Genomic DNA, 201,955 nt, shown 5'->3' with positions numbered 1-201,955 from the left:
GAGGAGGCTTCGGTTCATACGACCAGAGTTCGGATGGCCGGCTGGGCCCCTTAAATGTCCTTTAGGCATGAACCAGCCTGAGAAAGGCAGACCTGGTTTACCCGGGCAGCCTGCCATTCCCCACGCTGCCCGCTGCCCTCCGTGAACAGGCTCTGAATGCCTCCTCCCTGCCTGCGCTTTGCCGAGCACCAGGACAGCAACGTTTTATAAAATCCAGCCATGGCCATGCGGAGATTACAATCCAGTGAGACCAACAGATGGCAAATGGCCTGTCAAAGCACTGTGTGTGAGGCGCTGTAACATTTAAACACAGGGTGCAGGGAGACGATGCAAAGAAACACCGCGGGATTTGGGCTGTCTGCTCTTTCTAATGTGGGACTTGAAGGACAACTATGAAATATGGACTGGAAGAGAGAAAGGAAAGATGTGCCCCCAAGCTGGGGGCAGAAGTGGAGTTGGGGTGAAGGGAACTTCCAGGTTTTTTGGTTTTTTCTTTTTAATTTTTTTATTTAGAGACAGGGCCTCGCTATATTAACTGGGCTGGTCTTTAACTGCTGGCCTCAAGGGATCCTCCTGCCTTAGTCTCCCAAAGCACTGGGATTACATGTGTGAGCCACCAAGCCCAGCTGGAACTTTCAGTTTAATTGGTAACACCTTGAGCACCTTTTGATGTTACTGGTTTTTGGGGTTTTTTAATTGTTTTATTTAATTAAATTAATGTATTTATTTATTGCTGTCCATTTGCATGGTTTTGTTGTTGTTGTTGTTTGTTTTTTGTTTTGAGACAGGATCTTACTCTTGCTCAGGCTAGAGTGCAGTGGCACGATTATAGCTCACTACAGCCTCAACTCCTGGGCTCAAGTGATCCTCTCATCCTCAGACTTCCAAAGAGCTGGGATTACAGGCATGAGCCACCGCACCTGGCCTTTTTGATGTTATTGTAAGTGGAAGTTTTATCTTCTTTTTTGATTGCGTATTGTTAATGCATAGAAATTTAACTGATTTTTGTGCATTGGCTTTGTATCCTGCTGCTTTGCTGAATTCATTTATTAACTCTAACATTTTTTGTGTGTGGAATATTTAGGGTTTTCAACAGATAAGAGCTTATTAGCCAGGTGCCATGGCTTATACCTGTAATCCCAGCACTTTGGGAGGTGGAGGTGGGTGGATAGATTGAGCCCAGGAGTTTGAGACCAGTCTGGACAACCTGGCAAAACCCCATCACTACTAAAACTACAAAAAATTAGCCAGATGTGGGATGGTGCCCGTAGTCCCAGTTAACTCAGGAGGCCGAGGTAAGGGAATCACCTGAGCCCAGGAACTCAAGGTTTCAGTGAGCCATGATTGTGTCAGAAGTGTGTGAACCAGAGCAAGTCCGTCATAAACAGGATCTGGGTAAAATGCGGCTGAAACCTACTGGGCTGCATTCCCAGACGGTTAGGGCATTCTAAATCACAGGATGAGATAGGAGGTCGCACAAAATACAAGTCATAAAGACCTTGCTGATAACACAGGTTGCAGCGCTGGGCGCGGTGGCCCACGCCCGTAATCCCAGCACTTTGGGAGGCCACAGCGGGCGGATCGTGAGGTCAGGAGATGGAGACCAGCTTGGTCAACACAGTGAAACCCCGTCTCTACTAAAAATACAAAAAATTAGCCGGGCGTGGTGGCAGGTGCCTGTAATCCCAGCTACTTGGGAGGCTGAGGCAGGAGAATTACTTGAACCCGGGAGGCGGAGGTTACAGTGAGCCGAGATCTCGCCACTGTACTCCAGCCTGGGTGACAGTGCAAGACTCAGTCTCAAAAAACAAACAAACCAACAAACAACAACAAAAAAACCAGGTTGCAGTAAAGGAGCCAGCCAAAACCCACCAAAACCAAAATGGTGACAAGAGTGACCTCTGGTCATCCTCACTCCCACCAGTGCCAGGCCAGTTTACAAATGCCATGGCAACATCAGGAAGTTACCCTACATGGTCCAAAAAGGGAAGACATGAATAATCCACCCCTTGTTTAGCATATCATCAAGAAATAGCCATGAAAATATGCAACCAGCAGTCCTTGGGGCTGCTCCGTCTATGGAGTAGCCATTCTTTTATTCCTTTACTTTTTTTTTTTTGAGGCGGAGTCTCTGTTGCCCAGGCTGGAGTGCAGTGGCGCCATCTCGGCTCACTGCAAGCTCCACCTCCTGGGTTCATGCCATTCTCCTGCCTCAGCCTCCCGAGTAGCTGGGACTACAGGCGCCCGCCACCACGCCCAGCTAATTTTTTTTTTTTTTTTTTTGTATTTTTAGTAGAGACAGGTTTTCACCCTGTTAGCCAGGATGGTCTTGATCTCCTGACTTCGTGATCTGTCCACCTTGGCCTGCCAAAGTGCTGGGATTACAGGCGTGAGCCACCGCACCCGGCCCCTCCTTTACTTTCTTAATAAGCTTGTTTTCGCTTTGCACCAAGGACTCACCCTGAATTCTTTCTTGCTTGAGATCCAGGAACCCTCTCTTGGGGTCTGTACTGGGACCCCTGTCCTGTAACAATCACACCACTGCACTCCAGCCTGGGCAATGAGAGTGAGACCCTGTCTCTAAATAAATAAATAGCATCTGCAAACAGAGATACTTCTTCCTTTACAATCTGGGTTGCTTTTATTTCTTTTTCTTGCCCAATTTCCTGGGCTAGGACTTCCAGTACTATGTTGAATAGAAGTAGCAAAAGTGGGCATCCTTCTGCACAAGTTGTCCAAATCAAACTGGAGTCACTTATGCCAAACCCTAGCAAAATGGACTCAGGAGGCCATAAAGGAGGGGCTCCCATGCACACATGCCTATGATAGAAAATATTACAAGGACTGTCTGAGGCCAGGCGCGGTGGCTCACGCCTGTAATCCCAACATTTTGAGATGCTGAGATGGGCGGATCACCTGAGGTCTGGAGTTGAAGACCAACCTGACTAACATGATGAAACCCTGTCTCTACTAAAAATACAAAATTAGCTGGGTGTGGTGGCACATGCCTGTAATCCCAGCTACTCACGAGGCTGAGGCAGAAGAATCGCTTGAACCTGGGAGGCAGAGGTTGCAGTGAGCCAAGATTGCCCCATTGTACCCCAGCCTGGGCAACAAGAGCAAAACTCCATCTCAAAAAAAAAAAAAAAAAAAAAACCCCAACAACAACAACAAAAAACAAGGATTGTCTGAAACCACAGTCTTGCACAAAGGCCTTCACACCCATGCACTAAGAATATTTCTGCAAGGACACCTGCCTGGCAATTGCCTGTTCAGTCTTGGAATAATGCTACCCTTGTTATCAATCCTTGTAGCCAAGGATAATTTTTTCAAAACAACTTACGTAACCTTCCTCATTCTGAGTGCCCCCCTCCATGGTTCACAATGGTACACGTATTCCCTGGGATGCAACTGTAAACAAGGAAGTATCTCAGACAGGTCTCAATCAATTTAGAAGTTTATTTTGCCAAGGTTGCAGGTGCACCCAAGAAGAAGAGACACAAGACACAGTATGATCTGTGGCATGCACTTTTTTCCAAAGAAGATTTTGAGGACTTCATTATTTAAAGGGGAAAAAGTGAGCAGGAGGGGAAAGAAGAAAGGAAAAAAAAGGAAGGTAGACAAGTGAGATAAGCCATTGCATTCTTTTGAGGCTTTGATTAGAGCTCACTGAATCCACACGTTCCATGTGAAAAGGACAGGGTAGAGGAATAGTCAATTCCATATTCATCTTGCACTCAGTAAATCTGTACATAAGATAAACAGAGAGTAGAGGAAGAGTTCAAATATGCATTTGTCTGACAGGGGCGTGGGGGGGATGATTTCTAGTCTCCTTTTGTCCCACACCTGTGAAGATAAGCTGTTAATTTACATTGTTAGGGTGAGGGAGGCCACCTGGGGAGACATGTGGCCTTCTATCTTATACCTATCTGTTTAGGAACAAAAGGAAAGGCAGTTTTTTTGTGTGGCTTAGTTTCCAAGCTTAACTTTTCCTTTTGAATAGTGAGTTTGGGGTCCTGAGATTTTATTTTCCTTTCACACAATCTGATATGGTTTGGCTGTGTCCCCTCCCAAATCTTATCTTGAATTCCCACATGTTGTAGGAGGGACCTGGTGGGAGGTAATTGAATTATGGAGGCAAGTCTTTCCCATGCAGTTCTTGTGACAGTGAATAAGTCTTACAAGATCTGATGGTTTTATAAAGAGGAGTTCCCCTGCACAAGCTTTTCTCTCTTTTTGCCTGCTGCCATCCATGTAAGACATTACTTGCTCCTCCTTGCCTTCCACTATGATTGTGTACCTCCCCAGCCACTTGGAACTGTAAGTCCATTAAACCTCTTTCTTTTGTAAATTGCCCAGTCTCAGGAATGTCTTTGTCAGTAGCATGAAAATGGACTAATACACAATTTGTCATTCATTCCCAAGTAATCTCATTTTTTCTTAGAGCCACTCTCTCTGTAGTTATTTTAGGTTGACTCTCTACTTGCTCCTGATCCTAGTGGATGAGCTTTCAGTCTTCCACCATGGAGTATGATGTTTGCTGTGGATTTCTTTTCTTTTCCTTTTTATAGAGCTGGGTCTCACTATGTTGCTCAAGCTGGTCTCAAACTACTGGGCTTAAGTGATCCTCCTGCCTCTGCCTCCCAAAAAGTGTTGGGATTATAGGTGTGAGCCACCATACCTGGCCAGATTTTTCATATATGGCTTTTGTTACATTATATAACTACCTTCTGTTCCTACTTTATTGACTGTTTTTATCATGAAAGGGTGTTGAATTTTGCCAAATGTTTTTTCTGCTCTATTGAGATGATCACGTGTTTTTTTGTTGTTGTTGTTGTCGTTGTTTTTTTGAGACGGAGTCTCGCTCTGTCACCCAGGCTAGAGTGCAGTAGCACGATCTCGGCTCACTGCAAGCTCTGCCTCCTGGGTTCAAGCCATTCTCCTGCCTCAGCCTCCAGAGTAGCTGGGACTACAGGCGCCCGCCACCACACCTGGCTAATTTTTTTGTATTTTTAGTAGAGACGGGGTTTCACTGTGTTAGCCAGGATGGTCTCGATCTCCTGACCTCATGATCCGCCCACCTCGGCCTCCCAAAGTGCTGGGATTACAGGCGTGAGCCACCATGCCCAGCTGTGTTTTTTAAATTAATTCAGTTAATGCAGTACATTACATTGATTGATTCTTGTATGGTGAACCACCCTTGCCTTCTGGGTATGAACCCCATTGGTCAAGGTACACAATCCTTTTATTGTGCTGTTGAATTTGGTTGCTAGTATTTTGCTGAGGATTTTTGCATCAATGTTCACAAGAGATAATGATCTATACTTTTCTTTTCTACTAGTGTCTTCTTTTTTTCATGCTATTAGTAGGACTTGTCGTGTCTTTATCTGGCTTTGGTATCAGCATAATGCTGGCATCATAGAAAGAGTTAGGAAGTGTTCTCTTCAATTTCTGTGAGAAGTTTGAGAAGAGTTGGTATTAGTTCTTCTTTAAATGTTTTATAGAATTCACCAGTGAAGCCATTAGATCCTGGGCTTTTCTTTGTCAGGAGATTTTTGATTACCGATCCAATCTCACTAGTTATAGGTTTACTCAGATTTTCTATTTCTTTATGGTTTAGTCTTGATAGGTTTTTGTGTTTTTAGCAATTGCAATGGTGTGATCTCGGCTCACCGTAACCTCTGCCTCCCAGGTTCAAGCAATTCTCTTTCCTACCTCAGCCTCCTGAGTAGCTGGGACTACAGGCGTGTGCCACCACACCTGGCTAATTTTATATTTTTAGTAAGGACAGGGTTGCTCCATGTTGGTCAGGCTGGTCTCACACTCCCATCCTCAGGTGATCCTCCTGCCTCAGCCTCCTAAAGTGTTTGGAGTATAGGCGTGAGCCACTGCGCCTGGCCACAGTAGTCTTTTATAATCCTTATTATTCCTATGGAATCAGTAGCAATGTCCCCATTCTTGTTTCTACTTTTAGTAATTTGAATCTTCTTTTTTCTTAGTTAGTTCATCTAGCTAAAGGTTTGTCAATTTTGTTGATCTTTTCAAAGAACCAACTTTCTTTTTTTAAATTTATTATTATTATTATTATTATTATTATTATTATTATTATTATTTATAGAGATGGAGTTTCACCATGTTGGCCAGGCTGATCTTGAACTCCTGGCCTCAAGTGATCTGCCCACCTCAGCCTCCCAAAGTGCTAGGATTACAGGTGTGAGCCACCATGCCCAGACGAAGAACCAACTTTCTATCCTCATAAATTATTTTTGCCCAGTCTAGTGGAGTTTTATTCTATGGATGCACAGATTATTATTTGGCTGATGATTTAAAGGTAATTCTTATGCACATTTCTGGAATTCTTGCCCTGCCTAGCTCCCTCTTCTCAGTACTTTACCCTGCAAATCCTAGCCACTTCAACTTCCCCAAACTCCTATCTCTGTCTCTTGCCTCTGTGAGACTACTGGACTCTGTTTGGGTTCCCCTTCCCTTCCTAGCAGCTTAGAAATTCCTTCAGGCAGGCCGGGCACAGTGGCTCACGCCTGTAATCCCAGCACTTTGGGAGGCCAAGGTGGGCAGATCACCCGAGGTCAGGAGTTCGAGACCAGCCTGACTAACATGGAGAAACCCCATCTCTACTAAAAATACAAAATTAGCCAGATATGGTGGCACATGCCTGTAATCCCAGCTACTCAGGAGGCTGAGGCAGAAGAATCACTTGAACCCGGGAGGCGGAGGTTGCAGTGAGTTGAGAACACGCCATCACACTCCAGCCTCGGCAACAAGAGCAAAACTCCATCTCAAAAAAAAAAAAAAAAGAAAGAAAAAAGAAATTCCTTCAGTCAGAAAGCCTGCTGTTCTGCTGTGAGCAGATCTAAGCTAACCTACCTCCAAAGGCCAAGGGAGCTGACAGGCTGAAGAAAGAGGTTGACAAATCCAGTTTATCAGAAAGAAACATTTAATAGAGACTTACAAACAAAAGCCTTGTCTTAGACAGCCACACGGCAGTGGATCTCTGCAACTGCCCTCCAGAAAGTATCCTTTTTATAGCAAGATTTTAGCCTCAGACCTCTTGTGAAACTCCTGACCACTGGGGAAGTTAAATAAGCTTTTTTTTTTTTTTTTTTTTTTTTAAGAGACAGGGTCTCACTGTGTTGCCCAGGCTGATCGCAAATTCCTGGGCTCAAGCGATCCTCCCACCTCAGTCTCCCAAAGTGCTGGGATTAAGCCACTGCAAGCCAGCCTAGATAAACAACCTTATGAGAGGTTATCTCTGGTACAGGCACTGTTTCTTTGCAAGGAGTTATCTCCATTATAGGCATTGTTTCCTGATCTTGCTGCAGGACCGCCTTAGTATATACACTAGTCAAACATGGGTCATTATGGTGGTTTCTCTTCAAGATAGTGTTAGTCTTGCCAGGCAACAGGCTGTTTTCCTACACCTGGAAAATCACAGGGTTCACCCTGTTTGTTTCTCTTCTCTCAGGGATCACAGTCCTGTGCTGCCCATTGCCAATGTCTAAAAACAGGGCTGGGCACGGTGGCTCACACCTGTAATCCCAGCACTTTGGGAGGCTGAGGCAGGTGGATCACCTGAGGTCAGGAGTTCGAGATCAGCCTGGCCAATGTGGTGAAACCCTGTCTCTAATAAAAATACTAAATATTAGCTGAGCATGGTGGCAGGAACCTGTAATCTCAGCTACTTGGGAGGCTGAGGCAGGAGAATTGCTTGAACCCGGGAGACAGAGATTGCAGTGAGCTGAGATCACACCTCTGTACTCCAGTCTGGGTGACAGAGTGAGACTCTGTCTCAAAAAAAAAGGAGGAAAAAAATTAAAAACATTATTTTGAAGACTTGTAGCCAAGAAAAATTAGAATTCGGTCCAAACTGTAAAAAATAATAAAAATTGAAAAACATTAGGCAAGATTAGAATCTAAAAATAGGTGTACTATAGTTTGTGAAACATAATTTTTCTGTCTCCAGTTTCCCATTTTTACTAAAGACAAGTCATGGTAGGACTGATTTGCTTTATTATACTTGGCCTGATTATTTGTATACAGTGCAGCAAGAATAATTTTTTTTACATAGGCTTTTAAATTGGCTGTGATGGGACTTTGTTCCATAGAAAGAATCTCAGGTAAGACTTTTTTAAAACTGAGCCCAGCCATGGATTTATACCATCAAATACCTGAGTTGGGTGAATTCCTCTCTTCTTGAAGTTCCAAGATAAACTTGTGGCTGCTGGGCCTGTCAGAAAGTAACATTCCTTACTTACCACAGGTCAGGAACCCTGTACAGGGACCGTGTAGACAAGGTAAGAGGCCAGTTTTCCCCAAGGTGCTTTCATTGGCTCCATAAGTCAAGTTTGTTTCCTTAAAGGAAAGCATACCATTCTAGTCAGTAACCAGTTTCTCCAATTGTGTCCTGCAATAAATGAAAACAGATTTTTTTTTTTTTGAGACAGAGTTTCACTCTTGTTGCCCAGGCTGGAGTCCAATGGCATGATCTTGGCTCACTGTAACCTCCGCTTCCCGGGTTCAAGCAATTCTCCTGCCTCAGCCTCCAGAGTAGCTGGGATTACAGGCATGCGCCACCAGGCCCAACTAATTTTGTATTTTTAGTAGCGATGGGGTTTCTCCATGTTGGTCAGGCTGGTCGCAAACTCCCAACCTCAAGTGATCTGCCTGCCTCGGCCTCCTAAACTGCTAGGATTACAGTTGTGAGCCACCGCGCTCCCCTGAAAACAGATTCTTATTGTACTGATGCAAATAACTGTATTACCATAAGTTAAGAATACTCACAAATAGTTTCCAAATTCTGGAGAAATCAGGTAGAGAGAAAAAAATATGTTCTAAATGTTGTTCACAGGAGTAAACTAAATTATTAAAAGCTGTCAATAGCTCAAAAGAAAACTTCCCTTGACTCTCAAAAAACAAAACAAAGGATTAGCAATGTTTTCAGCAAAAAGTAAAAAAGATTACATCAGTCTTCTATTAACTCATTCCATGTAGTTAATTCCTGTTCAGCTTGATATTCATGAATGTTTCACTTCTCCATGAGTCCTGAAAGTTTTATTCTATTCTGATGTCACAATCTCCAAATATATCAGAAACTTGTATTCAAGAGCACATGTTAGATTTTATAGCTGATTATAAAACCACCTTCTAAAGAGGACCAAAACAAGACAACAATTGTCTGTAGATGACAAAAAGTTTTAGGGCAGCCATAGTCAAAGACACAATTGACAAGGGTATTTGTTACCTCTGTGGCATATTAATGTAACAATTATAATTATAACTGATAATGTACACTAAGTCATATAATAATTATAGGGGTTTCCCATAATTTTAGAACACATACCAATAACACATTTATACAAATACAGCCCAAAGAAAACCAAACACCATTTCATATTTGACCATGTTTTCTGTATAATTTTTATACCAAATAAGCCACATTATGTCATTTTTGGACTTTAGGGAATCTAATATTTTAAAGCATTAATTAGGTCAGAAAAAGACATAATTTATAATTTGATTTCAGAAAGTTTGTCAAATATTAAAGGTTGAAAACACTTGATACCACAGGTCATTGTAAAATAAGTCATTCTTTTGACCAAAGTGCTAACTCAAGGATTTCGAAAAAAAAAGGCAAACCTTCATTCTTTGAGAGAGGAGACTTAATTTTACAAACAATAAGCCCTAATGAAAACAGCAGGAAGCCAATTAAATTTGTTTTTCAAAATTTTATAAGCAATCTATAAAATTTTAATCTTGACCATAAGTTATAACTTCCATAAGCCTTTTATAACCTTTATTAATTAGTTGGTTAATGCTTCAAGAAAACATTGTTAATCTGACACAGGGTCCCATATGCTGGTCTTGCATCAGCATGCATTTGACATTAATGATTAATTTCTAGGGAAACTGAACTTATTTTATCTCTCAAAATTGGCCTTTACAATATCACATGCCCACGTCCTCCATGATAGTCCCTGGGCTTTGAGGAGTTAAATGGCTTTAATTTCTGGCCCTGTGTCTCAGGAATGCAGTTTATTTTGATTGGCATCTTCTATCAGGCCTCAAGATGGGGCTTTAATTGATGTCAGTGTTCAACATTTAGCAAGACTTGGTGTCCTTCTTAGACCCAGTAGTCAAAGCCCTTTAACTCAGTGTCACAAGGACGTTAAAAGCCCATATAGAAAGACACGTGAACGTAATAACCTTAAAGTTAAAAAAATTCTTTTTTTTTTTTTTAGACAGAGTCTTGCTCTGTCACCCAGGCTGGAGTGCAGTGGCATGATCTCAGCTCACTGCAACCTCCGCCTTTCCAGGTTTGAGAGATTCTCCTGTCTCAGCCTCTCAAGTAGCTGGGACTACAGGCACACGTCACCATGCCGACTAATTTTTGTAATATTAGTAGAGACGGGTATGTACCATATTGGTCAGGCTGGTCTCAAACTCCTGACCTCAGTTGATCCACCTGCCTCAGCCTCTGAAAGGGCTGGGATTACAGGCATGAACCACCACACCCAGCAAAAAAATTCTTTTAATCTCACTTTTTTTCTAAGCAAACCAAAACTTAATAATAATGGCATAGGAATTGTTTCAGTAAACCATAAAATTTGTTAGGCTAGTTACCAAAAGGCAAAAGAAAAGACCTTCAGCACTGCACTGAATATTATGTTGGAAGAAAACATTTCCTTTACACCTTTAAGAAAACACTGTTAGCATCAGTCCACAACAAATAGAACTCAAAGAAAAAAACTTAATATGAGCTGAAAAATAAATTGGAGAGCATTACTGTCTTGCCCTTTAAAAGAGGAGAGAAAGCCAAAAATGGCAAGATGTAATAGAAATTGAACTTTGGGTTAAAATATTTAAATCTCTTATAGTTTATTAACAATAAATCAATCCCTTAAGAAAGTTCCATTGCTCGTACCAATTATTTACTGCATTTTTCATTTCAAGCCCAATCTCTAGAAAGACCATTATAATTTCCCTTTAATTAACAGACAACTTGATCATATAAAAGTTTTTTTTAAATTCAATCCTCTTATTATGACTCACACAGACTGTTCATGCCATGCTTGGACTTTCTGGTTTGTCCTGAACATCCTTCCCTCCCTCCCTTCCTTCCTTCCTCCCTCCCTCCTTCCCTCCCTCCCCCTCTCTCTCTCTCTTTTTCTTTCTTTCTTGACAGAGTCTCACTGTGTCACTCAGGCTGGAGTGCAGTGGAACGATCTCAGCTCACTACAACCTCCACCTCCTGGGCTCAAGTGATTCTCATGCCTCAGCCTCCTGAGTAGCCAGAATTTCAGGCACATGCCACCACATCCAACTCATTTTTTATAATTTTAGTAGAGATGGAGTTTCACCATGTTGGCCAGGCTGGTCTTGAACTCCTGACCTCAGGTGATCCACCCACCTCAGCCTCCCAAACTGCTGGGATTACAGGTGTGAGCCACTGCGCCCAGCCAAACACCCCCTCTTTCTTAAACAACCAGTCATTTTATTCTAGGACTAAACTTACAATACAAGGTTCTTGCTCATATAAAATTGTTTCTCATGGCTGGGCACAGTGGCTCACGTCTGTAATCTCAGCACTGTGGGAGGCCAAGGCAGGAGGATCACCTGAGGTCAGGAGTTCAAGACCAGCCTAGCCAACATGGTGAAACCCTGACTCTACTAAAAATACAAAAATTAGCCAGGCGTGGTAGCAGGCGCCTGTAATCCCAGCTACTTGGGAGGCTGAAACAGGAGAATCACTTGAACCTGGGAGGTGAACATTGCAGTGAGCTGAGATCACACCAATGCACTCCAGCCTGGGTGACAGAGCAAAACTCCATCTCAAAAAAAAAAAAAATTCTCTTTAAGCCTTCTTACCAAAAATAAAAACCAACCCAACAAACAAAATAAAACTCTTCATTTTTATAACTTTCTTTACATCTCTCTTATTTCCTGGTTTCTTTTACCTTTTTAATATATAACCATATAACGTTTAAATAAGCTTTGAATTAGACGAAAATTGTTCTCCTTTTTAAAAAAGACATCTTTTTTTTTTTTTTTTTTTTTTAGAAAGAATGTTTTCTGGCCAGACGCAGTGGCTCACGCCTGTAATCCCAGCACTGTGAGAGGCCGAGGTGGGCAGATCACTTGAGGTTAGGAGTTCGAGAACAGCCTGGGCAAAATGGTGAAACCCGGTCTCTACTAAAAATACAAAAATTAGCTGGGCATGGTGGCTGGCGCCTGTAATCCCATTTACTTGGGAGGCTGAGACAGGAGAATTGCTTGAACCCAGGAGGCAGAGGTTGCAGTGAGCCAAGATCACGTCACTGCACTCCAGCCTGGGTGACACAGCAAGGCTCTGTCTCAAAAAAAAGAAGTACATCCTATAGATTCATAAAAATCTTTTTATTTTCCTATCTTAGACCTTCAAATTCTTGATAACCTGTTTCACTTCCCTAGGCAATTGTCAGCTAAATTGCCTTAAAGTTGCATATTAAAGGAAACAACTCAGGTTAAAATCAAATAGCAAAATTTACATCATAAGGTATGGAGAAAAAAATATGGTGTGTTAGAGGGAAATTAAAACACATTTAATTGCCAATTGAACATAAAATTATAGACATTATAAAGGCCTTTTAAATATATATACACACACATACACAAAGATCCTACAGCTTTTACTTCAGAACTTTAGCCATGAGATAAATACAAATTCACCAGCTTGCGAAAAGAACCTGTTGGATCTAAACAATGGTTTTTATTTTAATAGAAAAATAACAGTAGACTTAAAGCAGGCAGAAAATAAATTAGAGAAAAAGAGGACCTTGGAACTCTATAGTTTGCAGGTCGACCTTAGGGCTCTTTTTCCTTAATGTAACTGTGCATAAAGACCATATTATTTTCATTTTACATAAATTCTGGCAAGTAGAGGTGCCATAAAACCTATGCAGTGCTCTTAAGGGGGTCACTCTCCTTGTTTTCTCCTCATTCTTAGGTTATTTGCTTCCCATTTTTTTTTTTTTCCTTAAAAGGAGGCGCTGCGCTGTGGCCTAGGGTTTTTTTGTGGTGGATGGATGCGTACTGCTTGTGAGCAGGACTCCACAGTGTGTCACCACTGAGTCGTTTCCACCCTCTGTTTCTCTCTCCAGAGGTCTATGACCTCTGAAAGGGCTCAGAAGGCTGAGTGTCAGCTCTTATATGCGTTTCTTTTTTTTTTAATTAATTTTTGTTGGGGATTTCCCTGTGGGGCCACTGCACATCACAGGGGCTGAATCCCCCAGACACTCCCACGAGGCCCCCAGTCACCCAGGGGTCCCTTTCGGCTGGGAGGAGCAAATGCCCTTTCTCTTAGGTGCTGAGAAAACTTAGTCTCTCATTTACCTATGAAAACAACAGTTCAGTTCCTCACACAAATATGCACAGAGAAGCCAAGTTTACATTAATTTTGAGAGCATCTCTGAACTAGAATTAGGATCCTTAAGCAACAGCTTCCTAGGAGAGCAAAAAAAAACCAACAGCCAAGACCACTTCCTGTAAACTGTGCTCAGCCACCCCTACTTTGTAGCTCTCATCCGCCGTTACACACACCAAGGCCAAATCCTCTCACAGTAGAAGGTAATCTCTGGTACCCCCAAAGCCCAAGAGGTCAGGTCATACAATACAGGAAAACAGAGCTTTAGACCTAAGAAAAATCTGCTCATGACTCTTAAAACTCCACAGAGAAAATAGAACCCTCAAAAAGGGTGAGTGATGCCTTTGTTTGAATTATTTAAAGAGGATTAAGTCACTGGAAGCCTTCTCTAGATTTTTTGGTAGTGCAGATGGCAAAGAGGGAAGCAGGTATAGGGTGGAAGAAAAGTAAATAAAAAAATTTTGTTTGGTTGGGTGCAGTGGTTCATCCCTGTAATCCCAGCACTTTGGGAGGCCAAGGCGGATGGATCATTTGAGGTCAGGAGTTTGAGACCATCCTGGCCAACGTGGTGAAACCCCGTCTCTACTAAAAATACAAAAAATTAACTGGGCATGGTGGCACGCACCTGTAGTCCCAGCTACTCAGGAGGTTGAGGCAGAAGAATCGCTTGAATCTGGGAGGCAGAGGTTGCAGTGAGCCGAGATCGTGCCACTGCACTCCAGCCTGGGTGACAGAGTGAGACTCCATCTAAAAAATAAAAATACCAATACAAAAATTAGCCGGGCCTTAGTGGTGTGCGCCTGTAATCGCAGCTACTCGGGAGGCCGAGGCAGGAGAATCGCTTGAACCTGGGAGCCAGAGGTTGCACTGAGCTGAGATCACGCCACTGCACTCCAGTCTGGGTGACAGAATGAGACCCTGTCCCCCCTGCCAAAAAAAAAAAAGAATTTTTTTTTAAGACAGAAAGCAAACACAGAAACCAAGCACATGATTTTTGTTTTTTTGTTTTTTGTTTTTTTGTTTTCCCTCTTTTGCAGCTGCAAGAAATTTTAGCCAAATTAGAGAGGCTTTGTTACCCATAATTTGGAATTTGCACTTGGATTTGACAAAGTCACGTAGAGTTGGTCAAATCTAATGGGAGAAAGACTAGAACATACAACTGTAACAACAAACCCAACACTATGGTCACCGAGCACTCTAATGGTAAAGAGAAATTAAGACCAGCTGGTTGTTAAACTTTAGCCAAGACAAAACCCCAATTCAGCTACTTACCTAGGGATGGGTCTCAGGCTGAAGACTACTCTCTACCATCCTAGAAGCAGGAAAAAACTCAAACTCATCTTCCCTGCTGGGAGCGAGCTCAAACTCCATAAAGGAATTACCTGCCTTTAAATCATCATGGAAGCAGGAAATCTTGCCTTCTTGTTGGAAGCAAGCAAAACTACAAACAAGGGAGTTGCACAGCAAAATAAACTTTAGATCTCCACCAAATTTTGGGAAATCAGGGATTCTCTGGAGGCGGTGCATCCAGACATCAGCAAGTTGTCCTATTGGTTTGAGCCATAAAGGTAGCTCATGCTGGTCCCAAGCACTGATAGGAGATTTGCCAAAGGTCAGGGGCATCTCCACTCAGAATCCTTTCACGGTTACCAAAATGTGAACCCCGAATATCTGAGACAGGTCTTAGTTAACATAGAAAGTTTATTTTGCCAAGGTTGAGGACACGCGCCTGTGACACAGCCTCAGGAGGTCCTGATGACATATGCCCAAGGTGGTCAGGGCAGAGTTTAGTTTTATACGTTTTAGGGAGACATGAGACATCAATCAACACATTTACATATGAACATTGGTTCAGTCCAGAAAGGTGGGACAACTTGAAGCAAAGGTGGGACAACTTCATGGGGAGGGGGCTTCCAGGTCATAGGTAGATAAGAAACAAATGGTTGCATTCTTTTGAGTTTCTGAGTAGCCTCTCCAAAGCAGGCAATCGGATATGCATGTATGTCAGTGAGCAGAGGGGTGACTGAATAGAATGGGAAGCAGGTTTCTCCCAAGCAATTCCCAGCTTGACCTTTTCCCTTTAGCTTAGTGATCTGAGGGCCCCAAGATTTATTTTCCTTTCACAGCCCCTGCACTATGAAACACACGTCTATGAAGATGGAGATGTTCTGAGGCTCCTGGGACTCTTGGTACGTCCTAGTTGGTGCTGGATGGGGTGCAGGATCCCTGGGAGGCATGGACAGAGGATGCTCCACCATAGTTGTAGATCCTGGGATTTCATGATTATTGCAGTAAGTCTGTGCCTGTCTCTGATCTGCTTGTCTCTCCCTAGAAAATTCAGGCCCTCTGAGGTCACATGAAGGCTGCAGGTACATCCAACTAAAAGATGTCCTGTGCCTGGATTATCTTTTTCCCAACCCGATAACCAAGCATGAAGTTGACATTTTCTTCTGTGACATCTGCCCAACAGCTTTCTCCTGCCTTTCAGTATCTTTACTGCCCATTAAGGTAGCACACCATTCCCTGGGCCTGCGCTGCTTATGGAGGCTGACCCTTACCTGTTTGTGGCAGGGGATCTTCTGATCTTCCAGCCCTTTGCCTTTTCTCTGGGGTAAACACTGAGAGAAACACTTGAGTTCTACTTCTTTTGTTGTTGTTTTGAGACAGGGTTTCATTACCGTCACCCAGGCTGGAGTCAGTGGCACGATCTCAGCTCACTGCAACCTCCGCCTCCCAGGCTCAAGGGATCCTCCCATTTCAGCCTCCCAAGTAGTTGGGACCACCATACCTGGCTAATTTTTGTATTTTTTTGTAGAGACAAGGTTTCCCCGTATTTCCCAGGTGGGTCTCAAACTCCTGAGCTCAAGTGATCCACCCGCCTTGGCTCCCACAGTGCTGGGTTTACAGGTGTGAGCCACGGCGCCTGGCTGAGTAGTTGTTTTTTTTTTTTTTTTTTTTTGAGACGGAGCCTCACTCTGTCACCCAGGCTGGAGTGCAGTGGCGTGATCTCGGCTCGCTACAACCTCCACCTCCCAGCCGCCTGCCTTGGTCTCCCAAAGTGCTAAGATTACAGCCTCTGCCCGACCGCCACCCTGTCTAGGAAGTGAGGAGCCTCTGCCTGGCCGCCCATCGTCTGGGATGTGAGGAGCGTCTCTGCCCGGCCGCCCCGTCTGGGAAGTGAGGAGCGCCTCTGCCGGTCCGCCCATCGTCTGGGAGGTGAGGAGCGCCTCTGCCCGGCCTCCCCATCTAGGAAGTGAGCGCCTCTGCCTGGCCGCCATCCCGTATAGGAAGTGAGGAGCGCCTCTGCCCGGCCGCCCCGTCTGGGAAGTGAGGAGCGCCTCTGCCCGGCCGCCCCGTCTGGGAAGTGAGGAGCGCCTCTGCCCGGCCGCCCCGTCTGGGAAGTGAGGAGCGCCTCTGCCCGGCCGCCCCGTCTGGGAAGTGAGGAGCGCCTCTGCCCGGCCGCCCCGTCTGGGAAGTGAGGAGCGCCTCTGCCCGGCCGCCCCGTCTGGGAAGTGAGGAGCGCCTCTGCCCGGCTGCCCCGTCTGGGAGCCCCATCTGGGAGGAGAAATTCTTCTGCCTTGGGATGCTGTTGATCTATGGCCTTGCCCCCAGCCCCCTGCTCTCTGAACATGTGCTGTGTCAACTCAGGGTTAAATGGATTAAGGGCGGTGCAAGATGTGCTTTGTTAAACAGATGCTTGAAGGCAGCACGCTGGTTAAGAGTCATCACCACTCCCTAATCTCAAGTGCCCAGGGACACAAACACTGCGGAAGGCCGCAGGGACCTCTGCCTAGGAAAACCAGAGACCTTTGTTCATGTGTTTATCTGCTGACCTTCTCTCCACTATTATCCTATGACCCTGCCACATCCCCCTCTCCGAGAAACACCCAAAAATGATCAATAAATACTTAAAAAAAAAAGAGAGACTCAAAAAGTAAAAGAATGCAAATGCCACAAGAGGTGAAGGAAAGTGCCTGACAAAATTTAAAAATCACTCATGATAAAATCACTTAGCAAACTAGAAATACAAGGTAACTTCCTCAACTTGCTAAAGGGCATCTAAAAATGACTTACAGCTTACATTGTACTTATTAATGAAACACTGTATGCTTTTTCTCTAATATCAGAAACAAGGCAAAAAAAAAAAAAAAAAAAAAAGAATGTTCTTTTCTGGCCAGGCACAGTGGCTTATGCCTGTAGTCCCAGCACTTTGGGAGGCCGAAGCAGGGGGATCACTGGAGGTCAGGAGTTCAAGACCAGCCTGACCAACATGGTGAAACCCCGTCTCTACTAAAAATACAAAAATTGTCTGGGCATGGTGGTGCATGCCTGTAGTCCCAGCTACTTGGGAGGCTGAGGCAGGAGAATCACTTGAACCCAGGAGATGGAGGTTGCAGTGAGCTGAGATCGTACCAGTGCACTCCAGCCTGGGCAAGAGAGCAAGACTATCTCAAAAAAAAAAAAAATTCTTTTCTTAAATCTTCAATTGACACATTTCTCTCTTTTCTTTTCTTTACAATGTGTTATTGTTAAAGAAATCCTATCGTTTGTCCTGTAGAGTTTATCTCAGTGTGGACTATCCTGTTCACATTCCTGTCGTGGCATTTAACGTACTCTTCTGAACCCTGAATTTCCTGTAAAGTGGTATTAAGATCTCGAGTGGTGATTCTCAACCAGGGACAGCTTTGCCACCCGGAGACCAATAGGCAAATCATATATCTGATAAGTAACTTTAGAAAACAAAGAATGATTCAAACTCAATAATAAGAAAATAGGCCAGGCACACTGGCTCACTCCTATAATCCCAGTAATTTGGGAGGCTGAGACAGGAGGATCACCTGAGCCCAGGATTTAGAGCCCAGCCTGGGCAACATAGCAAGAACTCATCTCTAAAAAAAAAACCAACAACAAATAAAAAATTAGCCAGTGTAATGGGATGTACCTGTAGACCCAGCTACTGGGGAGGCTGAAGTAGGAGGGTTCCTTGAGCCCGGGAGGTCAAGGCTGCAGTGAGCCATGATTGTGCCACTGCACTCCATCCTGGGCAACAGAGTGAGATGGAAGGAAGGAAGGGAGGGAGGGAGGGAGGGAGGGAAGAAAGACGGGAGGATTGCTTGAGCTCAGGAGTTCAAGACCAGCCTGGGAGACATAGTGGGACCCTGTCTCTACAACAACAGCAACAAAATTAGCCGGGTGTTATAAGTCCCAGCTACTCAGAAGGCTGAGGTGGGAAGATCGTTTAAGCCCAGGACGCTGAGGCTTCAGTGAGCCATGATCATGCCACAGCATTCCAGCCTGGGTAACAGGGTGAGGAAGGAAGGAAGGAAGGAAAGAAAGAGAGAGAGAAAGAAAGAGAGAAAAAAAGAAAGAAGGAGGGAAGGAAGGAAAGAAGGAAGGAAGGAAAAAAAGAAAGGAGGGAGGGAGAGAGGGAGGGAGGAAGGAAGGAGAAAAGACAACCTACAGAATGGGAGAAAATATTTGAAAAAAATTTTATCATATATCTGATAAGGGTATGGTATCCAGAATATACATTAAAAAAACTTTCAAACTCAACAGCAAAAAGACAAACAATTCAATTAAAAATATGAGCAGACAGCGGCCGGGCGCAATGGCTCACACCTGTAATCCCAGCACTTTGGGAGGCCGAGGCAGGCAGATCACGAGGTCAGGAGATCGAGACCATCCTGGCTAATACGGTGAAACCCTGTCTCTACTAAAAATACAAAAACAAAATTAGCCGGGCATGGTGGTGGGCGCCTGTAGTCCCAGCTACTCGGGAGACTGAGGCGGGAGAATGGAATGAACCTGGGAGGCGGAGCTTGCAGTGAGCCGATATCACGCCACTGCACTCCAGCCTGGGTGACAGAGACAGACTCCGTCTCAAAAAAAAAAAAAAAAAAAAAAAAATATGAGCAGAGAGCTTGAATAGACATTTCTCCAAAGAAGATATGCACATGGCTAGAAATCACATGAAAAGAGGCTTCACATTACTGGTCATTAAGTAAATGCAAATCAAAATAACAATGAGATAAAACTTCACACCCATGAGGCTGGCTATAATTTTTTTAAAGAGAAAATAAGGGCTGGCAAGTATGAGGGAAAATTGGAATCCTTGCACACTGCTGGTAGAAAGTAAAATGGTGCAACCATTGTAAAACACACTTTGGTGTTTTCTCAAAAAGTTAAAAATAGAATTACTATATGATCTAGCAATTCCACTTCTAGGTATATATCCACAAAAATCAAAACAAGTATTCAACCCAAAAACTGTACACAAATGTTTACTGCAGTGCTATTCACAATAGCCAAAAGTTGGAAACAACCCAAATGCCCATCAACTGACAAATGGATTAAAAATGTAGTATATTCGGGCGAAGTGGCTCACACCTGTAATCCTAGCACTTTGGGAGGCCAAGGCGGGTGGATCACCTGAGGTCAGGAGTTCGAGACCAGCTTTGCCAACATGGCGAAACCCCGTCTCTACTAAAAATACAAAAATCAGCCAGGTGCAGTGGCGTGTGCCTGTAACCCCAGCTACTCCAGAGGCTGAGGCATGAGAATCGCTTGAACCTGGGAGGCAGAGGCTGCAGTGAGCTGAGATCACACCACTGCACTACAGCCTGGATGACAGGGTGAGGCTCTGTCAAAAAAAAAAAAAAAGTAGTACATTCATACAATGGAATACTATTTGACCGAACAAAGAACTGAAGGGTGACGTGTGGTGGCTCATGCCTGTAATCCCAGCACTTTGGGAGGGTGAGGTGGGAGGATCGCTTGAGCTCAGGAGTTCAAGGCCAACCTGAGCAACATGGCAAAACCCCATCTCTACAAAAAATACCAACATTAGCCAGGCAGGGTGGTGCACACCTGTAGTCCCAGCTACTTGGGAGGCTGAGGCAGGAGGATGGCTTGAGGAATCTCAGGCTATAGTGATCCAAAATCGCACCCTGCACTCCAGCCTGGGCCATAGAGCAAAACCCTGCATCAAAAAACAACAACAACAACAACAACAAACCAACAAACAGGCCAGGCGCGGCGGCTCACGTCTGTAATCCCAGCACTTTGGGAGGCCGAGGCGTCCTGAGGTCAGGAGTTCGAGACCAGCCTGGTCAACATGGCAAAACCCTGTCTCTACTAAAAATACAAAAATTAGCCGGACATGGTGGTACGTGCCTGTAATGCCAGCTACTCAGGAGGCTGAGGCAGGAGAATCGCTTGAACCTGGGAGGTGGAGGTTGCAGTGAGCCAAGAGTGCACTCCAGCCTGGGCGACAGAATGAGACTCTATCTCAAAAAAAGAAAGAACTACAAAATGTTGTTGAGAGAAGTTAAATAAGGTCTAAGTAAATAAAGAGATATACCTTATTTATGGATTAGAAGAGTCAATATTAAGATGTAAATTCTTGGAAGGAACCTGGGGGAAAAAAAAAGATGCAATAAAACTCTCAGCAGTCTTTAAAAAATAAAAGAAAGAAATTGACAAACTGATTCTAAAATTTGTTTGGAAATGTAAAGGACCTAAAATAGCCAAAACAATTTTAGAAAAGAGCAAAGCTGGATAACTAACAACCTGATTTCAAGATTTTGTTTTTTCGTTTTTTGGTTTTTTTTTTTTGTTTTGAGACGGAGTTTCGCTCTATCGCCAGGCTGGAGTGCAGTGGCGCAATCTCAGCTCACTGCAACCTCCAACTCCCTGGTTCAAGCCATTCTCCTGCCTCAGCCTCCCGAGTAGCTGGGACTACAGGCACGCGCCACCACACCCAGCTAATTTTTGTATTTTTAGTAGAGACGGGGTTTCACCATTTCGGCCAGGACGGTCTTGATCTCCTGACCTCGTGATCCACCCACCTCAGCCTCCCAAAGTGTTGGGATTACAGGCATGAGCCACTGTGCCCAACGTCAAGATGTTCTATATAGCTACAGTAATCAAGACAGAATAGTATTGGCATCAAGATAAATAGATAAATAACAAGAATAGAGTCTAGAAGTCTTACACATGTACAGACCACTGCAACAAATTTACAAAGGCAATTCAGTGGAGAAGGGATAGTCATCATCATTATCATTATTAACATTTTAGAGACAGGGTCCCACTCTGTTGCCCAGGTTGGAGTGCAGTGGTGCGATCCTAGCTCACTGCAGCCTTGACCTCCTGGGCTCAAGTGATTCCCTCACCTCAGCCTCCTGAGTAGCTGGGACTACTGGCACACGCCACCACACCCTGCTAACAGTATACTTTTAGATGCTTAAATTTCCCAGTCTTTGGCCAATGGAAGCCTCTTCAAACTTATTCCAATGTCATTAACATTCTGATGTTTTGATATTTCAGGTAACAATTTGATTGTTTTCTGGTACAGCAAGGTGTTCCTGGCTCATCCTCTACATGTCCTGCCCCAGACTGGAATTAATCATTTCTTCAAGGGGTTTTGTAACTTTTGAGTGGGAAATGATATTTAGAAAACACTAGGTGGGCACCTCTGGCATTAATTTTTTTTTTTTTTTTTTTTTTTGAGACGGGGTCTTGCTCAGTAGCCCAGGCTGGAGTACAGTGGCGCGATGTCGACCCATTGCAACCTCCACCTCCCAGGTTCAAGTAATTTTCGCACCTCAGCCTCCTGAGTAGCTGGGATTATAGGCACACATCACCATGCCCAGCTAATTTTTGCATTTTTTTAAGTAGAGACAGGGTTTCACCATGTTGGCCAGGCTGGTCTTGAACTCATGATCTCAGGTGCTCCACCCTCCTCGGCCTCTCAAAGTGCTGGGATTATAGGCGTGAGCCACTGCACCTAGCCTGATTATTTCTTATAAATCTCTTTAGTCAAGAAAACTAGGAAATACAGTTTCTGTTTGAAAAAGAAAACGCACTGTAGTCTTACTGATATTTCTATTTTTTTTTTCTTTTTTGAGACAGTCTCACTCTGTCGCCCAGGCTGGAGTGCAGTGGCGCGATCTCAGCTTACTGCAAGCTCCGCCTCCCAGGTTCACGCCATTCTCCTGCCTTAGCCTCCTGAGTAGCTGGGACTACAGGCGCCCACCACCTCGCCCAGCTAATTTTTTGTATTTTTAGTAGAGACGGGGTTTCACCGTGTTAGCCAGGATGGTCTCGATCTCCTGACCTCGTGATTTGCCCACCTCAGCCTCCCAGAGAGCTGGAATTACAGGCTTGAGCCACGGCGCCTGGCCTCTTACTGAAATTTCTAATTTAAATTTAAAATAATGTTTTTACTTAATCTCTTTGATTTTAGATCTATGTATTTTTCCTTTCACCGAAAATCTTGGTTCTAATGCATAACATATTTACTCTTTTTTACTGTCTCCATATATACACAGTAGTCCCTCATAATTCTTGGTTTCACTTTCCAAGGTTACAGTCACTTGTGGTCAACCACAGTCTGAAAATATTAAATGGAAAATTCTAGAAATAAACAATTCATAAGTTTTGAATTGAGGGGCGTGATGAAATCTTGCATCCTCCCATTCCATCCTGCATGGGATGTGAGTCGCCCCTTTGTCCAGCATCTCCATGCTGTATACACTCCCCACCCATCAGTCACTTTGCAGTTGATCTGATAACTCTGCAGTTAACAGATCAATTGTTGCGGTTCTCAGTGCTTTTGTTCAGGTTCCCCTCATTTTACTTAATATTGGTCTCAAAGCTTAGAGTAGCGATGCTGGCAGCTCAGATACGCCAAAGAGAAGCCATACATTCCTTTCTTTAAGTGTAAAGGTGAACGTTCTTGATTTAATAAGGAAAGAAAAAAATTGTATGCTGAGGTTGCTAAGATCTATGATAGAAACAAATCTATCCATGAAACTGTAAACAAGGAAAAAAAAATTGGTGCCAGTTGTGCTGTCACACCCCAAACTGCAAAAGTTACAATGCAGTATGTGTTAAGTGCTTAGTTCAGATGGAAAAGGCATTACATTTGTGGGTGGGAGAGATGAACAGAAACAAGTTTCAACTGACAGCATTCAGATTTGGTACTATTCGTGGTTTCAGGACCCACTGGGAGTATATATTTAAGTGCATGCCTGTGTGTGTGTGTGTGTGTGTGTGTGTGTGTGTGTGTGTGTGTGTGTAGCAATATCAGGCTGGGCACAGTGGCTCATGCCTGTAAATCCCAGCACTCTGGGAAGCTGAGGCGGGCAGATCACTTGAGGTCAGGAGTTCAAGACCAGCCTGGCCAACACGGTGAAACGCTGTCTCTGCTAAAAACTAGCCGGGCATAGTGGCGTGCGCCTGTAGTCCTAGCCACCTGGGAGGCTGAGGTGGGAGAACCACTTGAACCCGGGAGGTGGAGGTTGCAGTGAGCTGAGATCACACCATTGCACTACAGCCTGGGCAACAGAGCAAGACCCTGTCTCAAAAAAGAAACGAAAAACAAAACAAAACATAAATAAATAAAATCGCAATATCAATATTATTACTGGCACTAGGATTATTTAAAACCATTTCAGATTTCTTTGCTTTTCTTTTTGTTCTCAGGATATAACCTATAAGGAATATATAGGCCAGACGTGGTGCCTCATGCCTGTAACCCCAGCACTTTGAGAGGCCGAGGCAGGCAGATCACCTGAGGTCAAGAGTTCAAGACCAGCCTGGCCAACATGGTGAAACCCTGTCCCTACAAAAATACTAAAGTTAGCTGGGCACGATGACAGGCGCCTGTAATCCCAGCTACTCAGGAGGCTGAGGCAAGAGAATCACTTGAACCCGGGAAGCGGAGGTTGCAGTGAGCCAAGATCGCACCATTGCATTCCAGCCTGGGTGACAGCACGAGACTCTGTCTCACCAAAAAAAAAAAAAAAAAAAAGGAATACGTAGACATTACTGTATGGTTTTTTGTTTTTGTTCTTTATTTTTTGAGATGGAGTCTCATTCTGTTGTCCAGGCTGGAGTGCAATGGTGCAATCTTGGCTCACTGCAACCTCCGCTTCCCGGGTTCAAGTGATTCTCTTGCCTCAGCCTCCCGAGTAACTGGGATTACAGGCATGTGCCACCATGCCCGGCTAATTTTCTCATTTTAGTAGAGATGGGGTTTCACCATGTTGGCCAGGCTGGTCTCAAACTCCTGACCTCAGGTGATTTGCCTGCCTTGACCTCCCAAAGTGCTGGGATTACAGCCGTGAGCCACCGTGCCCGGCCACATTACTGTGTTTTAAGTTCACTTGAATTTGTTATTTTTGGCTGGGCTCGGTGGCTCACGCTTGTAATCCCAGCACTTTGGCACTGGGAGAGGCTGAGGCAGGCGGATCACCTGAGGTCAGGAGTTCGAAACCAGCCTGGCCAACATGGTGAAACCCTGTCTCTACTAAAAATACAAAAATTAGCCAGGCATGGTGGTGGTGCGTGCCTGTAATCCCAGCTACTTGGGAGGCTGAGGCAGGAGAATCTCTGGAATCCAGGAGGCAGATTGCAGTGAGCTGAGATCATGCCACTGCATTCTAGCCTGGGTGACAGAATGAGACTCCATCCAAAAAAAAAAATTTCTTATTTTCTCTGTCGTTGGGCCACTAATTTGATATCTAATATCATAGAGAATATAGCCTGACTCAAAGCTTACGTGCTTATACTTTACTGGGGAGAGCAATTCCAGGGAATCAGGCCTGAGGGAACAGGAAAGTGAGGCAAGGAAAATGAGAGGGCTAATTCGAGGGGCTGCCTACTGCTTGGTGCTAAGTGCATTGGTCAATCCCGTGGTCTATTCCCAGAGAGACGACATGAACGACCCCAACACGAGACAGCTCACCACACAGCAGGAGATGACAAGATGTTATCCAGTGGCTCCTGTCAACAAATCAACTCAAATAAATGAGTCAGGCGTGGTGGTATTTGCCTGTGGCCTCAGCTACTTGGGAGGCTGAGGTCAGAGGATTACTTGAGCCCATGAGTTGAAGACCAACACGGGCAACTTAGGGAGACCCCGCCTCTATACAAAATACAAATAAAAAAATTAAGAGGGTGTGGTGGCACACACCTGTGGTCCCAACTATTTGGGAGGCTGAAGTGGGAGGATTGCTTGAGTCCCTGAGGTCAGGGCTACAGTAAGCCGTGATCACACCATGCACTCCAGCCTAAGAGAGAGAATGAGACCCTCTCTCTCTCTCTTTTTTTTTTTTTTTTTTGAGACAGAGTTTTATTCCTGTCACCCAGGCTGGAGTGCAGTGGTGCAATCACAGCTCACTGCAGCCTTGACCTCTGGGCTCAAGCGAATCCTCCTGCCTTGGCCTCCTGAGTAGCTGAGACTGTTAATGGTGGAGGATTTCCAGGTTTTTGGTGTCTTGAACAAAGAATTGGACAAAATACACAAAGAAACAAGGAAAGAATGAAGGGATTTATTGAAAATGAAAGTACACTCCACAGTGTGGGAGCAGGCACAAGCACAGAGGCTCAAGGACCCCATTACAGAATTTTTGGGAGTTTAACTACCCCCAGAGGATTCCATTGGTTACTTCGGGTACACCCTATGTAAATGGAGAGAATGAAGTAAAGTTACAAAGTTATTTACAGCATATGCCCTATGGAGAGGATATTTCCTGTTATAGCTGAAGTGTGAATCGGCCTTATGTTCCCTGCCTCCAGACCCTATTTTCCTGCCTCAGGACTATAGGCATGTGCCACTGTGCCCAGCTAATGTTTGTATTTTTTGTAGAGAGGAGGTTTCACCATGTTGCCCAGGCTGGTCTTGAACTCCTAGCCTCAAGGAATCCGCCCTCCTCAGCCTCCCAAAGTGCTGGGATTATGGGCGTGAGCCACCGTGCCTGGCTGAGATACTATCTAAAATAAATAAATAAATATATAAATTCCACTGATAAAGATGGTCTTTTTTTTTTTTTTTTTGAGACGGAATCTCTCTCTGTTGCCCAGGCTGGAGTGCAGTGGCGCGATCTTGGCTCACTGCAACCTCCGCCTCCTGCATTCAAGCGATCCCCTGCCTCAGCCTCCCAAGTATTTGGGACTACAGGCACCCACCACCACACCTGGCTGATTTTTGTGTTTTTATTAGAGATGGAGTTTCATCATGTTGGCCAGACTGGTCTGTAACTCCTGACCTCAGGTGATCTGCCTGCCTTGGCCTGCCAAAGTGCTGGGATTACAGGCGTGAGCCACCACGCCCGGCCAAGGATTGTCTTTTTTAAAAAAGAGAGACTTCATTCCAGTGAACAGTTTGCAAACCAGAGAGATGCATCCTTCAGTGAAAACAAAGGTGCCTTCTAAGAGAACAAAGAGAGGGGTTGTCTTTTACAAAGAAAGCTCTGCCCACGTTCTCACTATGGTCCACTTATGCAAATGAGGGATGCAATCTTGTCGAGTTCTGATTGACTGATGCTTGTTGTATTCTGATTTGTTGATACAGGTCATAGTCTATTGATTAGGTCCATGTCTTGGTCTGTTTGTGTTGCTCTAAAGGAATGCCTAAGACTGCATAATTTATAAAGAACAGAGGGTTATTAGGCTCACGGTTCTGCAGGTTGTACAAGAAGCATGGCACCAGCATCTGCCTCTGATGAGGGCCTCAGGAAGTTTCCACTTATGACAAAAGGTGAAGGGGAACAGGCTTGTGCAGATAACATGGAAAGAGAAGAGGCAAGAGAGAGGGAAGGAGGTGCCATGCTCTTTTCAACAATCAGTTCTCTTGAGAGCTAAGAGTGAGACCTCCCTCCCTCCCACAAGAACAGCAACAAGCTATTAATGAGGGATCCACCCCCAACACCCTAGCACCTCCCACACGGCCCCACCTCCAACACAGGGGATCAAACTTCAACATGAGACTTGGCGGAGCCAAACAAACCATATTCAAACAATAGTAGTTCAGGAGGTGAAATGGGATTTTCCAACAGCCGTTATTTTAGGCAGGATGAACAAGAACAGACAGGTATGAAAGTCCCAACATTATATGAGCATGTGGGTTCCTGGGAATGCAGGATACGTGGGTGACCTAGAGTCAGTGAATGGCCGCTTGGCTGTATTTTGAATTCAGGCCCACTTAGCCACTCAGGATCCATCTTGAAGGACTGGCTCTTTCAGGGTTCACACTCCCATCTCTTAATGGCCAAAAATTTGCCCCATGGGACATTACTTCCCCTGCACTTCTGGGTCACACATGGGTAGGCACTACGCTGGTCCATGGTGTCTCCTGCTCCAGTAGCAATAGAAAAGCTCCAGGGCAGGAGTCAAAGCCTGTAGTGCACGTGCAAGTGACATGCTGTTGCACTGGGTCTGTGCAAGCTGGTCACCACGGGGGTGGCCAGACAGAATCCATCCAAGTAGAACTGATCAGCACAGAAGTGGCTGGGGGTGCAACAAGTGACCAAGGGCCTTGGAGATAGGTAAGACTGCAAAGATCTCAGGTGAAATGTAAGAGATGTTGGATGCAATCCCTCCCTTGCACTGCTCACTCCCTCCCGTTATATCCAGTCCCATAGTTCTCCACGACTGTAGGAACAAAATGCCCTCATTCCTTCCAAGAGGGACAGTAGGAGTCCAAACATTCATAAAAATCCCTTTTCATACAGTAGCCAGCAACAATCTCTACAAAGACTTAAGGTGAGCTAGCTGGTGAAACCAACTAAGCTCTCTGCAGCTGCAACTGGTCCCGAGGCTGTAAGTGATAATCATCATCTCCTTCCTCCATTACTCATTCCGCATTTCCCTCACCCTTGGCTAGTATTTTGGTTGGCCTGATGCTTTTCCAGCCTGGGCAATCCAGACTTTTATTTTGGAAGGGTCTCAGCCTTTAATTACCTTCCCTTGTCAGGCTGTGGTTGTGGCAATTGCTTGTTTTCTGTTATTACTGGTGTGGAAGTGACAGAAGATGTCCCAGTAAGTCCCCTGAGCTCCAGACACACTCCTGACTCTGTGGTGTATAACAGCAACCCTGGCCCCTCATTGTAAACAGGGGGATTACCCTGCTGGTCTGACAACTCCTCCACTCGCAGGTTTACGGCATGAGGTGTCCAAAGTGTCCGGGTGGTCATTGCAGCAAGCAGTTCAATGGAAACTACACTGTGTCTCCTGGGAAACATGCCTCCCCTCCAACCAGGCAGAAGCTAAGATTGTAGGGACAATTTAAATGCAAATGGGTTATTTAAACCATCTGTAAGTAGGTCTGTTGCTTTTCCTCCCTTTCCCATTCTGCCAGCTCAGGTGTTATTTAAACTTGTTCACAGTTCACAAATCACGCAATTTTTTACAAACAACTTTTTTTTTTTTTTTTTTAGACAGAGTCTCGCTCTGTTTCCCCAGAATGGAGTGCAGTGGCGCGATCTTGGCTCACTGCAAGCTCCGCCTCTGATTTACTTTACTTATTATTTTTTATAGACACAGAGGTCTTACTGTGTCGCCAAGGCTGGTCTTCTGGGCTTAAGCAATCCTCTTGCCCTGGGTGGAATTTTTAAATCCACTTTGGATTAAAATATAAACTGGGTTTGGTGGTGCAGGCCTGTTAGACCAAGCTACTCCAAAGGCTGAGGCACAAAGATCGCTTGAGTTCTGGAGTGTGAGACCAGCCTGGGCAACATGGTGAAACCCCATCTCTACAAAAAATACAAGAATTAGCCTGCTGTGAGCAATCCCATTACTGGGTGTATACCCAAAGGAATATAAATCATTCTGCTATAAAGACATATGCACACGTATGTTCATTGCAGCACTATTTATAATAGCAAAGACATGGATGCCCATCAATGATCGAATAAAGAAAATGTGGTACATATACACCATGGAATACTATGCAGCTATAAAAAAGAATGAGATCATGTCCTTTGCAGGGACATGGATGAAGCTGGAAGCCATCATCCTCAGCAAACTAACAGAGGAACGGAAAATCAAACACCACATGTTCTTACTCGTAAGTGGGAGTTAAACAATGAGAACATGTAAACACAGGGAGGGGAACAACACACACGGGGCTTGTCTGGAGGTGGGGGGAAAGGGGAGTGAGAGCATTAGGACAAATACCTATTGCATGCGGGGCTTAAACCTAGAGGATGGGTGGATAGGTGCAGCAAACCACCATGGCACATATATACCTATGTAACAAACCTGCACGTTCTGCACATGTATCCTGGAACATAAAGTAAAATAAAATAATAAAATAAAAGAATTAGCCTGGTGTGGTGGTGTGTACCTGTAGTCTCAGCTACTTGGGAGGCTGAGGTGAGAGGACTGCTTGCGCCCTGGAGGTCGAAGCTGCAGTGAGCCATGATCATGCCACTATACTCTGGCCTGAGCAACAGAGGGAGGCCCTGTCTCAAAAAAAAAAAAAAAAAAAGAAAAGAAAAGAGAAGAGAAAAAATAAAAGAGAGAAGAAAGAAAAGAAGGCCAGGCACAGTGGCTCATGCGTGTAATACCAACACTTTGGGAGGCCAAGGCGGGTGGATCACCTGAGGTCAGGAGTTTAAGAGCAGCCTGACCAACCTGGAGAAACCCATCTCTACTTAAAAATACAAAAATTAGCCGGGCTTGTTGGCATGTGCCTTTAATCCAAGCTACTTGGGAGGCTGAGGTAGGAGAATCGCTTTAACCTAAGAGGCGGAGGTTGCAGTGGGCCGAGGTAGTGCCACCGCACTCCAGCCTGGGTGACAGAGCAAGAATCTGTCTCAAAAAAAAAAAAAAAAAAAAATTGGGCTGGGCGCGGTGGCTCACGCCTGTAATCCCAGCACTTTGAGAGGCTGAGGCAGGCGGATCAGGAGGTCAGGAGATGGAGACCATCCTGGCTAATATGGTGAAACCCCGTCTCTACTAAAAATACGAAAAAATTAGATGGGCGTGGTGGCAGGCGCCTGTAGTCCCAGCTACTTGGAAGGCTGAGGCAGGAGAATGGCGTGCACCCAGGAAGCAGAGTTTGCAGAGAGCCAAGATTGCACCACTGCACTCCAGCCTGGGCAACCGAGCGAGACTCCGTCTCAAAAAATAAAATAAAATAAAATAAAATAAAATATAAATAAAAAAAGAAAAGGCAAGCCAATAACTGGTAACACTTTTCACACTCTTCATCCTGAACTTATCAAAAAAAAAGTTTGAGTTTCTTCCCAGGTCTGCTTCTTCCATGGCAAACAGAGGCTATGAGGCTTCTTCCAATTCTGGTTGACTTGCAGAGTAATTTTCTTGAAATTGACACCTTTTTTTGAATTGAATTAGTTCACACCTTTTTTTTCTTTTTTTCTTTTTGTGATGGAGTTTCACTCTTGTCTCCCAGGCTGGAGTGCAATGGCATGATCTCAGCTCACTGCAACCGCTGCCTCCCAGGTTCAAGTGATTCTCCTGCCTCAGCCTCCCAAGTAGCTGGGATTACAGGTGCAGGCCACCACGCCTGGCTAATTTTTGTATTTTTCATAGGGACGGGGTTTTACCATGTTGGCCAGGCTGGTCTTGAACACCTGAACTCAGGTGATCCACCCACCTCGGCCTTCCAAAGTGCTGGGATGACAGGCATGAGCCACTGCGTCTGGCCAACACCATTTTTAAATGGGGGGATTTCACATGGAAATCCAAATGTGTAGAGTTTTTCTTTTCAAATTAGCATATTTTACTTTTTAAGGTGTACAATGTGATGTTTTTCAAATAAAATTTATCATGTATGACATGATGTTTTGAAATATGTGTACTTTGTGGAATGGCTAAATCAAGCTGTTGAACATATGCATCACCTCACATTTATTTTTTTGGGGTGAGAATGTCTGCGCTCTTAAAAAAAAATGGCAATACATGGAAGCCATCCTCTACAGCTAAAAGGCAGAAACCTTCTGTTTTTTGTTTTGTTTTGTTTTTGTTTGTTTTTTTGAGACAGGGTCTTGCTCTGTTACCCAGGCTGGAGTGCGGTCGCGACTATGGCTCACTGCAACCTCTGCCTCCCGGGTTTAAGTGATTATCCCTGCCTCAGTGTCCTAACTAGCTAGAACTGCAGATGCGTACTAACACACTCAGCTAATTTTTTTTTTTTTTTTTTTGGAGACAGAGTCTTGCTCTGTTGCACAGGCTGGAGTGCAGTGGCATGATCTCGGCTCACCGCAACCTCTGCCTCCCAGGTTCAAGCGATTCTCCTGCCTCGGCCTCCCAAGTAGCTGGGACTACAGGCACCTGCCACCATGCCTGGCTAATTTTTTTTTTATTTTTAGTAGAGACAGGGTTTCACTGTGCTAGCCAGGATGGTCTTGATCTCCTGACCTCAAGATCCGCCCACCTCAGCCTCCCAAAGTGCTGGGATTACAGGTGTGAGCCACCATGCCCGGCCCACACTTGGCTAATTAAAAAAAAAAAACGATTTGTAGAGGCAGTCTCACTATATTGCCTAGGCTGGTCCCCAACTCCTGGGCTCAAACAACCCTCCCACTGTGGCCTCCCGAGTGCTGGGATGACAGGCATGAGCCACAGCGTCTGGCCAAAAACCACCTTTTCATGTTTTGTCCCCACACGGAGGCACGTTAAAGTAGAGTTTTAAACAAATGAACTGCTCTCTCTCTCCGTCTCCCTCTCCTCTCCCTCTCCCTCTCCCTCCTCTCCCTCTTCTCCCTCCTCTCCCTCCTCTCCCTCCTCTCCCTCCTCTCCCTCTTCTCCCTCTCCCCTTTCTTCGGTCTCCCTCTCCTTTTTTCGGTCTCCCTCTGTTGCCGAAGCTGGACTGTACTGCCGTGATCTCGGCTCGCTGCAACCTCCCTGCCTCGGGCTCCTGTGACTCTCCTGCCTCGGCCTGCCGGGTGCCTGGGATTGCAGGCGCGCGCCGCCACGCCTGAATGGTTTTTGCGTTTTTGGTGGAGACAGGGTTTCGCGGTGTTGACCGGGCTGGTCTCCAGCTCCTGGCCTCGAGTGATCTGCCTGCCTCGGCCTCCCGAGGTGCTGGGATTGCAGACGGAGTCTCGCTCACTCAGTGCTCAATGGTGCTCAGGCTGGAGTGCAGTGGCGTGATCTCAGCTCGCTACAACCTCCACCTACCAGCCTCCTGCCTTGGCCTCTTAAACTGCTAAGATTACAGCCTCTGCCCCGCCGCCACCCCGTCTAGGAAGTGAGGAGCGTCTCTGCCTGGCCGCCCATCGTCTGGGAGGTGAGGAGCCCCTCTGCCCGGCCGCCCCATCTGGGAAGTGAGGAGCGCCTCTGCCTGGCCGCCACCCCGTATAGGAAGTGAGGAACGTCTCTGCCCGGCCGCCCATCGTCTGGGATGTGAGGAGCGCCTCTGCCCGGCTGCCCCGTCTGGGAGGAAGTGAGGAGCGCCTCTGCCCGGCCGCCCATCGTCTGGGAAGTGAGGAGCGCCTCTGCCCGGCCACCCTGTCTGGGAGGTGAGGAGCGCCTCTGCCCGGCCGCCACCTCGTCTGGGAGGAAGTGAGGAGCGCCTCTGCCTGGCTGCCCCGTCTGGGAGATGAGGAGCACCTCTGCCCGGCCGCCCCGTCTGGGAAGTGAGGAGCGCCTCTGCCCGGCCGCCACCTCGTCTGGGAGGAAGTGAGGAGCGCCTCTGCCCGGCTGCCCCGTCTGGGAGATGAGGAGCACCTCTGCCCGGCCGCCCCGTCTGGGAAGTGAGGAGCGCCTCTGCCCGGCCGCCCTGTCTGGGAGGTGTACCCAACAGCTCCGAAGAGACAGCGACCATCGGGAGCGGGCCATGAGGACGATGGCGGTTTTGTTGAAAAGAAGAGGGGGAAGTGTGGGGAAAGGAAGGAGAGATCAGATTGTTGCTTGTCTGTGTAGAAAGAGGTGGGCATAGGAGACTCCATTTTGTTCTGACTAGAAGTTCTTCTGCCTTGGGATGCTGTTGATCTATGGCCTTTCCCCCAACCCCGTGCTCTCTGAAACATGTGCTGTGTCAACTCAGGGTTAAATGGATTAAGGGCGGTGCAAGATGTGCTTTGTTAAACAGATGCTTGAAGGCAGCATGCTCTTTAAGAGTCATCATCACTCCCTAATCTCAAGTACCCAGGGGCACAAACACTGCAGAAGGCCGCAGGGACCTCTGCCTAGGAAAACCAGAGACCTTTGTTCATGTGTTTATCTGCTGACCTTCTCTCCACTATCATCCTATGACCCTGCCATATCCCCCTCTCCGAGAAACACCCAAGAATGATCAATAAATACTAAAATAAAAAAAAAAAAACAAATGAATTATTTCTTGTAACCTAATCTTTATTGAAAGAAGAAAACAGGGCCAGGCGCGATGGCTCACGTCTGTAATCCCAGCACTTTGGGAGGCCGAGGTGGGCGGATCCCGAGGTCAGAAGATCGTAGACCATCCTGGCTAAGATGGTGATACCCTATCTCTACTAAAAATACAAAAAAAATTAGCTGGGCATGGTGGCAGGCACCTGTAAGCCTCAGCTACTGGGGAGGCTGAGGCAGGAGAATGGCAGGAACTCAGGAGGCGGAGCTTGCAGTGAGCCACGATTGGGCCACTGCACTACAGCCTGGGCAACAGAGCAAGACTCCGTCTCAAAAAAAAGAAAGAAAGAAGAAAACAGAAAGATAGACAAAGAAAGTGTAAGTTTCTTTGAGGAAGTGAAGAAATATTCGATGGTGTTTAATATAACTACAAATTAGGTCTGTTGAAAGAATATGTTACCCAGGCTGGAATGCAGTGGTGCGATCACAGCATACAACAGCCTTGAACTCATGGCCTCAAGTGGTCCTCTCACCTCAGCCTCCCGAGTAGCTGGGACTACAGGCATTTGCCACCATGCCTACTGGCAAGTATATATCTTAAGTGAGAATTACACAATTCCTGAGGACATATGACTTTGCCACCCCTCATTTAGTTTATCTGAACTCAACGTTATTGGTGAGATTAAACAACACTGAGTCTCCTTTGAGCTTTGAGCTGCTGCAATAAATTCTCTAGAATAGCAGCTGTCTGCTTCCTATTTTACCTTCGGGGGTTTTTACTTAATTGACATATTATTTATTTATTTATTTATTTATTTATTTATTTTTGAGACGGAGTCTCACTCCGTTGCCCAGGCTGGAGTACAGTGGGGCAATCTCAGCTCACTGCAACCTCCGCCTCCCAGATTCAAGCGATTCTCCTGCCTCAGCCTCCCGAGTAACTAGGACTACAGGCCTGCGCCACCAACCCTGGCTAATTTTTGTATTTTTAGTAGAGACAGGGTTTCGCCATGTTTCGAACTCCTGACCTCAAGTGATCCGCCCGCCTCGGTCACCCAAAGCGCTGGAATTACAGGAGTGAGCCACAGAGCCCGGCCGACACCATTTTTAAATGGAAAAATTTCATATGCAGATTCAAATTTGCAGGATTTTTGTTTTGTTTTGTTTTTCAAATTAGCACTTTTTTGGGGTTGTGTTTTAGGGCGTACAATGTGCTGTTTTTCCAGGACGTCGTGGTTTGTGCAGACCTGGTAAGACGTGATAAAGTCCTGAAAGATGTAGCCAAAATGTCATGTACTCTTCACAGAACCAGCTCTCAAAGCCTCTTCTGTCTCACCGGATCAATCCTGCAAGGGGATGAGGGTGGGGCGCAGGCGGCCGAGAGCCTTGCTGGGAATCCCGCAGGTGGTCAGTGGAAAAGCATGTACCCGACCCAGGCCTCTCTGGAAGGTGGGCAGACGAGGCGTTCGGCGGGAGAGGTGGAAATGAAAACGGGAAATCTAAAGAGAGGTGGCGGACTAGAAGGGGCAAGGGACGTGCAGAGGAAGATAGAGATTGAGGAGTGGTGATAGGGTAGTGTAAGCAGCAGAAGGGAAGGGCAGGGGACTGCCTCGAGGAGAAGGGGCAGCGGCAGCACGTCGGGGGCTTTTGGGGAATCTCATTCAACAACAAATGGCAAAATGGAGCCCAAGTGGTTTGCCCAAGGATGTCCAGCAGTTGGCAAGGTGGCAACTAGAACCCGCGTCTCCTAATCCCGGTCCAGGGATCTTTCTTCGCCTGTCACAGGGACAAGGGGCCAGTGCAGCGCTAGTGCGGAGAGACAAGGCTCCAGGCACGGAAAAGCAGACGCCGGGCCGGGGCTCCAGCGCTGCAGCCACGGCGGTGGACGGAAAGCTGTGCGGACGGCTGGGGGCGCCATGAATCGTCGAGGATCCGGGGAGCCGAGTCCAGACCTTCCTAGCAAGTGACCCCGAAGCGGCAATGGAACGGTGGCCGAAGCCTGCCCACAGCTTCCGCTTCGAAGGCGGCGTCGGAAATGCCGCGCCAGTATCCAGAGCCCTTCGAAACCTCCCGAGAGATGGTCAGGAGCTTTTGGAAACTTTAGGTCAGGGGCCAACGATCAAAAGGCTGGTATTTCGGAACGGCTGCATCTCCTGAGAAACCTCCAAGAGTATCTGAGGTTGCCGGAAAATGGTTGGAGAGCAGCCGAAATCAGCCGAATGACATTCGGGATGCTCCGGAGCTTCTCGAGGCACATTCGGGCCCTCTCGGCTCTGCAAGACTGCGCTGGAATCTTAAGTCTCCTTTCGTCGCCTAATCTTAGCAGATCCTTTCGTCGCCTAAATGGTAACAGCGACTTGTACCGACAGTCCCTCGGTAGTTTCCGAAGGTGTTCGGGATAGGCCCGAGCGTGGCGCCCTCTGGCGGCGGCCAGAGGTGGGGTGGGGGTTAGTGGGCCAGCGCGCGCAGACGCAGTTGAGCGCCGGCGGCAGTTCAGACCGGATGTAGTTGTGGCTGAGGTCAGTTCCGGCGGGTGACGGTGCGGACGGGTCAGGAGCGTAGAGGCGGCGGCAAAATGGCGGCGCCTGAGGAGCGGGATCTAACCCAGGAGCAGACAGAGAAACTGCTGCAGTTTCAGGTAGCAGCGAGTACTCGGTGCAGCAAATGCCTCCGTGGGATGGGGAGTAGGCCCCTAGAGGAGTTCAGAACCCTCCTCAGATTGGGTTCAGATCCTTCTCAGACCAGCAGGTCGGCCCCCTCCCCCCAGACTCCAACTGCCCTGATTCCCCCGGCCCCCAAGCCTCTGTTGGACCCTAGCCTTCCAGCCATCGCTGCGGCCAGACCCGCCTCGTCTGTGCCTCTGTGCCCTCAGCGTGTCAGCTTCCCTGGTTTCCCTTAGCGGCGTCAGTCCTCAGCCATCCTTCCCAGCCCGGTTACCAGTCGGACCCTCTCCGCCCAACAAGTCTGTATCTGCCGGAGAAGCTTAGTCCCCACCGCGGAGTTGGCGTCATTTCGGGTCTCTGACAGGAAAACCTCCTGCCAGCATCCCATGCCATTTCCACAAACACTCCCACAAACTGGGGCCTCTCGGATACCAGGTTTCGTGTTGGGGGTTCCGGTCGGGGAGGGGGCACCTACACACAGATCTGGCCCCCGCCCTAGATGTGTGGGAGGACACCAAGTGAGGAAACAATGTAAGATGATAAGTGTCATCAGTGATCTGTCGGGATTTATTACTTTCGGCTTATTCCTGGATTCCTGTGCTTGACTATGCTTGAGGAGGGTGGTAACTTGCAGAAATGTTGTGTTAATACAAGATGTTATATTAAGAACATTTGCCACTAATCACTTACCCCTGAGCTGGAGAATGGTTGGAGGATACCACTAGGGTGGGTAACCTTGGCACGTTGTTACCAGTTTCCTTATCTCTGAAAGGACTGTCTTAAAAATATCTACCCCCAGGCCAGGCGCGGTGGCTCACGCCTGTAATCCCAGCACTTTGGGAGGCCAAGGCCGGCGGATCACGAGGTCAGGAGTTCGAGACTAGCCTGGCCAATATGGTGAAACCCCATCTCTACTAAAAATACAAATATTAGCCGGGCGTGGTGGTGCACGCCTGTAGTCCCAGCTACTCAGGAGGCTAAGGCAGGAGACTCGCTTGAACCCGGGAGGCGGAGGCTGCAGTGAGCCGAGATCGTGCCACTGCACTCCAGCCTGGGCAACAAGAGTGAAACTCCGTCTCAAAAAAAAAAAAAAAAATCTACCTCCTGAGGATGTTCTGGAGATCAAATGGACATATGGGTGTTAGAAGGGCCTTGTAGACTGCAAAATGCCCCCAAATAGTATTTCTGCTATTAATTTGACTTAGGATAGACCTAAAGTTATTGATACACTTATTTCCTTATATAAAATGTGTAAATATTCATTTATTCAACTATATTTATGAAGAACCTTAGTGCGCAGCACTACTAGGTAGAATCCCACTTACTATTTCAGATGTAAGTACTTTGTAAACACTTAGCATACATAACCTCATTTAATACAGCAACCCTATGAGGTTCATACTGTTACAGTACCTGATTTACAGATGAAGGGTATCAGGACTAAGAAATAAAATGCTTAGGTTACACAGCTAGAAAGTGATGGTGTCAGATTTAAAGCTATGTCCATTTTCCAGAACCCTTCCCAGGCTTCTGACTTCTGTCTTGTGCACCTTATATTTCAGTGTACAGTCGAGTGTGGAATGCAAATGCTGAGAAAATAAATTTTTTTTGGCGAGTTCTCACTTTTTTGCAATTTCCTTGAATAGACTTCACTATAATAAATTTTGAAGTGGTTATTTTTTCCCCTCTTAAATTGAGCAGTGGGTTGGAAATGTATAAATGGAAAAATGCTGTCATAGATGTAATTGACATTTGATTGGAATTTTTGGTAGAGAAATTGAATTGATGACCCAGCAAATTATTATTAGAGAATGAGTTAAACAGACAACCAGCTTACACTTCCAGGTAGACCACCAATTTCAGAGTGTTGTTTAACGTTGGCAGACCATTTTACCCGTTAGAACTCTTCAGGGGTAAGCTAACATGTGGTTTAAGTGCAATGAAGTAATGTGAGTTATAAATTATGGTATATTTAGTCTCATACTGGAAGATCATGAATATAAATCTATGATAGCATTTCTGAAGTAAAGTGCATAGGAACCTCCATTTTATCTTCTGTGGAGATCTTTTTTTTTTTTGAGACGGAGTTTCGCTCTTGTTGCCCAGGCTGGAGTGCAGTGGTGCGGTCTCGGCTCACTGCAACCTCCGCCTTCCGGTTTCAAGTGATTTCCTGCCTCAGCCTCTCGAGTAGCTGAGACTACAGGCACGCGCCACCACATCCAGCGAATTTTTTGTATTTTTAGTAGAGACGGGGTTCCACTATGTTGGCCAGGATGGTCTAGATTTCTTGACCTTGTGATCCGCCCGCCTTGGCTGGGATTACAGGCGTGAGCCGCCGCGCCCAGCGAAAACTGTGGAGATCTTTATTAGAAGAGAGGTGGGTAGCAGGTTCGAGCTGTATTAAGATTGCCTTATGAAATTGGATTTATTGAGGGAAATGCATCTTTCATTTTTCTATTCTATAAGCAATCGCTGGATCGGATTTATTATCCAGATTGCCATTAAACATTTGTTGAAACTTACTAGATGCCAAGCATTATACCAAGCAGCAGTTGATGTGCATTAACTCTTTTTTTAAGAAAAATATTTTAGGCCGTGTGCAGTGGCTCATGCCTGTAATCCCAGCACTTTGGGAGGCCGAGGCAGGTGGATCACCTGAGGTCAGGAGTTTGAGACCAGCCTGGCCAACATGGCAAAACCTCGTCTCTACTAAAAATACAAAAATTAGCCAGGCATGGTGGCATGTCCCTGTAATCCCAGCTACTAGGGGGGCTGAGGCAGGAGGCTAGCTTGAACCTGGGAGGTGGAGGTTGCAGTGAGCCAAGATCGTGCCACTGCACTCCAGCCTGGGAAACAGAGCAGGACTCTGTCTCAAAAAAAAAATTTTTTTTAAGTAGAGACGGGAGTCTTGCTATGTTGTCCAGGCTGCTCTCAAACTCCTGCCTCAGAGACTGAGATTACAGTGTTGAGATGAGTTGCCTCAGTGTTGAGATTACAGATGTGAGCCACCACACCTGGCCCCTTAACTCTTTTAAACCTTTTAATATAACAGTGTAAAGGGTTAATCTTGTTCATTTTAATAATGAAGAAACAGGTTCTGAGAGGTCAAATAGCTTTCACAAGTAGTAAGTGGTAGAGATTTAGAAATTTATATCCACAACCATCTTCTGTGTAACTTAATGGAGAAGTCAAGTACACACATAAATAATGGGTATGCGAGATATATATATATATATATATATATGTATATCGTATATATATGTATATCGTATATATACATATGTGTGTGTGTGTGTGTATATATATATATATATATTTTTTTTTTTTTTTTTTTTGAGACAACATATCTGTCGCCCAGGCTGAAGTGAGTGGTGTGATCATAGTTCATTGCAACCTCAAACTCCTGGGCTCAAGTGATCCTCCTACCTCAGCCTCCTAAGTGGCTAGGACTAGAAGTGCCTGGCTAATTTTTGTCTGTCTGTTTTTGAGATGGAGGCTTGCTCTGTCCCCCAGGCTGGGGTGCAGTGGCAAGATCTCGGCTCACTGCAGACTCCGCCTCCCAGGTTTAAGCTATTCTCTTGCCTCAGCCTCCTGAGTAGCTGGGATTACAGGCGCCTGCCACCATGCCTGGCTACTTTTTGTATTTTTAGTACAGACAAGGTTTCCCCGTGTTGGCCAGGCTGGTCTCGAACTCCTGACCTCCGGTGATCCACCTGCCTCGGCCTCCCAAAGTGCTCGGATTACAGGCGTGAGCCACCGGACCTGGCCAGCAGGTAACATTTATTAAGTATCTGCTATGCCTTTAGGCATGGTGTTAATGTATAACTATTATGTTTAATCCTTACAGCAGTTTATAAAGTACCATAGGTGGTATGCATAAGGAAACAGATCTGTTGATGATGTATTTACTCAACGTGATTAAGCTACTAGGTAGTGGAATTCTAGTGGGTCTAGATCTGGACTTGATGGCTGAGTTCTTACCAATATACCTAGGTAGGGAGCTGGGAAAGTGAAGTGTCTGTGGTGATGAACTGAAGAGTATTGAAAGTGGACAATAAGACTAGAAAGGTACATTAAAGCCAGATTTTGGAGGCCTTTCAAAGCTGTTCACAATGTTTAAACTTTAATCTGTAGACGAGGGGAGCCATCAAAGGATTTTTCAACTAGGGAGTGACACTAGGTTTCAGGTTTGCTTCACTAGCAGTATGGAGTATGTGTTTGGAATCTCCACAGGGGTCAGGACCAGAACAGGATGACACTGCTAGGAGTTGGTTCTCAATACGTTTCTTCATTTGGTATATTGAAATCAGTAAAAGTAAAATATTTTGGAAATCTAGGTTTCCTGTGTTTCAATTTTTTTGTGACGTTATTTGGTTAGAACTCCCCAAAGCATTTTATTTAATATCATGTTTCTCAGCCCATTTGATGTCTTCCAGGATTTTTCTACAGTTCTCCACTTCTGTTTATTTTGGAACCAGTTGAATATGAATAACTATTGCAGACAATTGTTTTCAGCTATTTCAGATGGGAAAGAATAAGGACATAGGTTTTAAGGAGAGTTAATGCAGGTATGTGGAAGGTTACTTTTATTGGCGTTCATTTTCCCAAATTTCCAAATATAGCAGACTCTCCTAGTGTCTTGGTTTACTGCCTCTAGGTTGCTGTTTGAACAACTGGAGAAGGATAACATGGACAGAGAGAAGGGGGAACTAAAGGAGTTATGCAGGCCAGCAGAGGAAGAAATGATCCCTTTTCTGCTTGCACAGGAGGAAGAAATTTATGACCCTCATCCTTTTAAATGATAGCCTGAACGCTGGGCTGTAGAATCAAATTTATAACTCATTTTGAAAATCTTTGTTTTGGTTTCACCTATTACCTAAAGGAAAAAAAAAACACATGGTGCTTTTTGTTCATGTATTTAAAACAGAACATACAGTGGTCCATTTGAGGGTTTTTTTGCCAGAGAATTTGGCACTGTTGAGAAAACAAGAGCTTTGAAAATCCAGGCAAACATGACTTAACTTTTCAGCAGCTTCTGGTGAGTTCTATGATCTTGAACAGGTTCTCACTTCTTTGAACCTCTTTCATTTTCTATAAAATGGAGATACTGGCCGGGCGCAGTGGCTCACGCCTGTAATCCCAGCACTTTGGGAGGCCGAGGCTGGTGGATCACGAGGTCAGAAGTTTGAGACCAGCCTAGACAACATGGTGAAACCCCGTCTCTCCTAAAAATACAAAAAAATTAGCTGAGCGTGGTGGCAGGTGCCCATAATCCTAGCTACTCGGGAGGCTAAGGCAGGAGAATTGCTTGAACCTGGGAGGTGAAGGGTGCAGTGATCCGAGACCGTACCACTGCACTCCAGCCTGGGCAAGAGTGAGACTCTGTCTTAAAAAAAAAAAAAAAGGAGATACTATTATCTAGTTCACAGCATTCTTTTTATTTTTTACTTTAAAAAATCTAGTAGGCTGGGTGCCGTAATCCCAGCACTTTGGGAGGCCGAGGCAGGCAGATCACTTGAGGCCAGGAATTCGAGACCAGCCTGACAAACATGGTGAAACCCCGTATCTACCGAAAATATAAAAATTAGCCAGACATAGTCGCATGCACCTGTAATCCCAGCTACTCGGGAGGGTGAGGCAGAAGAATCACTTGAATTCTGGAGGCGGAGGTTGCAGTGAGCCAAGATCGTGCCACTGCACTCCAAGCCTGGGCAACAGAGTGCGACTCCGTCTCAAAATAAATAAATAAAAATAAAAATACAAAAAAAGCCAAGTGTGGTGGCACAGGCCTGTAATCCCAGCTATTCAGGAGGCTGAGGCATGGGAATCACTTGAACTCAGGAGGTGGAGGTACCAGTGAACCAAGATCGTGCCACTGCACTCTAACCTGGGCAACAGAGCCAGATTCTGTCTGAAAGAAAAAAAAAAAAAACAACTAATAATACATGCTTGTTGAAAGTTAGCAGCGTACAATTGTATTTTAAAAAGTAATCAAATCTTATTTCCCCATTCTAATTCCAGGTTTGTTGTTTATCTTTGTGTATTTTTGTTTTCTGCATACACAGATCTACAAATGCTTAATGTGGAAGCTCTCTTAACCTTAACCTTCACTTGACTGATTAATTGGAGCAGATATCCTTCTTTTCCTAAACTCTCTTCTGTAATATGTTCAAGCATTTCTGCAAACTCTACTCTGTAATACGCTCAAGTGTCACCAGTCGAGTTGTATTCCTGACAAGAGGCAGTTATGTTTGCTCCCAAACTAGTGTGTGCTGGTTATGTTTGTCATGTGCATTTAATTAAACACTACATAAACCTATACAATACCAGTGCAAAAAGAGTTTTCATTGATATGAAAACTAAATTAAAAGCTTTAAACAGGCTCTGTCTGGGGAAATTGCTAAAAAAAAAAGTTTCATTGATGTGAAAACTAAAAAGCTTTAAACAGGCTCTGTCTGGGGAAATTGCTAAAAAAAATAGTTAGGTGTGGGCAAGTTAACTGTAAATGACTTAGGGAAAAATCATTGAGATACAACATTGTGCACTTACTGTTTAGCAAGTGTTTAAGGTTGCACTCCACTTAAAGAAATCAAATCAGTATGGGTTATGCTAAAAAGATCCCAGCCAGGGCAACATGGTGAAACCTCATCTCTACTAAAACTACAACAAAAAAATTAGCTGGTCGTAGTGGTGCATACCTGTGGGCCTGTGATCCCAGCTACTTGAGAGACTGAGGTGGGAGCATCACCTTAGCCCAGGAGGTGAAGGCTGCAGTGGGCCGTGATTGCACCACTGCACTCCAGCCTGGGTGACAGAGTGAGACCCTGTCTCAAAAAAAGAAAAAGTAAAAAATGGCTGGGCACAGTGGTGCATGCCCGTAATCCCAGCACTTTGGGAGCCCGAGGTGGGCAGATCACCTGAGGCCAGGAGTTTGAGACCAGCCTGGCCAACATGGTGAAAACCCATCTCTACTAAAATACAAAAATTAGCCAGATTTGGTGACGGGTGCCTGTAATCCCAGCTACTCAGAAGGCTGAGGCAGGAGAATCACTTGAACCTGGGAGGCAGAGGTTGCAGTGAGCTGAGGTCGCACCAGTGCACTCCAGCCTGGGTGACAGAGCGAGACTCCCTCTCAAAAAACTAAAAAACTAAAGAAATTCCAAGGAGTGCCAGTGGATTCATTCCCTAAAGAAAAGGATAGGCTTTTATCAGAAACTTGTGTTCATGTGAGTAATTTATGTTAAAATGAAATATTTACGTAATGTATAGAATATTTTTATTACTTTGACTTCAGTTAATTGATTAGTTATGGGTCTCATTCTCATTGGATAAGAGAACTTCTGTCTTTGTCTTATAGAGACATGATTATATTATACTTAACTCTGCATAGCATAGGTAAGTAGTCATGAAGACTGACTGGATTTGTTTGTTTGTTTGAGACAGAGTTTTGCTCTTGTTGCCCAGGCTGGAGTGCAGTGGTGTGATCTCAGCTCATTGCAACCTCCACCTCCTGGATTCAAGCAATTCTCCTGCCTCAGCCTCCCGAGTAGCTGGGATTACAGGTGTGTGCCACCATGCCCGGCTAATTTTTGTATTTTTAGTAGAGATGGGGTTTTGCCACGCTGTCCAGGCTGGTCTTGAATTCTGACCTGAAGTGATCCGCCCACCTCGGCCTCTCAAAGTACTGGGATTACAGGCGTGAGCCACCATGCCTGGCCCAAAATATATTTTTAAAATTTAAAATGAACAACTCAATCAAAAAGTAGGGAAAAGATCAGAACAGACCACTCACCAAAGAGGATATACAGATGGCATGTAAGCATATGAAAAGATGCTCAAATCTTTAAGGATTTGAGGTCCTTAAGGAATTGCAAATTAAAACAGCAATGAAACAGAAACTCTCCTGAGCTCAAGCAATCTGCCCACCTTGGCCTCCCAAAGTGCTGGAATTACACGTGTGAGCCACTGCACCCAGCCTCAACTGGAATTTCTGTTCCACTGGTCTTCCCCTATATATGCCAATATTACACTTAATTATAGAGTCTTATGATGTATTTTGATCTGGAGGAACACCCCTGCCTCCACTCCATTGCTCTTTTTCAGAGTTTTCCTGGGTTTTCTTGTTTATTTGCTCCTCTAAAAGAAATTTGTAATCAACTTTTTAAAGTTGAAATTTTTATGAAATTTGTAAATGAACTTCAGGGGTTGTAATTGACATCTTTATGTTGCTGAATCTATTCAAGAGCATAGTTATATCTTGGAAAGGTTTTGACATACTTACTCAGTAGTGTTTGCTGGCCTCCCTTTTTTGGGGTACTTCTTTATTTGACAAGTACAGACACTTATGATCAAGTTGGTGCAAAATGCATTATTTTTTCAGAGTGGGCTGGGCATTGATATTTATGAACTCCTCTAAGTATTTAAGAGGAATATTTCTGAACCTTGCAAAGTAGTATACATTCTGATTACTCTGAGTAACAGATTACCTTTACAGCAGATATTCTTTTAGAAGTAGGTCTTTGAGATGGGTATTGATAAAGATTAGTTTTTTTTGTTTTGTTTTTTTGAGATGGAGTTTCGCTCTTGTTCCCAGGCTGGAGTGCAGTGGCTCAACCTCGGCTCACTGCAACCTTTGTCTCCCAGGTTCAAGTGATTCTTCTGCCTCAGCTTCCAGAGTTGCTGGGATTATAGGCGCCCACCACCACTTCTGGCTTATTTTTTGTATTTTTAGTAGAGACAAGGTTTCACCATGTTGGGCAGGCTGGTCTCGAACTCTTGACCTCAGGTGATCCACCTGCCACAGCCTCCCAAAGTGCCGGGATTACAGGCGTGAGCCACTGTGCCTGGCCATAAAGGTTAATTTTGTCATTTTTATTTTGGACCGTCTGAGGATTATTTCACATATTCAAGGACTCTAGTTGCCATTTCTCCAACATTGTATTTTTGCTTAAAATTAGTATCAAAAATGAAATAGTCATAAAACTGATTATTTGATTTGAACTGTTTTCAGGGGTGTGTGTGTGTGTGTGTGTGTGTGTGTGTGTGTGTGTTACTACTGTTAGTGAGAGTGCCAGAAGTGATGAATAGCAGAAATCACCGTGAACACTTGAGGGGCCTGTGTGTGGGCCTTGGACTTTTCCACCAAGGAAATTATGAAAACTTTCTCACAGTCCTGGAATAAATTTGAAAGAGAACAATTTTTCATATTAAATACTGGGGAATATTTTTAAATGTGTGTTTGTAAATTCTTATTGGAGTTTTGTTTTAAGTCACAAAAAGTCACAGTCCTTAATTAACCCTCTTGTCATATGCATTGCCACTGCCTTAGTTCATACTTCATTTCTCCTCTGGACTAAACTTTTATAACTGGTACCCCACATTTAAAGTCTTCTCAATTCAGCCTTCCTACTTTTTCCAGAATAATATTTCTATTCTCTTTCTCTTCTCTTCTCTTTTCACTCCTTTTCTCTCTTCTCTTCTCTTCCTTGACAGAGTATCTGTCGCCCAGGCTGGAGTACAATTGTATAGTCTTGACTCACTGCAGCCTCCGCCTGCTGGGCTCAAGCCATCTTCCCAGCTCCCCTTCTTGCGTAGCTGGGACCACAGGCACGTGCCACCACGCCCAGCTAATTTTTGTATTTTTAGTAGAGATGGGGTTTCGCCATGTTGGCCAGGCTGGTATTGAACTCCTGGCCTTAAGTGATCCACCTGCCTTGGACTTACAAAGTACTTAGATTACAGGCGTGAGCCACCACGTCCGGCCTCAGAATAATATTTTTCTTTTTCTTTTTTATTTTATTTTATTTTTTGAGATGGAGTCTCACTCTCTCGCCCACGCTGGAGTGCGGTGGCTCGATCTCGGCTCACTGCAACCTCCGCCTCCCAAGTTCAAGCGATTGTCCTGCCTCAGCTTCCCGAGTAGCTGGGATTACAGGTGCGTGCCACCATGCCCAGCTAATTTTTGTATTTTTTAAGTAGACACGGGGTTTCACCATGTTGGCCAGGCTGGTCTCGAACTCCTGACCTCGTGATCCACCCACCTCGGCTTTCCAAAGTGCTGGGATTACAGGCGTGAGCCACCGTGCCTGGCCCAGAACAGTATTTCTAACAAAAATAATTGGAGTGGCATTGATTAGAGCAGCATAAAATTTTTCTTTGTACCTCATGGTCTGACTTCACTGTCAAACCTTACATTTTTACCCTTTTGTTTCTATTCCAATGATACATGTTATTCCTTCTCATGCCTCCATACTTGCTCTTCCCTTGTCCTGAAATTTCTCCTTCCACTAGTTTTCAGCTCAGAACCTTGATTTCTTTCTTGATAAGTTCCTTGAAGGACTTAAGGATTTGTTTACTGGTGTGTAGTAATTGTCATAATAATAAAATAATTTACATGTCTTTTAACTCCACAGAGTTTTGGGGGGTTCAAACTGATTTCTTTGTTTTGTGCTTTCACCAGAAATCTCAATCCCAAAGAGTTTTTTGTTGTATTCTTTTTTTTTCTCCCTCTCTTTGTTAAAGCAATTCCAACAGCATTAAGTATCCTATTTTTAGAAGAAAGAAGAAAGCCAAAATTCCAGTTAACCTTTTTCTTTTTCTTTTCTTTTTGAGATAGGGTCTTACTCTGTTGCCCAGGCTGGAGTGCAGTGGCTCATTCATGGTTCACTGCAGCTCCAACCTCCTGGGCTCAGGCACTCCTCCCACCTCAGCCTCCCAAGTAGCTCGAACTATAGGCCCACACCACCACACCCAGCTAATTTTTTTATTTTTATTTTTTGTAGAGACATGGTCTCCTTATGTTGTCCAGGCTGGTCTCAAACTCCTGGGCTCAAGCGATCTGCCTGCCTCAGCTTCTTTTTTTGTTTGTTTGTTTGTTTTTTGAGCATTGAAAGTTAACCATATTCTCATCTTTGCAGCAATGTAGGGGAAGGAGGTCTATATTAGGAACTTGGCAATTTGAGATCTCTGACAGTTACTTAATCCTTCCAGGCCTCAGTTTCTGTATCTGCAAAATGACATAGATATTTGTGTGGGTCCAGGTGTGGTTGTTTTGTTTTGTTTTTTCTTTCAACTTTCGTTTTCGATGAGGGGGTACATGTGCGGGTTTGATACATGAGTAAATTATTTGTTGCTGGGATTTATTGTATGAATGATCCCATCGCCCAGATTGTAAGCATAGTATCCAACAGTTAGTTTAATTTTTCAACACTTGCCCTCCTCCCACTCTACCCCATCTAGTAGTCCTCATTGTCTGTTGTTGTCATCTTTGTGTCCATGTATACTCAGTGTTTAGCTCCTACTTACAAGTAAGAATGTGGTATTTGGTTTTTTGGTTCTGCATTAATTTGCTTAGGATGACGGCCTCCAGCTACATGCATATTGCTGTAAAGGATGTGATTTTGTTCTTTTTTATGAGTGCGTAGTATTCTATAGTGTATACGTACCACATTTTCTTTATTCAGATCACTGTTGATGGGCATCTAGGTTGATTCTATGTCTTTGCTATCATGAATAATGCTGTGATCAACATGTGAGTGTGTGTCTTTTTGGTAGAACGAGTTATTTTCCTTTGGGTATATACCCATTAATGGGATTGTTGGGTCAAATGATAGTTCTGTTTTTTTTCTTAAGTTCTTTGAGAAATCCCCAGACTGCTTTCCACAGTGGCTAAACTAACTTACATTCCCACCAGTGTTATGTAAGCATTCGTTTTTCTCTGTGGCCTTGCCAATATCTAGTTATTTTTTGACTTTTTAGTAATAGCCATTCTGACTGGTATCAAATGGTAACTCATTGTGATTTTGATTTGCATTTCTCTAATGATCGATGATGTTGACTATTTTTGGCCGTGTGTGTGTGTGTGTGTGTGTGTGTGTGTGTGCGCGCGTGCACGTGTGTGTGTGTGTGACTATTTTTGGCCGTGTGTGTGTGTGTGTGTGTGTGTGTGACTATTTTTGGCCGTGTGTGTGTGTGTGTGTTTCCCTTAGGGTCTCACTTCGTTGCCCGGGCTAGAGTGTAGTGGCATGATCTCAGCTCACTGCAGCCTCCGCCTCCTGGCCCTGTAAATGTCTTCTTTTGAGAAGTGTCTGAGGCGGGTGTGATGGCTGACGCCTGTAATCCCAGCACTTTGAGAGGCTGAGGCAGTGGATCACTTGAGCTTAGGAGTTTGAGACCAGCCTGGGCAACATGGCAAGACCCCAACTGTACCAAAAATCCAAAAGATTCACCAGGCATGGTGGTGTGGGCCTGTGGTCCCAGCTACTTGGGAGGCTGAGGTGGGAGGATCACTTGAACCTGGGAGATGGCGGTTGCAATGAGCCAAGCAAGATGGTGCCACTGCTCTCCAACCTGGGTGACAGAGTAAGACCTTTGTCTCAAAAAAAAAAAAAGAAGTGTCTGTTCATGTACTTTTGCACCCACCTCCCCCCCGCCTTTTTTTTTTGAGACAATGTTTTACTCTGTCACCTAGGCTGGAGTGCAGTAGTGCCATCTTGACTCTCTGCAACCTCTGCTCCCGGGTTCAAGCGATGTCTCTTGCCTCAGCTTCCTGAGTAGCTGGGATTACAGGCGCATACTACCATGCCCAGCTAATTTTTGTATTTTTAGTAGAGACAGGGTTTCACTGTGTTGTCCAGGCTGGTCTCGAACTCCTGACCTCAAGCAGTCCACCCACCTCGGCCTGCCAAGGTGCTGGGATTACAGGTGTGAGCCACCGTGCCCAGCTTTTTTTTTTTTTTTTGAGACAGGTTCTTGCTCTGTCTCTCAAGCTAAAGTACAGTAACGTGATGATAGTTCACTGTGGCCTCAGAGTCCCAGCTCAAGTGATCCTCCCACTTCAGCCTCCAGAGGAGCTGGGACTACAGGTGTACTCCACCACACTGGGCTAATTTTTAAATTTTTTTTAGAGATAGGGTCTTGCTATGTTGCCCAGCCTGGTCTTGAACTTCTGATTTCAAGTGATCCTCCCACCTTGGCCTCCACAAGTGATGGGGTTACTGGTATGAGCCACTCCGCCTGGCTTTTGCCAATTTTTTTTTAATGGGGTTATTATTATTATTATTTGCTTGTTGAATTGTTTCTCATATATTCCGGATATTAGGCCTTTGTCAGATTCATAGTTTGCTAAGATTTTCTCCCATTTTGTCTGTTTACTCTGTTGATTGTTTCTTTTGCTGTGTAGAAGCTCTTCAGTTTAATTAGGTCCCACTTTCCAATTTTTGTTTTTGTTGCAAATGTTTTTGGGGACTTAGTCATAAATTCTTTGCCAAGACCAATGTCCAGAATGATACTACTAGGTTTTCTTGTAGGATTTTTATAGTTTTAGGTCTTACATTTAATGACTAATATTTTTAAACTTTACAGGGGTGTTATAAGAAAGCATCAGAAAAGCTAGGTGCAGTGGCTCACGCCTGTAGTCCCAGCACTTTATGAGACTGAGGTGGGAGGATCACTTGAGGTCAGGAATTGGAGACCAGCCTGGCCAACGTGGTGAAACCCCATCTCTACTAAAAATACAAAATCAGCCGGGCGTGGTGGCAAGCGCCTGTAGTCCCAGCTACTCGAGAGGCTGAGGCAGGAGAATCGCTTGACCAAGAGACAGAGGTTACAGTGAGCCGAGATCGCACCATTGCACTCCAGCCTGGGTGACAGAGTGAGATTCTGTCTCCAAACAAAACAAGAAAAAAGAGTGGATCAGAAAACACATACAATAGTGCTTGGTTAATTGATGTTTAATAGGCTGGGCGCGGTGGCTCACGCCTGTAATCTCAGCACTTTCGGAGGCCGCGGCAGGCGGATCATGAGGTCAAGAGATCGAGACCATCCTGGCCAACGTGGTGAAACCCCATCTCTACTAAAAATACAAAAATTAGCCGGGCGTGGTGGCGCATGTCTGTAGTCCCAGCTACTCGGGAGGCTGAGGCAGGAGAATCACTTGAATCTGGGAGGCGGAGGTTGCAGTGAGCCGAGATCGTGCCACTGCACTCCAGCCTAACGACAGAGCAAGACTCCATCTCAAAAAAATAAAATAAAATAGATGTTTAATAAATAGTTGAATCTAAATCCTAGAGCATCCTCTCATGTCAAGTTTTAAGATTGAAAAGTGATAAATTTTTAACATTTTGTGACTTGACATTAAATTTTGCTAATATATACACATCTTATGCGTGTGAAATTCTAGGGGTGTGATTTCAAGCTATTTTGAAACATAATGGCAGAATTTGTCAGCCTAGAAGGGGTAAGGGATGGGCAGGGAACAGGCAAGGTCAAATTATTATTTTTGGAGGACCAATAAAGTTTGCTTCCCTGTAGTGTTTTTCACAAAGAGGATAACAGAAATACCTTCATTTCTCTTGAAACAACGTTTCTGCTTGAATCTGAGTGGTAAAGTCACATTTAGGAAAGGTTGAATATAGCCAACATACTTTGTGTTTGTTTTAGTGGAATTAAGTCTGTTAAGTGAAAGACTCAATACTAGAATAGGAATTAATGGGGGCCGGGCCTGGTGGCTCATGCCTGTAATCCCAGCACTTTGGGAGGCTGAGGCGGGTGGATCACCTGAGGTCAGGAATTTGAGACCTGCCTGGCCAACATGGCGAAACCCCATCTCTACTAAGAATACAAAAAAAATTAGCCAGGCATGGTGGCAGACTCCTGTAATCGGGAGGGTGAAACAGGAGAATCACTTGGCCCGGGAAGCAGAGGTTGCAGTGAGTCAAGAGGTATCACTGCACTCCAGCCTGGGCAACAGAGTGAGACTCCATCTCAAAAAAAAAAAGGAATTAATGAAAGATAATTTATTTGGTTCCCCCAAAATCTAATTGTGTTACTTCAGAACCTTTTAAGCTAGTTCAGACTCATCTCACAGTGCTTTACAAAAGTCTCTTTAATGTGTCCTTCGTGTTTCTTTTTTTTCCTCACTCAGATTCTGGAAGACCTCATGTTTCTCAATAGTAATATTAGCTAAGCTGTTTTAATCTGCACAACCCAAGGAATTAAGCACTATTTTTATTTACATTTTACCAGTGAGGAAGCTAAACCTAAGAAAGATGCCTGAGGTTACCAAGCTAGTGCGTGGTAGAATTAGAATAAAGGGTTATTGCTTGTTTTTTGTTTTTTTAATTTTTCTTTTTTTCCTTGAGACAGAGTCTTGCTCTGTTTCCCAGGCTGGAGTGCAGTGGCGTGATCTTGGCTCATTGCAACCTCTGCCTCCCAGGTTTGAGTGATTCTCCTGCCTCAGCCTCCCGTGTAGCTAGGATTGCAGGTGCTCACCACCACACATGGCTAATTTTTGTAGTTTTAGTAGAGACGGGGTTTCACCATGTTGGCCAGGCTGGTCTCGAACTCCTGACCTCAAGTGATCTGCCTGCCTCAGCCTCCCATAGTGCTGAGATTACAGGCGTGAGCCACTGCGCCCAGCCTTAAATTTTTCTATTGCTGCTGCACAAATTAAAATTGCTTGTGTCTCTAACTTTCCAACAAAGCTCAGCCACTTCTTCCACTTATTCTTTTTTTTCTTTTCTTTTTTTTGTAGAGACAGGGTCTCACCATGTTTCCCAGCCTGGGTGCAAACCCCTGTCCTTAAGGCCTCCTGCCTTGGCCTCCCAAAGTGTTGGGATTACGGGTGTGAGCTGCCACGCCCAGCCCCCACCTATTTTAATTGCTTGGATAAAGAATATTGTGGGGGGTTTTTTTGGAAATGTTTATTCATGTGGTATTTATGAATATTCGAATATTTATACAGTAAACATCCACACTTGTGTAATGCCATTTGGGTCTAATCAGTTATCAAATATTTGAGAATCTATTATTTAAGATTAAGGTATGGTTATATCTTGATTTGCACAGACCATTTGGTTCCACTTCTGGTGTTTCCAAGCTGATTCTCTTTCTTTTTTTTTTTTTGAGACAGAGTCTTGCTCTGTCACCTGGGCTGGAGTACAGTGGCACAACCATAGCTCACTGTAGCCTCAACCTCCCGGGCTCAAGTGACCCTCCCACATCAGCCTCCCAAGTAGCTGGGACTACATGCGTGTACCACCATGCCCAGCTAATGTTTTTATTTTCTGTAGAGATGGGTCTCACTGCGTTGCCAGGCTGCCAAACTGATTCTAAGCGAAAATTCTTCAAGGGATATTAGTATTTTTTTTTTTAAAGACCTTCCCTTATGTGAAGTTGTGAGGTTAAATTTTCTTTTTTTCTAGACGCAGAACCTTTCAAAGCCTTTACAAGATTATATTGCAGATTTCTAAAAGGGGTATTTGAAAAGAGGTATTTGATAAGCACTGTTTTTTTTTTTTTTTTGAGACAGTCTCGCTCTATCGCCCCAGCTAGAGAGTGCAGTGGTATGATCTCAGCTCACTGCAACCTCCGCCTTCCAGGCTCAAGTGATATCTCTTGCCTCAGCCTCCTGAGTACCTGGGATTACAGGCATGCGCCACCACCACGCCCATCTAATTTTTGTATTTTTAGTAGAGACAGGGTTTCACCATGTTGGCCAGGCTGGTCTCGAACTTCAGACCTCAAGTGATCTGCCCGCCTCAGCCTCCCAAAGTGCTGGGATTACAGGCATGAGCCACAGAGCCTGGCCAGATATGTACCATTTTCTAGTCTTATTTGACCCCAAACCCTTTGTCCATAGAGAAAAACTGTATCAACATGTTTGTTGATCTTATGCCTAAAGGAGAACAGTTTTATATACATCTGTGGGCTGATATTCAGCTACTAGTATATACAATAAAGGAACTGAAATTTTCTTTTTCTTTTTTTTTTTTTTTTTTGAGGTGGTGTTTGGCCCTTGTCATCCAGGCTGGAGTGCAATGACGCAATCTTGGCTCACTGCAGCCTCCACCTCCTGGATTCAAGCAATTCTCCTGCTTCATCCTCTTGAGTAGCTGGGATTGCAGGCACCTGCCACCATGCCTGCCTAATTTTTGTATTTTAGTAGAGACAGAGTTTCAACATGTTGGCCAGGCTGGTCTCAAACTCCTGACCTCAGGTGATCTGCCCTCCTTGGCCTCCAAAAGTGCTGAAGTTACAGTTATGAGCCACCATGCCCAGCCTAGAAATTGAAATTTTCTGAATTAAGGATTTATTGAAAGCTATTTTAGCTGGGCACAGTGGCTTATACCTGTAATGGGTACCTGGGAGGCGGATGCAGGAGAATCACTTGAACCCAGGAGGCAGGGATTGCAGTGAACCGAGATCATGCCACTGCACTCCAGCCTGGGCAACAGAGTGAGACTTCATCTCAAAAAAGAAAAGAAAAGAAAACGATTTGAAGTAATAATGGGAGGCATTTTGGCATGAGAGGGAGTCTGGGCTTTGGAAGTAATTAATCTAGATTTCAGTCTTCGCTCCACCATTTACCATTATCTAGATATTCCTGGACAAGGCATGTAACTTTTTGAATCTTTGGCTTTCTCAGTGATGAAAACAAGGGTTTTAATACTTACGGTATCTATTTTATTATACGGTAATAGATATTTAGTAAATGGGAGCTGCTGGTACTTAATTTGGAGTATCAGTAATTAAATGTGAATAATAAAGATCTGAGTGTGTAAGAGTTTAAATTACTTTAGATCAGAGCCTAGCCGTGATCACTTAATTTCCTGAATGGATTTCAGATTTCATTTCTCCTGCTACTATCAGAGAAGGCATAGTGCCTATTACATAAAGCAAAGCAAAGCAAAGCCGTCTGTGTGGTCGGAAGGAAAGAACAAAGATTCCTAGTTTTTGCCAAGTTTCTCTCTGGGAATAACTGAAAACAAGACCTAAAATATGCATTCTTCACAAGCTAAAACCAACAAGCCAATTGGAATTTAGAGAGTACTTAAATCTCAGCTGAGATTTCACATCAACCCTGTGCAGCGTTTGTTAGTATAAACAGATGAGATATGGAAAGATAAACTCCACTTAGGAAAATGAGGAGATTACACCCTGGTTACCCAATCCCTATCCAAATAGCTGTTTGAGCCATCTGGTTAAAATACTACACACCATCTATTATTGTTTGTGATACCTTCTTTGTGTCATGCTTTAGCAAGAGATAGATCAGGGATCACAGTATTTCAAAAGCTAGTCTCCAAGTGATTGACACCTTCTTGTCTTCTGACTTGGGAGAGGAGGAAGTTTGACCAAAGCTGCAGTAGGAAAGTAGTTCACACACTTCTGCAATCTCCCGTATACATTTTACTAGATGTTTGACCAAAGCTGAAGTAGGAAAGTAGTATAGAATAGTTCACACACTTCCCCAATCTCCCCTGTGCATTTTACTAGAGACTAATTGGGGTTCAGTCTCTAGTAAGATGCCCCAAAAGTAAATAATGCCTTTCTCCCACTGATACTATCAGACAATTACATTTTTAACTTACTGTAATTAAATGCAGTGCTCTCCAAAATCCTTGGGAAATCAGTTTATGGAAGGGGAGTCATCTCTGAACATCTCTGAAGGGAGGAGGAAGGAGGGAAAGGATCATGGAGCAAGGGATTTTTCTCAGTAAGACAGACTGGGATGGGCCTTCCCAATGGCTGTTTTTTTTTTCCTTTTTTTTTTTTTTGGTCACCTGTCTGTCCCAGACCAGTGGGGGATTTATGGTAGCAATTGATGACATTAGACGCCCTGAAAGATTAGAGAGAGAAGGGGGTGCCATAGTTAACCTTTGTATCCATTGCAGCTAATTTGTACAATGCTATCTCAAGCCACCTTAGATGTCAGTAGACTTTTTTGTTTTGTTTTGTTTTTTTGTTTTTTTGTTTTTGAGTCAGTGTCGCTCTTTTTGCCCAGCCTAGAGTGCAGTGGTGCCATCTTAGCTCGCTGCAACCTTCATCTCCTAGGTTTAAGCGATTCTTGTGCCTCAGCCACCCGAGTAGCTAGAGATTACAGGCATGCACAACCACACCTGGCTAACTTTTTTGTATTTATACAGAACCGGGTTTTGCCATGTTGGCCAGGCTGGTCTCAAATTCCTGGCCTCCCAAAGTTCTGGGATTATGGGCGTGAGCCACCACGCCTAGCCAGATGTCAGTAGATCTTAATGTAAACCAGAGTTCTAAAGAGCATGCTAGTTTTAGCTGACCTTTGTTAAGCACTTACTGTATACCCAAATTGGTATGGGATACTTTCACATAATTCTTTTCAAAGATTCAGCATTCTCAATTGATAATGGGCAAGATAGCAATATCTGTCTTACAGGATTGTTGAGGAAAATGTGAAGATAGCTATGTTAGTTCCTGACACAGAGTAGGAATAAATGAGTAATAATGAGAAGGTCAGTGTTTAAGAAACTAGAAGGCCGGGTGTGGTAGCTCACACCTGTAGTCCCAGCACTTTGGGAGGCTGAGGGTGGCAGATCACCTGAGGTCAGGAGTTCAAGACTAGCCTGGCCAACATTGTGAAACCCTGTCTCTATTAAAAATACAAAAATTAGCTGGGTGTGTTGGTGGGCACTTGCAATCCCAGCTACTTGAGAGGCTGAGGCAGGAGAATCACTTGAATCCTGGAAGCAGAGATTGTGGTGAGCTGAAATCTTGCCACTACACTCCAGCCTGGACAACAAGAGTGAGAATCTGTCTCAAAAAAAAAAAAAAGAAAAGAAACTAGAGAGATATAAACAAAAGTTGATTGTTAGACTGAGGAAGGATTCATTCATTTATTCAGACATTTCCTATTTTATGCCAAGGCATTGCACTGGGTCTTGGGAGTATAGAAGTAAATAAAGGCTGGCCGCCGTGGCTCACGCCTGTAATCCCAGCACTTTGGGAGGCCGAGGCAGGTGGATCACGAGGTCAGGAGATTGAGACCATCCTGGCTAACATGGTGAAACCCCATCTCTACTAAAAATACAAAAAATTAGCCAGGCGTGGTGGCGGGTGCCTGCAGTCCCAGCTACTCGGGAGGCTGAGGCAGGAGAATGGCGTGAACCCGGGAGGCACAGCTTGCAATGAGCCGAGATCACGCCACTGCACTCCAGCCTGGGCGACAGAGTGAGACTCCATCTCAAAAAGAAAAAAAAAATAGAAGTAAATAGATTCCCTCCTCAAAAGAAAGTTCCTTTTAAAAGAGAATTATGGGGCTGGGCACATTGGTTCACACCTGTAATCTCACTACTTTGGGAGGCTGAAGTGGGAGGATCACCTGAGGCAAGGAGTTCAAGACCAGGCTGAGCAACATAGTGGGACCCCACCAATCTACCCCCCACAAAAAACAAAAAAAAAGGTGGGTATGGTGGTATGTGCCTGTAGTCCTAGCTACTTGGGAGGCTGAGGCAGAAGGAGTACTTGAGCCCAGGAGCCGATGATTACAGTGAGCCATGATCATGCTACTGTACTCCAGACTGAGTGACAGACCCTGTCTCTAAAAAATATAAAAAATTTTAGGCTGGGCGTGGTGCCTCATACCTATAGTCCCAGCACTTTGGGATGCCAAGGTGGGTGCATCACCTGAGGTCAGGAGTTCAAGACCAGCCTGGCCAACATGGTGAAACCCTGTCGGTACTAAAAATACAAAAATTAGCTGGGCATGGTGGCATGTGCCTGTAATTCCAGCTACTCGGGAGGCTGAGGTGGGAGAATCACTTGAACTCAGGAGATAGAGGTTGCAGTGGGCCGAGCTCGCACCGTTGTACTCCAGCCTGGGTGACAGAGCAAGACTCCATCTCTAAAAATAAAAATAAAAACTTGTAGAAAAAGAATTATAATTGGAGTTCTGAAGAAATTACTTTAGTAGGAAGTTAAAGCCTGTGACTGATGTTAAGTCTAACATTCCTCTGCTTCTCTGTTTTACCTCTCTTCCAGAAATGCTGATAGCCAAACATTATTTTATTGCTGAGCAGAGAATTGGTAGCAAAGCTAATGGAATGTCTCCAGCCAAAACTGCAGTATTCTTTCTCTCTGAACAAAGCTGGCATTGCAAAACTTAGGTTGGCACTGAAATGGCAATAAATATTGGCTTGAGACATACTTAGCATTTGACTCATATTGAATCCAGCCCTTCCAGTGTAAATTGGAATAGTCCTTTCGAAAAGCATTTTAAGCACTGTGGGTCAAGAACTTTAAAAATAACGTATATTCTTTGGCTCCAAGTTTTACCTAGATCTAGAAGAAATCCTAAATACAGGCAAACTTTATAAATAGTAGTGTTTATCATAGTGCTATTTTAATAGTGAAAATTGGAAGCAGCCATAACATCTATATGTAAATTGTTGTAGCTACTTAGAGTATTGTATAACCATGGTTATGAAGAGTGTATTAAGTTTATGAAGAGTTAGAAGGGAGTATTTCGTAAAATAATGTGCAAAATTATAAATATCTGAAAGAGAGGAGTCTCACACAGGTAAGAGAAAATAGAGAAGGCTCCTCAAACCTTGACTTGTATGTAGTGATGTGAGAGGGTGGGGTGGAAAAGTTGGTTTTCCAGCCGGGAGAGAAAACACCAGAAGATTCCTGTAAAGATCAAAGGCAGAGATGAATGGATTTTCCTCAGCATGCATACAGTCTAGAATGGAGAAGAAAAGACCATTAAACAGTTTCCCCATAATAATTTTATTTAATTGTAAAAGAGGTTGAATCAAGCCCTAAACCTTTTCCTTGGAGTGTGGGGAACTGGAAGGAAATATGTAAATGTAAACCCGTTGTATTACTAATGGTTGGAACCACCACAGGGTAGCCTCTCACCCCGCCCCATTTCTAATCTTTCTCTGATATTTAAACTTTACCAGCCGGGTGTGGTGGCTCACGCCTGTAATCTCAGCACTTTGGGAGGCCGAGGCGGGCAGATCACCTGAGGTCGGGAGTTCGAGACCAGCCTGACCAACACGGAGAAACCCCATCTCCACTAAAAATACAAAATTAGCCGGCCGTGGTGGCGCATGCCTGTAATCCCAGCTACTCGGGAGGCTGAGGCAGGAGAATCACTTGAACCCAGGAGGTGAAGGTTGTGGTGAGCCAATATCGCACCATTGCGCTCCAGCCTGGGCAGCAAAGAGCGAAACTCTGTCTCCAAAAATATAAATAAACTTTACCTAACTTATACTAGGTTTAAAAACACACACACACACACACACACACACACACACACACACACACACACACAGCAAAGAGCGAAACTCTGTCTCCAAAAATATAAATAAACTTTACCTAACTTATACTAGGTTTAAAAACACACACACACACACGGTTTAAACACACACACACACACACACACACACACACACACACCTCTGACACACACACACACACACACACACCTCTGACACACACACACACACACACACACCTCTGATAGAAAACCCAGGTAACTAACCCTGTCTGAGTTATGAATGCAACTGTTTCCAGACAGTGAATGCCAAATGAGTTCAGCACACTAGCTTACTTTGGCTTTTTTAAGAGATCACTAGAAAACGATCCTGCTGACTAGCAGTGAGGTCAGGTAGTTCTCACACAATGCATTTGGTGTGATGAAATAGTGTTTTTACCTTTATCTGGCAGTCTATTTCCACTTTTTCCCATTCTTTTTACTTTTTTAAAGCCACTCAGATTTAGCAATGAGGTGTTATATATCTCTTGTTCTTTTTAGATAGATTTACTTTACCATACATAAAAATTTCTCACAAAGGCAAATAGTTTACCTCATTCTTTGTAAATAACACCATAATTCCATTTGCGTAAGCCTATGAGTACACCTTAATATTTCTTTTCCACCCCCACATGTTTAATCTATCACCTGATCCTTTTGGCCCTACCTCTAAAATAAACCCCAAATATGTCCATTTTTTGTTTCACTGCTGTTATTCTATTCTATGCCATCATTCTCTTTTCCCTGGACTTCATCTATATAATCTTGCTGGTGTCTTGCTGTCTTTCATGCCTTCTGCAGTTACTTCATATGCAAACAGGAATGACTTATTTTAAAATGTGCATATGATCATGTCACTGGCACGAAATTTAGAATGAAGGGTCTGGATTAGTGATTCTCATCCCTCTCTGTACATTCTTTTTTTTTTTTTTTGAGACAGAGTTTTGCTCTTGTTGCCTAGGCCGGAGTGCAATGGTGCAACCTCAGCTCACTGTAACCTCTGCCTCCCGGGTTCAAGCGATTCTCCTGCCTCAGCCTCCCGATTACAGGTGCCCACCACCACACCTGGCTAATTTTTGTATTTTTAGAGGAGACGGGGTTTCACCATGTTGGCCAGGCTGGTCTCAAACTCCTGACCTCAGGTGATCTGCCCACCTCGGCCTCCCAAAGTGCTGGGATTACAGGCATGAGCCACCACACCCGGCCTCTTTTTTTTTTTTTTTTTTTGAGATGGAGTCTCACTCTGTCACCCGGGCTGGAGTGCAGTGGTGCGATCTTGGCTCACTGCAACCACCTCCGCCCCCCCAGGTTCAAGCAGTTCTCCTGCCTCAGCCTCCCCAGTAGCTGGGATTACAGGCACCTGCCACTATGCCCAGCTAATTTTTTGTATTTTTAGTAGAGATGGGGTTTCACCAGGCTGGTCTCAAATTCCTAACCTTGTGATTCGCCCTCCTCGGTCTCCCAAAGTGCTGGGATTACAGGTGTGAGCCACCATGCCCAGCCCCTATCTGTACATTCCAATCACCCGTGTTAAGTTCCCTTTCCCTATAGGAAATAAACATGACCTTTTCCTAGGCTCTACCTTCAGAGAATCTGGTTAAATTGTTTGGATTGGGGGGTCCAGACATCTGTAGGGTTTTAATTTGTTTTGAGTTTTTGTTTTTTTTTTCTTTTTGAAACGGAGTCTCACTCTTGTCGCCCAGGCTAGAGTGCAGTGGTGCTATCTCAGCTCACTGCTTTCTCAGCTCACTGCAACCTCAGTCTCCTGGGTTCAAGCGATTCTCCTGCCTCAGCCTCCTGAGTAGCTGGGATCACAGGCGCGCACCACCATGCCCAGCTAATTTTTGTATTTTTAGTAGAGATGGGGTTTCACCATGTTGGTCAGGCTGGTCTCGAACTCCTGACCTCATGATCTGCCCACCTCAGCCTCCCAAAGTGCTGGGATTACAGGCGTGATCCACCACGTCCAGCCCGTTTTTGTTTTTTTCAAGCAGAGAACAGGGTCTTGCTATGTTGTTCAGGATGGTCTTGAACTTCTGGGCTCAAGTGATCCTCTTACCTTGGCCTCCCAGAATGCTGGGATTACAGGTATGAGCCACTGCACCCGGCTTGTAGCATTTTTTAAAAAGTTCCTTCATACAGGCCCACCATGGTGGCTCATGCCTTGGGAGGCTGAGGTGGGAGGATTGCTTGAGGCCAGGAGTTTGAGACCAGCCTGGTCAACGTAGTGAAATCTTCATCTCTACAAAAAAAAAAAGAAAGAAAAAAGAAAGAAGAAAAATAAGGCTCCTCATGTGGTTCTTATACAGGTAAAATGGAAAAATATTGCCTGAAATGAATGATCTTTCCCCTGCCTACTTCTCAGACCTTAACAGTCAACTTGCCAAGCTGGTTCTGTCTCCAGTGTTTCCTCCCTTCTTGTTTCCTCCCTCCTTCAAGTTTTGTTTTACTTTTTAAATAAACTTGTCATTAGGAGAGATTTAGATTAACAGGAAATTGTGAAGATAATATAGAAAATTCCTAAAAATCTCATGCTGAATGTTTCTTATTAACACCTTGCATTATTAGTATGATACACTTGTCACAATTGATGAACCAATATTGATACACTATTATTAACAAAAGTCCATTCTTTATTCTGATTCTCTTAGTTTTTACCTGATACTCTTTTTGTGTTCCAGGATCCCATTTAGGGTACTACATACCATTTAGTAGTCACATCTTAGGTTCCTCTGGGCTCTGACAGTTTCTTGAGCTTTTCTTCTTTTTGGTGACCTGGACAGTTTTCACGAGTACCAGTCAGGTATTTTGTAGAATATTTCTCAATTGACATTTGCCTGATGTTTCTCTCATAATTGGGGCTGGGATTATGGGTTTTTGGCAGGAAGATTACAGAGGTAAAGCGCGATTTTCACTACATCAAATCAAAGGTACTCTCAGTATGCTTTATCACTGTCGATATTTTGGCCTTGATCACCTAGCTGCGGTAGCGTTGGTCAGGTTTCTCCACTGTTAATCCCCCCACCACTGTTTCCGTACTGTACTCTTTGGAAGGAAGTCATCATGCCTAGCCCATCCTGGGAAGGAATGAAAAGTTAGGTTCTGCTTCCTTGAAGGTAAAGGTAAAATATCTACATAAGTTACTTGGAATTCTTCTGCACAGGATATTTTTCTATTCTCCCCAGTTTATTTATTCAGCCATGTATTTATATCATGCGTGTTTATTTTATTGCTGAAATTGTTCGAGCTTTAGTCACTGGGATCTTTTTCAGTTGACTCCTCTTTTTTTTTTTCTTGGTAGAGATGGGATCTTGCTGTGTTGCCCAGGCTGGTATTGAACTCCTGGCCTCAAGCAGTCCTCCCACCTTGGCCTCCCAAAGTATTAGGATTACAGGCATGAACCACCACTCCCAGCCTCCTTTATCCTTTTGACTACAAGATTCTCTAGGCACATCTTATATATTTCCGACCCCAGTCCTAGAATCAGCCACTTCTCCAAGGAGCCTTGATTCTTTTTATTAGAGAATGGTATTAGAAACCAAGATCTAGGCATTAGGTGTGCTTGCTACTGGGATGTTGTTGCTTGTAGGGCCTTTCAGCTGACTGAGCAAGGGATATACATGTATGTATACTAAACTAAGTTTTTCTGTATGCAGTCATCTGTATCTATATTAAGCTAAACATGAGTTGATATTTCCAATTCTATCCATTGCCACTCTATCCATTCTAGCCTTCTTCCTTTGGTTATCTGTCACCTCCCACTTCTACAGTGAGAAAACTGGCTTTCATCATTCACCATCTTTTGACTTAATTGTTCAAATCTGGGATACATATGCAGATATAGTGACTTCAGAATTAATATGTACTCGCATGGAGAAAAACCTTATCAAGTAGAGGACGGTGCTTATGTGTAGTTCCTGTTGCCTTTAGTCTTACAGACTTCATTTCCAAAGTTTCTTAGCACCCTCCATCCCCCTTTGGTGAGGTTGCTTCACATATTTTCTAGACAATTAGATTCTTTTGTCAAAGTCTGTGTTCCATCTGGAGATCCTCTGATCTCTTAAATGATTTTTTAAATTTACATACGTTAAGGTTCACTCTGCTGTAAAGTTCTGTGGGTTTTTATCTGTCTCACAGTTTTTGCATATGTTGGCCTTCTGCCTGGAATACTCTTCCCAGATATTTCCCCATGACTGGCCCCTTATCTTTCATTCAGATCTCTGCTCAAATATTATCTCCTTGAGGAGGCTTTCCTTGAGCACCCAATCTAAAGGAATCTTCTAGAACAAAATGAAAATTTTGTTAGTGTATTTTCTTCAGTGTGTGTGGTTTGTTTTGACCAGTCTCCATTTACTAGGATGAAAATTTGAAGAGGGCAGGGACTGTATCTGTATCCTGGATATATAGTGAATGTATGTTGATATATGAATGACTAATCCTGTCCCAGGTGTGTCCAGCATCGCTTATTTCTAGGGGATCGTTTTAGTACTGATCAGTAGTGATTGAAAGCAGGCTTGTTCAGTTGGGTTTCTAGCTCACTCTGCTTCACTACTTAAAAAGTGTTTTGGTTACAAATTAGGTTAAGTGTTTCAGTGTATTAAAGATGGCAGTCACTCTGTTTTCTCCTGCAATGTTTATAGCCATTTATTTAAGGTTATTATTATTATTATTGAGATGAGGTCTCTCTGTCACCCAAGTTGGAGTGCAGTGGTGCAGTTTACTGCAGTCTTGACCTCCTCAGGCTCAGGTGATCCTGAATAGATGATCCTTCTTGAGTAGCTGGGACTACAGGCGCACCACCACACCCGGATAATTTTTTTGTTTTTTTATAGAGATGGAGTTTCTCTATATTGGCCAGGCTGGTCTTAACTTCTGGGCTGAAGTGATCCACCCACCTTGACTTCCCACAGTGCTAGGATTGCAGGTGTGAGCCACTGTGCCCAGCCTAAAAGTTATTTTAGTGAGGGATTTATAATCTCTGTTCCTACTTAGAATTACATATCAATACCGGCCGGGCTTGGTGGCTCACGCCTGTAATCCCAACACTTTGGGAGGCCGAGGCGGGTGGATCACCTGAGGTGAGGAGTTCGAGACCAGCCTGGCCAACATGGTGAAACCCCGTCTCTACTAAAAATACAAAAACTAGCCAGGCGTGGTGGTAGCCACCTGTAATCCCAGCTACTTGGGGAGCCGAGGCAGGAGAATCACTTGAACCCAGGAGGCGCAGGCTGCAGTGAGCTGAGACCGCGCCATTGCACGCCAGCCTGGGGGACAAGAGCAAGACTTCGTCTAAAAAAAAAAAAATTATTATCAATACCACGGATTTCCCAGCTCGGCTGTACATTAGAATCAACTGAGGAGTTTTAAGAACCAACACTGCTTCGTGAGCTCTTTCCTGACTTACTGATTTTCAGGAAAATTCTACAAATTTGTAATGTTTTAACAACCAGCTTGGCATCTAGTCAGAACATTTGAAGTTAAAAAACCCCAGTAGCCAGGTATGGTGGCTCACGCGTATAATCCCAACACATTGGGAGGCCAAGGTGGGAAGATCGCTTGAGCCCAGGAGTTCAAGGCCAGCCTGGGCAACATGGTGAAATCCTGTCTCTACCCAAGAAAAATAGAAAAATTAGCCAAGCGTGGTGATGCACACCTGTGGTTCCAGCTGCTGGGAGGCTGAGATGGGAGAATCATTTGAGCCCAGGAGACAGAGGTTGCAAGTGAGCCAAGGTTGTTCCACTGCACTCCAGCCTGGACAACAGAGCCAGACAGAACCTGTCTTAAAAAAAAAAAAAAATCCCAAAACAAAATTTAAAAAAAAACAGTGTATTAATGTAAAGTGAGATTTTGTGATAATATCTAGAGAATTTCAGCTTATAGCTACGATGACTGAAGCTTATACAAAAAGGTCCTTTTAACTTGGACTGATTCTTCTACGATTTAAGCCCATAGTGTGTGCCTGGTACTAGTGAATATTACAGTGAATTGTTCCCTGCTGTCAGAGAACTTACATTATACCCTCTGAGAAGGCAATAGAATGAATGTAAATAATCATAAGATAGGAAACAATAGGCACATAAGAGACATAGAAAACAATTTTGGTATTTAGAGGAGGGAGCAGTCATTTGCACACTGGGAAGATGGTAAGATTAGAGTCTAATTCTTTTTTTTTTTTTTTTTGAGATGGAGTCTCGCTCTGTCACCTAGGTGGAAGGTATTGGCATGGTCTCGGCTCACCACAACCTCTGCCTCCTGGGTTCAAGCGATTCCCCCACCACAGCCTCCCGAGAGTATCTGAGACTACAGGCACGCAGCACCACCATGCTGAACTAATTTTTTTTTTTTTTTTGAGTTGGGAGTCTTGCTCTATCGCCCAGGCTGGAGTGCAGTGGCGCCATCTCGGCTCACTGCAAGCTCCACCTCCCTTGTTCACGCCATTCTCCTGCCTCAGCCTCCTGAGTAGCTGGGACTACAGGCGCCCGCCACCATGCCTGGCTAATTTTTTGTATTTTTAGTGAGACGGGGTTTCACCGTGTTAGCCAGGATGGTCTCGATCTCTTGACTTCGTGATCCGCCCACCTCGGCCTCCCAAAGTGCTGAGATTACAGGCATGAACCACCGCGCCCGGCCTTTTTTTTTTTTTTTTTTAAGTTGAGGCGGGGTTTCACCGTGTTAGCCAGGATGGTCTTGATCTCCTGACCTCGTGATCCGCCTGCCTCGGCCTCCCAAAGTGCTGAGATTACAGGTGTAAGCCACCGCGCCCGGCCTTTTTTTTTTTTTTTTTTTTTTTTTAAGTAGAGATGGGGTTTTAACCATGTTGGCCAGGCTAGTCTCGAACTCCTGACCTCAAGTGATCCGCCCACCTCAGCCTCCCAAAGTGCTGGGATTACAGGCGTGAGCCACCATGCCTGGCCTAGAGTCCAGTTCTTAAAGAGAATCCACAGCGAAAAGGAGGAACCCTGGACATCCCAGTCCTTTAGTGGGTTGTAATATAGGACACTGAAAGTTAAGGGGGTCCTATTAGAAGCCAGAAGGGAATAGGCAAATGAGAAGAGTCCTGTAATGGTCAGGACCTAAAATCCAGACTCAGAACTGTCAAAGCCAGTGGTTCTTAAAGGAACTTTTCTATTTCAGCATTTTAAGCATTAACATTTTTTATTGCAAGTTTTTGTACTACATGTGTAATTATAAAAAATGAAAGCTTGTATACCTAAAAATCCAAATTTCGGTTTTTGAATTTTGTTTCATTTTTTTAAGCTCTAGAAAAGAAATACATTCCACATTAAACCGTTCACATTGCACATAAAGGAAACTAAATTCAGAGTTAAAATGTGCCTGTCCATGGCCATAGGGTGCAGAGTTAGGCAAGAACTTCAGTTTTCAGACTCATCAGTCCATACTACTACATTCTTGTCAGGTTGAGATCAATCTCTTTTCTCTGAAGCTTACTGGTTGTTTAGAGGAGTTTCTTGAGGATAGAGACTATATCTTAGTCATTTTCTGTCCCTCCAACATAGTAAGTGCTGTACAGAATAGGCATGTAGCACACATTTGTCAAATGAAAGGATGGATGGATAGATGGATGGTTTTGGCTTTTATGTTAGACTTTGAAGGAATGCTAGAGTTTAGCTTTGTGGAAATTCTGGGCATGAGATGTATACATGAACTGTTAGATTTGCTGCATATTGGACATCTGAAGGGAAATAGTGAGAAAATACTGTAACTGCAGGGGCTCACGCCCATAATCCCAGCACTTTGGGAGGCCAAGGCAAGAGGATTGCTTGAGCCCAGGAGTTGGAGACTAGCCTGGGGAATATAGAGAGACCCCGTCTTTACAAAAAACATCCAAAATTTAGCTGGGTGTGGTGGTGCACACCTGCAGTGCCAGCTACTCAGGAGGCTGAGGTGGGAGGATCGCTTCAGCCTGGGAAGTTGAGACTGCAGTGAGCAGTCATTGCGCTATTGCACTCCAAACTGGGTGACAGAGCAAGACCCTGTCTCGAAAAAAGAGTGGCGGGGGGTAGGGGGGTCGGTATGTTAGGTTTTACACAGTTCATATTATAAACTAGGTTAATACCAGTATATAAAATGAAATAAGTTAATGAAAGGCATGACGTTTTGCAGGAAAGGTGCATTATATCATTATGTAGAGGTTGAGTATTCCTTATCCAAAATGCTTGGAACCACAAGTGTTTCAGATTTGGATTGTTTTGAGAATTTGGAATATTTACGTTATACTGAATGAGCATCTCAAATCTGAAATGTCCCACTATGCATTTCCTTTGAGACATGTCAGCACTCAAAATGTTTCAAAAAATGTTGGAGCATTTTAGGTTTCAGATTTGGGATGCTCAACCTGTACTGTCAACAGAATAGCTGTTTAGCATTAAATAATATTTTGCTTAGCCCACAGGTTGAAAAATCTTTAATTTTTTAAACTTGAATTTAAGAGGAGAATATTGATCTTAGTCAGTACTCCTCTTAATTGAAAGCCTTGAAGTTTTAAAAGGAATTACCATTTTTTAAGTTCTTCACGCATCTAGAACAGTTAGCTGACTGTATAAATTCTGAATCAGTGAAGTTTTACTATACTTTAACATCCACTTTTAACATTTTTTACTGTATTTTCCTAGCAGTATTTGGTGTAAAACTACTCACATGTATACTGTTGGTTTTTCTCTAAGTAACTTTTTGTTTTCATCCTTCTTTTCAGGATCTCACTGGCATCGAATCTATGGATCAGTGTCGCCATACCTTGGAACAGCATAACTGGAACATAGAGGTATAATAGGATGTGTTCTGAGCTTATTTCTTTTTCTCTGGTCTGATTAAGAATCAAAACCATATGTTTTTCCATAGCAGGAATCTTTTCAGTAGATTTTTTTTTAGAATTATAACTCTAAAAATAAAAGTGCAGGAAGGTAAAGAATGTGAGAAAGTTTATAAAATCATAGAAAAATTTGTGACTAAATCCCTCAATATAGTGCCCCACCCCCTACTGTTTGTTAGTATCTTGTTGGGAAAACAATTGGTTTTTGTATATTTAGTTTTTAACCAGATGTCTTGATGTGAACCTTCTTCTTACATATTTTATAGTTTATTCTTTGGGGTTGTCTAGGTAGTCATGTTCTCTGCAACTCTTCTCCTTGACCATTGAATTAGCAAGAACCTTAAAACACTGTCAGTTGATAATGGTAATAGCATTTTGTCCTCACTATAATGCCTCTGATTTTTTTTTTTTTTTTTTTTTGAGACAGAGTCTCGCTCTGTCTCCCAGGCTAGAGTGCAGTGGCATGCTCTCAGCTCACTGCAACCTCTGCCTCCCAAGTTCAAGCAATTCTCCTACCTCAGCCCCCTGAGTAGCTGGGATTACAGGCGCACACCACTGCACCCGGCTAATTTGTATTTCTAGTAGAGACGGGGTTTCACCATGTTGGCTAGGCTGGTCTTGAACTCCTGACGTCAGATGATCCGCCCTGCTCAGCCTTCCAAAGTGCTGGGATTACAGGCGTGAGCCACCGCGCCTGGCCATGCCTCTGATTTTTTATTAGCAAGTGTGATGTTAGTTGTTACTTTGAGATAGATCTCCAAGGATGTAAGCTCCCTAAGAGCAGAGATTTTTTTGTTTTGTTTTAACTGCTGTATTCCCAACATGTAACATGGAAATAAATATCTGTTGGCTTTTCCCTTCCATTCTTAGTATATTAATAGTTTATACTGAGTGGATGTTGAATTTTGTCAAACACCCTTTTGATCCCAAATTACCATTTTAATTATTATATGCTATTTAAAAAGGGTGCTGGATTCCTAAAAATGTGTTCCTTTTTTTTTTCCAGTTTTTTTTTTTTATAAAACGTATTCCTAATATGATTTTGTTATCCAACACATTTTTGAGCAATTAAACTCTAGGCTCTGGCATTATATTAGTGAACAAAAGTAAGTCCTTACTCTTTTTTAATTTTTTTAAGACGGGGTCTTGCTTTGTCACCTGGGCTGGAATGCATTGGCACAAGCATACCTCACTACAGCCTTTGACTTCTGGGCTCAAGCAATTTTCCTGCCCTAGCCTCTCAAATAGCTGGGACTACAAACGTAACACCATGCCCAGCTAATTTTTAATTTTTTGTGGAGACGAGGTCTTGCTGTGTTGCCCAAGCTGGTCTTGAATTCCTGGGCTCAAGCAATCCTCCTGCCTCAGCTTCCCAAAGTACTGGGATAACATGTGTGAGCCACCACATCCAGCCAAGTCGCTACTCTTATGGAACTTAATTCTAGAGAATTTCAGTTTGTAATAAATGATGGGAGGGGAACATCACACACGGGGCCTCTCGGGGGGTGGGGGGCTGGGGGGCTAAGGGAGGGATAGCATTAGGAGAAATACCTAATGTAGATGACGGGTTGATGGGTGCAGCAAACCACCATGGCATGTGTATACCTAAGTAACAAACCTGCATATCCTGTACATGTATCCCAGAACTTAAAGTATAATTTAAATAAATAAATAAATGACAAATGAGATGAGCATAGGAAATGGAACAGAGGATCTGTAGAGTTTTGCGTTTTGTTTTTTTGTCTTTATTTATTTTTATTTTTTTGAGATGGAGTTTTGCTCTTGTTGCCCAGGCTGGAGTGCAGTGGTGTGATCTTGGCTCACTGCAGCCTCCGCCTCCCGGGTTCAAGCAATTCTCCTGCCTCAGTCTCCTGAGTAGCTGGGATTACAGGTGCATGCCACCACCCCCGGCTAATTTTTTGTATTTTTAGTAGAGAGGAGGTTTCACCATATTGGCCAGGCTGGTCTTGATCTCCTGACCTTGTGATCCACCCACCTCGGCCTCCCAAGGTGCTAGGATTACAGGCATGAGCCACCGCACCTGGCCTTGTTTTTTTCTTTCTAAGAGACAGGGTTGGGCCAGGCGCGGTGGCTCATGCCTGTAATCCCAGCATTTTGGGAGGCCGAGGCGGGCAGATCATGAGGTCAGGAGATCGAGATCATCCTGGCTAACACGGTGAAACCCCGTCTCTACTAAAAATACAAAAAATTAGCCAGGTGTGGTGGTGGGTGCCTGTAGTCCCAGCTACTCAGGAGGCTGAGGCAGGAGAATGACGTGAACCTGGGAGGAAGAGCTTGCAGTGAGCCGAGATCGCGCCACTGCACTCCAGCCTGTAGGACAGAGCGAGACTCCATCTCAAAAAAAAAAGAAAAAGAAAGAGAGAGAGAGAGAGACAGGGTCTTACTCTGTCACCCAAGCTGGAGTGCATGTTTGATCATAGCTCACTGCAGTTGAACTCCTGGGCTCAAGCATTTCTCTGACCTCAGGTTCAAGTAGATGGGACTACAGGCCCACGCTACCACACCGGGCCCTAGTGTTCAAGTTCTTGTGTGAATATGTGTTTTCATTTCCCTTGGGTCTATACCTAGGAATGGACTTTGCTGAGTCATATGGTGACACCATGTTTAACCTTTTGAAGAGCTCCCAGACTGTTTTCAAAGTGGTTATACTATTTTAAATTCCCAACAGCATTGTAGGAAGGTCTGAATTTCTCCACACCCTCACCAACACTTGTTAATATTTGTCTTCTAGATCATACTCACCCTAGTGAGTGTGTAGTAGTATCTCTGTGTGGTTTTGATTTGCATTTCCCTAGTGGCTAAAATGATGTTGAATATTTTTTCATATTCTTATTGAACATTTGCATATCTTCTTTGCAAAAATGTCTATTCAAGTCTTTTGCCAGTTTTTAAATTTGGTTATCTTTTTCATGTTGAGCTGTGAAAGTTTTTTTTTTTTTTTTTTTTTTTTTGAGATGAAGTTTCACTCTGGCACAGGCTAGAGTGCAGAGGCGTGATCACGGCTCACTGCAACCTCCACCTCCCAAGTTCAAATAATTTTCCTACCTCAGCCTCCTGAGTAGCTGGGACTACAGGTGCCCCATGCCCGGCTAATTTTTGTATTTTTAGTAGAGGCGAGGTTTTTCCATGTTGGCCAGGCTGGTGTTGAACTCCTGGCCTCAAGTGATCCACCCGCCTCGGCCTCCCAAATTCCTGGAATTACAGGCATAAGCCACTGCGTCTGGCCAGTTTAGGTTTTTTTGAGACAGGATTTCTCTCTGTTGTCCAGGCTGGAGTACAGTGGTACTATTATGGCTAACTGCAGCCCTGACCTCCCAGACTCAAGTGATCCTTTCACTTCAGCCTCCTGAGTAGCTAAGACTACAAGCACACACCACCACGTCCAGCTAATATTTTATTTTTTGATTTTTTGTACAGATGGGGTCTCGCTGTATTGACCAGGCTGGTCTTAAACTCCTGGGCTCCAGTGATTCTCCCACCTTGTCTTCCCAAAGTGTTGGGATTACAGACGTGAGCCACCATGCCTGGCGCTTATCTGATATTTAATTTGCAAATGTTTTCTCCCTTTCTGTGAGTTATCTTTTTACTCTCTTGATAGTGGTTTGTGGTTTTTTGTTGTTGTTGTTGTTTTGTATTTTTAGTAGAGATGGGGTTTCACCGTGTTGGCCAGGATGGTCTTGATCTCTTGACCTCGTGATCTGCCCGCCTCGGCCTCCCAAAGTGCTGGGATTACAGGCGTGAGCCACTGTACCCGGCCTGTTTTTTTTTTTTTTTTTTTTTTTTTGAGAGAGAGAGTCTTGGTTTGTTGCCCAGGCTGGAGTGCAGTGGCATGATCATAGCTCACTGTAACCTTGAAGTCCTGGGCTCAAGAAGCCTTCCTGCCTCAGCCACCCTGACAGCTGGGACTACAGGTACATGCCATCTTGCCATATTCATGATAGTGTAATTTGATGCAGAAAAGTTTTTTGTTTTGATGAAGTCCAATTTATCTACTTTTTTCTTTTGTCGCGTGTGCTTTTGTTGTCGTATCTAAGATACTTTTGCTTAATCTGATGTTGTGAAGATTTACACCCTTGTTTTAAGAGTTTTATAATTTCAGCTTTTACATTTAGGTTTTTGATGTATTTGATGTATTTGTAGTTAATTTTTACGTATAGTGTGATCTAGGGGTTAATCCACTTTCTTTTGCATGTGGATATCCAGTTATCCCAGCATCATTTGTTGAAAGATTATTCTTTCCTCATTGAATTGTAAAACTAGGGGACTACCTGATATTAGCCAAATTTCAAAGTTTGAAGCCAGTAATTGAGTTTAGAGGGCACACTGCCCTCCTAAAGACCACCTTCACTTCTGAAACCACCTGCAGTTTCAGAGTGTCGCAAAACCATCTTCAGATTTGCTAATTCACTAGAACTCACTGAAAGTTGTTACAGTCATGATTATAGTTTATTATAGGGAACATATAGATTAAAAGCAGCTAAAGGAAGAGACAAATAGGGCAGAGTTGGCCGGGCGCGGTGGCTCACACCTGTAATCCCAGCCCTTTCGGAGGCCAAGGTGGGTGGATCACGAGATCGGGAATTTAAGACCATCCTGGCCAACATGGTGAAACCCCATCTCTACTAAAAATACAAAAATTAGCTGTGTGTGGCGGTGCGTGCCTGTAATCCCAGTTACTCGGAGGATTAGGTGGGAGAATTGCTTGAACCTGGGAGGCAGAAGTTGCAGTGAGCTGAGATTGCACCACTGCACTCCAGCCTGGTGACAGAGCTAGACTCCGTCTCAAAAAAAAAAAAAGAAAAAGGGGGCAAAATCTAAAAGGATTTTGGACATGAAGCTTGCATACTGCGCTCCTGCAGAGTCGGGACACATTACCTTCTTGGCATAGATGTCTGACAATATGCATGAAGTATAGTAGCCCCCTCCACCCACAGTTTCACATTCTGTGGTTTCAGTTATTCGTAGGCAACTGTGGTTTGAAAATATTAAGTGGAAGATTCCAGAAATAAACAATTCATAAGTTTTAAAATGCATGTTGTTCCGAGAAACATGATGAAATCTCACTCTGTCCCATTCTACCTTACCCGGAACGTGAATTATCCATTTGTCCAGCATCTCCACGCTGTATACAAGACCCACCTGTTAGTCAGTTAGTAGCCGTTTTCAGATCAACTGTTGTGCCATTACAGTACTTTTGTTCAGGTCCCCCTATTTTACTTAATATTGGCCCCAAAGCACAAGAGTAGTGATGCTGGCAATTCAGCTAATGCCAGAGAGAAGCCAGGAAATGTGTCCTTTAAGTGAAAAGGCGAAAGTTCCTGGCCAGGCGCGGTGGCTCACGCCTGTAATCCCAGCACTTTGGGAGGCCGAGGCGGGTAGATCATGAGGTGAGGAGTTCAAGACCAGCCTGGCCAAGATGGTGAAACCCCGTCTCTACTAAAAATACAAAATTAGCCGGCCGTGGTGGCGCATGCCTGTAATCCCAGCTACTCGGGAGGCTGAGGCAGGAGAATCACTTGAACCCAGGAGGTGGAGGTTGTGGTGAGCTGAGATCGTGCCACTGCACTCCAGCCTGGGCAACAGAGTGAGAGTCCATCTCAAGAAAAAAAAAAGGGTTAAAGTTCCTGACTTAATAAGGAAATAAAAAAATTATATGCTGAGGTTGCTAAGATCTAGCTTGTGTTTGTGAAATTGTGAAGAAAGAAAAAGAAATTCATACTAGTTTTGTTGTCACACTTATGCAAAAATTGCAGCCACAGTGCATGATAAGTGCATAGTTAAGATGGAAAAGGCATTTTTTGAGTGGAAGACATGAAGAGAAATAGCTTCCAGTGACAGCATTCAAGTTCATTACTATACGTGGTTTCAGGAATCTACTGGAGGTCTTGGAACATATCCCTGTGGATAAGAAGGGACTACTGTATTGCCAACCAGGGAAGCTTCAGTGCTTCCAGAGTATTTATTAGGGCATCATTACATAGGCACGATTGATTTGCTTGGCTGCCCACATGGTTGAACTCAATCTTTAAGTCAACTGATACCAAGTTGTCCAAAGTTCCCCACCCTAAACCACATGGTTGGTCTTTCTGGCATGGCCGGCTTTCACCCTAAGACTACTGGGTGTTGCAGCTGTAACCTAAAATCTAGTAACAAAGACATGCTTATCAGGTCTGACATAGATTACCTCCCAAAAGGGAAAGGCCAGACATCTCTTTGGGTAAGGTCAACTTTTTTTTACTACATTGAGACAAATATCTATTTCAAGGACAGAGTTAAGGAGGGAATGAATTTTTTAAACTGAATATCAGTAGTCTGGCAGGAGTTGTGTTAGGATCTTTATGTATGGCCAACTCATTAAATTTTCAGATTAACTCAGAAATATTGTTCCTTTATTTTGCACATGAGGAAACTGAGGCTCATATGTTTTTTTCTTCTTTATTTTTTATTTTTAGAGACAGGGTCTCGTTTCATTACCCTGGCTGGTCTCGAATTTCTGGTCTCTGGGCTCAAGCAATCCTCTCACCTCAGCCTCCCAAAGTGTTAGGATTACAGGTTTGAGCCACCGTGCCTGACCTGAGGCTCATACATTGAGCAACTTTTCTGAGAGATGGAGCTAGGATCAGACCGAAGTTTCTCTGCTGCAAACCCCTTCATCAGATGCCACTCATCAGGACTGCTTCACTGCATAACTCCAGGGGTACTGCCCACATTGTATTCTCTGAGGATAGCTTTTCTTGGGATTGTACAGTGAAGCACTTTATATCCCAGCCACCCTGAATAATACCTACCATCTGAATACAGGCAGTATGCTTGCTGCATAAATGTAGCTTCCAGACAAGTTTCCTCGTCTCCTCTACTGTGGATGCATTCTGGAGCCGTCACTCCAGTTGCCTCCAAGTACAGCTGGTTAACAGGCCCGTGAAGGCGCACTCCTCAGTGACCTTTTGGTGTATTCATGACCATCCTGTTTTGGAATACCACGCAATAGTTGCCTCACCTCTTGTTCTTGGTTGATTTGAGCATCGCTGAAACTCTTGCCACTCTGTTTTCCTTCTCAGGCTGCTGTACAGGACAGATTGAATGAGCAAGAGGGTGTACCTAGTGTTTTCAACCCACCTCCATCACGACCCCTGCAGGTTAATACAGCTGACCACAGGATCTACAGCTATGTTGTCTCAAGACCTCAACCAAGGGCAAGTTATTTCATAGCTGGAATTTCCCCCTTTTTTATTTATAAGTATATTCACTTGGTTATATTGATCTCCCTGTGACAGGAGCAAAATAAATATTTAGAATGTAAACCTGGTAGTTAGACTTGGCCCCTTGGGTATATTATTTTGCCCTGATTCCTCAAGGAATTGTTACAGAAACTACTCATTTTTTTTTTTCTTTTCTTTGCCAGTTATTTGGAGAGTGTTTTCTACCTCTTAAGTTACAATTTGTTTACTCAAGTTCTTTGTTGCTTCAGTTTACTTAATCTTAAACCAGTTTTGAGGAAGTACATGGAATCTTTGTAGGAGCTTTGGCCACGTCTTTGAAATTAGCCTTGAAGGGCTAGTAGCAAGGAGGAGGTTCACGTCTTTGAAATTAGCCTTGAAGGGCTAGTAGCAAGGAGGAGGTTCACTTAAATTTAACAGACATTTAAGAGTACTCCAATAACCTGGTATCTTGCTACTGGGGATCCAGACATGAATAAAGAGCCAGTCTTCCCATTTCAAATTCAATTTCTCACAGTCTGTTGAAGGAAGTCAAATGTGTACACTGATAATGAATTCTAAAGAACTTCTTGGACTTTCTTTTTCTTACCCTTGGGGTTATACTCACCTCTTATACTTTTATACTTGCATTTAGAATCCTAAGAAAACACTCCCTTTAATATTGCAGCAGTTAGAATTTACTCCATCATCAAGCCTTTTTGTGGAGTACTTGATTTTTGTTTTGTTTTGTTCTGTTTGAGACAGGGTCTCACTCTGTTGCCCAGCCTGGAGTGCAGTGGCATGATCTTGGCTCGCTGCAGCCTAGTCCTACCTCCTGGGCTCAAGCAGTCCTCCACCTCAGCCTCCTAAGTAGCTGGGACTACAGGTGTGCGCTACCATCCTGGTTAATTTTTGTATTTTTTGTAGAGATGGGGTCTTGCTATGTTGCCCAGGCTGGTCTTGAACTCCTGAGCTCAAGTTATCTGCCCACCTCAGCCTCCCAAAGTGCTGGAATTACAGGCTTGAGGCACTGTGCCTGGCCTACTTGATGTTTTAAAACATGTTTCTAAGTAGTGCTCTGTGGTTTTCTGAAGTACAGTAGCAGATTCCCATGTCAGCCATGGGGCTCCAGAGCTTCCTGGCCACAGACCCAGAAAGTGTCTCAGGTTAACACAATGTGACATCTATGAAATGCTTTATAAACTATAGAGCCCTGGATGTATGCTAGTTTTAATAATTAATAACAGCAATAATAATTAGCATTATTACTAAGATAAGCAGCTATATGGGGATTTGTCATTGTGGTTAATATAATTACTTAACGTTTGTATACCAATGTCCAAGGTTAGTAATAGTGATTATCTTTCTTGCTATTTCTATATACATTATTTTAGGTTTTTATGTTTGTTTGTTTTGTTTTGGGACAGAATCTCCCTCTGTTGCCCAGGCTGGAGTGCAGTGGTGTGATCTCAGCTCACTGGAACCTCAGCTTCCCAGGTTCAAGTGATTCTCCTGCCTCAGCCTCCCGAGTAGCTGGGATTACAGGCGCCTACCACCGCATCTGGCTAATTTTTGTATTTTTAGTAGAGACGGGGTTTCACCATGTTGGCCAGGCTGGTCTCAAACTCCTGACCTCAAGTGATCTGCATGCCTTGGCTTCCCAAATTGCTGGGAGTACAGGTGTGAGCCACCACACCCAGCTAATTTTTGTATTTTTAGTAGAGACAGGGTTTTACCATGTTGACCAGGCTGGTCTCGAACTCCTGACCCCAGGTGATCCATCCGCCTCAGCCTCCCAAAGTGTTGGGATTACAGGCGTGAGCCACCAAGCCTGGCTTATTTCTGTATACCATATTTTGATGTGTAAATCTAAAAAGGAAAGAATGAGTGTGTATCATTTGGGGGACATTAATTTGCAATTGAATTTGACAAGTCTATAAGTAGCTGCCAAAAATAAGTATTAAAGCAGTTTTGGTTTTTATTTGTTTGTTTGTTTTTTTGAGACAGAGTCTTGCTCTGCCCCCAGGCTGGAGTTCAGTGGTGAGATCTCGGCTCACTGCAACCTCCGCCTCCTGGATTTAAGCGATTCTCCTGCCTCAGCCTCCCTGAGTAGCTGGGACTACAGGTGCATGCCACCATGCCTGGCTAATTTTTGTATTTTTAGTAGAGATGGGATTTCACCGTGTTGGCCAGGCTGGTCTCAAACTCCTGACCTCAGGTGATCCGCCCCACTCAACCTCCCAAAGTGCTGGGATTACAGGCAGGAGATATAGCTCTGGACCTTAAAGCAGATTTAATACAAAAATTCTGCAAAAAAAAATGATAGTAAGATGAAATAAGACCAAAGATGGTGGCACTTAGAAGGATGAGGTGGCCAGGAAGAAGGAACTGTATTTTAGAGGAACAAATCACATGGAAGGACCAAAAAGAGTGAGAAAATCTGACCTAGCCATTTGATAAAATATTAGGGATTGAGAGAATTGTCTCTAACTTTGTTTTTGGACTTTCAGGGGCTGCTTGGATGGGGTTATTACTTGATAATGCTTCCATTCCGGTTTACCTATTACACGATACTTGATATATTTAGGTATGTACCTTTGGATTTATGTATTAGTAGAATAGTAAGACTTTGGAGCTGAAATTTAGGCCAAAATAAGTTTTATGCTCTATCAATGTTGACTTACCAATTTGTCATGAGATCGAATACTCTTCCCAAACTGTCTTTTAATATAATATACAGGTATTTTAAATTGTTGAAGCATTGGCAGGCATTGTGAAATGGAATTGTTTTTAAATTAGTCTTACCTATTGTTTGCAAAAACCAGTCTGACTATATTTATTTGTCTCCCCCTCCTCCCCCCACCATATTTGTCACCTCTACACTTCCTAGTTGATGTCCACACCCTTTCCTTTCTAACCACTGTCATCTCCTAGCTTCACACTCCTTAGAACTTTTTTCCTAAACTACTTCTCCACCTGACTACTCACAATCCCAACAAATTCTCTTGCTCTGAGATTACCCAGTTTGCCCTTGATTCCTCCTACAATAGTTGGACCTCCCTAGACACTCCTGTTATACCTTTTCTTTCTTTCTTTTTCTTTCTTTTTTTGAAACAGAGTCTTGCTCTGTCGCTGTCACCCGGGCTAGAGTGCAGTGCCACCATCTCGACTCACTGCAACCTTCACCTCCTGGGTTCAAGCGATTCTCATACCTCAGCCTCCCAAATAGCTGGGATTACAAGCATGCGCCACCACGCCTGGCTAATTTTTGTATTTTTAGTAGAGACAGTAGAGATGGAGTCTCATTTTGTTGGCCAGGCTGATCTTGAGCTCCTGGCCTCAAGTAATCCACCTGTCTTGGCCTCCTGAAGTGCTGGGATTGCTGGCATGAGCCACCATGCCTGGCAGCTTCGGTACCTTTTCACTTTGCCCTGGCAGCCCCTAGGTTGCAAACACTGGAACCCTTTTATGTATATACCCACTTGCTTCATACCTTCACCTTTCTTCTAGCTTCCTTCATGTACCATTAAAAGAGCTCATCATTGGAAGCTACAGAGGGTCCAAGGCCAGAAAATGAGTGGGGCACAACTGGCCGGGCTCTGTGGCTCACGCCTGTAATCCCAGCACCTTGGGAGGCCGAGGTGGGCGGATCATAAGGTCAGGAGATCAAGACCATCCTGGCTAATACGGTGAAACCCTGTCTCTACTAAAAATACAAAAAATTAGCCAGGCGCGGTGGCGGGTGCCTGTAGTCCCAGCTACTCAGGAGGCTGAGGCAGGAGAATGGCGTGAACCCGGGAGGCGGAGCTTGCAGTGAGCCTAGATCGCACCACTGCACTCCATCCTGGGCGACAGAGCGGGACTCCGTCTCAAAAAAAAGAAGAAGAAAAAGAAAAGAAAATGAGTGGGGCACAACTTCTTAGCACATCAGGCTTGGGTTATCTGGTCCAGAGCCACGTCTAGGCTTTATGGGGAACTAAAATGTTCAAGGGCATCCAGGCCAGCAGATGGAGCTGGGATATGTAGTCTGGGCCTTGTGTATACAGGGAACCTGTACTTCCCTTCAAATATGGGACAGCCTTTACCCTGCTCTAGGGAGCAGAGGCTGAAGATGTGGGTCCAGCAGCTGCATAAGTACAAGGATCAGATAGTACCTTTTATATTGGCCCCTTGGTGTTTTATGAGGCTGTCTGCTTAATGGCTTTCTTGCTTTAGCAACATTCTTCATGGTCACTAATTAATTGCTTAGTACTCTTTCCATCCCCATTTTATTTAAGAATGAAAATGTAAAAATCTTTAAAATCATAATGAAAACTAAGTTGACATCTCTGTTTTTTTCTAAAAAAATAAAAAAAGCTGATTGTCCTAAACTGTGTAGATCGTGGGAATATTGTGTAATGAGGAACAAAATATAAAGCCTTTAAGAGAGAATTCTAAAATGCTTAATTTCAAAGAAAGTAGTTAAAACATCAGTCTTCTGAAGAATTTCTAACCATTCCCCCACGTATACAACTTACTACATTTTGTGCTTTTAATTCGCTCTGGAATGTTGGTGTCAATGAATTTGGTTTGATTACTCGGGAGAAATTCCAAGTAGAATTGTATACCCAGGGGGAATTTGTTGGGATAATGAATTGACTCACTTTTTGTTAAGGAAAGTATCATAGTTTAATCACCTTGTCTGTGCTGAAAACTTTTCAAGTAAATGAATATTGTTTGCTTTTCTAGGGAAAATATGCATGGCATGTATTACTAATTTTAATGCAGCTGTATCATCCAACCAACTTGTTTAATGTTAGGTAACACATTAGCCTCTGTCCCATTGCCTTCTCTGGAAACCCAAAGGATAAATAAATGGTACTATACAAATAGGGTAGGCCCTTTAGAAACAGATGTTTGGTACCATTAGGTATGTATTCTTCACTTTACAAGAGCTGCCAGTACTCCACATCTGCCAGGGTACTGTGGAGCAGTTTTATAACTTCCTCCATGGATGCCATCAACCATAAATCATCAAGCAAAATGTACTTGCCCCTTTGAAGAGCAAGTAAATCATAACCGCAACTTCAGATTTGAAGTTCCTATCCATAATTTGAATAGTTTGGGGTTGTGAACTCAATATTTAAAATCCCAGGAAAACAGAAAGGAAAAGGAGGGGCAAGTAGGACAACCAGAAAGTGACCTCTGTCCTAGAGCACTGTCCAGTAGAACTCTCTGTGATGATAGAAACGTTCTGTATCTCCGCCGTTCAATGTGAAAGCCATTAAACACGTGGCTGTTGAGCACTTGAAAAGTGGCTAGCATTAGGAAGGAACTGAATTTTAATTGTATGTAATAGATTTAAATTCAGAATAGCCACATTTGACTAGTGGCTACAGTATTGAGACAGTGCCATTCTAGAGAGTCTGGGTGCATAGCCTGACACATGATCTTTTTGGATACTGTGTCTTCCCTTCCAAACCCTTCTAGCCCTAAATTGTTCTACAAAAAATACTCAGGATTTATGTAGGCCAGTGTTGGAATTTATAATCCCAGTAGTTTGCATTCTTCATGAACAGGCAATAAAATAACATTTGCTGCTTTATGGCTTTTGAACCAGACTCTACTCTCGGATTTGATGGTCCACTCACAGACCGTTCACCTCCCTTTGTTGCCGTGCCTCTGGCTCTGTTACAGGAATCTGTACAAATTGGCCCACTCCATATGCACTATAGTAAGCTGGATTCATGTGATATTTATTCCTTCCTCCCCAGGTTTGCTCTTCGTTTTATACGGCCTGACCCTCGCAGCCGGGTCACTGACCCCGTTGGGGACATTGTTTCATTTATGCACTCTTTTGAAGAGAAATATGGGAGGGCACACCCTGTCTTCTACCAGGGAACGTACAGCCAGGTCAGTGCCACAAACCATATAGATGCCAACTTACCGAAATGATTCTATCCTCAAAGGAAAGCATAGCCCAGCACTGATCATGTCCTTCTTGTACTCAAAAACCTTAATTAGCTCTTCACTGCTTACAGGGGGGTAATAAAAAAGACCAAACCTTTTAGCTGGCCCCTCTTTGATCTAATGCTGCCCTTCTTTTGAGGTCTTTTCTGCATAACTTATTTTACCATACCCTCAGTTCCAGCTGACTCATTCCCTGAACATAGTCTGTACTTGCCTACCTCTGTGCCTTTGCTTTTGCCGGTCCCTCCACATGGAATGCCTTCCTCACATTTTTGCTAATTGGAATCTTGCCAGTCCTTCAGCTAGATCATGCCACTCCCCACTTACAGCTATCCCTGATTGTTGTGCCCTGTCCTGCCCTATCTCATAATCTAGAATACTAATCTTTCCCTTTGTTCTTCCATAGCTTTTAAAAATTGATAGCAATTTTATATTCTTTCCTATATTATTTGTGTTCATGGCTAATCTCTGCTACCAGACTGAAAGCCCCTTGAAGGCAAAGCCTACATCTTCTTTGATCTCTCACAGAATTGAATAAGGACATAGACCATAGACTCAGGGCAGCACATCTCGTTCAACCTCAGCCATGTCGACCTTTGACTCAAGACCTCACCGTTCAGGGGAGGAAAAATTAGAGTTCTGTGGGTGTTTGGTATATCTCTAGTTTGCCAGAGAAATACATAGAATTAACACTATGGGAATAGGGAAAACTATGGGAATGCTGTGGGAATAGGCAAAAGGGGGTTCTATTATGCAGCCTCCAGAATTCCTGAATCTATCTGGAGAAAGAGAAAAATGCTCACCCTTGCTTCCTGCTTTCATTTTCCCACATCTGCTTTTTATCATAGTCAGTCTCCTCGCTGGCTGTTCCCACCACACTCAACAAAAACTGAGCACCTACTGTATGCCAGGCAATGTCCTCAGTGCTAGAGATACAGAGATGAATGAGATGAGCACCTCCCGTGTACCCTCTCTGCTATGATCCTGAGGGTAGACCACCCTTGACCATGTCGGCAGTTGTACAGTGTAATGTTCTCAGGAGCACGCACATGCAGGAGCACGCACAGGAGTCTTGGACACTAGCCTTGTCTTTGAAAGTCTTTTACACCCTATGCTCTTTAGAATGCCTTTGGATCGTACAGTCCATCATTCCTACTCGATATGTGGCCTGGGGTCAGGGTTGTCTTCGCAGTTATTTTTTACTTACAAGGATGTTGTAGCTGTGAAGTAGAAAAATTCTCACCTCCCTTTCATATGGTCAGATTCTCCTGTTTTTATCTTCCTTACACTGTGGGTGCAGCTGACTTTTCTATGATTTGTTGGGAACCTGTGTTTGTAAGCCTGTCTACTCTCATGTGTCTGTTAAGTTTGAATCCTAACAACACTAAAACCTTTTCATTAAAGCTTGTTAGCATGGAGTTTCTATAGGGAGAACAATGCCAGGGGTGTGAAGGTAGGAGCTCAGGAATTTTCTGATTTCTCGCTCACCTTTTTTCCTTATTTTTCCTTTTGTTCCTAAATACATAACTCTATCCATTAGGACCCTTAGCCTAAATATAAGCTCAAGACAGTCTTCTTAATAATGAGTGATCTTATCTTTCTCACAGGCACTTAACGATGCCAAACGGGAGCTTCGCTTTCTTTTGGTTTATCTTCATGGAGATGATCACCAGGACTCTGATGAGTTTTGTCGGTAAGTGGATTGATCATTTTCTTTCTCTTTTCTGACTCTTTCTCGTGACAGTTTGTAGTCAGCAAGTTGTTCTCATGTCCTTTTCATACCTTTCCACAGCAACACACTCTGTGCACCTGAAGTTATTTCACTAATAAACACTAGGATGCTCTTCTGGGCATGCTCTACAAACAAACCTGAGGGATACAGGGGTAAGTTACGTTTCTTCTGCCTCATTGAGATTGTTGGAGTATCTTTGGAATAGTCTGGAAAGACATGCCATGCCATTTATTACAAGTGTGTTTGTTCTGTGGTAGATACGATGCTAGTTGCTGTTTTATATTGTCCCATTTAATCCTCTCAGCAGTCCCGAGAGATGGGGGGTCATATTACCTTCGCTTTATGGTTTAGGAAATAGGCTCAGAGAGTTTAAGCCACTGGCTGAAGATGACACAATTAGCAAGTTTTATTTTTTTGTTTTTTATTTAATTAATTAAAAAAATTTTTTTTGAGATGGAGTCTTGCTGTCGCCCAGGCTGGAGTGCAGTGGCGCGATCTTGGCTCACTGCAACCTCTGCCTCCTGGGTTCAGGCGATTGTCCTGCCTAAGCCTCCTGAGTAGCTGGAACTACAGGCGTGCACCACCACGCCCAGCTAATTTTTTTGTATTTTTAGTAGAGATGGGGTTTCACCACGTAGCCTCAAACTCCTGGACTCAAGTGAGCAGCCCACCTCAGCCTCCCAAAGTGCTGGGATTACAGGTGTGAGCCACTGCGCCCCGCCATAATTAGCAAGTTGTAGCGTACGATTGGGTCTGCCAGATTCTAAAGCCCGTTCTTCACATTCAGCATTGCCAAAACCTGCCACATTCTTAGAAATACCCAGTCTTGGCTAGCAGCTTGCTTTTAATCTTAATGGGCTTTTTACTGAAGAGTTTATTCTTTTCATCAACAATGTTAACAGAGCCCTTGCATAGTGAGTCAGTTGTTTGAGTACCTTGAGTGCTGATATGGATTTGGAAAGTTCAGATCTTTGCTGACAGTAACTCTTCTTTGGAGATAAGTATTTTTAGACGGTTAGTAAAAGATACGAAGGCATCCAGTAAGGAAAAATGTAGTCATTTTTGTGGCTACCTCTATCCAGCAACTTTTGAGTTTATATTAGCATGCCACATACTGTGCCATGTCTTGAGAACCAAAGATGTGGCAGATGTTGTCCTTGCATCCCAGAGTCTGAATCTTAAGCCTAATTGTTTTTAAACGTCCAAATTCCTGCATGCGTTTTGCCATTCTAATATGGCTTTGCGGGGGGCGGAAGGGAGGTTGTGAATAGAAGGAAGGTAAGGATTTTTTTTTTAATAGAAGTTTATAAAATCTCTTATTTCACACCATAAGGAAAACATAGGTAAAACTCTGTTATGGTAAAAATCTTGGTCATTTGGAAACCAATTTTTTTTTTTTTTTTTTGAAACCAAGTCTTACTCTGTCACCCAGGTTGGAGTGCAGTGGTGCGATCTCAGTTCACTGCAGCCTCCACCTCCCGGGTTCAAGCGATTCTCCTGCCTCAGCCTCTCGACTAGCTGGAATTACAGGCGCGTACCACCACACCCTGCTAATTTTTGTATTTTTTGTAGAGATGGGGTTTCATTATGTTGGCCAGGCTGGTCTCGAACCCCTGACCTCAAGTGATCCAACCACCTCGGCCTCCCAAAAGTGCTAGGATTAAAGGTGTGAGCTACCAGCCCAGCCTCAACTTTCTATCAATAAGCTTCTTTGGAACAGAAAAACTAACCTTTTTAAGGATAGAGAAAAGATACACAGGGAGAAAGGATAAGGAAAGGATTAGGCAAGAGAAAAAAAAATGATGATGGAGAATATTATCGGTATCATCAGGCTGAGATTTGCAGCCTTGTGCCCTTTTAGGTTTGAGCCCTTGTACAGGGAAAAACTGTGCCAAATTCTTTATAGACCCTTTTCCTACCATCAAGTGTACATTATGCTTAAACTCTGCAGCCTTCCCTGGCATCATCACGACAACCACACCGCCGCCAGGAAAGCCTGTCCTATTCTAGTCAAGCACCTAGGGATAGGTGTGCAAATTGATAACAAAAACAAAAGATTACAAAACTGGGAGGAACTGGGCATGGTGGCACACTCCTGTAATCCCTGCTACTCAGGAGGCTGAGGTGGGGGGGTCACTTGAGCCCAGGAGTTGGAGACCAGCCAGAGCAACATAGTGAGACCCTGGCTCAAAAAAAGAAAAGAAACTAGGAGGGGGGAAAAAGCAGAGACTAAATGATATGTCCCGTCTTCCCCAACCAGGATTAAAACAGTTCTCTCACTCATTGTGGAAAGTCTAAGGGTTGATCTTTTTCACCGTCAAGTCCTGCCCTTGATCTGTTGGGTCTTTTTGTCAGTCTCACAGGCTTTACGAGAGAACACCTATCCATTCCTGGCCATGATTATGCTGAAGGATCGAAGAATGACTGTGGTGGGACGGCTAGAAGGCCTCATTCAACCTGATGACCTCATTAACCAACTGACATTTATCATGGATGCTAACCAGACTTACCTGGTGTCAGAACGCCTAGAAAGGTACAAGGGAGTTTCCTTCTGGAACAAAGAGAGACCAGTTGTAAATTTGAAGGGCTGACCTCTGGGGCTCTACCAATCCTGACTTCTTCTGTGCATCAGGCCGCTATTAGCTTTTAGCTTTGCCCATTTATTGTCAAAATATTTACATATATAGACCTAAATTACTCTATATCAGGTAATCTGTTCTTAGAGATGTTCAAAATAAAGACAAGGGCTGGGTGCAGTGGCTAACACCTGAAATCCTAGCACGTTAGGAGGCTGAGGCAGGAGGATTACTTGAATCCAGACTGGGCAGCAAAGCGAGACCCCATCTCTACAAAAAATAAGAAAAAATTAGCCAGGCATGGTGGTACATGCCTGTAGTCCCAGCTACTTGGGAGCCTGAGGCAGGAGGATTGCTTGAGGCCAGGAGTTCGAGGCAGCAGTGAGCTCTGATTGTGCCTCTGCATGCCAGCCTGGATGACAGAGCAGGACCCTGTCTTTAAAAAATAATAAATGGATGAATAAACAAAGACAGGCCTCTATGCTCAAGAATGTATATTGTGGCATTTAGAATAGCTGAATGTAATATAAAGAACTTCGATGTAAAAAAAAAAAAAAAGTGGAATGGTTATAATTCCTCTCCATTACATAAGTTATGTACATTAATTATAGGAAATCCTAAAACCACAAAAAAGCACAAGGAAGAAATTTAAGATCACTGATAATCCTACCACCACTTGAACATTGTTATATATATTTTTAATTTTATACACAACACACACCCCTATATACATACACATTTATTTGTAAAATTGGGATAATACTTTTTTACAACCCTTCTTTATGTAAGAATGTATCACAGCGTTTTCCCTCATCATTAAATATTCTGCCACATTTTAAAAATTACTGCATAACATTCCATTATCTAAATACATCATAATTTAACCAGGCCACTCTCGTTGGATTTTTAGATTATTTTCGGTTTGTTACTATTATAAATAGCATACAGGGAGATAATTTTTTGCAATTTGTGATGGTTTCCTTAGATTAAAATTTAAATTCCTGGAAGTGCAGTTTCTGGGTGAGACAATATATTTTAAGGCTTTTGATTTGTAATGCCAACTTGCCCTCAAGAAAGTTAAACAAACTTAAATTTTATGGAAAGCTTTTAATAACATGAGGACATGCTTGTTACATATTAGAAAAATGCAGAATCAGGCTGGGCATGTTGGCTCATACCTGTAATCCCAGCATTTCGGGAGGCTGAGGTAAGAAGATTGCTTGAACTCAGGAGTTTGAGGTTAGCCCGGGCAACATGGTGAAACCCCATCTCTACAAAAAATACAAAAATTAGCTAGGCGTGGTGGTACACGCCTGTAAGCTGAGGTGGCAGGATTGCTTTAGCCTAGGAGGTTGAGGCTGCAGTGAGTCATGATCGCACCACTGCACTCTAGCCTGGGTGACAGGCTAGCCCTGTCTCCAAAAATAAAGAAAAATGCAAGATCAAAATCCTGTAAATATAGTGTTATTTTAACAGTGTAAAAAAATGTATAGAAGAGGAAACTTTCTGAGGTAACTGAAATGTTCTGTCTTGATTGGAGTGGTGATTACGTGGTTACATTTATCAAAATTCATTGAATTGTACATTTAAGATCTGTGCATTTCACTGCATGTAAATTTTATCTTAATTTTTAAAGAAAGTATAAAGCAAGAATGTTTCATCTGTTCAACTATTTTGATTGGCTAAATATTTTGGCTAAGAGAAAACAAATTTATTGGAGAGAAAATAGAGGAGATATGCCAAATTTTATAATGTTTTATCTTTGATTAGTGATTCTCTCAATAACTCTGAAAACTCTACATTTTCAGATCTGCTACAATGTGTGTATGGATATATATGTGTGTGTTTTGGTTTTATGAGATCAGTACAAAAATGCAGTAACCCAAAATGGTATTTACTTGTAAAATATGATATTGATGATCCCTTCATAATAACAGTACTGTGTTACATTTGTTAGAATTAGGGGAAAAGTTATTTTAAAAGAGGAGAGGAAAGCTTGCTGTTTCCTTTTCTGCCAAATTAAACTGAGAAAAAAGGTGGCTTATTCAGATTCTGCCATGCTCTGCTTTTGGAATCCCTTATGGCAGTGTGAAATCGTCATCTGCTAAGAATATCAATATTTTTACACACACACACACACACACCCAGAAAATTTCAGTATAAGAAAACACAGAACTTTGTGAGAGTGCTGTTTTTCTTCTCTTGCTTTTGATCTGTTCACAGGGAAGAAAGAAACCAGACCCAAGTGCTGAGACAGCAGCAGGATGAGGCCTACCTGGCCTCTCTCAGGGCTGACCAGGAGAAAGAAAGAAAGAAACGGGAGGAGCGGGAGCGTAAGCGGCGGAAGGAGGAGGAGGTGCAACAGCAAAAGTTGGCAGAGGAGAGACGGCGGCGGGTAATGGACGTGTGGCTTTGCTCCCTGTGGTTTCCAAACTGCCGAGACTTTGCCATCTTGGTCTTAAGTGTGAAAGGAAAAACGATAGCCACCTTAAACAGACTAAGAGGGGAAAAAAAGGAGAAAGGAAAGAAAAAAATACAACATGTTGGGATTAGGGGTGATTTAAATTTTTCATACCATTTAAATATTCGTTCTTTTTTAAATAAAAATTTAAAAAAAGAGATGGGCTTTGCCATATTGGCCAGGCTGCTCTCGAACTCCTGACCTCACATGGTCTGCCTGTCTTGGCCTTCCAAAGTGTTGGGATTACAGGCGTGAGCCACCATGCCTGGCCCTAAATATTCATTCTTAATACCAGTATTAGCTGATTTGGCATTTTACTCATTATCTTTTTCTTTTTGTTTTGTTTTGTTGTTGTTGTTTTTGTTCCCTAGCAATCAGACTGAAATATACGTTATCTTATTTGATTATGTATTACCACTTACCTATAACCAGTGTCTTTTAGCCATTTCCTTTTATTTCTTTTTTTTTAAGAGATGGGGTCTCACTGCGTTGCCCAGGCTGGAGTGCAGTGGCTATTCACCAGTGCAATCATGGCACACTACACTCTGAAACTCCTGGGCTCAAGCAGTCCTGCTGTGGCCTCTCAAGTAGCTGGAACTACAGGCACACATCACGGCACCCTGCTCCCTTTCCCCTTTTTCTCAAATAAATACCTAGACATAATAAAGAATACATGAGATGCAATTGTACTTTAAATTTAGGTTGTTTTTGACTATTCCCAAGAAGTTTTTCTTAGAATACTTAGTCATTAATTTTTCTTCTGACAACTGCATAATAAAGCTACATGGTCATTGTATTTATTTCTTGAGCCATAGCCTCACCTTTGCTTTGTGTCTTTGCAGAATTTACAGGAGGAAAAGGAAAGGAAGTTGGAATGCCTGCCCCCTGAACCTTCCCCTGATGACCCTGAAAGTGTCAAGATCATCTTCAAATTACCCAATGATTCTCGAGTAGAGAGACGATTCCACTTTTCACAGTCTCTAACAGTAAGGACCACCTAAGTTCTGTGAAGTGTATGTAGCATCTGGGCTATAGATTTGGAGCTTTTACTGACTCTTGAGAGTGTTGTTGGTGTATCTGCTGCTTTGATGAACAGGGAACAGAGAGAGAGAGAGAGATGGGTATGCCATCAGTGGACACCAGGAAGAGTACCGTGGACTGCTGTAGGCTCCTTCAGTTCTAGCTTCCAACTCAAAGCAATTTTTAAGTTTTTGTTTAATTATGTTTCTGCTCTGCTAAGAAAAAAAGGTACCTTACATAAGTCCCTCAAAAGACTTGTGTGTTTGAAGATGGGAGGCTCTTCCATGCTGTCTTCCTGCATTGGCTTCAGAATCCCACCAGAACCCCTGCTCTGTAGAAAAAGCTCTGTCTCCAGTTAAAAGCACTGGAGTGACATATCTGAATATAAGTGCATTTGCAGTTTGGATGCAGTTGTCTCTCTCTTTCTACTCAGCCCAAAAGAAGCCCCATTTTCTGAGGCTACTTTGGGTATATGATAGCCATGTAATAGTGTTTGTCATTTCCACATGGAAGTCATTAAAAGCAGAAACTCAAGAGTCTCACAGCATGAAGATCAAATTTTCATTCTTCCAGGGTTACTAGATGTGTTTCCTTGGTCAGTTTACTTAATTTCTAAGCCTCAATTTCTTCATCTGTAAAATGGGTTTAATAATAGGCACGGCTGGGCGCGATGCTCATGCCTGTAATCCCAGCACTTTGAGAGGCCGAGGTGGGTGGATCATTTGAGGTCAAGAGTTTGAGACCAGCTTGGCCAACATGGTGAAACCTTGTCACTACTAAAAATACAAAAATTAGCTGGGCGTGGTGGCAGGCGCCTGTAATCCCAGCTACTCGGGAGGCTGAGGCAGGAGAATTACTTGAACCCAGGAGGCGGAGGTTGCAGTGAGCCAAGATCGCACCAGTGCACTCCAGCCCAGGCAACAGAGAGAGACCCTGTAAAAAAAAAAATAATAATAATAATAGGCAGTCCCTAGTAGGATTGTTATTAGAATTAAATTCTTAACATTGTGCCTGGCTCCTAGTAAGCGCTTAAATACTAACTACTATTTTTGGTATTTGTAACCAAAAGAAAATTTGTTGATACTGAGAGTCAGTATGTCGCCTTTCCAAATTCATACCTATAGTGGATTCTACAGTTTCCCTGATCACTGAGAATAATCAAGGGTAAACCTCATAATTAAAAGAGGATGCACTGTAGTCAGGTGAGGCTGGGTAGTACATTCATTGCTTCTGCTTGTTTAACTGGACAACATTGGGCAAGTTGCAAAATTCTACAGGGCCTCAGATTTCCCATTAGTGAACTGGAACTATAATCTGCCTTCTGATAAGTTTAAACTGAAGACAGGTATGTCATGCAGTGAGCTAGATACTCTAGGGATCATTTAGATGAGTGAGACATGGTTTTGGAATTCATGGAGCTTATTGGCCAGTACAGAATGTAAGACTCAGAGAACTAATACAGAATTAAAGTTATGAAACATTTTGGTAAGAGAGAAGCAAATAGCTTCCTTGTTTTATTTCTGTCTTGTTTATGCATTTATTTATATTGGGGGAAGTGCTTATGTCTCTTTGTTTTGAGACAGAGTTTCGGCGTGTCACCGTAGCTGGAGTGTAGTGGCACTATCCCAGCTCACTGCAGCCTCTGCCTCCTGGGTTCAAGCAATTCTCCTGCCTCAGCCTCCCGAGTAGATGAGATTACAGGAACCCGCCACCATGCCTGGCTAATTTTTGTATTTTTTTTTAGTAGAGATGGGGTTTCACCATGTTGGTCAGGCTGGTCTCGAACTCCTGACCTCAAGTGATCCACCCGCCTCGGCCTCCCAAAGTGTTGGGATTACAGGTGTGAGCCACTGCGCCTGGCCTCATGTCTCTAACTTTGGATTTTTAAATTGAGATAACATGGATGTACCTCACACAGTATCCACCATGTAGTAGGTGGTTATTAGCGTTAATTTCCTTCCCCTGGTGTCCCATTTCTTAACTATGGGTTTGTGTATGTATTTTAGCTTTCGTGTTCACTAGCAATTTTGCTATTGTACACACGAATTACGTGGAATTTCTACCCCAAAAATTCTGATAGATAAAACTATATATGAAAAACCTAGGCCGCGCGTTGTGGCTCACACCTATAATCCCAGCACTTTGGGAGACTGAGGCAGGTGGATCACCTGAGGTCGGGAGTTCAAGACCAACCCGACCAAAATGGAGAAACTCTGTCTCTACTAAAAATACAAAATTAGCTGGGTGTGGTGGCGTGTGCCTGTAATCTCAGCTACTTGGGAGGCTGAGGCAGGAGAATCGCTTGAACCCAGGAGGCAGAGGTTGTGGTGAGCCGAGATCATGCCATTGCACTCCAGCCTGGCAACCAGTATGAAACTCTGGCTCAAAAAAAAAAAAAAAATGAAAAACCTAACAAAAATTTACTCTCCTGAGAGTTTTGGAGGAAAAATCTGTTAGAACTGTGGAACAGAATAGGCTTGTGGCCAAAAGGAAACCAACCATTCATTAACTATTTGATCCTTGAAGACTTTTAAATGGGTTCCTCACTAAAAGCTGTTTTTTAAAAAAGAGTATTGGCTGGGCGTGGTGGCTCATGCCTGTAATCCCAGCACTTTGGGAGGCCGAGGCAGGCGGATCACAAGGTCAGGAGTTCCAAACCAGCCTAGCCAATATGGTGAAACGCTGTCTCTACTAAAAGTACAAAAATTAGCTGGGTGTGGTGGCGGGTGCCAGTAGTCCCAGCTGCTTGGGAGGCTGAGGCAGGAGAATTGCTTGAACCCGGGAGGCGGAGGTTGCAGTGGACCGAGACTGCGCCATTGCACTCCAGCCTGGGCGACAGAGCGAGGCTGTGTCTCAAAAATAAATAAATAAATAAATAAAATAAAAATAAAAAAGAGTATCATGGCCACGTGAGATTAGTCTAAGAGAAATGCTTGGTCATAAATGAGGTTTAGAGATGGAAAGAAGTGTGTAAAGTAGCAGTGCCCTGGTGGTGCTGGCCTGGAATTTAACATTCACAGAGATAATCACATAAAACCAAATAATGCTGTAGTGTTTTTTAGTACCCTTAAAGACCTTGTGTCGGCCGGGTGCGGTGGCTCATGCCTGTAATCCCAGCACTTTGGGAGGCTGAGGTGGGCGGATCACCAGGGGTCAGGAGTTTGAGAGCAGCCTGGCCAACATGGTGAAACCCCATCTCTACTAAAAATACAAAAATTAGCCAGGCGTGATGGTGCGGGCCTGTAATCCCAGCTACTCAGGAGGCTGAGGCTGCAGAATCGCTTGAACCTGGGAGGCGGAGGTTGCAGTGAATGGAGATCGTGCTATTGCACTCCAGCCTGAGTGAAAAGAGCAAAATTCTGTCTCAAAAAAAAAAAAAGACCTTGTATCACCTTCCTGTGAACTTGGTCCTTTGTAAATAATCTCGAGGAGTGACAGATTTGTAGGTAATGCTCAGCTCTGGAAAGTAGTGAAATGCTAAGATAAAAGGGGTACGCTGCAGAAAAATCTCCAGGTCCCATGAGTGGTCATAAAAGAGGCAGCTGACTTTGTTTTAAACAAATGTATAAGAGATAAAGCCCAGAACTAATTTTTCTGTCCATTGCAAACCAAAAGGGACCTCTAGTAGTAATGTAATCTATTTCCTGATGGTTATCAACCCTTTGCCATTAGTAATAAAAAATGCCGGCCGAGTGTGGTGGCTCATGCCTGTAATACCAGCACTTTGGGATGCCAAGGCAGGCAGATCACTTAAGGCCAGGAGTTCGAGACCAGTCTGGCCAACATGGTGAAATCCTGTCTCTACTGAAAATACAAAAATTAGCCAGGCGTGGTGACATGCACCTGTAATCCCAGCTACTCCGGAGGCTGAGACAGAAGAATGGCTTGAACCTGGGAGGCGGAGGTTACAGTAAGCCAAGATTGTGCCACTGTACTCCAGCCTGGGCGACAGAGTGAGACTCCATCTCAAAAAAAAAAAAAAGAAAAACAAAAGTCAAGTTTGTATGAGTGTTAGGTATTCTCAAGCAGAGATTAAAAAGAAATCAGAAAGTATTTTTTTGTCCAGGCGTGGTGGTTCATGCCTGTAATCCCAGCACTTTGGGAGGCCGAGGCGGGTGGGTCACCTGAGGTCAGGAGTTCGAGACCAGCCTAATGAAACCCTGTCTTTGGCTGGGCTTGGTGGCTCATGCCCATAGTCCCAGCCTACTTTGGGAGGCCAAGGTGGGTGGATCACGAGGTCAGGAGTTCGAGACCAGCCTGGCCAACATGGTGAAACCCCATCTCTACAAAAAACACAAAAATTAGCTGGGCATGGTGGTGCACGCCTGTAGTCACTGCTGCTTGGGAGGCTGAGGCAGGAAAATCGCTTGAGCCCGGGAGGCAGAAGTTGCAGTGAGCCGAGATCCTGCCACTGCATTCCAACCTGGGCAACAGAGCAAGACTCCATCTCAAAAAAAAAAAAAGGTATTTTTTTCACTCATATTGGTTTCATACCAAGAATACTTGGTGTAAGTCTAATTGATGCATGTTAAGAAAGAGTGAACATTAATGGGAATTGCAAAGAGAGAAGGAAACTGAAAATGAGTTAGGTTGATAGACTAAAATATGAGAAGTTTATAAAATCATGAATGGATTAGATAAGAGGAACATGGATTTACTATTTAAATTCTGGATTATAGCCCTTTAAAAATCCCTGAAGAGGGCAACATGGCAAGACTCTGTCTCTACAAAAAATTTTAAAAATTAACCAGGCATGGTGTTGCACATGTGTGATCCCACTTACTTGGGAGGCTGAGGCAGGAGGATTGCTTGAACCTGGGAGGTCGAGGCTGCAGTGAGTCGTGTTTGTGCCACTGCACTCCAGCCTAGGCAACAGAGCGAGACCTGTCTGGAAAAAAAAAAAAAAGTTCCCTAAAGCAGTAAGTTTAAGAAATGAAGGACTGCTTTACACAGAGGGGTATAAAACCCAGAGAATTCATCATTTTGAGAGGCGTATCAAAAAGAAAATGGAATAGATTCCTCCCAAAAAGGAAAAATAACTTGAATGGCACGTTCGTCATCTTTGGGGTTGATCTGAATGAGGTTGGCAGAATTGTTATTAGAAGTAGAATGCTAGATGGAGAGGCCACAGAGCAGGGACAGGGAGAGATGACAGTGGCCTGTTCCACAGGCATCTCACACACAGTTTAAGTTTTAGCATCATGGACTCTCCTAATACTACCTCCCTTCTCACTAAGGATTTTAGCTGTGCCTTGTCAGAGCCAGAGCAGGGTAAGGAGGACATTACCACAGAGAGGAGATTCATATGAGGTGCAACACATTTATTTTATTGTATTTTTTTGTCCATAGGTTATTGTGGAACAGGTGGTGTTTGGTTACGTGAGTCAGTTCTTTAGTGGTGATTTGTGAGGTTTTGGTGCACCCATCACCCAAGCAGTATGCACTATACCCTATTTGTAGTCTTTTATCCCTCACCCCTTCCCACTCTTCCACACAAGTCCCCAAAGTCCATTGTATCATTCTTTTGCCTTTGCATCCTCATAGCTTAGCTCCCACATATCAGTGAGGACATATAATGTTTGATTTTCCATTTCTACTTACTTCACTTAGAATAATAGTCTCCACTCTCATCAAGGTCGCTGTGAATGCCGTTCATTCATTCCTTTTTATGGCTGAGAAGTATTCCATCATATATATATATATATATACACACCACAGTTTCTTTATCCACACGTTGACTGATGGGCTGAAAACTGGATCCTTGGCCGGGCGCGGTGGCTCACGCCTGTAATCCCAGCACTTTACACCTGTAATCGCAGCACTTTGGGAGGCCGAGACAGGAGGATCACAAGGTCAGAAGATCGAGACCATCCTGGCTAACACGGTGAAACCCCATCTCTACTAAAAATATAAAAAAATTAGCCAGGCGTGCTGGCAGGCGCCTGTAGTCCCAGCTACTCAGGAGGCTGAGGCAGGAGAAGAATAGCGTGAACCTGGGAGGCAGAGCTTCCAGTGAGCTGAGATGGCACCACTGCACTCCATTCAGCCTGGGCGACAGAGCGAGACTCCGTCTCAAAAAAAAAAAAAAAAAACTGGATCCTTCTGCTATTATATAAAAGATAATTGGCAAAACTTGAATAGGGCCTGAATAATAATATATTATAGAAATAATGTGTCAGTTACATTTCCTGATTTTGAGAGCCAAGTTGTGGTTATATAGAAGATTGCCCTATTAGTCCGTGATCACCTCAGAATACTTGAGGCCATGTGTCTTACAGTTGGCACTTCACTCTCAACTGATTTAAAGAAAAAAATTAGTGTCCTATACTTCCAACTTTTCTGTAACTTTGTGATTATTTCTAAGTTAGCATTTTATCAGACACCTCAAAGAAGAGACAGATTAATTCAGAGTAGGACTAGTGTTGGGCTTGTGTAATTTCTTTTAAAAGGGCTGCCCCATGTATATGCCATGGGAAATGAAAAGATCTAGAATTCCAGTGTAATGTGATTCTTTCCTATAGAGTCATCCTGGGGAGAGTTGGGGGATATTTGACTTCAGAGTCATGTGTGTGCGTGTGTGTGTGTATTTCTCTTTTTCTCACCACCCTTCTTTTTCTATATGACCTCTGCAGGTAATCCATGACTTCTTATTCTCCTTGAAGGAAAGCCCAGAAAAGTTTCAGATTGAAGCCAATTTTCCCAGGCGAGTGCTGCCCTGCATCCCTTCAGAGGAGTGGCCCAATCCCCCTACGCTACAGGAGGCCGGACTCAGCCACACAGAAGTTCTTTTTGTTCAGGACCTAACTGACGAATGACATTTTTTTCTTCCTCTCCCCTCCTACCCCAGTCCCTAAAAGAAATGGGGAAAAAAGAAAACAACAAGTCAGAAAAAAAAAAAACAAGAGAGAGAAATTCATATTATTATTATTATTATAATACAATATTTTTTTTAAAAGACTGCTGCATCCTTAGGAAGGATCAGAAACCATGCTGCCCATAAGAGTCACAACCTGTGTGTGTGCGCGCAAGGTTAGCCACAAACGTACCCACTCGGCAAGCCCACCCTTCCTATGGCCTCTGTGCACGCACCTTCCAGTGAACAGAGACTCTTCACCTTCGACCCATTCATTGTCCCAGCTGGGAAGGGGACATTCCCACTAGTTCTCATTCATTCTTGCTTTTATGGAAAATAAAAGTGAAAAACCTCCATCAACCAGCTACTTGCAGCATCTCCTGAGGACTTGCTTCTCCTGCCTCTGGGGAAGAGAGGGAAGAGAAAGCACAGAGCAGAGAAGCAGAGATGTTCCTTGAACTGCCCACAATTTTTCAATAACTTTTATTTCTGTTTTGTAATGACCAAAGGAATGAGGCTGACATAGGTATATATATATTTTTCCTTTATTTGATAAAGAGCCAATTCTTTAAACCCATGAGTTTATGCCCTGGGCTCCTTAGCCCACAATAGTGTAATAAAAGTGCCCCGGGCTGGTTTGTGCTTATTTCTGCCATTGTCCCTCTCACGTTCCCAGAGAGGTCATTCTTTTTGGTCCAACTCTTGCTGTCCTTTCTTACCACCTGTGCACCCCACTTGGAGCAGTGGGAGGAAATCTGGGTTTGTGGCCCCACAAAGGCTGTATATGTAAAGATACACCTATGTATGTGGTGGAACTCACATTTACACACAACTGCAGCTTTTCCTTGGAGTCTGTACCAGGTGGTGGTTATGGGGTCTGAACCAAAGGATAGCAGCTCTTCATTCCTCTTCTGACATGTGCATGCTGCTCCTCCCAGCCCTGGGCTTTCCTGAATTGCCAAGCCTGGTGCCTTTCCAAAGGACTAGCAGGGCCTGTGGTGGAGCCAGCAGAACCACAGGAGAGTGCCCTGCCTGTCTCAGTGGAAGTGTATTATTGTTTTAAGGATAGAAAGAACCAGAGGCCTTGAAGGGAGCCAAGACAGAACTCCCAGCCTGTGTAATCTATTGGAAGGCACATTTTCATTTCTGATGCAGCCACCTTCTGGAGGCAGCTTTTATCCTTTCTCTCTATTGCTATGTTGAAGTAATAGGGTTTTTTTTAACCTCTGGATGTCTCGTCTGTGGTTGAGTTTATGGTAATGGGTACATGGGTCAGGCCATGTATTAACAGATGCCAGTGCACTCTGACAAGTATTCCAAAGTGTTCTGTAGCTAGACATGCAGGCTCGTTGTACCACTGCAACCGACTGACGTTACTATAGTTCCTAGAATGCTGTGAGGGCAGGGGGGTTCAGATCAACATAAAGCATAACTTGCTGGAGTTGTAGTCTCAAGGCTTTCTCTCTTGCTTAACTAAAACCTAAGGACCACTGTTTTTGGTAGCAATTATATGGTTACTATCCACTGCAGTCCTCAGCTGTTGGGGTAAATCCCACATGACAGAGTAAGGCACCCCACAGAAATTAACTTGGAGAGCCTGAGAAATTCCCAGTGGCCTTGGCATAGCTGTCTAGAACACCATCTCTAGGAAAATTTAATTCTGTCCCTGGCCAGCTGTTGTTCTTCCACTTCGTTTTCTGCTGTCCCAAGGCCAGATGAGTGGAATCACCATCTGACTTCTCAATAAAATGTATCTGGAGTGAACAGCAGGATAACCCAAGTTCTCCACATAAGGATAACCTTACGTGAAACCTTCCTGCTGACAACCATGCAGAGGAATTTTTCCACTTAAGTCAGAGCCTTCCTCCCCATCTGGAATTCACAGCTGTTCCCTGGCAGCACACAGGAGGGTATTAAGGACCTTTGTGAGGCTAGGTACACTGTCCACACCTCTTTGGGGAAGTTATTTTTTTTTCCATCATAATTCAGTCTCATCTTACTCTACAGTGTGCACTTTATGCCTCTTGCCTTTTGATAATAGTTGTTCAGTGAAGGAAGTTAGCTGCCAGAATATTAAGAAGGATCTCCCTTTATGTCAGTACAACTGTTGGGGCGGCCTACCCATTTACTTTAGGTTTCAAGAGGGTTCACCGGAAGTACATGCCCCTGTCTAGTCCCATTTGAAACAGTTCTGCTTTACTGAGACCCTAGGCCAGTCTCCTTGCTGACCCTAGTGCTGCTGCCTAGGTGCCATTTCCTTTCCTCCTAAGTCAAATACAGGCTGCACATTTTGTCACTTAATGCCAGTACAATCTGTGTTACTCCTAAGGACTTTTGGGATTTTGATGAGACCTGCGAGGGAGAAGACACTGAGAAGCCGGTGATCTGCAAGCATTTGCTCGTTTCCACATCACCTCTGGGATATTTCAGCTGTTGTTTCCAAATGGCAAGTCATCAACTAAAAGCACTTGTTTCAAGTTTTGTTCTGCACTCCCAAGACTGAAGTTGTAGATGGAGCTGAATAACCATGGGAAGTGACCAAGCAAAGACACTCGATTGGAGTCAGTTGAATATTTGTACCCTCAGTGGAGCCCTTCTGGTCTTTTCTTCCACTTCTGCAGAATTTCCTCTAGCAAATACTTCTTTCTCCTTGCTTGCCTCCACCATGATATTTGAATAAGAGATGGCCAGAGGATAACACTTATCTCTTTTAAAAACTAAGCTAAAAAGAACCTAGAACCTTCAACTGAGCAGTTGTGAAAATTGCTAATGGTGCCAAGGCCAAGCAAAGAGTTTCAGAAAGTGACTGAGAAGGAGCGATAACCCCCAGAATGCAAAATCAGGGGCATCATTATCCGGTGCTTGAACAAGGAGCTCCGCTCTACAACTGGTTTTTTAGGACTTGTGAGGAATGCAGCAACGGAAATCCATCCACAAAGGATGCAGTGCCCCAACTTGTACTGCGCCTGAATAGTCGTGATACTTTACTGAAGAAATCTAGTGTACTTTAAATTTTTTTCATAAAAGTTTACATTGTATTGTAGGTTAACATTAAATGTTTTATAACAAAAATTTCATAACAGGCTGTGGATCTTTCTGTGTAGGGCAGATATGGTAGATAATTTTCTGTGTGTGAAGGAGAGGTTGAAAAAACACCAGGAGGGAACAGCGTGGTGTGGCATTGCCAAGAAGGAAGGGAGAGTCAAAGAGAAGGATGGAGTTAGGTCTTCTCTGTTGTATCTCTGTGGAAAAATAGCAACTTAGTATGATGGAGAGAGAGAGCAGACAGGCCTGGGTTCAAATTTGGGCTCTCTGGTTTGTCAGGTTTGCAACCTCGGGCAAATTCTCTAGCTTCCCTGAACTTGAATTTCCCCAACTATAAATGAAGATAATGCCATCCACCTCAGGATAGGTTTATAGATTCAATCAAGTAAATGTATATGAGGCTTCTGATATGTAGATGTCATTGTTTCCCTTCTATGGGAGTGTATTTTGTAAGAATATTTTCTTGCAATAACATTTTCTTAAGGAATTTGTCACTTGTTGGAACCAACTTGTGTCCTTGCAAAGGAGTGGCTAGAAAAAGCCTCTTCTGATTTACAGATTCTGGATGGTTGGCATTCTCCTAGGTATTTTTGCTCATGTTTTTATTCTTTTTTTAAATTTATTTTTATTTATTTTTTTGAGACAGAGTCTCCCTCTGTTGCCCCAGGCTGGAGTGCAGTGGCGGGATCTCGGCTTACTGCAAGCTCCGCCTCCCAGGTTCACGCCATTCTGCCTCAGCCTCCTGAGTAGCTGGGAGTGCAGGCGCCCACCACCACGACTGGCTAATTTTTTGTATTTTTAGTGGAGACGCGGTTTCACCATGTTAGCCAGGATGGTCTTGATCTCCTGACCTCGTGATCCACCCGCCTTGGCCTCCCAAAGTGCTGGGATTACAGGTGTGAGCCACTGCGCCCGGCCTCATGTTTTTATTTTTATTTTTATTTTATTTTATTTTATTTTATTTTTTTGAGATGGAGTTGCACTCTGTCACTCAGGCTGGAGTGCAGTGGTGCGATCTCCCCTCACTGCAAGCTCCGCCTCCCAGGTTCAGGCCATTCTCCTGCCTCAGCCTCCCGAGTAGCTGGGACTATAGGTGCCCACCACCACGCCCGGCTAATTTTTTGTATTTTTAGTAGAGATGGGGTTTCACCGTGTTAGCCAGGATGGTCTCAATCTCCTGACCTTGTGATCCTCCTGCCTCGGCCTCCCAAAGTGCTGGGATTACAGGTGTAAGCCACCGCGCCCGGCCTTTTTTTTTTTTTTTTTTTTTTTTTTTGATACAGAGTCTTGCTCTGTTGCCCAGGCTGGAGTGGAGTGGCGTGGTCTCAGCTCACTGCAACCTCTGCCTCCCAGTTTCAAGCGATTCTACCAGGCCTGGCTAATTTTGGTATTTTTAGTAGAGATGGGGTTTCACCATGTTGGCCAGGCTGACCTCGTGATCCGCCCACCTCAGCCTCCCAAAGTGCTGGGATTACAGGCATGAGCCACCGCACCAGGCCTCATGTTTTCATTTCTGAGAGGAAATTTAAGCCTCAGTTTTCTGCCTTTCTCCTGTGCAGATACTCAGTTTTGTGGGTGTAGATTCTTGATACCTTCAGAGTTGTCCCCCTGTTACTAGCCAAAGATTTGGGGCCCTCATTTTTTTTAATGTGCATTAAGTGTAAACTAGAACTCTATTGCTCAGTTTAATAAAGTGTGCAAGAGTTTAAGCTTAGAAGCCACTAAAAACATTTCGCAATTGATTTTGAAACTTAAATATAAGCTGGGCATGGTGGTTAATGCCTGTAATCCTAGCACTTTGGGAGGCTGAGGTGGGCAGATCACCTGAGGTCAGGAGTTAAAGACCAGCCTAGCCAACATGGTGAAACCCCGTCTCTACTAAAAAATAAAAAAACTACCCGGGCGTGGTGGCACACGCCTGTAGTCCCAGCTACTCGGGAGGCAATTGCTTGAACCCAGGAGACGGAGGTTGCAGTGAGCTGAGATCTCGCACTGCACTCCAGCCTGGGCGACAGAGTGAGACTGTCTCAAAAAAAGAAAAGAAACTTAAGTATAAAAGTTTTAGCTGGGCATGGTGGTGCATGCCTGTAATCCCAGCTACTTGGGAGGCTGAGGCAGGAGAATCGCTTGAACCCAGGAGGCAGAGGTTGAAGTGAGCCAAGATTGCGCCATTGCAATCCAGCCTGAGCAACAAGAGTGAAACTCTATCTCAAAAAAAACCCACAAAGTTTTGCTATCAATGAACAGAATCAGAAGACTCAAAACTCCAAGGCCAGATTACACTTTTTTTTTTTTTTTTTTTTTTTTTTTTGAGATGGAGTCTTTGCTCTGCTGCCCAGGCTGGAGTGTAGTGGTGCGATCTCGGCTTACTGCAACCTTCGCCTCCTGGGTTCAAGCAATTCTCCTGCCTTATCCTCCCAAGTAGCTGGGATTACAGGCGTGTACCACCATGCCCAGCCAATTTTTGTATTTTTAGTAGAGATGGAGTTTCACCATGTTGGCTAAGCTGGTTTCGAACCTCTGACCTCAAGTGATCTGCCTGCCTCGGCCTCCTAAAATGCTGGGATTACAGGTGTGAGCCACTGTGCCCAGCCAACATTTGGGTTTAAATCCTGGTTCTGGCCATGACTGTGGCCAAGTGACTGGCTTCAACTCCCTAGACCTACATCTCATCTGTAAAATAGGGTTGACTGTGGCATTGCTGTGAAGTTAAAATGAATTGCTGTTGCAGAACGCCTGGCACGTAGTAGGTGTTTGGAATACCTCCTGTTGCTGTTTACAAAACAGTTGTAGCTTACTACTGAAGATTTACCCTAGATGTGGCTGAGTGCCTGGCATTTTTTTCTTCACACCTCTCTCTGGCGTGGCAGGCAGAGCTCCATGTGCACTTTTACCCTGAGGGAGCCTTGGGCCCCCAGGGTCCCTCATGCCTGTGAGCTCGGCCACTGCACTGCTGAGCCCCTCCCAGTCTTCCTTCTCCCCTCCCCGGCCTGTCTGTCCTCACTAACAGAATGATGCCCCAAAAGTCCCAGGTTTCTTCCCCTTTAACTGAAACCTGGTTTCCCATTGAAGATGCCACTTCAAAAAACCCTTAAGCAAAGGCCACTCATTTTCCCATGAATTTTGACACCAGGAGGCAGGATCTGTATTGCTTTCCTTTTTTTTTTTTTTTTTTTTTTTTTTTTTTTTTTTTTTTTGAGATGGAGTCTCACTTTGTCACCCAGGCCTGAGGGCAGTGGCATGATCTTGCCTCACTGCAACCTCCGCCTCCCGGGTTCAAGCGATTCTCCTGCCTCAGCCTCCCGACTAGCTGGGACTACAGGCGCGCGCCACCACGCTCGGCTAATTTTTGTATTTTTAGCAGAGATGGGGTTTCACCATGTTGGCCAGGATGGTCTCAATCTCTTGACCTCGTGATCCACCCACCTCAGCCTCCCAAAGTGCTGGGATTACAGGCGTGAGCCACCACGCCCGGCCAAGATCTGTATTTCTTTTCTGCCACTTTGGTGCATGGTCTTGAAGGACAGTGCTGAAGAGCATGCCATCTGCTTTGTCCTGTTCTGCTTGCTACTAGCCATTCTCCAGAAGTTGGCAACTGATATTTTTTTCCTTTTTTATTTTTACGTTTATTGAAAGTCTTACTCAAAACAACAGGTATTTTTACCTCCACTGGCAGCCTAGATGACTCCCACATCTGCATACATGGATTCCCTGAAATTCCGGCTCTACTGTTTCTGATTTTACTTGTGTTAAAGTGTGGTGGAGACTTCAGAGTCAAATCTGGATTTGAAATTGTTCCGCTGCTTGCTGACAATGATATTTGTTGACCTCGGAACCTGTTTCCTCACCCATAAATACTACAGTAGCACATCCTTGTAAAGTTGGGGTGCTGTTTAAGTGAGCTGATGACTGGAGTGCCTGGCATCGGGCATTGGGCTGCTTAGTCAGTGTTAGCTTGCTTTCCTCCCAGCCCTCTCCCAGCGGGGCCATGCCTCACTTGGAACTGCTCGCCCTCAAGACCTCAGCACCAATCCCTCCGAACACAGCCTTTCTCTCTCCAGCTCCCACTGTCCCTGCTCCGTCCACAAAGCCATTCTGTCCCTCTGCAGTTGCCTCAGTTCTTACGACTAGAACCTCCTTGCCTTCATTCCCGTCTCCCTCACGAACCAGTACTGACCACCACAATTCCTCAAGTAAACTCAACTGTTTGATTTCTCTCCTCCTACTCCTCAGGCTGGAGAACCCCAGCATACATCACAGCAAACTTGTGAGCCCTGAATGTTGGTGGCCATTCCTTGAATCCGGCTCTAGGACACTTCCTGTACCGCTGCCGCATAGGAACGGCTCCAGCATGTCCACCTTTCTCAAATCCAAGCCCACCTGCATCCTCATTCTAAGCTCATTACTATGAGAGCCCGCCTCTTGAAAAAAATGACATCACAGAACGTTATCTTCCTTTTTCACCTCAAAATTGTTTTGTGGGCTGTGTGCGGTGGCTCACATCTGTAATCCCAGCACTTTGGGAAGCCAAGGTGGGAAGACTGCTTGAGCTCAGGAGTTTGACCAGCCTGGCCAACATGGCAAAACCCTGTCTCCATAAAAAATGGAAAAATTAGCTGACCATGGTGGCGTGTGCCTGTGGTGCCAGCTACTCAGGAGGCTAAGATGGGAGGATGGCTTGAGCCTGGGAGGTGGAGGTTACAATGGGTCATGACTGCGCCGTTGCACTCCAGCCTGGGCGACAGAGCAAGACCTTGTCTCAAAAGAAAAAAAAATTGTTTAGTGATGTTACTTACTTCCTCTTTCCCTTTTGTCTTGTGGATATATCTTTTTAATGAAACATACTTTACAAACAATAAAATGCCCAAATTTTAAGTCCACAGTTTGATAATTTTTTAACTATGTGTACACCAAAATCAAGATGCAGAATACTTCCATCGCCCCAGGAAAGCTCCTTTGGGAGCCTGCTCAGTCAATAGTGCCTTCAAGATCATTCTTCTAACTTCATTCACCGTAGTTTTGCCTGTTCCTCCTTTTTATTTTTATTTTATTTTATTTTATTTTATTTTATTTTGAGACAGAGTCTCGTTCTGTCACCCAGGCTGGAGTGCAGTGGTGCAACCTCGGCTCACTGCAAGCTGCGCCTCCCGGGTTCACGCCATTCTCCTGCCTCAGCCTCCCGAGTAGCTGGGACTACAGGCGCCTGCCACCACGCCTGGCTAATTTTTTGTATTTTTAGTAGAGACGGGGTTTCACCATGTTAGCCAGGATGGTCTCGATCTCCTGACCTCGTGATCTGCCCGCCTCAGCCTCCCAGAGTGCTGGGATTACAGGTGTGAGCCACTGCACCCGGCCTCCTCTTTTTTTTTGAGACAGGGTCTCTGTCACCCAGGCTGGAGTGCAGTGGCATTATCATGGCTTGCTGCAGCCTCAAACTCCCAGGCTCAAGTCATGCTCCTGCCTCAGCCTCCTAAGTAGCTAGGCACCACTATGCCCAGCTGATTTTTTAAATTGTCTTGTAGAGATAGGATCTCACTGTTGCCCAGGTTACCTGTTCTTACTAAACTCTGTGTGTATGTGTGTGTGTGTGTGTGTGTGTGTGTATATTGCAGGGATTGGAGGGGTGGTTTATCAATTGTTTTCCTGGTTGAGTTTAATTCCTTTTCATGTAGGAAAACTTAGAAAATGCAAAGAAACGAAAAAGACAAGGAAAAATTCATCATGCCACACTGGCCAGGAATGTCCATTGTTAAAATTCTTTTTTTTTCTTTTTCTTTTTCTTTTGAAGACAAAGCCTCACTCTGTTACCCAGGCTGGAGTGTAGTGGCACGAACTTGGCTCACTGTAACCTCCGCCTCCTGGGTTCAAGTGATTCTCCTGCCTCAGCCTCCCGAGTAGCTGGAATACAGGCGCCCACCACCACACCTAACTAATTTTTTGTATTTTTAGTAGAGACGGGGTTTCACTATGTTGGTCAGGCTGGTCTTGAACTCCTGACCTCAAGTGACCCATCGGCCTCGGCCTCCCAAAGCGCTGGGATTACAGGCGTGAGCCACCATGCCCAGTCTCCACTGTTAATATTCTGATGTTTACCTTCCTAGACTTTTCATTGCATATAAAAACTTTTCAAGCAGGACACACTGGCTCATGCTTGTAATCCCAGTACTTTGGGAGGCTAAGGTGGGTAGATCACTTGAGGCCAGGAGTTCGAGACTGGTGTGGCCAACATGGCAAAACCCAGTCTCTACTAAAAAATACAAAAATTAGTGGGGCATGGTAGCACAGGCCTGTGATCCCAGCTACTCAAGAGGGTGAGGTGGGAGGATCACTTTAGCCCAGCAGCCAGAGGTTGCAATGAGCCAAGATTACACTCTAGCCTGGGCAACAGAATGAGACAGAAATGGGATATAATATAAATACTGTATTATTTCAAGTTCACACATTCTTCTGTATCTTATTTATTTATTTATTTATTTATTTCGAGTCTCGCTCTGTCACCCAGGCTGGAGTGCAGTGGCGCGATCTTGGCTCACTGCAACCTCCGCCTCCCGGGTTCAAGCAATTCTCCTGCCTCAGCCTCCCAAGTAGCTGGAATTACAGGCGCCCACCACCACGCCCAGCTAATTTTTGTATTTTTAGTAGAGACGAGGTTTCACCATGTTGGTCAGGCTGGTTTCAAACTCCTGACCTCAGGTGATCCGTCCGCCTTGGCCTCCCAAAGTGCTGGGATTATAGGCATAAGCCACCATGCCCGGCCTCTTCTGTATCTTTTTAAATGGCTGTACAGCATTTCACTAAATTGATGAAAATTATCTTGTGACATGCTGAACTTTTTTTCTCTTTTCTAAAATAGCAAATTGATAAACATCCCCACACCTGAATGTGAACATCCATGCTAGTTTCCTCAGGAGAAAAAAATAACAATCCTAGAACTGCTTAGTCAAAAAGGGATACAATTTTTTCTTCTTTTTAATGTTTGTGTTATCTCAAAATTGTAGTCCAGAAAAGTCATTTCTCTTCCTGCCAGCGGTGTACGAGTGTGTGCTCAGCCTCCCACCTGTCACCATGTTCAGAACTGTCACCAACAATCATCCCCTTCTAAACCGCTTGGATCTCTTTATCTTCTCTCTCAAACTGTTTGGAGTCCCCTCCCTTACAAAACCTCAATCCCAGTTTACCCACAAGTTGCTGCCAGGATCGTCTACACAACCAGCCTCCACTTCCTCCTTAGCCTCCTGTAATTGAACTTCCACCTCCACTGACCATCTCTTATGGGTCACCTGTGACCTCCTAATTACCATCTTCATTGGCTTCTTACAAAACTTTCTTGAATGTAAAAGTTCCCCAGCTGGTACCTGACACAGAGTAAGTTCCCTTGTCTCTGTTCCCGCAAGTTTGAGGTCAGATTGTGTGAACTAGGTTAAGGAAATCACATTTTGCCCCAAGGGCCATTGAAGGGCTTTATCAGACGTGGGTTATAGGTAATTCTGTCACCATGGGGATTAGAAGGGAGATGTGTAAGTCTGTTTTCATTCCTATAAAGAAATACCTGGCCGGGCGCAGTGGCTTATGCCTGTAATCCCAGCACTTTGGGAGGCCGAGGTGAGTGGATCACGAGGTCAAGAGTTCAAGACCAGCCTGGCCAAGATGGTGAAACCCAGTCTCTACTAAAAATACAAAAATTAGCCAGGTATGGTGGTAGGCGCCTGTAATCCCAGCTATTCGGGAGGCTGAGGCAGAGAATTGCTTGAACCCGGGAGGCGGAGGTTGCAGTGAGCCAAGATTGTGCCACTGCACTCCAGCCTGGGCGACAGAGTGAGACTCCATCTCAAAAAAAAAAAAGACAAGGGCAGAGCTTTATTAAAAAGTTGTAGACAAGCCAGATGTGGTGGCTCACACCTGTAATCCTAGTGCTTTGGTAGGCTGAGGTGGGAGGATCACTTGAGCCCAGGCGTTCGAGACAAGCCTGGGCAACATGGTGATACCCCATTTCTACAATTTTTTTTTTTTTTTTTTTAATTAGCCAAGTAAGGCCAGGTGCGGTGGCTCATGCCTGTAATCCCAGCACTTTGGGAGGCCGAGGTGGGCAGATCACCTGAGATCGGGAGATCGAGACCAGCCTGATCAACATGGAGAAACCCCATCTCTACTAAAAATACAAAGTTAGCCTGGCGTGGTGGTGCATGCCTGTAATCCCAGCTACTCAGGAGGCTGAGGCAGGAAGGAGAATCGCTTGAACCCGGGAGGCAGAGGTTGCGGTGAGTCAAGATCACGCCATTGCACTCCAGCCTGGGCAACAAGAGCGTAACTCCACCTCAAAAAAAAAAAAAAAAAAATCAGCCAAGTATGGTGGCTTGTTCCTATACTACCAGCTACTTGGAGGGCTGAAGAGGAGAACTGATTTTTTTTTCCTTTTTTCTGAGATGGAGTCTCACTCTGTCACCCAGGCTGGAGTGCAGTGGTATGATCTCCACTCACTGCAACCTCTGCCTCCCAGGTTCAAGTCATTCTCCTGCCTCAGCCTCCCGAGTAGCTGGGACTACAGGCGCCTGCCACCATACCCAGCTAATTTTTGTATTTTTAGTAGAGACAGAGTTTCATCATGTTGGCCAGGCTGGTCTTGAACTCCTGACCTCAAGTAATCCGCCTGCTTTGGCCTCCCAAAGTGCTGAGATTACAGGCATGAGCCACCGCACCTAGCCAGGAGGATTGCCTGAGCTTGAGAGTTTGAAGCTGCAGTGAGCACCACTGCACTCCAGCCTGGTCAACAGAGCAAGACCGTCTCTAAAAAGAAAAAAGAGGGCTGGGTGTGGTGGCGCACGCCTGTAATCTCAGCACTTTGGGAGGCTGAGGCAGGTGGATCACTTGAGCTCAGAAGTTCGAGACCAGCCTGGCCAACATGATGAAACCCCGTCACTACTAAAAATACAAAAAATTAGACAGGTGTGGTGGCACATGCCTGTAATCCTAGCTACTCAGGAGGCTGAGGCAGGAGAATCGCTTGAACCCAGAAGGCAGAGGTTGCAGTGTGCCGAGATCGTGCCACTGCACTCCAGCCTGGGCGACAGAGTGAGACTCTGTCTCAAAAAAAAAAAAAAAAGAGGAAAGGGAATTGCAGCAAAGTATAAAGAAAAAATAACCATTATTCCCACCATCCAAAATGATTAACATTAATATTTTGGCATATTTGCATCCAGCTTTTTAAAATTTTTTCATTTTTTTATTTTTTGAGACATAGTCTCACTCTGTCACCCAGGCTGGAGTGCAGCGGTGCAATCTCGGCTCACCTGCAACCTCCGCCTCCCAGGTTCAAGCGATTCTCCTGCCTCAGCCTCCCAAGTAGCTAGGATTACTGGTGCCCGCACCACGTCTGGCTAATTTTTGTATTTTTAGTAGAGACGAGGTTTCACCATGTTGGCCAGGCTCACCTTGAACTTCTGACATCAGGTGATTCGCCTGCCTCGGCCTCCCAAAGTGCTGGGATCACAGGAGTGAGCCACCGTGCCTGGTCAGCTTCCAGCTTTTTTCGTGGATATACTTTGGTTAAAATGACAGAAAATGTGTGCCTGTAATCCCAGCACTTTGGGAGGCCGAGGCGGGTGCATCACCTGAGGTCAGAAGTGCAAGACTAGCCTGGCCAACATGGTGAAACTCCGTCTGTACTAAAAATACAAAAATTAGCGGGCTGTGATGCAGGCGCCTGTAATCCTAGGTACTCGGGAGGCTGAGGCAGGAGAATTGTTTGAACCCAGGAGGTGGAGGTTACAGTGAGCCAAGATTGCGCCACTGCACTCAAGCCTGGGTGACAGAGCGATACTGTGTCTCAAAAAAAAAAAAAAAAATCACAGAAAATGTTTATAGATATGCTAAAATAAATCCATGCTCAGCAGATGTGGCTAACATCTAGCCAAGCTGGACTTTGGCACTTGCCCCTGGGCAGACCTGCCAGCATGCTGGGCACTCATCAGCCACGAGTCTTCAATATGAGGGTCTTTCCAGGGTGCCCTCTCTCCAGAGCCTTCATCTCAGGTAGAAACAGCAGCAGAGGCCCATGGATGTGAACCAGCTTGTCTGATATGCAGTGAGGAGGGGTGTAAGGAGTCATCATTATGCAAAAAAGAATAATAGGAAATGGGAAAAGTAACAGGTCATTTCACTATGCTGGGGCACTGGAAAGAGAGGGCAGGGCCTGTATAACGGCACCTGGGCCCAGGGGTGGAGTCAGCTCCGCGCACACTTTCTCTCCCAGCGGTGCACTCAGTTGCTCGCTTACTCAGTCACCTACTCAGGAGATACTCTCTGATGCCCGCCGTGTCCATTCCCTCTTGCTAGGTCTGGGAACATGGCAAACATGATGGCCTTTGGTCTAGTGAACGTGGGCAGTCAGCGGGATCCATGCTGACAGGTGAGATGCACAGAGAAGAGCCACCTGCAGGTGTGCAGTGGAGCCCAGAGTGGAAGCGTGGCTGCTCAGGATTGAGGGAGGGGTCAGGGCAATTTGCTTGAGGAGAGGACATTTGCGCTGGGCTCTGGAAAAGGAGCATGCTTGCCAGGAGGAGGAGACACGTTAAGGCATTTGAGGCAAAGCAGGTGATAAAAGGGCAAAAGGGTGCAGGGACAGATGACCTGGGTCTCAATCCCAGCCCTGCTGTTTGTTGGTTCTGTGACCTTGGGGAAGTCACCTTCCCTCTCTGAGCCTCTGTTTCTTCAGTGGGAACTAGAAGGAAGGTAATAACAGTTTTACTGTCAAGAAAACAGAAGAGCCCAGGCATGGTGGTGCACACTTGTAAGCCCAGCACTTTGGGAGACTGAGGTGGGAGGATGGCTTGAGCCTGGGAGGTCAAGGCTGCAGTAAGCTATGATTGCGCCACTGCACGCCAGCCTGGATGACAGAGCAAGACCCTGCCTCTAAAAAGGAAAGAAGGAAAAAGAAAGAAAGAGAAAGAAAGCAGAAGGGTCCCGCAGGGGTGAGGTGGCAGCATGGCGGGACAAAGAGTGTGAGTGGCCCTGGGCAGAGGGAGCACACGCCCTGCATGCTGAAACGGGCACTGGGGTACCACAAGGGTTGGAGCACGGCTGGAAGGGAGGAGAGAGAGGTGGGAACTGACAAAGTGTGACTAGATTGGGATACTGGTTCTTCCACCACCTCCATCCCTCCCGCAGGGAGGCTGGAGAAGACGGGAGAGGAGGGAGAGTCCAGCTTGCAAACTTACCGCTTTGAGAGCCTGCACCTTCCTCTGAAATGGCAAAGGAGATTTAAATTCAGGGCTGGATTCAGTCTACTTCAGTCTCCTCATTCAATAAAGGAAAAACGTATTCTGTTGCTGACAGCCCCCCAAAGATCCCTCCAAGGGCCAGAGGCCTTCCGCTTCCTACTGTGGCAGGGCAGTGGCAGTGGCGATGGTGGTGGCGGGAAGGGAGGGCACACCTGGAGCTCGCAGGAGGCAGGAGGGATAGGCTGAAGAGGGGGCCTCCGAGGTGCAGAGGCCAACCAAGCCGGGGGACCTCTATGCAGGCTTTCCAAAAGTGGGTTCTCTGACTTGGGGAATGCAGGAATGGGGACTACAGAACTACCTGATACTCCCATTTTCTAGCTGGGCCTAGACCCAGGCCGTTCTAAGCCTCGTTTTCTCCAAATAGAAACAGAATATAATAAACACCTCAACTCTGGATGCCAAGATGCAAATGAAATGCCAGGGTTTGTGAGGCCCTGGGACCTGGCCCTGCTCCTGCTCCCTCTGCCACCTCACCGGCTCCCAGCTCCCGCTCAAGCACCGCCCTTCCTCTGCCTGCTCATTCTGTGTCCTGTGTGGAATGCTCGCCTCCTGACCGGCTCCTTCCCACCACTCAGGCCTCACTCATCTCAAGGTTGCTTCCTCTGAAAGGCCACTCCTATGTCAGGGTCCACAGACCCTCTGTGGCTTGTTACTTTTCCTTCGCGGCCCTCGTTATGCTCTGAAATAATTGCTGACTTCCATATTGTCCCGCCGTCCTTTGGGAGGGCCAGTTTCCTGGAGATAACAGCTCCATCTTGTCCACTGGGGTAGTCCTGATGCCCAGGACAGTACCCGGCTTGGGCAGAAGCACTTGGCCAGTTCTGCTGAATGAATGGTTTGGCACAAATGACCTTTTTAAAATTTTGAAATAATTTAAGATTCACAGGACATTGCAAAAACATTACAGAAAGGACCTATGCACCCTTAGTTTCCCTCAAATGGCTGCATCTTGTTTAAAACCAGAAAATTGGTGTTGCTACAATTTACAGATTTTACTAGTTTTACATGCACTCATTTGTGTGTGTGTGTAGTTCTGTAAATTTCATCACATGTGGATGTGTGTAGCCCACACTATGATCAAGATACAGATCTGTTCCATCAGTGCAAAGATCTTCCTCGTGCTGCCTCTTTAAAAGTCATGCCACCCTCTTCCCATCCCCTATTTTTTTGAAACGGAGTCTTGCTCTGTACCCCAGGCTGGAGTGCAGTGTTGTAATCTTGGCTCACTGCAATCTCCGTCTCCTGGGTACAAGCGATTCTCCTGCCTCAGCCTCCTGAGTAGCTGGGATTACAGTCGGGCGCCACCATGCCCGACTAATTTTTTTTTATTTATTTATTTTTTGAGACACAGTTTCGCTCTTGTTGCCCAGGCTGGAGTGCGGTGGTGTGATCTTGGCTCAGCACAACCTCCGCCTCCTAGGTTCAAGCAATTCTCCTGCCTCAGCCTCCTGAGGAGCTGGGATTACAGGCATGTGCCACCATGCCCGGCCTTAATTTTTGTATTTTTAGTAGAGACAGGGTTTCATCATGCTGGCCAGGCTGGTCTTGGACCTCTGACTCAAATTATCCCCCTGCCTCGGCCTGCCAAAGTGCTGGGATTACAGGCGTGAGTCACCACACCCGGCCAATAGTCACTATTTCTTATTTTAGTTCCTTTTAATAGGTGTGTAAAAATACCTCATTGTGGCTTAATTTACATTTCTCTAATGGCTAAAGGTGTGGAGCATATTTTTGTGAGTGCATGAAATATCTCTTCAGTAAAATGTATGTTGATCTTTTGGGTTTTTGAGAGTTTTTCAGCTTTCTCAGGTTGAAACTGAGAGTTTTTTATATATCTGAGATGTGAGTTATTTGTCAGATATGTGGCTTGCAAATTAAAAGTTTTAATCTTGATAAGGTCCAATTATAGATTTTTCTTTTATGGATTGTTTTTGGCGTCATGTCTAAGACCTTTTCACCTAGCCCTAGATTTTCACCTGTTTTCTTCCGAAAGTCTTCTAGCTTTATGTTTTTTTTACCTTTACATCTATGACCCATTTTAAGTTAATTTTTGTGTAAGTTGTGGGGTTTATTTGTTGAAAAGAATATCCTTCATTGAATGTTTAAAAATTAGTTGGCTATACTTGTGTGGGTGTATTTCTGGGTTCTTAATTCTGTTCCATTGATGTATTTCTCTATCCTCTGCAAATACCACATTGTCTTGACTAACACAGCGATGACAGTAAGTCTTAAAATCAGGTACAGTTGATCTTCCCACTTTTTTTCCTCCTCCTCCTCCTCCTCCTTCCTCCTCCTCCTCCTCCCCTCCCTCTCCTCCCCGTCCTTCTCCTCCTCTTTTCTTCTTCTTCCTTCTTCTTCTTTTTTTTTTTTTGAGACAGGGTCTGCCTCTGTCACCAAGGCTGGAGTGCAGTGGCATGATCTTGGCTCACTGCAACCTCCACCACCTGGGCTCAAGTGATTCTCCTGCCTCAGCCTTCCAAGTAGCTGGGAGTACAGACATGTGCCACCACGCCCGGCTAATTTTTGTTTTGTTTTGTTTGTAGAGATGGGATTTTGCCACATATGTTGCCCAGGCTGATCTCAAACTCCTGAGCTCAAGCAATCTGTCTCCCTTGGCCTCCCAAAGATTACAGGCAAAAGCCACCATGCTCAGCCTATTCTTCCTTGTTTTTTTTTTTTTTTTTTTTTGAGATGGAGTTTCACTTTTGTCGCCCAGGCTGGAGTGCAATGGCGCGATCTCGGCTCACTGCAACCTCCACCTCCTGGGTTCAAGCAATTCTCCAGCCTCAGCCTTCTGAGTAGCTGGGATTACAGGCATCCGCTACCATGCCCGGCTAATTTTTGTATTTTTAGTAGAGATGTGGTTTCACCATGTTGGCCAGGCTGGTCTGGAACTCCTGACCTCAGGTGATCTGCCTGCCTCAGCCTCCCAAAGTGCTGGGATTACAGGCGTGAGCCACCACGCCCAACCTATTCTTGTTTTTCAAAATTGTTTTAGCTACTCTCATTCCTTTGCCTTTTCGTATACATTTTAGAATAAGCATAAGCATGTCTGTGTCTTTTTTTTCTTGTAGAGACAGTGTCTTGTTTGAGACCAGCCAGGCTGGCCTTAAGTGACTCTCCCACCTCTGCCTCCCAAAGTGTTGGTGTTAGGCCAGGTGTGGTGGCTCACACCCGTAATCCCAGCACTTTGGGAGGCCAAGGCGGGCGGATCACTTGAGGCCAGGAGTTCATGCCCAGCCTGGACAACATAGAGAAACCCTGTCTCTACTAAAAATATAAAAAGCTGGGCGTAGTGGCCCACACTTGTAGTCCCAGCCATTTGGGAGGCTGAGGCACGAGAATCTCTTGAACCCAGAAGGCAGAGGTTGCAGTGAGCCAAGATTGTGCCACTGCACTCCAGCCTGGGTGACAGAGCAAGAATCTGTCTTAGAGAAAAAAAAAAAAAAAAAAAAAAAAAACCCCACAAAAACAGGGCCAGGCATGGTGGCTCACGCCTGTAATCCCAGCACTTTGGGAGGCCGAGGCAGGTGGATCACTTGAGGTTAGGAGTTCGAGAGCAGCCTGACCAACATGGTAAAACCCTCTCTCTACTAAAATACAAAAAATTGGCTGGGTGCGGTGGCTCACTCCTGTAATCCCAGCACTTTGGGAGGCCAAGGTGGGCGGATCACCTGAGGTCAGAAGATCAAGACCATCCTGGCCAACATGGTGAAAACCTGCCTCTACTAAAAATACAAAAATTAGCTGGGCATGGTGGCATGTGCCTGTAATCCCAGCTACTTGGGAGGCTGAGGCACAAGAATCACTTGAACCCAGGAGGCTGAGGTTGCACTGAGCTGAGATCACGCCACTGCACTCCAGCCTGGCGACAGAGCCAGACTCCGTCTTAAAAAACAAACAAACAAAAAACAAACAAAAATTAGCTGGGCGTAGTGGTGCATGCCTGTAGTCCCAGCTACTCAGGAGGCTGAGGCAGGAGAATCACTTGAATCTGGGAGGCAGAGGTTGCAGTGAGCTGAGATCGCGCCATTGCCCTACAGCCTGGGCAACAGAGTGAGAGTCCGTCTCAAACAAACAAACAAGAACAACAACAACAACAAACCAAAGTGTTGGCATTACAGGCTCGAGCCACGGTGCCCAGCCTAGGCATGTCTGCATCTTAAAAAACAAACAACAACCCTTGCTGAGATTTTGATAGAAATTGCATTAAACCTACAGATTGATCTGAGAAGAAATGCCACCTTTACTATGTTGAATATTCCAATCCGAGTACATGGTTTGTTTGCATTTATTTAGGTCTGATTTCTTTCATTACAGTTTTGTAGTTTTCAGCATGCAAGTCTTGTACGTTTTGTTAGATTTAGTCCTAAGTATTTCATTTTTCTTTGAGCAATTAGAAATAGTATCATTGTGTTTTAAGCTGGGTGCGGTGGCTCACGCGGGTAATCCCAGCACTTTGGAAGGCTGAGGCAGGCAGATCACTTAAGTTCAGGAGTTCAAGACCAGCCTGGGAAACAATATGAGACCCCATCTCTACAAAAAAATACAAAAAATTAGCAGGCCATGGTGGCACACGCCTCTGGTCCTAGCTACTTGGGAGGTTGAGGTGAGAGAATCGCTTGAACCTGGGAGGCAGAGGTTACAGTGAGCCAAGATCATGCCACTGCACTCCAGCCTGGGTGACAGAGACTCTGTCTCAAAAAAAAGGTATTATTGTGTTTTAAATTTCAGTTTCCATGTGTTCATTGTTAGTACGTACAATCAATTAATTTTTCTTTATTTCTTTTTTTTTTTTGAGACAGAGTTTCACTCTTGTTGCCCAGGCTGGAGTGCAATGGCACAATCTTGGCTCACTGCAACCTCCGCCTCCCAGGTTCAAGTGATTCTCCTGTCTTAGCCTCCCGAGTATCTGTGATTACAAGTGCCTGCCACCATGCCTGGCTAATTTTTGTATTTTTAGTAGAGACGGGGTTTCACCATGTTGGCCAGGCTGGTCTCAAACTCCTGACCTCAGGTGATCCGCCTGCCTCAGCCTCCCAAAGTGCTGGGATTACAGGTGTGAACCACCACGTCCAACATAATCAATTATTTTTTCTATGTTGATCTTGTACCTATGACCTTCTGAACTCATTTAGTCCTAGGAGTTTTTTTGTAGATTCTTCAGATTTTCTACCTAGATTTTCCTCTCATTGGCTATAAATTGGGAGTTTTATTTCTCCCTTTCCTTACATATTAGGCATCTCTTTGCCTAATTTTATTTCCTTTTCTTGCCTTATTGTGCTGGCTGGGTCTTCCAGTACAATGTGGAACAGGAGTGGTAAGAGGAGACAGCCTTGCCTCCTCCCGATCTCAGGAAGCCTCTGGTCTTTTTTTTTTTGAGATGGAGTCTCGCTCTGTCGCCCAGGCCGGACTGCAAGGGCGCTGTCTCGGCTCACTGCAAGCTCCGCCTCCCGGGTTCACGCCATTCTCCTGCTTCAGCCTCCCGAGTAGCTGGGACTACAGGCGCCCGCCACCACGCCTGGCTGATTTTTTGTATTTTTAGTAGAGACGGGGTTTCACCGTGTTAGCCAGGATGGTCTCGATCTCCTGACCTCGTGATCCTCCCGCCTCGGCCTCCCAAAGTGCTGGGATTACAGGCATGAGCCACCACACCCGGCCTGGAAGCCTCTAGTCTTTCACCATTAAGTATGATGCTAGCTGTAGGGGTTTTTGTAGATGCTCTTTATCAAGCTGAGGAAGTTAGCTTCTCTTCCTTGCTTGTTGACAGTTTTTATCATGGATGAGTGTAGAATTTTGTCAAAAAATTTTTTGCATCAATTGATATGATCATGTGATTTTCTTTAGCCTTTGCAAAATATTGTAAAAAGCTTGGAACCTTCCCAACCTTACAATTTTCTCAGACGTATAGAGCCCTAGGAACTCAGATGCTACCTTTGTTCTAGTCCACCTTGTACCAGTGTGCTCCAGGGAATGTAACTTGAGCCCTACACCTGGCCAAACTAGCCAAATGCAGGAAATGCCACAGTATTGACTCTTGGAGATTTACAATGTCAATCATCATAGCCAAGCCTCAGAGAAGCCCTGCAATAGATTCCTGTTACTTTCAACATGGAGTTTATCACATTTATTTGACCATAGAGCCCTTTTTTTGCACAAACCCCGTTATGGTCTCACTGGACTTTCTCAGAAACACACTTGGAGAACTATTCAACTGATCTTGTCCCCTAATTTGCAGATGATCCAAAGACTGGAAAGAGAAGTGCTATGACCAGGGCTCTGGTTAGTGGCATCACAGACACAAGGCCGCAGGTCTCCTGACTCCAGCCCACTGTTCCGGCTCCAGACCACACTGCTGTGACATGCTAACAAGTCAGCCAACATTCCTCATCACCAAGCTGGTCTCTTTCGTGGCTCCCAGGCACTTCATCCCCACTGAGCCTGGGTCCAAGAGGTGCAACTCTGCCTAGTTTCAGTGGGGCTGAAGGGTGGGCAGTATGGAACACAGGCCTGGCCAGTCATGCTGTTCTCACTCCCCAACATCAGTAAATGGATCTCGTGTGGGCACACAACCGAAGTCAGTTTGACAACACTCGATCCCCAGAGGTGATGCTAAATTAGAGGAGACTGAGCAAGGGCTACCAAGCGCTACCGCGCAGAGAAAAGCAAGGTTGCAGGCCAGACGCGGTGGCTCACACCTGTAATCCCAGCACTTTGGGAGGCCAAGGTGGGAGGACTGCTTGAGCCCAAGAGTTCGAGACCAGCCTGGGCAACATAGTGAGACTTGTTCCTATTGAAAAAACAAGTTGTGAAATGAGGGAGACCTTATTTCCTCATGACAGGCCTGAGCCCCCTGATCCAGTCAGGACAGAAGAAACCTACCTTGAGATTCATTTTTATTTATTTTTTGAGACACAGTCCGCTGTCACCTAGGCTGGAGTGCAGTGGCACAATCTTGGCTCACTGCAACCTCCACCTCCTGGATTCAAGCAATTCTCCTACCTCAGCCTCCCAAGTAGCTGGGACTACAGGCTTATGCCACCACACCTGGCTAATTTTTTTTTTTTTAGACCGAGTCTTGCTCTGTCACCCGGGCTGGAGTGCAGCGGCACGATCTTGGCTCACTGCAAGCTCCGCCTCCCAGGTTCACGCCATTCTCCTGCCTCAGCCTCCCGAGTAGCTTGGACTACAGGTGCACGCCAGCACGCCTGGCTAATTTTTTTTTTTTTTGTATTTTTAGTAGAGACAAGGTTTCACCATGTTAGCCAGGATGGTCTCAATCTCCTGACCTCGTGAGCCACCCGCCTCAGCCTCCCAAAGTGCTGGGATTACGGGCATGAGCCACCGCGTCTGGCCTAATTTTTTTGTAGTTTTAGTAAAGAAGGGGTTTCACCATGTTGGGCAGGCTGGTATCGAACACCTCACCTTAAGTGATCCACCAGCCTCGGCCTCCCAAAGTGCTGGGATTACAGGCGTTAAGCCTCATCCCCATTCCACCTCCCACCAAAAAGACACGGGCAGCCAAAGGCAGCGTGGGTGGTCGTTGGTATACATCATACATTTATTAGTGAATATCCCTCTGAAATCAGCAACAATATTAAAAAAAATAATGATTGCACTACTTGGTCAAGCAGAACTAGCAACTTTCATTTTAAAAAAAGTACAAATCTGTTAAAAATTTCAATCAGTATACACATATATATAATACAACATACTAGTTATGTTAAATGCTACAAACCAACGTGAATCCCATGGAATGGAAAAAACCACACATTTAAGCTTTAAGAACCATTTTTTTCTCTATATATTAGCATTTTCTCAAATACATACATGGGAAAAATGAGGTAACTGTAAAATGTGCAAGGAACAGGGCCCCCAAAATTACATATATTTCTACATATATATGTAATTTTATATATATATATAAAACCTTTCTAACACAGAACACAGGCGCTGGGCCCAGCCGGGGCTGGGGGAAGGTGCCCACTGTCATGCCTAGGCCAGAAGTTGGTAAATAAAAGAGTAAACAATGGCAAGCCCCCACCACAGGAAATCATTGGTAACATGGCATCTATAGCAAGGTCGGCAGATCACAAACATCCTAAGTAATTGTTGTATAAATCTTGTTTTTTAATGATGATTTTTTAAAATGCTGTGTTTCCCCCCCCAATAGCTGCTTGTTGGAATCACTGCTGCAGCCGACACACAATCTGTGAGCCTGTTTCCGCCTGCCCCAGGAACTGTAAGGGGTTTGAAAACGTTTTGTTGGGGTTGGGAAGGGAGGGGTTGGAGAGGGTGGTTCTGTGTAAAACACGTGGGTTTTCAACACTGCTATAAATATAGAAACGTCACCTGGAGTTATATACAGTAAGACTTTGGGTTCTCCATGGGGGTGGGACCAGGCTGACAGGCCCCACGGCAGGCTGGGGCGGGAGGTGGGAGCCAGGGCCGCTGCGGGGAGAACGAGGGTGGTTGGAGCATCCCTGAGGCAGCAGGCGCCAGGGGCTGCCTGCTAGGATGTGCCGGCCCCACACGCAGTTCGTTCAGGGCAGCAACCCCAGCTGGGTATAGGACAAGAAAGGATTGGGACCAGGGAAAGAGGGTGGGGAGCTCAGCCAGACCCTACAGCGGCCTCCTCCAGAACTTGGAGGACAGGGATCAGGCTGGGAAGGCCCCCTGGAGGTGGGGGCCCACAGCCTTCCTGGACCCCATCCTCCTGGGACTTCCTTGGAGGAGACTCGCCCAGGCAGGTGGGAGATGGGCCCTGGCTGGAGGGAGAAATGCCCTGAAAAGCGTCGGGTCCCGGTAGGCTCTAGGGACGTGTGCAGTACAGTGCATGGCAGTTATCAGCTGAGCACAGACCCCCAACCCTGCCCAACGACCGCCGGCTGCCCAGCCCAGCCCAGCACACGCATGCATGCAGGCCAGTCAGCACGACCGTGCTCGGCCCCCTGGGCACTCAGTCCCAGTTGGTCCCTATACCCGCCCCTATTAAACCAAAAGAAAAAAGAAATTGTCTTAAATATCCACATCCCCAAATCCTACACGCGATTTTGGGCCAAATGAATAAACAAAAACTGCTGCTCCTCACGTTCATGCAAAACGACAGAGGGAGAGGAGATTGGGCACGGGTCTGGCTGCATCCCTGGGAGGGACAGCCACCGGGGAACACAGGGCTCCTCTCCCCGTATGGCCCAAGCCCCTCAGGATACGTGTGTGCCCAGCTCGGGATTAGGCTGGGACGCCCTCCAGCCTGAGGGTGGGGCTGGAATGTTGTGCCTGGGATGAGGGTCCCCTAGGGAGCCAGACTCAGCCCTCACAGCAGCCAACACAGAGCCGGCTGCCTGAGTTCACTGTTTGGGGTCAAGGAGGGAGGATTCAGCCCTGGGGCTCAGGAAATGGCTCGTGACACCGTCTGTCTACGCACCTGGCAGTGCCACCTGGGCAGAGGGCACACCATTTCAGAGCATGAGACCTTCTGACCCAGGATGGTGCTCTGTCTTGCCCATCCTGGGGCCAAGGATCTCCACCGGCCCCACCGAGGGAGCAGACCCCTGGCTCTCAGTGCCAGCAGGAAAAGGAGGGACCTGAGGGTGCACAGGAGGGAGACCCGATCAGGGACACTCAGGCAGCTCCGTGGCGGGCGGGCGGGCAGGCAGGAAGACTAGGGAGGGAGTCTTTGGAGCTTGGCAAATGCAGGGGCTTATTGCAGGGACTCCTCACCGGGCTGACCCTGGCACCAGCTCTGGAGATGCAGGCGGGAGCGACGGGGCAGGCCTGGGCCACTCCCTCCCCATCCTCCCTGGGCCCCACCCACAAGTTTCCAGAGCTTCAGGCAGGGTTCTCCCGGGCAGGCGGCTGTGTGGCCTCACTCAGCCTCCCTGGGCACCTCGGAGGCGTCGGCCCGGCAGATGGGACATGTCCGGTTGGCCTGTGGGAACATGCACGTCAGGCGTTGCTCTCACCAGCCCCAACCCATCACATCTGTGCAGCTGCCTAGGGGGACCTGGTCCCCTGGAGCCAGAACTTCCGAGATAATGACAAGGACAAGGAGGGAAACAGCCCAGGCCAGCCCATCCCACCATCACTGCATGAGGAATACCCAGGAGCCAGCCTGGGCAGTGTTACCTTCAACCACTTGTCAACACACTTGGTGTGGAACTCATGGTTGCAGGGGAGGACTCGGAGCAGCTGCCGCGCCTCGAAGTCACTGAAGCAGACCACACACCTGCAGAGGGGCACGGAGCGTCACCTCCACGCTGAGGGCCACGGGAAGGCTCAGTGGAGTGTGACTCCCGAGAGGGGCGTCCCATGGCAGCCAGCTGTGTTCAGAGGGGTGGGAGGTAGGACATGGTACTCACAGCGTCTGCTCTGACTGATGGCTGTCCGGGTTAAAGCGGTACGACGGGAGCTGCTCTATGTCTGCTTTGGTGAGGCCCCGGGGCTTGGCATCTCCCAGCCGCTCGGCCAGGTTCAGGAGGGCCTGCATGCGGGCAGGAGACAGGGTCAGCGGTGCCCAGGGCTGCAGGTCTCCCAAACCCCACCTCCCAGCATGGGGCTCCATGGGACCTCATAGTTCTCCATCTCCACGTCATCCACATCCAGGTCCAGGCTGATGGTGGGCCCCATTGCTGTTGGTGACATTGGCAGCATCGAGCTAGAGAGAGACAAGCGTGGGGGCCCAGGGTCAAGGTCAGAAGGAAGGGGGCACACAGAGCCGCTCTCCTGACTCCCTCCTTGCAAACAGAGCCCAGAACGTTGCAGCGGGAAAGGGAGCCCAGCTGGCATGCCTGTCAGGTTAAGGGGGGAACGCCAGATGGCTTCAGAGGCCCTGGGGCCCCTGGAGCTGTGTTTAGGTCTAACCACTGGAGGTTCCAGGAGAACAGGGCATCAGGGACCTGGGGCGGCTGTGCGGATACTTACAGGAAGTAGGGGAGGAAGCTGGGGTAGTAGGGTGGTGGGGGTGGTGGTGGCGGCGGTGGGGGCAGTGGCTGCTGCAGGCGGTATCTCTGGGTGCTCAGTCTCCGTGGTATCATGTGAGAATATGGCTGCAAGAGGGGCCAGGTGCAGGTCAGCCCGGCAGGCCTGCCTCCCAGCCGCCCCGGAGCCCAGGTGCAGGTCAGCCCGGCAGGCCTGCCTCCCAGGTGCCCTGGAACCCAGGTGCGAGTCAGCCCAGCGGGCCTGCCTCCCAGCCGCCCCGGAGCCCAGGTGGGGGTCAGCCCAGCAGGTCTGCCTCTCAGCCACCCCGGAGCCCAGGTGGGGGTCAGCCCGGCAGGCCTGCCTCCCAGCCGCCCCGGAGCCCAGGTGGGGGTCAGCCCAGCGGGCCTGCCTCCCAGGTGCCCTGGAACCCAGGTGCGAGTCAGCCCAGCGGGCCTGCCTCCCAGGTGCCCTGGAACCCAGGTGCGAGTCAGCCCAGCGGGCCTGCCTCCCAGCCGCCCCGGAGCCCAGGTGGGGGTCAGCCCAGCAGGTCTGCCTCTCAGCCACCCCGGAGCCCAGGTGGGGGTCGGGGTGGCACTCACCACACCAAAAGACAGCTCCTGGTGCAGCGGATCGTGGGGCAGGTAGTGCAGGGGCACCGACGGGGAAAGGGCTGGGCCAGGCGCAGAGGTGGAGTAGGTGAAGCTACCCAGGGAGGGCTGGTCCCCACGCAGGTCCACGTCGTTGTCGAGCCGCTGTAGGGGCTGGAAGAAGCGGCGCCGGGTCAGCAAGTCAGTGAGACGAGGCTGTCCTCACCTCGCCTCCCCCCACACCATCCCCCTCCAGCATCGGACCCATGCCGACTCACCATCCGAGGGTGCTGGGTCTGCAGAGACACAAACTGCCCCAGGGGCGCCATGTGGGTGGGCTGGGGGGGTGGGGCCGGTGGTGGGGGGTGCAGGATGTAGTGGTCACTGGAGATGAGGTGGGGGTAGGCCTGATAGGGTACAGGCAGCTGCTGCATGGTACACGCCTGGATAAGCTGCTGAGAGAGGGGGCGGGGGGCTGAGAACGTTCTCCTGGGCTCTGGGCCAGGTCTACGCCATGCCACCCAGCAAAAGGCCCCCACTGGGCACACACCCAGCAGCTCCAGGGTCTGCACAAGAAACCCTGTGGAAGGCCCATCCCTGTCCTAGGCCACCCAGGCAAGACACTCCACTGTTAAGGCCCACAGCCTCAACTCCTGGGCCTCTGCCAAGCTGTAAGGCAGGTACAGGGGTACTGGGGGTCCCTGAACCTTGAAACACTCTATTACCAAATGTGAACACACGTATGCTTTCCTGGGTAGGCCAGGCAGGCGCTCTGACAGCCTGGATGGCTGGATAGCTCAGCCCAGTTCAGGGCTGCCCTGGGCCCGCTGAGCCGCTGGCTTGTGCCTGGGGCTTGCAGCTGGTGGAGGAGGAGCTGGAAACACTCACTCACCGGGGGCGGGAGGCAGCAGAGGGGGTAATGCTGCCCGCTGAACATCACGGAGCATGCTGGGAGCTGCTGGGCACTGCAGCCAGGGATGTGCTGGCCTGTAGGCAAGGGGAAGCCTTGGGTCGTCACTGTGGTGACCGTGTAGGACAGAGGGACAGGTCCCTGGTGCACCTGTGGGTGAAGAGAACGCCGGGAAAGTGTGAGAAGGAAGCTGGGCGTGAGGGCTACTCTCAGGAGAAATCATCCTGCCACATCCAGCTGCTGGCTCCCTTCCCTTCTCCACGGCGGCCTACCTCAGTGCAGACCAGACCGTGCCTCTACTCCCAGGCCCCCGGGGCAGAGAAAGCCCCGTGGGAATCTAGCTCTGCTAGTCACCCAGTGTGGCCCTTTCCCCGGGCCTCAGTTTACCTACCTGTAAAGCAGGGCTAATAATGCCTCCCTGGAACGTGAAATGCAAGCTAGGTGAAATCTAGGCCTTGCTGCCTCTGCCTCTCAGACTGGCTCACAGGGCCAGGGGCACCGGGGATGGGGTTCTGCCTACCTGCTCGTGGAGATCAACCATGAACGGGCTCTGCTGGGTGGCGGGGTGCAGCATTCGGGGGCTCCCGCCGGCAGGAGCCGAGGCTCGGCGCTCCTCTACGGGGAGGTGTGGAGGTCGGGACGGCGGCTGCTGGGAGGGTAAGCGCTCATCCCGGGCAGGCGGGCTGGCCAGGGGGCCCTCGAGGCCAGGGCTGCACCACAGAGAGGAGGCCCCGATAGGACTGAGGGGGGCCACTCGTGCACAGAGCAGGGAGAGAAACCAGGGTGACTCCCCCCACGGGGAGGGAAGGCAGCTCAGGGCCCTGCGCCCCACTCCTGCTGGCCCCCGTGCCCCAGCACCAGGACTGGGAGGCTCCTTCCTACCTTCCCCAGAGCTGGCCCGGGGTGCTGCCGGGTCCCGCAGAGAATCGCCGCTGACCCACGGGGGCGGAGGGTGGCCACCTAGTCACTGCCAGAGCCCATGGTCGCATCAGGGGGGCAGGGGGGTGGAGGGGCTGGGCCGGGACTCACAACCCTAGGAGGCAAGGAGACAAGAAAACTGAGGCGCCTGGCCAACATGGTGAAACCTCGTCTCTACTAAAAATACAAAAACTAGCCAGGCATGGTGGTGGACACCTGTAATCCCAGCTACTTGGGAGGCTGAGGCACGAGAATCGCTTGAACCCGGGAGGCGGAGGTTGCAGTGAGCTGAGCTGAGATCGCACCACTGCACTCTAGTCTGGTGACAGAGCGAGACTCCTGTCTCAAACAAAAAAAAAAAAAAAAAAGAAAGAAAGAAAGAAACTGAGGCACAGAGGAGTCCAGGCCCTTGTGCCATGAGGGGTCAGGAGACAGAACCACAGAACCAAACCTCTGCAGTGTGACCCCAGGGATGAATGGTGTTCAGCCACGCCCCTCCTCCGAGCCCTGGGGTCCAGTGCTGACACGCCAGGACAGCTCAGCCTGCCAGCACCCAGGCCTCACCCTCCTGCTGTGTGAAATGGGACCCAGTCCCCCTCAGTTGCGGAGCTCAGCGAGCTGGCCAGCGTGCTTCCAAGCCAGCGGGCTCCCGGTAGGCTCCCGCTGGGCGGGGTCTCAGGGCACCCTGTCTTGGAAAGGGGCTTAGGGCCAGATCTTTCTCTGCCTTACACCAGGGGCTACAACTTGGCCTCCAGGCGGCAGCTGGGGGTTCCTGAGGAGGGTCCACATCCTCCCTTCCCTCTGGCGGGTTCCAGCAGGGATTCCAAACAGGCCTGGGGACCCAGTTCTCCTCTTACTGGCACCAAGCAAGAGGTTCTAACCTGCTCCTGCCCTTGGGGGCTTCCAGTCCAAAGCAAGACACCATTCTTTCTTTCCTTAACCTGCTCCCACTGTGCCTGTCCACGTGTGACTTCATCTACCTTTCAAGGAATGTATAGCTGGCCCGTTTTACAGAGGAGGAAACTGAGGCTCAGCAAGAAGAAACTTGCCCAAAGCCCCACGGTAAAGTGTAAAAGCTGGGAGGTGGGCCAAAGAAAGCCTCTCCCTGTGCTGTGCTGCCGACGGAGAGGACCAGCCCCAGGCTTCATGGGAGGTGATGAAGGAAGCCAGCCTGGGGAGACTGTGGAGTCTGGCATGCAGCCAGGCCCTTGCTCTGGGGCCCCCAACCCAGCCCTCAAAGTGGGAGGTGGAGCCTGTTGAGAAAAAAGGGAAGGAAGAACCCGAGAGAGGAAGTTGAATAGGAATGGGTTGGGGCAGGGTCTCCTGCCTCCAGTCAGAGATGAGGGTCCAGGTGGAGGATGTCAAGGGACCTGGCTCAACCTCAGGGTTCCGCTCAACTCAAAGTTGGGACGAGGCCCTGGCAAGAAAAGCTCTAGAACCCGTCAGGCCCTGCAAAGCTGAAGAGTGCGTCCAACAGGACCAGCTCTTTGTTGTTCCTGCCACAGGGAGGCTCCTTCCATCCCTTCCCCATCTAACAAAACTCCTATGCATCCTTGATACCCAGCTTTCAATGTCACCTCCCTGTTGACACGGCCAGGGAGCCAGTGTAACTGTCAGCTCAACACCTAGTTCCTTCCTGCCAACAGCGGCAAGAGCCATTTCCTCTGTACCGCACTTCACAAGCCTGGGCCCTACTTTTCAAAAGGAGCCCGCATGGGAGACGGGGCCCGACCAGCAGAGGGTGCGGGCAGGGCCAGGGACCACCTTGTGTCCAGCTCAGGGCAGGCCTGATGTGATAAATGTGCATGGAACAGAGCCAATCACACAGGTCCAAGGTCACCCAGTCTGGCGGCAATGACTTTAATGCCAACGACTGACAGTTGGGAGATTACAAAAAAACCTGGCTTCTCATGGCAAGCCTGGTCCCACTTGTTTCTGCCTGGCTCCCTCACTGGGAGCGAGCGCTTTCCCTCCAGGTCACCCAGGCCCAGCCTCTGCCTGCCCACCATCAGGGACTGGGTTTGTGCCCCCTGGCCTGGGCCAAGTGCACATCCTGACAGGCATGTCTACACACACAGCCTCCCAAACTCCTGCCGACAAACTAGCCAAGCAACCAACGGCCAAGGGAGACTCAGGAAATCCCCAAATAACTGAAACAGAAGATGCCTGGCCCATCCCAGTCCTCCTGGACCAGACGCTTTGGAGGGATGGGGAACAAGGGCACCTAGATTTTTAACAAATTCCCCAGAAGTTGTCACAGCACAGCTAGGTTTGGGAATCTCTACCCTAGCTAACCTCAGAAAGCTTAGGAGCCCATAGTTCTGCTGGTGCAGAACAGTCACCATAATGACCATGCTGTTTCCCCGGCGCCAACTTGGTGAGTCCTCCCAGCAACCCTGGGAGGTCAGGACACCAAGGCTCAGACAGGTGAGGTCCAAGGCCAGTCAGCTGGAATCGTGAGTGCACAGGGGCATGACCTAAGCAGTCTGGCCATAAAGCACCCATGATTAGCCACCAAGCCAGCAGCCTTGACTGCTCCTCTTATGTCAGGATGTCTTGCAGATGGCTGAGCAGTGCCAGGCCCAAGGCACTCCTGCAGAGGCCCAGGCCTGTGGGTGTCTGCTCTGTGGCCAGCCCCCTACAAAGGCACCCACTCCCCAGGGCAGGGAAGGTGGTAAGGAGCTGTGAAAGCAAGCCAGGAGACAGAAGGGCCTCCAGCTGTGGGTAAGAGTGTCAGCCCTCACAGACTCACACATGACAGTGACTTCTAGCGAGATTCTTGCCTACAGACCGTGGGCAAGGGCTTCCCCTCCCGAGCCTCAGTATGTTCATCTGTAAAATGGGAACAGCCCAATAACTACCTCCCAGTTTACCATCAAGGACTGCTCCAAGGCAACAGCAGAAGCAACTTGTAAAGTATGAACTTAGCTTGGGTGTGAATGATCATTATTAGATAATATGACACGCTGACCTCCATTTCCAACCTCCAGCAGAGCTTGAAGGGTGACACTTCCAGGGCAGCAGGCAGATATGCTACTCTAGGGGAATACCTCAGCTGGTAAGAGTGGATCCTGGTTCTTTAAGCCCTGCCAGGAACAGAGGTGGCATAGAAGGGTTACACCCACTTCATGGCTGAGAAAACTGGAGCCGAGAGAAAGGAAGGAAGTTACTCTAGGCCACAAGGCCAGAGAGAACGGAATTGGTCCTAGTTGGCCTCCTAGGCCCAAACTCCCCCAACCCATAACTCCTTGTGGCATCAATAGCTGGAGGAAATCACCTAATCCCGAGTCTCCAAGTCATACAGGAGGCTGGGAGAGCACTCTCTTTCAGGCATCCATCTTTAGCTCTGTGGTACAGAGAAGCAAGCAAGGCCCAGAGTTGGAGCCAGCAACTTGCTCAAGGTCAAACAGCAAGGGTGGCCAGGTGGCCTCCCCTAACAACTGCTCTGCCCGTCCACATCTCTGTGCTGTGCTATCACGGAGCTCTGTGTGAACGGGTCTTGAGAGTCCCGTCGCTGAGCCCCGTCCGCCCCAGGCATGCAATGCATTTTGCAGTTAACACCCCCCCCCCACACGCACCCATGAGAGCCGGCCAACCCCTTAGGTCCAATGCCCCAAGCACCTACCCCGACCTTCGTCTAAGAGCCCCAGGGATCTGTTTGCAGGAAGAGACACTCCCTTTTGCAGATAAAAACAAAGTCAGACCCTGGGGGCACGAGCAGACTCAGCCAGGAAGAGAAGCCCCCCTTCCTACTTCCCCACACCCCACCCGAAACAAGCAGGCTCTGCCTAGCGCAAGCAGAGCTTCCCAACGTGTGGTGCCTGGAGGCAGCTGAGGGCCAGACCACCAGACTAGGAGAGAAGACTCCCTGGGTGACCTTGGTCAAGGAAATCCCTTTGCTTCTGAGAGCCTCAGTTGGCACAGCTGTAAAATGGGGGTGGAAATCTTTCCTTCCCACAGCGCCCAAATAAAACCAGAAGAGCCCAGAAAAAACCAGGTGGTCACACTAGTGGGGGAGGAAACCAGTGTCCTGGGGAAGGGGGGGCTCCCCATCGCGGGCCAAGTGCACGCTGTGGGGCTCTGGGAAGCTTACCCAGCCACCCCTCCCCAGGCATAGTGCTGGGGGGCCGAGGCGCGGACATCTGCCCCGAGAGGGGCCTCCCTCGTTCGCTTCCTACTCTTTTGTGCCGCTCTCGGAGGGACACAGGAGGCGGGAGGCAAGACTGCAGCGCAGGGGCCGGAACGCTGTGACTTTAAGAGCCGAGGATCCCGGACCATGTGCTCGGCGTGAGACAAAAGCAACAACAAAGGAAGTGGCGGCCGCAGGGGGAGGGGGGCGGCTCCTTCCTCTCCAACCGCAGCGCTCAGCTGCAGGAGAGGGGAGACACGGCCCGGCCACGGGGGGCCTTGGGGGGGGTTCCTGATCCCTGGGGTCTCGCTGCCCGCAGTCTGGACCGCCCGTGATTAACCCCTGCGGAGCCAGCTAGATCACGGCCCCCACTCCCAGGGGAGGGGAACAGAAGGTCCATGGGTGGGGAAATAGGAAGTTGGGGGCCCTGGCACCGACTCACCTTTGGCCGTCCGGCCACACGTTGACTCCTTTGTTCCCGATCTAGGACGGCCAAACTGGGCAGGGGGCGGTGGGGGTGGGGGGTGCCTGTCTGGATCCTTTAAGAGCTCCCGCCCTGCGGAACAATGTGCTCCCCTCCCCACCCCCGGGTCCGGGGGCAGCCCGGCTCCTTCCGGGGCCTCTCTCTTTGTTGTCCGCCCAACGGCGTCTGCCTCGCGAGGCCCACGCGCGATCAGTCTCTCTCGGCCCAGGCCCTCAGGGAGCGGGAGGCGGCGCAGGACGCAGCTGGGTCTGCGCGGCAGCCGGCGGCTGGCCCTTTAAGAACTGTCCGCGGCGGCAGCGGAATGTAACAAACCCCACATTTGATTCACAACATTCGAAGCGGCGGGGTCGCGCGCCGGACGGGAGGGGGCTCGCGGGGGCGCGCCGGGAGGCTCCGGCAAACAGTAGCCCGCTGCAAGCCCCCGGAGGCCCCGCCCCGCGCCGGGAGCTCCGCCCTGAGAGCCAATCACTCGCCGCGACCACGCACGTGACTAGTGGGCCACCATCTTGAAATTTTTTTAACCTCCTCCTCGCCCCCACCTTCGCACTTAAAGTGACCGCAGCCATAGTCAAAAGCAAGGGGCGGGGCCACATATCCTGACATAAAGATGGGGAGACCCCAGGGTGGGCCAAACCGATCGGCTGCAACTCGAACTTGCTATGCAAACTCGCTAACTACTCGTGCCTCTGAGGCTCAGTTGCCCTGCCGAAGAAATGGGTCCCGCCAGGAGAACCGGCAGTACGGACTTACTGTGTCATGGTCCCCTCCTCGGGGACAGGGTGCTGCCTGAGATACTGAAGTGCAATGGGTCTGACCTCTGACGGGGCGAGAGCGGCCTCAAACCGGCCCAAGTGGTTAGGCTGGCTCTAACAACCCTGGGCCGGCCACCTTCCCGGAGATGACGTCACCCCCAAGAGCTGCAGCACCGCGCTGACATCATGGCCCGGCCGCCCCACTTCTCCTTGTTTATACTACACGGCGTCTTTAAAAAGCTGGGACGGCCCAGATTGCCCAACAGACCAATGGCGGGCCACCCATGCCAACGAGCTAACGCCTGCCGGGCAGGGAGATTGGCCCTGCTCGCGCTGACGTCACGGAGACATTTAACCGCCCCGCCCCCAGCGTGGCGGCAGAGGAAGAGAGGCGGGGAACAGGTTGTAGTTTAAAGCAAAACTGCAGGCGCCGGGCGCTCTAGCTGCTAGGCTGGGCTTGAGAGTTTGGTGTCCCCGCGGAGACCTCCCTAGCCAGGGAAACTGGGAACTAAGCCCAGTGAAGCCTCCATACTTTAGTTTTCTATTCCTCTCAGCAGCTATGAGACGGAGGGATTACTATAGCCAGTTCATTTTACAGATGGGGAAAGTGAGGGCCTTCCCTTACTCCAGATCACACAACTAGAAGCGTGGCGGAGCAGGAATGTGAACCCAATCCAAAGCCGAGCCTCGTTCTCCTTTGCCTCGAAGCCCACCCACCCGGGCAAAATTTATACAAAATGGGGTATTAACTCCACCACAATTATATAAGCCGAAAATCAGTAATTTCCTAAATATCCAAGAGCTGGAACAGGTCGAATAATGAATATTGGGTGCATGCATATAATCAATAACGACTCTTGGGCAGTTACCACAAAGAGGCAGCTGGAGGCGACACGGGGCTACCTCCAAGACAGCCATAAACAAGGCGCCAATGCAAAATGTTAACATGTGTGGTGGGCCATGGGGCAGGGGGATGGGGGGCTCATTTTCTATGCTGCTTTGGTATATTTCATAATCCTAAATTTTATATAAAAATTGAAACCAAGATGCTGAACAGGTGTAACAGTATGTATCAGGTTTCTTTAATTGGACATATGCCACATCTGCATATATTTCTGGAAGGGTATACAGGAAACTGATTAACAATTGTTGTCCTTAGGGAGAACTGGAAGGGAGAAGTGGGTCAGGAGGATAGACTATTGTATATATTGCACATTAGCTCTTTTTTAAAAACCCTATGCATTATAACCCACTGAAATTTTTAAAGAAAGCTATTATAAAGACTATGTCTTCAGTCTTTTAAGCCAGAAAACCTTTTGTTCCCTTAGAATCAGAAACCCCCTTTCAGCTTGGGGAACAGACATGTTTATGGCAATGTTTAGACCAGCAAGGATCAGTATCACTGTGCAACACAATGACTGAAGATGGACCTGAGCCGTCTGTTTGCAGATCTCTAAGCAACACAAGAGCAAGTTCATGATGCAGTGCTATCGATGTTCCCCGGAACGCCAAACTCTATCCATCACAGTTAAAAATTACATGTGCATGAGAATAAGTGTGGATATACAAGGTTATGTCTTTAACCAGTTCCTTATCATCAACTGTTCCTTTACCTCCAATGTCTCCTTCAACCTTTTGTTTTCCCCACCACATAAAAGCAATTTGAAAACCCTTCCCATGGCCGCGCACGGTGGCTCATACCTGTAATCCCAGCACTTTGGGAGATCCAGGCGGGCAGATCACAAGGTCAGGAGTTTGAGACCAGCCTGACCAACATGGTGAAACCCTGTCTCTACAAAAAATACAAAAATTAGCCAGGCATGGTGGCATGCACCTGTAATCCCAGCTACTCAGGAGGCTGAGGCAGGAGAATTGCTTGAACCCGGGAGGTGAAGGTTGCAGTGAGCCAAGATTGCGCCAGTGCACTCCAGCCTGGGCGACAGAGCAAGACTCCGTCTAAAAATAAAATAAAATTAAATTAAATTTAAAAACTCTCCCCACATTCGAAGGCACCTACATATTTGTTAGATTACTGCCTGCCTGTCCTTATGGATAGGGCCTACAATGGCTCCCTACTGCCAACTGCATGGAAGCCTGGTTTTGGGGCTGCACTTAACAAGCTCTTCCTGTCCAAACTTTTCAGGCTCGCCTCTCCCCAGTGCCCCCTCTCACACCATGGTGGTGCTTCCTCTGGCTTTCTCTCCCTGCCACCTTCCCGCCTTTGCTCAGGCTAGACTGCCTGCCTGGGATGCCCTCTCTTTTCCTTTCTGCCAATCCATTTCACTTTTCGGCCGTTTGAAGCTCTGTTCCTATCTCACCTTTTACAGGAAGCTGCTTGTGACATCTCCAGCTGTGCCGAATCCCCCATTTTTGAACGCAGAGCTAGATGCACCCCAGCCTTTACCTCATGCCATTTAATTTGCACACAGTCCTGTCACAATCGCTGTGTGTCTCACTAAGTAATTCCCCTCCTGGCTGAAGGGGTTTGGCTTAAGTGTGCAGACGTCCAGCCTTCACTGGCATATACGGGTACCCCAGCCTCATTTTACAGATGAGGACCTGAGGCTCAAAGAGGTGAAGTGACTTGTCTGAGGCCACACAGTGAGACCACCTTTACCATCCCCACCCCAGGAAAGCGACCCTCCAGCCACAATCTAATCCCGTACTTTAAAGCCACCAAGCCTCTGACTGTGGCATTCTCCCTGCTTTATATGTCCTCAATATCCCCTACTTACTGGGCAAAATCCTGCTCATGCTTTGGGGCTAGCTCAAAGACCACTGCCTTGGATGGTGCCTTCCCTGCCCTGCTGGCTTGCTCTGGCTTCCTCAGTCCATTAGGATTACCATCACATTGCATCATGAGAGCAGAAGGCCATCTCCATGTGATTGCTCCCCTGCTCCCAGCAGGGCCCACAACACCCAGTCCAGGACCTGGCTCATGCTGGGTGGCGGATGCCCAGGAATGGGGCTCTGGATCTGCCTCTTGTCCTGCAGGACCAGGAAACCCCTGCCCTGTCCTTGCCCCAGGAAACCCTTAGTAAATCCCCAGTCATTTGAGTTTCCCCTCAGCGCCAGAGGCCAATAACACATCTCCCCCTAACCTGAAAAACCTTCATGTGTGGATGTGAAATCACTCTGGAGCAAGTGGGAAGGGAGGCACAATTTTCCCAGAATTTTCCAGTTTTTCAAATGAACCCAGAAATCTGAACTTTTCTTCGAATCCCTCCTCAGGGTCACTGATGGGTCTTAGGCTTTGGAACCCTGCTGTGGGGACATGGCCTGCACACCTACTGTGCGAGCCATGTTCTCCCCACACCCCAAGCCCTCAAAGGGAGACGTTGTTTACCTTCATCTCACAGAGGAAAGCGGTTCAGAGCCCTGGAGGGGCAGACCCTCGCCACAGAGCCCAGAAGTGTGAAACCTCAGATGGGAGTGGCCCACCTCTGGTCTGGCATCTGCTGTGAGGTTCTATGGGGAAATGGGAGTCCTAGAGTCTTCTACAAGATCTGGGCAAGTCCTATCCTGATCCTCTCCTCATCATGTTCTAAGAGCTGGCCACCAGCATTGGTCCCATTTTACAGATGAGGTGAGAGGTGACAGGACTCACCCAGTGCCATGCAGCCATCAAGGGGCAAACCTGGGATCCCATTCTCATCTCACATTAAGTGTGGTTTGTGTAATATGAATGCCAACACAGGGGCCCCGTGGTTGCCGAACAACCAAATGCAGATGTCCCCAGGGAAAGGGGAGAACACAGAGGCTGAGGGACTAGTGGATGGCTCCAGATCAGAGTGGACAGGAGCCTGAGAGGGATCCAAAGTTTGATCCTTCAGCACAAAGCACTTGATGCCACATTCCGGCTTCCTCCCCCAGGCCTCCTCTGCAGTGGGAGGGGCTTGGGCAAGCTGAGGCAGGAAGAGGAGGGCGTGGCCATGTTTCCTGCTGGGGCCCTGCCCGACTAGGGTTCTCACCTACCCGAGAGCCTGGACAACTGGCTGCCTCTCTCCCTCAGAGTCAGAAAGTACCCCATTTCTTTCTTCCAAGGCCCCTCAAACCTCCCTCCAAAGAGGCTGGGCCCAGTCACCTTCCCAGGATGGAGGTGGCGGGACACAGCACAGCCTGGCAGAGCCAGCTCAGGGTTCACACCTCCCAGACACCAGAGCATCAGAGCAGGGCCCAGAGCCTCACACACCAGGGAGGGAGTAGACAAAGCCCTGCTAAGTCCTTTCCACTCAGGGCTGGCCTCAACAGCCCTGAGCCCCGAGTTCTGGCTCCCTTAAGTGGCTGTGCGTGCAGATGGCGGCGAGGGCAGGGCGTCTGGAGAGGTGCTCCCCGTCTGGGGCTCTGGCCCTCAGCATTCGGGCTCCAGTTTTGAGACCTTGGGTAAGTTCTATGGCTCCTCTCCTCCTCAATCTCTCGTCTGTAAAATCGGGTGATCGATAGTAACTAGGCCACTGGGGCGAAAGGACTACACTGAGGGGTGAGACAGAGCCCCTGAGGCCAGCCCGCCCTGCCTCTGGTTAGCCTGTGACCTTGGGGAAGTCAGTAAGGTCTGTTAGGCTGTTTGTCCAGGTGTGAAGCTGGGTGAAAGCATCCTCCTCGGTGGGTCAACAGTGGTTCTCTGTGTGTGTGCCGGCCGACTTTTCGGGTCTGGGTCCGCATTTGGAGGTGTGCGCTGTGTGGGTGTGGCGTGGGGGCGTTCCCCTTTCTGACTCCTCCGCCCCACCCCGCAGTTCTCACTACTGGAACCCCCAGATTCTGCAAAGGGGGCAGGAACCGTCACATTATTCAGTGATGAAAACCGAGGGCTGCAGGAGTGCGGTCCCTGGAAGATCCAGGAAGATGAGTCTACCCGAATCCCCCACTGTCCCTCCATCTTACTCGTCCTCCTCCCCCCACTTCACAGCCCCTGGCACCAGCTCGACTCGAGCTTAGTGGCTTTCAGGCAATGGAAGCTGTGTGACCTTGGGCAAGACACGGACCCTCTCCGGACCCCGCGGCGTTCCGACATCCAGAATGCAGTAGGGACGGCGCTGAAGTGCAGCGGTCTGTTCCCCGAACCTGCAGCCGCTCCAGGGCAGGGCTTAGGCCGTTTTGGCTCCCCGGCGGCTGGCGCAGGGGGCGTCGGGGAAATGTTTAGGACGGACATGGCGAGGCCAAAGAACTGCAGCGCGTCTCCGGCTCGCGGTGCCGGACGCCTGGGTCCCAGCCGCAGCCGGGACCCGCCGGGGGTGGCGGTCGGGACGTGCACGGGGCGCAGGGCACGCGGGGGCTCGGAGTTCCCCGGGGCTCCCCGAGCTGGGGCGTTTGGACCTAGCGGACGGGGAGAAGAGCGGCGCAGCTCCCGCTGCCGGGCCTGGGACTGCGAGCTCCCGCCGTGCGGGCGCCTGCAGAGGCCTGGCGGGAAGCCCCCGCGTGCGCTCCTCCGCCGGCCCGCGGCCGCCCCCTACCGCCGCGTGCTCGCCGGCCCTGCGCCCGGGGTGCTCGGCGCAGGGTCCGGGCCCGGCGTTACCTGGGGCCGCGGCGGGGCTCCACCCCCAGCCGGCGGCCGGCGCGTCGCTCCCGCTGCAGCCCAGGCTCGTGGTGCGGCTGCGGCCCGCGCGCCGCCTGCCGCGGCCCCTCTCCGGCCCGGTGCAGGGGAACCGTCCGCGGACCTCAGCACCCGGGCGCGCGGGGCCCACACCGGCTGCGCAGCTTCCAGGACCCCCGCCCCGGCCCCGCGCGAATGGAGCTGCCTGGACCGCACCACGCGTGCCGGAGCGCGGGTGGCGCGGGCGGGGCGGAGCCTCTTTCGGCCGCGCCCGCCCAGCGTCAGTCGGTCAGGGGTGCGTAAGGGCGCGGCGCCTGGGGCCTGGCAGCCTCCGTGACCTTGGAGGAGTGACTTCGTTTTCTCGCCTGTGAAACAGGGGAAACAATACGACCCCATGGTCGTTCAGAGAATCTTCGCTTCCCGGAGAGTGTGTCTCCTCCCCCAGCCCCGGTGGGCGCGGGGGTAGCTAATAGAGAGGGCGCGGGGGTCAGCAGATCTTGGTTCGCCACTTTGGGCCATTCTCTGAGCCTCAGTTTTCAAGTCTGCGGAATGGAATTGATGATACCTTCTTCAGGAGGAGGATGGGAGACTCCAGTGACAAAAAACGAGGCGGCCGGCCGAGACGTCGGGAGGGATTACGTTCCCCGCAACCCCTGTGTCCCCATCGCTAGAGCCAACCTGGACCAGGGCATGGCCGGACCAGCTCAGGCCGCAGGTCCCAGCCCCCGAGGGTAGCCCCACCGTCCCCGCCTCCTGGGCGCATTAGGCCAGCGAGGGCTGCACCCCGCCGCGGGCCGCGCTCTGGCTGCCATGCGGGTGATGGTAGTCCCTGCAGACCGCGCCTCCCACAAGCTGCACACCAGGTCGTCTTCTCAGCCCAGGTTTAGCTCCTCAGCGGAGGGCTGATTAGACGGTGGAGCGGCTGCCACCCGGTCTACCTAGTTTTTAAAGCTGCCGTTTGTTGACAGAACAGCCACCTAAAGGAGAGCTTTAGAGGGAATGAGTGCCCTGGAAGGAGGCTCTGGGGTGGGGAGAAGTTGGTCTCATGTGTCCCCAATTTCTTTCTTTTCTTTCCTTCTTTCCTTTTCTTTCTTTTTCTTTCTTTCTTTTTTTCTTTCCTTTCTTTCTTTTCCTTTCTTTCCTTTCTTTCTTTCTCTCTTTCCTTTCTTTTTTTGACGGAGTCTTACTTTGTTGCCCAGGCTGGAGTGCAGTGGCGCGATCTCGGTTCACTGCAACCTCCGCTACCCGGGTTCAAGCGATTCTCCTGTCTCAGCCTCTCGAGTACCTGGGATTACAGGTGCAGGGCGCAACGCCCGGCTAATTTTTTGTGTTTTAGTGGAGATGCGGGTTTCACCATGTTGGCCAGGCTAGTCTTGAACTCCTGACCTCGTGATCCGCCCGCCTCGGCCTCCCAAAGTGCTGGGATTACTGGCGTGAGCTACCGCGCCCAGTCCCAAGTTCTTTCTAGGGTGGGAGGCTGTGAGTCTGTGACATCACGGGGATATTCTTGGTCTGGTTCCTTGACTGTAAGAGCAATGAAGGGACTTTGTACCCTGCAAAGTGCAACTTCTGGGGATGATTGGGAAGTTGAGGGATTGAATGCATTCACATTAGAGTCACTCTCAGCCCAGACTCTCCGGGTTACCTCTGAGGCTGTGCACTAGGTGGGCGTCAGAGGTATTGCAGGTAAAGAAATGGCGGCTCAGAGGGAAAGAGAGACTTGCCTAACGCTGGGGCAAGCTAACACTTGATTTCAACTTGATAAATTTCTGAGTATGCAGTGGGTGCACATAGCAAAGACAGGTAATGAGAAGTTTTCCTTTTTTTCTTTTTCTTTTTTTTGGGGGTGGGGGTGGGCACAGAGTCTCACTTTGTCACCCAGGCAGGAGTGTAGTGGTGCAATCTCGGCTCACTGCAATCTTCCTCCACCCCACCTCCAGGTTCAAGCGATTCTTGTGCGTCAGCCTCCTGAGCAGCTGGCATTACAGGTGCACGCCACCACGCTGTGCTAATTTTTGTATTTTTAGTAGAGATGAGGTTTCACCATGTTCCATGTTTCGCCATGTTGGCCAGGCTGCTCTTGGACTCCTGGCCTGAAGTGATCTGCCTGCCTCAGTGTCCCGAAAATGCTGGGATTACAGGCGTGAGCCACCGCGCCCGGCTGAGAAGTTTTTCTGATTAAAAAAAATTTTAAGGCACACACTTCAGACAGTGGCTGTGAAGGAACCCTGATGTGTATCTAAACTGTTGCCTCGTGCACATCACCCCATTACTTACTCTGTGCTAAGTGCTGTCATGCATTACATCATTACTCCTTAGAACAGGCCTATGAGGTGGAGTCTGCATTAGGCCTATTTTAGACAAGGACACCAATAGTGTGGGAGATGATGTACCTTGCCCAAGCCCCCAGCAGGTAAGTGGTGGTGGGGATTAGGACCCAGGTCACCTGAGTCCATATCCTGGGCTCTCAGTCCCACTCTGCCTGGCTGCCTGCTGCTCCATGAAGCCAACCCTGGACCTAGACGTGGACCTGGATCGTCACAGCCCAGATCCCTGTGTGCTTCCCAGGCTGCCTTGTGGCAGGTGGATGGTGCCCCTTGAGATGGGCAGGGCACCATCTGGCCACACATGCCTCATCGTGATGGGTCCAAAGGTCTGGGCAGGCCAGGACACACCTCTGGCAGCCAGAGCAGTGACTCAGAGCTGTCGGTCTCAGCCGTAAGGGCAGGGAGGGAGGGCGGGGGCTTGGGTTGGGGTCTGCCCTATTTGGGGCACAGCAGAGCCACCAGGCTGACTCCCGTGGTCTGAGGCAGAGCGGGGAGCCTGGAGCCTTGTGTGGGGTCACCTGCCTCTCTTCTTACCAGTTAAGCCACCAGCGATGACTAGTGCCTGCTTCCTTCAGAGAGGAATCTGGCGGCTGTGGCAGGAAAGTCAGGGGCAAGAATTATTGCACAGATGTGCTAATATCTCGGTTCTGCCACTTTCTGTAATCTCGGGTGGTGATCTAATCTGTCTGAGGTCTATTTTCCCATCTGTAATGGGGGAAAAAAATCATCCCTGGAGTTATTGGCAGGATTAAATGAGGTGATATTAGTAATAGTAATGCAATAGTCACCACCATGCCACCACGAAAACTAACATTCATTGAGACCTTATTGTGTTGGGCACTGTGCTCAGGACTTTAAATTCGTGACTTCATTACATCCTCACCATCACCTGCCCAGGTAGGCATCATGTATTACCTGCAACTTACAGATAAGGAAACAGAGAGGTTATGTAACTTGCCCTGCCAAAATTGAACCCATTTGTGAATATACAGTAGTTAAAAAAAATTAAAATAAAATTAAAAATTGTGGCTAGGCACAGTGGCTCACACCTGTAATCCCAGTACTTTGGGAGGCCGACACGGGTGGATCACCTGAGGTCAGGAGTTTGAAACCAGCCTGGCCAACATGGTGCTCAAAAAAAAAAAAAAAAATTGAACCCAGCAGTCTGACCCCAGAGGAGCCTGGTCTCTTAACCCCTGCATTGTAATAGTCTCATCAAGTGCTACCCAGTGTCTGCAGCATCCTTTCCGCAGAAACACTTCTCAAAAAGAGGAAAAGCCTCTTGGGTATCAAAACTCAGAACTGCATCATAGCTCCCAGAGCCTGGCTATATGCAAAGTGGTCTTTTTGGTCTTTCTTTTTCTTTTCTTTTTTTTTTTTTTTTTTTTGAGATGGAGTCTTGCTGTGTCACCCAGGCTGGAGTGCAGTGGGACAATCTTGGCTCACTGCAACCTCTGCCTCCCGGGTTCAAGTGAATCTCCTGCCTCAGCCTCCTGAGTAGCTGAGATTACAGGCACCTGCCACCGTGCACAGCTATATTTTGTATTTTTAGTAGAGACAGGGTTTTACCATTTTGGCCATGCTGGTCTCGAATTCTTGACCTGGTGATCCACCCGCCTCAGCCTCCCAAAGTGCTGGGATTACGGGCGCGAGCCACCATGCCCAGCCTATGCAAATGTTTTAAAATGGATGGATGCTGGACTTAATGGATCTCAATTCCCTTTTTGCTTTGCCTGCTGGGAAGCTCAGAACGTGATTCATGACCCATCTCTACAATTACCCAGAACTTGAAGGCAAATATATAATTTGTTTATTTTTTGAGAGAGAAGCTCTTGTTTATGTTGTCTAGGCTGGAGTGCAGTAGCTATTCATAGGCACAATCTCACTACTGATCAGCACCTGAATTTTGACCTGCTCTGTTTCTGACCTGGGCTGGTTCACCCCTTCTGAGGCAACCTAATGGTCCTCTGCTCCTTGGGGTTCACCATATTAGTGCTGAATTTAGTGTGGACACCCCATCAGCATAGTGCACTACAGCACAGAAATCCTGGCCTCAAGCCATCCTACTGCTGTAGCCTCCCAAGTAGCTGGGACTACAGGTGCACACCAGTGCCCCCACCTCAAGTATTTTATGGCCTCAATTCAGGCGTAGATTACCCTTATTTTTCTCACTTGACTTCCCTTCATCTGGGTTTCTTCTCCTTTTTATGCTCGTGGCATATATATTTTGTTAATATGTTTTACATTTGGAGAATTGGGAAACAAACTATTAAAATGCCTGACTATAGCAACTGCCTGATATACGGTCACACATCCCTTAACAACGGGGACACCTTCTGGGAAATGTGTCATCAGGCAATTTCGTCATTGTGTGAACATCATACAGTGACTTACACAAACCTAGGTGGTACCACCTACTACACACCTAGGCTCTATACCACCACCTGTGCTCCTGGGCTGCTAACCTATGCAGCCTGGGACTGTACTGAACACTGCAGGCAACTGCAACACAGTGGTAAGTATTTGTGCATCTAAACACAGAAAGGGTGCAGTGAAATATGATATTATACTCTTATGGGACCGCTATTATATGTGTGGTTCGTTGTTGACCAAAACACACATATATGGTGTATGACTATATATCTATTGTGAATTAGACATGTCCTCTGCCCACAAGAAGAGGGCCACCCAATGGTGACGACTCAGTGGTGTGCCTTAAGAAAGTTGTGCCCAGGGTCCCCTTTCTGTGTCAACTGTGATGGCTGGGCCAAAGTGAGGATAAGGAGGACTTGTGGCTGAGCCCCTTCGGGAGGCCACCACATCGGGCAGCGCTTAAAGCCAGCCTGGGGGGCCGGGCTCCGTGGCTCATCCCTGTAATCTCAGCATTTTGGAAGGCCAAGGCAGGCGGATCGCCTGAGGTTAGGAGTTCGAGACCAGCCTGGCCAACATGGTGAAACCCTGTTTCTACTAAAAATACAAAAAAAATTAGCTGGGTATGGAGGCCCACGCCTGTAATCCCAGTTACTCAAGAGGCTGAGGTAGGAGAATTGCTTGAACCCGGGAAGCAGAGGTTGCAGTGAGCCGAGATTGTGCCACTGCACTCCAGCCTGGGTGACAGAGCAAGACTCTGACTCAAAAATAAATAAATAAATAAATAATTTAAAAAAAAAAAAGGCAACTTGGGAGTGGATGAAGCCCCTGGGGACGGGCAGATGCCTTTTATGGGTCTCAATGCAGGTTGAGATCAGTGTCAATAGGCTCGAAAGTGGGTTGTCCAGGCTCAGGTAGCCCCCAGTCCTCCACGAGAACCTCACAGGGGCTGGTCTGGCCACACAGTGTTTGATTGTTACACTGTTTTACCACTTCCCTCTCCTGACTTAATCCCCCACTTGTCCACAGATCCCCTGTCACTGAAGACTCATAGCAGGGAGGGGACGGGGGCTCTGGCATCACCTTCTGACTGTCACCGTCCCCGCCTCCAGCCTGTCCCAGGGTTGGGCCTTGTTCCCAGGTCCTCTGGCTCAGGGTCGGTCAGGCCCCTTCTCCTGTGGTGTGGGCCTCCAGCCCCAGGAGCACCAGGAGCTCTGGCGCCTTGGTCCCTTCCTCCTGTCCGGGGCCCCCAGCTGTGCTCTGCCTCATGAGAAGTCGGCCCCCTCCTGGGAGGTGTGGTCTCTGGCAGGGTTAATGATTGCTCAGTGGAGGTGGAGATGGTGCCAAAGTCTGCTGGCCACATAGCTACAGGCCGCAGAGGGTGCCCACCTGTTCGCCGGCACCTGTCCGGCGCCTGCCTGCCGCCTCCGTGGCGAAGGGGACACAGGTAGGGACTATCCAGCCCATCGGGGGTCTCTGGGCCAGAGATATGTGGGGGTTGGGGGGATCCCTAGAGCCAAGGCAAGCTTGGGGGTCTTTAAAAGTCTCCCCTGAAGCTGGGCAGGGGAAGTCGCACACTCGATGGGGCAGAGCCGGGTCAGGTCCCAGCCTGCTGTGAGGCCTGTTTCTTCGGTAAACATGGGATAATAATACCTCCTTCCCTGGGGGCTGATGGCCCCCTTCCCATCCAAGTCCTCACAGGATGATTCTTCACAGGATGGAAGGGAGGCAGGCACCCCAGGGAAACGAGGTAACTGGCCTGGCCCCTTCATAGGATGCTCAGGGGTTGAGGACGGGGAAGCTGACCTGGGCTCTTACCCCAGCTGCTCGGTTCACATCCCAGCTCGACCCTGACCTTGGTGGGCTACTTAACTTTTCTGGGCCTCCATTTCCTCCTTTATCAAATGGGGATGAGAAGAGTTCCAGAAAGGGCCCGGAAAGCCCTGAGGCTAAGGTGGGCATGTGGCCTAGGACCCAGCCCAGTGTCACCACAGCCAGTGCTAGGAAGTGTCAGGCAGGGACTGACCCAGGCTGGCCCCAGCTCTGCCCAGTCCGGGCCCTGCACATCTCTCTGCCCTGGTAGAGGGGGTGGGGACCCAGCTGAGAGTCGGGGCCACGCTGCATCACTCAGGCAGGCCTGTGCTGGGTTGGGCACTAGGCACAAGGCAGGGTCCCAGTGAGCACTGGGGTCCCACTGATGGAAACAGGTCATGGCCCGTGTGTAGGCTCCGTGATTTTTATCCTTACTCTGCTTCTCAGCAGGGGAAACTGAGGCCTGGAGAGGGGAGAGGGCTTGCCTGGGGTTGCACAACAAATATGTGAAATGCTGCCATCTGAACCCGGGGCTGTTTGAGTCTGTACGTGTCTGCTGGGCCAGGTGGCCCGGGCCATAGGCACTGGGAGGGCCCGTTGCGGGGAGCTGGGTGCTCAGGTCCCACATCCTTGCTCCGGGCACCCAGGCTCAGCTGGAGTCCACTCTGTGGGTGCAGGCACGGCCTCCTGGATCAACGGAGCCCAGACCAAGGCTTGCCCAGGGACCCCTGGATTTGGAGGACCCCGGGTCTAACCCGCTGCCCCTGGTTCACCCATCTCTGGGCATCTGTGAGCCTCGGTTTCCTTGGAATAATAGGATAGGATAATTCCTGCTTGGGAACAGCTGTGAGAAGTAAATGAAAAAGCAGAAGTGAAAGTGCATGGCGAGCTGGCCGTGTAGCGGTGGCGGTGCTGGGGGAGCTCTGTAGCATCATGGCTGAGTGCATCCCGGGGGCTCCCCGCACTGAAGGAGGACCCACCTCCCCACCCTGACCCCCCGGAGGCCCTGGGCAGTCCGGGTATCCTCACTCCCAGTGGTTCCAAATTCTAGAAAATCTTGGCGCCGTGGACTGCTCTGAGATGCGGCTGAAGCCCCCTCCCAGCGGAGGCTGAAGAGCTGGCACCTCCTGGGCCAGGTGGGACCAGTGAGGATTCCCGGAGACTACACATCTCATGGTGTGGGGGCCAGAGTCTCCCTGATTCTCCTCTGTGTCCTTTTTGGTCCTTCCCTAAGCACTTTCTTTTTGAGACGGATTCTCATTCTGTTGCCCAGGCTGGAGTGCAATGGCGCTATCTCGGCTCACTGCAACCTGTGCCTCCCTGCTTCAAGCGATTCTCCTGCCTCAGCCTCCTGACTAGCTAGGATTACAGGTGCATGCCACCACGCCTGGCTAATTTTTTTTTTGTGAGATGGAGTCTCGCTTGTCGCCCAGGCTCCAGTGCAGTGGCGCGATCTCAGTTCACCACAACCTCCGCCTCCATGGTTCAAGTGATTCTCCTGCCTCAGCCTCCCGAATAGCTGGGATTACAGGTGTGCGCCACCATGCCTGGCTAATTTTTGTATTTTTAGTAGAGACAGGGTTTCACCATGTTGGTCAGGCTGGTCCAGGCATTTTTTGAGAGCAGGGAAAGAATAGGAGTGGCCGGAGGGCTTGAGAACAAGGAAGCAGTAATTTCTGGAATATAGATAGTCCCCATTTTAAATTATTTTATTTTATTTTTATTTTTTGAGACAAGGTCTTGCTCTGTTGCCCAGGCTGGAGTGCAGCAGCACGATCTCGGCTCACTGCAGCCTCGACCTTCTGGGCTCAAGTGATCCTCCCACTCCAGCCTCCCAAAGTGCTGGGCTGTGTTTGCTCCTTTGCTCCTTTAAAAAATGAGAACTATTGGTATTGGCCTGGACTGCCACCACACCTAGCCAATAGTTCTCATTTTTTTTTTTTTTTTTTTTTTTGAGACAGAGTCTCGCTCTGTAGCCCAGGCCGGAGTGCAGTGGTGGGATCTCAGCTCACTGCAAGCTCCGCCTTCCGGGTTCACGCCATTCTCCTGCCTCAGCCTCCCGAGTAGCTGGGACTACAGGCGCCCACCACCATGCCCGGCTAATTTTTTTTTTTTTTTGAACTTTTAGTAGAGACGGGGTTTCACCATGTTAGCCAGGATGGTCTCGATCTCCTGACCTCGTGATCTGCCTGCCTCGGCCCCCCAAAGTGCTAGAATTACAGGCGTGAGTCACCGTGCCCGGTTAATAGTTCCCATTTTTTAAAGGAGCAAACAGAGAAAAGAGCCTGGGGGTACGGTTGTGCAGTGACTGGGGCCTTGTTTCACACCCGCGCGTTGGCCTGAGGCTGCCCCAGCAGGGAGAAGAGGGTGCCTGTCCGCAAGTCCCAGCCCAGGGGCAACTCCATTCACTCGTTTTCCATTTGCACCTTGCTCCTGCCCCTTGCTGGGGTACCAGGAAATTTGGAGCCCAGAGGGGGGGCCACTAACTGCCTGAACACAGCTCCACAGCTGACCTGGGCCTTACAGAATGGAGAGAATTTGCACGTAGGCAGAAGGCAAAGAAAGGCATTCTGCGCAGAGGGAACCGTTTAGGCAAATGAAGGAGGAAGGAAAATGCAGGGTGTGGATCGAGAACAGGAGCATCCAACACCACTGGACCTCAGGAGTGGGAGAGAGCAGCTCGTGTGGAAAAATCAAGACCCAGGACCTCCAAGGACCTCACCTGTCAGGCTGAGGGGCAGGCAGTGTGTCCTGCAGCCAGTGGGAGCCACGCAGGAGATTTGAGCTTGGGAGTGACAGTACCTATGATAGGGAAGGCTTAGCATTGGGGCAGGCCATTATTGTGCCTTCCCCAGCCCACACAGACACTGCGCTTTTTCCCCAAGTGACTGAATCCAGAGGCAGATGCTCTGGACTGTAGAACACCAGCCTCATCATGATCATGAGGAGGCAGGACTGCGAGAAACCCGGGGCCAACCCCAGCAGAGCAAGAGGCAGGCGAGGCAGGGATGAGGCAAGAAAGAGCACTGGCCTGGGAGGCAGACAGGGTGGCACCCCCGCTCTGCCTCTGACAGCCTTGGAGCTGCTGGGCAGGAACCCTGGCCTCCTGCACTCATGTCTGTGTGCATAAAGGGGATTGATGAACCCAGCTCTTCCTTCCAGGGGGATGGCTGGGCCCAGATGCAGGGGAGAGACTGTGTGTGCATCACACAGATGCAAAGGGGCATCGCTGTTGCTCTGAGTGAGGGTCCACAGGCTTCTTGAGGCCGTCCGTCCTGCCCTGTGAGATGGGGAGGGGGGAGTTGGGAGACACTTCCATGAGGGAGAAGCGTGGCAAGTATGGGGAAGGGGCTGCAGGGGGAGGCGCCTCGGGGACTGGGTGAAGGTCCTGGTTCGGGCTGTTCTTTCTCAACGTCACATGTCTGTGGGCTCAGCATGACCTGTGGGAAAATCGGGCAGCTCAAGAAGGAAAACCCAGGAGCCTAGAAAAGAGAGAAGGCACAGGCCTGGCTTGGGTTCTCATCCCATCACTGGCTGGGCCATGCCCTTTCCCCTTTTGGACCTCAGTTTGCTGAGGACTAAATGGTGATGGGGGCAAAGTGCTAGCCTCGGCACACGGCCCTTCCTTGCCAGTTCCCATTTACCTCTGGGACTGGGAGGAGGGACCCTGAGGGCAGGAATCTCCTGACCTACAGGCTGGGCCCAGGGGAACTTTGTAATGATGATGAATCTATCTCGATACCTGCTGGCTGCACACCTAGTGACTAATTGTCCTGTGGCAGTTGACTCATTTCTGAAGGACAGAACATGAGAGAAAAAAGTGATGAGGGAGGTAGGTCCCAGATTACAGCCTCGGAGGGATGCCAGGGCTGGACGCATCCAGCCCCTGGCTGTTCCTCACACAATGGACTCCTGCAGTCTAGCCGTACCGCTAATGCCCAGCTCACCTGTGTCTCCACTGCCAGCCCCGCCACCACCACCATCTCCCTCCCCCAACTGTCACCTCCACCACTCCACCTGCGTCTCCACCTTCATCAGCACACACATCATCAGCACGTCCATCCCTGCTTACCACCACCAGTGCCACCCCGACCCCCGAGGGATCCCTATCCTGATATCGGACCCTGCCTGCATGACCACCTCACTCATTGCCCTTGACTCCAGCGCTATGATGTCACCCTCCAGGGCGTAGCTGTACCCACATCGCTGTCCCTGCCTCACTGAGGACTGTGGCTCAGCACTGCTGGGGATTCTGAGGACTGAGAACTTACTAATTCCCCTGAGCAGCGGGGCACATTGGTATTTATCAGTCTGGCTGAGTGCAGCCCTGCCGTTCAGCATGTGGGCTGTCCCCAGCTGTCATCTCCAGGGTTCTTGGCAAGCCAGCATTTTCCACAGCAACTTCCCAAGGTTCCCCTGGCTAGAGTCCCATGGAAGGTAGCATCAGAAACAGCCCCAGGGCTCCTCTGCACACAGCCCTGGCCATGCCCATTTAGCTCTGGCCTCTGCAAGCAGTCTCAGACCCTGGGGAGCGTGGATGGTCACCAGGGATGGAGGAAGCTGTTTCCATGGTGATTGCAATGGGAGGAGCAGCCATAAGGTGAGGACAACCTCACGGAAGGAAGGTTTGCACTTGCTGAGCGCCTATTGTGTGCCAGGAGCTGAGGTGGCACATTCTTATTCCCACTCATCCCCCGCTGCCCCCCTCATCACTTAGTGGGGTTATTATTCTCACAGGGGAGGGAACGCTTAGAGAAGGGCAGTGAACTGCCCAGCGAAGCTCTGCTGCTCCTTGACTCTGTAAACTCAAGCCAGCCTCTCCACCTCTCTGAGCTTTGTTTTCCCCATCTGTGAAGTGGGTAGAATGGTACCAATCTAGAAGGGTTTTTTGTTTTTGTTTTTGTTTTGTTTTGTTTTGGAGACAGTGTCTCGCTCTGTCTCCCAGGCTGGAGTGCAGTGGCATGATCTCGGCTCACTGCAACCTCCACCTCCCGGGTTCACACCATTCTCCTGCCTCAGCCTCCTGAGGATTACAGGCAAGTGCCACCACACCCGGCTAATTATTGTATTTTTAGTAGAGATGGGGTTTCACCATGTTGGCCAAGCTGGTCTTGAACTCCTGACCTCAAGTGATCTGCCCGCCTTGGTCTCCCAAAGTGCTGGGATTACAGGCGTGAGCCACCGCACCCGGCCTCGAAGGGATTTTGTGAGCATTACATAGTGCCCGGCTCAAGTTCTGAGAGGCAGGAGGTGCTTCCTCCACGGGTCTCTTGCTATTCATTGCCGTAATGTTTAATGGTTGCCGAACAACCCACCCAGGGCTTGTCCACATCTTTGTTCATTGCCTGTGTTTCATGTTACGGTCACTTCCAGCTTCCCATGATTATAAATAGTCACTCATGGTGAACAACTTTCTGAAAAAGAGCTTCTTGTTCTATGTTAGTTGGGTGAGTAGGTCAACAGGGCAAACATTTTGAAGCTTTGGGGTCCACATCTGAACTGGGGTTTTCTCGTCTTGCTAGGGCCCTGGGGCCACGGGAGGGCTGCCTCATTCTCCCTGCCTCAGGGAGAGGCAAGGGCCTTGGGCTTGGAGGGTGGCTGTGAATCCCACTCACTTTCAGCTGTGAGGGCCTCAGCAGAACACTCCCAGCAAGGGCCCGTTTGCTTATCTGCAAAATGAGTTGCTGTGAAGATGAAAGTCTATGAATCCCAAATATTCTACCTCCAAACTACAGCCCTGCTCTTGCCTCTTCTCTCCAGCCCTGCTGCCCCCAGTTCAGCCCAGCGACACACAGCAGCCAGAAAGGTCTTAAGAGGAAATTACTCCCTGCCACTCCCCTGCTTAAAACTCTGAGATGGGACAGGTGCAGTGGGTGGCTCACGCCTGTAATCCCAGCACTTTGGGAGGCCGAGGTGGGTGGATCACCTGAGGTCAGGAGTTTGAGACCAGCCTGGCCAACATGGCAAAACCCTGTCTCTACTAAAAATACAAAAATTAGCTAGGTGTGGTGGCTCACGCCTGTAATCTTCAGGAGGCTGAGGCAGCAGACTCGGTTGAACCCGGGAGGCAGAGGTTGCAGTGAGCCGAGATCGCCCCACTGCACTCCAGCCTGGGAGACAGAGCGAGACTCCATCTCAAAACAAACAAAAAAAACTGCTCTGAAATGACCTCCTGTTTTTTGTTTTTCTTAGAATAAAATGAAACATCCTTCCTGTGTCTCATAGGGTGGAGCATGCTCTGGCCCTGCCAAATTTCCGAACCTGCCTCCCTCCCATCATTCCCCACCTCTCTCCCTGCAACCCAGCCACAGGGACCTTCTTTGAACTCCTGGAATACACCTGGTTCTTCCCTGGCCCAGGCCATCTCTCATATTGTTTGTGCTACTTGGGACTCCCCCATAACAGTGCTCACCTTATCACAGCAATATGGGCATTTAATTTTTAAAAATATAAAATAGGCCAGTCATGGTGGCTCACATCTGTAATCTCATCACTTTAGGAGGCCAAGATGGGAGGATCGCTTGAGCCCAGGAGTCTGAGGCTGCAGTGAGCCAGGATAGCGCCATTGCACTCCAGAATGGGTGACAGAGCGAGACCTTGTCTCAAAAAACACCTAAACAGGCCGGGCGTGGTGGCTCACGCCTGTAATCCCAGCACTTTGGGAGGCCGATGCGGGCGGATCACAAGGTCAGGAGATCAAGACCATCCTGGCTACCATGGTGAAGCCCCGTCTCTACTAAAAATACAAAAATTAGCCGGGTGTGGGGGCGGGCACCTGTAGTCCCAGCTACTCGGGAGGCTGAGGCAGGAGAATGGCGTGAACCCAGGAGGTGGAGCTTGCAGTGAGCCGAGATCGCGCCACTGCACTCCAGCCTGGGCGACAGAGCGAGACTCTGTCTCAAAAAAAAACAAAAAACAAACAAAAAAAACCAGCTAAACAGGCTGGTCCAGTGCAGTGGTGTTTACAACTAATTTATCACAACAGGTTACAGATTGCTTTCTTCCTTCTCCACTCAAACTGCTTCACTTCACTAGCCTTAAAATAAACAAAAATATCAAACAATACTACAAGGTTTATAACAAAAGTCGGCCTTTTCCTGACCCACACCCCACATCCCCAATATCCACTCTCTAGAAGCAACTGCTGTCACCTCCTTTGGTCCCCTCCCCTCCTCCCTCCCCTCCCTCCCCTCCCCTCCCCCCTCCCTCCCTCCCTTCCTTCTTTCCTTCCTTCCTTCTCTCTCTTTCTTTCTTTTTTTTTTTTTTTTTTTTTTTTTAGCAATGGAGTCTTGCTGTGTTGCCCAGGCTGGAGTGCAGTGGGAAGGTCTTGGCTCGCTGCAGCATCAAACTCCCGGGCTCAAGCAGTTCTCCCACCTCAGCCTCACGAGTAGCTAGGAACACAGGAGCACTGGACCACAGGCATGCACCACTGCGCCTGGCCTGTTATTTAATAATATTTTGTTGTTTTGCTTTTTTTTTTTGAGACAGGATCTCACTCTGTCACCCAGGCTGGAGTGCAGTGGTGTGCTTATGGCTCACTGCAGCCTCAAGCTCCTGGGCTCGAGTGATCCTCCCACCTCAGCCTCCCAAGTAGCTGGGACTACAGGCATGTGCCACTATGCTGGCCTAATTTTTGTATTTTTTGCAGAGATGGGTTTTTGCCATGTAGGTCAGGCTGGTCTCAAACTCCTGAGCTCAAGTGATCCATCTGCCTTGGCCTCCCAAAGTGCTGGGATTATAGGCGTGAGCCACTGTGCCTGGCCTCATAATTTTTAAGACATTATCTGTTTATTTCTTTTTTATTATCACCATCTTAGATTTTTTTTTTTTTTTTTTTTGAGATAGGGTCTTGCTCTGTCGCCCAGGCTGGAGTGCAGTGATGAAATCTCGGCTCACTGCAACCTCAACCTCCTGGGCTAAGTCATTATCTGTTGATTTCTTTTTCTTTCTTTCTTTCTTTTTTTTTTTTTATTTTGAAATGGAGTCTTGCTCTGTTGCCCAGGCTAGAGTGCAGTGGTGTGATCTTGGCTCACTGCAACATCTGCCTTCCAGGTTCAAGCGATTCTCCTGCCTCAGCCTCTCAAATAGCTGAGGTTACAGGCGCCCACCACCATGCCCGGATAATTTTTGTATTTTTAGTAGACACGGGGTTTTGCCCTGTTAGCCAGGCTGGTCTCAAACTCCAGACCTCGTGATCCACCAGCCTCGGCCTCCCAAAGTGCTGGGATTGCAGATGTGAGCCACCAAGCCTGGCCTATCTGTTAATTTCTTAAAGTGAAAGATGAGGAATTTATTATCTTACAGCCCATCACGCTTCCCCAGTGCGCACGGTAAGGTTGTACTCCATCGACCATGGGAATGGGCCCAGCTGAGCCACTGGTGTATGATGTTCTGGGCTCCTTCCAGTACAGCTTTCCTTTCCTGCATGGTCACTGGTTTTGCTTGCTTAGTTTTCTTTTCTTTTTTTTTTTTTTTTTTTTTTGAGACAGAGTCTCACTCTGTCGCCCAGGCTGGAGTGCAGTGGCGCCATCTCGGCTCACTGCAAGCTCTTCCTCCCGGGTTCACGCCATTCTCCTGCCTCAGCCTCCCTAGTAGCTGGGACTACAGGCGCCGGCCACCACGCCCGGCTAATTTTTTTTTTTTTTTTTTTTTAAGATGGAGTTTTGCTCTTGTCGCCCAGGCTGGAGTGCGATGGTGCGATCTCGGCCCGCAGCAACCTCCGCCTCCCAGGTTCAAGCAATTCTCCTGCCTCAGCCTCCCAAGTAGCTGGGATTACAGGCATGTGCCACCACATCCAGCTAATTTTTTCTATTTTTAGTAGAGATGGGGTTTCTCCACGTTGGTCAGGCTGGTCTCGAACTCCTGACCTCAGGTGATCCACCTGCCTCAGCCCCCCAAAATGCTGGGATTACAGGCGTGAGCCACCGCGCCAGGCTAATTTTTTGTATTTTTAATGGAGATAGGGTTTCACCGTGTTAGCCAGGATGGTCTCGATCTCCGGACCTTGTGATCCGCCCACCTCGGCCTCCCAAAGTGCTGGGATTATGGGCGTGAGCCACCGCGCCCGGTTGCTTGCTTAGTTTTCTACATGGTATCACAAGTTCATCCCTTCACCCTAGCCAGAGGTGTAAATCTCCTTGAAATGTTCATTTCATTTCATGTCTATTTCCATGTATGTAGACAGCCCTCGAGCGCTCGTTGAACCCTTCTTCCCATCAGGACCCACTGTGGTCTCAGCGCCCCTTTCCCTCTCTTCTGTGTTGGGCTCTCTGTTTCCTTTATCTTGGCTTACTCCCTTCATAGAATGAATTATGTTCTTCAGTGGCTTCCCAAGAAAAGATGCAGAAGAGGTAACATTTTTCACTTTGCATGTCTAAAAATGTTTTTATTTTGCCCTCATATGTGACTGATAATTTTGGTGGGTGTAGAATTCTAGGTTGGAAATTATTTGTCTTCAGTATTTTGCAGGCATAGTGTTCTGGTTATTTACTGCTGCTTGACAGAATGCCCCAAAACTTAGTGGCTTAAACAACAATTTATTATTATATTTCCTGATTCTATAGGATAAGAGTTTGGATAGGGCATAGCAGGAATTGCTCAACTGTGTTCCATGGTGTCTGGGGCCTCAGCTGGGATTACGTGAAAGATTAGGTGTTGGACAGTGGGGACTGGCTGGACATCTTGCCCTCCCTCAACGCACAGGCCTCTTAACGTGGTTAGCTTGGGCTTCCTTATAATATGGCGGCCTCAGGGTAGTTGAACTTCTAACAAAGTATCTCCAGGTTCTTAGGGCAAAGTGGCCCAAGAGGCCCAGGTGTAAGCTGCAAAGCTTCTGAATGCTGCATTTCTGCTGCATTCTGTTGATCAAGCAAGTCACTAAGGCCAGCTCAGATTCAAGAGGAGGGAATTAGACCTCACTTCTCAATAGAAGGAATATCAAATAATTTGTGACACCATTAATCTCCCACACATAGCTCCATTAACTCCAGGATTGTTACCGAAAAGCCCCATAACCTTCTGATTCTGGGTCCTTTGTATGTCACTTGTTTTTCTCTGCAGAAGATTTCAGGGTCTTGTCTTTATGCCTAGTACTCTGAAAATGCTTTGGCTTGGGTTTTCTTTTCCTTCCTTTCTAAAATGTGTTCTTGGAATTCTTTCAGTCTGGAAATGTGTTATTCACGTATACAAAATCTATTGTTTGTACTCATTTGATAGTTTCCTTTCCCTGTTTTCCTTCTCTGTTTCTCTTTCTGGGACTTCTATTAATCAGACATTGGACCTCCTGGATTAATCCTCTAATTTCTTATTTTTCTCTCCTAGTTTCCATTTCTCAACTTTATATTCTGATTCCTCCATTACATTTTTAATTCCTGCATTATATTTTTTTAATCTATAACAGTGGCTGTCAACTAGGGGTGATCTTACCACCACTCTCCCTCCCCCATCAGGAGACATCTGGCCCCTCCCCCATCAGGAGACACCTGGCAATGTCTGGAGACATTTTTGGCTGTTGCAACTTGGGGGTTGCTACTGGCATCTAGTGGGTAGAGGACAGAGGTGTTTAACAGCAAGGAAATATCGGCTTGGTATGTGAGAATTAGATAAAGGATGGTTGAGGCGTGGCATTGGATTGGTTGGTTTGCATAGGAGAGGCAGGTCTGAAGGCAAGGTGCTTGCTGTCTCTGGGAATTAGCCAGCCCTGGGAGGGAAGTCTCTCCCTAACCAGCAAGGCCCCAAAGATGTCAAAGCGTCATCAAACACAGAAAATAAAAACAAATGGCTGGGCGCAGTGGCTCACGCCTGTAATCCCAGCAATTTGGGAGACCGAGGCGGGCGGATTGCCTGAGGTCAGGAGTTCGAGACCAGCCTGGCCAACATGGTGAAACCCCGTCTCTACTAAAAATACAAAAATTAGCCAGGCATGGTGGCGCACACCTGTAATCCCAGCTACTCGGGAGGCTTAGGCAGGAGAATCACTTGAACCCAGGGGGTGGAGGTTGCAGTGAGCCAAGATCGCACTACTGCACTCCAGCCTGGGCGACAGGAGTAAAACTCTGTCTTAATAAATAAATTTAAAAAAAAAAAAGATGTCGAAAAAGAATGATTAATACACCAGATTCAAGGGGAGCAGACATAGTCCTCATCTCTTGCAGGGAGGAGTGTCAAAAGATCTGTGGTCGTGTTTGTCTGCCATGCCACTTAAAGCGGTTCCCTTCTTTCACTCTCATCACGCCCACGTCCCCCTCCTCCACAGCAGGGATGCAGTGCACTATTAGGTGGTACTTTGTTTAATCGTCTGTAGTCTGTCTCATTCAGAACCTGCGCTGTTTTGCTCACCATTGCCTTCCCATTGCTGGCAGCAGGGTCTGGCAGATAGCGGCTCATGGATACCCAATAACTATTTACTGAGGGAATGAATGAGTGAATCAGGATACTCGGCACATAGTAGGTGCTCAGGAAACGCCAGCAGCTATTTACGATTGTCAGCCTTCCTGATGTCCTATGTTTCCCCAGCAGGTCTGTGAGGAGCATGGCGAGATGAATCTGAATTAAAAGAGGGAATGCTGTGCTGGGGCTTCAGGGCGGGGTGCTAACCATGCCCGGGAAGCATGCAGCCAGATCAGAACAAGGATCTCTGACTGTCTAGGGCACGCTGGGGGAGGAGAGCCTGCAGCTAGCCAGTGCTGGCCAGGGCAGAGTTCTCCAGAAGAGAGGAACCAGGAATGGGAACTCCAACAATGAGAAGGGCAAGAGACAGACCATCCTTTTCCTGCAATAACTTCTCACATTTATTATGTACTTACTGTGAGCTAGGCACTGTTTAAGCCTCAACGCAAACTCCGGGTGTAGGTGCTGTTATTATTCCCATTTACAGGTGAGGAAGCTGAGGCCCAGAGAGGGTATGTTACTTGCCCAAGGTTACGCTGGATTTGGACCCAGGGTGTCAGGTCCACATACCACATTACACTCTGCTCTATCTCATGGGTGTTTTGGATAAGCCACCTGGGGTTGCAGTGACTCACTGGCTCATCCATTCATTCCTTTCAGAAATACTCACTGAGCCTACACTGGGCTCAGCCCTGTGCTTGGTCCTGGGATCACAGAGGTGCATCAGACATGGACCTTGCCCTCACATCTCTTCTGGCCTGGTGGAAAAGGCTCATCTGCAAAGAGATAACAGAGGTTACTCTAGGGTGTATGCAGCATCCTGTGAGGTCACAACGGATGGGCGGAGGAGGCAGTTCCTCCTGTGGGAGCATTGAGGGGGTGTCTGGACAGAAGGGGATCCTGGAGTTGGGTTCTTTTTTTTTTTGAGATGGGGTCTCGCTCTGTCACCCAGGCTGGAGTACAGTGGCATGATCTCGGCTCATTGCAACCTCCACCTCCCGGGTTTGAGCGATTCTCCTGCCTCAGTCTCCTGAGTAGCTGGGACTACAGGCGTGTGCCACCTTGCCCGGCTAATTTTTGTATTTTTAGTAGAGATGGGGTTTCACCATGTTGGCCAGGCTGCTCTCAAACTCCTGACATCGAGTGATCCACCTGCCTCAGCCTCCCAAAGTGCTGGGATTACAGGCATGAGCCACCACGCCCAGCCTTGGAGCTAGCTTTTAAAAATGAAGAGAGCGCATCAGGCAGCAAGGTGGAGAGGAGCATCCCAAAAAGAGGGATGGGCAGCAGTGAGGGCAGGCAGAGGGAGTCTGTGGGTGTGCAGGAGATGAGGTGTGGGCTGAGGTGCAGGGAGTTGGTCGAGGTGAAACTGGAGAGGTCGAGGGTAGTCTTTGGGAAGCCCTTTTATGGAGTCTGGACTCTAGCAATGGGGAGCCATCGAAGGATTTTGAGTGAGGGCGGAAAAGATTAGATTATGTGCAGAAGGATTAGTTTGGTTGAGTGGGATGGATTAGAGAGGCTGGAGGAAGGGAGGCCTTGAGGAGGCTGAGGACAGTGTCCCCAGGGAGGGCGGCCAGTATGGGATGGGGAGATGCAGGCTGATTAGAGAGAAACAGAGGAGGCTGCACGGATTGCATGTGGGCGTTCAGGAGAAGGAGGTGTCAGAATGGCGTGGGCAGGTGGGTGGCTCCCCGACGCTGGAACTCGGGAGGAGGGGTGGGCGGTGTGAGGGAGAGTTCTGGTTTTTGATGCTGTTTCATCATCAGGGCTCGGCTCTGGAAGCCATCCTCTTCCCCCACTCCTCCCCAGGGCTGCCTGCTCACTTCAGATGCTCTGGGGCAGGAGGGAAAGGAACATGAAGAGGTGCCCAGGACCAGGTGAGGGTGCTTGGTAGTGTTAACTTTTTTAAAAACACAAAATATAAATCTAGAAAAAGAGAGGGGACCATGTGCAGGTGGCCATCCCTCCAGCCAAGACCAGAGACAGACACTTCGAGATGGGGTTTGGGGCAGGAGCCTGGTGCTGGACAGGGTGGCTACACATACATATTCAATGGGTTACAGGAGGAGCTATGCATATTCATAAAGGAGCTCCTGACACATGCATATTGAACACACGTGCATGTAACATATGATCCACACTCACTTGGGGTGGCAACTTAACATTTAAATGTATTACAATTACGCCGTATACATCAAAAGGCCTTTTTGTGACATGGAAGGTGCATGAGTAAGCAATCTCTGTATGAGCTGGAGCCAGTCTGTGGTCGGTGGGCTCTTATCAGGAGAGAGTTACTGAAATCAGTCTCTTGTCCGGTCAAGGCTGTAGTTATGGGCTGGGCGCAGTGGCTCACACCTGTAATCCCAGCACTTTGGGAGGCCGAGGCAGGCGGATCACTTGAGGTCAGGAGTTCAAGACCAGCCTGGCCAACACGGTGAAACCCTGTCTCCACTAAAAATACAAAAATTAGCCCAGTGTGGTAGTGGGTGCCTGTAATCCCAGCTACTTGGGAGGCTGAGGCAGGAGAATCACTTGAACCAGGGAGGCAGAGGTTGCAGTGAGCCGAGATGGCACCACTGCACTCCAGCCTGGGTGACAGAGTGAGACTCTATCTCAAAACCAAACAAACAAAAAAAGCTGCGGTTATGGCTGGTGGAACAGGGGCTCAGTTCGTCAGCATCTGTGAACTAGATGAGCTGTAATTGCTTTAATTTGGCTTTTCTCGAGGCCAGTGCTTATTTAGCTGCTAGAGAAAAAGAAAAAAAAAAAACCCCGTGGCAGTTAGAATAGTTTCTTCTTTCGGGCTGCCTGGCTTCACGCTGGCCTGGCATGGCCTCAGGTCCTGTTTATAATCTGGCATCTTATTGCCACGGAATGTCTGTTCTTTCAGTCCTGCGATCTCTGTTTTAACATTAACGCTGGTCAGTTATTGTGTGTCGCCTGTAAAAGAGAACGGTATAATGAGGCGTGATTGACCTCCCTTCCCGCCATGGCTGGAAACTAAGTTTTGAAAGCTTTTCTGGGGTCTCCTGGGCCACAGGTGGGGCCATTTAGTCAGTGGGAGGTATAGGATTTTATTTTTAGTTTACAGTAGCAAATGTGTTCCTTTGTTTGCTTTCAAGCTTGCTTAATTCATTTTTGGAAAAGTTAACATATTCAATTAGCACAAAAGAGTATACAGTAAAAAACTGGGCACAGTGGCACATGTCTGTAATCCCAGCTACTCAGGAGTTCAAGCCCAGAAGTTTAAGGCCAGCCTGGGCAACATAGTGAGACACTGTCTCAAAAGAAAAAAGTATACAGTAAAAAGCCCTGTCTTATAGAAAGATTATAGAGTAGCACAGCGAACATGGAGCATACAGACAACTTTCTAGACAGACAGCAAGAAACAAAACATGTGGGGGCCCATCCTGCTCTCCTGCTTTCTGTGGAGTGACACATCAGTTGTCTTTGGGGATTTTTTATTTTTTTGAGACGGAGTCTCACTCTGTCTCCCAGGCTGGAATGCGATGGCATGATCTCATCTCACTGCAACCTCCGCCTCCCGGATTCAAGCAATTCTCCTGCCTCAGACACCCGAGTAGCTGGGATTACAGGCACCCACCACCACGCCCGGCTAACGTTTTTTGTATTTTGTTAGAGACGGGGTTTCACCATGTTGGTCGGGCTGGTCTCGAACTCCTGACCTCAGGTGATCCGCCCGCCTCGGCCTCCCAAAGTGCTGGGATTACAGGCGTGAGCCACCACGCCCAGCCTTGTCTTTGGGCATTGAAAGGGCCTTGATGTTTCAGGTCTCTCTGTGACAGTGAATCAAAGTCCCCCTTTTCTCCTTTTCCCTAACAAGGGACGGCTTGCAACATAAGATGATCAAAAAGACTGGCCCAGCAGGGTTTTCTAAGGGTCTCTGTCCAGCTATCAATCAACAAGAGGATCCCAGAGTATGCAGCCCTCCCTAGACCCACCTGACTGGGGAACCCTTCTGCTGTGGCACATCTCAGAGGGCCGGGGTTCCATGGAGCACAGTTTGGGAAGGGCTGCAAAGACAGCCATTAGATGTATCAGCAGGTGAACAAAGGACCCTGCCTACCCATAGTCTCTGGATGGTCCTGGACAGATTATGGTCCCTCTCCAGGGTCTTGATTTTGAAGGATGCTATTAGTTTGAACACTTCTAACAGGCAGGTATAGATAGTGCAGTGGTTGAGAGAATGAACTCTGGACTCCAAAAGACCTGTGTTCCAAGCATGTCTTGTCATTGACTCCCTGTGGCCTCAGGCAAGCCCCTTCGTATCTTGGTGCCTTAGCAGCCACCTCACAGTTGTGGGAATAACACAACTGCACGTCTAGTGCCTTGGAGCAGTTCCTGGTGCATGGTGGGTCCTGGATTCAGGTTCAGGCATCGTGCTCACCCCCACCCCGCCTGGCCTCCCCCTTGGTTCCCCTGCCCCTGGAGCATCTGGAAAATGGACAGAGGGTGATAGAGGACCTGGGGGAGAACTACTAAGCAGCAGTGGTGGGTGGGCTCGGGTCAGACCCAGGCAGATGGGAGTCTGCCAAAAGTAGGGAGGCCTGAGTCCAGGAGCCATTCCCTGACCTCTTTGCTTAGGTCCCTGCAGATGTGATGGCGCAGCTATGGCTGTCCTGCTTCCTCCTTTCTGCCTTCGTGGTATCTGGTAGGTGTTTCCCCTCCCCGGCCACGCAGCCCTAACCTAGAGACCCTTGGCAGGACCCTCCGGAAAGGAAGGGGTCCCTCATCAGCAAACACCAGCTCCTATGGGCTGGCCCTGTGCTTGGCTAAGCTGGGGAGGCGTGGGGAGGAATCCAGGCCTGGACAGGTGGCCTGGGTGGCCATAAGGACTAGTGTGTGCTCCCAGGGGAGCAGGTAGGCATCGGGTTTTGCAGGAGTGTCCCGATGTTCCAGCACTCTGTGTCCCCACAGTGGCAGCCAACGTGGCCCCGAAGTTCCTAGCCAATATGACGTCAGTGATCCTGCCTGAGGATCTGCCTGTGGGTGAGTCCTGGTCCCTGTGTCTGCCCCATGTCAGGTCCTGACCCACAAGAAAGTCCTGGGCGCCCTCTGGAGCCCCCACCATCCCTGCAACTCCACGGCTTATTGTGGGACAAAGAGGGACTGAAGGGAGTTCCTCTGATTCCAGAAGTTTGTTTTCTTCTCTTCAGCTTCTGGGTCAAGAGCAGTGTCCTCAAAGCTGTGAGACGCACCTCCAGGGGCCCTCACACCAGCGCCAAATCATCCAGCCTCCCCCATTGCCCATCGCTTTCAGTCTCTGACTGGAGGATCCCCTTGGGCCACCCTTCCTCCTCCTTCCTCACGCTGGCTTTTTTTTTTTTTTTAAAGGGAGAGCAGGTGTCAGGCTCAGACCCTTTCACGGAAGCTAATGACTCACCTTGCTTTGTTTTTATTTGTAAAGTTACTTTCTATCTATGGCAGGTGACATGGGTTTTGAGATGTAAAGTTTGCTTTTAAAGTAAATGTCTTTACATGAGATGGAAAGTCAATTTAAGGGACGAGCACCAGGAACAGACACAGCAATGGTCACAGCAAAAGTCACAGCAAAGGTTATGGCAGCGGCACAGGAACGAATGAAGTTTGGGAAACATTATTTTGGAAGGAGCCAGGGGGCCTAGATACCACATTCCCAGAAGGCAGGATATAGATCGGGAAGTAGAAACTATAGGTGGCCGGGTTGGTTGGGACCCCAAATAACAGATGCAAACAAGGCAGACGTGAATTACCGCCACTCGTGGCCGCCCAGGAGCCCGGAGCTGTGGGGGCGTGTCCCATCAGGCTGCCCTCCCTGCAGGGCTTGGGGGGCAGGGGTCAGGCAGCCTTCTTCCTGCTCAGTGGCCCGACTTCCCTAAGGCACAGGTCCCACCCACATGGGCCAGGATGGCTCAGACGAGAAACCATTCCAGCCAAAGAAGGAGGAAGGGGACAAGAGGGCTTCTTCCTTTCTGGATTTTACACACATTGCTTCTGCTTTTGTCTCTTTGGCCAAAACTAAGCCGCAGACCCACGCCTAGCTGCAAGGGAACCTGGCAAATGTGGTCTTCATTCTGGTTGGCCGTGTGCCCAGCTCAAAATCTGGGGCTCCATTGTTCTCAGAAAAGGGGGACAAGTGGATATTGGGGGACAAGCCACAGCCTTTGTTGCAGTGCAAAATGGAATCCAGGAAGATCGAAAGCTGCCAGATGAAACAAGAGACACCAAGGGGTATTGACAAATATGAAACCTGTGCAAGCAATCCCCTGATCAAGAGAAAGTATTTCCATCACCCCAGAAAGTTCCCTGTGTCCAGTTCTAGTCAATCTCTGCTCCCTATAGGCAAGTGCTGTTCTCATGTCTATCCCATGGAGGCTGGAGAGGGAGGACTGTACAGGACTTTTTTTTTTTTTTTTTTGAGACAGGGTCTGGCTCTGTCCCCCAGGCTGGAGTGTAGTGGTGAGGTCACGCTCACTGCAGCCTCGACCTCCTGGGCTCAGGCGATCCTCCCACCTCAGCCTCCCAGGTAGCTGGGACTACAGGCATGCGCCACCATGCCTAGCTAATATTTTATTTTTTAAAGTAGAGACATGGTTTTGCTACATTGCTGAGGCTGGTCTGAAACTCCTGGGCTCAAGCAGTTCTCCCACCTCGGCTTCCCAAAGTGCTGGGATTACAGGCATGAGCCACTGCGCACCACTACACCTGGCTAATTTTTTATTTTTATATTTATTTATTTTTGAGACGGAGTCTTGCTCTGTCGCCCAGGCTGGAGTGCAGTGGTGCGATCTCAGCCCACTGCAACCTTCACCTCCCGGGTTCAAGCAATTCTCCTGCCTCAGTCTCCCCAGTAGCTGGGATTATAGGCACGTGCCACCAGGCCTGGCTAATTTTTTGTACTTTTAGTAGAGACGGGGTTTCACCTTGTTGGCCAAGCTGGTTTCGAGCTCCTGATCTCAAGTGATCCGCCCACCTCCACCTCTCAAAGTGCTGGGATTACAGGCATGAGCCACCTCGCCTGGCCTAATTTTTAAAATTTTTTGTATAGATGGGGGTCTTGCTATGTTGCCTAGGCAGCTCTCAAATTCCTAGGCTCAAGCAATCCCCCATCTCAGCCTCCCGGAGTGCTGGGATTACAGATGTAAGCCACCACACCTGGCCTTCTGCTTTTAAAAGAAATTCAACTTTCTTGTGGGCCATGAAACTATCAGGGGACATAGGCTCCCATGCCAGTGGCAGAAGCCCTCAGAGCCCTGTGGCAGAGCTCCAGGGAAACGCATCTTCGTGAAAAGAAGAAAGTCCTTGCTAATGAATAGCGGGGCCAGTAGAGGTGTTGGAGCAAAAGCTGGATGGGTAAAGGAGGTGGGGGCTCAGGGATAGGGTGAGTTTGATGAATCTGTAAAAAGTTCCTTTCAGGCTAGGGAGTGGACGACCAGCCTGCTGCTGTGCTCAGGCATGCAGTACAAGAGTTAGGGCTCTCAGGAGACCAGCAGCAGACTGGACACAGCTTTGGCTCACTTGAGCAGAAAGGGGGTGTCCTGGAAGGCTCTCTAAAGCTCTAGTCTGCACCCAGATGCTTCAGCTGGAAAGGTTCACGCCAGCCACGTCTAGTCTTGTGTCACGGAAACTCGGTATTCTGGAGAGGGCAGGGCCACAGGCTTGCAAGGGGAGGGATAGATGCCTGGGTACAGCCCCCGCCCCCTGCACTGTGTCCAGTGCCCTTCGAGTCACCGGGCACAAGGGAAGTCAGGATGCTGCTATCCAAAGGCCTTGGAATGCTTGCGGAGGAACAGGGGCCCTGAGGGCTGGGGAGGTCCCAGATGGCAAGTCGAGCCTGTGTACAGGGCAGCCAGGCGCCCAGCCCAGTCTCACAGCCAGCTTGGCCAGACCAGCACTGAAAGGGTGGCTGTGGACCCTGGGTGGCCCCTGTCCCATCCCCAGGTGCCCAGGCCTTCTGGTTGGTAGCTGAAGACCAGGACAATGACCCTCTGACCTATGGGATGAGCGGCCCCAATGCCTTCTTCTTCTCTGTCACTTCGGACACCGGGGAAGTGAAGCTGGCCAGCGCTCTGGACTACGAGGTAAAGAGCACCAGCCGGAGAGGGCACGGGACGCGGAGGGGGTGCTGGGAGGGCCCCGGGAGCCTGCGTCCTGGTGGCGGCACCCCCTGTGCTCCCACCCAGCAGGGGCTCACCACCGGCCCCTTCTCTCTGGCTCCTGCAGACACTCTACACATTCAAAGTCACCATCTCCGTGAGCGACCCCTACATCCAGGTGAGTTGGGAGGTGCAGGGGGTAGAAAGGGATTGCAAGAGTCTATTCCTGATTGTGTCCCCACCTCCGGCAAGCGGACAGTGCCCCAGTTAACAGTGAATTTAATGTTTATTTATATCGAGATTATACTAGTCCATTTCTTTGTCATATGATATTACCAAGATTTTAGTATTTTTAAAATTTATTTAAATTATATAAATATATTATTTATATCATATGAGGGCTTTTTTGTTTACATATAAATATATTGGTTATATTTTAATTATAAATTAAATGTATTATTAATATATATAAATATTGATTAGAAAAGTGCCAGATGCCTCTCCACCCCAGGGCTCCAGAGGCAAAATCACTCTCAACTACTTTGGCTGAATATGTTGCAACTACACTCTTATTTCCCACTTTGGGAGGCTGAGGTGGGCATATCACCTGAGGTCAGGGGTTCAAAACCACCCTGGCCAACATGGAGAAACCCCATCTCTACTAAAAATACGAAAATTAGCTGGGCGTGGTGGCGCACACTTGTAATTCCAACTACTCAGGAGGCTGAGGCACAAGAATCGCTTGAACCCGGGAGGCGGAGGTTGTAGTGAGCTGAAATTGCACCACCTCACTCCAGCCTGAGTGACAGGGCGAGACTCCGTCTCAAAAAAAAAAAAAAATTATAGATAAAACTAAAGTCCCCTTGGAAAATCCTTTCCAGCTCACTCCCACTGAAGTGTTGACCGTTACTGTGTGCTTTGGCACTCCTCAGCGCTGAGGTACATGCCTCCATGTACTTCTTGGTGCATTTTCTGAAACCCAGTGGAATCCAGCTGTCTATATTGTCTTGAAAGCTGCCTTGCCCACTCAGCGATTGAGCTTAGAGCTGTCTCTGGGTCTGCATACAAATCCCCAATTTTTGTAACGTCTGTATCTAGGGTGGGAACTGCTCTTAAGCTGGTCCCCTCTGGTGTTCACATAGTTGTTCACGGCTTTATACTATGGCAAACAAAGCAAAAATGCACATTCCTGTGATAGGACCGGCACTTTTTTCCAACTTTTTATTTTATTTTTTTGAGTTAGGATCTTACTCTTGCCCAGGCTGGAGTGCAATGGTGCAATCACAGCTCACAGCAGCCTCCACCTCCTGGACTCAAGCAATCCTCTTAATTCAGCCTCCAGCGTAGCTGGGACTACAGGCGCTCACCAACCATACTCAGCTAATTTTAAAATTTTTTGTAGAGACAGAGTCTCACCATATTGCCCAGGCTGGTCTTGAACTGTTGGGCTCAAGTGATCCTCCCATCTTGGCCTCCCAAAGTGCACAGGCGTGAGCCACTGCGCCTGGCTGGCTGGCACATTTTATACTTAAAAAATTAACTGCCGGCGTGGTGGTGCACGCCTGTAATCCCAGCACTTTGGGAGGCCAAGGTGGGCGGATCACCTGAGGTCGGGAGTTCAAGACCAGCCTGATCAACATGGTGAAACCCCATCTTTACTAAATACAAAAAACTAACTGGGTGTGGTGGTGCATGTCTGTAATCCCAGCTACTCAGGAGGCTGAGGCAGGAGAATCGCTTGAACCTGGGAGGCGGAGGGTGCATTGAGATGAGATCACGCCATTGCACTCCAGCCTGGGTAACAAGAGTGAAACTCTGTCCAAAAAAAAAAAAAAAAAAAACAAATTAACTAATGATGCCTGCAACTTACTTTCAAATGGTTCAGAAAACAACATATGGAGAGAACCTGGTCTCTACAAAAAAAAAAAAAAAAAAAAAAGCCCCCAAAAACATATGGAGAGAAAGAGAGACCAAACAGTAGGTTGATCTGGATGAAGGACACCAGCTCTTTGTACGATACTTGCAACTTTTCTGGTGTTTTAAATCCTATTTTCTGGGGTCCCCTGGGCTTTCTCACTTGCAGGTGCAGAGGGAGATGCTGGTGATTGTGGAAGACAGAAACGACAACGCACCCATTTTCCAGAACACCGTGTTCTCCACCAGCATCAACGAGGTGACACCTGCCTTAATGTGGTTGTGGGGCAGGGGGCATCCCAAAGCGGTTCTCAGAGTAGGAAGAGCCAGAGCCAGTCAGTGAGGCATTCAGGGTTGGGAAAAGCCTCTCCTAGCAGGGGCAGCTTCAAGAACCAAAGCCAGGGGGCTGTAACCCCACAAACAACGGTTACAGCAATATTTTGCAATCAGTCAGGTTAGGAATTCTTTCAGTGATGAAAGCAAAAAAAAAAAAAGGGAGTTGATTTTTTTCATGTAGACGGAGTCTCGCTCTGTTGCCCAGGCTGGAGTGCAGTGGCGCGATCTCGGCTCGCTGCAAACTCCGCCTCCTGGGTTCACACCATTCTCCTGCCTCAGCCTCTCAAGTAGCTGGGACTACAGGCACCCGCCACTACGCCCGCCTAATTTTTTGTATTTTTAGTAGAGACGGGGTTTCACTGTGTTAGCCAGGATGGTCTCGATCTCCTGACCTTGTGATCTGCCCACCTTGGCCTCCCAAAGTGCTGGGATTACAGGCGTGAGCCACTGCGCCCGGCCTCATGTATCTAAAAAATTTAGAGGTACCTCAGACTTCAGGCATGGCTAGATCCAGGTACTCAAGTCATATCTTGATTTGATTTGAGCCAAATCATATCGTGAAATTTGATTTGAAATCATATCTTCAGGCATGGCTGGATCCAGGTACTCAAATCACATCAAGATATGATTTGAGTTTCTCTCCTCCTCTCAGCTCTGCTTCTCTTATTGCCTCCATCCTGGGGGACGAGAGGCAAGTCTCTCATGTGGTGATAAAAGTACAGGCTCGCCGGGCACGGTGGCTCACCCCTGTAATCCCAGCACTTTGGGAGGCTGAGGCGGGCGGATCACCTGAGGTCGGGAGTTCGAGACCAGCGTGACCAACATGGAGAAACCCCGTCTCTACTGAAAAAAAAAAAAAAAAAAATTAGCCGGGTGTGGTGGCGCATGCCTGTAATCCCAGCTACTCAGGAGGCTGAGGCAGGAGAATTGCTTGAACCTGGGAGGCAGAGGTTGCAGTGAGCCGAGATCACACCATTGCGCTCCAGCCTGGGCAACAAGAACAAAACTCCATCTCAAAAATAAATAAATAAATAAATAAATAAATAAATAAATAAATAAATAAATTTAGAAAGTACAGGCTCACATTGAGGAGACCGTCTCTTTCTCAATCTTTCCAGCCCAAAGCCCAGGGCTGACTTTCCTTGGCTCGTTTTAGGTCATGTGCTGTCCTCGAGCCAATTTAGGGGTATGGAAGGCTCTCATGGGTTAGGTCTGCATCATGGGCCTTCCCCGCAGCAAGGGGGAGGAGTGGGGACAGTTCCACTTAAGCTACATGGATGGAAAGGAGGTTCTCTGATGATCACTGGGCAGCAAATACCACCACTCCTGAACCTCCATTGCCATGTGCCTGCAAAGACCTTCCAGGTGGGGGCCCCACGCCAGGCCAGACACGTGTGGTCTGGACAGCCATGCGAGGGGCTCTGATGCAATGCCTCAGCACCCAACACTGTCTAGGTGCTAAGGTTACCTGGGGAGCAAGATGGACCTGGTTGCTACTCTCAGCAGCTCACCTTCTAGGGAAGGCCACAGACAGGAACCAATGAAACAAAATAAGCAGAATGGATTTCAGATGGCGGTGAGCCCCACGATGAGCACGAGACAAGGCAAAGTGAGGGAAGTGACCGCAGCGGGCGCTGCTTTAGGTTGAAGGGTCAGGAAAGGCCTCTCTGAGTTGAGGGCATCTGAACAGAGAGACCTGAATGGCAAGAAGGAGCTGGCAGGGGATGCTCCAGGAAGGGGTGCTCCAGGCAGGGGGAACGACAGGTGCAAAGCCCTGAGGCAGGAACAAGCTCAGCCAGTGTGGTTGGAGGGGAGGGTGAGGAGGAGGTCAGGTCAGAGAGGCGGGTGGCAGCCCAGGCTCGAAGGAGTCTGGACTGTGATCTGGGCAGAATGGGGGGACTCTTGGGGATTTGAAGCACAAGAGTGATGTGGTCTGATTCATGATTTTCAAAGATCTCCGTGGCCACAATTAGGAAGTACAGGTCGTGGCCGGGCGCGGTGGCTCACACCTATAATCCTAGGACTTTGGGAGGCTGAGGCGGGTGGATCACCTGAGGTCAGGAGTTCGACACCAGCCTGGCCAACACAGCAAAACCCTGTCTCTATTAAAAATACAAAAAAAAAAAAAAATTAGCTAGGCATGGTGGTGGGCGCCTATAATCCCAGCTACTGGGGAGGCCGAGGCAGGAGAATCGCTTAAACCCAGGGGGCAGAGGTTACAGTGAGCCGAGATCGTGCCCCTTCACTCCAGCCTGGGCGAAAGAGTGAAACTCCATCTCAGAAAAAAAAAAAAGGAGGTAGAGTTGATGTGTACAGGAGCCCAGGAGCAGAGTTCTTCCCAAAGAAGCCTCCAGCTCTGTAGAGCGCTGTTTGAAACCCATGGCTATAGACTGTAGAGAGCACATGGGATGTCTGAGTGTGCAGTGGCACAGTGAGGCTGGGCTCTAGAATGATCCCTCATCCTGGTTCTGAGGGGCTCCGAAAATCAGAAGCCAGCTCAGGTGGTGGAGAGGCTGTGTGGGGAGGGGAGGAGGGAGATCCTCCTGCCGCCCCGCACCCCCAGCTGCCTTCCACCTGCAGCCCTGGTGGGAAGGACAGGGGAACCCTGTCCCCATGAGTGCACAGCTGAGGACACTGAAGCTCAGGGCGGCAGTGACGGACAAGGGAGAGGAGGAGCTGGATTTGAGCTCGTAGGTGATGAGTCCCTCCCTTCAGACCCTGCCCGTAGGCAGCGTGGTGTTCTCCGTGCTGGCTGTGGATAAAGACATGGGGTCTGCAGGCATGGTCGTGTACTCCATAGAGAAGGTGAGTGTGAAGGGGGCCCCGACCGCCTTTGTGACCGCCAGGGGGCAGCATCTCCACAGACAACCCACAGGGCCTGAACGTTGGGGTGGGGACATTGGTCCTGCCTTGGCCCAGCCCTGGTCCCCAAACCGTCCTCTGGCCACCAGCCCCCCTCCCCGGAAACCTCGCCTTGCCGGCTTGCCTAAAGAGGGTGCCTGCTGCAGACCAGACCCTTCTTCCTGCCTGCCTGCTCCCAGGTCTTGTCCAAATTCCACAGACAATAAGGGGTGTGTAAACCCATTTCTCATGGAAACAGACTTGCTGTTGATAGTGCCATTAACCGAGCACCAATCGCGTGCCTGGCACATACCGTACAGTCGCCCCTTGGTATCCATGAGGACTTGGCTCCAGGATCCCTGAGGACACCAAAATCCATGGCTGCTCAAGTCCCTGACATGCCACGGGGTAGCATTTGCATGTAACCTAGACACATCCTCCTGTGTGCTTTAAATCACCTCTAGGTTACCTCCAATACCAGTGCAATGCAAATACTATGTAAATATAGCATGTTATGCTATATTGTTTAGGGAATCATGGCAAGGGAAAAAGTTTGTACACCTTCAGTACAGACACAACCATTGTGAGCATAGCTACAGTTTTGATCTGTGGCTGGTCAAATCTGTGGATGTGGAACCCACAGAGATGGAGGGCCGACTGCATCTTATTGGATCCTCCTTTCAACCCACTGAGGGTTGTCACCAGCCCCATTTCCTGGAGCTGGAAACTGAGGCTCTGAGATGTCATGTGACCTGGTGCCGGTGGCGTGACTGGTCAGTGGCAGAGCTGGGGCCTTCCCTGCGTTGCTCAGAATGGGGTCCTCGGTGCAGGGCTGTCCCTAGGGAGCCTGACCCAAGTCTGCTCTGCCCCAGGTCATCCCTAGCACTGGGGACAGTGAGCATCTCTTCCGGATCCTGGCCAATGGCTCCATCGTCCTCAATGGCAGCCTCAGCTACAACAACAAGAGCGCTTTCTACCAGCTGGAGCTGAAGGCCTGTGTGAGTGGGGGTGCTGGCAGGCGGGCCTAGGACCCACGGCGCTGGCTCACGGGCGGCCATCTCCCCACAGGACTTGGGTGGCATGTACAACAACAGCTTCATCATCCAGTGCTCCCTGCCTGTCTTCCTGTCCATCTCCGTGGTGGACCAGCCTGACCTTGACCCCCAGTTTGTCAGGGAGTTTTACTCGGCCTCTGTGGCTGAGGATGCAGCCAAGGTGCATGGGGGACCTGCGGGGTGTGGGTGGAAGCGGGAGGCGTGGACGTTTGAGGAGCACTGACCAGGCCCCATTCCAGGGAACCTCGGTGCTGACAGTGGAGGCTGTGGATGGCGACAAAGGCGTCAATGACCCCGTGATCTACAGCATCTCCTGTGAGAACGGGGTGTCCCCAGGCCAGGGCTGGGCCGGGGCTGGGGTGGGGTCTCCGTCAGAGCCCCTGGAGGCAATGGGGCTGGGGCTCCGTCAGAGCCACTGGAGCAGCTGTTGCAGCTGTTCCGCCTGTCTCCTTGCCAGACTCCACGCGGCCCGGCTGGTTTGACATCGGGGCAGATGGGGTGATCAGGGTCAAGGGCTCCCTGGACCGTGAGCAGCTGCTGGAGGAGGATGAGGAGGTGCAGCTGCAGGTCACGGTGAGCAAAGGCCCCACCACCCCTGTCAGAACCCTGCTCTCTAACCTCTGGCCTTTGATCTCTCTCTCTGAGCACTGGCTCTCTGCCCTCTGCCCTCTGCTCTGTGCCTCAGGCCACCGAGACACACCTCAACATCTACGGGCAGGAGGCCAAGGTGAGCATCTGGGTGACAGTGAGAGTGATGGACGTCAATGACCACAAACCTGAGTTTTACAACTGCAGCATCCCAGCCTGCACCTTCACCCCCGAAGAGGCCCAAGTGAACTTCACTGGCTACGTGGATGAGCATGCCTCCCCCCGCATCCCCATCGATGACCTCACCATGGTGGTCTACGACCCAGACAAGGCAGGCGTGGTGGCGTGGGTGTGGGCGGGGGTGGCTAGGGGAGGCCAGTGGGAGCCTGGATCGAGTGACGGTGTCATGTGGTGCTGGGTGGCGGTGCTGGTGGTGCAGGGTGTGATGGCGGAGAATGGGGGTGCTGGGTGCTCTCTGGAAGCCTGTGTTGGTGAGCAGTGTCATCCTCTGGGCGATCTGTGTGGGGCTGAATAGAAGGCCATGCTGAGTGGAGGCTGACGTTGAACATCAGATGATGCTGAGTAGAACATCATTGTCCGTGGTGATGGGTGGCTGGCAAGGTCTCCTGGCATTGGGCGGCCATGATTTGGGTAGTCCTGGGAACTGGGGGAGGCTGAGCAGTGTTGGGACAAGTGGCCTGAGGGTGTGAGGTGGGAGGGTGCTCTTTTTTTTTTTTTTTGAGATGGAATTTCGCTCTGTCACCCAGGCTGGAGTGCAATGGCCCAATCTTGGCCCACTGCAACCTCTGCCTCCCAGGTTGAAGTGATTCTCCTGCCTCAGCCTCCCAAGTAGCTGTGATTACAGGCGTGCACCACCTCGCCCAGCTAATTTTTGTGTTTTTAGTAGAGATGGAGTTTCACCATGTTGGCCAGGCTGGTCTTGAACTCCTGACCTCAAGTGATCCACCTGCCTTGGCCTCCCAAAGTGCTGGGATTCCAGGCGTGAGCCACCGCGCCCAGCCATGGGAGGGCACTCTTAAGTGGAGGCTGCAGTGAGAGGTGGGTAACATGGTGGCACTGGAGGATGAGTAACTCTGGAGGGTGTGTGGTGTTAGGTGATACTGAGGGGCTGGGAATGTTGCGTGGAGGACAGCGTCGGGTGGGGTTAGGTTGGCCAGAAGGGTGGCACTGGCCAGTGGGGTGACGTAGGGTGTGAGTGGTGTTTGGTGTTGCTGTGGGGGCTGGGGGTGGGGGATGTGAAGGGTGGGTGGGAGGGACAGTTGACAGGAGTGAGGGGTGTGTGTCCAGGCTCCAGCCCAGGTCTGGGACCCACAGTGCCTAGGGAGCTGTCTTCTACCGAGTCCGCATTTGCAGGAACTGGTGACCAGCCCAGCCTCCTGCACCCTCTCTCGCAGTCTTTTGAGAGCCCCTTTCCATGGGACCTTATTGGGCGGGGCGTCCAGGGATAGGAGCCTGGGGACTGGGGGAAGATGCAGGTGGGCAGAGCAGGGGGAGAGGTCCCTGCTAGACAGCCCACCTTTACAGGGCAGCAATGGCACCTTCCTGTTGTCGCTCGGGGGCCCCGACGCAGAAGCCTTCAGCGTCTCCCCGGAGCGGGCAGCGGGCTCAGCCTCCGTTCAGGTGCTGGTGAGAGTGTCTGCACTGGTGGACTACGAAAGGCAGACGGTGATGGCGGTGCAGGTGAGGGCTGCTTTGGGGTGCCGGGGGCAGAAGCCGAGGGGCACTTGGGCCCCACAGCGGCTGCCTCCTCCCCTGCCCCCAGGTTGTGGCCACAGACTCCGTCAGCCAGAACTTCTCCGTCGCCATGGTGACCATCCACCTTAGAGACGTTAACGACCACAGGCCCACATTTCCCCAGAGCTTGTACATCCTCACGGTGCCAGAGCACAGCGCCACCGGCTCTGTGGTCACCGACAGCATCCACGTGAGTGATGTGGACACAGTGGGGCTGTGGGGTCCCAGCAAGTGGGTATGCATGTGTGAGTGTGAGAGTGTGTGTGAGTGTGTGTATGTGTGAGATGGGCGTGGCCATGAGTGAATCTGAGTGTGCTGGGGATTCTCCCTTTGCGTGAGGAAGCACGACAGCTCTGTCCCCACGAGCTGCATGGGTGGCGGTGCGTGCATCGCCTCCACACAGCACCCTGCCGTGTCTCTGCCTCACAGGCCACGGACCCAGACACAGGCGCGTGGGGCCAAATTACCTACAGCCTGCTCCCAGGAAATGGGTAAGGGCTCAGGGTGGGCCGTGGGCAGGTGGGTGAGCAGGGCCCAGGCCCACCTCTCTGCCTCTCTGCGGAGATAGAATAGCTGGGGAAGACCGAAGGCACTCAGTTACATTTCAATTTCAGATAAACAAGGAATGAGTTTTTAAAATAATGAATATGTTGCATATACTGCATGGGATATGCTGAAATATTTGTTGTCGTATATCTGAAATTCACACTGAAATGGGCATCCTGTGTCTCTGTTTGCTGAACCTGGCCCCTCTGAGCAGGGCAGACCTCTTCCAAGTGGATCCCGTCTCAGGGACGGTGACGGTGAGGAATGGTGAGCTGCTGGACCGGGAGAGTCAGGCCGTGTACTACCTGACGCTGCAGGCCACAGACGGCGGGAACCTGTCCTCCTCCACCACGCTGCAGATCCACCTGCTGGACATCAACGACAACGCACCCGTGGTTAGCGGCTCCTACAACATCTTCATCCAGGAGGAGGAGGGCAAGGTCTCCGTGGCCATCCAGGTGTGAGCCCGCCTGGACCTGGGGGGTGCGGCTGGGGGACGGGACCAAGCCTGCTCTGTGGGCATGCTGGCCCTGGTTGAAGTCGGGGCTCCCCTGTGTGGCTCTGAGACAGTCACTCAGAGTCTCTGTTTCCTCTCAGGAAATGAAGAAAATTATAGCCTTACTCTCAGGGTCATTGGGGAATAATTTAATGACTTGTGTGAGGAGCTCAGCACTGGGCCTGCCACAGAGCAATCCCTCAAAAACATACACTTCTTTTTTATTTACCCACCTGCCCCACTCCAAAAAGGACTTGAGGTGGCTTAGATAAATAGTAAGATAAAAATATGAAAGAAATAAGAAAAAAGAGAAAATAAGGGTGGCATTTGTTAAAGGGCACAAAGGTAAAATTAGAACCCAGTGCTACAGAATTGCTCGGAGTAAGCTGCAAATTCTGATCTGAGCTTCGTGGAGGCCAAAGCAAAAAGGGAAATGAGATCAGTGGCCAGGTTCACAGAGTTCATGAGATAAAAACCCACTAGTGGCTCCAGAGAAACACCGGGGAGTAGCTTCCTCCCTCGTCCTGAGGAGTTCGGAAGCTTCGCCCCTGAGGCATCTTGTGAGAAGTGAGAAACTAGGTCCTCAGAGTGACAATCTGGTGGCCACAGAGCCCTCCCATCTTTCCAGGACTGTGTAGTTTCCAGAGCATGTTCCTATCCCTGATCTCTTGACCAGCTTTTGAAGCAGGCAGTCTAATAGTTCCCATTTCGCAGGAGACAACAGGCTCAGAAAGGTTAAGTGATTTTCTGTGGTTACACAGCCAGTAAATGATGGCTCTGGGGCTGCAGCCCAGACCTCTCTGGCCCTGAAGCCTTGGCCTTTCCTTCGTCCTGCTTGGCACTTCTCCCCTGGTCTGTGAGCTCCTTGGAACAGGAGCATTTCTGGTCGGCCGCTGTAACCGTGGTGCCCAGCGTGAGCCCCAGGAAGCACTTGATGAATTAACTGGCCTGAGTTCAGGGCACCAAGGGATGAGCAGACAGGATGAGGCTTTTGGAAAAAAAAAAACATCTCCAGCTGCTTTCAAAGGATGCAGGTAATAAACAAGTTCCCAGCAGAATGAAATGGAGGAGCTGAAGGTGGAGACCGGCCGGGAGGAAGGAAAGAATTGGTTGAGTCAGAGTGGTCCCACTCTGGATTCAAGGCCACGTTTGCTGAGCACTTACCCAGTCTTTGGCTGGGCCCTGGGTCCTCAGAGATGAGTCCACCACCGTTCCTGCCCCAAAGCAGCTCCCAGTTAGGAAGAGGGTGTCAGACAGTCACCCAGCGGTGTCACCTGTGCTATGTTGCGGCCCAGAGAAAGTGCCAACCTGGCCTGGAGTCAGGCAGGGAAGGTGTGGGGGGCATCGGGGTGAGGGAACAGAACCTGCAAAGTCCTGGCGGCACAGAGGAACCCGCTGTGTTATCCATGCTGGTTCACCCCAAAGGCAAACCAAGCATGCCTTCAGGGCCCTGGCAGGGCAGGAACACACACACACTCACACACGCACTCACACACGCACTCACACACAACTCACACACACACACATGCACTCACAGACATACAAAGTGGGTGAAGAATCAGCTATTAAAAACATATAGCACTGACGGCCGGGCATGATGGCTCATGCCTGTAATCCCAGCACTTTGGGAGGCCGAGGTGGGTGGATCACTTGAGGTCACGAGTTCGAAACCAGCCTGGCCAACATAGCGAAACGCCATCTCTACTAAAATTACAAAAATTAGCTGGGTGTGATGGTGCATGCCTGTAATCCCAGCTACTTGGGAGGCTGAGGCAGGAGAATCACTTGAATCCAGGAATTGGAAGCTGCAGTGAGCTGAGATCATGCCACTGCACTCCACTCTGGGCAACAGAGCGAGACTCCACCTCAAAAAAAAAAAAAAAAAAGAAAGAAAAAAAAGAAAACAAAACAAAACAAAAGAAAGGCCAGACGTGGTGGCTCACGCCTGTATGTAATCCCAGCACTTTGGGAAGCTGAGCCGGGTGGATCACCTGAGGTTAGGAGTTCAAGACCAGCCTGGCCAACATGGTGAAACCCCGTCTCTACTAAAAAATACAAAAAATTAGCCTGGTGTGGTGGCGGGCGCCTGTAAACCCAGCTACTTAGGAGGCTGAGGCAGGAGAATCGCTTGAACCCAGGAGGAGGAGTTTGCAGTGAGCCAAGATTGTGCCACTGCACTCCAGCCTGGGCAACAAGAGCGAAACTGTATGAAAGAAAAAAGAAAAAAGAAAAAATATGTATATAGCATTGAAGTAGTCATTATGGGAAAATGAGAATCTTGCTGGACTTCACACTTATGAGTTTAAAACTTTCTTTGAATGTCTACAATTTCCTGCCCCCGTATCCCTCTTCCTGCTAGAATATCAGTAGCAAAAGGGCCTGTCTTGATGACGGCTGTATTCTTTCTTTGCACCTGGAACGGGGCTGGGCATGTAGGTCCACAGTGGCCATTTGTGAGATGAAAGAATGGCCTCAGTGCTGAAGATCTCAGAAGCTCTTGCAAACTGCTGACCTGAGATGGGAAACTGGGGCTGGGAGATGGGCCCAGGGACTCCAGGCCTGATTACTGCCTGCGTGGGCCAGCGCTGGAGAGGAGGGTCCGGCTGCATCGGAGGGGCTGGGGGCTGGGAATGCCGATGGCCGATGGCCAACCCCTGCTTACCTGCACAGGCCCACGACAATGATGAGCCGGGCACCAACAACAGCCGTCTGCTCTTCAGCCTGCTGCCTGGCCCCTACAGCCACAACTTCTCCTTGGACCCTGACACAGGGCTCCTCAGAAACCTGGGGCCCCTGGACAGAGAGGCCATTGACCCTGCCCTGGAGGGCCGCATTGTGCTGACAGTGCTTGTGTCTGACTGCGGCGATCCTGTCCTCAGCACCAAAGTCAATGTCACCATCACTGTGGAGGTAAGTCCTGGCTTAGCCAGGATGGGCCCAGGGGACTCCCAAGCCGATAGCCAGCCCCTCCAGCTTGAGTCACACTTCTGCCCTCTGCAGCCAGCCTGCCTGGGTTACAATCCCGCTCACTCGTATGGCCCCAGGCAATTACTCAGCCTCCCTAGGCACTCAGGCGCCTCGTCTATCAAACGGGTGAAAAAGGTTAAAGATTAAGTGAGTTAATGAATGGAAAGTGCTTGGTAGAGTGCCTGACCTATGGACAGTATCAGTGAATATCAGCTCTAATTGTCACTCATAAAGTCCCACCTGAAACCCTCCTGTCTCCCTGCCACCATTGAAAAGCAAAGGGAAGGGGTGAAAATCAGCATTGCTGGTGTCTACTGCACATCAGGGCATCCGCCAAGGTCGGGCTGGTTATTACCATTTTGTTTTTATTTATCTATTGATTTATTTATTTTTGAGACAGGGTCTCCCTTTGTCACCCAGGCTGGAGCGCAATAGTACCATCATGGCTCACTGCAGACTCAACCTCCCAGGCTCAAGCGATCCTCCTGCCTCAGCCTCCTGAGTAGTTGGGACTATGGGCACATGCCACCATGCCTGGTTAATTTTTTTATTTTTGTAGAGATGGGGTTTTTCCATGTTGCCCAGGCTGGTCTTGAACTCCCAAGCTCAAGCGATCCACCCGCCTTGGCCTCCTAAGTAGCTAAGACTAAAGATATGTGCCACCATGCCTGGCTAATTTGGCTAATTTTTAATATTTATTTTTCATAGAAACAGAGTCTCACTTACTGTCCAGGCCAATTTCGAACTGTTGGCCTCAAGCGACCCTCTCAACTCAGCCTCGCAAAATGCTGGGATTACAGGCATAAGTCACTGAGCCCGGTTTATTACCATTTTATTGATTGAGCAACTGAGGCGGGCCTGGTTGCGGTGGCTCATGCCAAAAAACTCAGTACTTTGGGAGGCCAAGGTGAGAGGATTGCTTGAGCCCAGGAGTTCGAGACTGGGATGGGCAACATAGCGAGACCCCATCTCTACTAAAATAAAAAATTAGCCAGGCATGGTGGCATGTACCTGAAGTCCCAGCTACTTGGAAGGCTGAGGCAGGTGGATCATTTCAGCCCAGGAGGTTGAGGCTGCAGTGAGCTATGATGATGCCACTGCAATCCGGCCTGTGAGACAGAGCAAGACTCTGTCTCAAAAAAAGAAACTGAGGCACAGAGAGGTTCAGTACCTTGCCTGGGGGTCACAAAATTGGGTTTTGACTCCAGTCAGTCTGGTTCTAAGGCTGCCACCAGCCCACAAGGCACCGTCCTCTGGAACAGTATTGTGACAAATGTGCACCTCTGTCGTGTCTGTGATGTGGATGGCACCCCATAGGGTTGTGCAGTGCACAGCCTGCACCACTGCACATAGCAGCCCTGTGTCCCCTGGACTGGGATGTGCCATTTTCACACAAGGGTCAGAGAGTGAGACCTCAGAAATGAAGAAAACGAAACAGAATGAGGACTTGCTGGTTGTCCTTGGGGTGGGAGGGCTGCAAAGAGAGAACTTCATTTCCTGAGTGAACAGGTTTCTTCACCCCTGTGAGCCGTCCTCACAATTGCCGTTATTAGTGGGGACTACTACCCCATTTTGCAGATGAGGACACTGAGGTCCAGAGAGGTCAAGGTCACACATGAGGCAGAGGTGGAGCAAGATGTGACTCAGTGCTCTTAGCCACTCCTGTGAGTTAGGGTAACCTTGAGAATGCAGCTGGTCTTGTGCGTGGAGCCAGTAATGTCATCTCTGGGAAATTAGCAGCAGAAAAGACATCTAGCTAAGGTGCAAGAATGTTGTCTTCCAAATGTTCGTTCTAGGGTTATTCAGAAAAACAAACACCTGTTATGTGACCCACAAACCCGGGAAGGGCTGGAGTGCTCAGGGCACCCCCCAAGCACATGCCAGTGTTAGGGGACACAGAGGAGGGCAGAGTCACCTCCGGGCTGTGACAATAGTTGCAGGGCTCCAGCTGTGCCCAGTGGGCTAGGGCTGGCCACAGAGGTGAGAGCCAAAAACAGCTGGTGTCTGAGGCAGGAGCAGGTCTAAGCTTCCGCAGGTCCCTGGAGCCCAGCTCTGACTGAGCACAGAGCTGGTGTCACGGGCTCGGTTGTGTGCAGGAGGGACGGGTAGGAGGGGACAAAGGAAAGTGTGGGCCTTGGAGCCTTTGTGGACATATAACGGTATTGGTGCCAACACAATAAATCCGAGAGATGGGAGTCAAGCTGGGCCAGGCAGGGCCGCAGGTGGGGACCCAGAACTGTGCTTCCAGAAAGCAGGGTCTAGAACAAGTTCTGAGCTGTGGTCAGAGAAACAGGAAGCAAGCAGGGCTTCCTGAGGATGGATATGTAAGGCCAAGGTCCCACTGTAGGTCCCTGAACCCCAGGTGTGTGACCTGGGCAACTTCCCTCCTCTCACAGCCTGTTTCCTCATCTGGGAAGTGGGCAGTGAGGTCTGAGGCACTAGTAGAGTCCGTGCCTCGGAGCACAGGGGTTATTGGTTTCTCAGATTGACTCTGGGGAGGGTGAGATTGGATCCCGGGGACTCAGACCTGTCTCTGCCTGCAGGACATCAATGATAACCTGCCCATCTTCAATCAGTCCAGCTACAACTTTATGGTGAAGGAGGAGGATCCGGGTACGTGCTCCCTGGGCCAGGAGAGACACTGGGGCTGGGGCCCAACGTGGCTTTGTCAGGGTGGACCTGGAGTTCCAAGAGAGGCAAGGGCAGAGGAAGCTTCCGATGGCGGGGCCAGGAGTCCTTCCGAGCTCTGCCCCTTGTCCACAGGAGTGCTAGTGGGCGTGGTGAAGGCCTGGGACGCGGACCAGACGGAAGCCAACAACCGCATCAGCTTCAGCCTGTCAGGGAGTGGTGCCAACTTCTTCATGATCCGAGGCTTGGTGCTGGGGGCTGGGTGGGCTGAGGGCTACCTCCGGCTGCCCCCGGACGTGAGCCTGGACTACGAGACACAGCCCGTCTTCAACTTGACAGTGAGTGCCGAGAACCCAGACCCCCAGGGGGGTGAGACCATAGTAGATGTCCGCGTGGATGTGAAAGATGTGAACGACAATCCCCCCACCCTGGATGTAGCCTCACTCCGGGGCATCCGTGTGGCTGAGAATGGCTCGCAGCACGGCCAGGTGGCTGTGGTGGTTGCTTCGGATGTGGACACCAGCTCCCAGCTGGAGATACAGCTTGTGAACATTCTCTGCACCAAGGCTGGGGTCGATGTGGGCAGCCTGTGCTGGGGCTGGTTCTCAGTGGCGGCCAACGGCTCTGTGTACATCAACCAGAGCAAAGCCATTGACTACGAGGCCTGTGACCTGGTCACGCTGGTTGTGCGGGCCTGTGACCTAGCCACGGACCCCGGCTTCCAGGCCTACAGCAACAATGGTAAGGGGGCCTGTCCTTGCAGAGCTTGGCAGGCCACAGCTTAGGGGCTGCGGGAAGGAGCCCTGGGCTGGAACTCACAAGGTCTGGGCTCAGATCTTGGCTCCAGCCCTTTCCAGCTGCAAATACTGGGAAAGTCCCAAACCCTCTCCAAGCTTCAGTTTCCCCATCTGTCCAGTGGAGTTGGGCAGTAGGGTGAGCTGTGAAGATTCAATGAGAACATGGATGTGTGGCATTTATTGCAGTGCCTGGCATGCAGTAGCATCAAATTAATGCTATGATTTTACAAGATGCTGTGAAAGAAAGATAACACTGCAGAGCCAGATGTGTGCTTGTATCCCACTTCTGACACCAAATAGCAATAATAATCCCATTAACAACTAGCATATATTGAGTCCTTACGACAGCCAAGCACTACACCAGGCACCTTGTAAGAATTTTTGCATTTCCACACAACCCATGGGGCAGGTGGTCCCTATCCAATTTTATAGATGAGGAAACTGAGGCAGAAAGTGGGCATTTAAACAGCCAGCTTATATAGTTAGAATGTGTCAGTATAATGTCATAGGTGAGACCTACCTAGGCTGGGCCCAATCCTGGCCCACCACTATTGCTGTGTGACTTTGACAAGCTGCTTATCTGCTCTGAGGTCTGGGATGATATTCCCACCCACACAGGCCAGAGAAGACTGATCAGGCATTCTGGGTCAGGAGCAGGGAAGGGGACTGAGCATGGGGGAACACATGGGACAGAGGCTGCGGGGCATGGGATTGAGGCTGTGGGGCACGGGGTTGAGGCTGCGGGGCACGGGGTTGAGGCTGCGGGGCACGGGGTTGAGGCTGCGCGGCACGGGGTTGAGGCTGCGGGGCACGGGGTTGAGGCTGCGGGGCACGGGGTTGAGGCTGCGGGGCACGGGGTTGAGGCTGCGGGGCACGGGGTTGAGGCTGCGCGGCACGGGGTTGAGGCCCAGGCTCTTTGGGTCAAGCTCTTGCCCAGAGCCAAAGCCAGCTGACCTTGTCTCCTAGGAAGCCTCCTCATTACCATTGAGGACGTGAATGACAATGCACCCTATTTTCTGCCTGAGGATAAGACTTTTGGTAAGCAGCAACCCCGTTCACACACCATACCCCTGCTCTATGAGGCCACCTTTAAGCAACCCTGACAGACCCTCCTTGGACCCCATGGGGGGCCTTTAGAAAGGGGGGAAGCCTTCTAATCCTGCCTCTTCCTAGGGCTGCAATAGGAGAGGACTTGGAGGCTTTTTTTCTTTTTTCTTCTTTTTTTTTTTTGAGACGGAGTCTTGCTCTGTCACCCAGGCTGGAGTGCAATGGTACGATCTCGGCTCACTGCAAGCTCTGCCTCCCAGGTTCAAGCAATTCTCATGCCTCAGCCTCCCAAGTAGCTGGGGCTACGGGCATGTGCCACCACGCCTGGCTAATTTTTGTATTTTTAGTAGAGACGGGGTTTCATCATGTTGGCCAGGCTGGTCTCGAACTCCTGGCCTCAAGTGATCTGCCCGCCTTGGCCTCCCAAAGTGCTGGGATTATAGGCGTGAGCCACCACGCCCAGCCGACACTGGAGTTTTCATTCCAGCTCTGCCCGACCTAATGTCTGGCCCTGGACCAGGCCTTCCCTCTCTGGGCCTCCATTTCCCCGTGGTCCTGTGGGCCTGTGACCTCTCCTGTGACAATGGGAGGTGGATGACTTGCTAACTACTGGCCCAGTGGTGGCTGTAATGGGGGTCTCTTTTGGTAGAGAGGTTGAGGGCAGGTTTAGGGGGATGAGCCCTGAGCTGCGCTCGTGGCCAGCCTTGGTCCAGGTGGGCAGTGTCCCGACCCCGCTGACCCCGTTCCCGTTCACACCTGCAGTGATCATCCCTGAACTCGTGCTGCCCAACCGGGAGGTGGCTTCTGTCCGGGTAAGTTCTTGGCTCCAGCCTTTGTTGGTCACATGAGCCCCAGGGGACACAGGGCTGAGGCCTTCAGGCCTTTCATGGTAGAAAGAAAATACATGTGCTCCAACACATGAAAAAGAAAACCCCAGAAAGGAAACCAACACCTGTCTAATCAATGTAATCAAACTTCACTGTGATAAATGTAGCATTCATAAAAATGTCATGACCGTAAATACCACTTGCAGTCTAGATATTTCTTACTATACCAGAATTCTTGAGTAATACAGAGAACTCATAGCTAATTGTAAATTAAGCCAGTGCCTTGTCATTAAATAATTCTCAGAGCCAGCTGGGCTCGGTGGCTCACGCCTGTAATCCCAGCACTTTGGGAGGCCAAGGCAGGTGGATCACCCCAGGTCGGGAGTTTGCGACCAGCCTGACCAACATGGAGAAACCCCGTCTCTACTAAAAAATACAAAATGAGCTGGGTGTGGTGGTGCATGCCTGTAATCCCAGCTACTTGGGAGGCTGAGGCAGGAGAGTCACTTGAACCCGAGAGGCGGAGGTTGTGGTGAGTCGAGATCGCGCCATTGCACTCCAGCCTGGGCGACAAGAGTGAAACTCTGTCTCAAAAAAAAAAAAAAATCATTGGAGCCAAGTCATAAAAAGGCTTTCAGCTGTTTGTGGTGTTGGATGTGGGCAAGTTTATTAGGGGTGGTGGCCATGCCGTGTGGGGATGAGGCCTCCCACACCACCGAGGGCTGGGCCTGGCTGGGCTTCTAACTGACCTGGAGAGCTGCCTACCCTCTCTAGGACTCCGTTTCCCTGTTCAACAAGAAGCTAGCAGTTCCCAGAAGGTGGCATGTGGGTGCCATTCCCTATGCTGTGGAAAGGACATGGGTACAAGAGATGGACAGGGCTGGCCTTCCCCACTTAGAGCCGAGTGTAAGGACAGGGTCTCTCGGAGCCTCAGCTTCCTCTTGTAAAATGGGGATAGTAATTCTCCCTTTCTAGGTTGACGTTCATGCTAGAGACAGTGACTGTGTGACTTTCAAGCTTTAAGACAGCTTCCCAATCTTCTGCCAATTTGGTTCTAATGTCATGAGTTTAGCCACGGCAATTTTCTTTAAATAGACTCCTTTTTAAGACTTCAGCACTGGTGTTGGCCTATCCTTAACAGTAATGTTGGTGAACTCGAAGCTCTGTGTGCTGGTTAAATTTTTCTCTAAAAGGCACTAGAATGAATAAAAATGCTTGTGTCCCCTCCCCAACCAGCTTCATGGTCCACTAGGGGAATTGGTTATCCCCCCCTCCATAGAAACGAGGGATCCCAGGGGAGGTGCTTAGGAAATCTGAGCATCGCTGTGTGTGTGCGTGCCAGTGTGTGTGCACCAGTGTGTATGTGTCTAAGTGTGAATGTGTGTGCGTGAGGGTGTGTATAAGGGTGAGTGAGTGTATGTGAATGTGTGTGACAGTGTGTGGGTATGTATAAGTATGTGATTGTGGGTGTGTATGTGTGTGACTGTGCAAGTGTGTGAATGTGTGTGAATTGAGTGTATTTGTGTGTGAGCGTGTATGAATTGAGTGTGTGGTGAGTGCATGAGAGAGTGAGGGTGTGAGTGTATGTGAGTGTGTGTGTCACGATAAGTGTGTGAGTGTGAGAGGGTGTGTGAGTGTATTGAGAGTGTGAGAGAATAAGTGTGTGTGAGGCTGTGTGATGGTGTGTATGAGTGTGTGTGTGCATGTGTGTGTGTGAGTGTTAGGGTGAGAGTGTGTGAGTGTGTGTGAGTGGGACAGTGTGTGTGAGTGTGTGTGAGTGTGTGTGTGAGAGGGTGAGAGAGTGTGTGTGAGACAGACTGTGTGTGTGTGTGTGAGAGAGAGAGTATGGCAGTGGAGGGGTGTAGGGGGAGCAGGGCAAGATTTCCACATGTGAGGGACTGAGGGCAGTGATCTGTTTAGAGTTGGGGAACAGGGGCAGGGACTTGTCCAAATCTGGATTTGCAGAGCAGGCACACTGTTTTTTGAAACCATTTGCTTATTCGGGGCAGCGTGGGGATGGCGGATAGAGATGTTGAGGGCCAGCCTCCCAGGCCACCCTTGCCTCTGATCCCTGCTGGGGTGGAGGGATGCCTGGCCTGGCCTGGCCTGGCCGGGCCCCCAGATATTGTCCACTCTTGCTCCCAGGCCAGAGACGATGATTCAGGGAACAATGGCGTCATCCTGTTCTCCATCCTCCGAGTAGACTTCATTTCTAAGGACGGGGCCACCATTTCTTTCCAGAATGTCTTCTCCATCTTCACCTCCTCCGAGGCCGATGTGTTCACTGCGAGCATTCAGTAACTGCGGGCGGCCCTGGGAGGGAGGTTGTAGGGAGGGGCCCGATAGGAGCTTTCAGGCAGCAAGTCCCCCATCCTGGAGGTTACAAGGCTCCTGAGGATTCAGCTTGGGTTCCAAGACTGACCTGCACCTCCCGCCCTCCACAGGCCGGTGACCAGCCTTGACTCCACTCTCCAAGGCACCTACCAAGTGACAGTCCAGGCCAGGGACAGACCTTCCGTGGGTCCTTCCCTGGAAGCCACCACCACCCTGAATGTGAGTGCCAGTCCCACCTCCAGCCCCCAATGCCCTCTGCCAGCCCCCAGGGTCCCTGGTGCCTCATCTCCTGCACACCCCCTTCCCAGCTCTTCACCGTGGACCAGAGTTACCGCTCACGGCTGCAGTTCTCCACACCAAAGGAGGAGGTGGGCGCCAACAAACAGGCGATTAATGCGTAGGTCTGGGGAGTCCCGGAGGGAGGGGTAGGAAGAACAGGGTGTAGGAGCCTGGTCCCCGACAAAACCTGGATGGGATGTCTCTCAATCCTGTTCCTGACCCACATTTAACCTTGTCCCTGTCTTTAACCCTGTACTTCAACCTGCACCACGTTCTGGCATGTCTCCAGAAGCCCATACCCAGCCAAGGGCAGAGGGAGGCCTTGGAACAAGGCTGCCATGTACAGTTGTGAAGGCTGTGCATTGCACAAGGGCACTCTGCTTGCTAAGCTATTAACCCAGCCCCAGAGGAAGGGATTTCCTTTTGTAATTTTCACAGAGATGCTACCTACTCAGCCAACAGAGCTGTCCAGAGGAGGTGCCCTTTCTCACTCACACAATTCTTAATTCCACGGCACGGCCCTGGCCACAGGCCCAGGCTAAGACCCCAGGCCTCTGTGACATCTGCCTCCTTTGCAGGGCTCTTACCCAGGCAACCAGGACTACAGTATACATTGTGGACATTCAGGACATAGATTCTGCAGCTCGGTGAGTGCCCAGAGGGCTGGGGGTGGGGGTGAGGGGGAGAAGCGGTAGCAGGAGGGGCCTGCTGGGTGATCCAGGCTCCTGACTCTTCAACTCTGTCCCCCTCCAGGGCCCGACCTCACTCCTACCTCGATGCCTACTTTGTCTTCCCCAATGGGTCGGCCCTGACCCTTGATGAGCTGAGCGTGTGAGTGGGGCTGCCCTTGGGGCAGGTGTGAGGGTGAGCAGGAAGCCTGGGGTGTGCCAAGGTCCCTAGGGCCTAAGTGGAGTTCTGTGGCCAGGATGATCCGGAATGATCAGGACTCGCTGACGCAGCTGCTGCAGCTGGGGCTGGTGGTGCTGGTGAGTGTGGGCAGGGCGGGGCAGCAGGTGGGGCTGCTGAAGACGAGTGTGCTTCCCTCACACTCATCTTTCTCCAGGGCTCCCAGGAGAGCCAGGAGTCAGACCTGTCGAAACAGCTCATCAGCGTCATCATAGGATTGGGAGTGGCTTTGCTGCTGGTCCTTGCGATTGTGACCATGGCCTTCGTGTGTGTGCGGAAGAGGTGCGGCTCCCATTGCCCCCGTGTCTCCAACCTTCACCCTCTCCCACCACCCAAGACATCGGGGGGTGGGGGTAGAAGGAGCTGGGGGCTTAGGCACAGGTATACATGCATTCACTCCCCAGGGACCCAGTGCGAGATCTTGGGTGAGTCACCTCCCCTCCATGAGCCTCAGTTTCCTCATCTGCGAATGGGTATGACACTTGATTACTCAGTGCACTCAAGGAAGTAACATGCATCTCACACCCAGCGAGACGTCTGGCACACACTATGCATTTAATAGATGCTGCTGCTTTTTCCAACATGTATAGATTCAGCAGCCGTATCTGGGTTTGACTTCAAGCCTTGTCACTGGCTATTTGACCTTCAGCAAATCACTTGCCTTCTCTGGCTGTTACTTCTACCCTCTGTAAAACAGAGCGAACACTCACCTCCCAGGATCTTGTGAAGCCACATGCTCAGGGCCTCCATTGGGGACACAATAGGTGTGCTGCAACAGTGTGACCCCTCTTCCGGTTCCCCACAGCTACAACCGGAAGCTTCGAGCTATGAAGGCTGCCAAGGAGGCCAGGAAGACGGCAGCGGGGGTGATGCCCTCAGCCCCCACCATCCCAGGGACTAACATGTACAACACTGAGCGGTGAGCAGGGCTCAAAGGGTAGGTAAGAGGCCTGGTGGGGTGGCTGAGGGCCAGGTAACTTGACCAGGCTTTCTCTCCAGAGCCAACCCCATGCTGAACCTCCCCAACAAAGACCTGGGCTTGGAGTACCTCTCTCCCTCCAGTGACTTGGACTCTGTCAGGTGAGCAGTGCCCCTCACAGCCAGGCTAGGTGGTGGTGGTGGTACAGGTAGTGACGGTGATGGTGATGATGGTGGTGATGGTGATGAGGATGGTGGTGTTGTTGGTGGCAGTGATGGTGTTGGTGGTGATGATGGTGATGACAATGGTGATGGTGATGGTGGTGATGGTGATGGTGATGGTGGTGATGGTGATGGTGATGGTGGTGATGGTGGTTGTGGTGGTGATGATGGTGGTGGTGGTGGTGGTGATGGTGATGGTAGCAATAGTGATGGTGGTGATGATGACAGTGATAATGGTGGTGATGATGGTGTTGGTGTTGAGGTGATTGATGGTGGTGGTGATGGTGGTGGTGGTGGTGACGGTGATGGTGGTGGGTGGTGGTGGTGATGGTGGTGGTGGTGATGGTGATGGTGATGGTGATGATGGTGGTGGTGGTGATGATGGTGGTGATGGTGTTGATGGTGATGGTGATGATGGTGATGGTGGTGGTGGTGATGGTGGTGATGGTGGTGGTGATGGTGGTGGTGATGGTGGTGATGGTGATGGTGGTGGGTGGTGGTGGTGATGGTGGTGATGGTGGTGGTGATGGTGATGGTGGTGGTGGTGGTGGTGATGGTGATGGTGGTGGGTGGTGGTGATGGTGATGGTGATGGTGATGGTGGTGGTGGTGATGGTGATGATGGTGGTGGTGTTGGTGGTGGTGATGGTGGTGGTGATGGTGATGGTGGTGGTGGTGGTGGTAGTGATGGTGATGGTGGTGGTGATGGTGGTGGTGGTGGTGATGGTGGTGGTGGTGGTGATGATGGTGGTGGTAGTGGTGGTGTTGTTGTTGGTGGTGGTGATGGTGGTGGTGGTGGTGGTAGTGATGGTGATGGTGGTGGTGGTGGTAGTGATGGTGATGGTGGTGGTGATGGTGGTGGTGGTGGTGATGATGGTGGTGGTAGTGGTGGTGTTGTTGTTGGTGGTGGTGATGGTGGTGGTGGTGGTGATGGTGGTGATAGTGGTGGTGGTAGTGATGGTGGTGGTGGTGGTAGTGATGGTGATGGTGGTGGTGGTGATGGTGATGGTGGTGGTGGTGATGGTGATGGTGGTGGTGGTGGTAGTGATGGTGATGGTGGTGGTGGTGGTGGTAGTGATGGTGGTGGTGGTGGTGGTGATGATGACGATAGTGGTGGTGGTGTTGGTGTTGAGGTGATGGTGATGGTGGTGATGGTAGTGATGATGGTAGTTGTGATGACAGTGGTGGTGGTGATGGTGATGATGGCTGTAGTCGTGGTGATGGTGATGGTGGTGATGGAGGTGGTGGTTCTTGGGCACAGTAAGGGAGGACTGGGCCTGCCAACACCTGAGCTCCATCACCTCTCTTACAGCGTCAACTCCCTGGATGACAACTCTGTGGATGTGGACAAGAACAGTCAGGAAATCAAGGCAAGATGGGGGATGAATTGGTGCCTGGAGATTCCAATTTGGGTTCTTCTGTGGAGGGTTCAGGGCAGAGCTCAAGGGACCCGCTACTGACACGGGCAGTTCTGCTTCTCTGCACCAGGCCCCAGGAAGCCCTGTGGCTTTGGAATGGGGTCCAATTCCTGCTCCTCCACTGATTCACTGTGTGACCCTGAGAGACTTCTTGCCTCTGCTTCTCAGTTTTTTCACCTGTAAATGGGGATGGGAACATCAACTGCACAGGGCCATTGTGAGGATTAAATAAGGGCAGGCATAAGAACCACTTGGCACAAACAAGTGCTCACCAATCTGCTTCCAGCCCTTTATGGCCATTATAGGAAAGCCAGCTGGGGGTGGGAAAGGAGATCCAGAGGTGAACGAGCATAGTCTAGGAAAGGAGAGAAGATGGTTTCAAATAAACAACAGTACCACCATCTGTTAAACAGGTGAGTTGGTTGGATGAGATCATGTGTTCATAGACTGGCCTGCTGCGTAAAAGCACCTGAGGAGCTCTTGAAAAATACTGATGCCCAGGTCACACCCAGGTCCATGGGTGCAACATTCTAGCATTTTAAAGACCAAGAGTTCTGATTCTGATGGCCCACGTGGAGCCTGGGCATGGACCTGTTGTAGAAGCCGCTCAGGGGGTGCTAAGGTGCAGGCACGGTGGACACCACTGGAGCGGGTCAGCGGGCTGAGTGTGGGGTGGGTCCTGCACATGGAGGTGTGGTTCTCTGGAAACAGAAGGAACTGCCCTCTCTTCTTCCCACTTTGAAAGCCACCTCTGGAGGAGACGCTTAAGGCCCATTGGAGCTGTGATAGTCTGAGGTTCTGTGTGGTGTTGCAGGGGATCCACCCACATTTTCCCCCAGTCTGGGTTCTGGGCTTGGCCGGGTCCCTGCCCACTAGGGGCTCCCAGCCTGACTTCATGGTTCAGAATTTGTTTTCCCTGAGGGCTCCTTCCATGGAAGGATTTGGTCGACCAAAGCCTCTCTTGGTCTTCAAAATGGTACAATGTTGCACAGGGGCCCAGGTATAACACGGTGCAGGGAATCTGGCACAGAAGCCTCCAGACAGGCTCCAGGTATGGTTGTGTGTGTGGTAATGCAGGCAGCCAGGCAGCGCTGGAGGCCTCTGGGTAGATGCTAGGAGATGGTTAGTGGCCAAAACTCCAATGAACATGTCTGGGGAACTGAGGCAAAGGAACAGTCTTGTCTGCTGGAGTGCATGGCCTGTGGCAGAGGCTGATGTTGCTCCACACCCGAGGGAGTGGAGTTAAGGACCCCCTGAGGTGGGGCTGGAGAGGGTGTGGGGACAAGTCACGGAAAGTCTTCAAAGCCAGAAAATTGCTCAGATTTTGTCCTGGGAGGGCAGGGGGTTGCTATATTTCTGAGAAGCTGCCCAAGGCTCTGCCCTCTCTCCTGCAGCAGTGAGTCTTGCGGGTCTCTGGGCAGGCCCACGAGGCATGGGGCCTTCTTGGGAGCTGTCTGCCTGCTACTCTCCCGTGACTGGGGTGGCGCTGGTGGGTCCTTTTCCCAGGAATCTCTTGGTGCCCTGACTTGTCTAAGCTCCACACGTCTGTGTGGTAGGTGTGACTGGCTGGAGAGATTATCACTCTAACCTCCCCAAGTAGCCAGCAAGGAAATTCACATCCAGAGAGGGGTGCTGACTTGCTCAAAGTGGGACAGCGTGCAGGGCAGGAGCAGACCAGAACCCAGGCCTTTGGTCTCTGGCACCAGGTCATGTTATCGTGGGTGGCACTGAACCTGCAGCTCTCCACTCGGGGTCTGTCCTGAGGGCTCTGAGGAACACAGGCAGGATGCTTAGCCCCTCTGGGGCCCCTCAGATGTTCCACTGTTTACTAGGGACCAGAACAGCCCCAGTCTGGAAAGAGCCCTTGGAGTGCCCTGGGGAGGGTGGTGGTGGCTGGGGCTCTGGCCCTGTGGGTGTCTCTGTAGCAGAGCAGCTGAGCTTGGGGGCCTGGCTGTTCCATAGGAGCGTGTGTGTGTGTGCACGCACACAGCATGTCGCATGGCGAGGTGGAAGAGGAAGGGCGGGAGACACGAGTGTGTGCCATGATGAACTGCAGGTGGGACCAGCCTATGGGCAGCATCCCTCTGAGGGCAGCAAAAAGAGACGTCAAATTCAACCAGGGCAGTGTCACATCATGGACACGCTTTTGAACCAGCAAGACCAGTGGTCTGCCCCCTCTTCACCAGTAGACCTCTCTCGGCCTCAGTTTCCATATCTGTGAAGAGAGGACATGTTCCCTCCCTCAGAGGGTTTCAGTGGGTGGTTGAGGTAATGGATGGACCTCAACCCACACGGTGCCTGCCGTGGGGTACGGGGGCAGGAACTGTGCTGGGCTGGCTCCTCGGCACAGGACACAGGGCCTGGCATTATTTGGAACTGGGCTGAACAGCAGAGTGCCGCAGTGTTGGTGGGTAGGGCAAAGGCCAGAGTGGATCCCCCAGGCCACACCCTCCCCCTCCCCTAATCTGCATCACCATTAGCCAGGGCCACCTCTGGGACTCTGGGACACAGCCTGGACCAGAGGCCCCAGGAGGGGCAGGGTGGGACCCCTGCCAAAGAACCATTGGTCCTGAGCTTGAAGCCCGTCCACTCCCCTAGGGCCTGGGGCACTCGCCCCACCTTGCCTTGCCCTTCACACCTCTCCCTCTCCCTGCAGGAGCACAGGCCACCGCACACACCACCAGAGCCAGATCCAGAGCCCCTGAGCGTGGTCCTGTTAGGACGGCAGGCAGGCGCGAGTGGACAGCTGGAGGGGCCGTCCTACACCAACGCTGGCCTGGACACCACGGACCTGTGACAGGGGCCCCCACTCTTCTGGCCCCCCTCGAAGAGGCCCCGCCACACCCTAACTGCACCTGTCTCCCTGGAGATGAAAATATATGACGCTGCCCTGCCTCCTGCTTTTGGCCAATCACGGCAGACAGGGGTTGGGGAAATATTTTATTACCAATGTATACTGTGACAGTTTGTAGCCAAAAACTGCGGCTGGAGGGGTGGGGACGGGACACTGAGTGGTCACAAGGGACTTGTGGGGCTCACAGCACAGGGGGGACAAGGGGCTGGAGAGGGTGGCCTTTAAAAGACAACTGTGGTTATAGAATGAGCTCTCTGTCCTGTCCCCAATACCCAAGAACAGCTGTCACCCAGGATGCCAGGGCCCAAGAGCTTCTGTGAGCCCAGCTGTGACCTCCAGACCTTCCTGAGACCCTCTGGCCTTTCTGTGCCTCTCTCTCAGCTGAGCCCCCAGGGTACTTCCTGTAGCTGTCTTTGGCCTCTCTGGGAATCTCAAACCTGTGACTCAGTGGGAGAGGGGATGGGGCTGGAACCAAGCGGGTGGGAGATAGGAACTGGGGAAGGACCACCAACAGCATGCAAGAGACGCCCCGGCCACGGGGCCAGCCACTGCGTGGAGACGCTCACACTCGTTCTACCTCACGTGCTGCCCGAGGCCTCACATTCAGAGCGGTGCCCACTCGCGGGTCTCACACACCGATCCTTACCCACTTGAAGCTTCTGCCACTCAGACTTGTATGCAGTCTCTCCCTGTTCTGGGGATCTGGCCCCACCGGAGACCACAACGCACCAGTCTAGACATCTCAGGAGCCTGCCCCAGCTCTCAGGGGATGGGAGGTGAGGGTGCTGAGCAGGTCCCCGTGGTCGCCCAGTGTGACCGGGAGTAGAGCTGAGGGCTGTGAGGGGACAGTGGGGCGTCAGGGCTGGCCGGGTTCGTGGGCTCGTGGCCACAAGGGAGCTTAGTAGAAGGGGTTCTTCTGTGTTTGTGATGGGAGGGGCTGGAAAGACGGGGACGCAACAGCCCTAGAGGCTGCACAACCCCTCGGAGGCCTGTGGCACGCAGAGGGGACCCCTTCTAGGGGCCTGTGATCAAGAAGGGAGCCTGAGAAGGTCGGAAACTCGGGCGTACAAAATGGGAGCAGATCACTCGGCCGTGGGTCCCGCCCGCGAGCAGCACCGCGGCCGGCGCACACTCTGCAGCAGCGCGCGGAACAGGCCGGGCGGACGCTTGGCGGCGCCATCTGGGGGCGCGGTGCGCACCGAGTCGGAACGGCCGGGGCCGGCACGGGCGGCGGGCGGCGGCGCGGGCGCCCCTTGGCGGCCGTGCTCCTCGATCTGTCGCTCCAGATGCTTCTGGATGGCCATGCCCAGCACCTCTACCTCCATGGCGGCGCCGTATACCTCCCACGTCATGCCCTTCTCGTCCCAGCTCACGTCTCGCACGGGCTCAGCCGGCTCCGGGGGCGCTACAGCGGCCGCCAGCGCTGAGCCGGGCCGCACCCGCACTTCGGGGAAGGCGGGCGGCGCGGCGGCTTGCGGTGTCATGGGCCCAGTGGCCACGGAGCGCGTCTCGGCGGCGCCCAGCGACACCTGCAGGCCCGCATCTCGGCGCGAGGGCGGTCTGGGCGCCGCCTGGAAGCTGAAGGCCGGGCCCCCAGCGCCGTCCTGCGGAGACATGGGGCTCACGGCCACTGAGACGCAGGCCTGCGCGCCCGCCTGAGTGCCCGCGTCCTCGCGCGGCGGCGGCGGGGCGCTCGCCTCCCACGACGGCGCCTTAGTGAAGTTGTCGCGAGTCCGCGGCCCCGGCGGGGGCGCTGCGGCCTCTGGGCGGGGGCTTCTCTCGGCCCCAGCGGCTTCCGGGTCTTTCTGGCTGAGACTGGAGGCCTCGGTGCTGGACATGGGCTCGGGCTTCGGCTCCACGCGGCCTTCACTGCCCCTGGCACCCTCAGGAGACCGGGCTGAGCGGAGGGCTTTGCCGTCTAACTGCCTGGAGGGGGAGAACGGCTTGGTTTTCTCCAGAGTCAGGGGGGCCACCTTCCCCAAGGATGGGGACTGCGTTTTTGTGGAAGGTGCAGAGTCGGCCTTCCCCAGGGACACAGGCTCTCCCTTCCCTGAGGCAAGGGGCTCTGCTTTTCTGCAGGATCCAGGATCCACCTTCTCTGAGGCCTGTGGTATCTCCTTTTTCAAACACACAGCCCCTGCTTCTCCTGGTGCTGCGGCGCCCTCTTGCCCAGGGAGCTTTGTTTCTGCTTTGCCACCAGACTGCGGCTGTGCTTTCCCTGAGGCCCTGGGATCCGTCTTTGCGGTGTTAACAGGATTCCCCTTCTCTAGAGGCAGAGAACCCACCTTTCCCTCTGGGATAGCTTCTGCTTTTCCCAGGGACACGGGATCCACCTTCCCCGAGGGCACCGGGACTGTTTTTCCTGGAGTTGAGACCACTTTACCTATAGACGCAGAGTCCCCTTGTCCAGAGGGGACAGCATCTGCCTTTCCCCTGCTCACAGGGTCCTCCTTGCCCACCACCAGGGGCTCGGCCTTCCCTGAGGCTGTGGGAGCCGCCTTTCCAGAGGCCGCCAGACCTGCCTTCTCCGAGGACAGGGGATCTCCTTTTCCCCCAGTCACTGGCTCAGCCTTTACTGCAGATGGGGGACCTGCTGCCCCCAAGGACCTGGGATCTCCTGGACCTGAAGACACAGGGTTTGTCTTTCCCGAAGACTCAGGATTCACTTTTTCAGATGACGTCTTTCTACTTCTGGCAGATATGGGGTCCTCCCTTCTGGAGGACACCGGGTCCTCTTTTCCTGGGGATACAGTTCCTGCCGATACAGTTCCTGCCTTTCCCACAGACACACGCTCTGCCTGTCCAGGAGACAAGAGCTCTGGCTTTCCGGAGCACATGGGGTCCATCTTTCCCAGAGAAACTGGATCCACCTTGCCTGAAGACATGGGATCCACATTTTTCAAAGACGTGAGATCTGTCTTTGCTGAAGCCGTGGTATCCGTGTGGCCAGACACAGGACACCCCTCTCCTGAGGAGGCAGGGTCCATCTTTCCCAGGAACCGGGAGTCCTCTTTTGTGGCGGGCACAGTTTCTACATTTCCCACAGATGCGGGATCTGCCATCCCCAAGCATGTGGGATCCAGCCTTCCCAAGGACCCTGGAGCCCTGGTCCCAGAGGATACAGGCCCATTCTTGCCTGATGAGCCTAGAATCAGCTTGCCCAGGAGCCCAGGCTCTGTCTTTCCTGTGGACGCAGAATCCATGCTTTCCAAGGGCACAGGATCTGCCTTTCCCAAGGGCCCAGGATCTCTCTTTCCCGACAATACAAGATCTACCTTTTCTGCAGATGTAGGAGCGACCTTTTCTGAGGACACAGGATGCTCTTTTCCTGAATACCTGGGCTCCTCCTTTCTTGGGGACACGGGGTCCACTTTGTCTGAGGACACAGGATCCACCTTTCTCAAAGACCCAGGATCCTCCTTCCTCAGTGACACTGTATACATCTTGCTGGAGCACAAAGGATCTACTTTTCCCAGGGATCCAAGATCTTCCTTTCTTAGAGTCATGGGATCCATCCTTCCAGGAGCCACAGGATCCCCCTTTCCCAAGATTTCAGGCTCTGCCTTTCCTGTAAACATGGGATCTGCCTTCCGCAAGGACCCAGGATCCTCCTTTCCTATGGAAGTGGAATCGGCCTGCTTTGAGGACTTGGAATCCATCTTCTCTAAGAACATAGGATTTCTGTCATCTGAGGATTTGGGCTCAGTTTTCACGGAGGACACAGGCTCTGGCTTCCCAGACGTGGTGGTTTCTGGTGTCCCTGAGATGGAGGCTCCTTGTGCCTCCAATGTCTCCTTAGAGGGCGCCTCCTGGGGAGAGAAGCAGGTTGGGGAGGGGCAGGCCAGGCTCCCTCTGGGGCCGTCAGAGTAGGAGGCCCCTTCCCCAGCCCCACTGGGGCTTCTGTGTCTAGACTCCATGCCTGGACTTTGGTCAGGAGTGTGCCTGGGGGGCGCAGGGCTTGCCTTTTGCTGGGAGGGGCAGTAATCCCTCATGGCCGAGCTGCCAGCCCCCAGGCTCCCATCCTGTGGGCAGAAGAAGGCTGTGGGTCGGGGTCCTGGTGGGCTGGAGTCCTTCTGAAGCAGCTGGAGCCAGGCCGGGTCTTCAGCAGTGTCCATCTGCCCTCGTGACCACGCCTGCGCCCAAGGCTGCTGTCTGGTTCTGAAACAGAGAGAGAGCTGACTCAGACTCTCCAACGCTCAGTGGGGGAGGAGCCTCTGCCTTCTCCCCCTCCTCACTGAGTGCTGTGTCCCATCTGGTCCCCACCTGTCCAGAGGACCTGGACTAAAAACACAGACCCAAGCATGTCACTCCCCTGCTTCACTGCTCCCAGTGGCCCTCTGTATAAAGATGTCTTACAAGGCATTCAAAGCCCTTCACAACTTGGCCACAGCCTAACTTTCTTTTCCTTTTTCTTTTTTTTTTTTGAGACAGAGTTTCGCTCTTGTTGCCCAGGCTGGAGTGCAATGGCCCGATCTCAGCTCACTGCAACCGCAACCTCCGCCTCCTGGGTTCAAGTGATTCTCCTGCCTCAGCATCCCAAGTAGCTGAGACTACGGGCATGCGCCACCACGCCCAGCTAATTTTGTATTTTGTTGGTCAGGCTGGTTTCCCCACCTCAGGTGATTCGCCCACCTCGGCCTCCCAAAGGCTGAGATTACAGGCGTGAGCCACTGTGCCCCATCCACAGCCTAACTTTTCAACTTTGCCTACTATCGCCCCTCCCTGTTCAACCCCACCCCATGCAACACACCATACAGAAATTATGCTTTTGTCCTCTAGGCCAGGGGCTGCAAACTCTGATGTCCAGGGGTGAGGTAGGTAATTTAAGTGAGGGAAGTGGGTTAGGTATAAGACAAAAGGGAGTGGTAGGGACTATGACAAATTAGAGAGCACATGCTCTGTCTAAAGGGATGGCCGGGTGCGGTGGCTCACGCCTGTAATCCCAGCACTTTGGGAGGCCGAGGCTGACGGATCACTAGAGGTCAGGAGTTCAAGACCCCCCTGGCCAACATGGTGTAACCCCGTCTCTACTAAAAATACAAAAAAATTAGCCAGGTGTGGTGGTGCACGCCTGTAATCTCAGCTACTCAGGAGGCCGAGGCAGGAGAATTGCTTGAACCTGAGAGGCAGAGGTTGCAGTGAGCCAAGATCGTGCCATTGCACTCCAGCCTGGGCAATGGAGCAAGACTCCATTTCAAAAATAAACAAATACAAACAAAAATAAATAAAAATAATAAAGGGAGAACCACTACTCCATCAGCCAAGTGCTATCCTGGAGAAATGCAACCTGGTGGTACCAATTCTTCCAGTTGCTGAAGTGGGAAATCCAGACTTTAATGTAAAATATGCTAATTAATTCAAGGTTTAAAAAAAAAAAAAACCCGAACATTATGTGGGCCAAACAAGACTTGCCTGTAGGCCACCAGTTTATGTCTATGTAGGCCCTGGAGAGCTGTGAATGGTTTATAGTCAAGGAAGGGACATAATCAGATGTGTGTGTTTTCAAAGATTCCTCTGGGATGGTATGGAGGCTGGGCTGAAGGAGGACAGAGGTTGGCCAAGACCTATGAGGAAGCTGGTAAATCATTCATTTAATCTTTCATCCATTTAATCCTTCATTCATTCACCTAGTCCCTTCTCTGCAACAGGCCCTGAGCAGTTGCAGGAATCTCGATGAGAGACAGCACAGCAGAGGTCCTGGAGATGGTAGTTAAAGGCAGAATTGAGAAATGCAAAGGAAAACTGACAGGTACCAACAGGCTGTATTGGTAACGGCAGGGGCGGTCTGCAGGGTACTGGCTAGGGTGAGGGCTGCTGGGTGATGGTGCTGAGCAGGAGATGTAGGAAAGGGGGAGATCCGTTTTTGGACAAGCTGAGTTTGTAGTGCTTGGGGGATATCTAAGAAGAGGGACCTATAAGCAACCCCGTTCCGTTACACACTAAGTAGCCAAAGTGAATAGAGCTCCTGATCCCCTCAAACCTGCTCCAAAACCATCGCTTTAATGCTCAGGCCCAAATCCCTAATCACCTTTGACTTTCACACCCCACGTCTATCAGCAAAACATAATGGAGTTACCATCAGAATATATCCAGCATCTGGCCACTGCCATCTGAACCCCCCACCATCTCTCACCTGGATTATCCCTGCCTTTTCCTTTGTCCCATAGCTTATTCTCAACACAGCAGCCAGAGGGATCTTAGTAAAACCTGAGACAAATCATGTCCCCCCTCTGCTCGGAACCAGGCAGTGTCTCCCCATCCCATGCAAAGTAACAGTAAACTCCTTAGAATGGCTCAGAAGCCCCTGCATCTTCAGGCCCCGTCACCTCCTCTGCACTTTCTGCTGCTGCTCTCCCTCTCCCTCACGCTGCTTCAGCCACGCTGGGTGCCTCGCTGAGCCTTGAACACACCTGCCTCCATGCCTTGCCGCTGCCTGCTTCTTCTGCATGGAGAGATTTCTCTCCAAATATCTGCATGGTCGGCTCCCCAAGGCTTTCCCTGACCCATGCAATGTAAAACAGTCTCCTCCCCAGCTCTGGCTGGCATTCTCCACCCTCTTATTCTAATCAGTTTTCCTCCATAGTACTTGTCACCATCTGATATATCGCATATATTCGTTTATTGCTTGTGGTGTGTTGCTCTCATTAAAATGCCAGCTCCAGGAGGTGGGGACTTTGCTGTGCTAACTGATATATCCCAGAGTTGAGACCTGGCACACATGCAGTAAGCAAGGAAGATCCTCATACGGATTTGTTCCATGAATAACTGAATGACCTAAGATGCAGAGCCAACTTTGCCCTCCCTGGCTCAAAACCCTCCTCATTCTTGCCGGAAATGTAAATTAGTTGTAATCTTTTTGGAAGGACATTTATCACTTTCTATCAAAGTTTACAACGCGCATAGCATTTGAGCCACCAAGCCCACCTCTAGGCATGGTCCTAAAGATAGACCTGGGGTCCTGAAGAAGGTCCTGGGGTACACAAGGGCATGGCTAGTGATGAGAACAAGACCGGGAGGCAGGTTCTGTGAACTGTGGGACAACCACGCAGAACACCGGGCAGCTACTAGAAGGTGTGGGGTAAAGAGGGAAAGCACCCAAGATAAATTAATTGAAAAAGGCCAGGGGACAGCATGGCTACTGGGATCCCACGCGTGTAGCCAAGGAAAAGGACACACATGGATGGGTTTATTTATAAGAGAGAATTTCTGGATGGAATCCTATAAAACTTTTAGCAGTGACTGCCTCTCAGAAGGAAGAGCGGGGATCTGAGGGTGGGAGAAGCTTTTCTTTGTGCGCCCCTTTGTGATGTTTAAATTGTGGTTATGTGCGCACGTAGTCCTTTTTTTTTCTAATGGACAATAAAGAGAAACCTTTAATGACTCCCTCTTACCTTTGGAGTAAAGTCCAGCTCTTTAATATGCTCCTAAGCCCCTATGTTTCTACTTAAGTGCTGGGATTTATCTTTCATTACCCACTCCCACCCCCAAAACATGTACACACACACATACACACTCTCTCTCCCCCCCACCACCTCAGCCTCTACACACCCTCTTCTGGAGGAATCTCTCCCTCCCTTCTTGCCTGGCTGTCTCTTATTACACCTTCAGGTCTCCGTTAAAACGCCTCCTCCTCTAGTAGGCCTTGTTTGGCTACCAGCTTCCTGGGGATTCCTGTAGCCTCTCGTTCTTCCTCTAACAAGGCTCATGTCACTCTGCATCTAGCCATTTACACCTCTGGATCCCTGGCCAGACCTCAGGTCTCTGGATGGGGACATAGTCGATACTGTTCACTACTGGGTCCCTCAGGCTGTGGCTTATGAGGTGGGGGAGGGGGACCATCACTAAGAGGGGAACACAGGAAGAGGAACAGTTTTGCAGAGGATGATGGGGCACTGGGTTTCAGAAGCGGCACTGGAGTGCCCATGGGACTTATGGGGGGTGACATCCAGGAGGCAGTAGGAAGCAGGCCAGAAGCACGGGAGAGGTCTGGTTGGAATTCTTGGGATCACTGGATGGTCACCAGCCTGCAGGGGTCAGGCAGGCATCAGATTTGAGTGGCATGAATTGAGTCCATCTTCATCTTTGGCCTTTTGATAGTGATATGGGCACAGACAAATATTTGTTTTCTCCTGCAAGGGAGATGATGAAAGACTCCTGACATACCCCGACTGAGGGAGACAAGAGGGAGTGGTGTGGACTGTGGCAAACTAGAGGGCACTGGCCCCTTCTAAAGGGGCAACTGCACCCAATTCCTACCAGTTATGGCCAGTTAGGAATCATTCCATTAACTCAGCATTTACTGAGCACACAGGCAATGTTCTAGGCATTATTCTTAGGACTGGGGATACAGCAGTGAATAAGAAATGTGGGGTCCCTGCCTTATAGATGCAGAAAGATTGGGAGGAGGGAAATAAACAAGTGGCAAATAAATCATATTATTTCAAATAGTGGATGCTGTGAAGACAAAGGAGTGGGCAGCTGGTTTAGACATGTGGTCAAGAAAGGCCCCTCTGAGGCGGTTACCATCTCAGCCAGCCATGAAGAGCTGGAGTGGAGGTGGAAAGGGGGTGGCAGCGGAAGAGGAGGCAGCAAATCACACAAGGCATGGTGGCGGAGGGGGGTTTAGCCTAAGGGCACTGGAAACCCTGGAAGTATTTTCTCTTTATTTGAGACAATGTCTCACTCTGTTGCCCAGGCTGGAGTGCAGTGGCGCAATCTCAGCTCATTGCAGCCTTGACCTCCTGGGCTCAAATGATCCTTCCACCTCAGCCTCCCAAGCAGCTGGGATTACAGATGTGTGCCACCATGCTGAGTTAATTTTTGTATCTTTTGTAGAGATGAGGTTTTGCCATGTTGGCCAGGCTGGTCTAAGAGCCAAACTCCTAGGCTCAAGTGATCCTCCCACCCCAGCCTCTCAAAGTAATAGGATTATACCTTGATCTCTTGAGGCCAAGAGTTCCAGACCAGCATGGGCAACATAGCAGGATCTCGTGTCTACAATAGGATTATACCTAGCACCTAGTGAGCCACTGTGTCCCGCCCCTTGGAAGTATTTAAGCGGGGAAGTGAATGTGGCCACTGTGCCTCCAGGTTTCCTAAATTTTGTTTTAGCTAAGTCATAAATCTGGATATCTGTATTTTGTTTATTTATTTATTGAGACAGAGTTTTGCTCTTGTTGTCCAGGCTGGAGTGCAATGGTGCTATCTTGGGTCATTGCAACCTCTGCCTCCCAGGTTCAAGTGATTCTCCTGCCTCAGCCTCCCAAGTAGCTGGGATTACAGGCATGTGCCACCATGCCCAGCTAATTTTGTATTTTTAGTAGAGACAGGGTTTCTCCATGTTGGTCAGGCTGGTCTCGAACTCCTGGCCTCAGGTGATTTGCCTACCTTGGCCTGCCAAAGTGCTGGGATTACAGGCATAAGCTACCGCGCCCAGGCTGGATATCTATATTTTAAATATTGGCTAATTTAAAAAATATCATACAGGCTAAACAAAACACTTTTTTTTTTTTTTTTTTTTTTGAGACAGAGTCTCACTCTGTCACCCAGGCTGGAGTGCAGTGGTACAATCTCAGCTCACTGCAACCTCTGCCTCCCGGGTTCAAGCAATTCTCATGCCTCAGCCACCCGAGTAGCTGGGGCTACAGCTACTCTCATTAGCTACAGCTAATGTTTAAAATTTTTATTAGAGACAGAGTTTCACCGTATTGGCCAGGGTGGTCTTGAACTTCTGGCCTCAAGTGACTGGCTGCCTTGGCCTCCCAAAGTGCTGCGATTACAGGCATGGTCCACCACGCCCGGCCAAAACACTTTCATGAGCCAACTTTGACCCCTAGGTCACCAGCTTGCAACCTCTGATCCATCTGGCCCTTGGGCTATGGAAAAGGACGTTATAAGCCAGGGTGACCGGGAAAACGGTCAAGGGAAAGGGCCCTGGGGCTGAGTACTGCGGCTGTAATCCCGGTGCTTTGGGAAGTCAAGGTGGGATGACCGCTTGAGGCCAGGAGTTCCAGATCAGCATGGGCAACACAGCAAGCTCCTGTCTCTACAAAAACTTTAAATTAAAATTAAAAAAAAAAAAAAGAAATTAGCCAGGTGTGGTGGCATGTACTTACAGTCCTGCCTGCTCCAGAGGCTGAGGCAGGAGGATCTCTTGAGTCCAGGAGTTTGAGGCTGCAGTGAGCTATGATCAGCCTGGGTAACAGAACAAGAAACTGTTTTTAAAACAAAGGGAGACAGGGAGAGAGAGAAAGGGCCCAGGTTCCAGTGAGGGCCAGGATCTGTCTACCATGCCTGCCTGTTTCCTTCTCTGGAAAACAGGAATTCAACAGCTGCCTGGCTGGTGTACAGGGAGTTCAGCTGGAGCTGGAAGGAGTCAGCAAAGGATATAGGAAGGGTGCTCTGGGCCCTCACTACCCCTCATTTCAGCCCTGGAAGCCCAGCCCTGGGGTCCTCACACACCAGCCCAGCCAATAAGCTCCTCTTCCTGGGTGAAGCCCGGGCAGAAAGTCAGGCCAGCCCACTGCTTATCAGCTCTGTGACTTCAAGCAACGCCCTTCTCCTCCTTGGGGACCCTGAAGAACCCACCGCCTGCTCCCCCAGGGCTATAGTGAGAATTAAAGAAAATGAGGGGTGTGCCTGACTCTGCTCACTTTAGGGCTGGGCTGTGTCTGTGGAAGGCCTGTTTTTATCTATTCAGCCTGTCAGAGCCCAGCTGTGCTCCCAGGAGGCGGCAGGGGAGGAAAGGGCCTGCAGCAGAGACACAAACCAGCAAAACCTGACCCTCAGACAGGCTTGTTTGACCCACAGAGCTAAACACATTTTAAAATCAGTTTTAAAAAGAAATTAACTAATCAACTTCTAAACATCAGAAGATTTCATGCGACAGTAAGATTTCCAGCTTCTCTTGGAAAACTAAAATTTGGCAATCTGAGCGTGCTTCCTGCCTGGCAACATTCAGCTGGAGCCCCAAAGGGACAGCCTCCTTAGATGGGGGTGTACTCTCCAATCAGCCACAATCTCCCCTCTTCCCCATAGTGTCCTAGACACTGAGGCTGACTGTCTGCTGCCATCAATCATGGAATTCTCACTGTCGTTTTTCTCACAGCCGGCCCTTCATGTATGTTACACTCTTGGCCTGTAGCCACCTGAGTTTGGACCCTGGACAGCAATGCCACGAAAGGCAGAGGTGACCTTGTACAAATCAAGCCCTTACTATGTGCAAATCCCACCCACCTGCCAGGCAGGTGTTGTAGTCCTGTTTTCCAGAGGAAGAAACAGGTTCTAAGAGGCAAGCTTGGCTCAGCTGATAACATGCCCCTTTTGAAAGTCCCCAGGCTTCCCGTCCCCAACTTGTATTTTCCAGCCTCTGAGATGGGATAAAGTCCAGGGTAGGGACAGACAGCCTGGTCAGGGAGGGAGAAAGATGTGGGGTCAAGCCCCAGCTTAGTCATTGACATCCTCTATGACTCTGAGTGAGTGTTTCTACTCTGTGGGTCTCAGTTTTCCAATCTGTGAAATGGGAGAGGGGATGTAGTTACATCTAGAAGAGATAGGCCAGCCCTGGGTGTCAGAACTGCCCCAAGACCATTCCCAGAGGCTCTACTGCTCACAGTTCTGCTGGGCCCTTCTTGGATCTTGGGGAGGACTGAGGATCCTCGAGCTGCTTCTCTGAGAGGCAGCCCAGGCCTGAGGCCCCACATTCTGTCCCTGCAGCTATCCCACTAGAACCCAGCTCCATTACCGGGGCCCAGCATTCTTACTGTCTTTCTTTTTTTGAGACCGAGTCTTGCTTTGTTGCCTAGGCCGGAGTGCAGTGGCATGATCTTGGCTCACTGCAATCCCCACCTTCCAGGTTCAAGTGATTCTCCTGCCTCAGCCTCCTGAGTAGCTTGGATTCCAGGCATGCGCCACGATACCTAGCTAATTTTTGTATTTTTTGTAGAGACAGGGTTTCACCATGTTGTTCAGGCTGGTCTTGAACTCCTGGCCTCAAGTGATCCACCCACCTCGGCCTCTCAAAGTGTTGGGATTACAGGCGTGAGCCACTGCACCCGGTCTCTGTCTCTTTTTATCATCTGGATCCCACAACAATCTCATGAGGGGGGCATTATCATCCCATTTCACAGATGAGGCCACTGAAGTCAGAGGGAGAAGACTTGACCAAGGGCACACAACTGGGGCGGGAGGGAAGGCTGTAGTTCAAAGCCAATTGTGCCCAAGCACAAAACCTGGGTTCTTTCTAACATCATGGACACTGACACTTGGCTCTTTCTTTCTTTTTTTTTTTAAGACAGGGTCTCACTCTGTTGCCCAGGCTGGAGTGCAGTGACACAATCATACCTCACTGTAGCCTCCAACTCCTCAGCTCAAGCAATCTTCCCTCATCAGCCTCCTAAGTAGCTATAGGCATGCGCCATCACACCCAGCTAATCTTTAAATTTATGTAGAGATGGGGGTCTTGGTATGTTGCCCAAGCTTGTCTCAAATTCCTGGCCTCAAGCAATCCTCCTGCCTGGGCTTCTCAAAGTATTGGGATTACAGGTATGAGCCACTGCACCTGGCCCGACACTTGGTTCTTAAAACCCCCTTTCTGGTTTTTGAGGTCAGGCCAAGGTTCCTCCCAAGCAACAGTGCCAAGGAGCATGCAGTAGAAGAAGCAAGAGCTCCCTGTGCCCCTGCCTACATTCCCCCACCTGTGGGAACACACACACCCTATGAGCAGATGAGCCAGTACACTTGGGCACAAACAGGTTGAGTGTGACCCGACTGAGGCAGAAGGTAGGAATGTCTGCTAGGTATGTGGGTGGGCTCACCTGGCATGCAAAGGAGCGAGCAGACTGCTTGTGGATGTATGTACCAGCTTGGGCCACTCTGGGGCCAGGACCTGGCTCCTGTGTTCTGCTCAAGAAGAGCTTGTTGTGCGTATGTACACCCCACATGTGCAGAATGGCCTGTGTGTTTGTGCCTCGTGGGGGCTACTTGGACCCTGTGGGTATCTCACTCCTAGGAGAGCTTAGCTGGGTGTTGCACAGTTAGTTGCCTGTGTCCTGCTCCCAGGGAGAGCAGCAGCCCCTGTGACTGCCCATTCAGGCCACAGAGACCTGGCCAGCCATTCCTTTCCCTCTAGGATTTCTTTCCAGCATGGAGCCATCCTTACACCCATAAACAGGGCCAGAACTGCCAAGCACCTGCAAATACCTCTTCCTGTGCTGACAAGACCAACAAAGGCTTGAGGGGCTTCGTCAGGCATCTGAGTGTGTCTGAGAATCTCAGTCTGCTGCCCCTTGTCCCCTTCTCTCGTAGTGCCCTCAGAGCAGCAAAGTCTCCTGCTCGGGGGTGTAGGGGGAGAAGGAATCTAAAGGTGTTAGTCAGACCTGCTTCCAGAAACGGCCCTCAGACCATGCATACATACATACATACATACATACATACATAGGAGGGCAAGAATGGACGTTCATGGACGTGCAAACGTGGGCCAGTGTGGGTGAGAGTGGGCAGCATGCTAAGAGACAGAGTGTGTGTGTAAGAGGGAGTGTGTGCACAAGGGTGGCAGTCTACTCCAGGGTCTCTGGGTATGCAAGGGACACCATGAGCAGGGGTGAGCAGGCCAGGGCAGGGTGGCCCCGAGTGTGTTGTGATCAGGGAGTATTGTTGAGTTGATGACCATGCTGTGATCCGCGATGGCTGGTTTGAGTGTGTAGCTGTGCCTGGTTGTGTACGCAAGGCTCCCACCCAGTACCCTGGGTGACAGGCGGCCGTGTGTATGAGTCTAATGGAATGACCAACAGCCATTGTGTGTGTGCGGTAGACCTGTGGCCTCACTCGAGGAAATGAGGCGCCCGTGCCGTGAACGCGGTGGTGTGTGATCGCGCCCCGGAGTGTGTGCCACACTGGGTGTGTGACGGCGAGTGTGCTCTTAGTGTGAGTGGAGCCAGTGGAGCGTTGAGCTCGCTCCGGGGAAGATGAATCAACGCGGGAGGACGCCCTCCCCCCAGTGGCGGGAAGCACCCCCTCGCGCGCGGCCGTGCCGAACAAAGCCAGCGGGCGGCGGCAAGGCCGGGTGCGGGGCCGACCCCACGGCCAGGGCAGCCTGGCCCGCCGGGCCCCTCGGATGTTCGGCCCGGGGCTGCGGGACCCACCCCCGCCCCGCCCCGCCCCGGCGAGGAGCCTGGAAACAGACACCCACCGCCCCCAGCCGCGCGCACACACCCGGGCTCATGCCGCGCGAGGTGTCTGAGCCCCGCCGCCGGGGGGCTTAGAGGACCCTGGACAGCGGCTCCGGGGCGGCAGCGAGCGGATCAAGGGGCTGCCGCCGCCCGCCCGGAAAGACAGCGGGTGTGGGCGCGGCGCTTACCAGGCAGTGCCGCTGCTCCGGCTCCTGGGCGCGATGCGCTCCGGCTCCCGCCGCCGCCACCGCCCGAGCGGCCTCGGCTGCCTCCGGCCGGGCTGGCGGGAGGACCCGCAGACTCGGCGCAGCCGTCCCCAGCGCCGGCTCCGCGCTCCCGCCCCGCGCCCCGCCCCGGGCATGCGCACTGGCCGCCCGGCCGACTCGGAACCGCGAGGGGGCGGTGACCGCGGGGAAACCGCGGCGGGAGGGAGCGAGGGAGGGGCGCCCCTCGCTGGCCAACCCTAACTGCGGCCGCTGGGCTCCCGGGTTCCGCGCCGTCCTCGGGCGGGTTCCCACTTCACAGACAGGGAGACTGAGGGCCGGAGAGGCTGCCCCTTTGCTGCGAGCTTGCTGAGGGCGGGGCGCGGCGTCTCGCAGATCTTAGACCAGCCCCTCGAAAGCCCTCGCCTGGCTTGACCAAGGAGGGAACTGGGGCTCAGAGGGGGCAGTCGCCGGCCTGAGGACTCGAGGCGCCTGGATGGGGACCCAGGTCGGCGCGATCTCCCGGCTCCGCCAGCGAGGAAATTTCCCGCCTCTGCCCCCCCACCCCCGGCCGCACTTCCGGCCTCCTCTTCCCCGCCCCCGGCCCTTTGTCTCGCCGCTGCCCACGCTCCAGCGAGTGGCGGGGACGCCGGAGGTAGTGATGCGGGAGAGATGCCTTCCAGTCCCTGGCTGCGGCCTCCCCAGGGGGCCCGCCCGCCCCCCTCCCCCTGGGTACCCTCGAGCAAATCGTTTCACCTCTCTGCACCTCAGTTTCTCGATCTGTAAAACGGGACTAACATTAAGCACCTCACGGTGGTCTTGGAAGGGCAAAGTAGGTGTTCAGGGGCTTCCAGTGGTATCTGAATCATCAAGGACACGGAGACTCGCTGCCCACCCCCTCCACATTCCCCTGCAGAGAAGGAGTTCCCTTCCCCTTGACTTCCCAGAGGAGAAAAAATAATTCCGTAATTGCCCTAGATGTGACAAAACCCTTTCGCACCGGTACTATGAAGCCACCACCATCTATTAATCAATAGTAACAACTATTGGCAATGATGCTTATGTAGGGCCAGACATGGCGCTAAGATTCTCTTTACAGGTTTTATCTAATTTCAATTTCCAATCGCTTAGGAGCAAGTTAATATTAATGTATTATATCTCCATTTTTCAGATAAGAAAACAGAAGCAGATAAGTAACTTGTTTGTGGTCACACATCTAGTTAGTAGTGGAACTGGGATTACAAACCCATGCAGTCTAACTCCTGAAACCTCACGTCTTATTCTTACATTTTACTCCCCTCTCTTACTTGGTGAACCGTAAGTCACAGTGATCCTTTAAATATATATATATATATATGTATTTAAAATTCTAGGTGGTAAATGAAGAAAATCCGTGGGACTGGCGTCTCCAGGCAGCACGCCAGGCAAGGAGAAAACCTCA

General features: G+C 48.8%; 4 protein-coding genes across 21 annotated transcripts; 2 read left to right on the top strand and 2 right to left on the bottom strand.

Moving 5' to 3' along the window:
- Positions 1–34,594: 34,594 nt before the first annotated feature.
- FAF2 (Fas associated factor family member 2) lies at positions 34,595–97,944 on the top strand. Its single transcript, XM_054487191.2, has 11 exons — positions 34,595–36,137; positions 66,948–67,016; positions 74,144–74,278; positions 76,792–76,868; positions 80,035–80,173; positions 81,838–81,923; positions 82,023–82,114; positions 84,318–84,495; positions 86,762–86,933; positions 87,842–87,985; positions 94,652–97,944. The coding sequence occupies exons 1-11, from the start codon at positions 36,075–36,077 to the stop codon at positions 94,832–94,834; spliced, it is 1,338 nt and encodes a 445-aa protein (XP_054343166.1). The 5' UTR covers positions 34,595–36,074; the 3' UTR covers positions 94,835–97,944.
- Positions 97,945–116,730: 18,786 nt separating this feature from the next.
- Positions 116,731–133,630, bottom strand: RNF44 (ring finger protein 44). Of its 15 annotated transcripts, none has more exons than XM_054487173.2 (11): positions 133,406–133,630; positions 122,493–122,643; positions 122,131–122,320; positions 121,593–121,760; positions 120,979–121,155; positions 120,713–120,874; positions 120,117–120,241; positions 119,763–119,850; positions 119,555–119,676; positions 119,322–119,421; positions 116,731–119,124 (listed from the first exon to the last, which is right to left on the bottom strand). In XM_054487173.2, the coding sequence occupies exons 2-11, from the start codon at positions 122,597–122,599 to the stop codon at positions 119,062–119,064; spliced, it is 1,302 nt and encodes a 433-aa protein (XP_054343148.1). In that variant the 5' UTR covers positions 122,600–122,643; positions 133,406–133,630; the 3' UTR covers positions 116,731–119,061. The 15 variants fall into 15 exon arrangements, with proteins under 15 accessions (XP_054343148.1, XP_054343146.1, XP_054343153.1 ...); XM_054487171.2 differs by lacking the exon at positions 133,406–133,630 and adding an exon at positions 127,892–131,882; XM_054487178.2 differs by lacking the exon at positions 133,406–133,630 and adding an exon at positions 127,892–131,882 and having other exon boundaries at positions 120,979–121,152.
- CDHR2 (cadherin related family member 2) lies at positions 131,852–186,244 on the top strand. Of its 4 annotated transcripts, none has more exons than XM_054487167.1 (32): positions 131,852–132,276; positions 155,926–155,992; positions 156,259–156,330; positions 159,262–159,401; positions 159,544–159,594; positions 161,500–161,589; positions 164,382–164,471; positions 165,380–165,505; positions 165,576–165,722; positions 165,802–165,877; positions 166,020–166,135; positions 166,248–166,481; positions 167,696–167,851; positions 167,934–168,095; positions 168,335–168,396; positions 168,666–168,909; positions 171,618–171,857; positions 174,458–174,527; positions 174,678–175,283; positions 176,306–176,377; positions 177,149–177,198; positions 179,359–179,510; positions 179,658–179,766; positions 179,856–179,944; positions 180,405–180,473; positions 180,580–180,657; positions 180,752–180,812; positions 180,890–181,014; positions 181,538–181,651; positions 181,732–181,812; positions 183,184–183,241; positions 185,946–186,234. In XM_054487167.1, the coding sequence occupies exons 1-32, from the start codon at positions 132,190–132,192 to the stop codon at positions 186,084–186,086; spliced, it is 4,035 nt and encodes a 1,344-aa protein (XP_054343142.1). In that variant the 5' UTR covers positions 131,852–132,189; the 3' UTR covers positions 186,087–186,234. The 4 variants fall into 4 exon arrangements, 3 of the variants coding, with proteins under 3 accessions (XP_054343142.1, XP_054343143.1, XP_054343144.1); XM_054487168.2 differs by lacking the exon at positions 131,852–132,276 and adding an exon at positions 139,495–139,567 and having other exon boundaries at positions 185,946–186,244; XM_054487169.2 differs by lacking the exon at positions 131,852–132,276 and adding an exon at positions 144,491–144,532 and having other exon boundaries at positions 185,946–186,244.
- Positions 186,217–200,651, bottom strand: GPRIN1 (G protein regulated inducer of neurite outgrowth 1). Its single transcript, XM_054487170.2, has 2 exons — positions 200,500–200,651; positions 186,217–190,301 (listed from the first exon to the last, which is right to left on the bottom strand). Exon 2 carries the CDS (start codon positions 190,256–190,258, stop codon positions 187,226–187,228), a length of 3,033 nt encoding a protein of 1,010 aa, XP_054343145.1. The 5' UTR covers positions 190,259–190,301; positions 200,500–200,651; the 3' UTR covers positions 186,217–187,225.
- Between the last annotated feature and the right edge of the window lie 1,304 nt (positions 200,652–201,955).

The sequence above is a fragment of the Pongo pygmaeus genome, chromosome 4 (genome assembly GCF_028885625.2).
Source record: "Pongo pygmaeus isolate AG05252 chromosome 4, NHGRI_mPonPyg2-v2.0_pri, whole genome shotgun sequence".
In the NCBI taxonomy this organism is placed as follows: Eukaryota; Metazoa; Chordata; class Mammalia; order Primates; family Hominidae; genus Pongo; species Pongo pygmaeus.
The sequence above is the reverse complement of the archived record's forward strand: the minus strand, read 5'-3'. Positions and strand labels throughout refer to the sequence as shown.

Coding starts and splice junctions, on each gene's coding strand:
- GPRIN1 (XM_054487170.2), bottom strand. CDS start 190,258: ATGGACACTGCTGAAGACCCGGCCTGGCTCCAGCTGCTTCAGAAGGAC.
- CDHR2 (XM_054487167.1), top strand. CDS start 132,190: ATGGCGGCGAGGGCAGGGCGTCTGGAGAGGTGCTCCCCGTCTGGGGCT. Junction 165,506..165,575: donor AGCTGGAGCTGAAGGCCTGT/GTGAGTGGGGGT, acceptor ATCTCCCCACAG/GACTTGGGTGGCATGTACAA. Junction 180,658..180,751: donor ACCCTTGATGAGCTGAGCGT/GTGAGTGGGGCT, acceptor TTCTGTGGCCAG/GATGATCCGGAATGATCAGG.
- FAF2 (XM_054487191.2), top strand. CDS start 36,075: ATGGCGGCGCCTGAGGAGCGGGATCTAACCCAGGAGCAGACAGAGAAA. Junction 67,017..74,143: donor AGCATAACTGGAACATAGAG/GTATAATAGGAT, acceptor TTTCCTTCTCAG/GCTGCTGTACAGGACAGATT. Junction 84,496..86,761: donor GTGTCAGAACGCCTAGAAAG/GTACAAGGGAGT, acceptor ATCTGTTCACAG/GGAAGAAAGAAACCAGACCC.
- RNF44 (XM_054487173.2), bottom strand. CDS start 122,599: ATGCGACCATGGGCTCTGGCAGTGACTAGGTGGCCACCCTCCGCCCCC. Junction 120,875..120,978: donor AGACCCAGCACCCTCGGATG/GTGAGTCGGCAT, acceptor CGCTTCTTCCAG/CCCCTACAGCGGCTCGACAA. Junction 120,242..120,712: donor AGGAGCTGTCTTTTGGTGTG/GTGAGTGCCACC, acceptor CCCCTCTTGCAG/CCATATTCTCACATGATACC.